This window comes from Lolium perenne, chromosome 4 (assembly GCF_019359855.2).
Source record: "Lolium perenne isolate Kyuss_39 chromosome 4, Kyuss_2.0, whole genome shotgun sequence".
NCBI lineage: Eukaryota > Viridiplantae > Streptophyta > Magnoliopsida > Poales > Poaceae > Lolium > Lolium perenne.
The window spans coordinates 145,831,611-146,119,968 of NC_067247.2; the positions used below are offsets into that span (position 1 = coordinate 145,831,611).

At 44.8% G+C, this 288,358-nt stretch overlaps 6 protein-coding genes and 3 long non-coding RNA genes across 11 annotated transcripts; 3 read left to right on the forward strand and 6 right to left on the reverse strand.

Moving 5' to 3' along the window:
* The first annotated feature begins 55,820 nt into the window (after positions 1–55,820).
* LOC127347483 (dynamin-related protein 4C) lies at positions 55,821–139,388 on the forward strand. The gene is given in 3 exon segments (XM_051373664.2): positions 55,821–57,665; positions 74,584–74,589; positions 139,117–139,388. Coding segments are annotated over 3 exon segments (2,043 nt in total). The 3' UTR covers positions 139,309–139,388.
* Positions 74,888–76,040, forward strand: LOC127294866 (serine/threonine-protein kinase RIPK-like). The gene is made up of 3 exons (XM_071819607.1): positions 74,888–75,028; positions 75,234–75,357; positions 75,469–76,040. The coding sequence occupies exons 1-3, from the start codon at positions 74,888–74,890 to the stop codon at positions 75,831–75,833; spliced, it is 630 nt and encodes a 209-aa protein (XP_071675708.1). The 3' UTR covers positions 75,834–76,040.
* LOC127347481 (uncharacterized) lies at positions 135,803–137,998 on the forward strand. The gene is made up of 5 exons (XM_071819608.1): positions 135,803–136,634; positions 136,723–137,285; positions 137,400–137,756; positions 137,854–137,901; positions 137,984–137,998. The coding sequence occupies exons 1-5, from the start codon at positions 135,818–135,820 to the stop codon at positions 137,996–137,998; spliced, it is 1,800 nt and encodes a 599-aa protein (XP_071675709.1). The 5' UTR covers positions 135,803–135,817.
* A 9,925-nt stretch (positions 139,389–149,313) lies between the features above and the next one.
* On the reverse strand, positions 149,314–157,386 carry LOC127294865 (uncharacterized). Of its 2 annotated transcripts, XM_071819676.1 has the most exons (5): positions 155,916–155,986; positions 155,200–155,361; positions 154,966–155,114; positions 150,365–150,411; positions 149,314–149,607 (listed from the first exon to the last, which is right to left on the reverse strand). In XM_071819676.1, exons 1-5 carry the CDS (start codon positions 155,955–155,957, stop codon positions 149,525–149,527), a joined length of 483 nt encoding a protein of 160 aa, XP_071675777.1. In that variant the 5' UTR covers positions 155,958–155,986; the 3' UTR covers positions 149,314–149,524. The 2 variants fall into 2 exon arrangements, 1 of the variants encoding a protein (XP_071675777.1); XR_011744456.1 differs by lacking the exons at positions 149,314–149,607; positions 150,365–150,411; positions 155,916–155,986 and adding an exon at positions 156,316–157,386 and having other exon boundaries at positions 154,972–155,114.
* Positions 157,387–170,212: 12,826 nt separating this feature from the next.
* On the reverse strand, positions 170,213–173,519 carry LOC139830535 (uncharacterized). The gene is made up of 3 exons (XR_011742878.1): positions 173,040–173,519; positions 171,871–171,956; positions 170,213–170,585 (listed from the first exon to the last, which is right to left on the reverse strand). It is a non-coding gene; the product is annotated as an uncharacterized lncRNA (long non-coding RNA).
* A 1,170-nt stretch (positions 173,520–174,689) lies between these two features.
* On the reverse strand, positions 174,690–178,130 carry LOC139830930 (uncharacterized). The gene is made up of 3 exons (XR_011744457.1): positions 177,648–178,130; positions 176,479–176,564; positions 174,690–175,194 (listed from the first exon to the last, which is right to left on the reverse strand). It is a non-coding gene; the product is annotated as an uncharacterized lncRNA (long non-coding RNA).
* Positions 178,131–235,840: 57,710 nt separating this feature from the next.
* On the reverse strand, positions 235,841–236,890 carry LOC139839159 (uncharacterized). The gene has a single exon (XM_071829204.1). It carries the CDS (start codon positions 236,888–236,890, stop codon positions 235,841–235,843), a length of 1,050 nt encoding a protein of 349 aa, XP_071685305.1.
* Positions 236,891–262,091: 25,201 nt separating this feature from the next.
* Positions 262,092–264,969, reverse strand: LOC127294864 (uncharacterized). 2 transcript variants are annotated; one of them, XR_007847163.2, is made up of 3 exons: positions 264,430–264,969; positions 264,284–264,356; positions 262,092–262,836 (listed from the first exon to the last, which is right to left on the reverse strand). It is a non-coding gene; the product is annotated as an uncharacterized lncRNA (long non-coding RNA). The 2 variants fall into 2 exon arrangements; XR_011742879.1 differs by having other exon boundaries at positions 264,284–264,969.
* Positions 264,970–281,425: 16,456 nt separating this feature from the next.
* LOC127294863 (F-box/LRR-repeat protein At3g26922) lies at positions 281,426–286,176 on the reverse strand. The gene is made up of 4 exons (XM_051324764.2): positions 285,024–286,176; positions 283,874–284,035; positions 283,593–283,788; positions 281,426–281,913 (listed from the first exon to the last, which is right to left on the reverse strand). Exons 1-4 carry the CDS (start codon positions 285,909–285,911, stop codon positions 281,900–281,902), a joined length of 1,260 nt encoding a protein of 419 aa, XP_051180724.1. The 5' UTR covers positions 285,912–286,176; the 3' UTR covers positions 281,426–281,899.
* Positions 286,177–288,358: the final 2,182 nt, after the last annotated feature.

Below are 288,358 nucleotides of genomic sequence, written 5' to 3' on the forward strand. Positions count from 1 at the left end.
GCTAGCCCCCGAGTTTGGCGATGAAGCCCCCGGGTTGGACTGAGAAGTCCCCAGGTTCGGCATGGTAGCCGGCGGGTTCGGCTTGTTAGCCCCCGACTTGGGCGATGAAGCCCCCGGGTTCGGCTGAGCAGCCCCCGGGTCAGCCGGCACGAATATTGAATCAGAGTCCGGTGACGGTATGATGGACGGCTTCTTGAGAACCGCCAAGGCGATGCCCGGCGGAATGGCTTTCCGGGTTGAGCCAATCTTGGACAAGGCGTCAGCCGCCTCGTTGTTTGCTCGCGGCACATGATGGAATTCGCAGCCGTCGAAGAAGCCGGATAGCTGCTGGACATGGAAGTGGTATGAGGCCATGTTGGCGTCCTTCGCGTTCCAGTCGCCAGATGCCTGTTGTATGACCAAGTCGGAGTCGCCGAAGCAGAGTATGCGACGCACGCCAATCTCCTTGGCCAGCTTCAACCCATGAATGAGCGCTTCATACTCCGCCACATTGTTTGATGCGGCGAAGTGGATCTGCAGGACGTAGTCCAGCCGATCTCCCTTGGGAGAGGTGATGACGATGCCGGCTCCCAAGCCGTTGCGCATCTTCGAGCCGTCAAAGTGCATCTTCCAATGTGTGGAATCCGGCACCGGCGGCAGATATTGCATCTCAGCCCAGTCGACGAAGAAGTCCGCGAGGATCTGTGACTTCATGGCTGTGCGTGGCTCGTAGAGGATGGTGTGGGCGGCTAGCTCCAGAGCCCACTTGGCAACCCGGCCGTTAGCATCCTTGCTGCCGATGATTTCTGCCAAGGGCGCTGTGGCAACCACCTTGATGGGGTGCTCTTGGAAGTAGTGCTTGAGCTTCTTGGCCGCCATGTAGACGCCGTAGGTGACCTTCTGGTAGTGGGGGTAGTTTTGCTTCGACTGGGAGAGCACTTCGCTAAGGTAATAGACTGGGCGCTGAACCAGCTGCTCCCTGCCGGCTTCTTTGCGCTCCACCACCAGGACAACGCTAACCACTCGGTTGGTGGCCGCGATGTACAACAGCATCGGCTCCATTGAAGCCGGCGTTGCAAGGATTGGCGCGGTTGAGAGCACGCGCTTCAAGTCACGGAAAGCTTCATCCGCCTGTGGTGACCAGACGAACTTGTCCGCCTTCTTCATCAATTGATACAGGGGCAGTGCCTTCTCCCCCAGCCGGCTGACGAAGCAGCTCAAGGAAGCCAGGCAGCCAGTGAACTTCTGGACGTCCTTGAGGCACTGTGGCAGTTCCATTTTCTCCAGGGCACTGATCTTCTCCGGATTGGCTTCGATCCCTCGCTGAGAGACGAGGTAGCCAAGGAGCTGGCCAGACGGCACGCCGAATGTGCACTTGGCCGGGTTGAGCTTCATCCGAAATCTTCTCAGATTGGTGAAGGTTTCTTTCAGATCATCAAGGAGGGTAGTCGTCTCCTTGGTCTTTACAACGACATCATCCACATATGCATGAACGTTTCTGCCGATTTGATCCTGCAAGAATTTTTGCATGCACCTTTGGTAGGTGGCGCCTGCATTTTTCAAGCCGAACGGCATAGTCGTGTAGCAATAAGCCCCGTACGGGGTAATGAACGAAGTCTTTATTTGATCATCCGGATTCAAAGGAATCTGGTGGTAGCCTGAATAGGCATCTAGAAAAGACAACAGTTCACAGCCGGCAGTCGAGTCTATGACTTGATCTATGCGCGGCAGAGGGAAGGGATCCTTCGGGCACGCCTTGTTCAAGCTGGTGTAGTCGATACACATGCGCCAGGAGCCGTTCTTCTTCAAAACCAGGACCGGGTTCGCCAACCAGTCCGGGTGCAGCACTTCCATGACGAAGCCAGCTGCCAGCAGCCGGGCGATTTCTTCACCGATGGCCTTTCTTCGTTCTTCGGCGAAGCGCCTGAGAGGCTGCTTCACCGGCTTGGCTTCAGGCCGGACGTGGAGGTGGTGCTCAGCCAACTCCCTCGGCACACCCGGCATGTCTCTTGGAGTCCATGCGAAGATGTCCCGATTCTCACGGAGGAAGCTGGTGAGCTCGCTTTCCTATTTCTTGCTCAAGCCGGCACCGATGGTGACGTACTTGTCCGGCTGCGCCGGGTCCAGCAGGATCTTCTTGGTGTTGTCGGCCGGCTGGAAGTGAGTCGTCCCAGCCGGGTTGCCTGCAGCCGGCATGTCTGTCTGCGCGGCCTTGGCGAGGGCGACGGCGTCGTGGATGAGCTGCTTCTCGGTGGCGATGACCAGCGTCTGGGCCATCTTGGAGCTCTGCGTGGCGCAGTCCATGGAGCGGCGATAGTCGCCGGCTATGGTGATGACCCCCTTGGGGCCAGGCAGCTTCATCTTCAGGTACCCATAGTGGGGCACCGCCATGAACTTGGTCAGGGCCGGCCTGCCCAGGAGCGCGTGGTAGGGACTCACGAGGTCCACCACCTCGAACTCGATTCTCTCGGTGCGGAAGTGATCCGGCTTCCCGAACATCACCTCCAGCGTGATCCGGCCGATCGGCTGGCAGCAGTGGCCTGGCACGATGCCATGGAAGACGGTGGGGGTGGGGCGTAACTCGGCTTCCTGGATTCCTAGCTTGCGGGCGGTGTCGCGGTAGAGGATGTTGATGCTGCTGCCGCCGTCGATGAGGACGCGCGAAAAACGCACGCTGCGTCGGGTTGTGCCGATGGTGGGGTCGAGGACCATGGCGTAGCTGCCCGGCTTCGGCAGGATAGCCGGTGTGTCACGGCGATCAAAGGTGATGGCCTGCTCTGACCAGTTTAGGTACTGGGGGACCGGCGGTATGACCACGTTGACCTCGAGGGAACGGCTCTGCTGGCTCGTCTTTTCCTCGGGCTCGGAGGTGAAGATGATGTAGGTAGCATCTTCGGCCAGGCATCGGCCGCCATGGTGCACTTGGTTAGCCTCGTGGTGCTCGAGGTTGGCGTTCTCTGCGCCGGCTTGGCCACCCGGCCCGCCGGCTGGTGGAGGCGGGGGTGGAGGCGGGAGAGGTTCACCACTTGTCAGCCGCTTCATGAAGTGGCAGTCGCGGGTGGTGTGGTTGGAGGGGTTCTTGCCGCTGTGATACTTGCACGGCGAGTCGAGCATCTGCTCGAAGGTATACTTCGGCTTCCACTGCCGGTCTTGCTTCTGGCGGCGGCTGCCGCCTGCTGCGTTGTCTGCCACGGCGGCTACGTGGGCGGAGCCGTACCGGCGGTCCGGCTGGTCGCTGTGACGCTTGCCGCGGTAGTTGTCCCGCCGGCTGCCATGAGAGGCGCCGTCTGCCGGCTTGTGCTCAGCCGACTTGTTGTTGTCCCTTCTTGCTGGGGCCGGTGAAATGTCAGCCGGCGCCTTGCCGGCTTCCTCAGCCAGCACGTACTTGTCCGCGATGGCCATCAAGGCGGCCATCGACTTGGGGTCACTGCGGTGCAGCTTGTGCCACAGCATGGTGTTGGGCCGGCAGCCTCCCATGAAGAAGCTGATGGCTTGAATCTCGTGCACCCCCTCGCAGGAGTTGCGCATCTCGCACCAGCGCGTCAGGTATGCGCGGTCCGTCTCGTCCGGGCCCTGCTTGCACATCTCAAGCTGCTGAGGGCGACCCGGCCGGCGATAGGTGCCGGTGAAGTTGCTGACGAAGGCCTCTTCGAAATCCAGCCAGCCGTTGATGCTGCCGGCTGGCAGGTTGTTGAGCCAGGTGCGGGCGGAGCCGACCAGCATCAGGGGGGAGTAGCGTACCGCCCAACGCTTGTTGCCTCGAGAAATGCCGACTGCGGTGAAGTAGTCCTGCAGCCAGTCCTCCGGCTTGGCGGTGCCGTCGTACTTGGGCGTGTCGCGGGGGAGCTGGAAGCCGTCAAGCACGGGCTCATTGGCGATGCGGGGGCCGAAGCACTTGGGGCAAGCCGGCGCCTCCTCTTCCGCGATGCGGGATTCGACCAGCCGGTCGAGGCGGTCTCTGGCGTCGACGGGCTCGATGCGGGGGCCCAGCCGGGAACTTGCCGGCTGGCGGGTGCCGGTTGCTTCCGGAGCCGGCCGGTGCTGGCGGCGGGGCTCGGAGTCTTGCTCCTGGTTCCGGCTTGGAGGAGGCCGGCTGCGGCTGCTGCCGCCCGGCTGGTGGCTCGGCCGGCTCGAGCTTGCGTGTGTGGCCCGGGAGTCACGGTGCCGGCTTGGTGCTGGGGAGGCGGACTCGGCCGTGTCCCTGGCGCCTTCCCTGTCGTTGCCTGCAGCGCCACGAGCGTGGGAAGCTCTGGGGGCATTGACATACAGGGTCGGCCGCTGCTGGTGGCTGCGTTGAGCAGCTCGATCCACCCGCTTGGTCTGGCGGCGTAACTCTTCGCCTTCAAGGCGGTTCAGCTCTTCTGCGGCGGCTTGTGCCGCGCGCATGTTCTTGTCGGGGGTGTTGTAGACGGGTTGCTCCGCGGACAGAGTCGGCGAAGGAGCACCGTCGCGGGCGATCTCGGCGCCAAGGTCGCGGCCCCTACGGCGGATCTGGCCGGCTCGGCTGGGACCGTCGCCGCCTGGAGTGAGGCCGTGGGCGCGGTTGTACTCGCACTGGGTGATCTCCATCTGGCGCTTAGCAGCAGCCAGTTCTTCTGTTTGCTTGAGGAGGAGCTGGCGGTGCGCCTCCAAATCCGCCTCGATGGTGGTGGGGTCGGCGCCAGGCGTGAGCGGGGTGCTCAGTTTTGCCCGGACTTCGTCCAGCCGAGACGGTGGTGGTGGCGCCTTTGGGCCCGAGCCGGAGGCGTTGGGGTCGGCGTTGCGCTCCAGGTTGGGGCCGCGGGTGCGCGGGTTCTTGGTGGGGAGCTCCTCGCCAGCCGTCATGACTTGCACGACGGCGGGGCTGGCGGAAGCGCTGCTGCCGGCTCGCGGATGAGGGCTTGCGCAGCGCAGCACCTGCCGCGGGTAGCGCGGCGGTGCGACGGTGGCGACGTAGACGTCGTGGCCGCCGAAGGAGATGACGTTGCCGCCGGCTGGGAAGGGCCGGTCGGCGAAGCAGCCAGCGTTGTCGCTGACGCAGTCGAGGGAGCCGAATCTCCAGATCAAGCCTGAAGCGACTCGCTCGCCGGTGGCGATGGTGAGGCCCGTCCGGATGAAGACACCGGCCGAGGATGCTGAAGGCCCCACGGTGGGCGCCAAATGTCGTGGTATCGTCACGGCATATGCCATAGGGTGGCTAATCGAAGGTGGTTCCTGATAGATCTCACGGCGGTATCCGGATGCGGGTATGGGGACGAGCGACACGGCGACGTACCCAGGTTCGAGGCCCTCCGATGGAGGTAACACCTCTACTCCTGCTAGAGTGTATATGATGATCACACAATACAATGGTGCTCCTAGAGCTATGTCCGGCTGCTCCTGGGAGGCTAAAGGAGACGATGGTCTCTCTCACAGGGCAGCGCTAAGGGTGGAATGAAGTGAGAATGATCGATCCCCTGCACGAGAGGGGGTAGTGCGGCTTATATAGGCACCGGCACTTTACATATAAGACCCTATAGTTTACTGGCCGGCTTGGCCGGCTCCGGCTTCCGCTCCTTCCCGAGGCAGTGACGTCAGGAGTCGTTGAGGCCTCATGGCCTGTCCCATCCGGCTGCCAAGGTCAGCGGTATGGAGAGGAGGTGTCCCTGTCGCCATCAGCCACTGTAGCCAGTACGGATCGACGTAGGCCATGACGGCCTGTCTGGCGCGTGGCACTATTGCTCCACAGTGCCCCGCGCTTTACGGAAGATGAAGTCAGCGTGGACTTTGGGAACCCGGATCACCAACCCGGTTCCTTCTAGTGCAAGACTCGCCAGCCTCGAGTCGGTCTGAGGTACAAACCCCCAGTCGGATATGGCTTGTAGAAGCCGGCCCAGCTACAGCATTGGCGGCCGTAGCCAGGCCGACTAGGACCTAGAGCCAGCCGGCTTCCGGACCAGCCGGCCACGGCGCCAGCCGGCTGCTCCTCAGCCGGCTGCTGCCGCGAGCCGGCCAGTGGCCAGCCGGCTGCTCCGTGTCCATTGCCCTACCCGGGGTCTTCCCCCCGACACACGCGTTAAGAAAAGCGCGGCCTGATCTGGCCGCGAAAATTCAGCAAACTCTGGATGAGGAGGGTCGTCCACGAAAGAAAGAGTGGCGCCCCAAACAAAAGAAAGCCGATGATGAGACATCGGCTGGCATGAACATGGTGTTCATTCTTCCATCGGAGTTTTGTGCTCCAGGAACAGAAGAGGCACCTGTAGCACAGCTCGACTGCGGCCCACGGCCAGATCTTTGAGAATCCACGAGAACGGAGCTACAGGCATATGAAGGCCCTGTACTTGAGAGGTTATATCAACGGGCAGCCTGTCAATAAGATGCTGGTTGACACGGGAGCAGCAGTCAATATAATGCCATACTCCATGCTACGTCGTTTGGGACGTTCTAGCGCAGACCTGATCAAAACCAACGTCACATTGAACGACTTCAACGGCCAAGCATCAGAAACACAAGGCGTTCTGAACGTGGATTTAACTGTAGGCCGAAAGACCATCCCTACATCATTCTTCATCGTCGACAGCAAAAGCACCTACGCTGTCCTGCTAGGGAGAGATTGGATCCACGCTAACTGCTGCATTCCGTCCACGATGCACCAATGCTTGATACAGTGGGATGGAGATGAAGTGGAGGTCGTCCATGCAGATGATTCAGCCGAAATCTCAACGGTTGGCATGAACATTTGGGAAGCGGGAGGCCAAGAGCCACTCTCCGGGATCAATCTGGACGGCTGCGAGTTCACCGACGTGACAAAAAACGGGGTGAGGTTGGTCTTATCCACCGGCCTGACAGTATAGCAAGAGTAAAGGCAACGGACATACGTGGCAAGGCCGATCCCTGCGATCGGCCCCAAAAAATAAAAAGTGGTGATCTCATCTCAAGCATGTCACGTAGTCACAGTAAAGCACGAACAAGATGTAAACCTTCCTTGAGCAATGCAATGAAAATGGGGGTCGATTCCAGCAATCGGCCCATACTATCCTCGCCATACGTTTTGCCTGTGTTTAACATCGATCTGGCAGCCGATGGAAAGCTAGGGTATGGGTTTACATCGGCTGATGAGCTAGAAGAGGTTGACATTGGTCCTGGGGATAAGCCACGACCAACTTTTATCAGCAAAAAGCTAGATCCACATCTCAGGAGCCAGATGATAGCTCTGTTAAAAGAATACCCGGATTGCTTTGCATGGGATTACACATAGATGCCTGGGTTAGACAGGAGCATCATTGAGCATCGGCTCCCTCTCAAGAAAGGATTTCGGCCGTTCCAGCAACGTGCACGTCAGATGAAGGCCGATATCCTAGAAGAAGTCAAGTAGGAGGTCGAGAAAATGTTGACCGCCGGGTTCATCAGGCCGTGCAGGTACGCTGAATGGATTTCCAATATAGTGCCTGTACAGAAAAAGGATGGCCGATGGCATGTTGCCATAGATTTTCGAGATCTCAATAGAGCCACTCCAAAGGATGAATATCCCATGCCGGTAGCAGAGACATTGGTCAATGCAGCTGCTGGTCATAAGGTCTTAAGTTTCATGGATGGCAACGCCGGCTACAATCAGATCTTCATGGCTCCAGAAGATATACACAAGACTGCATTCAGAGTACCAGGTTCAGTGGGCTTGTTTGAATATGTAGTCATGACTTTTGGACTGAAGAATGCCGGTGCAACATACCAAAGAGCCATGAATTACATCTTTCATGATCTGATCGGCAAATTGGTGGAAATCTACATTGATGACGTGGTGGTCAAGTCTGTCTCCGTAGAAGGACACTTGGAGGATTTGCGACGCATCCTGAACCGGACCAGAAAATTCGGGCTAAGAATGAATCCAAAGAAGTGTGCCTTTGGGGTGACGGCCGGTCAGTTCTTGGGTTCCTTGGTTCATGAGCGTGGAATCGAGATCGGCTTGAAAAGCCAGGAGGCAGTACGCACCATGCAACCACCTACCACGAAGAAGGAACTCCAATGCCTCATCGGCAAAATCAACTTCGTCCGAAGATTCATCTCTAATCTGCCGGGACGAATTGAGCCGTTTATGGGATTGGTGAAAATTAAGTCTGATGCCGAGTTTCACTGGGGGGTAAAGCAGCAGCAAGCGTTCGACGAGATTAAGGAGTATCTATCGACACCGCCTGTGCTGGTTCCGCCTCAGCAAGATAGACCGTTCTACATTTACTTATCGCTAGCTGACACTTCCATCGCGTCAGTGGTGGTGCAACTGTATGAGGGTCTAGAAAAGGTGGCTTTCGAGGATGTTGGATGCGGAGACGAGGTATCCTGAGATCGAGAAGTTGTGCCTCTGCTTGTTTTTCACCTGCACCAAGCTTCGTCACATCTTTCTGACGGCAGAAATCATCATCATATGCAAATCGGACGTCATCAAACATATGTTGTCGGCCCCTGTTTTAAAAGGCTGACTTGGTAAATGGATGTTTGCGTTATCGGAGTTTGATCTCCGGTATCAGCCTGCGAAAGCAGTCAAGGGACAAGCGTTGGCCGATCTCATTGCTGAACGAATCAATACTAATATAGCAGCACTATCTGTACGTGCATGGGCTATGTTCTTCGATGGATCGGCTTGTGACGATGGTTGTGGCATCGGCATTCTGCTCGTGTCGCCTCGGGGGGCAACATATTCCTTCTCCATCAGGTTATCTACCCCTTGTACCAACAATGTCGCTGAGTATGAGGCAGTACGCAAGGGAATGGAGTTGCTTTTGGAAGCCGGGGCAGAAGCGGTGGAACTTTTTGGAGACTCTAAGTTGGTGATTTCCCAGCTCACGGACGAATACAAGTGCGAGAGTGAGTCACTTTTCCCATTATGGATGGAATGCCGTGAGCTGATGGCACAATTTCGGTACATCAACTTAAATTGGGTCCCAAGATCTCAAAATACCGAGGCCAACGATCTTGCACAAATGGCGTCAGGTTACAAGGATATACCAGACGGGCCAGAAGTTCAGGTGCAGTTCCTGGAACAGGATGACTGGAGAGCCGATATCTTCAATTACTTGAAGGATCCGGCTCGGGGGGGGCACCTAAACGGATAAGGTACAAGGCCATGAAATATGTCCTTATAGGAGATGACATGTTCTACAGGACGTTGGAAGGGTTACTGCTCAAATGCCTGGGACCAACCGAGTCTAATCGGCTCTTACATGAGGTTAATGAAGGCGCCTGTGGAACTCACCAATCGGCTCATAAGATGAAGTGGCTGATTAGGCGATCAGGGTTTTACTGGCCCACCATGCTTGAGGACTGCTTCAGGTACTATAAAGGGTGTCAAGCGTGTCAGATGTTTGGGAAAATTCAGATGGTGCCTGCATCAGCAATGAACCCCATCATCAAGCCTTGGCCATTTCGAGGTTGGGGCATGGATATGATCGGTAAAATCCATCTTGCATCGAGCAAAGGCCACGAGTGGATTTTGGCCATTACAGATTACTTCACTAAAAGGGTGGAGGCCGTCCCGATGAAGAAGGTAAAATCGGAAGATGTCATCAATTTCGTGAAAGAACATGTCATTCATAGGTTCGGGATTCCCCAGACTATCACGACCGATGGAGGATCGGTCTTTGTTTCTAAGGAATTCAGAAAGTTTTGCGATGACATGGGGATTAAGTTAATCCGATCGTCTCCATACTATGCTCAAGCCAACGGGCAAGCTGAAGCGTCCAACCAGAGCCTTATCAAGCTGATTAAGAGGAAAGTTGACGAGAACCCTAGGCGTTGGCACGAAGTATTGTCAGAAGCTTTGTGGGCCTACCGCATGTCATGCCATGGAGCTATAAAAACTTCACCATACCAGCTGGTCTATGGGCAGGAAGCCGTATTGCCTTGGGAAATTACGGCTGGATCGAGACGTGTTACGTTTCAGAATGATCTAACAGCTGAAGAATATGCAGCCCTGATGAGTGATACTATTGAGGATTCAACGGAACTCAGACTTTGGTCGTTGGAGAAAATTAAGGAAAACAAAGCCAAGGTAGCCCGTGCATACAATAAGAAGGTGAGACCAAAGGAGTTTCAGGTTGGTGATCTAGTATGGGAAGTTGTGTTGCCATTAGGGACTAGGGATAAAGAATATGGTAAATGGTCTCCTAATTGGCACTGTCCGTACAAGGTCGACCAGGTTTTGAAGGGCAATGCATATATGCTCGAGCAGCTGGACGGTGTTAAATTACCAGTAGCCGTCAATGGTCAACACCTCAAGAAATATTTCCCGAGCATGTGGGATGACGGACAGTGAAGTATGGGGGCCGATGCATAAAATTGGCCAGTAAAAAAAATTTATATACAAATCACAGCCGATGCACAGACATCGACTTTAGAAATATGGATACCAGTACAGCCGATGCACAGACATCGACTTCAGAATAAAAAAGCCGATGCATAGCCATCGACTCTAGAAGAACAAGCTCAATTGAGCAGTTAACAAATTATTTTCAGGCCAAAGACCGTGGCATTGGGATGATTCTCCCATTGGATTCGTTGAGGAGTTGAATCTGTGCATTTGAGATCTAAGGTTGGCGTGGACACGGATTGGGCCTGTTTGGACGGCAATTTGGGAGATCTGATCTTATTCTCTCAAATGAAGGTTGCAGGTTACCGTGCAAATAGGCAACTGATTTGGCCTTAATCGCGATTTATGGAAAAGGCCGATGCGCTGCCATCGGCTCTTTGCGCGTTGACTTACTCTGGCAATCGGCAAAATTAAGGTGAAACAAAATCAACATAGGAACATTTTCTTCATTAATAGAAGGGATTTCTTACAAAGAAAGAGCCGATTGCTCAAGGGAGGAAGAACAAAAGAAAGGTCTATTGACCAATCTGCTACTACTACTAGTCCTACTCTATGGGCCGTCGCTGCCCTCGTCATCGCCATCGGAGCTGCCGTCGGCGCTGCTGCCGGCGGGCTCCTCGTCGCTGCTCCCGTAACCCTCAATGGGAGCCTCCTCCTCCTCGTCGTCGTCGTCGTCGTCATCATCCGATCCGGCGCGGAAGCACTTCGCCGGCGGATAGTCCTCGAGGGAGTCGTCGTCCTCCTCTTCTTCCTCCTCCTCGGAGGAAGTGTAGTCGTCCCAGGAGAACGAGTCATCCTCACTCTTCGCCTCCAGTTCCCCATCGGCAAGGAACTGGAGGTCATCGTCTCCGCTGGTCAAGGACTTGTCGTCCTCAGACCAGACGGAGGAGTCGTGGTCCTCCTCGTCCCATTCCTCTGGGGCGCGCTCGTCGTACGCCGCCATCAAATCCCACTCCTGCGTGGGTTCGCGGGAGGAGGAAGATGAGGAAGAGAAGGATTGGGAAGAAAGATCCGACGAGGCGGAGGAGGAGGAAGAGGAAGACATTGCTACAGGAGATGGGGTTTTTTTGGTGCCGATGGCTAGAACAGAGCAAGGGGATGAAGAGGCGAACTGTTCGGCGCAGTTAAATAAAAGGGGATATAGTGGAGATTTAATGCCACAGCAGTTTCCGAGGAAGTGGTGCCAAAAGAAAAAAAAAACTGTCAGATCACGCGGAGAAGTTGAGAAGGCAAGGCATCATGATGAAGGATACTGCGACGGTTCTGCTCTGCCACGACATGACCCGACGAAGGAAAAGCAGAGTGGTTTTGGAATTATCATTACCAAAACCAGGGGGGCATGTGTTATCACCAGATTTTAACCAAATCAGAAGTGGGCTGTGATTGAGATGGGCTTAGCAAATATACGTAGAAATTATTCATGAATCGGCCTTGTATAAAGAGTTTGGGCTAAATTTCCCGTGTATCTGTAAATATAGTAGGATACGTGTTGGTTAGGATTAAAAGATAGAGTTTAGCTCGTACACGGTTGGGATTATTCCCACGTTAGAAAGTCTACTGACTATAAATATGTATCTAGGGTTATTGAGAAAGAGGACGATCACGTTCACAACAAACCAATCTAGGCGCATCGTCACCCCTTGTTTTCGAGGGTTTCTTCCGGGTAAGCGCTATGCTGCCTAGATCGCATCTTGCGATCTAGGCAGAATCTTGTTTATTCGTTGTTCATGTGTTGCTCATACTGAAGCCTTGTTGATGGCGAGCAACATCGTTATCATGGATATGTTAGGGTTAGCATCGGTACTTTCTTGTGTATTTGATTAGTCATGCTACCCCTGGATATCTAGCCACCCTTGTACCGATCTGAGGTGCAAGGGTGGCACCCTGCTTAGTCATTATTTAGTAGATTCGATCCGTTATGATTGCTCCTTTTCTTCAAGGATTAGTTTGATATCTACATAGTTAGGCCTTGCAAACGAGTTGAAGGATCCAGTAGCACGTGAGGTGTAGTTTGCTAGTCCTAGAGAAGATGTTCCGGGAATCAACTCCACGTTGGTTTTTAGGCCTTGTCTAGGGCTGGTTTATTATCATCTTTCGTGTCTGCCAGGCTCAATTACGTGTAGGATGTTCCGGTTATGTGGTGAGAACCCTAGATCATCGTAGATCGTTTTAGCCTAATGTTGATCAAGCAGGACCACCATGTTATCGTAGATCTCATGCGAATCATGGGTGGATCGGCTCCTTGAGCCGATTCACAGGACAACCTGAGAGCCGATCGAGGCTCGTATTTAATGTTTACGTGTATGCCATGCAGGAAACTAGTCGAAGCAATCCATCACATTCCTGACCAGGTATAGGTCAGGTGGCACGCCCTTGCACCAGCATCGGACGTGCGTACCGGAGCTTTGCGGGCCGTCGCCCGAGGGACCAGGGCCCACCAGCAGTCCTGGGAGCCTCCCGGCTCTTCGTGTTGCCCGTCGCTACTCGTCGGTGGGTTTTGGTGGTCAACAGCAAGAACCGGTGGCACCGCGGGTAGCGCCTCGTGTGTCGGGACGGGTGCGTCTGAGCTCGCACTGTGGGCACACATGTGGCAAAAATTAGATTCCATGCTAGAAGCCAGAAAAGTAACTTCACGCCGTGAACTCATCCGTGAGCGTTTCAGTGATTTGTACAGATCTAAAAGCAAATCGGACGATGAAGAGTGGGTGTACACGTATACACCTGATCACCAAATTCACTCTCTATGCTTCTTAAGCAAACATCCTTTGGTATATTTTATGACTTCATCTTGGATATCTTGTCTTATCTATTTTGTTAACCTCTTGTTGCATGTTTCTTTATGGATCACTTTGTCCACTTTAGAAATTCATATACATAAGAGCGTTAATCCATCACCTTGATATCCTTGTTCTTTGCCGACCATCTTTTACCCCTTGTTTTTAGTGGGTTGGTACAGAAGATTTATGAGTGCTTCGTTTATTTATTTTCTTCATGCACTCATATCTCGTAATTGTTGGACTAAAGTTGTTCTTGATAAGCATATTCTCTTTATCTTAGTTGTGTTCTAAATGATATATAGGAAGTGAGGATTCCATGTTTGTGCATATTGTATTCAAATGCAAACATTATAAATTGTGCACGAACCTTGGGGAGCTTCCTTATTTTTAGAGCACTATATCTCTCTTATCATGATATCTTTGTTTGTCCAATTGGATCCTTGATTGCTTGCATTATTTGTTGAAGCTCACTTCACCATGTTATCTCTATGCAATCCTTGATCCTCAATATAGTTTGACTCCCTTCAAATATTCATCATTTGATATGTGCATTTGATTCCACTCAAATTATGAGAAGTGCACACCTTGGGGAGGAACTCACATTATATTGGGCTTCTAAAATTTTCACCCATTTTGACAATCGATGCCAATGGGGGAGAAGTTTAGAGGGTTTAAGGGAATGGTTTTATACTTAAGTTTGGTTTGTGCTTAAGTGTTTTGTTCTCTCATGCATTCCATATTTGTATGTCTTGCATGGTTGTATATATATAGTGGAAATTGTCCCAAAGGTTAATCTTGATAATATATGCAATGAATTTATGTTCATCACACGTGCATACATTGTGGGGGAGTTTCTCTATATATATTGGTTCTACTCACATCCCTTGCATTTATTTTAGTTGTGTGAGTAGAGCCGGTTTTGATATGGGCTAGTAGCTTTGTGTTACTTGACCATATCAAATACAACCTCTTGTATACAACTTATTCTCGGATAAGTTGCGTACTTGTCTCTAATATTCATTATATAAACCCTCTTATTGTGTTTGTCATCAATTACCAAAATGGGGGAGATTGTAAGGGTATATTGTCCCTATGTGTGGTTTTGGTAATTAATGACAACCCCTATGGACTAAGAGCATGTCTAACAGGCCCCGTATAACCCGCCCACCCCGTAAAATTCCGGCGGGATACGGGGCAGGCGCGATTTGGGGCGTCTAGCAGGCCCCGTATTCAGGCCGGCCCGTTTCGGCGGAATACGGGTCCCAGGAAATCGGCCCCGTAGCCCCGTACTTATACTGGGCGCAGGTGCGAGTGAGGGGTTAACCCCTCACTCGCAACCCTAGCTCCGCCGTGCGCCGCCGCCTCCGTACTTAGCTCCGGCGAGCAATTCCTCACTCCCCCGCGCCGCATTCCACCCCAGATCCGGCATGGACGCCCGCCGCCGCAGTACCGCCTCGCCGGCGAGCGGATCGAAGCGATTCCGCTCGCCGGACAACGTGGAGGATGCGTGGCGGCGCCAATGCAAGAGATCCGCCGTCGGGAGCCGGCGTGCGGCCTGCAGGTACGCCGGCGCCGCGTACGTCCCGCCGAAGCTCATTGACTTCGCGGCGGGCGGGCGCTGGTACAACGAGGATCCGCCGATGAAGCCGATGAGTGGGCCCAACTTCGACGAGTGGCGCGCCGACTGGGAGCGCCGCCGCTGGGCGAAGGAGGCTTGGAGCAGCGGGAGCACCAGCGCTGGAGGAGCTCCGCTCGCTGGCGAGGAGGAGGAGGCCCCCGACTTGTTGAAGGAGCTACGACAGTTCCTCAAGGACGACGCCAAGAGGAAGAGGGCGGAGGAGGAAGAGGTGGCGGCGGCCATCGCCGCCGCGAAGGAGGCGGAGTTGCGGGAGGCGGAGGCGGACTCGTACCTAGTCGACCTCCCCGAGTAGGATCGCGCATTCTGGATGTAGAATCGTTGATCCGTATGTATGATCCGTAGTATGATCAATGAAGATGAACTTCCCGGGGTTTTTATTTTTGAAAATACGGGGCGAAATACGGGGTCTGCTAGATGGAATGGCTCTTCCGTTAGCAATTTTTCGATACGGGGCGAAAAAGCGGCGAGATACGGGGCAGAAATATAAGGGGCCTGCTAGACATGCTCTAATGTCTTCATTGAGTTTATATGAAGGAATATTCCATAGGTACTACTTGTACTCCATGTGTTGGATTCAAGTATGGATGCCATGAAGATAAAGGTATACCTTGTGTATTGGCATCAAGATCATCGGTATGAAGATATATATGTGATATGATCAAGAAGAAGAAATGAAGATGGAGTTCTTATGTGGAACTCAATATTAGCCATGCTCTATCTTATGTGAGTATGAGAAGATACAAGGTTGGTTTGGGCAAGTTCAAGATGAGCATCTTGAGTGGATCACATGCTTGAAGCTTGTCATCCATTCGGTGACAATGGACATGTGAAGATGTGCATCAATGGAGCTTTCCCATCATAGTGTATGGGGGAGCATTTGTGAGTCTTCACGAAGCAACATTGATCAAGTGAGGCATTCCAGCTCGAGTGAAGCTTGAATAGTTATCATCAAGATCAAGCGGGATGTGCAAGGCAAAGGTATGGCCTTGCTAGGTTTTCCTTTTACCGGTCTCAAGGTGGATGTTGGGAGACCGGATTATAGGATAGATAGTCGCACTATTAAGAGGGGCTTTCGGTTGGGTAACTTGTTCACATCATCTTAGGGAGCTCAATCCTTTGCATACTTTAAATATCCTTATTGCTTCTTGATGTTTCTCGGTGTGAGGTTCTTGAGCTTGTTGCTAGCTTTACAACAAGCCCAAGTTCATCGAAAACGGAGTTCGCATGCATCTTCTATTGCGTTTTCGAGGTTGGGTGATTTTACTGGTCATTCATGATATAAGGTTCTACCTTTTATATTCATGATAAAATCCCCTCCTATAGTTTCTTGAGTTTTTCACTTTCCATAGGATAGCATTTGTTCTTATCTCTCAAACGAAATTGGTTTCATTCGAATCGGAGTTCGGGAGCATTTGTTATTAAAGTAAAAGTAAAAGAAAAGAAAAAGGAAAAAGGAAATGGGGAGGGGCTGCCGGCCGACCGACCGGCCTGCCGGACCACGCGCCGGCCCACCCGGTTTGGTCCGGCCCAGGCTCCGGCCGGCGCCGGCTTGCCCAGTTGCCGCCCGGCTGACCGGCCTCCTGGCCGGGCCGGGCCATCTCCTCCCCCGCGCCGGCCCGCTCGGCGCTCCGCCCGGCCGACCGGCCTCCTGGCCGGGCTGGGCCGTCTCCGTCTCGCCCCCGCGCGACCAAGCCGCCGCCCCCGCGCGTCGCTCGCCCCTGGGCGCCGCACTGCTGGGCCGCTTTTCACCTCGCGCGGCCCACTCGCCCGCCTAGGCTGGGCCGCCTACCCCACCGCGTGACCAGCCTCCCTATCCGGCCTCAGATCCGGTTCGGCCGGGCTGCTGTCTGGCCAGTCCGGCTCCAGCTCCGGTCGGCCGGCCTGTGCGCCGGCTGGGCACTATTTTGGGCCCGTTTTTCCTGCATTCTTCTTGTCTTCCCCCCCCCCAACGGTTTTGTAGACCTTTCTTCAACCTTGAGCTAGTTAGTTCTTCCCCTTTCTTCACCTCCATTGTTGCTCTTGGAAGAACTTGCTCTCCCCTTTGATTCCTGTAACAACCCAACTTTTGTGCTTTGATTTAAAATTTTGAAACACAAATTTTGGGCCAACAAAAACTTTTTCTATCTTTAAAAATTGCATGCATATAGTTGATCTTGCATCTGCTTGTTGGATGTGTGTGTTGTCACTTGTAGAAATTATATTTGTGTGTGAATCTCTAAAACTCTAAATCCTTTTCTTCATGTGATCCCTTTTTATTTATAGTTTTAATTAAATGAATCAGGACACAAACCCTTGGAGCATCTCACCTTTCTCTCTATCTTTCACAAAACCCTAAAACCCTCTTATTATATGTCACCCCTTCTCAAATCTTGTTTTATTAATTTAAAATTTGCAAAAAAAACCCAAGATCATTTTAATCTTTAGCATGTGATAATGATCTTGGAAGATCATGCCTCCACCCAAATTTTCTTCCTCCAAATCTCATCCATATTTTTTTTCCATTTTCAAATCTGAAAACTCTACAAACAAGTAGCCTTTTGGCTCATCATATTTTGTCCCAACTTTGCCTTGGGACATGCCCTAGTGTGTGGACCGAATTTTTTTTCAAACAAATTAAAATGTGGAGGATGGCCATGCCGGCCATCACACCACCACCATTACCTTGCATCTCTCTATCTATCTCTCTCATTCTCTTCACTCTCCAAACCATCAGCTTTGGGCAGAAAATTCGACCCTCTCTCTCCACCATCTCACTCCCCATTCTCTGCTCACATGTGTGTGCATGCCTTGTCCTCATGTGATTAAGAAGGAGATGGATAGAGGAGGTGGCCGGGAAGGTTTGGTGGTCATACCACCTTCGGCCTCGACCCAAACAGATGCAGACAAGCCTTGTAGCATCTGCACACCCTACACACCCCTCCTGTCCCCTTCCCTATCTCCCTAGGCCTCCCTTCCATCTTGTCTCGACCATGGTCACCCGCATGAAGACATCGGCTACCTCCCTTCCCTCTGCTGCGAGCACACCTGATGCAGCATGTCACCGACGCTAGCTTCACCTCCCTACACCTCCTAGGCGACTCCCTAGCATCCGTCTCTCACCCCATCTCGCTGACTGCCCGTGGTCACCCCCAATGGGCGACGTGCATGCCAGCGTTGACACGGCCACGGTGGCCGCCTCACTACCGCGCTCCGGTGGACTTGGACGACGAGGCGAGCACAGCAGCGTGCTCCCGCGCCTCGTAGACAAGCGCCTCGCCAGCCTCTTCCTCCCCCGTGCACGCCAACCCCGACGCCCAGTCCCGTCCTTCTGTCGAACGCGTGGCAGATCACGTCGTCGCCGTGCTGTCCCGCTAAAGGCGACGCGCGTGTGCATCCACGGCGTGGCATTTTCCCTTGACCACAGACCTCGCCGCCCAGGTCGCCCAATAAGAGGCCGCCGCACGCCCTTCTCCCTCGCCACGGACCCGGTGCACCGTGCACCGGCGTCGCGCCTTTAAAATGCCCCAACCACCTCCTCTCCTTTCCGTTCGCCAGCAGACACACACCACTCCACAACACCATCTCCCCCGCGGAGAGGAGCTCCACTCCTCTCTGCAGCCCACGCTCGAGCTCGCCGTCCGCGAGACCCCGGTGAAGGTTGACGTCGCAGGACGCCATCGTTTCTCCCCTACCTTAGCTCACTGGAAGCTCCTTCCCCTCCTCGTACTAATGCGCCTCTCACCTCTTCCCAGGGACCCCTGTAGAGGACGCCGTCGTGAACAGCGGACTCGGAGCCGTCAACGTCAACCGCCCCGAGCCCTGCTGTTTTTGTCGCCGCCACCGTCATTTGAAAGAGCTTTCGCCGCCGTGTCCAATGCGCCTGTCCTCATCGGTTTCTGCGTCCTGAGGTGAGCATGCGAGGCTCCGGAAACCGCTAGGGTTTCCTGCGCCCTTTTCCTCCCGTCGCCGTCCCTGTCCGGTCGAGGAAGACGGTGCATGCACCGTTGGATCAGATCCAACGGCTGCATGCCGTTCTTCGCGGGCCCTGCACGCTGACGAGGCAAGGGCCACGTCCCCGGCCATTCAAACCGCGATTCCCGCGCTGCCGCAGCGCTGCTGGGCCGAATCTGGCCGAGCCCAGCAGCCCTCGGCCCGAATTCCTTTCCCCTTTTCACCTTTTTAACCTGCCAGAAATTCCCTGCTTAGTTTTTAAATCACCACAAATTCATCCAGTGACCAAATAAGTTGATTCAAGTTCCTACATGCTCACAGATGTTTTCTTAACCATATACAATTGCATGCATGTGATTTAGTGCTGTGAATATGTGCTGAAAAATACAAACCTAAAAAGTATCTAATTGTGTAATTTATTTGGTGTGTGATATTTATGCAACCTTTCTGCATGAGGTCAATTTGGTTGTGAAGTGTATGTAGATAGCTTCATTTTGACACTAGTCCCACATGCAGGAGCTTCCTGGATTTAAATTGTTTTAGCAAACAAGATCTGTACAGAGAGCCAGAAAATGATTTTTAGTTTGAAAACTAAAATAGATTTTGAGACAAACCCAAGTGCTACTGGTAGATATATCTATAGGGTAATTTTGTGCCAAAGGAAATATTTTTAAGAGTTTAATTCCAAGAATTTAATTACTAAAACAGTATATCTTTTCAGTATTTGATTTTTATAAAATCTTATACAAATCAGAAAAATGTCAAACCAGTGGGGTTAGTTCACATTTAGTCTCACCTATCCAGGGGTATGTTTGGTGTTGGTTGGTAATGCTCTGATACTGGTGTGGCTTGTTGTTTGTATACTCTGGTTTCTGTCTCATTTAAATTGTCTAAATTATTTAAAAGTTTATTTGAAAGTGATTCTTGTGCATGTGTGTTCTACATGTCATTAGCTTTAAATAGGTATGCTGCATGCATTTTTGTGACTTACAGAAAGATTTAGACCATTTAAATGGTTCCTAAGTCAATTCTGGAATTGCAAAAATCATATCTTTTGTTTTAAAAATCATAAATGGATGAAACCACTTTCAGTAGCTTGCATTAGTAACCCTTTACATACTGTAATTTTACCAAATTTTTGTGTGAACTATGCTGGTGTGGTTTGTTGATTGGGTATGTCTTGTTGTTTTCTTTTTGCGACGCTAGATTTGAACATCGCCGGAAACGAAGGAGGAGGAGACTTCAGAGGGATTGAAGAGGAAGACCAGGGGCACTTTGCTGATCAAGGCAAGCCACCTCTTGATGCATCTCTGATCCTATATATCTTACTCTTGCATTATTGCAGGTTTTATAAAGTGCATGTCTTTTTATTTTCATTTCGGTGGTTAGTGCCACCCGGAGTTTTTATTGATCCACCCTTAGGGTGCAGCCCTCGTTGGAACCTACTGATTCCACCTCCAATAGTGATATGGTGCTTATCACCTTGTCATCCTTGTCGCCATTTTTCGAAGAAGAATTGGACTATAGGTTGGGAGCCCTGGAAAAATATTTGTGAAAATTGTTTTCTAGCAAAGATATTTTTCTGGAAAACCTTGGAACAGGGTAGCCCTGCCCAAGTGTGGTTTTATGAAAGACAAAATGGTTTATAAAAGAAATTGCTGGAGGCAAATGGAGATGATAAGTTGTTTTCGAAAAGCTTTGGTGACTAAGTACCTAACCGGACCTAGCCAGTACAACCACATTACCCTTTAGTGGGACGGGGCGTAGTGTAGTAGTTTGTCTCGCCTTAGTTTGGGTCCTGCAAATGTAAGGGGTAGTCCGAGCATGGACACCTATCGACCGTGGCCTTCCCGACGAACTGGGAACGCCTTTCCATCTCGGACAGATGGCAGGGGTACAACCTATGAGCTCTCATTGAATAATGCCCCGCAGTTGGTCGCGGCATTCCGGAGGGTCGAGCTGGTCGGGGAATTTGCTACTCCTGGGAAAACGACCCCTCGGACTCTGGTGTTGGGAGGTACAACTCTAGGCAGCATGTCTTAGGCTAAGGCGAGCAGGCGAAAAACTACGATCGGGTACTTGTCGTGGCATATGTTATTATGCAGGGATGATGCCCACACGATGAGTATTCGGATCTTGTGGGGAAAGTGTACAACCTCTGCAGAGTGTAAAACTATTCGAATAGCCGTGTCCGCGGTTATGGACGTGGGAATGGAAGCTGCTTGGCATTGAAGGAGTTTTGATTTATAAAAGTGTTTTTCTCAAAAATTGTTTCGGGAAAATGATGTCAATGGGATTGGTTGAAAAGTACCTGAGAGGTACGGTGGAAGTTGGAAAGGTTTTGATGGCCATATAAGATGGCAGGAAAAGAAATTGGGTCACCCTTACCTATTAGTCTGCAAATAAAATGGTTTACAGAAAAGTTTTTCAACAACAATATGAAGATGTCATACTCTCGAGAGGAACCACCTCTCGCTCCTTGTCGCCCTAGTTTAGTGCCTGTTCCTTGCTACTGCCATATTGCATATCTTTTACTTCTCTCTAAGGTGGTTTGCGAGTACATTCAAACGTACTCATTGGCATTGTTGTCCTGGCTCATTGTCGCTCTCCCAATCAGCCGCCTGTAGGGTAAAGGCCTGACGTGGGTTCCACCGCGGTTTGAAGTCAAATAAATTCCGCTGCTGTTTGTTGAACTTCGGCCTTGATGGCCTATGATTTAAGACTTCCGTATTAATGTTATTTCGGTACTGCAATGGATGATGTAATCTGGTATCAGTTCGGTTATGTATTCACGATGGAATGATCTTGGGATCGTGAAATTGTATGCATAACAGGAGTTCTGGACTGGTAAGTCCGGGGCCCCACAATTCCTCCCATAATTCTTGCTAATTCTTGAGGGATCTAAGAGAGGAGATCTAGATCTACACTTCCACCAATCCATTTCTTCTCTAAGTGAGGGGAACTCTTGGGATCTAGATCTTGGAGTATTTTGTTGACTTTCCCCATTGTTCTTCCTCTCCAATCTCATCTTAGCATTTGTTGCTTGGGTGGGACTTGAGAGTGAAGGACTTGAACACCTCTAGTGTTCTTGCTTTGCATCATTGCATAGTGTTGAGCTCTCCACCACGATTAGTTCGAGTGAGAGACCGTGAGCTTGTTACTCTTGGAGGGAGACCTCCTAGTTGGCTTGACGGTTGGTGCTCCGGTGATCTCTTCAAGAAGATTGTGAAGAGGCCCAGGCTTCTCCTTCGTGGAGCTTGTGAAGTGGTTTTGGAGCTTGCCATCTCCGGAGCGGAGGAAAAGCTAACCATAAGGGAAGGGCCATTATCCTTCGTGGGTGTGGTTCAGAGAATAGGGTGAGCTTTCGTGGCGCGGGAAATCCTTCGTGGGACCTCCACTCCTCCAAACGTGACGTACCTTCTTGCAAAGGAAGGGAACACGGGAATACATCCTCGTCTCCGCGTGCCTCGGTTATTTCTATACTCGAGCTCTCTTTCCTTGTCATAGCCATCGTGCTTGAAGTACATATATCTTGCTATCACTTGTGCTACATATATCTTGTGCCTATCTTGCTTAGCTCTAGTTGCTATTGTTACACCTAGTTGAGGTTAGCATATTTAGGGTTTGTGCTTGTAAACTAAACGAAAGTTTAATTCCGCATTATTACAAGACAAATCCGTAAGAGTTTTTAATTGCCTATTCACCCCCTCTAGGTGACATCTCGATCTTTCACATGATCTCCATCATCGTCGGCGTAGCGTCAAGGTCAATGGCGCCGTCTTCATGATTGTTCTCCCATGTAGCAACTATTACAACTTCTTTGAAATACTACTCAACATGAAATTTAAAGACAACCATAAGGCTCCTTCCGGTTGCCACAATACAATAATGATCATCTCATACATATTGATCATCACATTATGGCCATATCACATCACCAAACCCTGCAAAAACAAGTTAGACGTCTCTAATTTGGTTTGCATATTTTACGTGGTTTAGGGTTTTCGAGTGAGATCTAATCTACCTACGAACATGAACCACAACGGTGATACTAGTGTTGTCAATAGAAGAGTAAATTGAATCTTCACTATAGTAGGAGAGACAGACACCCGCAAAGCCACTTATGCAATACAAGTTGCATGTCGAGCGTGGAGCAAATCTCATGAACGCGGCCATGTAAAGTTAGCCCGAGCCGCTTCATCCCACTATGCCACAAAGACGCAAAGACAACATAAGCATCAACGCCCACAAAACAATTGTGTTCTACTCGTGCAACTATCTATGCATAGACACGGCTCTGATACCACTGTAGGGATTCGTTGCATAGAAAACAAAAAATTTCCTACCGCGAGAACGCAATCCAAGCCAAGATGCAATCTAGAAGACGGGAGCAACGAGGGGATGAACGAGACTCACCCTTGAAGATTTCCAAAGCCTACAAGATGAGGCTCTTGTTGCTGCGGTAGACGACCACTTGCCGCTTTCAAAAGCGCGTAGAAGATCTTGACGGTGCCACAATCGGGCAGCACCTCCGTACTCGGTCACACGTTCGATGTTGATGAAGACGACGTCCTTCTCCCCGTTCCAGCGGGCAGCGGAAGTAGTAGCTCCTCCTTGAATCCGGCAGCACGACGGCGAGGTGGCGGTGGCGATGGAGATCTCCGGCGGAGCTTCGCTAAGCGTTGCGGGAGAGGTGGAGGAGTGGGGCGGCTAGGGTTTGGGGAGAGGGGGTGGCCGGCCTCCAAGGGGTGCGGCCAAGGTGGTGGCTTGTAGTGGCCGCCCCCTCCCCTTGCCCCTCATTATATAGGTGGAACCCCCAAGTGTTGGACTACAAGTCTTCGAATAAGACCCCAACCCAAAACCTTCCATGTGTAGGGAAACCTACCCAAGGTGGGATTCCCACCTCAAGTGGGACTCCCACCCTTCCATGAGGGGGGTGGCCGGCCACCCTTGGTGGAGTCCACCTGGGACTCCACCCCTCTAGGGTTGGCCGGCCATGGGAGGTGGAGTCCCTTCGGGACTCCGTCTTCCAAAGTGATTTCTTCCGGACTTTTCTAGAACCTTCTAGAACCTTCCATAAATGCACCAGATCATTTTCAAACTTATAAAATGACTTCCTATATATGAATCTTATTCTCCGGACCATTCTGGAACTCCTCGTGATGTCCGGGATCCCATCCGAGACTCCGAACAAAACTTCGAACTCCATTCCATATTCAAGTTCTACTAATACGACATCAAACCTTAAGTGTGTCACCCTACGGTTCGCGAACTATGTAGACATGGTTGAGAACTCTCTCCGACCAATAACCAATAGCGGGATCTGGAGATCCATAATGGCTCCCACATATTCAACGATGACTTAGTGATCGAATGAACCATTCACATAGGATACCGATTCCTTTTGTCACGCGATATTTTACTTGTCCGAGGTTTGATCATCGGTATCTCTCTATACCTTGTTCAACCTCGTCTCCTGACAAGTACTCTTTACTCGTACCGTGGTATGTGGTCTCTTATGAACTATTCATATGCTTGCAAGCTATTTAGACGACATTCCACCGAGAGGGCCCAGAGTATATCTATCCGTCATCAGGATGGACAAATCCCACTCTTGATCCATATGCCTCAACTCATACTTTCCGGATACTTAATCCCACATTTATAACCACCCATTTACGTAGTGGTGTTTGATGTAATCAAAGTACCTTTCCGGTATAAGTGATTTACATGATCTCATGGTCGAAAGGACTAGGTAACTATGTATCGAAAGCTTATAGCAAATAACTTGATGACGTGATCTTATGCTACGCTTAAATGGGTGTGTCCATTACATCATTCATATAATGACATAACCTTGTTATTAATAACATCCAATGTTCATGATCATGAAACAATGATCATCTATTAATCAACAAGCTAGTTAAGAGGCTTACTAGGGACTCATTGTTGTTTACATAACACACATGTATCAATGTTTCAGTTAATACAATTATATATAGCATGGTATATAAACATTTATCATAAACACAAAGATATATAATAACCACTTTTATTATTGCCTCTTGGGCATATCTCCAACACTTCATACTCCCTCCATGTGATGATATCTGCAGCACTCTTGTTTTCCTGGTTAACAATTTTGTGATCACTAGCAAACATGATTAGTAGGTTAGTGCACTAAATCAAAAATATATGGTGGTACTCTCACAACTCACTCAAAAACTGATCAGAAAAGGAGATCTTACCGTTCCAAAGTAAATTAGTGTTGCTTACCACTTGTAGTAACAACTAGTGCACGGATGTAGCGAAGCGAATATCAAGGGTATTAGAACAAATCACACGGCAAAGCAAGATGTATGTGGGGCTGTAGGTAGGCTACCTATTTGCACCAATAACAAGCTCTAGCACTGACCGTAGACAACCAAAGATACTCACACAAGGTGATAAATGTGGCAATGCAACTATATGGAGGAAAGGTTGCAAAGCACTCGAGAGACACTAGCAAAGCTCAACGTAACAGGCACAAGATTGCTCAACTACGGGTGCAATAAAGAAAACTTAGGCCTTCACTTGATTCTACTAGGACTTCACTTTTCTTTTTGTATTTTCTTTTTGTAACGCAGCTATGTAGCTCTTTTTGCTTCTTTTCAATTTTCTTTTTTTTGATTTTATGACTCAACTCCTTGATAACACGGCCAACAAAATATGCAAAGCACCAAAACCCTAACGAGCAGCCTGTCGAGCGGTAAAACTAGTCTCTTATGGGGAAGTTCCTAGTCACTTATATCGATAGGCTGCGTCTATGGTTGGGAACAAGCACACTGTACGCTATGTGGACTCGGAGTAACAAAACTGAAACTAGATGATAATAGAGATTCAAACCCTAACAATACTAGATAGAAGAAAAAGATACGCAAAAATAACTACGAAAAACAACTAAAACTCGAAATTAGTGCAATCTAAGGCTATGGCAAACCCTAACCCTAACTTTTTATGGCTTTTCCTGGATAGGAAACACTCACAACTCAACTATGTGGTGGATTGTGGATGGCTTACCGAGGATCCCCGAGAATCTGATACCAAGATGATAAGGGGTGGCCCGATCTTCTCAGTAAGCAAAGGTGGTGATGATGATCACGGGGTGATAGCAGCGGAGGTAACTTGATGAAGTGGATGATAACTTGTATGACGCAACGAGATCTCTCGATTGGTCCCTGTCGCCAATGCAACAGCTCTCAACCCTGCAAGATATTCGCAACTCCACACACTTGCACACGTAGCCGCCGACCACGAAGCGGTAAGTTGCAACCTTCTAATTCCAATGGAACAACAGATCACACAAGACTTTCAGATCTACACAATATCAAGCAATATGGTGTAGGGGATTCAATAGTTTTGCATAGCAAACAACTAAGAACTAGGGTTTATCTTAAACGAGGTCTAAAGCAACTTGTGGGGGCATCCTGGGCACTTATATAGGCGTCCGGGACGACCTCTGGTCGAAAAAGTACGAAAATAACCGACCCAGAATAGATCTGGTCGAGACAGATTCAAACACGGCCGGTCTAGGGGCCGGTCGACCGGGCCTAGGACCGGGCTGGCCGGTTGAAACCGGGCCAGGGACCGGGTGCCGACCGGACGGGCTGATTTCGACTCAGTACCCCGCCCGATCTGCGTCAGCAGATCGTCCGGTTGGCGCCGGGGTGCGGTGGCGTGCCGCCCGGTCGGACCGGGCCAGGGACCGGGCGCGCCGGCGTGGCAGCCGGTCTGACCGGGTACTGGGCCGGCCTGGACTGCGTCTTCCCCTCTCGTGCATGCCTCCTGCTCCTCCCTCGCGCGTCCATTGGATATCTTCATGTCCAGCTCCATGTCCAGCTCCACGTCCATCTTGACGTCCTTCTTCACGTCCAGCTGCTCTTCTCCTCCTCGTGCGATGCTTGTCTCCTCTTCATACCTGATGGTACATAAATAACAAGACTTAGGTAGTATAAAGTTCTCATCAATCAAAGTATTGTTTAGGAACAAGTTCACCTGTTGTTTAAGTAGCTTCGCACGAGCCCTTGTAATAGGTCTAATCCGAACTTCATCGGACTTGAGCTTCACAACAGGTTCATCTTCAATTGGTAATGATGGAGGTAGTAGTGAGGTAGGGATGTCCTCATCAGCACCTGGCCTGGTTCGCCGGGGATAATTCATGTTACTGCTGGCGCACCTGCTGGTGCGCCGGCGGTAACTCATTACCACCGGCATGTTCCCCCCGACGGGCAATGGTGCACCGGCAATAGCCGTTTTTGGCGCGCCGGCAATAAGGCTTTTCCTAGTAGTGACTGTAGGCGCATAGGGATGGATGAACGGCCGCTGCATGGATAAGATAATTCGTATAATAAGAAAGACATGGGCATTTGCAGGTAACAATGATAAAAGCATCCAAGTATAAAATAACCATAGGAGTGTGTTCCTATTTAGTCATACGTGCTCGCAAGGAGAAACTTGAACGACATGTTTTGTCCTACAAGCCCATTTGCAGCGGGGCCTTAAGGGAATCTAGTGGTAATTAAGGTAGTCCTTTTAATAGAGTACCAAAGCAAAGCATTAAGAACACACGTGATCCTCACATCATAGCCACCCCCTCTGGTTATCCCAATTTCTGTCACTTTGGGGCCTCGGGTTCCGGACAATGATATGTGTATACAACTTGCAGGTATGATAAAAACAATAATTACCCTCATGAATCAATAACATGTTCAGATCTGAGATCATAGCGCTCGGACCCAAAGTGGCAAGCATTAAGCACAACAAGTTTCAACAATGTCAGAAATACTAATAACGGATACTAGACACTATGCCCCTAACAATCCTATAGCTATTACATGAGTGATCTCATCCAATCCCTACCATCCCCTACAACCTACAACGGGGGAATTACTCACACATGGATGATGGAATCATGGATGGTTGATGGAGAGGCATCAGTGATGATGATGGCGATGATCTCCTCCGATTCCCCGTCCCGGTAGGGTGCCAGAACGGAGTTTCTAGTTCCCGGATTGGGGTTTCTGGTGGCAGTAGAGCATCAGAACTCTTTCTAGAAAAATATCGAACCCCCCTCCGTTTTCAAGTCAGGGGCTTTTATATAGTCGGGAGGAGAGGTCGAGGGGTGCCTGAGGCGGCCACACCACCCCTAGGCCCGGCTAGGGTGGCCCACGCCTAGGACTGGTGTGGGCCCCTCGTGGCTCTTCTCCGTCTCATGTTCTGGCTCCGTGAGTCTTCGGGTAAAATAGGGACTTTACGATATTTTTCGGGAATTTTCCTGAAAGTTGGATTTCTGCACAAAAACGAGACATCAGAGCAATTCTGCTGAAAACAGCGTTAGTCCGTGTTAGTTGTATTTAAAACACAAAAATTAGAGGGAAAACAATAGCAAAAGTGTTCGGGAAAGTAGATACGTTTTGGACGTATCACCTAGTTACTTTATTTTATCTACTTTACTTGTTTATTACAACTTGTGTTTTATTTACTTACCCGAAAATTTGTGCTTGAGAACCACACGGTGAAGTTGGGTGACACAGGGCTTTTATTTTACTTTGCATGATTGCTAGAAGAAAAGAGGGAGAGAATGTTCTTTGCTCAGTTCCCCGAGAGTTCGATATAAACCTTCGAGTCACCCTTGTGGGGAAAATACTCTGCTGACACAACACTCTGCACTTGGAGTCCCAACGTCATCAAGACATTTTATGGCGATGTTGCATAGGAACTAGCTGGAAGAGTTACATCATATTGGTTGCTGCGTAAGAAGTATTTTCTCGTGGCATTGCCATGAAGAATCATCTTACAACTTGCGTCTCACCTAAGCTTGGGGAGGTTACACCATTGTGAGCTCTCATATCTCTTTTAGATTTTGCATTGTATTTTACTTGTCTTGTTTTTAGTCTTTGCTTTCTAGTTCTTTTTCATAAAATGCAAAAATCCATAAAATAGTATTCTTTAAATTATGTGTGTCCAAACTTTGAGAGCTTATTATGAATATAGATCAACTAGAGAAGGAAATAGAGTATATGAATTTCTTGAGCACCTCAACGAAATTTCTACTATTTTTTTTTGAACTACATAATACAACTTGCTTCACAAAAAAAGCTACAAACACTCTCACTACCAATGTAAGAATAATAGTGATCCTATAATTGCTGTTTATCAAGAGTGTAAATCTGCATGTCAAGATATAGAGCAAGTTGAGAAATATGTTGCTTATGTTGCAGCCCATGAGTTAGAATCCCTCATTAATGAAAATTTTGATACTAGTCATGATGCACGTGTGATGAAATTACACATCTCTATTATCCTTCAAATGTGCAAAACAAAATTTAGTGATAATACCTATGTTATCAACTATAATAAAAGAAATATTGCTACCTTTGAAATACTAAAGTTGCGCATGAAGATTATGATCAAAACCTAAGCTTGGGGATGCCTGTAAAACCCCAGGATCAGAATTATACAGAGATGTTATGTGTATTAGTGATGCGATATGAGGTTTACTAGGGTTACCACTCCTAGGCCGAATCACATCGGCAGGCAGTCCATAACAGGGACTACACCACCCCATACCACCATGCTGGGTCTGAGGCTTACTGCGGTACCAATCCCATGCTAAAATATCGGCAGGCGCCAAACATACAGTTGGCTCCGCGACACCTCAACTGCCCTGTTAATCATAAACAAAACTGCATAACAATGAGCTCGAGTGCATTAAACCTTTCTCGTGCACTTTATATTCATACACGCATCATGCACGAGATGGGTAACCACAACCGGTAACACAACATAGACACTACGACTCAAAGAGAATAATTATACAACTCTTTGCAGAGTAAAGATCCAACTACAAGCAGCTCTCACGGCCCATTCTTACATCAAAGAGCGGAAGCAAATTATGCTACTATACATAGCAAGTTTAACAAACAGCCTAAGAGGCCTTGAACAAACAACGTAGTGTTCACCCACTCTGCAGCCCCAAGATGCTACCTGAGAACCCCAAACTAGTAGTCAAAGTCAACGTCTGCATAGAAACCGTCATCGTTACCTGGGGTAAGATCCTCTACAACAAAAATACGACAACCTAAATACACGGGCTCAGCTAGACTTAATACAACCTGTTAGCAAAGATGGTATGCGGGCTTTATGTAGATCTTCTTTTGTGTCAAGCCAGTTTTCCTTTCTAAATAGAGAGAGAGAGTAGAATCTCGACTACTTAGATCATTTCAAAGGGGATTAGTGAGCGATATCAATAGCTCTATTGATCATATATATTGTATCCACCGAAAATATCATCCTCTGCAACCACTCAGTTTGGATCACATCCTCCCTACCCTGGAGAAGACATCCCTCTCCTCACTTAGTTGACAATTTTGTGATTGGTTCAGGTTCGCTATGATCAAGCATCTGTCACCAAGTCAACCATAACCATGGACACGACTTTTCAAAAAGATTCAACCCTGCAGGGGTGTACAATTTGTATCCACACGTGACGACTGTTTCCATTGATGACCTTGCAGGGGGGACACCAATGAAAGCGACCGACTACAACCTTTACCTTACGTCAACCTATTCCATGAGCCACGCCAAAAGGTCTTAGCCCGCCATCGTAAGTCGTCCATTCTCCGACGTGGCACCGTTTGTTGTGTGCGGAGGTTGGTTTCCTAGGGACTTTAACCCCATGGGACTTTAACCACAAGGGACTCTAACCCCCAGCCAACCCCGGCCACGTCCCTGTATGTATGCACCTCTCTGCAAACGTTTTTACACACTCATGCGTATGGCAAATGGAACGCCCAAACTATGTAGCTCATGGATAGATCTAAGTAAGTTAGTCAGTTGATGGGAGTCACACACCTCCACGTGTGGCTATACGCTCAGTCTTGGATCAAGTGACAAGAACTCGGGTCCTAAGGCGGCAGAAATGAAACAACCCACCACATCCCAATGTGGCCTCTCGCCAACGCCTTTAAGCATATTTTACCATTGATACTTCACATACTTTCCACGTCAACCTATCCTACTAGATTCATGGGAAGCTCCAGTCCGAAGATTGGAGTAATAGCGTATGAACTAAGCATGGCTAAGCACAACAAATACAAGGGTTCTAGCGATGCACACTAGCTTAATTAGCCTAGGTATGCTAGGAGCATGGATTAGTATTATTGAGGCTTCAAGGTAATAACATGCATCAGATATGTACAACTCTATCTAGCGATAAAAGATAGTGGAATTGGATGCAATATGTATGAACCAAAATCAAAGCATTTGTAGAACATATATGAACCAGGCTAGGGCTTTCCTTGACTGTTGATGGAGTTGTACTGCATGTTGGCGTTATTGACCTCGATCTCGGACTCGTGCTCTACCGAGAAGAAGCAAACACCGGAAAAGTAGAAACAACATTCAAGCATAGCATTGATGCAAGCAATCATCATGGATGAAAATTTAAGTTGCTAGAATTAAATCTATGATCTACCGAACGATTTAATCGGGACTGGAATGCTCGAAGAATGGCATTCCGGTAAATCCCGGATGTTACTTAAGGGGTTCTTTGTTGTTCTAATAAACTTGTGAAATTAAGTTGTTCAAATGAACTTAACTTTTATACCACAGTATAGATATTATTTTTCTGATCATTTTGATATATTATACATATTTTCTGATTTAAAATGAATTAGTTATTGATTTACAATTTTATTCATTTTCTAAAATTCCAGATATTATTAAAATTCTGACATAGGGGCCCACTATCATATTTTTATTATTTATTCAAATTCTGGAAATGATTAAATCTCTCACGCAGGGGTCCCACATGTCATGGTTTTAATAATTACAAAAAATGAAAAAGAAATAAAAAGAAAAGAAAAGCATGTTGACAGCCGGGTCCCACAGGGTCAACCGTCGGTGGTTGACCACGGCCGACCTGGCGCCGGAGGCGAACGACACGGGCGCTCCAGGGCGCCCCTGGACATGCCGGCGGGCGCGTAGGATGCGCGCTGACGCGGGCAACCACCTGGTGGTGGCGCCACCCTCTTTGGGCCGCCGGAGCGGCGCCGGCGGCGAGCAGCGCGACAGTGGCTCGGGTTACACGACGCGAGAAGGATGGGGAGGGGGATATAGGAGGCGGAGGGGTGCCGGAGCACCGGGAGCTCACCACGGTGCTCCTGGGCAAGGCGTCAACGGCGGGGAAGGTCGGACAGCTGCGATTTCAAGGCCGGCCGGAGTCGGGGAAGGAAACAATTGATGTAGAGACTGCACTTTTAAGGGATCCGGAAAAACATAGGATCCCGTATCCTCTAAAACAAGTGAAAATCCAATACAACCTTTTAGGATGCGTTTGGCATTCATGAATTCTGCTGGAAAACAGCAGGAAAGATTTCCAAACCCGTGTTCGGTATGTAGGATTTGGCTCGCAGAATTCCATAAGAAAGTTCTCGGTGACTCTATTTTCACATGAAGTAAAACATCCAGTGCAACCTCATTGTTTGAGGTACGAGGCAGAATGGCGGAAAGTTGAACTGGCTCACCATGTGCTTTGTGTTGTTGTGCTATCTGCTAGGACCCCACTCAATGAAACAATTGGACAAGGACAAAAAGTCTAACCGTGAGTTCTAATGGCGGGTCCTGGTTGGCGGTGAGTTCTACCTCCGCTCCTGTAGCGTAACTGCAACCTGAAGTGGTGTTTCATGCTTGTATATGGCCCAAATCACGGGAGAACAACCGAGTTTGTGGGGGAACTGGAGCGGGAGGTTTTCACGTGTCAGTTTCTGATTATGGTTGGAGGGGATTTCAACCTAACTAGAAATCCAAGATACGGAGTATAAGAATAATGCAAACATCAATTAGCCTAGGTTTCACAGGTTCAACGTTGCCAGGGCCGTACCTGAGAAAACGGAGGCCCAGTGCGAAACAAAAAACTTGACCCTCAACATAACCATTAGCAATTAGAAAAACAAGGTTTTATATTATAATTATTATCAGATGATATAATTTTTTTTTTGGACGAATTACATCTAGTGCCAAAACAATCTTAGAATTCAAAAGTACTGTCTTAAACATGATATTCTTCTCGCATTTCTTGAGATAAAATGTTCAATTAGTTAGATGGTGTATTGAGGGTGGAGTCTGCAACGGATCTTAAATTTATTCATTGTATCAACAATCTATTCAGTGAAAGTCGTGACGGAATTAAATCTGGCGTAGGAGCTGCTGCGAAGAAACTTGGAAGATCTGCCGTCATGCTGTATGAGAAATAGTCATCAAAGTAAAAAAGATAAGAAGAGATAGAGAAAGGGAAGCGTGCGTGAGTTGGACCCTCGTAGGAGGCATGTGGAGTTAATTGTGTGGCAAATTCCTAAGCGGTGCTACAATGGGTCAATGCATTTAATAGGCCCATCTAATCCTTTTATTAGGAGTATACTAATTAATAGCTAAACATAAAAATTTGGGGGCCCTCTGATTTTGGAGGCCCTGTGCGTAGAGCATGAGCATTCTGCACCTGCCTCTGGGACGGGGCCTGAACGTTGCAATCCCGAATACTACCTCCGTTTCAAGGAATAAGGCGCACGCGTATTTCAAGATGAATTTTAACTAATTAGCACCATTGGATTCGTGCTGAAAAGTACTTTCTAATGATGCTAATTTCTTACAAATAATCTTTATATATCTAAAGTAATTCATGGTCAAACAAAAAGCACGTAAAACGAGGATGCCTTATTCCTTGAAACGGAGGTAGTATGTCTCTACGAGAGGTGAACCACGAAGGGGCATGATCCACCTGGACTAACAAGAAGCTTAACTCGATATGGTGTGCCCTGGACATGGTTTTTATCTTGCCCTCCTGGGAGGCGTGTTTCCCTCATAGCGATCACCCGATAGGATCACTGCCCCCTTTTGTTGAATAGTGGGGAGGAAAGTGTTCGTCACCAGACCATATTCATATTCCGTACTTGCTGTTCTAAGGCTCTTGTGTTTGGAGATTTGAAAATCCATTCATTCCTTTTGTACAATGGACCTCATCGAGGTTGTACTGAGGCTTGGCAGTGTTTGGTAAGATGCTCGCGCCAATTGCTCAAGCTCTGGGGGCTAGCCTAGGAAAGGAGAAACACGAGTTCAAAGCCAACCTTTTGGCAAATGTAGAAGAGTCGGACCGTGTAGTTGACTCTATGGGGCTAGATGAGGAGGGGTGAGCCCTCAGATATAATCTAGAAGATCAACTGGTACTTTTCAATAGGATTGAAGACCAATACTGGTGTGAGAGAAGCCAAATTCAATGATTACTAAAAGGGGATGTCTACGTGCTTATTTCCACGCAGTTTCTAATGGCCGTAGGAGAAAGTGATGGATATTGAAACTACTCGCTGACAAGGGTGAGGTCGTGGAGATTATGGAGCACGGATACTCATTCTATCATAAGTTGATGGGTTTGGAGGGGGAGACTAGGGTGTTCTCCCTTGCTACCAACCTTTGGCAGAATGACAAGCTCATCTCTAGGGAGGAGAACTTTTATCTAGAGTGAACCTTCACTGCCGACGATGCAATTTTAGATGGGATGAAAGGAAACTCAGGACCCGGCCCTGATGGGGTACATGTTTCTTTCTTTAAGAAGTTTTGGGAAACTCTTAAAGTACACATCCTCCAAATCCTTAATGATTTCACTCTTTGGAGGGTTGACATCTCTCGGCTAAATTTTGGGATGCGTTCCTTGATCCCGAAGGTCAAAGGGGCAGACTCCATTAAACAAATTAGAACAATCGATTGCATTCATCAATGTCATCTTTAATTTTATTGCCAAAGCGTATGCCACACGTCTAGCTCCGTTAGCACACAAGACATTTGATTGTAGCCAAACTGCCTTTATCAAAGGCCACGCCCTACACGAGGGGGTACCTGCACTCCATGTAATTTTGCATGAGCTGAGAAAGCAAGAAGATGGGGCCTGCTTCTCAAGATCGACTTTGAAACGCCTACGATAGGATCAACTAGTAATTTCTAAGGAAAATTTGAAGGAGATATGCCCTAGAGGCAATAATAAAGTGGTTATTATTTATATCTCTATGTTTATGATAAATGTATATATGTCATGCTATAATTGTATTAAACCGAAACATTAGTACATGTGTGATATGTAGACAAACAAAGAGTCCCTAGTATGCCTCTTAACTAGCTTGTTGATTAATGGATGATTATTTTCATAATCATGAACATTGGATGTTATTAATAACAAGGTTATATCATTGTATGAATGATGTAATGGACACACCCAATTAAGCGTAGCATAAGATCTCGTCATTAAGTTATTTGCTATAAGCTTTCGATACATAGTTACCTAGTCCTTATGACCATGATATCATGTAAATCACTTATACCGGAAAGGTACTTTGATTACACCAAACGCCACTGCGTAAATGGGTGGTTATAAAGGTGGGATTAAGTATCCGGAAAGTATGAGTTGAGGCATATGGATCAACAGTGGGACTTGTCCATCCTGATGACGGATAGATATACTCTAGGCCCTCTCGGTGGAATGTCGTCTAATGTCTTGCAAGCATATGAATAAGTTCATAAGAGACCACATACCACGGTACGAGTAAAGAGTACTTGTCAGGAGACGAGGTTGAACAAGGTATAGAGTGATACCGAAGATCAAACCTCGGACAAGTAAAATATCGCGTGACAAAGGGAATTGGTATCGTATGTGAATGGTTCATTCGATCACTAAAGTCATCGTTGAATATGTGGGAGCCATTATGGATCTCCAGATCCCGCTATTGGTTATTGGTCGGAGTGAGTACTCAACCATGTTCGCATAGTTCGCGAACCGTAGGGTGACACACTTAAAGTTGGATGTTGAAATGGTAGAACTTGAATATGGAATGGAGTTCGAATATTTGTTCGGAGTCCCGGATGAGATCCCGGACATCACGAGGAGTTCCGGAATGGTCCGGAGAATAAGATTCATATATAGGATGTCATTTTATGTGAATTAAAATGATCCGGAAGGTTCTATGGAAGGTTCTAGAAGGTTCTAGGAAAGTCCGGAAGAAACCACCAAGGAAGGTGGAGTCCCGGTGGGACTCCACCTCCATGGCCGGCCAACCCTAGAGGGGGAGGAGTCCCAAGTGGACTCCCCCTATAGGGCCGGCCACCCCCCCATATGGAAGGGGGGAATCCCACCCCAAGTGGGATTCCCACCTTGGGTAGGTTTCCCTATCATATGGAAGGTTTTGGGTTCGGGTCTTATTCGGAGACTTGTAGTCCAACACTTGGGGCTTCCACCTATATAATGAGGGGCCAAGGGGAGGGGGCCGGCCACCCCAAGACCACAACCTGGCCGCCCCCCCTTGAGTGGCCGGCCACCCCCTCCCAAACCCTAGCCGCCCCCCTCTCCTCCATAAGCTCCCGCACGCTTAGCGAAGCTCCGCCGGAGTTCTCCACCGCCACCGACACCACGCCGTCATGCTGTCGGATTCAAGAGGAGCTACTACTTCCGCTGCCCGCTGGAACGGGAGGTGGACGTCGTCTTCATCATCAACCGAACGTGTGACCGAGTACGGAGGTGCTGCCCGTTCGTGGCGCCGGTGATCAAGATCTTCTACGCGCTTTTGCAAGCGGCAAGTGAACGTCTACCGCAGCAACAAGAGCCTCATCTTGTAGGCTTTGGAATCTCTTCAAGGGTGAGACTCGATAATCCCCTCGTTGCTACCGTCTTCTAGATTGCATCTTGGCTTGGATTGCGTGTTCGCGGTAGGAAAATTTTTGTTTTCTATGCAACGTTATCCTACAGTGGTATCAGCGCTGTGTCTATGCATAGATGGTTGCACGAGTAGAACACAATGGTTTTGTGGGCGTTGATGCTCTTGTTATCTTTAGTTTGAGTACTTTGCATCTTTGTGGCATAGTGGGATGAAGCGGCTCGGACTAACTTTACATGACCGCGTTCATGAGACTTGTTCCTCGTTCGACATGCAACTTGTATTGCATAAGAGGCTTTGCGGGTGTCTGTCTCTCCTACTATAGTGAAGATTCAATTTACTCTTCTATTGAAAACATTAGTATCAACGTTGTGGTTCATGTTCGTAGGTAGATTAGATCTCTCTCGAAAACCCTAAACCACGTAAAATATGCAAACCAAATTAGAGACGTCTAACTTGTTTTTGCAGGGTTTGGTGATGTGATATGGCCATAATGAGATGATGAATATGTATGAGATGATCATTATTGTATTGTGGCAACCGACAGGAGCCTTATGGTTGTCTTTAAATTTCATGTTGATTAGTTTTTCAAAGTAGTTGTAATAGTTGCTACATGGAGGACAATCATGAAGACGGCGCCATTGACCTTGACGCTACGCCGACGATGATGGAGATCATGCCCGAAGATGATGGAGATCATGTCCGTGCTTTGGAGATGAAGATCAAAGGCGCAAAGACAAAAGGACCATATCATATCACGTATGAACTGCATGTGATGTTAATCCTTTTATGCATCTTATTTTGCTTAGATCGTGACGGTAGCATTATAAGATGATCCCTCGCTAAAATCTCAAGATAATAAAGTGTTCATCCTTAGTAGCACCGTTACCAATACTTGTCGGTTCGAAGCATCTCGTGATGATCGGGTGTGATAGAATCAACAAGTACATACAACGGGTGCAAGACAGTTTTGCACATGCGGATACTAAGGTGGCCTTGACGAGCCTAGCATGTACAGACATGGTCTCGGAACACGTGATACCGAAAGGTAGAGCATGAATCATATACTTGATATGATGAACACTTTGAGTGTTCGCCATTGAAATCACACCTTGTCTCGTGATGATCGGACTTAGGTGCGGTGGATTTGGTTCGTGTGATCACTAAGACAATGCGAGGGATATTGTTTTGAGTGGGAGTTCACCTAGATTTTTAATTATGTTGAATTAAAATTTGAACTCAATTTATCATAAACTTAGTCTAAACTTTTGCAAATATATGTTGTAGAGATGGCATCCCCAATCAATTTTAACCAGTTCCTAGAGAATGAAAAACTTAAGAGCAACGGTAGCAACTTCACCGACTGGTTCCGTCATGTGAGGATCTTCCTCTCTGGCGGAAATCTGCAATATGTGCTTGATGCACCGCTAGGTGACCCTCCTGCAAAAACTGAAACCGATGAAGTAAAAGCTGTTTACGAGACTCGGAAAACTCGGTACTCTCAAGTTCAGTGTGCCATCCTGTGCAGTCTGGAATCCGATCTTCAAAAACGTTTTGAGCACCACGATCCTCATGAGTTGATGAAAGAGCTGAAAGCTATTTTTGAGACTCATGCGGCCGTGGAATGCTATGAAGCATCGAAACATTTCTTCAGCTGTATGATGGAAGAAGGCAGCTCCGTTAGTGAGCACATGCTCGCCATGACCGGGCATGCGAAGAAACTCAGTGACTTGGGAATAGTGATTCCTAACAGACTGGGGATTAATCGTGTCCTTCAATCACTGCCACCAAGTTACAAGAACTTTGTGATGAACTACAATATGCAGAACTTGAACAAGGAGTTACCTGAACTCTTTGGCATGCTAAAAGCTGCTGAGATTGAGATCAAGAAAGAGCACCAAGTGTTGATGGTCAACAAGACCACCAGTTTCAAGAAACAGGGCAAGTCTAAGGAAAAATTCAAGAAGGGTGGCAAGAAAGCTGCCACGCCTCCTATGAAACCTAAGAACGGCCCTAAGCACGATGCTGAGTGCTATTATCGCAAGGAGAAGGGACACCTGGAAGCGTAATTGCTCCAAGTATCTGGCTGATCTGAAGAGCGGCCTTGTCAAGAAGAAGAAAGAAGGTATATCTGATATACATGTTATAGATGTTTATCTCACTGGTCCTCGTTCTAGTACCTGGGTATTTGATACTGGTTCGGTTGCTCATATTTGTAACTCGAAACAGGAACTAAAGAATAAACGAAGACTACTGAAAGATGAAGTGACGATGCACGTTGGAAACGGATCCAAGGTCAATGTGATCGCAGTCGGCACACTTCCTCTACATCTACCTTCGGGATTAGTTTTAAGCCTAAATAATTGTTATTTTGTACCCGCGTTGAGCATGAACATTATATCTGGATCTTGTTTAATGCAAGACGGTTATTCATTCAAGTCTGAGAATAATGGTTGTTCTATTTTTATGAATAATATCTTTTATGGTCGAGCACCAGAAAAGAATGGCTTATTTCTGTTAGATCTCGATAGTAGTGATACGCATATACATAACATTGATGCTAAGCGAATTAAATTGAATGATAATTCTACTTATATGTGGCACTGTCGTCTTGGTCATATTGGAGTGAAACGCATGAAGAAACTCCATACTGATGGATTACTTGAATCACTTGACTTTGAGTCACTTGATAGATGCGAAGCATGTCTAATGGGTAAAATGACTAACACTCCATTTTCTGGTATGATGGAGCGAGCTACTGACTTATTGGAAATCATACATACCGATGTGTGCGGACCAATGAGCGTAGCATCGCGCGGTGGTTATCGTTATGTTCTAACCTTCACAGATGATCTGAGTAGATATGGGTATAACTATTTCATGAAACATAAATCCGAAACTTTCGAGAAGTTTAAGGAATTTCAAAGTGAAGTAGAAAATCAACGTAACAAGAAGATTAAATTTCTACGATCTGATCGTGGAGGTGAATATCTGAGTTATGAGTTTGGCATGCAAGACGGTTATTCATTCAAGTCTGAGAATAATGGTTGTTCTATTTTTATGAATAATATCTTGGGATTTCTATTTTCGTGCCCTCGGGTCCTTAGTTGTACTCAGTTTTCCCCAGCTCCTTAGTTTTTCCTCAGTTTTCCCCAAGCCCTTGTCTGTAACCCGCAGAAAGAGCTCGGACGGAAGGAATCCCGTTTAGTTGACGTTGGTTGGTGCTGGCAAGTGGGGCCGCTGTTGGTGCCCCACAGTGGACACGTCTCCACTTATCCAGATCATCGTGGGACCCACAACTTGTCCACGTTAGCGCGCCGGACCCACAGCTTACCCAGGTGACCGTTGCAAAATGGGAGCCCGAGCCAGCCCCGCGCCCGTGCCCGTGCCATTGCTTCCCTTTCTTTCTCCGCGCCCCATTGTTCTTCTTCTCCGCCAGCGGCAGCCCTTCTCCGGTAGGCGGGTGATGTCTAGTTTCTCTTCGACCTCCCGTTCTTCATGGCCGCAGTATGGACCCGTGCCTTTGACAAGATGCCCTGACTGCCCACGCCAGGAGCCTCTGAAGCAGTCGATCTGTAAGACGGACGAGAACGGCAACCATGGACGTGAGTTCGTTGCATGCGAGAGCTTGCCATATAGAGAGGGGGATAAGGTTAGATCTCGCTCCAATTTCTCTGTTTTCTCTCGATTTTCTTGTTATTCCCTCGAATTTGGGATTTAGGGTTCACGTTGTTGTTTTCAGATCTTGAAGAAATGCAGGCATTTCGAGTGGATCGATGTGTACGTTCGAGGCTTCGATTGCAGGAATCAATTGGCGCTATTGGGGGCGCAATTTGGGAGGGGGACTTGCTTTGTAGAGAATGCGGCGGAGAGAGGAGCCGTTCCGATTATGCCTAATGCTCCCAATGCAGAACTGGTGGAAGTGAAGGGAGAACTGAAGAAAATGAACAAGCGATTAAGGCGGTGATCGAGTTGAAGAAGCAAGCTAACCTGATGGCTGGTTTTTTTTTGTTGTATAATTACGATCGGATTCTTATCATTGCTCACCAGGCGCTAGAAGTTGTTACAAGGGATACCTTACAAATCCATTATTCAGTTACATGTACTTGTAGTTGTTTTCAAAGTTAGTGTGTGCATTCACCGAAATTACCAACTATATTCCCTAAAAGAAAAGGAAAGCTAAAGATAGTTGATAATTGTTAGAGGGGTGACAAATAATGCAATCACCGAAATCCGCAAATATGTATGCCTCGTGTTTATACCAAAATTATACCACTTTTAGGCCGTTTCAAAATACCAATACCATATCCCAAACTATATTCCCTAAAAGAAAAGGACAGCTAAAGATAGTTGATAATTGTTAGAGGGGTGACAAATAATGCAATCACCAAAATCCGCAAATATGTATGCCTCATGTTTATAACAAAATTATACCACTTTTAGGCCGTTTCAAAATGGGATCCCTTTCAAAATAGGGACCCTTCAAAATACCAATACAATATCCCAAACTATATTCCCTAAAAGAAAAGGACAGCTAAAGATAGTTGATAATTGTTAGAGGGGTGACAAATAATGCAATCACCGAAATCCGCAAATATGTATGCCTCATGTTTATAACAAAATTATACCACTTTTAGGCCGTTTCAAAATACCAATACTATATCCCAAACTATATTCCCTAAAAGAAAAGGACAGCTAAAGATAGTTGATAGCAATCACCGAAATTCGCAAATATGTATGCCTCATGTTTATAACAAAATTATACCACTTTTAGGCCGTTTCAAAATACCAATACTATATCCCAAACTATATTCCCTAAAAGAAAAGGACAGCTAAAGATAGTTGATAATTGTTAGAGGGGTGACAAATAATGCAATCACCGAAATCCGCAAATATGTATGCCTCATGTTTATACCAATACTATATCCCAAACTATATTAAGTGGCAAACTCGTTATTGCACATAAATAGAGGGGTGGGCATTCTCCACCGACAGAGAGAGAGAGGGGTGGCCACGAAGAGAGAGAGAGAGAGAGAGAGAGGTTGCCACGAAGAGACGGATAGGGGTATACTGCCCGTTAGATCAGTGGATCAACGGTTCGTGGAGTCGATCCGTGTGACAACGGCTCAACCAATCAGGATAAGTTTGGGCTTCTCAGAGCATTTGTGACAGTACTTGAGGGCAAAACTGAGTAGTACTAAGAATCCAAGGGCACATAAATAGTAAATAGACTAAGGGATTCAAACAAAAGAATTACAAAATGAAAAATGTGTGTTTTGTACAATATAATTCATATTGGGCTACATCAAATTATTTGCAATTCAAATATACATGAGTGTGACAATTATGGCATCATTTAGACAAACTATGTTTTGGGAAAGATGTTTTGCAAAGGGGTTTGGGTGGAAAACCAATCATCTTCATAGCTACACTAGTGATTACGAGAAGTGGCAATTTGTGGTAAAACTTGATTTATATATGTTTGTTAAGGTTTTCTAGGTGGCAGGTTGCGTAGGAAGACTCCATGAGTAGTTGCCACTATGTTTTTATTTTTTTGGATTTTTTTGCGCATGAAATGACTCAATTAGCTATGTTAATCTCATTTGTTGACTCTCTGTTGACCAGCTACTTGAGGGTAAAACTGAGTATATTGCACTTGCCGGTCTAAGTCCTCGAGGGGAAAACTGAGTACAGATAAAATTTACGTATAAGGCACGAGGTTATAACCGAGTACACCAAACGTCCCAGGGTTAGACTCGTGTAGCGGTGCACGCTGCAGCCGTGCATAGCGGACGCGTGTTGCGGTACACGCCACCTCCGTCTTTATAGAGCCCCTCTTTCTCTCCCTCGACGCACGTTCTCACTGGCTCACTGCAACCGCCTCTCCTGTCCCATCATCTTCTCCACAACCGAAGAAAAAACCCCGAAGAAAACCGCCGGCGATGGAGAAGAATGAGATGCCCATTGTCGGCACATCGGCCGCCGCCCCGTCCGGGCCCCTGTCGCATTTGCTTCCAACGTAGCAGCCGGCGCATCGGCCGCCGCCCCGTCCAGGCCCCTGTCGCTGCTTCCAACGTAGCAGCCGGCGGATCGGCCGCCGCCCCGTCCAGGCCCTCGTCCCTGCTTCCAACGTAGCAGCCGGCGGATCGGCCGCCGCCCCCGTCCGAGGCCCCTGTCGCTGCTTCCAACGTAGCAGCCGGCGCATCGGCCGCCGCCACCGTCCGATCCCCCGTCGCTTGGGACCCGTACGAACCGGTGCAATACGACGCGCCGGAGAACCCCTACGACACCCGCATCGTCGACAACGAGCCGGAGGTAACCCTTTGTTCCCTTGTTCTTATCTCATTTCAATCATTTTGTGTTAGATCTAGCGTTATTACGGTTCGTCTGTTCCTAGTTCAATCCTTTTGTGTTAGATCTTGCGTTATTACTGTTCGTCTGTTCCTAGTTCGATCCTTTTGTGTTAGATCTTGCGTTATTAGCGTTTGTGATTTGCTTTTGTTTAAGATTTGTGCCGATGATGATGAATATTTGGGCATAAATTGATTCAGGGTTTGGTCAGTAAACAATTGGTGTGTACAAATTTGTTGTGCATGATCTTTGGTTTGCTGACTCAAATCCTGGATATAAGTGTGCCCAATGTAACTGAGGCTACCTCTTTTTTTCGAGCCCATATTATCATGCATGATTTTTTGTTCACTCTCTGTTCCATCATCGTTGCAATTGACTCCGTTTTTTTTGCATGATCTTTGGTGCTACGTGACAGGTGCAGAGCAGCGACGTCGACAGCGACGACGAGTCCTTCCATACCAAGACTCGTCACGTCCTCAGGAGGCTGCAGTCCGGCCATTACGATGGCCCCTTTACTCGAGGCATTTACAAGTGCCCCTTCTGCAACAGGAAGCTCCGCGCCACCGACTTCAACTCCCTGGTGAACCATGCTGAATCCATTGGCAGATGTGGCGCTAGAGTTGGAAGGACCGTGAACGTGCATGCGTACATGGCCAAACACAAAGCACTTGGGATTCACCTGCGCAACCTCCAAGCGAGTCACACGCGCTACCTGGAGGCGTTGAACGTGCCCTCTTTGCACTCTCTGTATGTGACTGCTCTATCTGTAGAGCAGCTTAAATTCATGTAAAATGTAGCTTATGTTGGATCTATCGGTACTACTTTTGGATCTGTCCTGAATATATCTATGCTATGTTGGTTGCTGTATGCAGCTTATCCTATATTTTCTCTCTGGATTTGTGCCCTAGATTTCCTACCTGATTGGGTAAAAACGAAGGCATAAAGAAATGAATGGCGTTAAAAAACAGAAGGACAAGCTGCTCTAGATTTGCTACCAATTTGGGCAATCAAATATGAATGAGATCGAGCGAGAGAGAGGAAAAAGGTACATTGAAACTGCTAATCTGGGCGAAAGAGACAGAAACCACTCGTGCTCCCGTCCCGGACCCACACGGCTCCACACGCTACGGCCCCACAAACATGGTCTCGTCCTGTCCCACGCGGTCCCTTCCTACCAGCCCCACACGACGCGGTCCCACACGACGCGACCCCACAAACGACACGACCCCACTCATCAGCACGGAACGGTCAACTTAACGGATTCCTTCCGTCCGAGCTCCTTCTGCGGGTTCAGACAAGGGCTTGGGGAAAACTGAGGAAAAACTAAGGAGCTGGGGAAAACTGAGTACAACTAAGGACCCGAGGGCACGAAAATAGAAATCCCTAATATCTTTTATGGTCGAGCACCAGAAAAGAATGGCTTATTTCTGTTAGATCTCGATAGTAGTGATACGCATATACATAACATTGATGCTAAGCGAATTAAATTGAATGATAATTCTACTTATATGTGGCACTGTCGTCTTGGTCATATTGGAGTGAAACGCATGAAGAAACTCCATACTGATGGATTACTTGAATCACTTGACTTTGAGTCACTTGATAGATGCGAAGCATGTCTAATGGGTAAAATGACTAAGACTCCATTTTCTGGTATGATGGAGCGAGCTACTGACTTATTGGAAATCATACATACTGATGTGTGCGGACCAATGAGCGTAGCATCGCGCGGTGGTTATCGTTATGTTCTAACCTTCACAGATGATCTGAGTAGATATGGGTATATCTATTTCATGAAACATAAATCCGAAACTTTCGAGAAGTTTAAGGAATTTCAAAGTGAAGTAGAAAATCAACGTAACAAGAAGATTAAATTTCTACGATCTGATCGTGGAGGTGAATATCTGAGTTATGAGTTTGGCATGCATTTAAAGAAATGCGGAATACTTTCACAATTGACACCGCCGGGAACACCTCAACGAAACGGTGTGTCCGAACGTCGTAATCGAACTCTCTTAGATATGGTTCGTTCTATGATGTCTCTTACTGATTTGCCATTATCATTTTGGAGTTATGCATTAGAGACAGCCGCATTCACTTTAAATAGAGCACCATCAAAATCCGTAGAAATGACACCGTATGAATTATGGTTTAATAAGAAACCTAAGCTGTCGTTCCTTAAAGTTTGGGGTTGCGAAGCCTATGTAAAGAAGTTACAACCGGACAAGCTAGAATCCAAAGCGGAGAAATGCGTCTTCATAGGATACCCTAAGGAAACTATAGGGTACACTTTCTATCACAGATCCGAAGGCAAAATCTTTGTTGCTAAGAACGGAACCTTTCTTGAGAAAGAATTTCTCACTAAAGAAGTGACTGGAAGAAAAGTAGAACTCGATGAGATTGATGAATCTATACTCGTTGATCGAGTAGCGCGATCATCGGAAGTTGTACCTGTACCGCCTACATCGGCAACAGAGGAAGCTAATGATAATGATCATGAAACTTCGAACGAGGAAACTACTGAACCTCGCAGATCGACAAGGGAGCGTGCCACTCCTGATTGGTATGATCCTTGTCTAAATGTCATGATTGTGGATAACAATGATGAGGACCCTGCGACGTATGAAGAAGCGATGATGAGCCCAGATTCCAACAAATGGCAAGAAGCCATGAAATCCGAAATGGGATCCATGTATGATAACAAAGTATGGACTTTGGTAGACTTACCTGATAGCCGAAAGGCTGTCGAGAATAAATGGATCTTCAAGAGAAAAAACAGATGCTGATGGTAATATTACTGTCTATAAAGCTCGACTTGTCGCAAAGGGTTTCCGACAAATTCAAGGAGTTGACTACGATGAGACTTTCTCACTGTAGCGAAGCTGAAATCTGTGAGGATTTTGTTAGCAATAGCTGCATTTTTCGATTATGAGATTTGGCAGATGGATGTCAAAACGGCGTTCCTTAATGGAGACATTGAGGAAGAGTTGTATATGGTACAACCCAAAGGTTTTGTCGATCCTAAAAATGCTAACAAAGTATGCAAACTTCAGCGTTCAATCTATGGACTGAAGCAAGCATCGAGAAGTTGGAACCGACGCTTTGATAAGGTGATCAAAGACTTCGGGTTTATACAGTGTCATGGAGAGGCCTGTATTTACAAGAAAGTGAGTGGGAGCTCTGTAGCATTCCTGATATTATATGTAGATGACATATTATTGATCGGGAATGATACAGAACTATTAAGCAGTGTAAAAGGTTATTTGAATAATAGTTTTTCAATGAAAGACCTTGGTGAAGCATCGTATATATTAGGCATCAAGATTTATAGAGATAGATCAAGACGCCTAATAGGGCTATCACAGAGTACATATCTGGACAAGATTCTAAAGAAGTTTAGAATGGACGAAAGTAAGAAAGGGTTCTTACCTATGTTACCAGGCAAGGTCTTGAGTAAGACTCAAGGACCGGCTACGGCAGAAGAAAGAGAAAGGATGAGTAATATCCCCTATGCCTCGGCAGTAGGATCTATCATGTATGCCATGCTATGTACTAGACCGGATATAGCACATGCTGTTAGTTTGACTAGCAGATATCAAAGTGATCCAGGAATGGAACACTGGACAGCGGTCAAGAATATCCTGAAGTACTTGAAAAGAACTAAGGATATGTTTCTTTGTTATGGAGGTGACCAAGAGCTCGTTGTAAGCGGTTACACCGATGCAAGTTGGAACACTAATCCTGATGACTCTAAGTCACAGTCTGGGTACGTGTTTATATTGAATGGTGCTGCAGTAAGCTGGGCAAGCTCGAAGCAGTGCACGGTGGCGAAGTCTTCAACAGAATCAGAGTACATAGCGGCTTCAGAGGCTTCATCAGAAGCGGTATGGATGAAGAGGTTCATTGTAGAGCTCGGTGTGGTTCCTAGTGCATTGGACCCACTAGTCATATACTGTGACAACATGGGTGCCATCGCCAATGCACAAGAGCCAAGGTCACACAAGAGGCTGAAGCATATCAAGCTGCGTTACCACTCGATTCGCGAGTACATCGAAGATGGAGAAGTAAAGATTTGCAAAGTACACACTGATCTGAATGTAGCAGATCCGTTGACTAAAGCTCTCCCTAGGGCAAAGCATGACCAACACTAGAATGCCATGGGTGTTAGGTATATTACAATGTAATCTAGATTATTGACTCTAGTGCAAGTGGGAGACTGAAGGAGATATGCCCTAGAGGCAATAATAAAGTGGTTATTATTTATATATCTATGTTTATGATAAATGTTTATATGTCATGCTATAATTGTATTAAACCGAAACATTAGTACATGTGTGATATGTAGACAAACAAAGAGTCCCTAGTATGCCTCTTAACTAGCTTGTTGATTAATGGATGATTAGTTTCATAATCATGAACATTGGATGTTACTAATAACAAGGTTATATCATTGTATGAATGATGTCATGGACACACCCAATTAAGCGTAGCATAAGATCTCGTCATTAAGTTATTTGCTATAAGCTTTCGATACATAGTTACCTAGTCCTTATGACCATGAGATCATGTAAATCACTTATACCGGAAAGGTACTTTGATTACACCAAACGCCACTACGTAAATGGGTGGTTATAAAGGTGGGATTAAGTATCCGGAAAGTATGAGTTGAGGCATATGGATCAACAGTGGGACTTGTCCATCCCGATGACGGATAGATATACTCTGGGCCCTCTCGGTGGAATATCGTCTAATGTCTTGCAAGCATATGAATAAGTTCATAAGAGACCACATACCACGGTACGAGTAAAGAGTACTTGTCAGGAGACGAGGTTGAACAAGGTATAGAGTGATACCGAAGATCAAACCTCGGACAAGTAAAATATCGCGTGACAAAGGGAATTGGTATCGTATGTGAATGGTTCATTTGATCACTAAAGTCATCGTTGAATATGTGGGAGCCATTATGGATCTACAGATCCCGCTATTGGTTATTGGTCGGAGTGAGTACTCAACCATGTCCGCATAGTTCGCGAACCGTAGGGTGACACACTTAAAGTTGGATGTTGAAATGGTAGAACTTGAATATGGAATGGAGTTCGAATATTTGTTCGGAGTCCCGGATGAGATCCCGGACATCACGAGGAGTTCCGGAATGGTCCGGAGAATAAGATTCATATATAGGATGTCATTTTATGTGAATTAAAATGATCCGGAAGGTTCTATGGAAGGTTCTAGAAGGTTCTAGAAAAGTCCAGAAGAAACCACCAAGGAAGGTGGAGTCCCGGTGGGACTCCACCTCCATGGCCGGCCAACCCTAGAGGGGGAGGAGTCCCAAGTGGACTCCCCCTATGGGGCCGGCCACCCCCCCATATGGAAGGGGGGAATCCCACCCCAAGTGGGATTCCCACCTTGGGTAGGTTTCCCTATCATATGGAAGGTTTTGGGTTCGGGTCTTATTCGGAGACTTGTAGTCCAACACTTGGGGCTTCCACCTATATAATGAGGGGCCAAGGGGAGGGGGCCGGCCACCCCAAGACCACAACCTGGCCGCCCCCCCTTGAGTGGCCGGCCACCCCCTCCCAAACCCTAGCTGCCCCCCTCTCCTCCATAAGCTCCCGCACGCTTAGCGAAGCTCCGCCGGAGTTCTCCACCGCCACCGACACCACGCCGTCGTGCTGTCGGATTCAAGAAGAGCTACTACTTCCGCTGCCCGCTGGAACGGGAGGTGGACGTCGTCTTCATCAACAACCGAACGTGTGACCGAGTACGGAGATGTTGCCCGTTCGTGGCGCCGGTGATCAAGATCTTCTACGCGCTTTTGCAAGCGGCAAGTGAACGTCTACTGCAGCAACAAGAGCCTCATCTTGTAGGCTTTGGAATCTATTCAAGGGTGAGACTCGATAATCCCCTCGTTGCTACCGTCTTCTAGATTGCATCTTGGCTTGGATTGCGTGTTCGCGGTAGGAAATTTTTTGTTTTCTATGCAACGTTATCCTACAAAATTCTCTTGAGAAAGGGATTCTCATCTAGAATGGTCCACCACCTGATGCAAGTGGTGTCGGGGAGCCAAACGGACATTAATGTGAACAACGAGATTGTACCCTGCTCCGTGAACTCTCAGGGAGTCCAGCAAGGGGATCCTCTATCCCTGATCTTCTCTGACTTCATGGTCGACTCACTAGCGGCGGTGATTTTTTGAGCCAGTGAGGCAGGACACATCCCGAGGGTGATGTCCCACCTCATTCCGAGGGGAGTGACACACCAACAGTATGTAGATCATACCAAGATCCTAATTGAACCATGAGATGAGGGCATTGTAAATCTCAAACTTATTCTCTTATTCTTTGAGAACATGTAGGGATTAAGAATTAACTTTGCTAAAGTGGAGTCATGATAGTTGGGCCTACTAAACGAAAGCATATCCAGATTGCCAGCCTGCTTAATTGCAAGCTAGGGAATTTTATGATCTCCTAGTTGGGACTTCCGGTGAGTAGCAGAGCTTTACATGCCTCGGATTGGGACTTCCTCACTGGGCATGGAGTAGATCCATGGTAGGGGCTTTTCTTGGCTTCAACAGGAAGCTAGAACTAACTACGCATGCCTCTCTATCCTTCCAATGTTTGGCATGAGCCTATTCATGCTTTACGATAAGACCCATGCCATTTTTATAAGGTGCGGTCCCGTTTCTTTTGGGAAGGAGTAGGATAGAAAATAAAGTGCCATATGTTGATTGGGCAACATTATATAAATCGAAGGTGTGCAGGGATCTGAGGACCTTAATACCAAATACATGAACTGAATCAATTTATTTTTAGCAGTGATATGTCCAAAATTACATGATAATGGATACTCACGATCTAGCGATCACCTCTGCTTCCAAGCATATGCTATACTGGACATGTGGCAGGAGAACCAAATGTCTGGCTACTTGGACAACAATCTTCCTTTGATTTGCCGTGGCTTTGCCTTCGATCCGCACACGGCAACGGCTCTGGCAGCTATGAAGGCGATGACTGGGCCACCACAAACCGAAGAATAGTCACTCTAGAACAAAATAGATCAATAATAGTTCAAGCTAGTACTATCCATGTGCATTATCAAAGGGAAGACCAACATAACATTATAAGTGCTCATTGAAAAACAAGAGAAGGGTCGAAAGATTCTAGAAATAAGAACCAATTTCTGAGCATAGAAATTAGAAGGACACGTGGCATATCTTATTAGCTAATAATATAACATTCGTTGTAGCAAAACATCAAGACTAATGCACAGTGGTAAAAGACTACAATGCATGATGTAAATCATCAAACTAGGTAAAGGCAAGCTGAATTGTAATGTACCTTTGCATCTTGAGTGCTGCTAGGAATGATGTTGTGTACCATGGCCGATGGCGTAATTAGAAAGTTGCATTTGCAGCCAGAATGGAGATTGTAGCTTCAAAGTAAATAACTGAAGATATTGTGGGAGCCTGTCCCAGGATAACCTGTATTTGACAACATAAACTTACCAAAAAAAGACGAATAATCAAGAACCAGAAACATAGAATGATTTAAAATAAATGGTAGATGTGCAATAATAAGGAAAGTGACTAAAGGAAGTTGTAATGTCTCTAGGAAAAATGAGGCTGTTCATGACTTGCGATATCCAGCTGCGCGAAATGGTTCAAGAACTTTTGCTACAAGTGAAGCTGTATACTGTTGGCAAGCAAATTGCTGTTGGCAAAGGGAACGTCGGAGGGCATGGGAGCGGGTTTAGGCGTTTAGCGGTTTCAGGGGGAGCGGAACACCATAATTTAAGGAAGGCTAGCGACGGAATCCTGTGTGTTTGATGAGCGCGAACGGACGATTCAATTTTCCCCGAAATCCTCTCGTCTTCTGAGCTGCTACTGTTCACCGCCGCCGGCCGCTTCACCTCCCGGAACAAGATCTGTATATACCTTTTGGCCATTGTCTGCTACCATATGCAAACAACTAACAGAATTCATAGTACTCCTGACACGAAGGTACCTAGATTGATACTGCATCAATTGTAATTCTGCTTGCTGCTAATATATAAATGAGGTGAGAGCCGCGCCCTTGAGCATTGTCCCCCTAAAACCCTAGATAGATTGCTTCTGTTTACCAGCTCCACTTCCTGCCAGCATGGGCAAGCCCAAGGCCAAGAGACTCAAAGCGTCGCACCATTGTTAGAGATAGAATAGTTAGTTAGATAAAGCTAAGTTGTTTCTATCTTCATGTTCACGCCAAGCATCCGTAGATAAAGATGTTGTGCGGTTTTCCCCTCTCTCTATCTGTTGTAACAACAACTCTGTAAATCTCGCCGATGTTGGCCTATATATTAACACGGAACCGAGCCGAGTCCAAGGCATCGTTAACCAAGAATTATCACATGGTATCAGAGCTAGTCTTCCAAAAACACATCTAGAAACACGATGAGCTCCTCCTCCTCCACCTTCGGCATGAGCAGCCCGCTACCGACGCAGGGCACGTCGGAGAAGCTGACAAGGGAGAACTTCCTGCTGTGGGAGACGCAGGTCCTCCCTGCCATCAGAGGTGCCCGCCTGATGGGTTTCCTCGATGGGACAAACAAGGCGCCGTCAGAAACGACCTTCGACACCATCGACGGCAAACGCACCGAGGTGAGCAATCCAGATTATGAAAACTGGGTTCAAACTGATCAGCAGGTCCTTCATTACCTGCTGGCATCGCTGTCCAAGGAGATCCTCGTCTCATGCATTGGCATGAGGACAGCATCGACGGTCTGGCTGGCGATCAAGTCCATGTTCGCCGCCAAGTCCCGCACTCGCATCGCCAACCTGCGGGTGCAGCTCGCCAACACCAAGAAGGAGGGCAAAACTACGGCGCAATACTTCGCCGCGGTGAAGGCGATCACCGATGAGCTTGAAGCAGCAGGCCGCCCCATGGAAGAAGACGAGGTGGTGGAGTACCTCCTCGCCGGGCTTGACGACCCGTACAATCCCCTCTTCGCCGCCATCGGGGCAAACCCCGATCACAAGATCACCGTCGCCGAGCTCTACGCGCAGATCAGCTCCTACGACAACCACATGAATCTCCTCCTCAGCGGCGTCGACAATGATCCGAAGTCCTCTGCCAACTCTGCTGCACGCGGACGTGGCGGACGACGTGGCAGCCGTGGAAACTATCGCGGCGGCCGTGGCGGCGGTCGTGGCTATGCTCAAGGGCATGGCCAGGGACATCAACAAGGCGGCCGTGGAGGCGGTCGTCGTGGCGGCAGCAACAAAGGCAGCGGCAAGGACCGTGACGTCGTCTGCCAGATCTGTGGCAAATCGGGCCACCCTGCATATAGGTGATGGCACCGATACTCTGAAGATGAAGAGGAGGAAGAAGAAAGAGGTGCAAACGCCGCCTCCTACGGTGTGGATACCAACTGGTACTCTGACACCGGGGCCACAGATCACATCACCGGTGAGCTCGAGAAGCTCACCATGAAAGAGAAATACAATGGCCGTGAGAAGATCCATGCGGCCAATGGGACAGGTATGGACATTAGTCATGTTGGTCATGCATTTGTTAACTCCCCATCCAAACAACTTCACCTTCGAAATGTCCTCCATGTTCCAAGTGCTACAAAAAATCTTGTTTCCATTCATCGCCTAACATTAGATAATAATGTCTATGTTGAATTTCACCCTTGGTACTTTTATGTGAAGGATCTGGAAACGAAGAAGGTACTTCTTAAAGGTAGATGCTACAGAGGCCTCTATCCGTTGGTGTCATCATCATCATCAAGAAATAAACAAGTTCTTAGCGCCACCAAGCCTTCAGCTACACGGTGGCACGATCGATTAGGTCATCCTTCCTTCAAAATCGTTCATCGAATTCTTAGGAAATTTGAGCTTCCCCATTCAAAAGAATCTAGGTGTGAGTTTGTGTGTGATTCATGTCAAAGAGCAAAAAGTCATCAACTTCCCTATACAAGATCTACTAGTATGTCCACTAAGCCACTAGAGTTAGTGTTCTCAGATGTTTGGGGACCTGCTCCCACCTCTATTGGTCGTTTTTCATACTATGTAAGCTTTATTGATGACTTTAGTAAATTTTCATGGATCTATCTCATCAAGAAAAAATCTGAAGTCTTTCAAGTTTTTCAGAATTTTCAAACTCTTGTTGAACGAAAATTTGATAGTAAAATCATTGCCATCCAAACAGATTGGGGAGGTGAATATGAAAAACTACACCCCTTTTTCACAAAAATGGGTATATCCCATCATGTGTCTTGCCCTCATGCCCATTAACAAAATGGGTCAGCAGAACGCAAGCATCGCCACATTGTCGAGGTGGGCTTAGCACTGCTTGCAAACGCATCCATGCCATTAAAATTCTGGGATGAAGCTTTTTTGACCGCCACATACTTAATCAACATGCTTCCATCGTCGGTCATTGACAATGAAATACCTATGACACGTCTCCTCCATGAATCTCTTGATTTTTCATCTCTACGTGTTTTTGGTTGTGCCTGTTGGCCCAACCTTCGACCATACAACAAGCGAAAGTTAGCATTCCGTTCCAAACAATGCGTCTTTCTTGGCTACAGTCATATGCACAAAGGTGTCAAATGCCTTGATGTGTCCACTGGCCGTGTCTATGTGTCACGAGACGTTGTCTTTGATGAAACAGTATTTCCCTTTGCCAAGCTTCATCCCAATGCTGGTGCTCTCCTCCGGCGAGAAATTCTTCTCCTTCCTTCCTCCCTCCAAAATCCATCGGAATTAGATCAAGGGGAGGAACAATGCATTGATCTAACACCTAATGCTCCTACTGTTATTTTGCCTCATAATGTTCCCCAGGTGCATGAACTAGATGGAGAAGAAAATCTCATACAAAACGGTGGTCAAAATCAGCCAAACGGCGATGCTCCAGATGTGCCGCTAGACGACATGCCTGGCGCGGAATTCAATGCAGATACGCCTGAGATCCTGGAAGAATCACCCTCGGGATCCAGTTCTGCGTCGCCATCCGGTCGCGCGTCAGAAGATGCTCGCGGGCCCAGCAGCAGCCAACGAACGGACGCCACATCACCTGGCTCCTCCGCGTCCGAAAGGGCAGGCAGCTCTCCTGCTGCCACGTCCAGTGAAACAGGCCGACCAGCGACAGCGCGTGGGCCTCCTGCTGCCGCATCTGCTCGTGGGCTCCCGACCAGGTGGAGAACTGCCAGGCCAGGTGGGCCAATTGAAGCAGCTCCCGCGCGCGGGAATTCCTCACGCGACGCGGATCCTCGACAACGCCAGGGGACAGCCACAGCTCCGGGATCCTCCGCGTCAGGCTCATCTGTGGTACCTGTGCACCGCACCAGATCCACAACAGGAAACAGAAGGCCAAAAACCTACACCGATGGGACGGTTCGGTATGGTCTTTCCACTTTTTCTAATGAACCTGAAACCTTGCAAATGGCATTAGAAAATCCTGATTGGAAACATGCTATGAATGATGAGTACAAAGCATTAGTTGAAAATAAAACTTGGCACTTAGTTCCATACAAAAAGGGCATAAATTTAATAGATTGTAAATGGGTATATAGAATTAAAAGAAAAGCTGATGGAACCATTGATAGGTATAAAGCTAGACTAGTAGCAAAAGGTTTTAAACAACGCTATGGCATAGATTATGAGGACACTTTTAGTCCAGTTGTTAAAGCTGCTACTATAAGACTTGTTCTAGCTGTTTCAGTTTCAAAAGGTTGGAGCTTAAGGCAACTAGATGTGAAGAACGCGTTTCTCCATGGTGTTCTGGAAGAAGAAGTATATATGAGACAGCCACCTGGTTATGAAGATCCACATGCACCTTATCATGTGTGCAAATTGGATAAATCTCTATATGGACTCAAGCAAGCACCTAGAGCATGGTTTGCAAAGCTGAGCTCAAAACTCCAAGAACTTGATTTTTCACCATCCAAAGCTGATACTTCATTGTTTATTTACAACAAGTCAGGTATCACCATTTTTGTGCTAGTATATGTTGATGACATAATTGTCACCAGTTCATCAACCCGAGCTATTTCTGCATTGCTTCAAGATTTGAGGAAGGCTTTTGCACTTAAGGACTTAGGTGATCTGCATTATTTTTTGGGAATTGAAGTCAAGAAATTAAGAGATGGTATAACTCTAACCCAAGAAAAATATGCTATGGATTTGTTGACTAGAGTTGGTATGAAGGATTCGAAAATAGCACCAACGCCCTTGTCTTCCTCAGAAAAATTATCAGCTATGGAGGGAGATCCACTTGGTCCAGATGATAGTACAAGATATAGGAGCATTGTTGGTGCTCTTCAATACTTAACTCTTACACGACCAGATATTGCCTTTTCAGTAAATAAGGTATGCCAGTATTTACATTCGCCTACCATGTGCATTGGACTGCAGTGAAAAGAATACTCAGGTATATCAAAGGTACTGTAAGTCTTGGGTTAAGTTTTAAGAGATCCTTCTCTACATTAGTAAGTGCCTTCTCAGATGCTGATTGGGCAGGCTGTGTTGATGATAGAAGATCAACAGGAGGATTTGCAGTATTTTTTGGACCTAATCTAATTTCTTGGAGTGCTAGAAAACAGGCAACAGTCTCAAGGTCAAGCACTGAGGCTGAATACAAAGCATTAGCAAATGCTACTGCAGAGGTTATTTGGTTAGAATCATTATTGAAGGAACTTGGTGTTCATAGAAAGAAAATTTCATGTTTATGGTGTGACAACATGGGAGCAACATACCTCTCAGCCAATCCTATTTTTCATGCAAGGACAAAACATATAGAAATAGATTTTCATTTTGTAAGGGAAAGAGTAGCAAAGAAATTGCTCGAGATCAGATTTATCCCTTCTCAAGACCAGGTGGCAGATGGATTCACAAAGGCTCTACCAACACGGCAGTTTGAAGCTTTTAAATACAATCTCAACCTTAGGAAAGGTTGTGATCGAGGAGGGGTGTTAGAGATAGAATAGTTAGTTAGATAAAGCTAAGTTGTTTCTATCTTCATGTTCAAGCCAAGCATCTGTAGATAAAGATGTTGTGCGGTTTTCCCCTCTCTCTATCTGTTGTAACAACAACTCTGTAAATCTCGCCGATGTTGGCCTATATATTAACACGGAACCGAGCCGAGTCCAAGGCATCGTTAACCAAGAATTATCACAACCATGACTCAGAGGATGCCGCGAGCGGCGCCGCAGCCAGCGCCATCGCTGAATCCTACAACGAACAGATACGTCCGCTCCTGGACGCTGTGGACCGCCTCCGCCACCTCAAGGTCACGCAGGAGGGCATCCAGCTTCCGACCATCGTCGTCGTCGGCGACCAGTCTAGCGGCAAGTCGAGCGTGCTGGAGTCGCTTGCCGGCATCAGCCTCCCTCGCGGCCAGGGCATTTGCACCCGAGTGCCGCTCGTCATGCGGCTTAAGGACGACCTTTCCGCGGAGGGCTCGCAGCCCGTGCTGCAGCTTGAGTACGGCAGCGGCCGCGTCGTCACCACCTCGGAGGCCAAGGTCGCCGACGCCATCGACGAGGCAACCGCCGAGATCGCCGGGTCTGGCAAGGGCATCTCTGACGCCCCAATCACCCTCGTCGTGCGGAAGCGCGGAGTGCCGGATCTCACCCTCGTCGACCTGCCCGGCATCACGCGCGTGCCCGTCAAGGGGCAGCCCGACGACATCTACGACCAGGTATCCAGGATCATCCAGGAGTACATCGTGCCCAAGGAGAGCATCATCCTGAACGTGCTCTCCGCCACCGTCGACTTCCCGACGTGCGAGTCCATTAGGATGTCCCAGCAGGTGGACCGCAACGGCGAGCGCACGCTTGCCGTCGTCACCAAGTCCGACAGGGCCCCCGAGGGCCTGCTCGACAAGGTCACCATGGACGACGTCAACATCGGCCTCGGGTACGTCTGCGTCCGCAACCGCGTCGGCGACGAGACGTACGACCAGGCGCGCGCCGAGGAGGAGCGGCTGTTCAAGAAGCACCCGCTCCTGTCCAAGATCGACAAGTCCATGGTGGGCATCCCCGTGCTGGCGCAGCGGCTCATGCAGATCTAGGCGGCCATCATCGCCAAGTGCCTCCCCGACATCGTCAAGCAGATAAACGACCGCCTCAGCCGCAGCAGCGGCGAGCTCGAGCAGATGCCACCCGATCTCAACAACGTCGCCGACGCGGTGCGAGCCTTCTTCCACATCGTCAAGCGGGCGTGCACGTCCCTGGAGAAGATACTCGTGAGGGGCGAGTTCGATGAGTACCCCGACGACCGCCACTTCCACGGCACAGCGCGTATCGCTGAGATGCTCAACGCTTACGCGAAGAAGCTGCCGGCGGAGTGCCCGCGGCGCGGCGGCGACCTGTTCCTGATGGAGGAGGTGCACGTCCTGGAGGAGACAACGGGCATCAAGCTCCCCGACTTCCTCCCAAGGTCGGCCTTCCTCGTCATGCTCAAGAAAAAGGTGGAGACCGTCGTGCAGATGCCGCACGACCTCGTCCGCGAGGTCTGGGACTACGTCGAGGACCTGACGGTGAAGGTACTGCTGCATCACTTGGAGGACTTCCCACAGGTGCAGCCGTCGTGCCGCCGAGCCGTGCAGAGCCTCATGGACAAGGCACGAGCGCAGTCGGCGCGGCACGTCAAGGAGCTGATCGAGATGGAGCTGGTGGCCGACTACACATCCAACCCCGACTACACCAAGACGTGGTCCGAGCTCATGGAGGGCCACGGCAAGTTCATGGAGGCCGTCAAGGACCACTCGCAGCCCTCTTCCCTCACACTGAAGGGCTTTGGGAGGGTGGAGGTGGCGCACATGAGGATACACGACGACCTGGCCGGGCAGGCGTTCGACCTACGGGCTCGCCTGGCCGCGTACTGGAGGAGCATCGTGCTCCGCCTCGTGGATGGGCTGGCGCTGCACGTCCTCCGCGGCGTCAAGCGTCTGGTTGCTTAGTTAACTTAATTGTTTTTTTGGACTTTATTTTGCCAGCTAACTATATCTTAAGTTTCTTAACACATTTTTAGCTAATTCTTACACATTGCTCTTCTTTTTGGCTGCGGTGGGAAGTTATATAAGTTGTTGCTCTTTCAGGGATTTCTAGAATACGACTTTCTCGGGGATTTCAGTCTAACTACTGATCATTACATAGAAGAGAAAAGATTAAGTTATCACTTTAGACATAAACCCTACGTTTATTGTCTCTGAAGAAAAATCATAACAGTCCCACCACTATTTTCCTGTTTCCAGTTGTGAGCTTTCAAAAAAAGAATCTATGTGCTGCTTTAGGTCATGCTTCTAGAAATTTATTATCCATGCCTGCTGTTTAACGTTGTTTCTAAGTGGTTGATGTAGGTCATTCATAGTTAGTTCAACATGTGATCAGGTTAGCTACTTCTTTCTCTAAATTTGAGAGGACAGAGGGCAATCAGCCAAAGAGGCGCAACTGCAGTTTCAGGGCTCGAAAGGCAGAGATGTATAGATGTTTTTCTAACTAACCTCCTTCAGTGTGTAATCTGTTTGAGAATAAAAGATTGAATCCAAAAAGGTGATTCTATTGATTGATTGTTGGGCTATATATAGCCCCTGTACAGGCGCCTCAATGGCGGTTTACAAGGTAGTGTCTGTTGTGAACAGACGTGATTGGCGTTTGGACAACGCTACATGTTAACTGCAAGGTAGTTAGCTTAATGACAAAGCTAACTGCTTGTTAGCTTAACTCTAACGCTAAGTAAACTCTAACACTCCCCCTTGGACAACGCCAATTCTTGAAAATGTCTTGTGTTATCTTCAGAAATCTTCTTGTGTGATCTTGAGAGTGTTCTTCTATAACCTTGAGTATGTCCTTATAAATTCCTGAGATTCTCCCCCAAAAACCCTATGGGAAAAATATAAGGAGAATAGTATTTGATATGTTGTTAAAACTCCTTTAAACCCTTTGGGAAAAATAAGGAGAAAATTATACAACATATAAAGATTGTTGTCTCCTTGAGAACTCATATGAGAAAACCTTAGAGAAGGGAAAAACCTCACGAATGAGTTTGGAGAATAATAAATATGCCTTTTGTACTTCCTTTAAAAACCCCAGTGGGGAAAATAGGAGGTACGGCATATATCTTGTGTAAATATTGCAAAGAGTGCAATATGATGTGCCACGGAAAACTTCTTTAAAACCCAATGGGAAAAATATAAGGAGAAAACAATGTGGCATATCTTAACACTTGTATTTATATCGTCTCATTAAAAACCTTTTGTGAGAAACCATTAGGGAAAACTCATTAATGGAAAAAGAGTACAATATATATGATCTAATGATCATCAACGAGTTATAATTTGGGAGTTTTACTCCCTGGACTTTGCAAGACTATGATATGTTTGCAAAGTGTTTATCTCCCTAGTTTGAAAAATATTAATTTAACCCTTATGCATTTGAGCAATACAAGTGGTATTATCTGATAGATAATGGTGGGTGATTCGGTTGAATCTTAACCACATGATCTTGAATGTGGTCAATCATTTATATGAAGCTGGTAGAGTCTATTTTGTATTCTTATTTTAGAAGACTCTTTCATTGAATTCAGTCTATGATATGGCATTTTCGGGATCGGGTAATTGTAGCCAACGTAGATTACACGATGGTCAAATCTTGATATTCCTAAGGGAATTAATCAAGATCGTTTGAGCCTTAAATATATCGGAAGATATTACTTACACAAATCTTTTAGTTGGGGCTTGCACTTTAAATATGTTGACAACAAAATATTCGCATTCATGATGTAGTATGTATTGATATATGGAACAAGAGGTCCAATATCACTTCATCACTACTATAATGTATGAATGAATTTGTATCCCCGTTAGGGACAGTGTGACCTTATGTATCTTTGATTTGATTTATTCATATTTAATTTCTCCAAAATTTTATGGACATGTAAAAACTGATAGATATGTATTCCGAAGGAATATACTCAAGTTATAAACTTGGTTGATACTTGGTTCAAACCAAATCTCCGTCTTGATATGATTGCAAGGACTTGTCATGTATATTATAAACTTTGATGATAAAAGTATTAATATATACAAAGGTCATGTAGAATCCAATTAGGGATTTTGTCTATGACTACATATAAGCAATCATTATTGTACGAGGAATCCTTTATAAGAAGGAGCTCTTATAGTCAATTGAACCACATGATTTGTGTTTGACTATTTTAAGTCATAGAGTGACTTTGTATTATTACACATATGTTGCGATTTAATTTTGGATTTGGATTATAAGTCTTAAGGACTTTAATATAGATATTCAAATTGAGTGATACATATGATTATGTAATCACTACATCCATCAGCTGAATTGATAGTTTATTTATAACTGCCAATAATATTAGTATCGAAACGTAATTTCACTTATACCAATAAGGTATGTTACATCATATATAATTGATGCCGGGTCTCTGCGTGAACCCTTGTGCTACAAGCCTCGCTTTTCACCACCTCATTGTTTTTTTTAACAAAAGGTCATTTGTCTTCCAGAGGGAAGGTGCTTATGAGGAGTAGGTATTTCGATGGTAAATATCTCTCTTGCTGAGCGAGTGCTATTCTTATTCAATTGCCTCCTTCTAGTTGAACCAACATATGAGTGCATTAGGCACTCTGCCATGGACTTTGGTTCAGGGCCCTAAAGGTTTCAGCAATTTAAGAATAAATATTTGTCGACAAAATGTAGTCTTTGTTGTATGATTCCGTTGAATCGATAAGATTTGTGGAAATGTGATTAAAATATTTGAACTCCTCGTGATTTCCCATAACAATGGAGTCAAGGTGTTTCGATGTCCCAACACTTAAATAATTATGTGCACATTGTGTTGGGATTGGATGATGAGCATCCACTATGTGTTATTCAACTTGAGGTTGAACTACATTTACTTGTTGAGGATATAATTTCCTCTGTTCCGCGGAAGCATGTGCGAATTTATATCTTATGTGGCCAATTTTCTCCCCCTTTTGCTCTCATTTCGGAGGCAAGTGGTTACATTAGGTACCTTCACTCTTTTGGCACATTGGTTGCATGCGTAATATAATTTTGTGACATATTTGTCACGAGTAAATGTATGTGGCAGATTTGCAATGTGTTGCAAATTTATGACTGAACTTATCGTTCAGATTTTCAAGTACGTGAATATAAGGACTGAGAGTCTATGACATTTATTATTTATTTATCGGCCTTCTTTGTGGTACTAATCTCCCCCTAATGCCGAAAAATGCCGTTATTGCAAATGCAATCAACGTACGGGCTATCAATAACTCCCTTGTTAGGGTCTTGAGGTATTTGACGGATAAGTAATTATACCTCAATTATCTATCACATAGATACCAAATTGATGTGAGTGCCCATGATGTACGTTGGGGTGGTGATAACGGTATATAACCGAATTATCGCAGATGAGAAATACTTGTTTGATTTCCACGTACTTACTGCTAGGGGAAGCAGTATGATAAGCAGTTGTTGTGATCTGGATCAGATCTACGGCGTGTAAGACCACATGTGTCCAACAATATGTTGGCATGTTAAAAATTTGTCAGAGTGGTCATTTAATTAGTTTGATTCTTTTGATAAAGAATTTAGATACACAATTCTGGGTATGTACAAGAGGTACTTAGTAAAATCACAAATGCTTGTGAAAATGATAATTGTATTGGTTTAACCAATATGTTATTGATATTTTGCTCCTAATTTGATAATTTGGGCAATTAATTTAGTAAAATCATGGGTTTATGGAGATTAGAGAGCCACATAAGACCATCCATTAGAATGTCTATGAATACCATGAAATAATTATATGACCCAGATAGTTGTGAATAGTCCACATGTATCTTCGTGAATAAGTTCAAGAAATTTTAGCGGAGTGTGAGAGACTTATTAAAAAAACAAATTCTCATGACACATTAGGTGCTCATAAAATATGATGATTCGAGAATTTTGCAACTTTTGTGTTGTGACCAACAAAATTTTCGCTAATTTGTTTTTCCGCATTATCCCCATAATGGGTGACCAAGGGGATTATGAAAAATCTTGGATTTATCAAGATAAAAAAAATAGTTTGTACGCAACAAAGTTTAGTTTGAATTTAGTTCATACATTAAAATTTCATGTATGAGAAACATGATATTAATGGACAACATACCACATATGGTAGCATAAATATGGGCTTATGGGGATAGGTATGAGACTAAACAAGGTCTCCAAAATGTCATGGGAATTTCATTCCACAAGAAAACTATTATTGCAAAGGAGTGTATCTCCAACCGGACTAGGCTTATGTTTTCTTCATGATGAAGATTATAAGTACAATCCGTAACAAGATTATAGTACGGTGTTTCTTGAAGTGAGCTTCAAAATTACCCCGTTTAACTCGTAGATGATCAAATTGTGGAATAACCCTACCAAAAAAAAGGCTTGGGAATCAGGATTTCATATGTATAATGATTCATACAATAACATCTTTGATAAACTTGAGAGTTATCTTATCCCTTTGATAGGTTCACTATGTTTCTGCTTGTCATTTTACCTCCACTTTACATTGATTTCTCATAGTTCTTTTCAATACCATTGAGATTCTTAGTATTATGAGTAATAGTTGAATTTCAGGTAGTGCTATATATCACCCGTAGGGTGTATCTAATGATTCTTTATAAGAAGACATCATATAGCCTAATCACAAAATATAAACTTGGAGCTGATTTGATAGATCGACAACCGAACTGAATAACTACAATGGGCTAGAAATCCCCAAAAGTTAATGAGAACCTATTGACATTGTGTTTATACAACAAAATCTCCTTGGTGGAGATTTTAGAGAGGAATAGATATTTATCCATTTATCTTAGCTAATGTGAGTTTAGTGAATTCCATTGATGGAGATTCTAGTCCTGCATGAGATGATCATGCAAATCATTTACTATGATAGCAAATAATTTTATGAAAATGCTTCAATTGAGCATATTAATGATCGTGGTAATTCCTTAATGACCATGGAGTAGACATTCAATATTGAGATATTAAATGATACTTCTATCAATGCTTTGGACTTCTTACCCAAAGTGATGGGAGATGTTAAATTCATTACCAAAACATATATATGTATTTTGATATTGGTTATTTATGGTGAATACAATTATCACCATATAGTGGAGAACCTATAGTAGTTTTGTGAGAAACTCAATCAGTGTCATGTATGATGGATTTTGTCTTGATAGATGTAAGACACGACAATAGTACTATGATGTAGGTTTCATAATTTTATGTAATACCAATGTAAAATGAAGCATGTAGTGATCATGCCGGAATTCAATTTTACTTTGATAGCAAAATTTTCTTTGGTAAACAACAAGTATGCTCTAGAGGAACAATTGAATGTTAAGCTAGTGCTTCCATGCCATATGTGTCTGTTGATCTCAAATTCATATTTATGGAGTACATATCTCGGTAGTAGGAATCAAATTCCAACATGTCAGTAGACATCTTATCCTACTACCTTGTGTTATACTCTAACAAATAATTGAAAATCCGCAATTTTCACAATCAATGTCATTATCTTGTGATTCACAACAAAATTTAAGATAATCACATATTATGTTGGCAATTTCATCTCAAATTTTAATGAGATATTTGCATGTCATTTTTTTTTTCAATTGCAAATAAAGCTTTAACCAGAATTACATGTTACAAAGAATGCTAAAGGCAAATATGTAACATGACTTACTGAGAAATATAGTATGGGATGCATGACAAGTATATATACTTGTGCATGAAGACGTGATGACCTCATATGGTAATTTTACATGATGTAAAATTGTGCATCCTTATTATTTCTTATGCAAATTTTTTTTTTTAAAAAAATACCCTGACCTTCTGCTGTGAATATTTTCTCTAAAGAAAAAAAATTGATTTAAAATGAAAATAACAATAACCATGTGCTATGAATATCAAGTCTGGAGACTCGGTAGCTATGTCTAACGAGTCTGATGGCTCATTTAAAAACGCAGTATGGAAGGGGCTAAATTGCAATACAACAAAGAGATAAGAATCCCTATCTTCCTGTCTACGGAGTAGATACGAATCGATGGATTTGTATCACTTTCAATCAACTTCGCTCGCCCAGATTACCGTCGTGTGGTCGATTGAGGAGAAGAAGAGCGACGGGCAGACTCCGTCAGGTCGATTTGTCTCGCCGCCTGGAGGACGGCGGCGCGTCGCGTCGCCAGAGGCCGTCGTCGGCGTGGCTGGTGGCCGGATCACGTGGGGCGCCGCCGCGACGCCGGGAGCCACGCGTAAAGTCGCAACCGCAGGGGCCGTCGTCGGTCGTCACCTTCGCCGCGCCTAGGCAACCACGCCACCGCGAGGAGCCGGCCGAGGGCCACTGCCGTCTCAGGAGGACTGGCACCGGGGCCGGCGTCGCCTCTGCGCTCGTGGGGGCAGGATCGAGGGCTGCTGCCGCGGGCGCGGGACGCCGCGAGGGCCTACGTCGGTGCGAGCCGAGGCAGGGCCGGTGATGAGGACGCCGGCGGAGACGGTTAAGCTTCGTCGCCGGTATTTCTTTCGTTCCTATTCTCAATCTAGCGTGTTGCTCTCGGTAGAGTCAGTGCTGATAACGTGTTTGAGAATAAAAGATTTAATCTAAAAAGGTGATTCTATTGATTGATTGTTGGGCTATATATAGCCCCTGTACAGGCGTCTCAATGGGTAGTGTCTGTTGTGAACAGACGTGATTGGCGTTTGGACAACGCTACATGTTAACTGCAAGGTAGTTAGCTTAATGACAAAGCTAACTGCTTGTTAGCTTAACTCTAACGCTAAGTAAACTATAAGAAGTCGTTTGGAAGCCAGGTTTTTATTTCATTTGTAGCATTTTGAAATGAATACATGTATTCATTTCATTTACATTGTAATTCCAGAAATGGACACTTGTTTGGTTGCCACAAGAATTGTAAATGACAGTAGAATTCAATATTGAATTTTTTTGGTTGCCACAGGAATTGTGAATGACAGGTTTCAGCTCGGAATTGTGATTACACATGGCATCATTTTGCTGGATTTCCCAAATGAAATGATGACCCAATTCTGTGGCAACCAAACAGCCCACCTATGAAATTTTAAAATGAATTCCAGGATTTCAGGCTCAAATGATGGATACCAAACGACCTCTAACATAATCATTGCAATACTTCTGTGGCTACTTAGTTAATTTTAAATATAAAATATTTAGATTATGTTATTTCCTTCAATAGTACCACTTATGACTTAACTATTTCCAATTGTTGTGAGCTACTACTCGGCTAAAAAATAAGTATGGCAAGTTAAACAAGATGCATTTTAGACGCATTTTTGACGTGGATACATCCATATCAAATAAAGTTGCGAGATTTGTTTTAAAATGGAGGGACTACACGGCGACATGCAACTATTCTCTATTTTGTGGGCTACAAGGTAATCATATCCAAATAATAGCTACATACTATATTTGGGCTTGCGCCGTTTGTGTAGTGTAGTTCAACACTTTCCAGTAGAATTTTTCAAAGGGTTGTACCTTAAACATTATAGATTTATTAATTTAGAAGAAAAATTGCCCTATGTTTTCGCAGCAAAGCGTGGGATACCATCTAATGGGCTTCAGTTCGCTGGACCAATCTGAATAAATAAAGTATAGGCTAGTTAATTGTGTACTAATCTCCAGCCATTAGCGGGCATACACTAGCCCCTGCTCGACCATTGTTTTGTTGTTTTTTCGATAAAGGGAATATATTAATATCCAAAGGTACTAATTACACCCAGCCTCTGCAACAACGCACCACCCTAATGGCACTACGGATGCACACAACCAAAAAATAGAAAAAAAAAACTAAGAAACAAAAGTCCCGCTAGAGTATCTCGAGCCTAAAAATAGTAATACATCCACCACCAAGACAACATCTGAAATATAGACTCTCAAAAAACGACGCCTTCAAGAAGAGAACAATGCTCTAACACCGTCGTCGTCCGATCAAAGATCTTAGGTTTTCACCCTGAAGATAGTCCCCGCTCTCAAAACAATGCCTCCAATAAGGTCATTGCGAGGCACAACGAGTTAAGGCCAGACCTTGGGTTTTCACCTTGAAAGGTAGGACTCTGAACTTCACCTGTGTTGTCGCCCCAACTTTCATACCGCTGCTGTGAAGCCTGGAACACCAAGAAAGTCCCTCAACAGCTCGTAGACTTGAACCTCCCTTAGCTAGTCCTCCCATCCGGCCTTCATGAAATTCTCTTCTTCCGACTTTCATCATGGATCCATAGTCACTTGATGTCAACACAGAAAAAGAGCTTTGCGTCGCTCCCTCCAGAACTGATGTGGGAGGACCCGGTCGATCCTCCTTGGTTGATGCCCGATCTTTCACAGCGAGAACCTAGGGTAGTAAATCCTCCCAACAACGTGATGAACGCAGCCTGGAGAAGAGGGAACGAATCCAGCAAGCAGCGGATCGATGAATCGATACGCCTCAAACCTGAGCTAGACAATCCTTGATGAACACAAAAACCTTCGCAGCGGATAATATAGATAAACGGCAGCGCTGTACCCCTAGAGGGATGATACACGTGAACACACGCAACTAGGTATAACCTATCTTTTAGACTAAACTTGAACTCCCCTAAACCCTAGCCGTGCCATCTCCTTATATGAGAGGGAGAGGTGGCCGGCCGGCACCCTTATTGGGCCTAACCTAGTTCGACTTGGACAGGCCCAAGTCAAACAGACTCTATTGAAACCCTAGATGGCCCATAGCATGACCTGGCTACATTATTATCTCCTAATAACAAGATTATAACAAACTACTGGCATATCAATGGCTGTCCTAGAGTACCAGGCTCGGATATCCATATCATCTCTCCCCTTCTTCAAGAAGCGTTGTCCCCAACGCGTGAGGGTCTTCTGGAAAAAGGTGACGTGATATGAATATGACACGTCCTCGCCGTCTTCAAGTCTTGCTTGTCATCCACACCACATCCTCCCTCGCGGCCTTCTTGACTTGATACAACACTTGGCGCCTCCTTTCTTCTCCACATGAGCTTGGACTTTGGCGCCAATTCCTTCTTCTTGCGAGGTTTTGATGGACCCTTGTGTCACTGCACATGACCCTGTGATAACGCGTGAAGCACACGTCCGTTGGGAACCCCAAGAGGAAGGTGTGATGCGTACAGCAGCAAGTTTTCCCTCAGTAAGAAACCAAGGTTATCGAACCAGTAGGAGATGAAGGCCACGTGAAGGTTGTTGGTGAAGGAGTGTAGTACGGCGCAACACCAGGGATTCCGGCGCCAACGTGGAACCTGCACAACACAATCAAAATACTTTGCCCCAACTTAACAGTGAGGTTGTCAATCTCACCGGCTTGCTGTAAACAAAGGATTAAACGTATGGTGTGGAGAATGATGTTTGTTTGCAAAGAATAGCAGAGAACAATGATTGCAGTAGATTATATTTCAGATGTAAAAGAATGGACCGGGGTCCACAGTTCACTAATGGTGTCTCTCCAATAAGAAATAGCATGTTGGGTGAACAAATTACAGTTGGGCAATTGACAAATAGAGAGGGCATAACAATGCACATACATATCATGATGACTAATATGAGTTTTACTTAGGGCATTACGACAAATAACATAGACCGCTATCCAGCATGCATCTATGCCTAAAAATTCCACCTTCGGGTTAGCATCCGCACCCCTTCCAGTATTAAGTTGCAAACAACAGATAATTGCATTAAGTATGGTGCGTAATGTAATCAACACAAATATCCTTAGACAAAGCATTGATGTTTTATCCCTAGTGGCAACAGCACATCCACAACCTTAGAACTTTCTATCACTGTCCCAGATTCAATGGAGGAATGAACCCACTATCGAGCATAAATACCCCCTCTTGGAGTCAGAAGTATCAACTTGGCCAGAGCCTCTACTAGCAACGGAGAGCATGCAAGATCATAAACAACATATATATGATAGATTGATAATCAACTTGACATAGTATTCCATATTCATCGGATCCCAACAAACACAACATATAGCATTACAAATAGATGATCTTGATCATGATAGGCAGCTCAGAAGATCTAACATGATAGCACAAGAGGAGAAGACAACCATCTAGCTACTGCTATGGACCCATAGTCCAAGGATGAACTACTCATGTATCAGTCCGGAGGCGATCATGGTGATGTAGAGTCCTCCGGGTGATGATTCCCCTCTCCGGAAGGGTGCCGGAGGCGATCTCCTGAATCCCCCGAGATGGGATTGGCGGCGGCGGCATCTCAGTATGTTTTCTCGTATCGTGGCTCTCGGTAATAGGGTTTTCGCGACGGAGGGAATAAATAGGCGGAAGGGCAGAGTCGGGAGAGGCACGAGGCCCCCACCCCACAGGCCGGCGCGGCCAGGGGCCCCACCGCGCCGCCCTAGGGTGTGGGCGCCTCGCGTCCCCTCTTCATCTCCCCTTCGAACTTCTGGAAGGCCCCGTGCAAAATAAGACCGTGGGCTTTTGTTTCGTCCAACTCCGAGAATATTTCCTGTGTAGGATTTCTGAAACCAAAAACAGCAGAAAACAGGAACTGGCGCTTCGGCATCTTGTTAATAGGTTAGTGCCGGAAAATGCGTATAAATGATATAAAGTGTATATAAAACATGTGAGTATTGTCATAAAACTAGCATGGAACATAACAAATTATAGTTACGTTTGAGACGTATCACCCTACACAAGATGTGTAATTCCTGGGCCACATAGATGTCTCACACGTCCATCCTTGCTTCGATGCATCCGCGGTGTCATGGAAAACTGGACTGCAGTACTCCTAGCACGGTAGTGCCGCTGCCCACTATCTCCACTGACGTGTTCGCCTCCCACTCCTCCCACACGCATCTGCGCCACATGTACTGAAGTATCATCAGCACAAATATCATCAGTCTGTATACTGGCATCAACACAAACTGGAACTGTAGCACATGCTGCAACATCCATATCAACAACAAGTGTAGCTTCATCCGGCTTGTCACCAACAAGAACTGTCTTGTCATCTACAGGCATGGCTGAAACATCACCAACATCAATGCTCGGAACATCATGCACCTTTGGCTGCACTTTAGGCTTGTGCAACTTCTCCTTACGCACTACTAACTCCACATCGGACTTGATATGATCATCACCCAAAGGCTTCAAAGTCCACTGTTTGCCACCATGCATAAAAGAATATGTATTTGCTACTTGACATGTGTCACATTGCGATCATACTGCCAAGGACGCCCAAGTAGCAATCCACACACCTCCAATGGCAACACATCGTAATCGATCTCATCAACATAATCATCAACTGTAAATGGCACACGCACCTTGTGAGTAATCTTCAGCATACCACAGCTATTCAACCACTCAAGATGTTTAGGTTCAGGAAGACGCCATGTAGACAACCCCAACGCTGGCACCATCGCCTTGCTAATGCCATTAGTACAGCTTCCACCATCAATCATCAACTTGCAAGCCTTGCCCTTGATAAAGCACTGAGTCTGAAACAAACTCCACCGCTGAACCTTGTCTTGTCTTGCAAGCATCACCTTGTACCTTCTTGAGTTGCATATTCAGCCCGCTCAATGGTACATCCTCCTCAACAGTCACAGTAGCGCTCTTTGTATTAGAGCCAGGTTTCCTCTCCTCTGAAGATTTCACCTTGTCCTCAGTGACTGTTGGTAGCGGAACATCCTTCTTAAAAGGAGCTATGCACTTGTCCACCGCCTGCATTACCTCTGCCAGGCACTTGTTCACGTCCTTCAATGCATGCCCAACTCCGGATGACTGCTTACGATCCTTCAATGGTAACCCGAAACCACCACGAAGAAATTTTTTGAAGTCCGCCCAAGTATAAGCATACTCACCTCTATCAACGTCATCACACCAATATAGGTCCAACTCATCATCCACACACCGGTGAGCGAGAAAGCAGGCATCATAACCAGTGAACTTCCCTTTGTAGCGACGACATCATCGGAAACCCAACTCCATGTACTTTTCCCAATCCTCGTACTGCTCAATTGTCGCGGAATGACGTAAATACCACTTCAGTTCTGACACTGGACGCGTTACTCCCTTCCGGATGTCAAGGAAATCATTGAAGATATAACCGGACTTCGTGCCACGCGAACATTGTATGCCATCTACATCGTCGGAAAACGAAGCAAAAACATCATCCTCATGAGCCAACACCACCGGAGCAATCAACGAAGAATTCTCCGCAGCAGCAGGGGAAGACACCGAAGAAGGCACCGCAGTAGCAGGGGCCTGCCCGGCCCAGGGCCCGGTTGGACCGGCCTGTGGACCGGCTGGGCCGGCCCAGGGCCCAGTTGGACCGGCCTGGCCGGCCTGAGGCCCGGTCTGACCGGCCTGTAGACCGGGATTTTGGCAGGACGGCGCAGTAATGAGGCCGGTTGGCATCAGCATAGGGGCCGGTTTGGACCGGCCCGGTCGGCCTAGAGCCCGATCAACCGGCCTGTGGACCGGGGCGGGTCGCAAAATTCCATCTTCTTCCCGATTCCAGTCGCGATTTTGACCTCCGAAACAGCCATGGATGACCTCCAAACTGTACCAAACAACGCCAAACTTCCTCCAACGAATCTCCTTCGACCGAGAGCCAAACTCCTCCGATCTAGAGCCAATCTTCTCCGATGCAAACCGATCCAAAGAGATCGATCCACAAAACCTCGCCGTGAGCAACCCAGTAATCTGATCCCAGATGATGAGGGAGGACCCGGTCGATCCTCCTCGGTTGATTCCCGATCTTTCACAGCGAGAACCTGGGGTAGTAAATCCTCCCAACAACGCGATGAACGCAGCCTGGAGAAGAGGGAACGAATCCAGCAAGCAACGGATCGATGAATCGATACGCCTCAAACCTGAGCTAGACAATCCTTGATGAACACAAGAACCTTCGCAACGGAGGGATGATACACGTGAACACACGCAACTAGATATAACCTAACTTTTAGACTAAACTTGAACTCCCCTAAACCCTAGCCGTGCCATCTCCTTATATGAGAGGGAGAGGTGGCCGGCCGGCCCCCTTATTGGGCCTAACCTAGTTCGACTTGGACAGGCCCAAGTCAAACAGACTCTATTAAAACCCTAGATGGCCCACAACATGACCTGGCTACATTATTATCTCCTAATAACAAGATTATAACAAACTACTGGTACAACCTTAGACCCAAATATCATATCAATGGCTGTCCTAGAGTACCAGGCTCGGATATCCATATCAAGAACCAAACGGTCGGAATAAAAGCATGGGTGCGCGTGACCGAATACCACCCGATCCAGCGAACTCCAGACATAAGATGCACTGTTTCATTCGCCGGTGGAGCCTTCCGGAACTCATCACTCCGGCTCGATGAAGAAGATCAACATCCAGAAGGTCTTCGTCTTGGCGCGTGAGGAACCCTAGGACCACCGCCTTTACATAGGCCGAGCCCCCACGCAAACGGCCATCCTCGCCGCCTGTCACACCGAAGATCCGGCAAGACGAACGACCCTAGGGTGCGGGAACCAACAGGCTACATAGCCGCGATCAGGGCCTGGTCGCGCCGCCACCGGCTCCACTGAGGCCGCCGCCGGCAGCAAACACCGAGGACCGCCGCTGCCGTAGTGCCTTCTCTGCAACCCTCCACCGACCGATCCACCGCCCTACGCCCGCTCGCACCGCCGGGAAGACGACCGGTCTAGGCGGGCAGCCAAGACCCATGGCAGACCTCCTCCACTTGCAGCCATGAAGGCCCGGTGAAGAGCGCCGCCGCCTGGCCGGGGAACGCCGCCCCGACCACCGCCCGCGTCCGTCTCCGACGACCCAGCCCCAACCGCATCGAGGAGATGGCCGCCACGTCCACCTCCCCTAGAACCGTCCAGTACCATGGGCCGCTGCCACTGCGGCCGGCGCCGGCGGTAGCGGCGGAGAGGAGGGGATCAGGGGGAGGGAGTGTTTGGGCGATGGGATCTGATCCCCGGCGGCGCTCTGGGGGTGCGCCGCGGGAGGAGATGATGGTCTCGGTCTTCTGCTGAGAAGAGAAAGGAAAAAAACAATAATAATAAAAAATCTTCTGCTCGAACAGTCTTTGTATCGATGGCACTATTTTCTTTCTTAACAAGGTTAGGAATTAAAATGCTGAAGGACTGGTCAAACTATGACCAAGGCTAGGAATTAAAATTCTCATTCTCTCGACCATTCTTTTGTTGCTATTCCGCTCGAACTGCGCTGTGGTGTGAGTAGGACATACACCTAACATCCAAGGCCCGATTTTGTATCAACTAGCACAGAGGCCCTCGCAAATGCGAGGGCATCACCTTGGTATCTGAACAATATGAAGTATTTATTTTTGCGCTTATTCAAACTCTTTCCATTTGATTTACCTCATTTATAATTGAAAAATACTCGATGTTTAGATATGGATATATATTCCAAGATGTGTCCCTTTGAAAACTTTGTGCATGATTGTGATTCTAAGAAATAACAAATAGTCATTATAAAATATATTTTTGGTAGTATCTTATTATTTTACCGTTAAACAACTCAACCTTGTCTATTAGTATTCATACTGTCATATTGCATAATGCAACATATAGATTTAGTAGATCTTCAAACCACTACCTGTAAGTTTGACTAAAAACTGACCACCATCCATGAATCTAGCTCTGCCGCAGGCCCGTCGACACTATACCCCCTGGGCTTATCCCGATCGACAACTACATTGTCTTCTTAGGGATCTCCGTTGTTGGAGCCATCGAACAGATCATATGATGTCACGGGTGTATGCTCGGAGGCTCCATCTTCAAGTATGATAGGTGACGACTCAATCTGAGCGGTTGCTAATATGCTCGGACAACAACATCGTGTGTGCGGTCACAACATATCAGGTGAATGTATGTAAGATGGTGGCCCCTCATGATAGCAGAAATGCGAGGGCGACATCTTCAGTTTTCCGAAAGTGACCGAGCATTAATTATAGAATTTATGGATATTCACATTTTGATTTTGGTGTAAGAAATATTTTTCGCCCTGAAATATATATCACATATGTGTTAAATATATTAAAATTTTATTTTTTCCACAAAAAAGTATTCTCTCCAATTCATATTACTTGTCGTAAATTTAATACTCCCTCCGTTCTTTTTTAATTGACTCGAATTTAGTACAAGTTTGTACTAAATCCGAGTCAATTAAAAAGGAACGGAGGGAGTACAACTTTATACTAAATCTACGACAAATAATATGGGTCAGTGGGAGTATATCATTGTATGAAATTATGAAAATTCAAATGATTTGTGTACATTGTAAATTATTCAGTAATAGATATACTTTATGACTGATCATCAATTTTATTATTTGTGAATATTTACAGAAATAGATATACTTTGTGACCGAGAATTAATTTTATGATTTGTGAATATTCACGTTTTGATTTTGAGGTAGGAAATAATGAAGTTCTTTGGTCACGACAAATACATCACATGTGTGGTAAATATATTAAAATTCTATTTTTCCACCAAAATTAATATTCTCTCCGGACCATATTATTTGCCGCATATCTAGTTTAAAGTTGTTCTAAGTCTGCAACAAATAATTTGGGATGCATGAGTATATAATGATATACTCACTCTCCAACTGTTTTAGACTCTGATCAGATGTTTTTTTTCATGTAAAGCGTGGACTCTTTACATGGAGTACTACACTCAGGCTGGTAAATTCACTACTACTTCCATACTATACTCAGTTCTACTTGTCTACTTATGTACATGGAGTACTACACAATTACTTATGTACATGAAGTACTACACAATTCTACTTATGTACATGGAGTACTACACAATTACTCATCCGTCTTACTAAATGCAATTTGTTTTGAGGTACAAACGCGATATTGCTCGTGGACTAATTTACAGTTTCCCAACGCCCGTCAAACGTGGTCTTCCATGTGGTGTCGTGAAAGTGATAAAATTCCACAAAAGAGATAACTTCCTTTTGATTTTTTTCTCCTTCAATTTAGTGATATATTTGCACGAGATATAAGTTTCTATCCTCTTTTCAAAATCAAAATTTCTGTTTTTTTCCTCGAAGCATAGTACATACACATACGCTTACAAATACGTACATATACTCATAACTATAAACGCACGCATATTCTACCTTTATGAGCACCTTCAAAAGACTGCGTCTAAGAAATTAACTCAGCGGGTCTCGACGAAATCGCTACCGGTGCCTCGCTATCGAAAGGACTGTGATGTCCCACTAAAATAATACTGTATTAAGTTTTCATTAGACACAAAAGTTTTGAAACCTTGAATTTATAGTTTTAAAGTGGAGATTGCTAGGCCCAGTTGAGAACAGCAAGCCTTGCATCATGTTGGTGTATACTAATAGTTCCTATTTTTCCGCAATGTTCCTTCCATAATCCAGATTTTCAGGACACTAATTGACTTGGTTTTTGGGCATATCCTAATTCAAACTCCTCAAAGCTGGACAGAATAAATTGTATTTCCTCCCTTTCATTTCATGAAAATTATTTTAAATTTGTTAGAATTTAAATGTATTAGAATCCAATGTAATATATAGATATATTTAAATTTAGATAAATCTAAGATACATTTTATGTAACGAACGAAGTAGTGCACAGAAGCAGGGGTTAGCAGGTGTTTGCCGTAGCTACGAAATTCAGGCCGCATGGTATTGCTTTGACCTAAATGTGGACACATGATTACCTCTTGCAAAAAAAAAAAAAATGGACACATGATTTTGCCCTAATGGTGCAGGCTGAAGTCGTTCTTCTGGGACAACTGAGGCATCCTCACCTCGTCAAGCTGATCGGATACTGCTACGAGGATGAGCACAGACTCCTCGTCTACGAGTTCATGGCAAGAGGCAGTCTCGAGAAGCATCTTTTCAAGAGTAAGTCCAATTCTACAGAATCTTACTCCGTATTATAACCGCTTAATTCATAAGTTCTCTAAAATTAATAATAATGATACTTGAGAACTAGCTATTAATTTGTTCATGTTTAATCAAAGATTAATGCTGAAATCACGTTTAGTTCTCCATTCGTTGCTTCTAATGGCAATGCTTCTGTCGTTGGGAAACTGCAGAGTACTCTGCGTCGTTGCCGTGGTCAACACGGCTGAAGGTTTGGCCTTCCTCCATGACGCCACCAAGCCCGTCATCTATCGTGACTTCAAGACCTCCAACATACTGCTTGACTCGGTACGTATGTGATTAGTCGATTATATGTGCAAGCTACGACTGTAACTAAACTACGACCATAAGGAAAATCACCTTGTATCACTTTGACACAAGAAAATCAATAAAAGATTCTACCTAAGAATAAAAAAGTGAATATGGGGACATACTATCACAAAGAATGCAACGTTTCTAAGAAGTGCCAAATGACTTGTATATAATTTTGTAGAATTACAATGCGAAGCTTTCTGATTTTGGTCTAGCCAAGGATGGGCCCGACGGAGAAGAGACACATGTCTCCACACGAGTCATAGGTACACAAGGCTACGCTGCACCAGAGTACATCATGACAGGTACATATATCTGATGACACTATGTATAATTTGTGTATGTCTAAGATTCATATAAAACCAACTTCAAAACTAAAAGGGTGCATAATTCTTGGAAACATGTTCTTTTGCTAGGCCATCTTACAACGAAGAGCGATGTGTATAGCTTTGGTGTGGTGTTGTTGGAGCTCCTGACGGGCCGGAAGGTGGTTGACAAGAACCGGCCACCCCGAGAGCAAAGCCTCATCGAGTGGGCACGGCCGTACTTATTGCACGACTCCTCACGCCGACTAGACCGCGCCATCGACAAGAGCATGGATGGACAATACTCGCGTCTAGCTGTCCAGAAGGCCGCACCTATGGTGTATCAGTGCCTAAGTGTCAGCCCAAAGTCGCGGCCACAGATGTCGGCCGTCGTGGAGGCTCTGGAGCTGTTGCTCACCATGGACGATGTCGCCATCGAACCGTTCGTGTACATGTTGCCATCGGAGAGCAAATGACTTTTAATGATGATGTGTAACATACCATCAGATACAGTTTATATAATTAGTCTATGCATGTTAACTTCATTAAGTGTTGGGTATCATTCTCATGTGGGCAGTGAGAAGTGGCCTTATCAACCCTTCGAGGTGGTCCAAATAGGTGCAAGAGCTCACTCCTCATTGGGATATGACCGAGGATCATTCCGTACATTGCACATGAGAGGAGAGAGAGAGAGAGGATAAGCCTCCCACACGTCTTCGACTTCTGCACCGCGACACGCGTCAACGATTGCATGTCTTCAACTTCTGCACCGCGACCCGCGTCCTATGTGTCAACAATTGCACATCTTTCACTTCTGCACCGCAACACGCGTTCTCGAGTCTAATCCTGGAAATTTATATATACTCAGGTATACCCTCGAGTCTTATACTAGCATTTTTTGTATGCTCAGTTTTCCCCTTGTTTGCTAATACTGGCTAGTGCAATATACTCAGTTTTACCCTCAAGTGGTTGGTCAACAGAGAGTCAACAAATAGGATTAAGCTAGTTAAATGAGTAATTTAATGTGCAAAAAATTCCAAAAAAGATAAAACCATAGTGGCACTTACTCATGGAGTCTTCTTACGCGACCTGCCATGTTAGGAACCATAACAATCATAGATAAATCAAGTTTTACCATAAATTGCCACTTCTCAAATCACCTAGTAGCTATGAAGGTGCGTTGCATTCTACAATAAGCCCTTCCCAAAACAGCTTTCCCCAAAACATACTTTGTCTGAGTGAGGCCACAATTTTCACACTCATGTATATTTGTATTGCAAATAGTTTGAGGTAGGCCAAGATGGGTTTCATTGTACAAAACACGCATTTTCTAATTTTTAAATCTCATATTTGAATCCCTTAGTCTGTTTACTACTCACGTGCCCTTGGTTTCTTGATACTAATCAGTTTTGCCCTCTCCCTTCACAAATTCACACAGACGCCCAACACCTTGCCCTGATTGGTCTAGCCCTTGTCACGTGGATCGTGCCCGCCGACCGTTGATCGTATGATCTAACGGGCAGGATAACCCTCTCTCTCTGATCAGGGCCACCACCCTCTCTCTCTCTGTCGACGGCTAGCTTCCACCCTCTATGTATGCTAAATACCTAGTTTACCACCGGATTCAGTAAGTTTGGTTTTCTGTATTATTTTTCACGCGCTAAAAATTATAAACTCTTTTGAGCATTACTTTTCACGCGAAAAATGATAAACCATCACCGATTTCTTGTAGCCATTACTTTTCACGCAAAAACTAGATTTCGGCGAATGCATTATTTGTCACCCCTCTAACAATTATCAACTCTCTTTAGCATTCCTTTTCTTTTAGGGAATATAGTTTGAGATATAGTTTTGGTAATTTGAAACGGTCCAAAAGTGGTATAATTTTGGTATACACATGATGCATACATATTTGAGGGGTTTCGGTGAATGGATTATTTATCACCTCTCTAACAATTATCAACTATCTTTAGCATTCCTTTTCTTTTAGGGAATATAGTTTGGGATATAGTTTCGGTAATTTTAAACGTCCCAAAAGTGGTATAATTTGGTAGAAACATGAGACATACATATTTGGTATATTTGGGGGATTTCGGTGAATGGATCCCTCTAACAATTATCAACTTTCTTTAGCATTACTTTTATTTTAGGGAATATAGTTTGGGATATAGTTTTGGTTATTTGAAACGGTCCAAAAGTGGTATAATTTTGGTATAAACATGAGGCATACATATTTGAGGGATTTCGGTGAATGGATTATTCTTCACCCCTCTAACAATTATCAACTTTCTTTAGCATTCCTTTTCTTTTAGGGAATATAGTTTGGGATATAGTTTTGGTTATTTGAAACGGCCCAAAAGTGGTATAATTTTAGTATAAACATGAGGCATACATATTTGAGGGATTTCGGTGAATGGATTATTTGTCACCCCTCTAACAATTATCAACTTTTTTTAGCATCCCTTTTCTTTTAGGGAATATAGTTTGAGATATAGTTTTGGTTATTTGAAACGTCCCAAAAGTGGTATAATTTTGGTATAAACATTAGACATACATATTTGTGTGATTTCGGTGAATGCATTATTTGTCACCCCTCTAACAATTATTAACTATCTTTAGCATTCCTATATTCCCTAACACTTATTTTTTTGGTAATTTCGTTGAATGCATACACTAACTTTGAAAACAACTACAGGTACATGTAACTGAATAATGGATTTGTAACAAGGGATCCCTTGTAAAAACTTCTAGTGCCTGCTGATCAATGATAAAAATCCAATCACAATTATACAACAAAAAAAACATCCATCAGATTAGCTTGCTTCTTCAACTCGATCAACTGTCTTAAGTGCTTGTTCATTTTCTTCAGTTCTCCATTCACTTCCACCAGTTTTGCATTGGGAGCATTAGGCATAATCGGAACGGCTCCTCTCTCCGCCGCATTCTCTACTGCAAGTCCCCCCTCCCAAATTGCGCTCCCCAATAGCGCCAATTTATTCCTGCAATTGAAGCCTCTGAACGTACACATCGATCCACTCGAAATGCCTGCATTTCTACAGGATATGAAAACAACAACGTGAACCCTAAATCCCAAATTCAAGGGAATAACAAGAAAATCGAGAGAAAACGGAGCAATTGGAGCGATACCTAACCTTATCCCCCTCTCTATATGAAAAACAGGAGGTCGAAGAGAAACTAGACATCACCCGCCTGCCAGAGAAGGGCTGCCGCTGGCGGAGAAGAAGAACAATGGGGCGCTAACGTGGACAAGTTGTGGGTACCACGATGATCTGGATAAGTGGAGGCGTGTCCACTGCGGGGCACCAACAGCGGCCCCACTTGTCAGCACTAACCAACGGTTTAATAAACGGAATTCCTCCCGTCCGAGCTTCTTGTGAGGGTTTCAGACAAGGGCTTGGAGAAAACTGAGGAAAAACTAAGCGGCTGGGAAAAACTAAGCACAACGAAGGACCCGAGGGCGCGAAAATAAAAATCCCTTTATATTAATCCAAGAAGTCTTGTTAAAGATCAGATTATTTCTATTGATCCACAAGCCCCAAAGGATAGCGGACGGAACTACATTAAAATGTAAAAATATCTTGTTATAGAGCCATTTGGAAGCAATAGATTCAAAGTATAAAACATTAATGTTAAAAACTTCAAACACATCATCCCAAATAACTCTAGAGACTATACATTCAAACATGGGATGTTTAACAGATTCTAATTCTTTGCACATCTCACATTCAAGTGGCTTAGACATACCCCTAGCTCTAAGATTATCTCACGTCATAATTTTATTCTGGGAAAACAACCACAAAAACATGCACTCTAGTAGGGACCTTCAGGTTCCAAACTGCCGGCAAGTAAACAGGGGCGATTCCCCTAAAGTTAACGATAGCATACAAGGAGCTGGAGGAGTAAACCCCCTTAGTATCATAGTGCCAAATAAGCTGATCCTCATCATCGCTAACAATAATAGTTCTGCAAATTTCTAAAACCTCCAGCCACTGAACCATCATCTCACTAAAATTACCACGAATTTCAAACCCATCCCATAGCTCCACAATGGTTTTGGTTTTATGATTAGAAACAGAATAAATATCAGAAAATTGAACCACAAATGGAGAATTTCCAAACCATAAATCCTCCCAAAATTAATAGATCTGCCATTGCCTACTTTCCACCTATATCCTATTTTGACCGCCTGAGATGCCCACATAACTCCCTTCCAGAAGGTAGAAGGTTGTATGTCATGGCAAGAAAGAATGTTTGTATTTCTAGTGTTATACTTAGAATCAATTACTTTTCTCCAAAGAGATCCTTCTCATTGGATATTGAAGGGAATCGCGGCAGAAAACACAAAATTTTCATCTAGCGAAACACCTAAACTTGCCCATGATCTATCTACGTGCAAAGTACTAATGGATAGGGTTTCAGTATCATAACTTTGAAGACCGAAAGCGTTACATTCGTGTGAACGTGGTTGATGTAGTCGAACAATCTTGCGACCTCAAGGTCCCGACGATCCTGACGACATGTTGATCCCGCCGGCGAGATGAAGATCTTGATGATGACGTAGCCGGTGCAACGACAGCGAGCGTAACAAGTGCAACGCCTCGTAGTTCTCGCACACGTCCGGTTGCTGATGACTCCTCCATGCGCCGATCCATCAGAGGTACGGAAGACGATACACCGGATCACGGACCGCTCCACGGCGCAACAGAAGTGCGTCGAAGCGACTATCCTATTAGAGAGAGGAGAGCCAGCACCGCATTAGCATACGGTTGAAGGCGAACTCAATCCCGTGCACGAGGGAACGGGAAGAAGAGAATAGGGAGAAGAGAGATGCAACCAAAGGCCAAGGTGTGTCTCTCTCCTCCCAAGGGTCCTCCCAAGGGTCTCTCTTTTTTATGGGGGGGGGGGCTTGCCTTTGCCCCTCCCCCAAGGGAAGGAGGAGGCGGCGGCGGCCAAGGTGGGGTCCCCCACATCCAACCAACCTAGGGTTGGGGTGGAGGTTGGCAGCAAAAGGGGGAAGGGCGCCGGCTGGGCCCCCAACTTGGAAACCCTAGGGCTCCCCTATGGCGCCTTCCCTCTAGGCGCCATCCATATGGGCCTTTCCCCTTTTTGGGGTTTGTCCCATTAGGAATATAGCCCTTTTAAATTAAATAATAATTATTATTAATTGATTAATATAATACTATTTATTAATTTCCCGCTGATATGTAACTCCTTTCGGACCAGTTCAAACTCCTTCGAACCTCACCGGAACTCCTTCCGATGTCCCTAAATAATTCTCCAATACAGTCTGTGTTTATTTCGAACTCCTTCGAAATCCATCGGAACCCTTTCCGATGTCCGGCAAATAACTAAACTGCCATCGACACCTTAAGTGTGTTTCCCTATAGGTTTAGGAATTCTCCGGACATGGACGAGACACCTCTCCGACCAATGATTGTTAGCTGCGCCTGGATGTGGGCAACAATCCCTGGGACTTCAACGATATGCATACTGTCGTTGAACCGTAAATGCCGAGTCCTATCCCTTTGTCTCGGCGATACTTACTTTGTTCGAGATTCGATCGACGGTGTGCCCACACCTTGTTCAATCTCATTGTCGATAATGCACTTCAACTGGTTCCCATAATCCTTCATCCCCGTGACTTAGTCACAGCTGCACTGCAATTTAGATGAAGTCTTACCGAGTGGGCCTAGATTATCTTTCCTGTTGACGTGGGCATTACCCTTCGGGTAACTGACATTGCCCTATCATGTGCGGCCCAACTGGAGGCCCATGAAGATACCCGATGGCAAGGTGGGCCACTAGGACGGTGTTGGAGAAGATTCCTTGAAGAACAAGACAGAGAGGAGCCGAACAAGGAAAGTTTAGAGCTAGGTCTTTTGTAAACCTAGTCGTAACCCGACAGATCTCTTGAGACCTGGCCTCCTATATAAAGGCCAGGAGAGGGGCTGCCGGGGGACGTAATCAATCATAGCAACTTTAGCCACCAGAAGTCTAGAGCTAGATCGCCGTAGCGCTTAGCCTCTCGACGAGATCACAGCCGAAACCTTCGGCACCCCATTGTAACCCAATATTCTCATAATCAAGATAAGACAGGCAGGACGTAAGGGTTTTACCTCATCGAGGGCCCCGAACCTGGGTAAATTGCTCTCCCCGCTTGTCTGTTCACCGATGTCTCGTGTCAGCCTACAGTGTTCCATCAAACCTAAGCCCCAATCGGAGGGCATTGCCGAGGAGTACCCTCGACAATTGATCAGCTGCCCCAAAGTCTTGTCTTGACTAATCTTGGGGAAGATCATCGAGTGCATCCTTGTCATGGCTCCCTTTCCCTTCTCGAGGAGGTCCCGAGTAAGCTGGTGTGAAGCAAGAGTCATCGACACGCCGTTTGCCGGAGAATTGTTCGGAAGCTTATCCAACGCATCGGCAGGGATATCGGTGGCCTCTGCGAAGAATGAAATGGGAAAGATTACTAACAAAGGACTGATTCACAAAGTAATAATCAACAGGGAAGCAGAAAATGAATTACTAAGCAAAGCCAAGGAAGACTGGCGAAGAAGATTATCCTTTTCGGCCGCCCAAGCTTCAGCGGCCAGTCTAGACGCTTCTTCATCCTTCAGCCTCTCCTTCAGCCCTTTGAGTTCCTCCTTCAGGGAGTCGATTTCTTGGCGGGCTTCGGCAGCTATTTTTATTGCACCTTCCAATTTTGAGGAAGAAGACTTAACTCCTTCTGCAGTCGAGCCTTGTCCGCTCATGTCTACGCACACTCCTTTTCCTGTAGACAGTGTTGGGCCTCCAAGAGCAGAGGTTTGTAGAACAGCAACAAGTTTTCCCTTAAGTGGATCACCCAAGGTTTATCGAACTCAGGGAGGAAGAGGTCAAAGCTATCCCTCTCATGCAACCCTGCAACCACAAAGCAAGAAGTCTCTTGTGTCCCCAACACACCTAATACACTTGTCAGATGTATAGGTGCACTAGTTCGGCGAAGAGATAGTGAAATACAAGTGGTATGAATGAATATGAGTGGTAATAGCAATCTGAATAAAATATGGCAGCGAGTAAACATGCAACAAAACAGTAAACAAACGGAGATTCGATGCTTGGAAGCAAGGCCTAGGGATCCTGCTTTCACTAGTGGACACTCTCAACAATGATCACATAATAGAACCACTCTACACTCTCTTGTTGGATGATGAACACCACTAATTGTGTAGGATTACACGAACCCTCAATGCCGGAGTTAACAAGCTCCACAATATTCGATATTCATGTTTAAATAACCTTAGAGTGCATGATAGATCATTGCAATTACACCAAGTACTAACATAGCATGCACACTGTCACCATCACACTATGAAGGAGGCATAGATCACATCAATACTATCATAGCAATAATTAACTTCATAATCTACAAGATATTACAATCATAACCTACGCCAAGTACTGCACGATGCACACACTGTCACCATTACACCGGGGAGGAGGAATAGACTACTTTAATAACATCACTAGAGTAGCACATAGATGATATTCAACTAGATCACATAAAGAGAGACATGAACCACATAGCTACAGCGGAGCCCTCAGCCCCGGGGGTGAATTACTCCCTCCTCATCATGGAGACAGCGATGGCGGTGAAGATGGCGGTGGAGACGGCGGTGGAGATGACTCCGGGGGCAATTCCCCGTCCCGGCAGGGTGCCGGAACAGAGACTTCTGTCCCCCGAATTGGAGTTTCGCGATGGCGGCGGCTCTGGGAGGTTTTCTCTGGTTTCATCAATCGGTGTCGAGGATTTAGGTCAGGGAGGCCTAAATAGGCGAAGAGGCGGAGTCGGAGGGGCCACGGGGGACCCACACACTAGGGGGGTGCCCCCCTTGTCCGCGCCGCCCTGTGGGGTGGGGCCCCCTGGCTCCCCTCTGGCCCCTCTTCGGTGCTCTGGAAGCTTCCGGGAAAAATAAGATATTGGGCGTTGATTTCGTCCGATTCCGAGAATATTTCCTTTGTAGGATTTCTGAAACCAAAAACAGCAGAAAACAGCAACTGGCCCTTCGGCATCTCGTCAATAGATTAGTTCCGGAAAACGCATAAAAACGATATAAAGTGTGAACAAAACATGTAGGTATTGTCATAAAACAAGCATGGAACATCAGAAATTATAGATACGTTGGAGACGTATCAGCATCCCCAAGCTTAGTTCCTACTCGTCCTCGAGTAGGTAAACGATAAAAGAATAATTTCTGAAGTGACATGCTACCAACATAATCTTGATCATACTATTGTAAAGCATATAAAATGAATGCAGCGATTCAAAGCAATGGTAAATACAATGGTTAAACAATTGAATCATATAGCAAAGACTTTTCATGAATAGTACTTTCGAGACAAGCATCGATAAGTCTTGCATAAGAGTTAACTCATAAAGCAATAAATTCAAAGTAAAGGCATTGAAGCAACACAAAGGAAGATTAAGTTTCAGCGGTTGCTTTCAACTTGTAACATGTATATCTCATGGATAGTTGTCAATGCAAAGCAATATAACAAGTGCAATAAGCAAGCATGTAAGGATCAGTGCACAGTTAACACAAGTGTTTGCTTCTAAGATAGAGAGAAATGGGTAAACTGACTCAACATAGAAGTAGAAGAAAGGCCCTTCGCAGAGGGAAGCATTGATTGCTATATTTGTGCTAGAGCTTTTATTTTGAAAACATAAAGAGAGCATAAAAGTAAAGTTTTGAGAGGTGTTTGTTGTTGTCAACGAATGGTAGTGGGCACTCTAACCCCGTTGCCAGACAAACCTTCAAAGAGCGGCTCCCATGAAACATTTTTATTTTTGGGTGGCACTCCTTCCAACCTTGCTTACACAAACCATGGCTAACCGAATCCTCGGGTGCCTGCCAACAATCTCATACCATGAAGGAGTACCTTTTTGTTTTAGTTTTATTTAGATGACACTCCTCCCCACCTTTGCTTTCTCAAGCCATGGCTAACCGAATCCTCGGGTGCCGTCCAACAATCACATACCATGGAGGAGTGTCTATTTTTTGTAAAATTATGAAAGTTAATTAATTTGGGACTGGGAATCCCATTGCCAGCTCTTTTTGCAAAATTATTGGATAAGCGGATGAAGCCACTAGTCCATTGGTGAAAGTTGCCCAACAAGATTGAAAGATAAACACCACATACTTCCTCATGAGCTATAAAACATTGACACAAATAGGAGGTAATAACTTTTGAAGTGTTTAAAGGTAGCACTCAAGCAATTTACTTTGGAATGGCAAAGAAATACCATGTAGTAGGTAGGTATGGTGGACACAAATGGCATAGTTTTTGGCTCAAGGATTTGGATGCATGAGAAGTAATCCCTCTCAATACAAGGCTTAGGCTAGCAAGGTTATTTGAAGCAAACACAAGTATGAACCGGTACAGCAAAACTCACATAAAAACATATTGCAAGCATTATAAGACTCTACACTGTCTTCCTTGTTGTTCAAACCCTTACTAGAAAATATCTAGACCTTAGAGAGACCAATCATGCAAACCAAATTTTAACCAGCTCTATGTATTTCTTCACTAATAGGTGCAAAGTATAAGATGCAAGAGCTTAATCATGAGCACAACAATTGCCAAGTATCAAGTTATTCAAGACATCATACCAATTACCACATGTAGCATTTTCCGTTTCCAACCATACAACAATTAACGAAGCAGTTTCAACCTTCGCCATGAATACTAAAAGTAAAGCTAAGAACACATGTGTTCATATGAACCAGCGGAGCGTGTCTCTCTCCCACACAAGCATTTATTCAAACAAAAACAAAAACAAAAACAAACAGACGCTCCAAGTAAAGTACATAAGATGTGACCGAATAAAAATATAGTTTCAAGAGAAGTGACCTGATAATTTTGTTGATGAAGAAGGGGAAGCCTTGGGCATCCCCAAGCTTAGATGCTTGAGTATTCTTGAAATATGCAGGGATGAACCACCGGGGCATCCCCAAGCTTAGAATTTTCACTCTTTTTGATCGTAGTATATCATCCTCCTCTCTTGACCCTTGAAAACTTCCTTCACACCAAACTCGAAACAAACTCATTAGAGGGTTAGTGCATAATCAAAAACTCACATGTTCAGAGGTGACACAATCATTCTTAACACTTCTGGACATTGCTCAAAGATACTGGAAGTCAATGGAACAAAGAAATCCATCCCGCATAGCAAAAGAGGCAATGCGAAATAAAAGGCAGAATCTGTCAAAACAGAATAGTCCGTAAAGACAAATTTTAAAGAGGCACCAGACTTGCTCAAATGAAAATTCTCAAATTGAATAAAAGTTGCGTACATATGTGAGGATCACTCACAAAAATTGGCAGATTTTTCTGAGTTACCTACAGAGAACCCTGCCCAAATTCGTGACAGACAGAAATCTGTTTCTGCGCAGTAATCCAAATCTAGTATCAACCTTACTATCAAAGACTTTACTTGGCAAAAAATGCAATAAAAATAAGATAAGGAGAGGTTGCTACAGTAGTAACAACTTCCAAGACACAAATATAAAACAAAATTATTGTAGTAAAACAAACACGTGGGTTATCTCCCAAGAAGTTCTTTCTTTATAGCCATTAAGATGGGCTCAGTAATTTTAATGATGCACTCCCAAGAAATAAGAGTTGAAGCAAAAGAGAGCATCAAGAAGCAAATTCAAAACACATTTAAGTCTAACCCACTTCCTATGCAAAGGAATCTTGTACACAAATGAATTCATGAAGAACAAAGTGATAAGCATAAGAGGATAAAACACGAGTAACTTCAAGATTCTCAACATAAAGAGGGGAAACTTAATATTATTAAGATGCATATAACCATGTTTCCCTCTCTCATAATAACTTTCAGTAGCATCATTGATGAAATCCACAATATACCCATCACTTAAAACATTCTTATCATGGTTCATATGCATAGAAGTATCATTAATTTTGGCATAAGAAGAGTTCTTCTCATTAATAGTAATTGGAGCAGGATTATTATCAAGAATTTGAACATGGTAAACAAGTTGCATATTAAGGGAATTTTTTTTGGCAATCCAATCATAACTATGACAAGTTTCATAAGGATAGTTATAACCTATATCATAGAATTCTTTATAATAATCATCAAAGATTGGAGGCATAGTGTCATCATAAGAAATAGAATAGTTATCTTTCACAGTAGGTTCATCTGTGACCATACCATCATTGTTGCAAGAAGAAGATGTATCAAACATGTAATGATCAGTAGCAAAAGGATTTTCAAACACCTCATCCCCAAGCTTAGAGCTTTCTATATCATTATGGGAGGAAGCATGGATAGTACTGATACTATGGCAATTATTAACATCATCATTTTCAGAATTTGTTTCCCAGAGATTTGCAATATCAAAAGTAGTGTGCTCTTTCAAATCATGATCACTAATGTATGTAAAGGGCATAGGAAGATCATTGTATTCAGATTCATTATCATAATAATCATTAGGAGCAACATACTTACGGTTACCTAGCGTTATCTCATTCATGCGGGGATATGCCGTTACCTCTTTCTCTTTATTCTCCTTCTTCTTCTTCTTCGTTCCCTTCTTCTTCTTCTTCTTCTTCTTCTTCTTCTTCTTCTCTTCCTTCTCCTCGTTCCCTTCTTTAGGAGGAAGAGGCTTGAAGGGTGGCTTGTCCACATACCCTGATTTACTTTCAGAAACAATAGAAGAAACTTGGGAGGATTCCTCCTTTTCATTAACAACGGTCCTATCATATTTTGGCAAGGTGTCATCTTCTAAAATATTTTGTATGTAAATATTTGTATGGCTATTATCAATGCAATAAGAAAAACACCCATGCAGGACATCATCAATATCAAGATCACTCATATGTAACAAAGAGATTTTTCTTGATAGCTCTTCACACCACAAAAATAAAGTAAGTTCATCATGCTGATTAGGAGTAATTTCATCATCACAATAAAAATTTGCAGCACTCATGGGGTTCAAATTATCATTGGAGGAGCATTGAAAATTAAAATGACCCACTCTATGGCAAACTTCACAAATAAAAGGATAGTCGGCACAAACCTTTTTACCAAGATCATCTAGAGCCCTAGCCCACTTTCTAGTTTTTTCATTAATATGATGGATACAATATTCATCTTCGACTTGATTAATTCCACAAGGTCTATGCATTCCACAAAAATTAACATGCTTATAGGAAGTCTTAGGAGTTTGAGCATGTTTATTGCAATCATTAACAACAATTTCATCCTTCATGCAAGCATCTTTAAAAGGTTCATGATACTTATCAAAATTCTTCTTAGGCAATTCAAAATGAGAGGCAAAAGATTTATAAAGATTTGCAGTAACTTGAGAGTCAAAACCATAGGTAGCACTCATATTTCGAAATTTACCAGTATCCATAAAAGTTTCAATGCATTCATAATCATATTTTATACCTGACTCTTTACCTTTGTTGTTCTCCCATCCTTCAGCGTTCTCCTCAATCCGATCAAGAAGATCTCACCTAGCTTCAACCTCCTTGCTTGTGAAAGATCCCTCCGAACAGGCATCTAGATAGTCCTTGTGATGTCCTGAAAGCCTTGCATAAAAATTATTAATAATAACATTACGGGGGAGCTCATGAATGGGACATTTGAGCATTAGTGACTTCAATCTCCCCCACGCTTGAGAAATACTCTCTCCATCACGAGGATAAAAGTTATAAATATAATTCCTATCAATATGCACTTCACGAGGAGGATAAAATTTAGAATAAAAGAGAGATACAATTTCCTCCCAACCAAGAGAATGACTATTCTTCAACAATTTATACCAATGCGCCGCTTTACCAGACAGCGAAACAGAGAATAGCTTCTTCCACACTTCATCCATAGAGATACCTGCACACTTGAATAACCCGCATAATTCATGCAAAAACAGTAAATGATCTCCAGGATGGACAGTTCCATCCCCTTCATAGCGGTTATCCATAACACGTTCAATAATTTTCATGGGTATCTTGAAAGCAGTACTTGCAGTTGGTGGATTTAAAATATCACAAGCATCATTAGAGTTATCGCATATGGGAGATAAAGTATTATCAGAGCAGATTTTCCCCCCTAAAGATGGGAAGCTAAAAAGATCATAAAAACTAGCTTCCCCAAGCTTAGACTTTTCCATAGCACTAGCAGTGATTGCGTTCATACTAATAACATTGCTACTAGCATGCAAATGAGGTTCCATAGGTTCTTTAATTTTCGCATCACACAATTCATGTCTTAACTTAGGAAATAAATTAAAAAGCTCATAGTTGTTTTCCATTATGCTTTACTAGTGTAAAACAAGAAACAAAAAGATGCAATTGCAGGATCTAAAGGAAATAGCTTCGAGTACTTACAACGGCGCCGGAAAATAGCTTAGTAGCCGAGATCCGGAGTGTGAGTACCTTTTACCTTTCCTCCCCGGCAACGGCGCCAGAAAATAGCTTGATGTCTACGCACACTCCTTTTCCTGTAGACAGTGTTGGGCCTCCAAGAGCAGAGGTTTGTAGAACAGCAGCAAGTTTTCCCTTAAGTGGATCACCCAAGGTTTATCGAACTCAGGGAGGAAGAGGTCAAAGATATCCCTGCAACCCTGCAACCACAAAGCAAGAAGTCTCTTGTGTCCCCAACACCTAATACACTTGTCAGATGTATAGGTGCACTAGTTCGGCGAAGAGATAGTGAAATACAAGTGGTATGAATGAATATGAGTGGTAATAGCAATCTGAATAAAATATGGCAGCGAGTAAACATGCAACAAAACAGTAAACAAATGGAGATTCGATGCTTGGAAGCAAGGCCTAGGGATCCTGCTTTCACTAGTGGACACTCTCAACAATGATCACATAATAGAACCACTCTACACTCTCTTGTTGGATGATGAACACCACTAATTGTGTAGGATTACATGAACCCTCAATGCCGGAGTTAACAAGCTCCACAATATTCGATATTCATGTTTAAATAACCTTAGAGTGCATGATAGATCATTGCAATTACACCAAGTACTAACATAGCATGCACACTGTCACCATCACACTATGAAGGAGGCATAGATCACATCAATACTATCATAGCAATAATTAACTTCATAATCTACAAGAGATTACAATCATAACCTACGCCAAGTACTACACGATGCACACACTGTCACCATTACACCGTGGAGGAGGAATAGACTACTTTAATAACATCACTAGAGTAGCACATAGATGATATTCAACTAGATCACATAAAGAGAGAGATGAACCACATAGCTACAGCGGAGCCCTCAGCCCCGGGGGTGAATTACTCCCTCCTCATCATGGAGACAGCGATGGCGGTGAAGATGGCGGTGGAGACGGCGGTGGAGATGACTCCGGGGGCAATTCCCCGTCCCGGCAGGGTGCCGAAACAGAGACTTCTGTCCCCCGAATTGGAGTTTCGCGATGGCGGCGGCTCTGGGAGGTTTTCTCTGGTTTCATCAATCGGTGTCGAGGATTTAGGTCAGGGAGGCCTAAATAGGCGAAGAGGCGGAGTCGGAGGGGCCACGGGGGACCCACACACTAGGGGGGTGCCCCCCCTTGTCCGCGCCGCCCTGTGGGGTGGGGCCCCCTGGCTCCCCTCTGGCCCCTCTTCGGTGCTCTGGAAGCTTCCGGGATAAATAAGATATTGGGCGTTGATTTCGTCCGATTCCGAGAATATTTCCTTTGTAGGATTTCTGAAACCAAAAACAGCAGAAAACATCAACTGGCCCTTCGGCATCTCGTCAATAGGTTAGTTCCGGAAAACGCATAAAAACGATATAAAGTGTGAACAAAACATGTAGGTATTGTCATAAAACAAGCAGGGAACATCAGAAATTATAGATACGTTGGAGACGTATCATCCGCTTCCAGGGAGGTGAATTGGGAGGCGAAGGTCTCCAAGGAAGATATGACAGTTCGTAGATCCTTGAGAAAAGGGAAAAATAGATATTTGTCGAAGGATTATTAATCAAAGCACATTCAGGAAAATTTGCGTTGCGACCAAAGAAGACTTACAGGTTTCCCTGAAGGAGGAGTTGTGGCAGCAGTCGAAGGAATATCTTTCCCCCCGGAAAGGGAGGAAGCAGTCGATACTTGGGCCGCGTGGGCTGCAGTAGGGGCCGAAGCCTCGAAAGCTACAACATTCGGCAGAGCGGCGCCAGATTTAGCCTTCTTAGATGGAGGCTCGATGAAACCTTTGTCACTACAAAGAAGAAAATTGATAAGAATTAAGAAAGAAATGCGAATGGTAAAAGCGAAATACGAATTCTAGGGAAAGAAGTAAGCACTTACAGCTCGAAGAGATCATCTTCATCGGCAAAGCCGCCGGTTGATCTCTTCAGATGCGAAGCTCTGGCCTCCTCCACAGCTGCATTAACAAAGGCATCATGATCAGCTTCATCATCGCGCACTGATCCCGTTGTGTCGCAAGTATCGTTGGCTGGGAGAGGAGGATTGGTAAAGGCAGCTTCAGAATCCATCGGATCATCGTGTTCGTCCTTTGGGCTTGTGTTCTCGACAGTATGAAATTTGTCAGGGGCTGAGGAATCTCTCCCTTCGGAAGTATCATCCGGAAGGTCACGCAAGTTTCCAGAAGCTATGAGGGTCTGCCGAAGAAAAACATGTAAGAACAATGATAGTCGTGTTGATCAAGGAGAATAGAGTAATAAGAGTATGAGAAGGAAAATTTACCTCCATTTGCGGATGATCGGCATCAAAAGGTGGATGAGAAGATATCAGCGGAATTGAGTCTTCTTGGCTGAAGAGAGTAAGGCGTCGAACTTCGTCAAGCAGCTCCTTTTCCGATAGTTCAGCAACGTTTATTCTGGTCTCATCCTTCGGACCCGAATATAACCACATCGGATGAACCCTGGCCATGACTGGATGAACCTGACGTTTTAGGAACACGGCAACTACCTCTGTGCCAATCATGGTCTAGCCATCGGCTTCTTTGAGCCGAAGAAATTTGACAAATAACTCATCGGCTGCTATCTTTTCGTCGGGAGAAAGGATGTTCTTCCAAGAGTGCTTAGGTTTGGCTTCGAGAACGTCGGCAAAACGAGGAAGTTGGGATTCGGTTGTTGAAGAATCCTTAATATAGAACCACTTTAGTCTCCATCCTTGCACATATTCTCTCATTGGAAAGTTGAAATAATTGACTTCTGAACGGACAACGAACCCCACTCCCCCAATGACAAAGGGTCCATTACTACTGCTGTATCTCTTTACGAAGAAGATTTTCTTCCACAACCCAAAGTGAGGCTCGATGCCCAAAAACGCTTCGCAAAGGGTGATGAACACAATAAGGTGAAGGATTGAGTTGGGGGTAAGTTGCCACAGTTGGATTTCGTAAGACCGCAGAAGGTGATGAAGGAACTTGTGGGCAGGAAGCGAGAGACCTCGATAGAAGAACGATAAGAACATCACGGTAAAACCAACAGGAGGATTAGCCCGAGAGATCGCATCTGGGAGAATTACATTCCCCTCGTCGGAGGAGACTAGACCAAGGCTTCGGGCCCTCTTTTCATCACGCTTCATGATGGAGGACTCCAGCCAATCTTCGGGATTGGTCCCAGCCGTGGAGCTTGACGGCGCTAGCGGCGCCGGAGCTGGGGGAGGAGCGTCTGGAGCGCTTCTCTTCGGAAGATTTGAAGAGGCCTTGGCGGCGGCGCCGCCGCTCACGGAACTGGCGGCGGCAACGGGGTTCTTCTTCTTCACCATCGTTGGATCTGGAGAAGATCTAAAAACGGTGGTGGCGGCGTAGTGGTTATGAGAGAAGAAGGTGGAAGAAGGAAAGGAGGATGCTATGATGATGTGAGAGAATACTGAGGATTTTTCTCTGAGAGATTTTATGTATAGGGGAACTTGAGGATTGCGTGGGCACGTGTCATTGCTTCCAGTTCATTAAAAGGGCCCTCTCTTCATCGTTGATCGCGGAAATCGAGGAGGCGCCTTGGTAACCGTACGAGAAAGGCGGATATTACTTAAAAATAGAGCCACGTAGAAGTAGGATGGGCCCAACGGGTCGTGTCTTGTCAGTCAAAATCAAAGTATTAGTAACGTCATCAGTGACGTTGTGAAGACCGCCGGAAGCATTCAAAGAAATATAAAAGGTATCGGATGGTGGATTCGAGTCTATGCACGAAACGCAAGCATCTACACTTAGACTCGGGGGCTACTCCCATCGGGAGCGCTGGACGCGCACCCGATAAAACGTGAACTCGAAAATACCCCTGTGAAGAAATATTTGAAGGAAAAGATGGAATGCTTAGCTCAAGTCTGCACCCGGCCGCAAGCACCCGTGCTCAGACTCGGGGGCTACTCCCATCGGGAGCGCTGAGCGCGCACCCGATAAAAATTTTTTGGACTCCAGGATCATGTCCGGGGACTTGATTCTGTGTAGGGTAACGTTGTTTTGCCATCGGCAGTTAACCAGCAAAAGCTGGGCTCGTTACTCAGTATCCTTTACGCATTGAAACCTTGCTGAAGAATATGCGCCCCGATACAAATGTATCGGATGACCCATGAAGACTTGCAGAAAACTTCGGCAGAAGAAAACGTTCGAGTAGCACAACTTGAGTCTACGCACGGATTGCAAGCATCCGTTGACATAGGCATCCCCAATGGGCATGCCGAAGATGGTACCCGGGGTTTACTAAAGGCCCATGACCCAAAGGATAAGAAGAATCGGAAGCCCAAGTTGCTAGTTAAGGAAAGCTAGAGTTGTATTAGGATGCAATACTTGTAATATTGCGGGATGAGTTAGAAACCTTCCCGGACTCTGTAACTTGTGTATCACGAATCCCTCGGCTCCGCCTCCTATATAAGGGGGAGCCGGGGGGACAAAGAAAGCATCGATTAATTGTCTCACAAACCCTAGTTTTCATATCGTCGAGTACTTTTCGGCTGAAACCTTCGAGATCTACTTGCCCTCTACTTCCGACTAAAACCCTAGTCTACAACCCGTAGGCATTGAAAAGTTAACCCCTTGTCAATTGGCACCATCCGTGGGAATTAGAGGCGTCAAGGATCTGATCTCGATGGCACATTCAAGATCGTCGACTTCGTCAACAACAAGGAACGCGATGGATCGAGGTAAACAGATCAAAACTGGTCCTGTCGATTTTGTTACTCCCATCGGGAGAGCAATATAAGTCATCCGTTGACTCAATAAAATGTGCTATTCCAACAGCCGAAAAAGCATGATACGTCCATTTTGCATCACTATTTTATATCATAATTTGCTGTTATTCATTGATATATTTCATATTTGAAGATGATACTTATGTTATTTCATCTATTTTGCATGTTTCATGATTATTGGAGGATCGCGCACCAGAGTCAGGATTCTGCTGGAAAAAGCGCCGTCAGAATGCAATATTTCGGAAGATCAACAATTGAAGGAATTTATATGAAAAATCCTATTTTTCCAGAAGACGAAGGGAGCCAGAATGGGGAGCCGAGGAGGGCCGCCATGGGCCCACCTCATAGGCCGGCGCGGGCCCTGCCCTGGCCACGCCGCCCTGTGAGGAGGGGGCCCACAGCCCCCTCTGGCCTCCTCTCCTTCGCGTACATCTTCGCCCCGAAAACCTAAGCTCCAGGGGATAGTCGCGAAGAGTCACAGCCGCCTCTGCGGGGCGGAAAACACTAGAGAGAAAAGAGCTCTCCGGCAGGCTGAGATCCGCCGGGGAAATTCCCTCCCGGAGGGGGAAATCGACGCCATCGTCACCGTCATCGAGCTGGATATCATCTCCATCACCATCACCATCATCTTCATTATCATCACCGCCGTCTCCACCGCTGCACCTCGTCACCGCTGTAATAATTTGGGTTGGATCTTGATTGTTTGATAGGGGAAACTCTCCCGGTATTGATTTCTACTTGTTATTGATGCTATTGAGTGAAACCATTGAACCAAGGTTTATGTTCAGATTGTTATTCATCATCATATCACCTCTGATCATGTTCCATATGATGTCTCGTGAGTAGTTCGTTTAGTTCTTGAGGACATGGGTGAAGTCTAAATGTTAGTAGTGAATTATGGTTGAGTAATATTCAATGTTATGATATTTAAGTTGTGGTCTTATTCTTCTAGTGGTGTCATGTGAACGTCGACTACATGATACTTCACCTTTATGGGCCTAGGGGAATACATCTTGTATTCGTTTGCCAATTGCGGGGTTGCCGGAGTGACAGAAACCTAAACCCCCGTTGGTATATCGATGCAGGAGGGATAGCAGGATCTCAGAGTTTAAGGCTGTGGTTAGATTTATCTTAATTACTTTCTTGTAGTTGCGGATGCTTGCAAGGGGTATAATCACAAGTATGTATTAGTCCTAGGAAGGGCGGTGCATTAGCATAGGTTCACCCACACAACACTTATCAAAACAATGAAGATTAATCGGCTATATGAAGCAAAAGTACTAGACTAAAATCCCGTGTGTCCTCAAGAACGTTTGGTCATTATAAGTAAACAAACCGGCTTGTCCTTTGTGCTAAAAAGGATTGGGCTACTCGCTGCAATTGATACTCTCGCACTTTACTTACTCGTACTTTATTCATCTGCTACATCTAAACCCCCTGAATACTTGTCTGTGAGCATTTACAGTGAATCCTTCATCGAAACTGCTTGTTAACACCTTCTGCTCCTCGTTGGGATCGACATTCTTACTTATCGAAAATACTACGATACACCCCCTATACTTGTGGGTCATCAAGACTATTTTCTGGCGCTGTTGCCGGGGAGTGAAGCGCTATTGGTAAGTGGAATTGGTAAGGGAAACTTTTACTGTTAGTGCTGATTTTATTCCTGCCTGCTGCTATAATTCATTATGGAGAGATCTTCTCTTGAATTTTTATTTGGGAAATCTACTACTACTGCAAAGGTAGTGGATGAGGCACCAGTTGAGGAAGAAGTTCCATACAAAATACCTATGAAAATTATTGAACGTGTTGTGGATAACCGTTATACAGGGGATGGAACTGTTCATCCTGGAGATCATTTACTGTTCTTACATGAAATATGCGGTTTATTCAAGTGTGCAGGTATTGCTATGGATGAAGTGAGGAAGAAGCTATTCTCTGTATCGCTGTCTGGTAAAGCGGCGCATTGGTATAAATTACTGGATAATGGGGATTCTCTTGAATGGAATGATATTGTGCCCCGATTTTATTCTAAGTTCTATCCTCCAAGTGAAATTCACAAGGATCGGAACCGCATATATAATTTTTGGCCTCATGATGGAGAGAGTATTGCCCAAGCGTGGGGGAGATTGAAGTCTTTAATACTCAAATGCCCCATTCATGAGCTTCCTGGTAATATTATTATTGATAATTTCTATGCAAGACTTTCTTTTCAAGACAAGACCTTGCTGGATACTTCTTGTTCTGGATCATTTACACGCAACAAAGAAGAGTTTAAGAGGGACCTTCTTAATCGGATCCAAGAGAATACTGAAGGATGGGAGAACGACAAAGATAGAGAGTCAGGTATAAAATATGATTATAAATGCATTGAAGCTTTTATGGATACTGATAAATTTTGTACTATTAGTGCTACTTATGGTCTTGATTCTCAAGTCGTTGCAAATATTTATAAAGCTTTTGCCTCTCATTATGAATTGCCTAAGAAGAATTTTGATAAGTATCATGAACCGTATAAAGATAAAATTGATTCATCTATAAATAAATGTGTTGTAGTTGAAACTGTTGATCATGTTATTCCTGAAGCTTATATTGAAAAAACTCCTTTCCCTGGTAAAATGAAGGAGTACTCTGTTATAAATAGTGCGGTTAATAAAAGTGAAAAGAAACCTATAGAACCTGAAGAACAAATAAAGGTTGAACCTGCTGTTGCAATAGTTAAAGATCTTGTGACTGAAAATGTGGAGGATGGTCATATTATTTTCTGTGAAGATGCTTCTAATATTGTTTCACATCCTAATAAGTCCAAGAAGACTAGTGTTCCTATGCTATCTGTTAGAATTGGTGATAATTGCTATTATGGTTTATGCGATATTGGTGCAAGTATTAGTGCTATTCCTTCTGAGCTTTACACGAAGATTATGCACGAAATTGGTTCTTGTGAACTTGAAGATATTGATGTGGTTATTCGGCTGGCTAATAGAGAAACTATCTCTCCAATTGGTATTGTTCGAGATGTGGAAGTTCTATGCGGTAAGATTAAATATCCTGCTGACTTTTTGGTACTTGGTTCTGCTGCTAGTAAGTATTGTCCTATCATTTTTGGTAGACCTTTTCTAAATACTTGTGGAGCCATTATAGATTGCAAGAAAGAGAAAATTTTGACTAAATTTGCTGGTGAATCTTATGAGTTTAATTTCTCTAAATTTGCCAAAACTCCTTATAAAGCTGATTCGCCTAATAATGATTTTAGAGTTGAACAGTGTGCATCTATCGCTCTTGCTCCCAATAATCCTTTGCAGCAACATTTGGAGAATAGTGAGAGTGAAGTTTTTCGGGAAGAAAGAAATGAGCTTGATGAAATTTTCCTTCGTCAACCTATTCTTAAGCATGATTTACCGGTAGAAGATCTGGGTACAACACCACCACCAAAAGAAGATCATGTCTTTGATTTAAAACCATTGCCTGATAATCTTAAATATGCTCATATTGATGATAAGAAAATATATCCTGTCATTATTAGTTCTAAGATTTCAGAGTTTGAAGAAGAAAGGTTATTGGAAATATTGAAGAAACACCGAGGAGCTGTTGAACCTCGGTGTAGAAGTGGCGGTTGTGGGTGCGAGAAGACCGAGGCCCCAAATAGGGGTTAGTGGTGCGAATAGCCATGTATGCATGAAGGTGGACGCTGCCATAGGACGCAATAGCCTGTTTCCCTTTCTTTTTATTTGCCAAAGAAGCACCACGCGCAGTAGTGGCACGGGGTAACACTTCATCTTGTTCAACAAACTCATCCTCAAGGGTCGGATCCCCTCGCCTCTTCCGACTAGCACCTGTGAAATAGACGAACATATACGATGGAAATATGGGATAAGGGCACAAGCTCATCTCAATTAAACAAAATTTTGACCCAAAATACACATGCATGATGAATAAAAAAAATGGCCACACACAATGGGTAAAAAAAATTGCTACATAGTAGAGGTTAACGGTGCTACATACTAGAGGACATAGATCAGCAATAGATACAACCTCTTAGTGTAAGATTTAGCCAAAAATCTAAGCATGTAGAACCGACAACCAACAAACATGTGAGCCAAAATACGAGCAAAATACACGGAGGGAGATGACGTGGGCACTACCCTTCGAGTAACCGACGTTGCCCTATCCTGTATTGACTAATTGGAGGCCCATGAAGACACCCGAAGGCTAGATGGGCCACTTGGACAGCGCACCGGAAGAAACCTTGGCGGGCAAGACAAGGAAACGGTCAACAAGGAAAGATTAGATCTAAAAGTACTGTAAACCTAGTCACACTCGGTTAGGACCCTTGAGACCTGGCCTCCTATATAAAGGCCAGGAGAGGGGCTGCCGAGGGACACGAACAATCTTAGCAATCTTAGCCAGAAAAAGCTTAGAGCTAGGTAACCCTATCAATAGCAATCTCGACTCGATCTCAGCCGAACTATTCGGCACCCCATTGTAACCCATTGTCATCATAATCAAAAGACAGACAGGCAGGACGTAAGGGTTTTACCTCATCGAGGGCCCCGAACCTGGGTAAATCACTCTCCCCGCTTGTCTGTGAACCGATGTCTCGTGTCAGCCTACAGGATTCCATCAACCCTAAGCCCCTATCGGAGGGCATTGGCGAGGAGTACCCTCGACAATTGGCGCCGTCTGTGGGAAATCTGTCGGCACAAGGCAAGTCATCGGCAGCACCAGTTACGTCCGCGGCGTTCTTACTCGAGTCACCGACACCAGCAAAGTCAAGAGATTCGATCCGCTGCGGATCCTACGAGTTCGTGCCGCGCCGCGAAGAACTTCACCCGAATCCTATGGCATCGTCTCACAACACGAAAGCTGTTTTCAGTGGTGTCCACTTCGTCATCGACTCCGGAGGTTTTCTTCGCCTCCCCGGGGCCGGCGTGTCCGACTCAAAGGCCGTGCCACAGGAGGGTTCCCCTTCGGCAACAGCCCTAAAAATTTCTCCCAGAAGCATACGAGAGAACAACCGAGAAAATCTCGACGCCGCAGCTGGACAAAGGAAGAGACGAAGGAGCTCACACCGTGAAGAGGAAGGCAGAACAGCAGTCCACTCTCGATGCTATGACATGTCGTCAATCAGAGGCCGCACCCGTTCGCCACACCTCTCAGCTACAGAGCAGCTTGAGGCGCCATGTTATCTCCACTCTTACTTTGATCCTAAAGACGATCGGGAAAAGTCCAGCCATCTGTTAAGGAACTGCCGACACTTCCTAGAGATTCGACAGTTCTGCGACGACCTTAGAGCTGAAGCCACATCAAGAGTTCGCATGATGGAAGAGAAAGCAAGGTCCTATGACCATCGGCCAGAACCATATGTACCAGAACCGTACGAGCCAATGGAAAAAGACGAATATGTACCAGTCGAGGTATTCCCAGCGCTGCGTGGGCAAATCAACATGATCCACAAAACCAGCTTTTCGAAAAGAGAAATCAAAAAGTTCTCCCGAGAAGTAAAATACGCGGAAGTTGCCATGGTTGATACGCCAGATTTTATCGATTGGTCAGATCAGAGCATCACCTTCAGCAGGGCGGACCACCCGAAGGCCGTCCCAAGGCCTGGTCACGCGGCCCTTGTCCTGGAAGCACAGATTGGAGGATACAATATGGGCAAAGTATTCATGGACGGTGGAAGCGGCTTGAACCTGTTATTCGCCAGCACAATGAGGGCCATGGGTTTAACAGTCGACATGCTAAAAGAATCCGACACAGGGTTCCACGGCATTATACCGACTCGACCCGCCTACTCGCTGGGCAAAACATCATTGAACGTAGTCTTCGGCACGCCCAGTAATTTCAGGAAGGAAAGGGTCGAGTTTGAGGTAGTCGACTGGGAATCTCAGTACCACGCCATCCTTGGCAGGCCCGCGTTTGCCAAATTCATGGCCGTGCCTCATTATGCATACCTGAAACTAAAGATGCCAGGCAACAACGGGACCCCAATAACCATTCACGGCAGCTTCGCTCGGTCAGACAACTGCGACAGGGAATTTCAGAAGATCGCCTCAAAGTTTGGAGCCAAAGAAGAACTCAACGCGATCGACGCCATTACAGACCACACACAGCCACCAGCCGACAATCGAAACGCAAGATCCGATGAGTTCGATACTGCAAAGGAAACCAAGAAGCTGCAGGTGCACCCTACTGATCCGAAGAAGACGGTCAACACCTCGGCTGACCTAGCTGTCGCATAGGAAAGCGCGCTCATCGAGTTCCTCCGTGAGCGCTGGGAGATATTTGCATGGGAGCCATCCGACATGCCAGGTATCCCCAGGGAACTCGCTGAGCACGCCCTAAATGTTGACCCGACGGCCAAACCAGTACAGCAGTCGATGCGTCGATTTTCCGAACCTAAAATAAGAGCAATCGGTGAAGAAGTTAATCGACTTCGCAAGGCGGGATTTATCCGAGAGCTTAAGGAATCTGAATGGGTGGCTAATCCAGTCATGGTGCCGAAGAAGGATACAACTGCCCTCCGCATGTGCATCGATTACACTAGCCTTAACAAGCACTGCCCGAAAGATCATTTCCCACTGCCTCGAATAGATTAGATAGTCGATTCTACAGCTGGGTGCGATCGTCTCTCTTTCCTCGATGCGTACTCTGGGTACAACCAGATCAAACTGAAGAAGGAGGACCAGGAGCTAACCGCGTTCATCACTCCACACGGCGTTTTCTGTTACAACGTCATGACCTTCGGGTTGAAAAATGCAGGAGCTACCTACCAACGCTGCATGCAAGCCTGCCTCGCGGAGCAGATTGGAAGGAACATTGAAGTCTACATCGACGATATCGTGGTGAAAACAAAGCATGCAGCCACACTCATCGATGACTTGCGGGAAACCTTCGACAATCTGGATAGATACAAAATCAAGCTAAATCCGAAGAAATGTTTTTTCGGAGTGCCAGGAAGACAAGTACTCGGGTACTTCATATCAGCCAGAGGAATCGAAGCTAACCCCTTGAAGATCAAAGCTATTCTCGACATGGAGCCGCCAAAGAATCTACACCAAGTGCAGCAGTTGGCAGGCCGATTAGCGGCGCTTAGCAGGTTCATCGCAAAGCTAGGGGAGAAAGCTTTGCCCTTCTACAACCTGATGAAAAAGTCAGAAAAGTTCGAGTGGACAAAGGAGGCACAAGACTCCTTCGACAACTTGAAGAAAATCCTATCGACCTCTCCGGTGCTCGTGACCCCGCGCGAAAAGGAGACACTGCTAATGTACATAGCCGCTACAGCTCAAGTCTTTAGAATCGTTTTGGTTGTCGAACGAGAAGAAGCAGGGAGAGTTCATGGTGTGCAGAGGCCAGTTTACTACCTCAGCGAAGTAATTACCCCCGCAAGGCAGAGGTATCCCCATCACCAGAAGTTGGCATATGCAGTGTGGAGGTCGGCTCGCAAGCTTTACAAACGTAGCATCTCAGGGATCTTCCAAAGAAGCATCGCCATTAACGATGGAAAAGCACTGTTGCGCGAGATACATGAAGGAACCTGTGGGCATCATGCAGGGAGCAGAGCCCTTGTGGCGAAATCCTTTAGGGCAGGATTTTATTGGCCAACGGCAGCGTCGGATGCCAGGGATCTAGTCATGAAGTGCGATGCGTGCCAACGTTTCTCGTCGAAACCACACGCTCCTGCAACGGATTTAATGACAATACCCTTGGCATGGCCGTTCGCTCAATGGGGACTCGATCAAGTTGGACCGTTGCCAAGATCGTCACCCGGAGGACACACGTACTTACTGGTTGCAGTCGACAAATTCACTAAGTGGATCGAGGCAGTACCAGTGCGAAACCAAAAGGCTGAAACGGCGGTTCAATTCTTCAAAGGAATAACATGTCGATTCGGTATGCCCCACAGCATCGTCACAGACAACGGCTCCAACTTTGATTCCGAGGAGTTCAGGAAATTTTGTGATGATGGAGGAATCAAATTGAAATTCGCATCAGTCTCTCACCCCCAGACCAATGGCCAGGTGGAAAGGATCAATGGTTTAATAGGGGATGGTTTAAAGAAACGCCTTCAAGGCGCAGCCGGAGCCTGGGTTGAAGAGTTACCATCTGTGCTATGGAGTTTACGTACCACCCCCAACAGGTCGACTCAATACACTCCATTCTTCTTGGTGTACGGAGCCGAAGCAGTCCTACCAGCCGACGTCCGATTTGAAGCGCCTCGAGTAACAGCGTACACAGAGTCCTCCTCCAATATCGCGCTACAAGATGCTATCGATCTCCTTGACGAAGCACGAGATATCGCCTTGGCAAGAACAACGGTCTACCAACAAGCGCTGAGAAATTATCACAGCCGACGAATACGCAGTCGAAATTTCAGTGTTGGAGATATGGTACTTCGGTTGAAGCAAAAAAGACCCTTGAAGCTAGAATCCCCATGGGAAGGACCATACATCATCACCGAAGTGATACCAGGAGGAGCTTATCGGCTCAAAAATCCAGCCTCAGGAAAAGATGTCGAGAATCCGTGGAACATCGCGCAATTGCGACGGTTTTATACATAGGATACGATTGTTTTTCATTTAACGGCCTACAAGGTTGCTTTACATTATGAATAAAGATCTAATCAGATTTCTGTTCCCCTTTTTTTGCTTCAGGCTTTGGCACCCGAACGTAACGTTCGGAACCTTTTCCATCGGCTCTAACTCCCATCGGGAGCATTGGCCCAGAAAAAACGTGTTTACACGATGACATTAATTAAATACTCTCAGCGAGAGCTAAGATTAATGACACACAAAAACAACCAATCCAAGCCTCGAAAAATACGCGAGTGCTGCAGTCGATGGTTACATTAAGATAAGGCTCAAACCGGTGCACCGTGTGACGAAGCCGAGCTTTTGCATAAATTACATATCGACTTCGCAATAACATTGCATAAAATACAACGAAGTCGTCGAGTAAGCAGGTTGAACTGATCACTCAGCCGCACTCGACAACAAAATATCAATCAAAATAACATAAGCGTGCAGCGTACGCAGTAAACAATCTTATGCGAATACAAGGTTATTACATTTATAATCGGGATCCCCGGTCCCAGTGGGCCTTCAGTTCCTTTTCGAGGCATGATTTCATCCGAGAAACAATGGTGTGAGCAGGACCTCTAGCAACATCATAGTATTGGCCTAAATCCCTTTCAGTGTTTGCCACGGCTCTTAAATCCAAAGATGGATGACATGCCAATATTGAAGCAAAGGCAAGCTCAGCACCAGCTAGAAGCTCTTTCTGCACCAGCAGCCGAATCCTCTCGGGAGACTTGAATCGGGTGAACAAGCCAGACAAAGTTTCGGGTGCCTGATCCAGATGAAACAAGGTGTGCCAAACCATCGTAAGAAGGGCATAGTATTTATCAAAATAGTAATGTGCCTTCATCACCCGGTACTTAAACTTCGCCATGATGACGGCCTTCGGACGATGCAGCCATAAACCATGCGTTGGGTGCGCAACGTCGGTCATCGCCTCAACCTCTTCATGAATCCTCCTGTCCTCTTCAGCTGCATCCGAAGCTACGACTGGAAAAGGAACGAATGTTAGAACATTCAAGCTATACCCGGAATCAGAAGATAGGCTAAACACTCACAGCCTAAGCTTTCGGAAGCAACATGAAGACCATCGAGAGCGTATTGTTCGACGGCAGTCGCTATTTCTCCCTTCTTCTTCACCAAGGCAGCCATCGCACGAAGGGAAGTAATGTCTTTATTCAGACTAGACACCTGGTCACGTAACTGACGAACAAGGCATGATTCGTCATTTCCCGAAGAATTCGAAAAAAGCTCGGCACGGGAAGAAGATGAAGGAATCTGCAGTACGTCCTCAGTTTAGACCAAGCATTAATATAAAAACTCCCATCGGGAGTATTGAGTGCACATCATACAGGCAAAAGGATGTTTGGCAACAGAGCCGAATTTAAGAGAGTTACGATAATCTTATGTACAACAAATCAAATAACGGTTCAAGGATTCGCCGACGTTGAACCAGGGGCTGACTCAGGAACAGGCTCGGCTTGTGCTTCATCCACCAACTTCAGAAGCCGGTTGGCGCAAGTTATTGCCGATTTCTTGAAAGGCTCAAGGTTGACTAGATGATTTTCACCATCAACAGGCAGCGCCTTAGAGAACTCTTCCAATTCCGACCCCATCCCGTGGCCCATAAGCAACTGGAAAGTAAGAACCGCACCCATCAAGCGGCTGCGACGTTTCAGTACCTCTACAGGCTCGGAAGGATCGACAAGGAAAGCTTCCGCCATCTCGTCGAGAGTCTTGTCCAGCTTAGCCTTTGGGAAGATCATCGAGTATAACTTCGACAGTGCCCCCTTGGACTTCTGCAGTTATCTGAGGATCTGGACATTTGACTCAGCAGCAAGTGACAAAGCGTCGGCTGTGGAATCCTCCCGAAGCTGATGGCGTCGGCTGACAGTTAAATTGGCGCCCTCTGAAAAAGAGACGTATCAGTAATCAGTGGAGAAAGCATCAAGAAAGGAGCGGAACACCATAAGGATTTTTACCCAGTAAATTTTTGATGGATTCACGGAGGACACCCTCCTTCTCATCAATTGCAGCCGCCGCTGCACGCCTGGCATCTTGATCATCCTTCATCTGACGCTTCAGCCTCTTTACTTCTTCCTTCAACAAGGCGTTCTCACTCTTGGCATCGGCAGCGAGCCTGTTGGCTTCGACCGCCTGATCAGCCGAAGATTTGACGGCCTTCCGAAGTTGGGTGTTTTCGACTTCAAGGCGAGTAAATTGTTCAGCAAAGTCCGCCACAGCATCGACTGTAGCGTAAATTGGCTGCAGCCAGGAAAAATCGAGAGGAGTCAGGTGATGGAAATTCAGCAAAGCCGGACAGATTAAGTACTTACGTGATCGCGGCCAGCCGGCGGGGTGGGAGCATCATCAGGAGGAATAACTCTCGATAATGGGACCTTCTCTACACCCGTTCGGGATGGAGGTGTCGACTTGGCAGGAGAAGGGTTCGATTCCTTAGCCGATGCTGCTCTCTCAGAAGCTAGTTTAGCCCTCTTTGCGAGAGGAACATCATCATCGTCATCGGCAGAGCTGTTTAAGTACAGTGTGCGGTTAGCATACAAGGTGACAAGAAATAAAAATAAAAAGAGTATAAATGCTCACAGGTCCAGATCATCTCCGTCCACGAAGAAGCTTGTTGAACCCTTCTTAGCAGGAGGAGGCGAAGTAGCTTCGTCGGCATCATTATCTCCTCCTCTAGGACTTGATTCAGCCGATGTGATAAGATCATCATGTACCTGCTTACGACGTATGCTCTTGAGAAAGGCGTCATCTTCGGCAGCTTCCTCCTCTTGGACATCGCTGTCCTCAAGGTCGTGCTGAGCATCCTCGGTTCCCTCAGAATCGTCGTCGTCATCCTCTAATACCACGCCGCTCTCGGGTGAAGGAGGGTAACATCGGGCGACAGTGGGGGCCTATGGAAGGATAGAAAACATGTAAAGCACAAGCAGAAAGAAGAAGTAATAACAGTAAACGAAGAATGGTAAGGTTACCTCGGACGGAAGATGCTTGAAATCATAAGGAGGGCGCACTGATGTCAAGACAATGGTGTCCTTGGTGCTGAGGCATGTTAGACGGCGAACTTCGTTCTGGAGCTCATCTGCCGATAGGTCGGCAGAGTTGACCCTCAACTTGTCGTTTTTGCCAGTATAGAGCCACAACTGGTGAGGGCGAGACATCAGCGGCTGCACTCGACGTTGTAGGAACACTGAAACTACTTCAGTGCCGCACATCGTCAAGCCTCCTGTATTTTCAGAGTGACTATTTGCTCGAATAGCTCATCGGCTGTCGCCTTTTCTTCGGGAGAAAGGGCATTGTTCCAAGACTTCTTCTTATGAGCTACCAAGACATCGTCAAAAAGAGGGAGATTTGAACGCCGCCCAGGAACAGCGGGGTCCCGAAGGTAGAACCATTTGTTGCGCCAGCCCTGGACGGATTCCTTCATCGGATAGTCGAAGTAGTTGACCTCCTTCCTGACAACGAAGCCAACGCCGCCGACAACGGGGGGGCCGTTGCTATCGTTATGACGCTTCACATAGAAGATCTTCCTCCAAAGGCCCTAGTGAGGCTCAATGCCGAGGAAGGCCTCGCAGACAGTGATAAAAATGGAAAGGTGGAGGATGGAATTCGGGGCCAGCTGCCAAAGCTGAATCCCATAGAAGAAAAGGAGGGAGCGAAGGAACTCGTGTGCCGGGAGAGAGAGGCCACGGAACAGAAAAGCGGCAAACATGACGGTGAAGCCCTTTGGGGGACTTGGGCGAGAAACCGAACCTGGGAGACGAATGTCATCCTCAGATGCGGAGATGAAACCGAGGGCGCGAAGCCTGTTAATGTCGCGGTTGGAAATAGCAGAGGCGCTCCAGTCACGGCTAACTTTGGCCGTCTCCGATGTGCTGCCACCCTTCTTTTTGCCCATGGTGAACGAAGCTTCAGATGGAGAAGCAGAGGAACAGGAAGCTTGAAGGAGAAGATGAGCAGTGAACGGGGTAAAAGGTAAAAAAGAAAGGAGGCTCCCTATTTATCCCGTAAGAATTTGAGCCCAGTCGTGGCCATAACTCCACAAAGCATCGTGGGGGAAGGAGCAGATCTGACTGTACACGTGGCGCTTGAAGAAGGAGTGGAACCGGCGGCCCATTATTCCCACGTCGCGTGAAAATTGAGAGACGCCTCGATCGCCGCGCGTGCACTAGTCAAGACCTAAAAACTGCCTGCGCAGAACTAGGGTGGGCCCGTCAGGTCAAGTCCTATCAATTGGCCCACAGCAGTTACACGTCAAGTCAAATCCCGTCAATCGGCCCACAACTATGACGTCATAAAAAAATTAGAGGCACTCGAAGGAAACATGAAAAGTTATTGGGTGAAAGACTTGAGTCTACGCACGGATTACAAGCATCCGTACCTAGACTCGGGGGCTACTCCCATCGGGAGCGCTGACGCGCACCCGATAAAAGAAAGACTCGACAGAATGAGCAGACGAAGGAAAAAGGATTGAGTCTGCACTCGGTTACAAGCGATTGCACCCAGACACTCCCATCGGGAGTGCATGATGCATACCCAATAAAAGTTTTTTGCACTCCAGGATCATGCCCGGGGACTTGATTCTGTGTAGGGTAACGTCGTTTTGCCATCGGCAGTTAACCAACAAAAGTTGGGCACGTTACTCATTATCCTTTGTATAAAGAAAATATATCGGATGAAGACCTGTGAAAAACATCGACAGAGGAGAATATTCGAGTGGTACAACTTGAGTCTACGCACGGATTACGAGCATCCGTACCTAGACTCGGGGGCTACTCCCATCGGGAGCGCTGACGCGCACCCGATAAAATAAAGACGGAGCAAATTCAAGATTAGCAAAGAACATCAGGAGAAGACGTACATTAGTCTCTACCCAAACTATTTTCGGCTAGACACTCGGGGGCTACTGACGTGGGCACTACCCTTCGAGTAACCGACGTTGCCCTATCCTGTATTGACTAATTGGAGGCCCATGAAGACACCCGAAGGCTAGATGGGCCACTTGGACAGCGCACCGGAAGAAACCTTGGCAGGCAAGACAAGGAAACGGTCAACAAGGAAAGATTAGATCTAAAAGTACTGTAAACCTAGTCGCACTCGGTTAGGACCCTTGAGACCTGGCCTCCTATATAAAGGCCAGGAGAGGGGCTGCCGAGGGACACGAACAATCTTAGCAATCTTAGCCAGAAAAAGCTTAGAGCTAGGTAACCCTAGCAATAGCAATCTCGACTAGATCTCAGCCGAACTATTCGGCACCCCATTGTAACCCATTGTCATCATAATCAAAAGACAGACAGGCAGGACGTAAGGGTTTTACCTCATCGAGGGCCCCGAACCTGGGTAAATCACTCTCCCCGCTTGTCTGTGAACCGATGTCTCGTGTCAGCCTACAGGATTCCATCAACCCTAAGCCCCTATCGGAGGGCATTGGTGAGGGCAAGGGCAACCAATCCATTTGAGGTTGCATCTTCTTCATCATCAACATCTTCATCTCCGGAGGTATACTCTTCTTGAGTTGATAGCACAATAGATGTGTCCAAGGTGGACCTTGCCATGAAGCAATGTGCATTCTTGCGTTGAGGGTTCTCATTGGGTGAATCAAAGAGAGAGGAAGAGGGAATGTTGGTGGTGACAATGGCGGCCACTTCTCTTGAGCTTTCCTCTTCATCATCACTAGCACTTTCAATGTCATCGGAAGAGTATTCTTCTTTAGTCACTAGCACAATCCTTGAGGGCCTTTTGCCCTTCTTGTTCTTGTTATAGAATTTCTTGTTGGGGGGCTTTGAATATTTGCCCTTTGAGTCTTTGCTCTTGTCCTTGGGGATGAGCCTTCCACCATGAGTCTCCCTATTCTCATAGGGACATTCGGCAATGAAATGGCGCTTGTCATTGCAATTGTAGAAAGATCTTATTCTTGGGCCCGAGCTTGAGGGACCCCTTGAGTTGTTTCTCTTGATGTTGTCTTCCTTGGCCTTGGAAGGATCAATCCAAAAGGTGTTTGCATGGAACGCCATGTGGTCATGGTAGTGGTGTTCCAAGTCTTCCGGATAGGTCATGCTCCAAGATGCCCTATAAGATTCTTGAGGAATCACTTCTTCCACGGAGTTGACCACCAAGGCAAGGTTGGACCCTTTTGTCATCCCAATGGCACGATTGCGGGAATCATGAGAGTTTTGCTCAAGCACCTTGAGAGCTTGCATCTCGTGCATGGCTTGTTGAGAGGTGAGAGAGGCATAGCATTCTCTTCCGACAAGAGTCTTGACATCAGTAGGCTCAAACGGCATCATGCACTCAATGTACTTCTCCTTGATCCAAGAGTCATCAATGTGAGTGGCTCCAACATTCCGGAAGGAGCCGGCAACGGTGAGAAGTCTTCCATACATGTCTACATGATCTTCATCTGGTAGCCTCATGAATCCTTCGGCTTTATTCCGAAGAGCATTATACTTGTTCCTTCTTGTGCTCTCACTTCCAATGCAACTCGCGGCCAAACCATCCCAAGCATCCTTGGCGGTGGTGAAATGCCGAACCCGAGACAACTCCTTTGTCCCCACAGCAGTTTGAATCATGTGCAAGGCGGTGTTGTTGTGTTGACTATCAACCGCTTCTCTTCTAGTCAACTTGTCGGGGTTGTAAGGCTTGAAGCCTTCCACGATGATTCTCCAAAGTTCATTGGAGGCACTGCGAACATGAGAGCTAAACTCAAATTGCCAAGTATCGTAATCATTAACGGAAAACTTAGGTGGGTCGCCCCGGATGTTTATATGAGGATGGGGAACCGGTATATCGGGTGATTGAAAAGGTGGAGGTACTCGATTGTAGCTCTCATCACCACTAGTTCCCCTAGGAGATGCAATGGTAGATTTGATAGTTTTTATGTTATCACCATCCACGGGTGCGGTAGAGGAGGGTAATACCGAAGCATCACCCACTTCTAACGCATTCGTGACATCACCCTCTTTGGTGGGAGCCACGGGACGGGGGGGAGTCAAAAGCTCGGAAATCATCTTTCTCATGCTTGCCATTTGAGCATCCATGGATGATCTCAACGAATTGATATCATCCATGGTGACCATCTTAGCCTCCCCTTCCGAAGGTCCATCGTCCGGCATACTCTTAGGCGGTTAAGCCCGAAATAAGAGCCGAGGCTCTGATACCAATTGAAAGGATCGTATGCCGCACCTAGAGGGGGGGGGGGGTGAATAGGTGCTAACCAATTTTTAGTTCTTTTTCAATTTAGGCTTGACACAAAGGTAAATTCTCTAGATATGCAACTAAGTGAATTTACCTATATGACAAGGCTAACTACTAAGCAAGATATAGCTAAGCAATATAAGAGATAGAATAGGATAGAGGTAACCGAGAGTGGAGCACGCGATGACACGGAGATGATTCCCGTAGTTCCCTTCCTTTGCAAGAAGGTACGTCTACGTTTGGAGGAGTGTGGTTGCTACGAAAGCCAAACCAACGGCCACGAAGGCTTCACTCAGATCTCCGGTGAGCAACGCCACGAAGGCCTAGCCCACTTCCACTAAGGGATTTCCTCGAGGCGGAAACCGGGCCTTTACAAGGTTCTTGGGGCACACATCCACAACCGAATTGGAGGCTCCCAAATCTGTTACAACAAAACAATCAACAACAATACATCAACACAAATCAACTAGGGATCCAAAGAGGAACACTAGCAAGGGGGCCCTCAACAAAATGAGGGGGAAATGCAAATTGCTTCGGTGAAGATGTAGATCGGGGTCTTCTCCTTCGATTCTCCAAAGCACAAGGGATTTGGGTGGTTGAGGGAGGAGATCCGATGGATTTGGTGTTCTTGGTGGCTCAACAATGGTGTATGACTTTTTGGGGAAGAAGTGAGCAGCTGAGCCATTTGGAGAAGAAGACTATAAGTAGTCGGTGGAGATCCTGCCGATCCTGCCGTTGGAGAGAGGTGGCTGGTAGTACCGGCCAGGTTGGGCCGGTACTACCGCTCCTAGGCGAGCGGCGCGGCCAACAGGAGGAGGGCACGTGGCCGAGAGGGCCCAGGAGAGCTCGGGCCGGGAGGGGAGGCCGGAGCCTCCGGCCGGGGTACCGGCCAAGGTACCGCCGGGGCTCCAACCTCCCTGGCAAACATACTGAGGATCCCCGAGCCAACCGGTACCTTGGGCGGTACCAAGGCCGGAGCCTCCGGCCCCTCCTCTTCTTTTTCCTTTCTTTCTTTTTCTCTTCTTCTTCTCATTTCTTCCTTTCTTCTTTTATTTCTTTTCTCTTCCGATATCTTGCACACTCTTCACGCTTTGAGCATCTAGAGAATGTAATAACCTAAAAATCTTATAAACCGAAATATTCATATATTATCATTGTCATCAACACCAAAACTACATATAAACTGAGATATGTTCTTTCAGCCGTCTGCCCCGGCGATGGATGACCCGGTACGTGAGCTCTTTCAATGTGTGCGAGTGCTGTGTATCATGCGTCTGATGTCCGGTCGTTCGTAGGACTATTGGAAGGACTGTCATGATTCAGACATCCAGGAAATTATCTTCGGCGGCAGCTTTGTTCGCGATGATCGGGTCGGGACGCAAGATGACAGGGCAGCAACGCAAGATGCAGACGACATCGAAACCGCACGGTTGTTCGCCACCCTGCAGACGCAGCCAACAGCCGTGTCCGTCGACGACTTCGACGATGCGCCAACACAGCCTGACATTGCTACGAAGAAGAAGGGGGAGAGCCGCAGGACACAAGGCTTCGTCGACGACGAGGATAAGTGTTTATGTGAAGCGTGGCTGGCAACGACCCATGATTGTATTAATGGCGCGCAGCAAAAGGGCAAGGTCTATTGGGCCAAGGTCTTGCAGCAGTACAACGAGACCGAGATGCACTCGCCCTACCATATCACAAGCCCTCGGACGGAAGAGTCCCTCCGGAAAAGATGGAACTACATCAAACAAGAGACAAACAAATTCTGCTCGGCGGTCGAACATGCTATTAACAACCCCTTAAGCGGCGCTGGCGTCATGACAGTGGTAAACACGATACAACCTACATCATTCTACACTATTTGCACCATTGTATGTACATCATTGGAGGCTATGATTGCAGGTATCCCGTGCCCTGGAGAAGTTCAGGGCGACGCATAAGAAGGGCTACCATATGGTCCATTGCTGGGAGGTGCTCAAGAACAACAACAAGTGGATGACAAGCTTTGCGGCCTACAACGAAGCTGTGAGGAATGGGACAGCGATCAACCTCGACGGTGAAGACGACGATCAAGGCCGTCCAGCCCTTCCACCTCGTCCACGAGGCCATTAGGCTACCAAGGCCGATCTTGTCCGGGAGGCGCAGGCCATTGCGTTCACCCAGAGCATGGAGAAGATAATGGCCGACAACCGTACCGCCATGGATGCTAGGGACGAGAAGAGGCGTCTGAAAAAAGAGGCCGCAGCTGCCATCTACCAGAACCTCGCGAAGGAGGTCCTCGATGTCCAAAGGCTGGACATCGAGGCCAAAAAGGCAGACGCCGAGGCCAAATTGCGTGCAGAAGACACAAGGATCATGCTTGCCGACTTGAGCGGTGTCGACCACGACACCAGGGCATGGTTCATGAAGAGGCGCGCCGAAATCCGCGCGCGAGACGCCTGATCGCCGGCGCCATGCGCCCAACACCTTGGCCTCATTTTGGAATTTTTATTATTGTTGTTAAGTCCTTGTTGTGTCCCTTTGGACTCCACTTTGCGTCATACCAGCTGCAAAGTGTGATGAACTTGTTTCAGCCCTCAATTTGCGGCTGTAATTTCGTGCAAAGTTGACGGTAGTTCATCTTTTTTGAATTCTGGCCTGCGCCGAAAATGCATCGCCCCGCTGGAGCCAACCCCAGACGCAAACGTACGCACGACCATTTTCGCGTCCGTCAGGCGACGCAAACGGACGCCGCGGAAAATTTGGGCATCCGAAATGCGTGCGCCCGCTGGAGATGCCCTAACGTGCCAAAATTCATACCCAAGCACGTGCCAAAGATTCCCGCTGTTCATACGCTGCGCGTGCTTGGTCTAGCCGAAAGCTAGCTGCAGCTAGCCTTTTGCAGAGCGTGCTTTTGTACGGACTTTCTAAATCTTATACATCTGCAAAAGTACCTGGTCAGGGGTGTTACTTTTGCTTGTTAGGTCGTTTGAAACTAATTCGCTTTCCCATAAAAAGAAGCGAATGAAAGAAAGACTTGGCCATACCTACTTCACATGATCAGTCGTCATTGCGCTGTTTCTTCTTTCTCCCGGAGTCTTCCTCGAGCTATCACTTGCTACCGGAAGCTGCATCTCTGAAACAGCCGGTATGCTGCTTGCATAGATAGTCGACTTGTTTCTTTGAATGTATTAACCCATTTTGATTTCTGAATGACTTGCAGCAATGAATTTTGTTGAGTGCAATAAGCAACAGCGTCCTTCATTTATCGCTATACTGCCATCTTTTCTTCTACTCTATGCACCTCCTGACTATTTCATGCGTTGTTTCAGACGTCCCTGATGTGCAATCAGAAGGGGAGACCAACATATGTACGTTTGTGGTGAAATGCTTTACATGAACATTGCCATTAGAGATTTCACTACATAGATCTCAGTCAGTTGTCCTCTGAAGGCTTTCAATCATGGGTGAAGCTAACCGTATGTCTGATGTGACTTCCACCATAGGTGCTGACCCCTTGTTCACAGAGTAAGTCCATCAGCTGGAGTTTGATAATTGCTTTTTTTTTTGTGAGATAGTTTGATAATTACTTGATGCAGTGTCTTGTGTGCCCAAGGTTCTGGTTTTCGGTAGAAAAATCTTGACTCAAATTCCTCGGTACGACCAGTTACCAAAGGTTACGTGAAAATCTTGACCCGTTACCTCGGTCAAACACAAATTCCTCTGAACGACCAATTAATGATGGTTCTCGCTAAAAAAAATTAAAAAAAGAATAGGAATTTCAGCTCGGTATGACCATTTACCACCGGTACTCGGGAAATCCGGATTTCCCGACTGGTAACCAAAACCTTAGGTGTGACAAGTTCTAATGTGTTGTGCTTGACTTGGATGCAGGGAAATAGAAGTGTACAACGCCATCAAGGAAGCGGTGAAAGATGGTGGTCAGATGGATACCAAGAGCTTAGAATTAGCTGTTAAAAAAATGCGAAAGGAGGATCCATGTGGTGAAAATTCAAAGAATCCAAATCCTTTGTGTTGCAAGCACTATGTTAATCCAGTATGTCGAGGGTTTTCATTTGTCCAAATATTTAGTTATGCAATTAAGGTCTCTGCTTCACACATATAATTGTTCATTCCTCCAACTTCTCCTTGCAGCTTTATGTCATCAAGTCAGTGGATGACAAATATGAGTCTCTCCAAATTAGTATGGACGACATAATCTTGGAAACTAGTCCGTGCCTCAATTCCGAGCGTGAAGTGGTATTTCCTCATATGATGCTTATAGTGCCACACTTTCTTGTTTTGCTCTTTTCACTAGAAAGCATTGAAAGATGTGATGCATAGGAATTATGCTGGCCATAGTGAGGAGTACCATACATTAGTATCATACATATGATACATTTATAGGATATTACCTCTACAGTGCATAAATATCACATAATAGTATCACAAATACCGACTGTTTAATATCTTGTTTAATAGCCTGAGCTCATTATACCCGTGTAGGATATTACCTCTATAGTGCATAAATATCACATAATACCCGGTGGACCGTGTTTTTGGCTAAAATTTAACATTTGTGAAGATTGGGTGGGATTGTGCACGTGGTAGCAGGACCGTGGGATCGGGGAATTTGATGATAGGGACTTTCAGCAGCGCCAATCTTACGTGAATTTAATGTGCCCAGCTGTGTACTGATGGTACCTCGCATGCGTTTAGTGTGGTATTATCCTTATATACTCAGTGCAGTAATATAAGATGTTTTAGAAATTTTTAAAGTAGACTAATACAAAATAAAAGAAGTGAATCTACACACTAGAAATAGACTAGATACATACAAAAGTGAGTGAACCCTTCAAAAGACCTTAAACATCTTATAAAACCAAACGGGGAGTAGTAGTGTATTTTTGCAAAAGTTCTTAAATATATTTATTTATACAAATTCGGGTTTTGAATTTCTTTTTGTGGCCATATATTGTAGCTATGCATTCCAGTCATCCATGGAGAACAAATCGATGGTGAAAATTGCGTTGGTCAACACTGGACACTATATGCTTTCCACTTGAATAGGCGCAAAGTCAGTATTTTGGATTCCCTCGGGAGTACTGAGACTCATCAAAAGATTTCGCGGTCGATCTGTGAAGCTCTTGACAACTGTGAGCGGTTCAAGAATAAATCGTCTGATAATTCGGGAGCCCCGGATAACTTGTGGGAAGTTAATATTGTCGATTCTGGACACCCGCAATCAAACGGGTACTAACATCTTACGATTGTCCCGTTTTCTGATGCTTAAAACTGTGTTCGGTAAAAGTACCAGATGATTGATATTGGACTCCGGTCTGCATCTGTAGCGATGACTGCGGGTTCTACGTATTTAACTTCATGCGTCTCTGGGATGGTGATCAACTTGACAAGTCGTGCAAACCCCCTGTAAGTCCGCTATCAACTGTAGACTGCAAGAAATCGTCTCGCGCGATGATAAGATCTCAATCTTGGGATATGCGTGCACTAGGTAAATAATTAATTATATGTACGCTCTGTGTTTCTAGGAATCAAAAGAGCTGCGGAAGGAATTCCTGGAATACATGCTGTCTCCCGATGCTCTAAATCATATCAGGATTCATCATTCAGATCCGGCATATAAAAAAACACCGGGTATGCATTGTTCGGTGTTCTTCCTTTTTTAACCATCTTGCTTGTTCTCCACATTAGTTACACTTCCAGTTTGGAAAAGTTGTTTGATGTTGATTCCCTAATTTGGATAAATTTGTTTCAAACATGGGGAGCTCTGATACAAATGTATTTTCATAAATGCTATTGTACGAGGCGCATATACATCATAGGAGGACAAACAATCACAACGAATAACACCGAGATTTGTTAACGAGATTCAAAAATCTTGCCTACTCCCGAAACATGCTTAATGGGCCTTCATCCCTATGTACTAGTCAACATAGTACAGCCGACGATAAAATTATCGAGGTCAATGATACGCGTACAACACGCGTCCGTTGGGAACCCCAAGAGGAAGGTGTGATGCGTACAGCGGCAAGTTTTCCCTCAGTAAGAAACCAAGGTTTATCGAACCAGTAGGAGCCAAGAGGCACGTTGAAGGTTGATGGCGGTGAGATGTAGTGCGGCGCAACACCAGGGATTCCGGCGCCAACGTGGAACCTGCACAACACAACCAAAGTACTTTGCCCCAACGAAACAGTGAGGTTGTCAATCTCACCGGCTTGCTGTAACAAAGGATTAGATGTATAGTGTGGATGATGATTGTTTGTAGAGAACAGTAGAACAAGTATTGCAACAGATTTGTATTCGATGTAAAAGAATGGACCGGGGTCCACAGTTCACTAGAGGTGTCTCTCCCATAAGATAAATAGCATGTTGGGTGAACAAATAACAGTTGGGCAATTGACAAATAGAGAGGGCATGACCATGCACATACATGATATGATGAGTATTGTGAGATTTAATCGGGCATTACGACAGAGTACATAGACCGCTATCCAGCATGCATCTATGCCTAAAAAGTCCACCTTCAGGTTATCATCCAAACCCCTTCCAGTATTAAGTTGCAAACAACAGACAATTGCATTAAGTATGGTGCGTAATGTAATCAATAACTACATCCTCGGACATAGCATCAATGTTTTATCCCTATTGGCAACAGCACATCCATAACCTTAGAGGTTTCTGTCACTCCCCCAGATTCACGGAGGCATGAACCCACTATCGAGCATAAATACTCCCTCTTGGAGTTACTAGCAAAAACTTGGCCAGAGCCTCTACTAATAACGGAGAGCATGCAAGACCATAAACAACACATAGATTGATAATCAACATAACATAGTATTCTCTATCCATCGGATCCCAACAAACACAACATATAGCATTACAGATAGATGATCTTGATCATGTTAGGCAGCTCACAAGATCCGACAATGAAGCATAATGAGGAGAAGACAACCATCTAGCTACTGCTATGGACCCATAGTCCAGGAGTGAACTACTCACTCATCAATCCGGAGGCGACCATGGCGGTGTAGAGTCCTTCGGGAGATGATTCCCCTCTCCGGCAGGGTGCCGGAGGCGATCTCCTGAATCCCCCGAGATGGGATTGGCGGCGGCGGCGTCTCTGGAAGGTTTTCCGTATCGTGGCTCTCGGTACTGGGGGTTTCGCGACGAAAACTATATGTAGGCGGAAGGGTAGGTCAGGGGGCGTCACGAGGGGCCCAGACGACAGGGCCGCGCGGCCAAGACCTGGGCCGCGCCGCCCTGGTGTCTGGCCACCTCGTGGCCCCACTTCGTCTCCTCTTCGGTCTTCTGGAAGCTTCGTGTGAAAATAGGCCTCTGGGCGTTGATTTCGTCCAATTCCGAGAATATTTCCTTACTAGGATTTCTGAAACCAAAATCAGCAGAAAACAGCAACTGGCTCTTCGGCATCTCGTTAATAGGTTAGTTCCAGAAAATGCATAAATATGACATAAAGTATGCATAAAACATGTAGATATCATCAATAATGTGGCATGGAACATAAGAAATTATCGATACGTCGGAGACGTATCAGCATCCCCAAGCTTAGTTTCTGCTCGTCCCGAGCAGGTAAACGATAACAAAGATAATTTCTGGAGTGACATGCCATCATAACCTTGATCATACTATTGTAAGCATATGTAATGAATGCAGCGATCAAAACAATGTAAATGACATGAGTAAACAAATGAATCATATAGCAAAGACTTTTCATGAATAGTACTTCAAGACAAGCATCAATAAGTCTTGCATAAAAGTTAACTCATAAAGCAATAATTCAAAGTAAAGGTACTGAAGCAACACAAAGGAAGATTAAGTTTCAGCGGTTGCTTTCAACTTGTAACATGTATATCTCATGGATATTGTCAATGTAAAGTAATATAACAAGTGCAATATGCAAGTATGTAGGAATCAATGCACAGTTCACACAAGTGTTTTCTTCTTAAGGTGGAGAGAAATAGGTGAACTGACTCAACATAAAAGTAAAAGAAAGGTCCTTCAAAGAGGAAAGCATCGATTGCTATATTTGTGCTAGAGCTTTGATTTTGAAAACAAGAAACAATTTTATCAACGGTAGTATTAAAGCATATGTGTCATGTAAATTATATCTTACAAGTTGCAAGCCTCATGCATAGTATACTAATAGTGCCCGCACCTTGTCCTAATTAGCTCGGATTACCTGGATTATCATCGCAATGCACATGTTTTAACCAAGTGTCACAAAGGGGTACCTCTATGCCGCCTGTACAAAGGTCTAAGGAGAAAGCTCGCATCGGATTTCTCGCTATTGATTATTCTCAACTTAGATATCCATACCGGGACAACATAGACAACAGATAATGGACTCCTCTTATATGCATAAGCATTCAACAATTATTAATTTTCTCATATGAGATTGAGGATATTTGTCCAAAACTGAAACTTCCACCATGGATTATGGCTTTAGTTAGCGGCCCAATGTTCTTCTCTAACATTATGCAATGCTCTAACCATTTTAGTGGTAAATCTCCCTTACTTCAGACAAGACGAACATGCATAGCAACTCACATGATATTCAACAAAGAGTAGTTGATGGCGTCCCCAGGAACATGGTTATCGCACAACAAGCAACTTAATAAGAGATAAAGTGCATAATTACATATTCAATACCACAATAGTTTTTAGGCTATTTGTCCCATGAGCTATATATTGTAAAGGTGAAGAATGGAAATTTTAAAGGTAGCACTCAAGCAATTTACTTTGGAATGGCGGAGAAATACCATGTAGTAGGTAGGTATGGTGGACACAAATGGCATAGTGGTTGGCTCAAGGATTTTGGATGCATGAGAAGTATTCCCTCTCGATACAAGGTTTAGGCTAGCAAGGTTATTTGAAACAAACACAAGGATGAAGCGGTGCAGCAAAACTCACATAAAAGACATATTGTAAACATTATAAGACTCTACACCGTCTTCCTTGTTGTTCAAACTCAATACTAGAAATTATCTAGACTTTAGAGAGACCAAATATGCAAACCAAATTTTAGCAAGCTCTATGTATTTCTTCATTAATAGGTGCAAAGTATATGATGCAAGAGCTTAAACATGAGCACAACAATTGCCAAGTATCACATTATCCAAGACATTATAGCAATTACTACATGTATCATTTTCTGTTTCCAACCATATAACAATTTAACGAAGAAGAAACTTTCGCCATGAATATTATGAGTAAAGCCTAAGGACATATTTGTCCATATGCAACAGCGGAGCGTGTCTCTCTCCCACACAAAGAATGCTAGGATCCAACTTTATTCAAACAAAAAAAAACAAAAACAAACCGACGCTCCAAGCAAAGTACATAAGATGTGATGGAATAAAAATATAGTTTCAGGGGAGGAACCTGATAATGTTGTCGATGAAGAAGGGGATGCCTTGGGCATCCCCAAGCTTAGACGCTTGAGTCTTCTTGATATATGCAGGGGTGAACCACCGGGGCATCCCCAAGCTTAGATCTTTCACTCTCCTTGATCATGTTGTATCATCACCCTCTCTTGATCCTTGAAAACTTCCTCCACACCAAACTCAAAACAACTCATTAGAGGGTTAGTGCACAATCAAAATTTACATGTTCAGAGGTGACATGATCATTCTTAACACTTCTGGACATTGCACAAAGCTACTGAAAGTCAATGGAATCGAAAAATCCATCAAGCATAGCAAAACAGGCAATGCGAAATAAAAGGCAGAATCTGTCAAAACAGAACAGTTCGTAAAGACGAATTTTATTGAGGCACCAGACTTGCTCAAATGAAAATGCTCAAATTGAATGAAAGTTGCGTACATATCTGAGGATCACTCACGTAAATTGGCATAATTTTATGAGTTACCTACAGATAATTAGGCTCAGATTCGTGACAGCAAAGAAATCTGTTTCTGCGCAGTAATCCAAATCTAGTATGAACCTTACTATCAACGACTTTACTTGGCACAACAATGCACAAAACTAAGATAAGGAGAGGTTGCTACAGTAGTAACAACTTCCAAGACTCAAATATAAAATAAAAGTACTGTAGTAAAAACATGGGTTGTCTCCCATAAGCGCTTTTCTTTAACGCCTTTCAGCTAGGCGCAGAAAGTATGTATCAAGTATTATCAAGAGACGATGCACCTACATCATAATTTTCACAATTTGTCCCATTGGATATCTTAGATGCTCCCTTATCTATAGTGGTTTTAAGAGCTTTATCAATTTTAGGCCTATAATAGCTTTTTGGTTTAGGCCCCTTAGAGACATACATGAACTTTTGCTCCTTACCCACATAAGCTTTCTCTCTAAACTTTATAGATGAAAAGGTCGAACCCAATGTTCCCATAGCCTCTTCAAGTTCACTAATACTTTGGGTTTGATTATCATGAATAGCACAAGATTCTAAAATGGCAATTTTCTCATTAATTCCACCTAGAGATTTATCAAGTTTATCAATGCTATCAAGTAATGCTCCCAAAGTAGTATCAATACTTGGAAGGTTTTGCTCTATGGTTTCCAACTTTTTCATGACATCTTCAAGAGAGGTTTCAATTTTAACTTCATTAACAGGTGGTATTCCAAATAAACTCTCAATAATGCAACTAGCTTCTAAGGTAGGAGTACCTAGGAAGTTACCTCCCGCGAGGCAATCAAGAACATACCTATTCCAGCTAGAGATACCAACATAAAAATTCCTCAGTAGGATAGTGGTGGAGTGTTTCTTAGTGCACCTATTATGGGCATCACTAATTCTATACCAAGCATCTTTTAAACATTCTCCCCCTTTTTGCTTAAACGCACGAACTTCAACTTCAGGATTACTCATTTTAGCAAGCAGGCTTCATCCGATTTTGAGAGGGGATTTGGTGACTAGGTGTATACGTGAGCACCCTCTAGATGCCACACGATCTGCGTTGAGATCCGGTTCTCGTCAATTGGATCTGTTGCCTTGATGTTGTCTTATCCATCGCTAAGCGTACTTTGTGTGGGTCCTACGTGATTTGAAAGTGCATCTGGCCCACTATTTGAATTCAAAAAGGTGGATCCTACATGATTTGGAAGTGTTGTTAGTGCTGATGTGGTTTGCTAACCTAACAATGATGGTAACAGTGGATTGCTAGATGTGACACGTGTCAACCAATGGATACGTGCTCACGTATACACCCGGTCAGCAGGCTTCATCCGATTTTAGCAATAGTAAATAAAGCAAACTAGATAAAGTAAATGCAAGTAACTAATTTTTTTTGTGTGTTTTTGATATAGCAAACAAGATAGCAAGTAAAGTAAAACTAGCAACTAATTTTTTTGTGTTTTGATTTAGTGCAGCAAACAAAGTAGTAAATAAAATAAAGCAAGACAAAAACAAAGTAAAGAGATTGGATTATGGAGACTCCCCTTGCAGCGTGTCTTGATCTCCCCGGCAACGGCGCCAGAAAAAGAGCTTGATACGCGTACAGCACGCGTCCGTTGGGAACCCCAAGAGGAAGGTGTGATGCGTACAGCGGCAAGTTTTCCCTCAGTAAGAAACCAAGGTTTATCGAACCAGTAGGAGCCAAGAGGTACGTTGAAGGTTGATGGCGGCGAGATGTAGTGCGGCGCAACACCAGGGATTCCGGCGCCAACGTGGAACCTGCACAACACAACCAAAGTACTTTGCCCCAACGAAACAGTGAGGTTGTCAATCTCACCGGCTTGCTGTAACAAAGGATTAGATGTATAGTATGGATGATGATTGTTTGTAGAGAACAGTAGAACAAGTATTGCAGCAGATTTGTATTCGATGTAAAAGAATGGACCGGGGTCCACATTTCACTAGAGGTGTCTCTCCCATAAGATAAATAGCATGTTGGGTGAACAAATTACAGTTGGGCAATTGACAAATAGAGAGGGCATGACCATGCACATACATGATATGATGAGTATTGTGAGATTTAATCGGGCATTACGACAGAGTACATAGACCGCTATCCAGCATGCATCTATGCCTAAAAAGTCCACCATCAGGTTATCATCCGAACCCCTTCCAGTATTAAGTTGCAAACAACAGACAATTGCATTAAGTATGGTGCGTAATGTAATCAATAACTACATCCTCGGACATAGCATCAATGTTTTATCCCTAGTGACAACAGCACATCCATAACCTTAGAGGTTTCTGTCACTCCCCCAGATTCACGGAGGCATGAACCCACTATCGAGCATAAATACTCCCTCTTGGAGTTACTAGCGAAAACTTGACCAGAGCCTCTACTAATAACGGAGAGCATGCAAGATCATAAACAACACATAGATTGATAATCAACATAACATAGTATTCTCTATCCATCGGATCCCAACAAACACAACATATAGCATTACAGATAGATGATCTTGATCATGTTAGGCAGCTCACAAGATCCGACAATGAAGCATAATGAGGAGAAGACAACCATCTAGCTACTGCTATGGACCCATAGTCCAGGGGTGAACTACTCACTCATCACTCCGGAGGCGACCATGGCGGTGTAGAGTCCTCCGGGAGATGATTCCCCTCTCCGGCAGGGTGCCGGAGGCGATCTCCTGAATCCCCCGAGATGGGATTGGCGGCGGCGGCGGCGTCTCTGGAAGGTTTTCCATATCGTGGCTCTCGGTACTGGGGGTTTCGCGACGAAGACTATATGTAGGCGGAAGGGCAGGTCAGGGGGCGTCACGAGGGGCCCAGACGACAGGGCCGCGCGGCCAAGACCTGGGCCGCGCCGCCCTGGTGTCTGGCCACCTCGTGGCCCCACTTCGTCTCCTCTTCGGTCTTCTGGAAGCTTCGTGTGAAAATAGGCCCCTGGGCGTTGATTTCGTCCAATTCCGAGAATATTTCCTTACTAGGATTTCTGAAACCAAAAACAGCAGAAAACAGCAACTGGCTCTTCGGCATCTCGTTAATAGGTTAGTTCCAGAAAATGCATAAATATGACATAAAGTATGCATAAAACATGTAGATATCATCAATAATGTGGCATGGAACATAAGAAATTATCGATACGTCGGAGACGTATCAGTCAACGGACGCATCAGGCCACCGCCGGCACAGCTCGTGTGGCCTCCCTACCAGGGGTGCCACACCATCCTCTAGTGATCATGTGTCTAGCATACAACCTTTTGTCTTGTCTATTTTAGCTACTCGCTACTCCGCGGTGCCTTTATATATTGCCCACATTACAAGTGTTCGACTTCAACACCTAACATACTGCTAATTACAATTCAACTGTAACACAACTCATGCACATATATAACACATGTCTTAACAAACTCCACCTTGTCGAATATGTACTTCGCCACCTTGAAGCCGCCATGTGCGAACCTCTATGTACGTGGACTTGAACCATTAATTGTGGGTACCGCTGCAACTTCTTTGACTTCACAGGACTCGTCATGCAGCTTTAGTCCATTTTTCTTCATCAAAGTTGAAGTGACCTATATATGTCCTAGAGCCAGGGGGTGAATAGGCGCACCGAAATCAGCAAGTTCATGGGGCAGAACAATGACCTGCAAATTAGAAGCTCCTTTACCATTACTATTACACGTAGTACTATAGTTCCTCCATATCGAAAAAGTACTATAGTTTCTTTATTTATTACTACTTTTAAAATACTTTTGACTGTTATTCTCATTGGTATTCATCTCTAGGCTACTTTAATTTGCATTAAGATTGCAAGTTTTTTTTATGGTTGTTGTTGGTCTTACTGTTTTGCGCTAGATCATGTTCTAATTTATTATCCTTTGTTCAGCCTCTAAAGCTTTAGACGAGTTGTTCAATTACACAACTGACTACTCCGGATCGAAAGAGTAAGCTAATGACCGTCACCATATTAATTGGTGTGTTTTATTTCATGCAATATTTTGGCATGTTCTTATTAATACCTTGTCGTTGTATATGCGAAGGGAAGTCTGGGTATCAAGCACTTATCCGACACAGATTAGTTTGGATGTGAAATCCATCCAAAGTCTATTGAGTATTTCAGGATGTATGGACACTAAAAGCTTAAACTTAGCTATTCGGAAAATGGTGATAATGGAATCAAATGATGGAAATTCGGATAATTCTAATCGTTTGGGCTGCAAGCATTACGTTAGTGCGGATTTTGCTGTAAGTTTTTGTTATTGGTTGTGTTTTACGACATAAATCTTAATAATGCTCTTGGGGGGCGTTTGTTGACTATAATTTTTCGTTCTTCGTATTTTTTCCTCCCAGAAATATGCCATCTCAAAGGAAGATGAACATACCAATATGGAAACTTGTATCCTTCATGATTTCGTAGATCACCACAGTGCTTCCAACCCACAATTGGTATACATACATTCTTTTCGTACAGTTGCACTTATATTTAAAAAAGTTGCGCTTATATTTGTGGATTTTTCTATTCATATCTTGTGTGTTGGCATGTATTACAGCTATGCATTCCGGTCATGCATGAAGGCCATTGGACTCTATATGCTTTCAACACAGATGATGAAAAAGTCAGCATTTTAGACCCTAGTCCTATCATAGATCTTAAGCGTCACAAAAAAATTAGGTTGAAGATCTGCAAGGCTCTTGAATGTGCAAAGGCCAAATCCAATCTATTCAAAAGGAAGACCGGTAATTTTAGCTGTTGGCAATATGAGTTTGTCACAGTAAATCCCAATGGAAAAAGGTGCTTGGCATATCTTATGTATTCCATTTTCCTGATGTTTACACAATGTCTCGTACGCTGTAATTTATGTTGTACTCCTCTCTGCAGCTCCGACTCTGGTTTCATCGTATTCAACTACATGCTATGGTGGGATGGCGGTAAACTCAACGAATCAATGATGCCCACTGAAACTGTAAGCAAGATAGTAGATGTTCGCAATATTTTGATTGAGCAACCAGTTTTTAGTTGGCACACACACACAGAGTATTCTCTTTAATTGATGTCGTATCATTGTTAGGATTCGATCAACCTACGTAAGGAATTCCTGGCGTATATCCTCTGTTTCAAGGATAACCAAGCATACCAACAGCCTCATGGTCTTTCTATGCGGATCAAAGCCCTTCCTTCAGGTTCAGCTTAACAAACTGCTTTTGATTTGTATTTTTTTTTTTTGGTTTAAAAAGTCCCCGTCCGCCACAACGCTATATCACTGGTGGAAAAAGGGTCTTTGGTCGCGGTTCGCAACTGCCATTAGTCGCGGTTGCGCAACCGTGACCAAAGTAGCGCGACTAAAGGCCCCCCCTTTAGTCGCGGTTCCTTACGAACCGCGACTAAAGGCCCGTCCATGTGGGCCGCAGGCGAGCGCCAGGGCGGAGGACCTTTAGTCGCGGTTCTTCTGGCCAACCGCGACTAAAGGCCTCCGCAGGGTTTAGGGTTTAGCCCCCCCTCCCCCGAAATCTGGTTTCTTTTTAATTTGTATTGTTTTATTTCTTTTGGGTTTTAATTTTGAAGGAGTTTCACATATTCTACGGTACTACATACATGCATATGAATGTACAATTTCAAACAAATTTGAAATTACAACCAAAAAGAATTCAAGAGGAATATACAATATATATTCAATATCGGATGATCATATACAATTTTGAACAAGTTTCCATCCATAATTTAGTGCATATGAAGTTCTACGTCCTCGTAATAGTGTTCTCCTCTAGGATCGATGACTTCCCTCGCCAACCATCCAGCTAGTTCCTCTTGAAGTGGTCGGAAGCGAGCTTCTGGACTAAGCGTCTTCCGGAGGTTATTCCTCATGATGTTGTTCTCACACTGCTGGTCCCGCTCATTGCAGTATCTCCGGATCCTCTCACAAACATAGTATCCACATAGATTGGTCCCCGGTGGCTGAATATCCCCAGTCGTCTGCACTGCCATTTTAAAATGTAGCTCTTTTTTGAATTCACCGACCTTTTGATCTACGAACCGTCTCCAAACCCTACGAGGCAAAGAAAATTAAATGAACAAGAGAGTTATTAATTAGTTACTTGATATTAGGAAATGATGAACGAAATAGGCCGATCGATATAGAGCGCAAATGAATGAAAATAATTACTTTTGCATCATTTTTCTCATGTCGGCCCAAAGCGCCGGATCCATATTCAGAGAGTCGTGGACGAGAACTGTGGAGGTGTGAAATTGAATTACCATAAGAATCCAGTGGAACCTGCGGACACGATACATGCACAGTCATGCATAACTCATCGATTAGCCACATACCATGCATGGAGTAAACAAAAGAGAATGTGCTCAAGACAGAAACACTCACCCAAAATGGTAAGGAAATAGAATATCACTTTTGAGTTTCTGTTTTCTAAAAAACCGCCACAGGTCATCCTCCACGTCGGCGGGGTGGTGTTCTAACACATATGAATTAACGATTTGAGGGTCAATGAACCCAACATCATGGATGTTCCTTATTCGCATTTTCCGCTTCTTCATTCTGCATAATAGCGTACACAACAAGATAGTTAGGACAATATATATATAGTGCAGGCAATGAACGAGATGGGGTAGAAATTAATAAATCACTTACAGAACGTAGCAACTGATGATAGATTTGTCGAGCTCGCGCAGATTGAACAGCTGGAACAATTCACTCCGATGAATTGTTATATAGTAATGTTTGAAGTGATGCTCATATCTAACTTCCGCATAAATATAGTCTTTGGCGTTTTTAAGTTTTATGTAACCCTTGTACCAATTTAGCAGACCTTTCATTTGTCGAGGTAGATCCTCTTCCTGCGCAGGCTCGACGAGAGGGCCATTCTTCACATATGTAAATACTACGTCCTTCATTGGCGCCTCATCAAGGCCTAACAGTGCACGAAGAGTGATACCTAAGTCGGCCGCTTGTTCTCTGGCACTCGTTACAGTCAATCCATGTGCTGCCGCAGCTGCTATGATATCGGGGGCATCCGGACCGGCGGCTTGCACTATGAGCGGGGCGATCGATTGTTTACTTTGTTCCCCGAGCTGGGCAACTTCTTTCCCCCTTTCTAATTTTTTCTCGGCCTCCTCCAAGGCTTTCTTCTCCGCCAACTCTTGGTTCCTCTTGAACGCGAGTGCTTGCCTACGAAGTTCACGTAAATAGTCGTCAGGCAGATTCTTCGCGGCTTGGGACGGTGTGTTCAAAAATGACTTAGCCCAGCTCTTTTCCTTGTCAGAAAATACTTGCTTGGGCTCGGGCTCTCTTTTCTTCTTGCAGTACGCCTTCCATTTCTCATAATCAGCAGCCGCGTGTGCGTCGACTTCCTCGGCACTACGTTCCCAAGGCCTTGTGGGGAGAGGCTTCAGTGATGGCTCTGGTATCTTTGTGGTTCTAGGTACATAAGGGTCCGGGTTAATAACCCAGGACTGTACCTTCTTCGCCGGAGGTGGATTGGGGGGCGGTGTCTGATCACCCGCCGGACGAGGACTGGGGGGCGGCGTCTGCTTACCCACCGGAGGTGAATTGGGGGGCGGCGTCGGCTGACGTGAAGGAGGTGTAGGTAAAGCACCACCACCGCCACCGCCACCGTCACCGCCACCGCCACCGCCACCGCCACCGCCACCACCACCACCGTAGGGGGGTGGACTTGTTGGCGCCTCGCCTGGAAACTTGATAAACTTCTTCTGCCATAGAATGAACTGGCGCTTGACATCTCCAAGTCTTTTCGCCCCTTCAGGTGTAGCAATGTCAATGTCCAGGTCCTCAAACCCTTGGACTATCTCCTCCACCGTGACACGAGCATAGCCATCTTGAATGGGGTTGTTGTGATGGAGTGCTCCAGGTGGTAAAGCACTGCCGATGGCTACCTTCATGGACATGTTCCCGATAGGATAATACAGATGACATGCTTTCATCTCCTTTATATCGTCCACGGGGTAGCGAGGAGGCTCCGGTGCAGTAATTTCGACCACCAGAGGCTCCGGTGTAGTAATTTCGATCGTCGGTGCACCAGCCGGTGAGGCCTCCGTGGAAGCCACGCTGCTTCTTCTCCGCTGCTGGCTTCCGAGATCCATTGGATGATCTTCATGCTGCGCCCGAGCTGCATCTCTTTCGGCTACTAGTACACTCACGGTTTTCTTCATCACATCCATTTCCGATACCAACTGCGCCACAACATCTGCATCCCGATCCATCTTTCTCTTACGGTTTCTGTAACCGTACGGGTCATCGTTCTGGGGGAACCCTAGTTTCCACGGAATGGGCCCCATGCCTCGTACACGTCCTCCGTGTTCAGGATTCCCGAGGGCTTTTGTCAGGGCGTCGTTCTCTCTGTTGAACTTGATCCTCCCCTCTTGAGCATCCCTCATTGCCTCAATAAGCTTTTGGGTGGGTTTAATTATTTTGCCCTGATAAACACACTCCCCTGTCTCCGGGTTGAGCGATCCCCCATGCCCGTACCACCAGCTTTTGGCCCTTGGGTCCCATCCCTCCGTACCTGGACGGATTCCTCGCGCCCTCAGCTCGTTCTCCATCTTCTCCCACCTAGGCTGCCAAAAGCGATACCCTCCTGGCCCCATAATATGATTGTACTCCTTCTTGGCCGCATTATCCTTATTTTTTCGATATTTCAAGGAACTGCTCCGATTTCTTTTGCTTCACAAATTCTGGCCAATCATGTTGCAGTTTCTCATATTGTCCTTTGAAATCCGGAGTCTTGCCCTGCTTGACAAAGTCATGGGCTAGATTTTGCTTGTATTTTCGGAATGCGTTGGACATCTTAGAAAGAGCGAACTGTTTGACTAGCTTGCACCTCTCCTTGTTTTCCTGAATCTTGTTACCCTTCTCATCGTATTTGCGGTATTCCGGAGGTAGAACGAAATGTTCCATAAGCTTGTTGAAGCAATCTTTTTTTGTTCTCTTATCGACAAAAGTGAAACCAAGACGTGCCTTCTTTGGCTCATTCCACTCCTGGACGGTGATCGAGACGTTGTCTCTAACAACGGCTCCGCATTGGCTGATAAACTTGGTGGCGTTCTTGCTGGGCTCCAGCGGCCTGCCGGTTGCTTCCTCGACAACCTCGATGGTGCATGTTTCGTTTGGTTTCATCGTCTTGGTTGCGCCACGCTTTGACGACGTACTCGATTTTTTCGACGATCCGGCCGAGGGCTAAAATAAGAAAGAGAGTCGCGCGCGTTAGTACACACATATTTATTCAAATCAGTTAGTTTGTATCACCAGAGGCTCAATGTATATATATACCTCGGCGCCGGAGGTGGTTGCTACTTCCAATTGAAGATCGTCGTTTATCGACGTTTCTTCGGCATCATCTTGCTGACGGCGCCCTTCATCTTCACCCTCAAGGTTCAGATAAGAAGAGATATCATCTTCTTCTTGTCCGGTCGGCACATATAGAATATCGCCTTTTATGATGCCGAACATATGGTCTTCAAGGTCCGGATCATAGTTGTCCAGAATCGGGTCAGCTCTATCGTCCGCCATATGTCAGTCCTGAAAACATGTAGTCAAAACAAATTAATTAAGTGAAGAAGGGGGGCGGTGGCGGTGGCGAAAGGGCGGTGGCAAAAGGAGGGGGGCGAGGAAGGGGTGGGAGAGGGTGTCGCGGTAGAGCGCGAGACGGGGCGGCGATTAAAGACGTGGTGTCGGTGACAGTGGCGGTGGCGAAAGGGCAGTGGCGGTGCCGAGGACAACACACATAACCCTCGCCGCCCCCTCTCGATCCAAAAAAAACACCGCGCGTATACGGAGGGGGCGACGAGGGGCTCGCTGCCCCCTCCGTATACGCGCGGTGGTAAAGTCAAATTTTAGTTCTGCGCTCTCTCCCTCTCCTCTCTCTCACTGCATGCGAGCGGGGCGCCGGCGATGACGATGGGGACGTACGGGCGCGTCGACACACACGGTGTGGGTGGGGCGGCGACGACGGGCCGACGTACGGGACGGGCGCGACGAGAGGGCGGCGACGATGGAGAGAAGGCGCTGACGGCGAGGTCGAGTACGTACGGCGACGGCGAGTTAATTAAATTTACACTTTAATTAGTTAAATTTTTAAGTCAATTTTTTTAACTTATTTAATAACAATTTAATTAAGTTTTTAGTTTTGTTTTTTGAATTTGTAACTAATTAAGTTTGTTTAGTGTACATATACACGTACGTACGTTTACAATTTAAATTAAGTTACAAATTAAGTTTGTTTAGTTTCTTCACATATATATACACGTCGTTTACAATTTAAATTAAGTTACAATTTTAATTAAAAAAACTTAGTTACGATTTTAAAAAAAAAACAAAAAAAAAACCTGGCACTTTCTCCTCTCTCTCTCGATCTCTGCCTGCAGGGGGCGACGACGGGCGTTGGCCGGCCGGCGGCAGCGTCGAAGCGGCAGCGAGGGAGGTAAGCGGCAACAACGACGTCGATCGGCGGCGAGGCGCGGCAGCGGCAGCGAGGGAGGCGGCGGCGCCAGCGACAAGAACCGGCGAGGGAGGGCGGCGGCGGCGCGTCGATCGACACTACGGCGGGCGACGGCGGGCGCGGAGGGCAACGTTGGCGGCGGGCGACGGCGAAGCGTTAAGCGGGCGAGGGCGGCGAACGTGCGAGGGCGGGCAGCCCGACGGCGTCTGGCGATCAGCGAAGCGAGCAGCGCGAGCGGAGAAGAAGATAATGAACCGCCGCCGCGGCGCGCGGTATTTATACCGTCGGGGCTTTAGTTGCGGTTGGGGTCACCAACCGCGACTAAAGGGTGCCCTTTAGTCGCGGTTGGTGACCCCAACCGCGACTAAAGCCTTTTTTTCGCCCCATTTGCGGTTCCCGCGGAAAAAGGCTTTAGTCGCGGTTGGCCAGGCCAACCGCGACTAAAGGCCTTTTTCAAAATTATTTCATTTTCTAAATGTGAAAAATAACACTAATTCATGTCTAAATGTGAAAAATACAAATAATATGTCAAAAAATTCAGAAAAATAAAACTAATTCAATTCAAAATATTAAAAATACAAATTATATATAAAAAAATCAGAAAAATAAAACTAATTCATTTCAATATGTTAAAAATACAAATAATATATCAAAAAATTAAGAAAAATAAAACTAATTCAATTCAAAATGTTTAAAATACATATAATATATCAAAAAATTCATAAAAATAAAACTAATTCAATTCAATATGTTAAAAATACAAATAATATATCAAAAAATTAAGAAAAATAAAACTAATTCAATTCAAAATGTTTAAAATACATATAATATATCAAAAAATTCATAAAAATAAAACTAATTCAATTCAAAATCTTAAAAATACAAATAATATATCAAAAAATTCAGAAAAATAAAACTAATTCAATTCAAAATTTTAAAAATACAAATTATCAAAAATTCATAAAAATAAAACTAATTCAATTCAAAAGTTCGTTGGCCCCCTCTTCCCGCCTCTTTCCGCCGACCCCCTCTTCCCTTCTCGTCTTCCCGCCATTTCTTCCCTGTCTTCCCGCCTCTTTCTTCCCGCCAATTGTTTCCCGCCAATTTCTTCCGGCCTCTTTCTTCCCGCCAATTTTTTCCCGCCAATTTCTTCCCGCCACTTTCTCCCCGCCTCTTTCTTCCCGCCTCCTGTCTTCCCGCTCCCATTTTTCCCGCCATTTGTCACTACATATAGGTAGCCCGGCTTGGCCAGCATTATCACATATCTACAATCTCTCATCACTCTCTCATGGCTTCCACCGCACCCACTCTAACCTACCAGCAGGTGGAGGAGCTTTGCGCCTCGAACTACCCTTGCCCTCCGGGCTACCGCGTCCCTGCCGGATTTGGAGCCTAAGCGCCGGCGGCGTGCCGGTCCCTCCCGTCCCTCGAGTACCGCGCGCCGGGCGGCCATCACGAACCACTACTACCTCGACCTCACACCGGAGCACCGGATGCACCCCCTCCGGCATCCCGATAACCAGCATACTTGGGACGCCTTCTTCATCAATCGGCGTGAGAGGGCGCTCGCCGGTATGAGGAGGACGGTCTGCCTCTGGAAACTTCCACGAGGCCGGCCGTCGGCTATGGTGGTACGGCCGGACTCTGCAGAGCGTCATGGACTACATCACGGCCGGCGATATCCTGCCTGCGCTACCCTCGATTCGAGCCACGAGCGCCGCCCGACGACAGCGACGACAGCAGCGGCAGCGACGCCGGCAACTTAGAAGGCGACGACGACCAGGACACCGGCGGCGGCTATGCACACTACGAGTATGCATATTATCCGCCGAGGCAGGAGAATGACTACATCACTCCAAATTTCCTGTATGCAGGAGTATGACTTAGTCACACCAAATTTCCTGTATGCAGGAGTATGACTTAGTCACTCCAAATTTCATGTATGCGGGAGTATGACTTAGTCACTCCAAATTTCTGTATGCGGGAGTATGGTGAATCACTCCAAATTTCATGTATCATCGGTGCTATCTCGAGTCAATTGAATCATTCGAAAATGGACACCAAACACATCACGGGTAATATAATTCACATGATTCATTCAACAAAGTTTGGTACAATAAATTATTACACATCATTTCTTCCCTTGTGTCCCTGCTTGCTTACGATTGTGCCGTATCCATGGAGCATCCTCATCATTTAACTTAATGCTTGGGTCGGTGTTCACTTTGAAGGGCGGAATTTCAGCAAACATATTATAATCTTCGACATGTCTGTCTTGTCCTCCACTCCCACGATGTTTCTTTTCCACTGAAAGAACAATGTGGCGCTTTGAATCATCGCATGATGTACTGATCGTTTTCTTATCTTTCCGTTTCCTCGGTTTGCTACTCATGTCCTTCACATAGAAAACCTGAGCGACATCTTTCGCTAGGACGAATGGTTCGTCAAGGTAACCAAGATTGTTGAAATCCACCATTGTCATTCCGTATTGCTGGTCCACCTTTACCCCACCTCCTGTTAGCTTGAACCATTTGCACCGGAACAAAGGGACCCTAAAGGAGGGTCCATAGTCAAGTTCCCATATCTCCTCTATGTAACCATAATATGTGACCTTTTGCCCATTCTCGGTTGCTGCATCAAAGCGGACACCACTGTTTTGGTTGGTGCTCTTTTTATCTTGGGCGATCGTGTAAAATGTATTCCCATTTATCTCGTACCCTTGGAAAGTCGTTATAGTCGAAGATGGTGTCTTGGCCAACATGTACAGCTGATCTACAACATGATCGTCACTCATTAAATGTTTTCTCAACCAACTGCCGAAAGTCTCCATGTGGGCCTTCCTAATCCAGGATTCGGGCTTCTCAGGGTTGTCCGAGCGTAAAATATTCTTGTGTTTCTCAAAGTACGGAGCCACCAAGATGGAATTGGTCAAAGCGTGTGGTGTGCTTCAGTCAGAGAATGGCCATCCATACATATCGTTGATTTCCTTCCGATCGTGCCTTTTCCACTTAGTCTCCCCTCGTGCCGCGATTGAGGAAGACCAATCGGCTTAAGGTCAGGAACAAAGTCAACACAAAACTCAATTACCTCCTCATTTCCATAGCCCTTGGCGATGCTTCCTTCTGGCCTAGCATGGTTACGAACATATTTCTTTAATATTCCCATGAACCTCTCGAAGGGGAACATATTGTGTAGAAATACAGGACCGAGAATGGAAATCTCATCGACTAGGTGAACCAGAAGGTGCGTCATAATATTGAAGAAGGATGGCGGGAACACCAACTCGAAGCGACAAGACATTGGATCACATCGTTCTGTAACCGTGGTAGAACTTCTGGATTGATTACCTTCTGAGAGATTGCATTGAGGAATGCACATAGCTTCACAATGGCTACTCGAACATTTTCCGGCAGGAGCCCCCTCAAAGCAATCGGAAGCAATTGCGTCATAATCACGTGGCAGTCGTGAGACTTCAGGTTTTGGAACTTTTTCTCCGCCATGTTTATTATTCCCTTTATATTGGACGAGAATCCTGACGGGACCTTCATACTGCTCAGGCATTCAAAAAAGATGACCTTCTCTTCTTTGGTCGGAGCGTAGGCTGGCACGACCTTGAAACCGTTCCGGATGCCGGTCATCGGGGTCTTTCAAACTTTGCTGGTCTGCCGTGCTTCGTGTGTATCATTTGAGTTCCCATTCCCGCCCCAGTAGCTGAGGATGTTCACGCAAATATTCTTCGTAACGTGCATCACGTCGATTGCGAGCGGACTTCTAGGACTTTCCAATATTCTAGCTCCCGAATATAGATTTCTTCTTCCACATGGCTACGTGCCCGTCGGCTCCCTTCGAACTGATTGTCCGCCGGACCCTTTCCAAAGATGACTTTCAAATCCTTGACCATATCAAATACCTCAGCACCAGTGTGTTCCGCAGGCTTCGGCCGGTGATCTGCCTTGCCGTTGTAATGCTTGCCTTTCTTTCTTACTGGATGACCTTTCGGAAGAAATCGACGATGCCCAAGGTACACGTTCTTCTTACAATTTGGCAAATGTACACTTTCAGTCTCATGTAAGCCGTGCGTGCATGCATTGTATCCCTTATTTGACAGTCCCGAAAGGTTACTAAGAGCAGGCCAATCGTTGATGGTTACGAAAAGCAACGCTCGTAGGTCAAATTCCTCTTCTTTGTGCTCATCCCACACATGGACACCAGGTCTGCCCCACAGCTGGCAAAGTTCCTCAACTAATGGCCTTCGGTACACATCGATGTCGTTGCCGGGTTGCTTCGGACCTTGGATGAGCACTTTGGCATCATAATGAACTTCCGCTTCATGCACAACCAAGGAGGAAGGTTGTAGATGCATAGAGTCACGGGCCAGGTACTATGGCTGGAGCTACGCTCGCCAAAAGGATTCATGCCATCCGTACTTAGACCAAATCTTATGTTCCTTGCGTCGGCTGCAAAATCTTTGAACTCTCTGTCGATCTTTCTCCATTGCGTTCCATCTGCGGGGTGTCTCAACTCCCCGTCCGACTTACGGTCCTCTTTGTGCCATCGCAACAACTTGGCATGCTCTTTGTTCCTGAACAGACGTTTCAACCGTGGTATTATAGGAGCATACCACATCACCTTGGCGGGAACCCTCTTCCTGGGTTTCTGGCCCTCAACATCGTCACCAGGGTCATCGCCTCTGATCTTATAACGCAATGCAGTGCATACCGGGCATTCATTCAAATTCTCGTATTCACCGCGGTAGAGGATGCAGTCGTTGATGCATGCATGTATCTTCAGAACCTCTAAACCTAGAGGGCAGACAACCTTCTTTGCTTCGTACGTACTGGCGGGCAACTCGTTATTCTTTGGAAACATATTCCTCAACATTTTCAGCAAGTTTTCAAATGCCGAGTCAGCTACACCTGCCTGTGCCTTCCATTTCAGCAAATCCAGTGTGCAGCCCAGCTTTTTCAGACCATCATCGCATCCGGGGTACAGCGCCTTCCTGTGATCCTCTAACATGCGATCCAAATTCTCCCTCTCTTTTTCAGTTTCGCAGCGTCTCCGTGCATCAGCAATGGTCCGACCAAGATCATCAACGGGATCATCACGTGCCTTTTCTTCACCTTCCCCTTCACCTTCCCCTTCACCTTCAGCATCCTCCATGAAAGTATCACCGAAATGAGCAAGATAGCTTTCATCGATGAAATCATCCCCTTCTTCATCTTCTTCCATTATAACCCCTCTTTCTCCATGCTTGGTCCAACAATTATAGCTTGGCATGAAACCGTGCCAAAGTAGGTGCATGTAAACATCTCTTGAGGAAGAGTAACCCTTCTGATTCTTACAGTTAACACATGGACAGATAACAAAACCCCCCTGCTTGTTCGCATTAGCCACTACGAGGAAATCTTTCAAACCCGTACTGAACTCGCCGGAGAGTCGGTTACCGTACATCCATTGTCGATTCATCTGCATTATTATAATATAAAATATATAATTAACCATCATGCATTTGTTAAACTAACTAGCTACAAACAATATAAATTAAACAATGAACTACACACACATGCATATTTTATCAACGACACATCAAAGGTTCAAGTTGCTAACCGCGATCGAGGAGAAAAAATAAATGAGAAAGCTCAAGTGTGGCTCCAACACTTCATATCATGTTTGTTTCATGCTCTTGGGGCATTTCATCAAACACCTTATGTGCATAAGAGGAACCAAAAGCAAACCTAACACCCACTTGTGAAGTTTGTGAAGAGAATGGCTCCAAATGGCTAAGTGTTGGCTGCTGGATGGGTATATATAGGGGAGGGGCTTTAGTCCCGGTTGGCCTGGCCAACCGCGACTAAAGGCCTTCGCCAACCGCGACTAAAGACCCCCACGTGCACCGGCTGGCCACCGAGCGCCCTGGGCCCAGGCCTTTGGTCGCGGTTCGCCTCCCGAACCGCGACTAAAGGTCCCATTAGTCGCGGTTCCTATAGCTTCGCGACTTATGGGGCTCACCGGAAGCCTGTTTTTCTACCAGTGTATTAACAGATGAATGTCATTCTTCGCATCAATTGCAGCTCCAGCTTGGACACGTTGCCTGATGGAGAATGAATTGCTGAATGTACTGGTAGAAGGAAATGCGAAGAAATTTCTTTGGACTCTGGGGGCGACGAGGACCAAGCTTTTCAAAGGAATCAGTAGTGATGGGGAGGGGGTGCTCCATATTGCTGCTAGGACGGGCGATATGCAGCTAGTGAAAGCCATCTTTGACATATTTGAAGTTGGAGACTTGCTAGCAAACAGCACAAAAGCCTTGGGTACGACTCAGATGGAAAAAAACAGCACAGAAGCTTCCGGTGTGGACCAGTTGGAAAAAAACAGCACAAAAGCTTTGGGTGCGTCCCAGTTGGAAAAAACCAGCCTAGAAGCTTTGGCTCTGGCCCAGATGGAAAAGAACCGAACAGAAGATTTGGACATGGCTCAGTTGAAAAAAAACAGCACAGAAGCTGACAAAGCAGCAAATAATGGCAAATCGATCCCAACAGATATAGATTCGAAAAAAAAATATGAAATATGTGGTGTGGGAAGAGAGAAAATCATCCAGTTTGTAGACTTCCTGATGACTCGAAATTACAGTGGAGAGACGTGCTTGCACGAGGCGATTAGGTGGGACCGTAAAGAACTTGTCACCTCACTGATCTGGATAAACCAACAAGTGTGCAAGGGTGACATAACAAGGCCTTCACTGGTAAAGATAGTGGATTATGGAGGCGTATCTCCGCTCTACTTGGCTACCATGTTATGCAGAACTGACATTGTTCTGAGCCTCACGAAGGATGACCACAACGTCCTAGCATCCTATGCTGGCCCTGGAGGAAGGACAGCCTTGCATGCCGCCATTCTATTGAAGAACAAAAGTAAGTATGGTGTTGGAGCCGCCATTCTGTTTAGTATTCAATCTATTTTGCTTTCATGTAATCGATTTTGTAAACCTCAACGCTGCAGAACTCATCAAGCAGCTGCTCAAATGGAATTTAGATCTCAAAAGTGAAAAAGACAAGTGTGGCAGCACCCCTCTTCACCTCTTGGCGTCGGTGGAAGGTCTAGATGGAATCACAGAGCTATTAGTACCACGATTCCCTGCTTACCACCCACACTCCAACGGCCCTTGTGATTTTCTGAAAAAGGACTCCGACGGTATGCTTCCCATACATGTCGCTGCCTCGAACGGAAGGCTTGAAATGATCAAGCGATTGCTCAAGGCATGCCATCACTGCATGTGTTCTCGCAATGCCTCTGGCAGCAGCTTCCTTCACATTGCTGTTGAGAAAAAATGGCTTGGTGTGGTACGACATGTATGCAAGGAACAAACCTTGGACGGAATTCTTAATTTGCAGGATCGGGATGGAAACACAGCTCTGCATCTGGCTGTGAAGAGCGGGCATCAGCTCATATTCTGCATCTTGATGAGTAACCCTGGAGTTTGTTTGAATTTGACAAACAAGGAGGGGCACACACCTCGAGATCTTGCGAACTTGGGCATCGATCATCAACTGAGACTGTTACAGGTATGTGCACATATATATAAAGTATATAAGCATATTCTCTTGTCCATTTTTCCGTGTGCATGTCAGTAGTTTAAATAACGAAACTCGCTTTTTTTCCCACTGATGACCCTCCAGAATTCCCGGGTGTTGATATCTTTTCATCTGTGGCTAGCCAGAGCTAAGTTTGGTACCTGTCGAAAGGATAAACACATGGCTGCGAAACTTGACAAGGAAAATCTATCAGACAAAATGACCAAGTTCGCGGGACCTATGGCTGTCTGTGCCATTTTCATGCTCAACATATCAGTTGCAGCCTTCTTCAGTATTGCCAAGTCGTACTTACCCTCCGCTGATCCAAATGCTGCAGCTGGGGCTGTGAGCAAGTCAAAAAGTAATGCGGCCCGTGCTTTTAAAGCTCTCATTATCTCCGACATCATTGCATTTTCTTCAGCTGCGCTAACTGCCTACTGCGGCACATTCGCCGGGTTATCCGTAATGGATCGCCCCACGCGCCTTCTATACCTTCGGATCGGGGGAACTGCCCTCCAAATCGCATCCATGGCTGTGGTTACTGTCTTTGTATTAGCAGTATACCTGGCGTTTGGACCGGTTGATCCCGTTCTCCCCACTGTTGCAGGTGTGCTTGGTCTTGTCGCACTTTCACCCCAATGGACACCACTCTTCTTCATGATACTCCATGCATGGACATTGATTTACAGGTATATGCTCCTTGATAAGATTCACAAATACGCCGTCCTGAAAACCCAGACTATTCTGCAAGAACTTCCTCCTCTCGTGGGAAATTCATTAGTATCAACATGCCTAATAGTTCTTCAAATCCTGGGAGGTGTACTTGCCATTCTTCTGTGGGGTCTCGTGAAGTTGGCAACACTAGTATGTCGCATTCCACTTCTGATTGGCTTTGTCATAGTTGGGGCCATTGCCGTTTTGACATGTTTACTTACGCCTCTGCCAAATCTGTAATACTATTAACTATCCAGGTCGCCCATGCGATGCGTTGCATGGACATCATCTTTTATCGTGTTTTAAAGATCAATTGAAGAATTTTTTCATCACAGTAATATTTACATTGTTTACTTTGGGAATTGTTTCAAGTTCATCCCTGTGTACTTTGTTTCTAATGTCCGAAGTTAAAAGTACAGTATCATATTATATTACTTTTTGTTATTTGCTACTGTACAAAGACTAGGAGCTGCCTCTGGATATGATTCACATGCTCGAGTAGCCGATGGAGTTTCTGCCGTAGTTCCTCTCCACGTGGTGCAGGCGCTTCGTTCCGGAGAACGGCGAACTTGTTTTCGTTGTGGATGCACCGGTCGCCGAAATGTGGAAGCATGGTGTGCACATGCCTCTCTGAGCATCTTCGGAGTTGGCGGAGACCCTCGAGCCTGGCAGAAAAGGCTCCTTCGTCGAGGAGAAAATCATACGTGAACACCTTGTCCACGAGGTCCCTAGCACCGACGATAGCACGGACAACTCTAACAAATTCGTGCGAAGCTCCGCCACCCTCGCCCCCAAGACCTAGTGAAGTTGGTTTAGTACCCGGGCTAGCTTATTTTAGGTTTATGAACTAGTTTAGATTCCTCTTTTGTAAAATCTTTGTGTAAATTATGCTATGTCATCGACAAACTTTCAAAATTATGGCGCGAATTAGCAGCTCGTGTTTGATTCCTCGATTTGCAGTTCTTCTTTTACATATCTATTCTGCCATGGTGTTTTTCGATCCACAAACACGTGATGCAGCATACCGCAAAAACGTTTTGCGGTCCAGCTTCTTGCGGTATCGGCTAGAGATGCTCTTACTGGTTCAAACGCTGGACATCTGGCCGAGGACGACCTCGAGGTGGCCTTGTCCGACGAGCTCCTGGGGAACAAGATGGCCGGGGTCGAGCGGATGCTCGCGTCGTCGCCCGCCACCGGCAGCAAGCGCCAGCGCCTCAAGAACAGCATCGTGTTGCTTCAGCAGTCCAAGGAGGCCGTGGCTGACATCATGGACAGGATTAGCGCTGCAGGGGAAGTGTAGTAGGGCACATGCCAGCTTCTTGTTTCTTATTGTCTCACCATCAACTTTGTCGGAGGTCAATATCTAAGTCGATTTCAGAATCCTTATCTACAAAATGATTATATTGGTCCTGGATCCCAATTTCTTTTCTGTTGAAGGGGAGTTGTGAATGCGATGGTCTATTGGTATCACACTTGTAGCCAATGACAGAAAAAAAATAACACTGCACTCATCCCCAAACAAACTTAAATTGAAATTGGAAACAAGCCTCCTTCCAACTTCTCACACGTTGTTAACAAATGAACAACCTTGGTGCAACGCTATCCCTGTCAAAGAGCCTATGATTAGTAAAGATCTCCCTATTAGATATTGGTATGAACATTCTTTTTCACAAAAACGCAAAAGCCTTGCGTTTCGATACATTGATAGAAAAAAAAGGTTATAGTTACAAGTTCCAAGAGGACGGACACCCCCTTTACAACTCAACCAAGAAAAAATAAACAAAACTAGGGGAGTATCTGACGGACACTCGGGCTCCCGCGTCCGCCCACTGCCGCGCCTCAGTCTTTATGTCATTGAACAAGGATGGCACCGAAGGTTGCGCGTTATCAAAGACCGCAACATTTCGATGTTTCCAGATTCCCCATGTCGTAAGCATGATAATCGATGAAGTGCTCTTGCGCATCTGGCGAGAGGGGCGGTCCACACCACCAGCGACCACCACTCCGCGAAGTCACCCTCCATCGTAGGATGTCCTGAGGTGGATTCAGACCCACGAGAGGACCTCATACCAGACCGTCCTGGAGAAGGATCCACAGTGAGTAGGTGTGTCATGGTCTCTATGTGACATGGCCACATGGGTATACCCTTCGGGTACCCATTATTAGTATACCTGCCTCGGCTCGGCCCAGTATGGAGAAGGGCCAAACAAGGCAACCCGAAGAAATAGTCGATTAGGACTTTTGTAAAACTCTAGGTTGGTTGCATATATAAAGCCAGCTAGGGCACCCGATAGGGGGACAACAGATAGACAACATAGCTCCGGCACCCTATAAACATACATATGATCAAATACTAGATTGCTAGCAGCACGTAGGGATCCTCCACCGAGGGACCGAAGCTAGGTACATCGTGTGCCTAATCTCGCTCCCGAAATCTCCATCGTCGCTCTATCCTGAAATCCAAATCTACAATATGTAGGCATTAGCAAGGTGATCCCTCGTCAATTGGTGCCGTCTGTGGGAAGACGTGACGACTAGATTTTGTAATCCAGACGGGACCATCGTCTTCAACATACAGATCGCATCTGGTCTTCAACAACAGCAACAGATCGCATCTGGTCTTCCACAAGAGCAACGACAATTATAATCCGCGTGGCTTGATACCCGAGCATTGCTAGTGCGGCCATCAATTGTCGGCTTCACAACGTACGAATTAGCCGGCAAGTTCAGCCTCGTCGCAAAGTTTCTCTGGGCAGCTCGAAAGCATCTTCGACTAGAGCGATAGGTCTTCGCGTAAGAAAATCAGCCGGATCAAGCTCAATCAAAGTCACCCCTGGTGTATAAATTTAAGGAAGCCAAACAGCACAAGTACTGCATCGATTGGAGAGCCCAAAATCGGTTATGTACTGTATCTCCACGTGACCTTGTCTGTTGAGGAGTTAGCATGCATTGAGGCTATCTGTTGCGAGAGCGGTTCTAGCATAAGAGCATCTCCACTCGTCTCCTCACAGAGCCCCCACGGCCATTTTTTTCATCCGGACGGCGAAAAACGGTCCAGTCAGGCCTCCGGTTCCTCGTTTTGGTCCAGATTTGAGCCTATTTTCGTCCGGACTCCCCATGTCATCCTCGATTTCCCGGGGGTCTCCCGGGGACTCCGGATGAAGTTAAACCAACCGCCCACGCCCACGTGTCTCCTCTTTCGTCCGGATTCCCCGAGCCATCCTCTTTTTCCCCGAGAAACGCCGCTTGGGGAGCACACGACTGGAAATATACTGCCCCCAGGCCAAATTTTCGTCCAATCCGGACGAAAATTTCGCCGGATTTGAGCGTGAAGAGCGCCAACGAGTGGGGATGCTCTAAACTCGGGATGGCCGTCACGGAGGATTCAACGCCAGCGTCCCTCCCAATAATTCCAATACATACTCATGTTTGCTCCATCCTCAAATAAATCAGCGTGTCGCAAATTTTAAGAAGAGAAAGCACCGGTTGCAACGTTGGAAAAGGCTGCACATAGCTTCGCGCATCAGTGGATCGAAGTGTCGTTTGCCGCAGACCAGCCAGCACATGCTCACGAATTCGCCATGTGGGATCAGGTGCTATATTTCTAATTACGCAAAATTTATTTCGCCAATTTTTTCGATTCAAACTATTATTTGCACACAGTTTTTTGCGCACCACAATATAACTGCAGATCGCAATAAAACTTCGACTTCCGCTGCTGCCTTGACCCCATTCGCCATGCTGCTCACAACGCTGGGGGATCATCCATCGAGGATCCGCCACGACCACCGGCTTCGACTGCGTCTGCCGGACGACCTACTTCCACGTCGACTCCGCCGCACCGAAAAAAAAGGTAAGTGTTCCTCTTCCGAGAGTTAATTATTATTTACTTTCGCCATACTCGAATACTCGGGGCTGCGCCATTACAATATTACAGCAAATACACCCAACACTCGGAGCTGCGCCATTACATCAGTACCGTAAATACACCAGATTACTCATAGATATATCTTCACCGGCTCAATGGATTTATTTTCTTCGGCTTAGTGGATTTATTTCTTCTGCTCTGGATATATCTTCCCCGGCTCAGTGGATTTATTTTCTTTTCCTTAGTACATTTATCTTTTTCGGTTCAGTGGATTTATCTTCTTCGGCTTATCAGATTCATCATATAAGTGAATTTATTTTTTCTGGAATCATCTATATGGATATTACTAAGTTTACTCTTATACAATACTACCCGATGAGCTTCCGGGTCAATGGATTTATCTTCTATGGTTATTACTGGATTTATTTTCTTCGGGTCAAAGGATGCATCCTCTATGATATTAGCGGATTCATCTTCAATATATGCTTCATATTTAATGGCGTAATCTTCAATGTGGATTCATCTCAAATAGTTCATCTTGGATTCATCTTCAATGCTTTATCTTTCATAGCGTAATCTTCAATGGTTTAATATTCAAATGGCTTCAGCTTCAATGTGGTCGAAAATTTCATTGAATTTTCTAGCAGAAGTATAAAAAAAATGAGTAGAAGATGTCGCAACTTTCGTCGTGACCCAGGCGTTTGTGGTGATGATTCTCCAGGCGAAACAAAAAAACAGGTCACATATCCATGGAGAAAACACTCGGGGGCTCGACAACAACTTCGCCCCCGATCATAGCTATAACACAATATTCGAAGCGAGCACTACTTCGGCACAATTTTTTCAGCAATGCTCGGGGGCTCGACAACGACTTCACCCTGGATCACAACTGTGACACGGCGTCTAAGCAACAATCATGATGTTACCCCAGCAGCGCTTGGGGGCTCGGCTATTTCTTCATCAATAATATGGCGGCGTCTATTTTCGCTATTTGGTGGTTTCTACTTCGGCTTGACTTCTTTTCTGCACTCGAAGACTTCATCGCGCGTCGACTCTGTCGTGACCAATAAGAGGAAGCAAATTTCAAAGTATACAAGTTCTTGAGCCTATGTCCGGATGCGCGCACCCGACCATAGCCTCGGGGGCTACTCCCATCGGCAGCGCTGGTCGCGCACCCGACGAAATTTTCTTCAAGGAGGAACTCGACGAAATTTTCTTCAAGAGAGAACCCGACAAAATCTTCTTCAGGGAGGACCCGACGAAAATGTCTTCAAGAGATAACCCGAAGAAATTTTCTTCAATGGTAAATTCGACGAAATCTTCTTCAGGGAGGACCCGAAGAAATTCTCTTCAAGGAGAACCCGACGAAATTCTCTTCAAGGATAACCCGACGAAATTCTCTTCAAGGAGGACCTGACGAAATTTGCTTCAAGGAGGAACTAAAAAAAACAGGGAAAAATCTTCGAGTCCATATAATCGTCATTTATTCCAATTGCATATTCAAGAAAAAACATTCTTCAAGGAAGTCGATAAAGAAAGTTGAGAATACACCCAAGTGCAAACACTCGGCTGTAGCCTCGGGGGCTTCTCCCATCGGGAGCGCTGGTCGCGCACCCGAAGAAATAAAATTCAATATGGCAAGACAATATAGAAGGAGCATCAAGATCCTATTCGACAAAAGATAGCAGCCCGAAAAATGGGTCATTACGTCTGCCGAACAAGGCACTAGACAACATATTCTCGGAGCGCGTCCGCCGCGGTAAAAACTCCGAATGTCGTGACTCGTAAAAAGGTCACGAAGGTAAGACCCTAGGATCCGTCCTGTGTGGCGTGGCATCGCATCCGAATGCGCTATGCCACTTTATCCACATCAACAGATGTGAAAAAATATCCCGGCGGACGCGCTGTGGACCCGATAATTTTGCTGGAATTCAGTTTTCGTAAATCCTAAAGTGGCACGTCCTGAATTAGGCCAGTATCCCGAATTCGTGTCCGGGGACGCGAATTTGAAGTTGGTTTATCCGGATTTTCCACTAGAGAAATTAACTGGTACCTGATCCGTCAGATGAACCAACCGCATTTACCGATATCTCTGTACAATATATTTAATGAAGAATATAGTGTCTCTTCGGTCTCGAAGAATTTGAAAAAGAAAAAAACATGGAAATTTCATTTGATTCTGTCAATATATAAAGGTTTGTAGACTCAACTCGACTCTGCGACTCGAGTGGAGCCTACTCCCATCGGGAGTGCATGGATTTCGTTGAGTCTTCGAACAGGAGTCGATAAAAAAGGGGCGGCGCCCAAAAATATAGTCAAGTTCTTCATCGAGTAGTACAACTTGAGTCGGGGGCTACTCCCATGGACTCGGGGGCTACTCCCATCGGGAGCGCTGCCGCGCACCCGATAGAAAAATAATTTCAAGAATCGTCGACATCATCTACGCTACACATGATCTACGATTTGACCTGATGTATTTTCCGGATCAATGGCCTCGCCTTGTATTTCTTCGACTTCGGAGATGATTATGCTTGGAGTCTCTACGCAAGTCTTCGACTTTCCTAGACACTCGAGGGCTACTGACATGGGTATACCCTTCGGGTACCCATTATTAGTATACCTAGCTCGGTTCGGTCCAGTATGGAAAAGTCTCAAACAAGGCAACCCGAAGAAATAGTCGACAAGGATTTTTGTAAAACCCTAGGCTGGTTGCATATATAAAGCCAGCCAGGGCACCCGATAGGGGGGCAACAGATAGACAACATAGTTCCGCCTATGGCGGCACCCTGTAAACATACATATGATCAAATACTAGATTGCTAGCAGCACGTAGGGATCCTCCACCGAGGGGACCCGAAGTTGGGTACATCGTGTGCCTAATCTCGCTCCCGGAATCTCCATCACCGCTCTCTCCCGAAACCCAAGTCTACAATACGTAGGCATTGGCGAGGTGATCCCTTGTCACTATGGACTGGTCACAGAGCGGGCATCTGGGCGCATGCGGTAATTCACGTCTCGACAGCCTCTCGCTAGTCCAACACCTGTCAAGACAGGCTAGCCATATGAAGAATTTCACCCTTGTTGGCGCACAGGTGTTCCAGTTCATCTCCCAAGAACCTGAGATGATCGTCCCCTGGAAGAGGGTGTCATAGCAGGACCGGGAGGTGTACTGACCATCCGTCGACCAGCGCCAAACCATCCTGTCTTGGTCCGGCGAAAGCTGAATGTCCCTGAGCCAGCCCCATAACTGCACATACTACCAGAGTGCAAGGACGCTCGGTGCACCAACTATGTCGGGAATCCAAGCGCGTTCTAATAGAACTTCGCGGACCGTACACGCCTTCTGGCAGCGTTTAGGTACCAGCGCGTATACTCAGGCGCCATCTCTTTGACGGACTTGCCATCCAGCCATCTATCATCCCAAAAGAGGGCGGACTCCCCGTTGCCAAACACCATAGAGGTGGAGGCCGCTAAGATGTCCAGCTCCGCCTTCGAGAACCGCATGTCGAGCCCGCGCCAAGGTCACAAGGGATCAATACACATTCTCCAAATCCAGCGCACCCGAAGGCTGATTGCGGTGCGTGCGAGGTCTGGGATACCGAGGCCTCCGAGACACTACGGGCGGCATACCCGGGACCAGTTGACGTGGAAGTGGCCCCCATTGGCCTCCGCCCTGCCGGCCTAGAGGAACCCCGTAGGATCTTGTTGACCTGTTCGAGCGTCTTCTTGTTGAGACTTAGTACCATCAGCTGATGTAGCGGGATCGCCGCAAGCACCGCTCGGATCAGCGCCAGACGCCCTGCCCGAGGTATCATAGAAGCCCGCCAGGTGGGGGAGTTTTTGAGCTAGCCTGTCCACCAGGGGTTGGAAAGATGTAGTCGTCAGCCATCTGGTGGAAAGCGGGATACTAAGGTACTTCACCGGGAACAGCGCTACCTGACACTCCATGAGTCCAGCAACGCCAGCGGCCTCCTCATCTGAGCATGCAATAGGAGTAACTAAGCATTTGGCGAAGTTGGTGCGTAATCCGGAGTCCTGCACGAAGAGCTCAAGAATTCCGCGGATAACATGCAGCTCTGTCTCATCCGGGTCGCAGAAGATCACCACGTCGTCCGCATAAAGTGAGACAGACGTCACCAAGTCACGTTGCGCCAACCATCGCAGGATACCCAACTCAATGTCCTTGGCCAGCACCATGTTGAGCGAGTTCATCATCAGAACAAATAGCGATGGCGACAAGGGGTCACCCTGTCTCAGACCCCTCTGGTGCCAAATGGTGGGGACCTGGCTCGCCATTGAGCAACACCCTGGTACTTGCCGTGGATAGCAGGATGGAGAAAAGCTCACAGAACCTCAGACCAAACCCGATCTTACGGAGGATCTCCATGAGGAACCCCCATGAAACCGAGTCAAAAGCGCGAGTGATGTCCAGCTTGAGCATCACCCGTGGCTCTTTCCCTCTATGTAGGAACTTAGCGCTCTGCTGGACCAACATAAAGTTGGCATGGATGCACTCTGCAAATGAAAACGCATTGGTTGCGATCCACCAGCGACTTCATCCGGGGGGGGGGGGAGTCTAGTAGCCAAAGTTTTCGCCACCAACTTAGCGAAGATATGAATAAGACTGATCAGCCTGTAATCACCCATCACCGCAGCATCCGGGCACTTGGGCAGCAGAACTAATAGTGCCTGGTTCAGGCCCTGGAATCCACGCCCACACATCGTGTATAGCTTGTCGAAGGAAGCCATAAAGTCAGCCTTGACAACACCTCAGCACTTTTGCAGGAACTCGGCTGTGAACCCATCAGGCCCCGGTGCCTTTCCTGGAGGCAGGTGCCGAACCACCTCCCAGACCTCATCCTCCGTAAATGGCACCTCAAGCTCAGATAGGTCCTCTGAGGGGTGCCCAGAAAATCCAAATCCAGCGAGTGAAGGCGGTCTACCGATGCTCCGAGCAGACTTTGAAAGTGCTCGAATGTAGCTTCAGCCATGGCTGCATGGTCGGAGACAACCGCACCATCCACCTGTATGCTATGAATCACGTTCTTCTGGCGCCTATAAGCCGCGTGCTGGTGGAAAAAGGTTGTGTTGGCGTCCCCTTCCCTTAGCCATGCAATCTTAGCCCGCTAGCGGGCCATCGTGCGCTCTAAGGAAGCTAGACCCAAGTATGCCTGCTTAAGTTGTGCCCGGAATCGACGCTCATCCGGAGATAGTTGTCGTGATTCCATGACGATATCCAACCTCAACACCACCTCCCGTGATATCATAAGCTGCAGCCTGACACATCCAACTTTCTTGTCGCTCCAGCTCAAGGCGTGCTGTGAGTTTCAGCTTGGCGGTGAGCCACCAGAAAGGATCCGGGTCTACCTGGACCACCTCCAGGCGTTCTGAAAGACCTCGCTGAACCCGTCCAACCTCAACCAGAAACGCTCAAACTGGAACCGTTTTCGCCCCGCTGACTGTGTGGTGCCGTCAAGGAGGAGGGGGCAGTGATCGACCACTACCGTTGCCAAGCAGCGCAACATGCAGCTAATGTGGAGTTCCTCCCAAGCCACAGTGATCGAACACATGGTCAAGCCGAACGAGAGTGGAAGTTTCCCGCTCATTTGACCATGTGTACCGTCGGTCGTGCAGGTAGATTTCTTTGAACACGTAGTCATTCAGGAAGCGACGAAACCTACCCATCGCCCAACGAACGTGTGAGAAGTTGGAGGGAGGATTGTTCCCAATGTTCATACCACCAGATACTCGTAAGAACTTTGTCTAGGTACTCCAACAATCACGTGTCTCACGCTTTTCTCTCCATTTCCGCTCCTTCGAGCAAGAAAAGTTAAAGCTTCTTCCGACGTGGGCGCTCGGAAGTAGCAAATGCGGCACTTGGAAGTAGCAAATGGCAAATGTACTATGACAGTTGCTAGAAGCACACCGGGACTCCGGGAGCAAATACAGTTTAGCTGCAAAACATAGTACTCCCTCTGATCCACCACAAATTTGAACTAAAACACCTTCAGCCAGTCTCCCGACGTGGCCTCAGGAGCTTTTTTTTATCCGGACCAGTGGAAAATGGCCCAATCGCGTCCTCGGATCTTAGTTTTCGCCCGGATTTGGGCTTTCATACATCCGGCGAGCCCATGTCAACTCCGGCCCCTCCAGGGCACGCTCGGGGAGTCCGGAGGAAACAAAAGCGCGGGAATCATCGAGGAAAGCTCGCGCTCGCCTGGTGGCTCCGATCTGTCAGAGAGAAGAGAGATCATCGTCCTCATCGCATCGTCTTCCGCGCGCTGTAAAAGCCTGCCGCCGATTAGTCGTCGCCCGACGCGTAACTTCCACGCGGCGAATTAATGTCGTCTCCTTGCATTCATGCCTACTCCCCTCTATTTATCGCGGAGCTACCATGCCTGCTCGCATTCACCACCATCGTTCCAACTCTCTCCCCTCTCCTCTCGTCCAAAAAAACGTCGGCTTCAATGGCGGATAGGTTCCCCGGTGAGGCGGTGATGGCGCGGCGAACAACGGATTCGGCCGGGTCTCCCTCCATCAGTGGAGGGGGGGGGGGGGGGGGGGGCGGCTGATGTACATGGCCAGGTACCGGGCATCGCCGGACTTCTGCGCTCCTGGCGGTTGGCGGCTAAGCGCGGGAGGCATGCCAATCCCGCCGACACCGCAAAGCGACGCCTCGGTGCTGGAGATCGAGGTGGAGCTCGCCACCTGAGCGACGAGCATCGCGCCGAGGAGCAGTTCTTCTCCGAGAACTACACAGCGTGAACAAAGTACTTCAGCGAAAGGTACAAGCGGGAGCTGGCCTCCTACGATGGCCCTCCTCCCCCTCCCGCCGACAACGGCGGCCGCGCGGCGCCGCGCACCAGTCATCAAGATGGAGGACAACAGCGATGATGAATGGTACCGGCCGTCGCCGTCGCCGCCATGCCTCGGCAACCCTGGCCAGGGTTCTAGCCCTTGGGGAGCCCCCGGCCAGAGCAGCAGCCAGCAGGCGCCGGCGGCGGCGACTACACAGTGTTCTACTGCCATTTCAGCATGTAGAACATCGTGTTTTATGTTTAATTTATATGTTCCCCTAGCTGAATTTAAATATATTACGAACACCTATATATGTTAAATATCTCTAAATTTAGGCTAAGTTTGAACGAATTTCGCCATGTTCCATTCGAATTCGGCCTATCGCCCGGATTTCCCGACGCTGGGAACTGGGCCGCCCCAGGCCATTTAGCGCCAGATTTCAGCCTGGGGAGCCCCAACGACTGGAGGTGCTCTAATGCAAATTTAAACTAAAACCATGACAGTTATTATGGATCAGAGGGAGCAACATGTTTTGGATATGATCAAGAACTGACAACATCCTTGAAAGGCCAGAGGAGGCACACCAGCAACCAATTTCAGAACATAGCAATGTACTTGCCATATTTTCATTAACGGTAACTGAAATATAGCAACAATATAACCATTGACATTGCCACACCAGTGAACTGGAAACCGTTTAGCTGAGTTGTATCTGACAACTAACACAGACAAGTTTCTAGCAGACAAAGAGATCGAAAGAAACCTAAACATAGAGATAACGTACGGCATTACAGCAGCTTTGAAATACAAAAGGACTGGAACTGCTAACATCAAGATCCAACAAGCCATCTTAGTCGTCAGTGGTGGGTGAAGGCGCAGCATCGTGGTCACTAGTTGATGGTGTAACATCTTGTGGCATCTCAAAACTGAAAGCTGCACAATTTTTTTCAAAAAAAAACACACACACACAGTAAGTATGGCTCTTTAATGTCCACGATGATATAAACAGGAATTTCAGATTTCAGGCATTTTGAAGTAGGCGAATTAATATGAAATTGACCAAATATCTTGTCCTATCAAGTCCATATACTGCAGTAAATAGCTTTCTGAGGGCATCATATGGCCATTTTCCTCCACTAGTGGCAGTTGCTCTACTAGTGGCAGGCTCACAGCCAAGCCTAAACGGTGATTCAGCCCTCAGGAGTTCAGGCAGAAGTGTGGGAGGCAATGGCAAGCTGCTTTTTCAGTGTTAATAGGAGACATGGGTATCATGGGCATCATTCTCGTTGAGCAAACCAGAAGCCCCAAAACAGAAGCCAGCTAGCGGAGTACAAGAGTGGAAGTAAACTGGTTTAAAGTTGAGAATGCCTATTTTCATCATCAGTAAAAGTTCCATAGAATTGAATCAAACCCAAATGATCTACAAGCAATGTTGTATGACAAAGAAAGTATAGATCAACCAATTTAGTTCAAACTTAACAGACCATAACTCCATTGATGCTAAAGAATAACAGATTTTGAATTCAGAACGATTTGTAAAGGTGGTATTCCTGTAACTGATGTGTAATTACAGCGGACATCTTGTATAGAATGTAAAGGTTAAAACATTGTGCCTAGCTCTTAGAATTACTACAAGTAAGAAGACTGCAGAAAACTTGCAAGGCATGGAGAATGAAAATAGTGAACTTACAATATGGGTGTGACTGGTTGACCTTCAACCTAATGTGCTCAGGAGGTATGCCACATGTACTCTCTTCCCCCTCTTCCCCCGCGAAGGGGGACTCGCCTGGGCCTGCTGTGATACAGGGGGCTACATCACCTTCTACCCATGTATCGACGACCTCTTCTCCCTCACCGGCTTGGTCTCCACCGCCCTCGACTTCTCCATTGCCGGTATCCACCCTGCAGCAGCCGCCACCCACGGTCCCTCCTCCCGTTGTTCAACCGACGGTGAGGCGGAGTGGGAGGTACGCTCTTGCGGTGGATGGGGCGGGGCCGACGGATGAGGACGCCTTGCAGAGAGCCATGCGGCGTAAGGCTGGGAAGAACCTCGACACGGCAGGTAATAAGCAACCATCCAAGTCGTTTAATTCGTTTTCAGATACTCGTATTTCTTCAAATTTGAGTAGCATAGGAGTTAATATGGGTAGTAGGTCTGATGAGATTTCAGTTTCGACCAATGTGTTCAGACAGACGGAACTTGACCGTCTAACGGTTGCTCCGAATGTTTCCACTGGGCATGAAACAACAGTAGTAGACGATGAGGAAGAGGATGACATCCTAGATGGTCAGCTTCTCTCGGCTATTATTGGTAATATTTCAGAAGTCGATTTAGAACACGTGGAGCTTAGTTCTGATCTACAAGCTTCTGAACGTGGTTCTCGATCGTCGGCTGGAAAGAAATCTCGTAGATATAGCAAGAATACTAAATCTAAAATAGTTTCTCGATGAATGGCATGTTTCGGAATAGCAGAGGTCTTGGTGACTTGGCTAAACATTCCCACATTGCCGATGGTTGTAGAGATTATGATTTAGATTTCATTGCTATATCGGAGACGGGTAGGCGAAATTTCACACAAAGTTTTCTCGACCGACTGTCAGGCGGGATTAACTTTCAGTGGTTTTCTCGCCCGCCTCGTGGTAGGTCCGGTGGCATTTTACTTGGCGTCCGTATAGACACCATGACTGTCTTAGCTAGTTCTGATGGAGAGTATCACATTAAGCTCGACATTCAGAATAAAGCAGACGGTTTCACGTGGAGTCTGGTTGATGTGTATGGTGCCGCCCAGGATGCTTTTAAGGCTGACTTTTTACGTGAGTTGGTAAATCTTACAAAAGATAATCCTTATCCGATTTTAATCGGAGGCGATTTTAATTTGTTGAGATTTCCTCACGAGAAAAGTAAAGGCCGTTTCGATGGACATTGGCCTTTCTTGTTCAATGTTGTCATTGATAGCCTTAATTTAAGAGATGTGTTTATGTCCGGTCGACAGTTTACTTGGGCCAACAGCTTGCCTGAACCCACATACGAGAAACTAGATCGCGTGTTGATGGATACCGAATGGGAAAATAAATACCCTATGGTGTCAGTCCGTGCACTAGAACGTATTGAAAAACTGTCTGACCATGCTCCCATCCTCCTAACTACTGGGAATCCCCGTCCTGTTTGTAAACGACCGTTCAAATTTGAACTTGGCTGGCTACATCGAGAGGGATTTCATGATATGGTTAAGAAGGTTTGGGAGAGACCGGTCGGGGGCAGCACTCCAATTTTGAGATGGAATAATAAGATGCGGACAATGCGCAAACATCTCTCTGGTTGGGCTGCCCATACGGCCGGTATCCTTAAAAAAGAGAAGGCTCGCTTGTCAAATGTAATTGATGAGCTTGAGGCTGTTGCGGAGGTTAGACCGTTGTCTACGCAAGAGATTGAACTTAAAAATCAATCAAATGCACAGATGGCGAGTCTTCTTCGCGAGGAGGAACTCAATTGGTATCAACGTTCTAAAGCTCAATTCATATTGGAAGGAGATTCAAATACGCGATATTTCCATGGCTTAGCCAATGGGAGACATCGGAAAAAACGTATTCATTCTCTTATTCAAGATGAAGGGTTGATTGAAGGCCATGAGCAACTCAAATCTTACATTACTAACTATTATAAAGGTCTGTTTGGTCCTCCGGAGGAAAGCACCTTCTCTCTTAATGAGGACTTAACGGACGATATATCCCAAGTTTCTATGGAAGAAAATGGTCTACTAACCGCACCTTATACCGAGGAAGAGGTTCAGAAGGCAATTTTCCAAATGGAATGCAACAAAGCACCGGGTCCTGATGGTTTTCCAGCGGAGTTTTATCAAACTTTCTGGGATACGATTAAATCGGACCTTCTAGATTTGTTCAGTGACCTACATATTGGAAAACTAGAATTATTTCGTCTAAATTTTGGTGAAGTAATCTTATTACCGAAAGTTAATGAGGCAGAAAGGATTCAACAATATAGATCTATTTGCCTCTTAAATGTAAGTTTCAAGATTTTCACGAAAGTGGCCACCATTAGACTTAATACGGTTGCGGATCATGTTGTCCAGCCATCACAGACAGCCTTTATGCAAGGAAGGAACATCCTTGATGGAGTGGCGGTCTTGCATGAGACGGTACATGAGATGCATTCTAAGAAATTACATGGGGTTATTCTAAAACTAGATTTTGAAAAGGCGTATGATAAAGTTAAGTGGTCTTTCCTACAACAGACACTCAGGATGAAAGGTTTTTCTCCAGAGTGGCGCGCTCTAATAAATGATTTTGTGTATGGAGGTAGTGTTGCAATCCGGGTTAATGATGACACTGGCCACTATTTCCAAACACGAAAAGGGTTACGCCAAGGGGATCCGTTATCACCGATGTTGTTTAACATTGTAGCGGATATGCTGGCTATACTCATAGAGCGGGCCAAGGCTGATGGCCAGATTGAAGGAGTGATTCCACATCTGGTTGATGGTGGTTTATCTATACTTCAATATGCCGACGATACAATTCTGTTTATGGATCATGATCTTGAAAAAGCTCAAAATCTGAAATTAATTTTGGCGGCTTTTGAGAAGTTGTCAGGATTGAAAATCAATTTCCATAAAAGCGAATTGTTCTGTTTCGGTGATGCCCAAAACGATACGGCTCTGTATACAGAGTTGTTTGGTTGCGGGCAAGGCCAATTTCCTATTCGTTATTTGGGTATTCCGATTCATTATCGGAGACTTACAATCGCGGAATGGAAATTAGTGGAAGAAAGATTACAAAAACGCCTTAGTAGTTGGAAAGGTAAATTGTTGTCCCTGGGAGGAAGATTGGTACTCATTAATTCGGTACTCACAAATATGGTACTGTATATGTTATCATTCTTCATCCTACCGAAAGGAATTCTGCATAAACTCGATTACTATCGATCCAGATTCTTTTGGCAAGGGGACAGCGAGAAAAAGAAATATCGACTGGTTAAGTGGAGTATAGTTTGTAGCCCCAAAGATCAAGGAGGGCTTGGAGTTCATGACCTGGAGGTCAAGAATTCGGCTCTTCTGGGTAAATGGCTGTTTAAGCTACTTACTGAGGATGGGACTTGGCAAACTATTCTTCGGAGAAAGTATATCGGTTCGAAGACATTATCCCAAGTGGTTTGGAAACCTGGGGATTCTCACTTCTGGGCTGGTCTTATGGCGACAAAAAATGTATTCTTTCGCCGTGGTACTTTCTCAATCAGGAATGGAGCACAGACACGGTTCTGGGAAGATGCTTGGCTAGACAATGCACCCTTAAGTGAACAGTATCCTGCTCTGTATAGGATTGCTCGTCGCCAAGGTGATACCATTGCTACTGTAATGGTTACCTCACCTCCGAATGTGACGTTCAGACGGGTTTTACTTGGACAAAGACTTGTGGCATGGAATACCCTAATTCAACGGCTTGGAGATATTCATTTATCACCTGAACCAGACGAATTTAGATGGAACCTTCATGTAGATGGTACCTTTTTCGTAAAATCTTTCTACAATGCGATCCTTCTTTCTGACTTACCAGTTGACAACAATAAGAAGATTTGGAAGATGAAGATACCATTAAAAATTAAAATTTTTGGATGGTATCTTCGTCGTGGGGTTATTCTCACCAAAGACAATCTTGTTAAGCGGAATTGGCATGGAAGTACACGGTGTGTTTTTTGTCATCAGGACGAAACAATCAAACACTTATTCTTCCAGTGCCAGTTCGCGAGATCTATATGGTCTGTCATCCAAGTAGCGTCTACCTTGTATCCTCCGACTAGTGTCGCCAATGTCTTTAGCAACTGGCTTCATGGTATAGATTCAAGGTTTAAGTTGCTTCTTAGGGTGGGGGCGCTAGCAGTTATCTGGGCGCTTTGGCTATGTAGAAATGACAAGATCTTTAATGACAAAAATTGTTCTTTGTTGCAGGTCATCTACAGATGTACAAGTATTCTCCGTTCATGGTTACCTCTACAGCGAGTGGAGAACCGACAGCCATGTACGGAGGTCTGTACACGGTTGGAGGCTACGGCGAGGGATACTTTTTCCCTACATGGGTGGCAGCATAGTCTACGGATAGATGCCCCACCTACACTTTAGGCGTTATATGATTCATCGTTCCGATATGTATCTCGCCTAGTTTTTATTATTTATCCTTTTGGACTTGAGACAACAAAACGGCTGTGTGCATCCTGTTTATGCAGAGGCTGGATGTAATTGCTTATTAAAGTAATAAAGCATCCTTTATCGAAAAAAAATGCCACATGTACTCAAGAGCTTCATAGTTTTGGAAACCCTCTCATTCATCACTTGACATTTGATGTTAACTACCTTAAGGTGTACACATGCAAATGTTTGTTCTACTGGATCATGGTTTCCATCGTCCACTATTGCAATAGGGAGGTCCTATAAGAAACAGGTCATTTTTGTGTGATCAACCGAATATAAATGATACCTTTACTAATATAGAAATGTTTCATTTAGACCATACCTTAGTGTTATAGAACAAAAGTGTGAGCTTCTCAAGAATAGGCGAGTGTTGGAGAATGCAAACTAGTCCATGTAAGCCATGAGCCACACACCACTCATTCAGTAACAGAGTCTTTAAATTGCCAAATATGGGGCAACAAGCCAAATCCCTTCTGTAGACATACTACAGAAACAGCAGAAGAATACAAATGTTCTCAAACTCCATTTTCCAAGTTACAAGAGGAAATAATTGAATTCAGTAAAAAAGTTAAAAACTTTGGGTAGAACATTATAAATTATAATGCAACTTAAAAAGGTGGAAATGTAACCTTAAGCCACTAAACTATTCCGTTTTGTCCTATCAAGTCCATATATTATTAGTTCCACTGATCAAAGGGTGCACTTAGACAACAACAAATACTTTCAGGGTTCCAATCAACTAATCGATAATGCATGATTGGAAAAAGTATAATACTAGTTTAGTCACTTAAAGCATAAGCTCAAAACTTTGGCTACATTGATATTAGCCCTAATGTTAAGTTCAAGATGTGTCTATCAATCTAAAATTGGCATAGTGACTCTACCATCTCAGGCTCTAAAGTCATACATAAATTAACATGAGTCGATCAATCTTTAGATTCCCAGTTGCCCGGCGTTACCATAAGACCAAAAGCACAAAACCATGTTGAGAACTTTGAAAAGTATAGATCACACAGTTCATAATCATCACAAACTAACCATCAGATCCAAAGCAGAAAACCAGCGTATTGCGCCCTCCATGTCAAAATTTAGTGCATGTTAGTCTTCTCTTGAGTCAAACATTGTAAACTTTGACCAAGTTTATTGCTACAGTGAGACACTTATTTTTAGGATGGAGGGAGTACCATTATTGATATTTATCTATATACTTGGTCAAAGTTCATTATGTTTGCAGTACTCATATATTTTCTTTATACTTGGTCAAAGTTCACAATGTTTTACTAAAGACAAAACCACAATATGTACTATGTTTTGACATGGAGGGGTATTACGATAACGTCGATAAGCATACATTTTTATGCATGTCTAAGCATGGAAGAGAACCGGTGGATATTTATCAAACAACAATAAGATCAGATGGTAATATTTGTACGCATACCATGTTAGGGTCAGCTATCAACTCCAGATGGATAGCATTGGACAAGCCATTGAGAAGCACACTCCGATAACCGCCAACAGGATAACCGTAACAACGTTCACAACTTTGATTACAACATTTCTGTACCCTAGGATTGATAGCATCACACCAGCTCTCATCATACACATATAGCCTAATGAATGCTTTTTGGAGGAATGGCATGCTTTCAAGGATAGGAGCCTCGCCAACAAAATCACTAAGCTCCAGTGAAATAAGACTTGGTGCAGAAATCCAGGTACGGGAACGCAGATTAAAGGAAGAATAACTGGTGATGTGCAGCTGCTCTAGCGATTTGGAAGAGATCTTGTGCACGCAAATGCTGCAACGCTGCATACTTAGACTCTTTAACAAGGGGCAGCTTGAGAAATCCAGAGATAGTTCCGAGTCAACAAGTGCAGAGCATTTTTCCAAATCAACTTCGCAAAGATTTAGGGTCGTCAGGTGGTCAGAGACAAGAGGCACTGTGAGTTTGTATGCTATCGACGACACCAGATTCGCAGAAGACGTCGAGCACAGGAACCTTGCAGATGAGAGCATATTGGATCCACAGATTGGCGTATGGATATGACACAGCTGCCTCGGATTGACGAACCTGGATCTCCAACTTGTCTAGGGGCAAGTGGCCTCGGAGGACGATGAGATGGTTCACGAACTTGTTGAAACCCTCGGCCGTCTCAAACTGTTCTAAACCGACGAGGCGCAGGCTGGGCATTTTCTTCCAGAGACCGCGCCACTCGCGGGAGAGCTCGCTGCTCCGCACTGCCTCGTCCGCGGGCAACAAAGAAAGCAAGCGCAGACGGAGGTCGAGGGGGAGGGCGCTGATTCAGTCGTCACCGCTCGCCACAGCCCTGTCTGCCATTCTGAGGATCGATCTGAGATTCACACCTCACCTCAGCTACGAGCCGGAAGCTGCGGCAGCCGCCGCCGCCTCTAGGAAGTGGGAAACAGAAGACGAGAAACCCCTCTTGGCAGTGTTCCCGGTGGTTGCTCTCACTTCTCAGCTATCAGAGCGAAAAAACCATGAAGAAGCTATGGGCAGAGAACGGAGACTAGCAGAGATGAACAGATGAATCCCCTCCGGTGCATTTATCACAGAGCAGCGACTGCCTGCCCATTTGAGTCTTTGAGACACCACAAAGTGATAGTCCCTCAATACCGTAGTAACGTGTAATTACGCACTTCGAGAAATAAATTTAACTACAAATTTAATTAACAAAGTATGAGATATATGCCTTAAAAATTATACCATTGGACCGTATTCAAAAAATATTTCCAATAACATAATTTTTGATCAAATTAGTAGTCAAACTTATTTCTTGAAGTGTGTATCGCTAGACCAGTCAGAGCAAGAATAATAGTGTAGTCGGCAACCGGCTATAACAATTTTTCACATCATCTATAGTCAATTTATAGCTAGCATTTACAATAGTAAGCTATAAAAATATAATACTTTTACAATACATGGTCTACCTTTTAGTCTCATATAGTGCCTAGAAGCACGTGCTAGAACTGGCTATTAGATAAAAGCCCACTTCTCTTCTCTCTCCTAATCTCTCTCCTTTAACTAAGCAAACTTATAATATTTTATCTCTTAGAACAAGCTGACGGTACCTTATTGTACTTGCTCTCAGAACGGAATTACGTGCCATTTGGCCGTATTACATCCGACTTTGGTCCAATGGGACAATAGGGGGTGACAATTAGGGCATCTCCACGGAATCGGACGCTACACGACCGTCTGCATCCGCGCAGACCAGAAATGCGCCTGCATCCTGCTCCAGCGGGGCGACGTCGCGGCGTAAAAATGTGGCACGTTTGCGTCTCCGCGGACGCTGAGCGGTCGCATCGAGCGTCCGCTCGCTTCTCCCACGGGCCCGCCTAGCAGCGACCCTGGCTCGAGCCGGCTCGAATTAAGAAGAACAATTGTCGGTGAGGGCAACCGCTTCGATCCGAACCGCCGGAATGGAGCGCCGAACCACCACGGAAGAGCAACCGCAGCCCTCTTCGTTATACGTGCCGCCATTAATCCCCGCTCAATAAGACCCCTGCATCTGCGCTAATTCATCTCCAACCGGTCTGCCATTCATCTTCATCTCCAACCGGCGTGCCACCAGCATCAAGCCATGAGTAACCTTTCGTTTCCATCGGACACCGAACTCGAGGGGAAGCCGCTGGGATGGTGGCATTGGTGGGATAGAGGTGCCACGCCGAGCAGGTCTAGCTCCCCGCCGATGGAGGGCGAGGGGGGAGGCCGTCGTCGAGGAGGGGAAGATGAAGATGCAAGGTGGGCACGGTTGGAGACGGAGGAGGTGGCAGCGGCAAGGAATGAGGCAAGGGCCCGGGCGAGGGTGCAGGTGCAGGCGCAGGCTCATCTTCCGTTCACGGACGACGACGAAGACCCCAATGACCACTCGTCGGATGGGGGACTCAAGCTCGTCGGACGAGTCGACCGCCAGTACCTCTTCGCATGTAACGAGCAAGAAGCGCATCCGTGAGGATGACGAGACGGGCCTTCAAATAAGAAGTAGCTAGTTTAAAAGTTTGTATGTTTTTGCAGTTTATATGTTTAATTTGTTTGAACATATTGCACTAATTTTAAAATATCGATTCTACTTAGAAATGTGAATATCTCAATCATGTGTAGCATAGAAATCTATGATATCAAGCGGCATTCCAGGAATAGATATCTCTTCCTCTAGGATATTTTCAATGTTGTTGCATGATCTCGAATATAGTAGGCGAGTGCGACGACAACTGCCGGCCGGAACTCTTATCTAGAAGAATAGAAATCTCTCTCATCGGATGAAACGTGTCAGGCCGCTGGGTTGCCCCCCCCCCCCCCCCCCCCGGGCAAACGGATAAACGGACGCGACAATTTAAACGTCTGAAATGTGTCGTCCCGTTGGAGATGCCCTTAAGTGGAGCGCCAAGGTAGAGGTACCTGATTTTGTAAAAATCGAATAACTCTATTTAAATCTTTCCAAAAATTAAAATAATTTACGCACACACCTACTATATTCTCTACACGCATATTTATGACATATTTATTTAGTAAATTTTCTACCATATTATTTAAAATAGGTTTGCGGGCACCCGGTTGCAAAAAAATCACGTCCGTGAGGATGGTTTTTATGGTGCAATCGAAGGTACATGTTGTGCATCGGACAAAAATTGAACAAACTTTTGTCATAAATGAATGAGAGCTTGAGCGAGAATAATAGAGCCAAAATATTATATATGGCTGGCTGGCCATAGTGTGTGTATGAAAGTAGTGTTTTAACTCATGAGAGCATATACTCATCACGGACAGGACTAGCGTGGCGGCAAGGGAAGTGTAGTGCACATGCCAGCGTATTGTTGAGATTTATTGTCTCACCATCAACTTCGTCGGAGGTTAATATCTAAGCCGATTTCAAAATCTTTATCCATAAATAAATTCTACTCATATCCCATTATGAAATATTGGGCAACATAGACAACAAGGCATTACCCACATATTTTTTTTTGGAATATTTTAATATCGAAGATACCAATTATACTCAGCCTATGCAACAACAAAATACCCTATTGATAAAACGGATACACATAGCCAAAAAAAACGCAGTATTCCAGGTCTAGCAGTAACAATATATTCACCACCAAGACAACACATGAACTTCAGGCTCTCCAAAAGTGAAAGTGACGCATCCAAGAAGAGAACAATGCACAAGAGCCATCGATGACCGATCAAATGATCTATATTTTTACCCTGAAGATAGTTCCCGCTCTTAAAACAATATTGATGACGCGTGAAGCACACGTCCGTTGGAAACCCCAAGAGGAAGGTGTGATGCGTACAACAGCAAGTTTTCCCTCAGTAAGAAACCAAGGTTATCGAACCAGTAGGAGATGAAAGCCACGTGAAGGTTGTTGGTGAAGGAGTGTAGTGCGGCGCAACACCAGGGATTCCGGCGCCAACGTGGAACCTGCACGACACAATCAAAATACTTTGCCCCAACTTAACAGTGAGGTTGTCAATCTCACCGGCTTGCTGTAAACAAAGGATTAAACGTATGGTGTGGAGAATGATGTTTGCTTGCAAAGCAACAGAGAACAATGATTGCAATAGGTTGTATTTCAGATGTAAAAGAATGGACCGGGGTCCACAGTTCACTAGTGGTGTCTCTCTAATAAGATAAATAACATGTTGGGTGAACAAATTACAGTTGGGCAATTGACAAATAGAGTGGGCATAACAATGCACATACATATCATGATGACTACTATGAGATTTACTTAGGGCATTACGACAAAGAACATAGACCGCTATCCAGCATGCATCTATGTCTAAAAAGTCCACCTTCGGGTTAGCATCCGCACCCCTTTCAGTATTAAGTTGCAAACAACAGACAATTGCATTAAGTACTGTGCGTAATGTAAACAATACAAATATCCTTAGACAAAACATTGATGTTTTATCCCTAGTGGCAACAACACATCCACAACCTTAGAACTTTCTGTCAGTGTCCCAGATTCAATGGAGGCATGAACCCACTATCTAGCATAAATACCCCCTCTTGGAGTTACAAGTATCAAATTGGCCAGAGCCACTACTAGCAACGGAGAGCATGCAAGATCATAAACAACACATATATGATAGATCGATAATCTACTTGACATTGTATTCCATATTAATCGGATCCCAACAAACACAACATGTAGCATTACAAATAGATGATCTTGATCATGATAGGTAGCTCACAAGATCTAAACATGATAGCACAAGAGGAGAAGACAACCATCTAGCTACTGCTATGGACCCATAGTCCAAGGATGAACTACTCACGCATCAGTCCGGAGGCGGGCATGGTGATGTAGAGCCCTCCGGTGATGATTCCCCTCTCCGGCAGGGTGCCGGAGGTGATCTTCAGAACCCCCCGAGATGGGGTTGACGGCGACGGCGTCTCAGTAACTTTTCTCGTATCGTGGCTCTCGGTACTAGGGTTTTCGCGACGGAAGGATTATATAGGCGAAGGGGCAGAGTCGGGGGACGCCCGAGTGGCCCACCCCATATGGCGGCGCGGCCAGGGGTGGGGCCGCGCCCCCCCCTATGGTGTGGCCGCCTCGTGGCCCCTCTTCGTCTCCTCTTCGGTGTTCTGGAAGACTCCGTGGAAAATAAGACCGTGGGATTTTGTTTCGTCCAATTCCGAGAATATTTCCTGTGTAGGATTTCTGAAACCAAAAATAGCAGAAAACAGAAAGTGGCGCTTCGGCATCTTGTTAATAGGTTAGTGCCGGAAAATGCATAAAATGATATAAAGTGTATATAAAACATGTGAGTATTATCATAAAACTAGCATGGAACATAAGAAATTATAGATACGTTTGAGACGTATCAAGCATCCCCAAGCTTAGTTCATGCTCGCCCTCGAGTAGGTAAACGATAAAAAGGATCATTTCTGAAGTGACATGCTACCATCATAATCTTGATCAATAATATTGTAAAGCATATGAGATGAATGAAGTGATTCAAAGCAATGGTCTATAGTTTGTTAAAAATAGATAATGACTAAACAACTGAATCATATAGCAAAGACTTTTCATGAATAGTACTTTCAAGACGAGCATCAACAAGTCTTGCATAAGAGTTAACTCATAAAGCAATAGATTCTTAATAGAAGGTTTTGAAGCAACACAAAGGAAGATTTAAGTTTCAGCTGTTGCTTTCAACTTTAAACATGCATATCTCATGGATAATTGTCAACATAAAGTAATATGATGAGTGCAAATAAGCAAGTATGTAAGAATCAATGCACACAGTTGACACAAGTGTTTGCTTCTAAGATAGAAAGAAGTAGGTAAACTGACTCAACATAAAGTAAAAGAAAGGACCTTCGCAGAGGGAAGCAGGGATTACTCATGTGCTAGAGCTTTTTATTTTGAAAACATGGAAACAATTTTGTCAACAGTAGTAATAATTCATATGTGTTATGCATAAAACCTCCTATAAGTTGTAAGTCTCATGCATCGAATACTAATAGTGCCCGCTCCTTGTCCTAATTAGCTCGGATTTCCATGGATTATCATTGCATTACAAATGTTTCAACCAAGTGTCACAAAGGGGTACCTCTATGCCACCTGTACAAAGGTCCAAGGAGATAGATCGCATTTGATCTCTCAATTTTGATAGATCTCAACTTGAGGACATCCATACCGGGACAACATAGAAAAAGATAATTGACTCCTCTTTTATGCTTTAAGCATTCAACAACAGATAATATTCTCATAAGAGATTTGAAGATTAATGACCAAGCTGAAACTTCCACCATGATACATGGCTTTGGTTGGCGGCCCAATGTTCTTCTCTAACAATATGCATACTCAAACCATTTAACTCATGGCAAATCTCCCTTACTTCAGACAAGACGAACATGCATAGCAACTCACATGATATTCAAAAAAGGTGTGACAGGTTGATGGCGTCCCCAGAAACATGATTACCGCTCAACAAGCAACTTATAAGAACTAAGATACATAAGCGACAATTCATTACTACAATAGTTTTTAGGCTACTTTCCCATGAGCTATGTATTGCAAAGACAAGGAATGAACTTTTTCAAAGGTAGCACGCAAGCAATTTACTTTGGAATGGCAGAAAAATACCACATAGTAGGTAGTTATGGTGGACACAAATGGCATAGGTTTTGGCTCAAGGTTTTGGATGCACGAGAAGCATTCCCTCTCAGTACAAGGCTTTGACTAGCAAGGTTGTTTGAAGCAAACACAAGTATGAACCGGTACAGCAAAACATACATAAGAACATATTGCAAGCATTATAAGACTCTACACTGTCTTCCTTGTTGCTCAAACACTTTTACCAGAAAATATCTATACTTTAGAGAGACCAATCATGCAAACCAAATTTCAACAAGCTCTACGGTAGTTCTCCACTAATAGGTTTAAACCACATGATGCAAGAGCTTAAACATGATATACTTGAGAGCTCAAAACAATTGCCAAGTATCAAATTATTCAAGACAACATACCAATTACCACATGAAGCATTTTTTGTTTCCAACCAAATAGCAATAAATGAAGCGGCTTTCAACTTTCGCCATGAACATTAAAAGTAAAACTAAGAACACCAGTGTTCAATATGAAAAAGCGGAGCGTGTCTCTCTCCCACACAAGGAATGCTAGGATCAGAATTTATTCAAACATAAACAAAAATAAAAGCACACAGACGCTCCAAGTAAAGCACATAAGGTGTGACGGAATAAAAATATAGTTTCACTAGAGGTGACCTGATAAGTGGTTGATGAAGAAGGGGATGCCTTGGGCATCCCCAAGCTTAGATGCTTGAGTCTTCTTGAAATATGCAGGGATGAACCACGGGGCATCCCCAAGCTTAGACTTTTCACTTTTCTTGATCATATTATATCATCCTCCTCTCTTGATCCTTGAAAACTTCCTTCACACCAAACTCAAAACAATCTCATTAGAGGGTTAGTGCATAATCAAAAATTCACATGTTCAGCGAGGACACAATCATTCCCAACACTTCTGGACATTATCCACGGCTACTGAAATTTAATGGAGCAAAGAAATCCACTCAAACACAGTAAATGAGGCAATGTGAAATAAAAGACAGAATCTGTCAAAACAGAACAGTCCGTAAAGACGAATTTTCTAGAGGCACTTAACATGCTCAGATGAAGAAGCTTAAATTGAATGAAAGTTGCGTACATATCTGAGGATTACTCATGAATTTTTACAGATTTTTTAGATTTTTCTACAGAGAGAACAACTCAAATTCGTGACAGCTAAAATTATGTTTCTGCGCAGAAATCCAAATCTAGTATCAACTCACAATCAAAGACTTAACTTGGCACAACAATACAATAAAGTAAAGATAAAAAGGTATTGCTACAGTAGTAACAAGCACCTTGACTCAAATATAAAATAAAAATTGCAGAAAATAAAATAATGGGTTGTCTCCCATAAGCGCTTTTCTTTAACGTCTTTCAGCTAGGCGCAGAAAGTGTAAATCAAGTAACATCAAGAGAAGAAGCATCAATATCATAATTTGTTCTAATAATAGAATCAAAAGGCAATTTCATTCTGTTTCTAGGGAAGTGTTCCATACCTTTCTTAAGAGGGAATTGATATTTAATATTTCCTTCTTTCATATAATTAATAGCACCAACAGTTCGAAAAAAGGGTCTTCCCAAAATAATAGGACAAGATGCATTGCATTCAATATCTAAAACAACAAAATCGACGGGGATAAGGTTATTATTAACAGTAATGTGAACATTGTCAATCCTCCCCAAAGGTTTTTTTATAGAATTATCAGCAAGATTAACATCCAAATAACAATATTTCAAAGGTGGCAAGTCAAGCATATCATAGAGTTTCTTAGGCATAACAGAAATACGTGAACCAAGATCACATAAAGCATTACAATCAAAATCATTGACCTTCATTTTAATGATGGGCTCCCAACCATCTTCTAACTTCCTAGAAATAGAAGCTTCAAGTTTTAATTCCTCTCTCTAGCTTTAATGAGAGCATTTGTAATATGTTTTGTAAAGGCCAAGTTTATAGCACTAGCATTAGGACTTCTAGCAAGTTTTTGCAAGAACTTAATAACTTCAGAGATATGACAATTATCAAAATCAAAACCATTATGATCTAAAGCAATGGGATCATTGTCCCCAATACTCTGAAAAATTTCAGCACTTTTATCACAAACAGTTTCAGCAGTTTCAGACAATTTTGCATTCTTTGTATTAGAAGTAGAAACATTGCCAACACCAATTATTTTACCATTGATAGTAGGAAGTTTAGCAACATGTGAAGCATCAACATTATTAGTGGTAGTAATAGTCCAAACTTTAGCTACATTATTCTCGTTAGCATGTTTTTCTTCTCTTTCCCACCTAGCATGTAATTCAGCCATCATTCTAATATTGTCATTAATTCGAACTTGGATAGCGTTTCCTGTAGCAAATGACTTAATATATTTAGTTTTATTAGGCATAACTTTCAGTTTTAAAAGATCAACATCAGCAGCAAGACTATCAACCTTAGAAGCAAGAACATCAATTTTACCAAGCTTTTGCTCAACAGATTTGTTGAAAGCAGTGTGTGTACTAATAAATTCTTTAAGCATGACTTCAAGACCAGAGGGTACACTCCTACTATTGTTGTAAGAATTACCATAACCATTACCATTATTAGAAGGATATGGCCTATAGTTGTTGTTACCAAAATTATTCCTATAAGCATTGTTGTTGAAATTACTATTTTTAATGAAGTTCACATCAACATGCTCTTCTTGAGCAACCAATGAAGCTAAAGGAGCATTATTAGGATCAAGATGAGATCTACCATTAACAAGCATACACATAATAACATCTATCTTATCACTCAAGGAGGAGGTTTTCTTCAACAGAATTTACCTTCTTACCTTGAGGAGTCCTTTCAGTGTGCTATTCAGAGTAGTTGATCATCATATCATCAAGAAGCTTTGTTGCAGCACCCAAAGTGATGGACATAAAAGTACCTCCAGCAGCTGAATCCAATAGGTTCCGTGAAGAAAAATTTAATCCTGCATAAAAGATTTGGATGATCATCCAACTAGTTAGTCCATGGGTAGGTGATACGCGTACAACACGCGACCGTTGGGAACCCCAAGAGGAAGGTGTGATGCGTACAGCGGCAAGTTTTCCCTCAGTAAGAAACCAAGGTTTATCGAACCAGTAGGAGCCAAGAAATACGTTGAAGGTTGGTGGCGGCGGGATGTAGTGCGGCGCAACACCAGGGATTCCGGCGCCAACGTGGAACCTGCACAACACAACCAAAGTACTTTGCCCCAACGAAACAGTGAGGTTGTCAATCTCACCGGCTTGCTGTAACAAAGGATTAGATGTATAGTGTGGATGATGATTGTTTGCAGAAAACAGTAGAACAAGTATTGCAGTAGATTGTATTCGATTAAAAGAATGGACCGGGGTCCACAGTTCACTAGTGGTGTCTCTCCCATAAGATAAATAGCATGTTGGGTGAACAAATTACAGTTGGGCAATTGACAAATAGAGAGGGCATGACAATGCACATACATGATATGATGAGTATTGTGAGATTTAATTGGGCATTACGACAAAGTACATAGACCGCTATCCAGCATGCATCTATGCCTAAAAAGTCCACCTTCAGGTTATCATCCGAACCCCTTCCAGTATTAAGTTGCAAACAACAGACAATTGCATTAAGTATGGTGCGTAATGTAATCAATAACTACATCCTCGGACATAGCATCAATGTTTTATCCCTAGTGGCAACAGCACATCCATAACCTTAGAGGTTTCTGTCACTCCCCCAGATTCACGGAGGCATGAACCCACTATCGAGCATAAATACTCCCTCTTGGAGTTACTAGCGAAAACTTGACCAGAGCCTCTACTAATAACGGAGAGCATGCAAGATCATAAACAACACATAGATTGATAATCAACATAACATAGTATTCTCTATCCATCGGATCCCAACAAACACAACATATAGCATTACAGATAGATTATCTTGATCATGTTAGGCAGCTCACAAGATCCGACAATGAAGCATAATGAGGAGAAGACAACCATCTAGCTACTGCTATGGACCCATAGTCCAGGGGTGAACTACTCACTCATCACTCCGGAGGCGACCATGGCGGTGTAGAGTCCTCCGGGAGATGATTCCCCTCTCCGGCAGGGTGCCGGAGGCGATCTCCTGAATCCCCCGAGATGGGATTGGCGGCGGCGGCGTCTCTGGAAGGTTTTCCGTATCGTGGCTCTCGGTACTGGGGGGTTTCGCGATGAAGTCTATTTGTAGGCGGAAGGGCAGGTCAGGGGGCGTCACGAGGGGCCCAGACGCCAGGGCCGCGCGGCCAAGACCTGGGCCGCGCCGCCCTGTTGTCTGGCCACCTCGTGGCCCCACTTCGTCTCCTCTTCGGTCTTCTGGAAGCTTCGTGGAAAAATAGGCCCCTGGGCGTTGATTTCGTCCAATTCCGAGAATATTTCCTTACTAGGATTTCTGAAACCAAAAACATCAGAAAACAGCAACTGGCTCTTCGGCATCTCGTTAATAGGTTAGTGCCGGAATATGCATAAATATGATATAAAGTATGCATAAAACATGTAGATATCATCAATAATGTGGCATGGAACATAAGAAATTATCGATACGTCGGAGACGTATCAGCATCCCCAAGCTTAGTTTCTGCTCGTCCCGAGCAGGTAAACGATAACAAAGATAATTTCTGGAGTGACATGCCATCATAACCTTGATCATACTATTGTAAGCATATGTAATGAATGCAGCGATCAAAACAATGTAAATGACATGAGTAAACAAATGAATCATAAAGCAAAGACTTTTCATGAATATTACTTCAAGACAAGCATCAATAAGTCTTGAATAAGAGTTAACTCATAAAGCAATAATTCAAAGTAGAGGTATTGAAGCAACACAAAGGAAGATTAAGTTTCAGCGGTTGCTTTCAACTTATAACATGTGTATCTCATGGATATTTGTCAATGCAAAGTAATATAACAAGTGCAATATGCAAGTATGTAGGAATCAATGCACAGTTCACACAAGTGTCTGCTTCTTGAGGTGGAGAGAGATAGGTGAACTGACTCAACAATAAAAGTAGAAGAAAGGTCCTTCAAAGAGGAAAGCATCGATTGCTATATTTGTGCTAGAGCTTTGGTTTTGAAAACAAGAAACAATTTTGTCAACGGTAGTAATAAAGCATATGTGTCATGTAAATTATATCCTACAAGTTGCAAGCCTCATGCATAGTATACTAATAGTGCCCGCACCTTGTCCTAATTAGCTCAGATTACCTGGATTATCATCGCAATGCACATGTTTTAGCCAAGTGTCACAAAGGGGTACCTCTATGCCGCCTGTACAAAGGTCTAAGGAGAAAGCTCGCATCGGATTTCTCGCTATTGATTATTCTCAACTTAGACATCCATACCGGGACAACATAGACAACAGATAATGGACTCCTCTTATATGCATAAGCATGTAGCAACAATAAATTTTCTCGTATGAGATTGAGGATATTTGTCCAAAACTGAAACTTCCACCGTGGATCATGGCTTTAGTTAGCGGCCCAATGTTCTTCTCTAACATTATGCAATGCTCTAACCATTCTAGCGGTAAATCTCCCTTACTTCAGACAAGACGAACATGCATAGCAACTCACATGATATTCAACAAAGAGTAGTTGATGGCGTCCCCAGGAACATGGTTATCGCACAACAAGCAACTTAATAAGAGATAAAGTGCATAAGTACATATTCAATACCACAATAGTTTTTAGGCTATTTGTCCCATGAGCTATATATTGTAAACGTAGAGGATAGAAATTTTAAAGGTAGCACTCAAGCAATTTACTTTGGAATGTCGGAGAAATACCATGTAGTAGGTAGGTATGGTGGACACAAATGGCATAGTGGTTGGCTCAAGGATTTGGATGCATGAGAAGTATTCCCTCTCGATACAAGGTTTAGGCTAGCAAGGTTATTTGAAACAAACACAAGGATGAAGCGGTGCAGCAAAACTCACATAAAAGACATATTTTAAATATTATAAGACTCTACACCATCTTCCTTGTTGTTCAAACTCAATACTAGATATTATCTAGACCTTAGAGAGACCAATTATGCAAACCAAATTTTAGCATGCTCTATGTATTTCTTCATTAATAGGTGCAAAGCATATGATGCAAGAGCTTAAACATAAGCACAACAATTGCCAAGTATCACATTATCCAAGACATTATAGCAATTACTACATGTATCATTTTCCAATTCCAACCATATAACAATTTAACGAAGAAGAAACTTCGCCATGAATACTATGAGTAAAGCCTAAGGACATATTTGTCCATATGCAACAGCGGAGCGTGTCTCTCTCCCACACAATGAATTCTAGGATCCATTTTATTCAAACAAAAACAAAAACAAAAACAAACCGACGCTCCAAGCAAAGTACATAAGATGTGATGGAATAAAAATATAGTTTCACTAGAGGAACCTGATAATGTTGTCGATGAAGAAGGGGATGCCTTGGGCATCCCCAAGCTTAGACGCTTGAGTCTTCTTGATATATGCAGGGGTGAACCACCGGGGCATCCCCAAGCTTAGAGCTTTCACTCTCCTTGATCATATTGTATCATCTCCCTCTCTTGATCCTTGAAAACTTCCTCCACACCAAACTCAAAACAACTCATTATAGGGTTAGTGCACAATTAAAACTTACATGTTCAGAGGTGACATAATCATTCTTAACACTTCTAGACATTGCACAAAGCTACTGAAAGTCAATGGAATCGAAAAATCCATCAAGCATAGCAAAACAGGCAATGCGAAATAAAAGGCAGAATCTGTCAAAACAGAACAGTTCGTAAAGACGAATTTTATTGAGGCACCAGACTTGCTCAAATGAAAATGCTCAAATTGAATGAAAGTGCGTACATATCTGAGGATCACTCACGTAAATTTGCATAATTTTCTGAGTTACCTACAGAGAATTAGGCCCAGATTCGTGACAGCAAAGAAATCTGTTTCTGCGCAGTAATCCAAATCTAGTATGAACCTTACTATCAACGACTTTACTTGGCACAACAATGCACAAAACTAAGATAAGGATAGGTTGCTACAGTAGTAACAACTTCCAAGATTCAAATATAAAATAAAAGTGCAGTAGCAAAATAAACACATGGGTTATCTCCCAAGAAGTTCTTTCTTTATAGCCATTAACATGGGCTCAGCAGTTTTAATGATGCACTCGCAAGAAATAGTAGTTGAAGCAAAAGAGATGTGACGCCCCGGAACCGGTACGCTGAGGATCCCAGCGAACCCGCCGAAATCCGCACGATATCAATTCAGAGACGCCCTCCGACACGACGCGCGCGAAGAATCACACACGTGATGCCAGAGGAATTAACACGAGCGGTAACATTACAACAGGATTACAATAGAGCCCACAAGATACATATATTACAACAACGACTCCGACGAGTCAAGATACAAATATACAATACAAAGATCCGAATCATAGAGAAGATCGAATATGTCCGAGTACGGACAAGATACAAATTGGACTAAGAGTCCTGAAGATAACCACTGGCGTCCAAAACCCTGCCCAGGCCAAGCCGGAAGGGTAACCTTGCTAACGTCGTCATCTTGTACCTGTCAAAATCGGGCCATCGGTTGCCGACAAGAGGAAAGAAGCAAAAGAGAAAGGGAAAAAGGCGAGAGTAAGTACCAAGGAACGAACTCCGGCACGTACTTAGCGAGACTAGAAATGGCTATGCTCACCGGGCGAGTATAATATATATATCGCCGGGGGCTATATGGTAGGTTTAGCGGCAGCAAAACTATAACCAATAGAGACACGCTACAACATTCGTCTAATCAGATAAGATAAGAGAGCGCACAAGGTGACAGATAAAATACTACACAAACATAACCCAGCCGATTACACATATCCCCTCCAACAATTGCGAAGAGGCAATGTAAAAGGCACTCAACGGTGGACAAGTTTTATTAGGTATCGATTGTAGTAATGCTATATTACTATGCAAGTTATTATCAGATTATTAACAACAAGTATAAGGTGTAAGTTGTTCTATGATCGAGCTATACAATTCCAAGTCGTCCATAACCGCGGACACGGCTTATCGATAAGATGTACACCCTGCAGGGGTTGCCCAAATGTAACCATACGCATGCTCGAACCCACTTACTAGAGGTGGAGTCTCACATCACGACCGTTCCCAATGCAAGAGAAAGTTTAATGGGAGCCACCCAACTAAGCTACCCGTGACGAAGTTCGGCCGTACTCCGATACTGACCCAGAGGTTTGCGACATAGTCCAGGCGGGCACTTACGACCAGGCACAGGATAAGTCTATCCGCAATATGAGTACAATACAGAAATAAACACCCGAAGGCAACAGGAAGTAAATCGTGCATCGTGCATATGAGCAAATAAAATCAAGGTTGTGGCTCCCAATAAACAGACTTGAGGAAAGGTAGTGGGTGATGGGGGTCCCACTCCCCCACGTATGGGTAGAGCGCTCAATCTCGGAACAGATAACAAGAACTCGGGTCCTAGGGGACATTAGCAAGTCAAAGTTCCAATGCTTTCGCAAAGGGGCTCACAGATGCCTCTGCTTACAATTTTAGTTGTTAACAATTAAGTAAATGTGATTATCTCCAACAACTGTTATAGCATGTGATAACCTCCCAACAACCCAACATATCCCGACAACAGATCGAGATAAGCAACAGATCCTAAACACGCCTACGACTCGCAAGGCTCAAACATCAAGCAACGGCTATGGATAAGGAATGGTGCATATAGGATTATTATGGTAAACAAGTGGAATAGGACACGTGACTCGATAAAGCATCGCAACATAAGGATAGCAGTGCGAGGGAGAGAGTATAATAGGTGAAGAGAGAGGGCTCGCCTGTGAAAAGCTGTAGAAGAACTTGTCGGAGAACTCGTCGTATCTCACATCACCACTTCGTGATCCTATCCGGGAAGAAGCAAATGCTACAACAAACAACGGATGCAAATCTTACAACTACGGAGAAGAATTCGGCATGCTCAAGATGATATGCATGGCATGGCGAATATGGTGCAATGCAACGTATCCATATTAAGCGGAATCGAAATTCCGACGCACAATTATATGGTTCAAGTTATTTTTCTACCGGCAAAGTTAAATGTTGTTTAGCATGGCAAGACAAGCAAGGGTGAGCTACTTCAATATTAAACGGAGCGGGGAAATCATATACTGCAATTCCTAAATACTCCGCATTTATATATTAGGTGATAGGCACAAACTAACACGATTCGACGTGATGCAAGATGCAAACATATGTATATGGATGACAATCTATTAATCTATGCATTTTTCTTATAAAGGTAGACATATTGTTTGCAGCAATTGGATTTGTAAAACAAAATATATATAATAAACAAGTTTTGCAAAATAAAGATAATTGGAGGCAGGAAAGGTGGATTTAATCCTCCGGTGCTGATATTTGATACCAGTCTGGGCTGGTTCGCTGGCTTGAAAAGATACAGAAACAAGACAGATATTACTACAGGAATTGTTAACTGAAATTTTATCAGAGGTGTTATCTGAAACTGAGGAACAATGACAGAAAGGAAGGGCATTTTGTTGTCCCTGGAATTCATCTGGTTTTGCTGTCACGTGAACCACTTCGGCTAGGCTGTACTGTTTGAGTAAAAGCAGAGAAAAGCTAGCTAGTCAAATACGTAGCAAGTAAGCAGACTGCTAGATCGATCTGCTGCCGTTCCTGCTAGCTAAGACAAGCTGCTGGATCAATTCATAAGCTAGCTAGCTTAAGCAAGCAAGCAAGTTGCTGAATTGATTCAGAAGCTAGCTGCACTGGGCATGACAGTGAGTGCATCGTGAGGCGCAGTGAGGCGCGGGGTGTTGTGCGACAGTGCGAGTGTGCGACCTGGAAGGCAACAGCTATAGATGCAGTTAACTGAATTTAACTGAAAGCTGAAACCGAAACAGAGGAGATCACTCCCGCGGGGATTAAACGACGAAGATGACGAACCCAGGCGGGGTGAAAGAGTGGGAACAGAGGCGACGCTCACCAGGAGGCGCGTAGGCGAACGGAAAGGCTCGAGGACGTGAGGCGATGCCGGGATCGATGAAGATGCACACGGTCACCATGGCAGACGCGCTTCGGAGACGAGGACGAGCGTGCCGTTTCAGAGCTGCTCCAGTTCCGGGAAGAAGACGAGGTTGAAGACGCCCGGAGCTGCTCCGGCTCCGTGAACTCAGCGAGGAGGAAGACGAGGCCACGGGGGCTCCATCCCCGCGCTCAGTACAGCGGACGACGGCGAGGAACAGCGGCGCTGCGTGGACCTTTCTCCGGCGAACTCGGTGACTGAAAGTTCTGAACTCTCCCTGGGTGTTCCTCTCTGAAGCCTTTGTGGAGGAGGGGATAGAAGATGGGCAACGGCGGCAGCAAGAGGGAGTTGAGAGCTAGGGTTGCTGAATTGATTTGGGCAAGGGGAACAGTGGAGGAGATGGCCAGGCTCTCCTCGTGCCTGCTCACGTGGTGAAGAAAAGCAGAGGAGCTAGTGCTCCTGGCTCGGTCAACAGGTAAGCTGGGTTAGGTTCAGCTTAGGATAGGATTCTGTTAACATTTCTTCTTCTTTTTGTTTAATTCCTGTTTTGAAACAAACATATTTAAACTATTTTGAAATTGGATAGAGATGAGATAGAGTATCAAACATTTTGAAGCCTGCACTTTAATCCAAATAAAACAAAGTACATGTGTTCCCAAAATTATTTGCTTCATATTAAAATAATTGTAAAATAAGAGGAGATTTAGGAGGGCTTTAATATTAAAACCAAGTAAGAAATTTTGACATGACCTATATGAAAATATATCAAGTTATAGTGATGGTTTGGCCTTTTTTTGAAAATAGGGTCAAGAAGTAGGATAGGTTTAGACTTGCTTGGAATGTCACAAGTGAAGAGAGAGAGATAGAGAGAGAGAGAGAGACAAGAATGAAATGCAAGTTTTATAAAACAAGGTGACATGATATGATGCATGCTGCAAATATGATGCACAAAAGAAAAAGAACAAGCAAAATCTAATATGGTATTTTCCTGGGCCGTAACAATCGACACCACTAACAAGGAACCTCGCCCCGAGGTTCCACCTCAAGGTACGGGGGAGAGAGGTGAACTATCGGATCTTCTGGCGACGTGTCGATCTCCTCGACACCACTAACAAGAATTGTTGCTCCATGTTGATTGGTCGACACCACCAACAAGGGTTGTTTCTCACGTCGATGATAACGACTCCGGAGGAAGAAAGGAAGGGGTATAGTCACATGGGTCCACCAATTCAATGTAACAAGAGCGAATAATAAGAGTAGTCGGTATGGTGATCAGTCCATTCCGCACTCAAAGTATTACTCTGCACATGAATAAGAGAATCACGTAACCATCCTGGAATTCAGATTGGTGATCTTGTCAATCATTGACAGTGAAGGTTCGACGGGTCAAAGCACAAGGAATTGAAGAGAGATCACGGAAACAAAGATGATGGCAACGGAGAGACGAGGTTATCCGCCGGGGATGTTCTTCTGTCGAAAATCTTCAGACATCGGACCTATTAGGTGAAAGGCTTAGATCGTCCAACCCGCGTAGAACCTAAGACTCAGATAAGAGAGGAGACTTAAAACTCGCATAGGTAAGAGAAGAAAGAATATAGGTAAGGAGAAAAATAGAGCTAATCAGATCTATCCAACGATGTTTCAGAAAATAGGTTTTGACACTCTAAACTCAACGACCGTTGGCAAGGTTATCCTACAGGCAGGACTAGTGGGGTACCGTCAACCTGAGCTCTGATACCAACTTGTGACGCCCCGGAACCGGTACCCTGAGGATCCCAGCGAACCCGCCGAAATCCGCACGATATCGATTCAGAGACGCCCTCCGACACGACGCGCGCGAAGAATCACACACGTGATGCCAGAGGAATTAACACGAGCGGTAACATTACAACAGGATTACAATAGAGCCCACAAGATACATATATTACAACAATGACTCCGACGAGTCAAGATACAAATATACAATACAAAGATCCGAATCATAGAGAAGATCGAATATGTCCGAGTACGGACAAGATACAAATTGGACTAAGAGTCCTGAAGATAACCACTGGCGTCCAAAACCCTGCCCAGGCCAAGCCGGAAGGGTAACCTTGCTAACGTCGTCATCTTGTACCTGTCAAAGTCGTGCCATCGGTTGCCGACAAGAGGAAGGAAGCAAAAGAGAAAGGGGAAAAGGCAAGAGTAAGTACCAAGGAACGAACTCCGGCACGTACTTAGCGAGACTAGAAATGGCTATGCTCGCCGGGCGAGTATAATATATATATCGCCGGGGGCTATATGGTAGGTTTAGCGGCAGCAAAACTATAACCAATAGAGACACGCTACAACATTCGTCTAATCAGATAAGATAAGAGAGCGCACAAGGTGACAGATAAAATACTACACAAACATAACCCAGCCGATTACACATATCCCCTCCAACAATTGCGAAGAGGCAATGTAAAAGGCACTCAACGGTGGACAAGTTTTATTAGGTATCGATTGTAGTAATGCTATATTACTACGGAAGTTATTATCAGATTATTAACAACAAGTATAAGGTGTAAGTTGTTCTATGATCGAGCTATACAATTCCAAGTCGTCCATAACCGCGGACACGGCTTATCGATAAGATGTACACCCTGCAGGGGTTGCCCAAATGTAACCATACGCATGCTCGAACCCACTTACTAGAGGTGGAGTCTCACATCACGACCGTTCCCAATGCAAGAGAAAGTTTAATGGGAGCCACCCAACTAAGCTACCCGTGACGAAGTTCGGCCGTACTCCGATACTGACCCAGAGGTTTGCGACATAGTCCAAAGGGCACTTACGACCAGGCACAGGATAAGTCTATCCGCAATATGAGTACAATACAAAAATAAACACCCGAAGGCAACAGGAAGTAAATCGTGCATCGTGCATATGAGCAAATAAAATCAAGGTTGTGGCTCCCAATAAACAGACTCGAGGAAAGGTAGTGGGTGATGGGGGTCCCACTCCCCCACGTATGGGTAGAGCGCTCAATCTCGGAACAGATAACAAGAACTCGGGTCCTAGGGGACATTAGCAAGTCAAAGTTCCAATGCTTTCGCAAAGGGGCTCACAGATGCCTCTGCTTACAATTTTAGTTGTTAACAATTAAGTAAATGTGATTATCTCCAACAACTGTTATAGCATGTGATAACCTCCCAACAACCCAACATATCCCGACAACAGATCGAGATAAGCAACAGATCCTAAACACGCCTACGACTCGCAAGGCTCAAACATCAAGCAACGGCTATGGATAAGGAATGGTGCATATAGGATTATTATGGTAAATAAGTGGAATAGGACACGTGACTCGATAAAGCATCGCAACATAAGGATAGCAGTGCGAGGGAGAGAGTATAATAGGTGAAGAGAGAGGGCTCGCCTGTGAAAAGCTGTAGAAGAACTTGTCGGAGAACTCGTCGTATCTCACATCACCACTTCGTGATCCTATCCGGGAAGAAGCAAATGCTACAACAAACAACGGATGCAAATCTTACAACTACGGAGAAGAATTCGGCATGCTCAAGATGATATGCATGGCATGGCGAATATGGTGCAATGCAACGTATCCATATTAAGCGGAATCGAAATTCCGACGCACAATTATATGGTTCAAGTTATTTTTCTACCGGCAAAGTTAAATGTTGTTTAGCATGGCAAGACAAGCAAGGGTGAGCTACTTCAATATTAAACGGAGCGGGGAAATCATATACTGCAATTCCTAAATACTCCGCATTTATATATTAGGTGATAGGCACAAACTAACACGATTTGACGTGATGCAAGATGCAAACATATGTATATGGATGACAATCTATTAATCTATGCATTTTTCTTATAAAGGTAGACATATTGTTTGCAGCAATTGGATTTGTAAAACAAAATATATATGATAAACAAGTTTTGCAAAATAAAGATAATTGGAGGCAGGAAAGGTGGATTTAATCCTCCGGTGCTGATATTTGATACCAGTCTGGGCTGGTTCATTGGCTTGAAAAGATACGAAACAAGACAGATATTACTACAGGAATTGTTAACTGAAATTTTATCAGAGGTGTTATCTGAAACTGAGGAACAATGACAGAAAGGAAGGGCATTTTGTTGTCCCTGGAATTCATCTGGTTTTGCTGTCACGTGAACCACTTCGGCTAGGCTGTACTGTTTGAGTAAAAGCAGAGAAAAGCTAGCTAGTCAAATAAGTAGCAAGTAAGCAGACTGCTAGATCGATCTGCTGCCGTTCCTGCTAGCTAAGACAAGCTGCTGGATCAATTCATAAGCTAGCTAGCTTAAGCAAGCAAGCAAGTTGCTGAATTGATTCAGAAGCTAGCTGCACTGGGCATGACAGTGAGTGCATCGTGAGGCGCAGTGAGGCGCGGGGTGTTGTGCGACTTGATGCGAGTGTGCGACTGGAAGGCAACAGCGATAGATGCAGTTAACTGAATTTAACTGAAAGCTGAAACCGAAACAGAGGAGATCACTCCCGCGGGGATTAAACGACGAAGATGACGAACCCAGGCGGGGTGAAAGAGTGGGAACAGAGGCGACGCTCACCAGGAGGCGCGTAGGCGAACGGAAAGGCTCGAGGACGTGAGGCGACGCCGGGATCGATGAAGATGCACACGGTCACCATGGCAGACGCGCTTCGGAGACGAGGACGAGCGTGCCATTTCAGAGCTGCTCCAGTTCCGGGAAGAAGACGAGGTTGAAGACGCCCGGAGCTGCTCCGGCTCCGTGAACTCAGCGAGGAGGAAGACGAGGCCACGGGGGCTCCATCCCCGCGCTCAGTACAGCGGACGACGGCGAGGAACAGCGGCGCTGCGTGGACCTTTCTCCGGCGAACTCGGTGACTGAAAGTTCTGAACTCTCCCTGGGTGTTCCTCTCTGAAGCCTTTGTGGAGGAGGGGATAGAAGATGGGCAACGGCGGCAGCAAGAGGGAGTTGAGAGCTAGGGTTGCTGAATTGATTTGGGCAAGGGGAAAAGTGGAGGAGATGGCCAGGCTCTCCTCGTGCCTGCTCACGTGGTGAAGAAAAGCAGAGGAGCTAGTGCTCCTGGCTCGGTCAACAGGTAAGCTGGGTTAGGTTCAGCTTAGGATAGGATTCTGTTAACATTTCTTCTTCTTTTTGTTTAATTCCTGTTTTGAAACAAACATATTTAAACTATTTTGAAATTGGATAGAGATGAGATAGAGTATCAAACATTTTGAAGCCTGCACTTTAATCCAAATAAAACAAAGTACATGTGTTCCCAAAATTATTTGCTTCATATTAAAATAATTGTAAAATAAGAGGAGATTTAGGAGGGCTTTAATATTAAAACCAAGTAAGAAATTTTGACATGACCTATATGAAAATAGATCAAGTTATAGTGATGGTTTGGCCTTTTTTTGAAAATAGGGTCAAGAAGTAGGATAGGTTTAGACTTGCTTGGAACATCACAAGTGAAGAGAGAGAGAGATAGAGAGAGAGAGAGACAAGAATGAAATGCAAGTTTTATAAAACAAGGTGACATGATATGATGCATGCTGCAAATATGATGCACAAAAGAAAAAGAACAAGCAAAATCTAATATGGTATTTTCCTGGGCCGTAACAAGAGAGCATCAAGAAGCAAATTCAAAACACATTTAAGCCTAACATGCTTCCTATGAAAAGGAATCTTGTAAATAAACAAGTTCATGAAGAGCAAAGTAACAAGCATAGGAAGATAGAACAAGTGTAGCTTCAAAAATTTCAGCACATAGAGAGGTGTTTTAGTAACATGAAAATTTCTACAACCATATTTTCCTCTCTCATAATAATGTCCAGTAGCATCATGAGCAAATTCAACAATATAACTATCGAATGAAACATTCTTATCATGAGCTATATGCATAAAATTATTACTCTCCACATAAGCATTATCAATTTTATTAGTTGTAGTGGGAGTAAATTCAACAAAGTAGCTATCATTATTATTCTCATCAAGTGTAGGAGGCATAGTATAATCATAATAAAATTTACTCTCCATAGTAGGTGGCACCAAAAGACCACTATCATCATAAATGGGAGGCAAAGTATCATCAAAGTAAATTTTCTCCTCCATGCTTGGGGGACTAAAAATATCATGCTCATCAAAACCAGCTTCCCCAAGCTTAAATTCTTCCATAGCATTAGCAATAATAGTGTTCAAAGCATTCATACTAATAACATTGCCATTAGCACACATATAAAGTTCCATAGGTTTTTTGATTTTCTCTTGAAACACCTCATGTCCTAACTCAAGATAAATACTATAAAGATCTCTAATATTTTTGTTGTTTTCCATTAAGCCTAACTAGTGAAATAAAAACATGCATGGAATTAAGTAAAGTAAAACAAGTAACTAATTTTTTGTGTTTTCGATATAATGCAGCAAACAAAGTAGTAAATAAAATAAAGCAAGACAAAAACAAAGTAAAGAGATTGGATTGTGGAGACTCCCCTTGCAGCGTGTCTTGATCTCCCCGGCAACGGCGCCAGAAAACAATCTTGATACGCGTACAACACGCGACCGTTGGGAACCCCAAGAGGAAGGTGTGATGCGTACAGCGACAAGTTTTCTCTCAGTAAGAAACCAAGGTTTATCGAACCAGTAGGAGCCAAGAAGCACGTTGAAGGTTGATGGCGGCGAGATGTAGTGCGGCGCAACACCAGGGATTCCGGCGCCAACGTGGAACCTGCACAACACAGCCAAAGTACTTTGCCCCAACGAAACAGTGAGGTTGTCAATCTCACCGGCTTGCTGTAACAAAGGATTAGATGTATACTGTGGATGATGATTGTTTGCAGAAAACAGTAGAACAAGTATTGCAGTAGATTGTATTCGATTAAAAGAATGGACCGGGGTCCACAGTTCACTAGTGGTGTCTCTCCCATAAGATAAATAGCATGTTGGGTGAACAAATTACAGTTGGGCAACTGACAAATAGAGAGGGCATGACAATGCACATACATGATATGATGAGTATTGTGAGATTTAATTGGGCATTACGACAAAGTACATAGACCGCTATCCAGCATGCATCTATGCCTAAAAAGTCCACCTTCAGGTTATCATCCGAACCCCTTCCAGTATTAAGTTGCAAACAACAGACAATTGCATTAAGTATGGTGTGTAATGTAATCAATAACTACATCCTCGGACATAGCATCAATGTTTTATCCCTAGTGGCAACAGCACATCCATAACCTTAGAGGTTTCTGTCACTCCCCCAGATTCACGGAGGCATGAACCCACTATCGAGCATAAATACTCCCTCTTGGAGTTACTAGCGAAAACTTGACCAGAGCCTCTACTAATAACGGAGAGCATGCAAGATCATAAACAACACATAGATTGATAATCAACATAACATAGTATTCTCTATCCATCGGATCCCAACAAACACAACATATAGCATTACAGATAGATTATCTTGATCATGTTAGGCAGCTCACAAGATCCGACAATGAAGCATAATGAGGAGAAGACAACCATCTAGCTACTGCTATGGACCCATAGTCCAGGGGTGAACTACTCACTCATCACTCCGGAGGCGACCATGGCGGTGTAGAGTCCTCCGGGAGATGATTCCCCTCTCCGGCAGGGTGCCGGAGGCGATCTCCTGAATCCCCCGAGATGGGATTGGCGGCGGCGGCGTCTCTGGAAGGTTTTCCGTATCGTGGCTCTCGGTACTGGGGGGTTTCGCGATGAAGTCTATTTGTAGGCGGAAGGGCAGGTCAGGGGGCGTCACGAGGGGCCCAGACGCCAGGGCCGCGCGGCCAAGACCTGGGCCGCGCCGCCCTGTTGTCTGGCCACCTCGTGGCCCCACTTCGTCTCCTCTTCGGTCTTCTGGAAGCTTCGTGGCAAAATAAGCCCCTGGGCGTTGATTTCGTCCAATTCCGAGAATATTTCCTTACTAGGATTTCTGAAACCAAAAACAGCAGAAAACAGCAACTAGCTCTTCGGCATCTCGTTAATAGGTTAGTTCCGGAAAATGCATAAATATGACATAAAGTATGCATAAAACATGTAGATATCATCAATAATGTGGCATGGAACATAAGAAATTATCGATACGTCGGAGACGTATCAGTAGGGCAATTCTTTACCAAAGATTTCATTCTTTCCCATTCTTGGGCAACATGTTCATTATCCAATTGCTTAAAATTCATAATGCTACTTCTCAAAGATATAATTTTAGCAGGAGGATAATATCTTCCAATGAAAGCATCTTTACATTTAGTCCATGAATCAATACTATTCTTAGGTAAAGATAGCAACCAATCTTTAGCTCTTCCTCTTAAGGAGAAAGGAAACAATTTCAGTTTTATAATGTCCCATCTACATCCTTATACTTTTGCATTTCACAAAGTTCAACAAAATTATTAAGATGGGCAGCAGCATCATCAGTATTAACACCAGAAAATTGCTCTCTCATAACAAGATTTAGTAAAGCAGGTTTAATTTCATAAAATTCTGCTGTAGTAGCAGGTGGAGCAATAGGTGTGCATATGAAATCATTATTATTGGTGCTAGTGAAATGACACAACTTAGTGTTCTCAGGAGTATTCATTTTAACAATAATAAAAATAAGTAAAGCAAACCGAATTAAATAAAGTAAAACAAGTAATTATTTTTTGTGTTTTTGATATAAAGAAAGCAAACAAGACAGAAAATAAAATAAAGCAAGGAAATAAACAAAGTAAAGAGATTGGGTGTGAGAGACTCCCCTTGCAGCGTGTCTTGATCTCCCCGGCAACGGCGCTAGAAAAATAGCTGTTGCCGTGGGAGTTGGCAATCTCTGGGGTGTAACTTTTCTTCAGATCCCCGGCAACGGCGCCAGAAAAATAGCTTGATGACGCGTGAACCACACGTCCGTTGGGAACCCAAGAGGAAGGTGTGATGCGTACAATAGCAAGTTTTCCCTCAGTAAGAAACCAAGGTTATCGAACCAGTAGGAGATGAAGGCCACGTGAAGGTTGTTGGTGAAGGAGTGTAGTGCGGCGCAACACTAGGGATTCCGGCGCCAACGTGGAACCTGCACGACACAATCAAAATACTTTGCCCCAACTTAACAGTGAGGTTGTCAATCTCACCGGCTTGCTGTAAACAAAGTATTAAATGTATGGTGTGGAGAATGATGTTTGCTTGAAAAAAACAACAGAGAACAATGATTGCAGTAGGTTGTATTTCAGATGTAAAAGAATGGACCGGGGTCCACAGTTCACTAGTGGTGTCTCTCTAATAAGATAAATAACATGTTGGGTGAACAAATTACAGTTGGGCAACTGACAAATAGAGAGGGCATAACAATGCACATACATATCATGATGACTACTATGAGATTTACTTAGGGCATTACTGACGTGGGCATTACCCTTCGGGTAACCGACATTGCCCTATCCTGTATTGACTAATTGGAGGCCCATGAAGACACTTGAAGGCAATATGAGCCACCTGGACGGCGCACCGGAGGAATCCTTGATGGACAAGACAAGGAAACAGCCGAACAAGGAAAGATTAGATGCGAAAACTGCTGTAAACCTAGTCGTACTCGGTTAGACCTCTTGGACCTGGCCTCCTATATAAAGGCCAGGAGAGAGGCTGCCGAGGGGGACAATCAATCTTAGCAGCCTTAGCCACCAAACAGTCTAGAGCTAGGTCGCCGCAGCGCTTAGCCTCTCGACGAGATCTCAGCCGAACTATTCGGCACCCCATTGTAACCCATTATCATCATAATCAAGAACAGACAAGCAGGACGTAAGGGTTTTATCTTATCGAGGGCCCCGAACCTGGGTAAATCGCTCTCCCCGCTTGTCTGTGAACCGATGTCTCATGTCAGCTTGCAGGATTCCGGTAACCCTAAGCCCCAATCGGAGGGCATTGCCGAGGAGTACCCTCGACAATTGGCGCCGTCTGTGGGAAGCCTGTCGGCTCCAGGCAAGTCATCGGCAGTACCAGTCACGTCTGCGGCGTTTGTACTCGAGTCGCCAACTCCAGCGGAACCAAGGGATTCAATCCGCTGCGGATCCTTGGAATTCGTACCGCACCACGAAACGCCTCACTTGATCCCTACAGGATCGCCTTGCGATATGGATGCTACTTTCGGTGGTGTTCACTTCATCATTGACTCTGGAGGTTTCCTTCGCCTCCCTAGGACCAGCGCATCCGGTCTGAAGGCCGCGGCCCCGGAAAGCGTTCCCCCAGTGGCAACCCTAAGGATTCCACCCAGGAGCATACAAGAGAGCCACCAAGGAAGTTTCGATGTTGCAGTAGAGGCGAAGGAAAAGACGAAGGGACTCGCACCGCGAGGAGGAAGGACGAACATCACCTCACCTTCGGCAGGTCGAGCAAGGATACCACGACACGTTATCGATCAAGGGACGCACCCGCTCGCCGTATCTATCGGCTACAGAGCAGCTCGAGGCACCATGTTACCTCCACTCTTACATCGATCCAAAGGATGGTCGAGAGAAGTCCAGTCACCTGCTAAGGAACTGTCGACATTTTCTGGAGATTCGGAAGTTCTGCGATGACCTCAGAGCCGAGGCCATATCAAGAGTTCATGCAATGGAGAGAAGGGCAAGATCCTACAGTTATGCACCAGAGCCGTACGTACCAGAGCCATTGCTGCGCGTAGTTGACGTATGTCTTTCCGTTCAACATGCGACCGTTGGGAACCCCAAGAGGAAGGTGTGATGCGTACATCAGTAAGTTTCCCTCAGTAAGAAACCAAGGTTTATCGAACCAGTAGGAGCCAAGAAGCACGTCGAAGGTTGATGGCGGCGGAGTGTAGTGCAGCGCAACACCAGGGATTTCGGTGCCAACGTGGAACCTGCACAACACAACCAAATTACTTTGCCCCAACGTGACAGTGAGGTTGTCAATCTCACCGGCTTGCTGTAACAAAGGATTAGATGTATAGTGTGGATGATGATGTTTGCAGAGAACAGTAGAACGAGTATTGCAGTAGATTGTATTCGATGTAAAAGAATGGACCGGGGTCGACAGTTCACTAGTGGTGTCTCTCCCATAAGATAAATAGCATGTTGGGTGAACAAATTACAGTTGGGCAATTGACAAATAAAGAGGGCATGACCATGCACATACATGTTATGATGAGTATTGTGAAATTCAATTGGGAATTACGACAAAGTACATAGACCGCTATCCAGCATGCATCTATGCCTAAAAATTCCACCTTCAGGTTATCATCCGAACCCCCTCCAGTATTAAGTTGCAAACAACAGACAATTGCATTAAGTATGGTGCGTAATGTAATCAACAAATACATCCTTAGACATAGCATTGATGTTTTATCCCTAGTGGCAACAACACATCCACAACCTTAGGGGTTGCTGTCACTCCCCCAGATTTAATGGAGACATGAACCCACTATCGAGCATAAATACTCCCTCTTGGAGTTACAAGTATCAACTTGGCCAGAGCCTCTGCTAGCAACGGAGAGCATGCAAGATCATAAACAACACATAGATAGATTGATTATCAACATAGCATAGTATTCCATATTCATCGGATCCCAACAAACGCAACATGTAGCATTACAAATAGATGATCTTGATCATGTTAGGCAGCTCACAAGATTCAACAATGATAGCACAATTAGGAGAAGACGACCATCTAGCTACTGCTATGGACCCATAGTCCAGGGGTGAACTACTCACATATCACTCCGGAGGCGACCATGGCGGTGAAGAGTCCTCCGGGAGATGATTCCCCTCTCCGGCAGGGTGCCGGAGGCGATCTCCTGAATCCCTCGAGATGGGATTGGCGGCGGCGTCTCTGTAAGGTTTTCCGTATCGTGGCTCTCGGTACTGGGGTATTCGCGACGAAGACTTTAAGTAGGCGGAAGGGCGGAGTCGGAGGGCTGACGAGGGGGGCACACGCTAGGGCCATGCGGCCCCCCCTGGGCCGTGCCGCCCTAGTGTGGCGGCGCCTCGTCGCCCCACTTCGGTTCCCTTTCGGTGTTCTGGAAGCTTCGTGGAAAAATAGGCCCCTGGGCGTTGATTTCGTCCAATTCCGAGAATATTCCCTTACTAGGATTTCTGAAACCAAAAACAGCAGAAAACAGCAACCGGCTCTTCGGCATCTCGTTAATAGGTTAGTGCTGGAAAATGCATAAATATGACATAAAGTATGTATAAAACATGTGAGTATCATCATAAAACAAGCATGGAACATAAGAAATTATCGATACATTGGAGACATATCAGCATCCCCAAGCTTAGTTCCTACTCGTCCCGAGTAGGTAAACGATAACAAATATAATTTCTGAAGTGACATGCCATCATAATCTTGATCAATACTATTGTAAGCCAATGTAATGAATGCAGCGATTCGAAGCAATGGTAAATACAATGAGTAAACAATTGAATCATATAGCAAAGACTTTTCATGAATAGTACTTTCAAGACAAGCATCAATAAGTCTTGCATAAGAGTTAACTCATAAAGCAATAAATTCATAGTAAAGGCATTGAAGCAACACAAAGGAAGATCAAGTTTCAGCGGTTGCTTTCAACTTATAACATGTATATCTCATGGATATTGTCAACATAAAGTAATATAATAAGTGCAATATGCAAGTATGTAGGAATCAATGCACAGTTAACACAAGTGTTTGCTTCTTGAGATAGAAGGAAGTGGGTAAACTGACTCAACATAAAAGTCGAAGAAAGGCCCTTCGCAGAGGGAAGCATTGATTGCTATATTTGTGCTAGAGCTTTTATTTTGAAAACAAGAAACAATTTTGTCAACGGTAGTAATAAAGCATATGTATCATGTAAATTATATCCTACAAGTTTCAAGCCTCATGCATAGTATACCAATAGTGCCCGCACCTTGTCCTAATTAGCTCGGATTACCTGGATTATCATCGCAATACATATGTTTTAACCAAGTGTCACAAAGGGGTACCTCTATGCCGCCTGTACAAAGGTCTAAGGAGAAAGCTCGCATTGGATTTCTCGCTTTTGATTATTCTCAACTTAGACATCCATACCGGGACAACATAGACAACAGATAATGGACTCCTCTTTAATGCATAAGCATTTAGCAACAAATAATATTCTCATATGAGGTTGAGGATAGTTGTCCAAAACTGAAACTTCCACCATGGATCATGGCTTTAGTTAGCGGCCCAATGTTCTTCTCTAACAATATGCATACTCAAACCATTCAACTCATGGTAAATCGCCCTTACTTCAGACAAGACGAACATGCATAGCAACTCACATGATATTCAACAAAGGGTAGTTGATGGCGTCCCCAGGAACATGGTTATCGCTCAACAAGTAACTTATAAGAGATAAGATGCATAAGTACATATTCAATACCACAATAGTTTTTAGGCTATTTGTCCCATGAGCTATATATTGCAAAGGCGAAGAATGGAAATTTAAAGGTAGCACTCAAGCAATTTACTTTGGAATGGCGGAGAAATACCATGTAGTAGGTAGGTATGGTGGACACAAGCGGCATAGTGTTTGGATCAAGGATTTTGGATGCATGAGAAGTATTCCCTCTCAATACAAGGCTTAGGCTAGCAAGGTTATTTGAAACAAACACAAGTATGAATCGGTACAGCAAAACTCACATAAAATACATATTGTAAGCATTATAAGACTCTACACCGTCTTCCTTGTTGTTCAACCCTTACTAGAAAATATCTAGACCTTAGAGAGACCAATCATGCAAACCAAATTTTAGCAAGCTCTATGTATTTCTTCATTAATAGGTGCAAAGTATATGATGCAAGAGCTTAAACATGAGCACAACAATTGCCAAGTATCACATTATTCAAGATATTATACCAATTACCACATGTAGTATTTCCTGTTTCCAACCATATAACAATTTAACGAAGCAGTTTCAACCTTCGCCATGAATATTATGAGTAACGGATGAAGCTTGCTACCCGCATGGGTAGCTACACACCCATGCAGTATACCAATATGCAAGCCATATTAAGTTGTTTTAGCTCGGTTTCCTAGTAGAACGTGGAATTCTAGTGTATAAAAGTGGTTTCCGAATTTTGATTTGAACTTTTTTTTGTCAAAGTCAACTCAATATTCAAAAAGTCAATGCAAAATACGTTGGTGAGTTGACTTTGATCAAAAAATATTCATATCAAAATTCGGAAACCACTTTTGTACACTAGAATTCCATGTTCTACTAGAAAACCGAGCTAAAACAAATTAATATGGCTTGCATATTGGTATACTGCATGGGTGTGTAGCTACCCATGCGGGTAGCGAATGCACTCTCTTATGAGTAAAGACTAAGGACATATTTGTCCATATGCAACAGCGGAGCGTGTCTCTCTCCCACACAATGAATGCTAGGATCCACTTTATTCAAACAAAACAAAAATAAAAACATACAGACGCTCCAAGTAAAGCACATAAGATGTGATGGAATAAAAATATAGTTTCACTAGAGGAACCTGATAATGTTGTCGATGAAGAAGGGGATGCCTTGGGCATCCCCAAGCTTAGATGCTTGAGTCTTCTTGAAATATGCAGGGATGAACCACCGGGGCATCCCCAAGCTTAGAGCTTTCACTCTCCTTGATCATATTGTATCATCCTCCTCTCTTGATCCTTGAAAACTTCCTCCACACCAAACTCAAAACAACTCATTAGAGGGTTAGTGCATAATCAAAATTCACATGTTCAGAGGTGACATAATCATTATTAACACTTCTGGACATTGCACAAAGCTACTGAAATTTAATGGAATAAAGAAATCCATCAAGCATAGCAAAACAGGCAATGCGAAATAAAAGGCAGAATCTGTCAAAACAGAACAGTCCGTAAAGACGAATTTTATAGGTGCACCAGACTTGCTCAGATGAAAATGCTCAAATTGAATGAAAGTTGCGTACATATCTGAGGATCACTCACGTAAATTAGCAGAATTTTATGAGTTACCTACAGAAACTACTTCTCAAATTCGTTACAGCAAGAAATTTGTTTCTGTGCAGCAATCCAAATCTAGTATGAACCTTACTATCAAAGACTTTACTTGGCACAACAATACAACAAAATTAAGATAAGGAGAGGTTGATACAGTAGTAACAACTTCCAAGACTCAAATATAAAACAAAAGTGCTGTAGTAAAATCATGGGTTGTCTCCCATAAGCGCTTTTCTTTAACGCCTTTCAGCTAGGCGCAGAAAGTGTGCATCAAGTATTATCAAGAGATGATGCATCTACAGCGGGGTTTGGAGTTTTCTCAACCATGCATTGTATTTTGTATATGTAAGTTTCAGAGGCTCCCTTTTCATTAGTCTTAGGCTTGCTATTCTCATCAAACAAATTTTTAGGAACAAGCCAAGCATAATTATCTTCTAGAGCTTCATGCATTCCTAGGAGCTTGCAAGGTATTGGTGCTTTAATCTCCCCACCATCATTAACATTATTAGTGTACCTTATTCTATCCATGTCCATCTTTTCAAGTGTTCTTTTAAAATCGGTGAACATACCAAGCCTCTTATGCTTAATGAAAACTTTTCTAGCTTCTCTAGCTATATCTTTAAATTCCCTATCAAAGACTTTTAAAACAAAATCTCTCTTTTCTCCCCTCTCCATATCAGAAAGTGTAAGAAACATGTGTTGTATCATGGGGTTGAGACTAATAAATCTAGTTTCTATCAGGTGTACTAAACAGGCAGAAGCACTTTCATAAGTAGGAGCAGCTTTTAATAATGGTATATCTTCGAAATCTCCATCCATGCTAACATGGGTGAAAAATGCTTCTATATTATCTCTTCCAATTATAGACCCTTGTCCTACATATATATCTTTTAGAGTGAACTTAGGAGGAATCATGATGAAATAAGTAAAAGTAAATAAAGTAAATGCAAGTAACTAATTTTTTTGTGTTTTTAATATGGCAAACAAGATAGTAAATAAAGTAAAACTAGCAACTAATTTTTTTGTGTTTTGTTTTAGTGCGGCAAACAAAGAAGTAAATAAAATAAAGCAAGACAAAAACAAAGTAAAGAGATTGGAGGTGGAGACTCCCCTTGCAGCGTGTCTTGATCTCCCCGGCAACGGCGCCAGAAATTTACTTGCTGCGCGTAGTTGACGTATGTCTTTCCGTTCAACATGCGACCGTTGGGAACCCCAAGAGGAAGGTGTGATGCGTACAGCAGTAAGTTTCCCTCAGTAAGAAACCAAGGTTTATCGAACCAGTAGGAGCCAAGAAGCACGTCGAAGGTTGATGGCAGCGGAGTGTAGTGCGGCGCAACACCAGGGATTCCGGCGCCAACGTGGAACCTGCACAACACAACCAAATTACTTTGCCCCAACGTGACAGTGAGGTTGTCAATCTCACCGGCTTGCTGCAACAAAGGATTAGATGTATAGTGTGGATGATGATGTTTGCAGAGAACAGTAGAACGAGTATTGCAGTAGATTGTATTCGATGTAAAAGAATGGACCGGGGTCCACAGTTCACTAGTGGTCTCTCTCCCATAAGATAAATAGCATGTTGGGTGAACAAATTACAATTGGGCAATTGACAAATAAAGAGGGCATGACCATGCACATACATGTTATGATGAGTATAGTGAAATTCAATTGGGCATTACGACAAAGTACATAGACCGCTATCCAGCATGCATCTATGCCTAAAAAGTCCACCTTCAGGTTATCATCCGAACCCCCTCCAGTATTAAGTTGCAAACAACAGACAATTGCATTAAGTATGGTGCGTAATGTAATCAACAAATACATCCTTAGACATAGCATTGATGTTTTATCCCTAGTGGCAATAGCACATCCACAACCTTAGGGGTTGCTGTCACTCCCCCAGATTTAATGGAGACATGAACCCACTATCGAGCATAAATACTCCCTCTTGGAGTTACAAGTATCAACTTGGCCAGAGCCTCTACTAGCAACGGAGAGCATGCAAGATCATAAACAACACATAGATAGATTGATAATCAACATAGCATAGTATTCCATATTCATCGGATCCCAACAAACGCAACATGTAGCATTACAAATAGATGATCTTGATCATGTTAGGAAGCTCACAAGATCCAACAATGATAGCACAATTAGGAGAAGACGACCATCTAGCTACTGCTATGGACCCATAGTCCAGGGGTGAACTACTCACACATCACTCCGGAGGCGACCATGGCGGTGAAGAGTCCTCCGGGAGATGATTCCCCTCTCCGGCAGGGTGCCGGAAGCGATCTCCCGAATACCCCGAGATGGGATTGGCGGCGGCGGCGTCTCTGTAAGGTTTTCCGTATCGTGGCTCTCGGTACTGGGGTAATCGCGACGAAGACTTTAAGTAGGCGGAAGGGCGGAGTCGGAGGGCTGATGAGGGGGCCACACGCTAGGGCCGCGTGGCCCCCCCTGGGTCGCGCCGCCCTAGTGTGGCGGCACCTCGTTGCCCCACTTCGGTTCCCTTTCGGTGTTCTGGAAGCTTCGTGGAAAAATAGGCCCCTGGGCGTTGATTTCGTCCAATTCCGAGAATATTTCCTTACTAAGATTTCTGAAACCAAAAACAGCAGAAAACAGCAACTGGCTCTTCGGCATCTCGTTAATAGGTTAGTGCCGGAAAATGCATAAATATGACATAAAGTATGTATAAAACATGTGAGTATCATCATAAAACAAGCATGGAACATAAGAAATTATCGATACGTTGGAGACGTATCAGCCATACGTACCAGCAGGAGAAGACGAGCGTACATCGACTGAGGTGTTTCCGGAACCATGCGGGCAAGTCAACATGATCCATAAGACCAGCTTTTCAAAGAGAGAGATCAAGAAGTTCTCTCGGGAAGTAAAATATGCGGAAGTAGCCATGGTTGATACACCCAACTTTATCGACTAGTCAGATCAGAGTATTTCCTTCAGTAGGGCGGATCACCCGAAAGCTGTCTCGAGGCCTGGCCATGCAGCTCTTGTTCTTGAAGCACAGATTGGAGGATACAATATGAGCAAAGTATTTTTGGATGGAGGAAGTGGCCTGAACCTATTGTTCGCCAGCACCATGAGAGCAATGGGTTTAACAGTCGATATGCTAAGAGAATCCGACACAGGGTTCCACGGCATTATACCGACTTGACCCGCTTATTCTCTTGGGAAAACATCATTGGATGTGGTCTTCGGCACGCCCAGCAATTTCAGGAAAGAAAAGATCGAGTTCGAAGTAGTCGACTGGGAGTCTCAGTATCACGCCATCCTTGGCAGGCCCGCGTTTGCCAAATTCATTGCCGTGCCTCACTATGCGTACTTGAAGCTGAAGATGCCAGGCAACAACGGGACCCCAATAACCGTCCATGGAAGCTTTACTCGATCAGACAACTGCGACCGGGAGTTCCAAAAAATCGCCTCGAAGTTCGGAGCCAAGGAAGAGCTGAACGCAATTGACACCGTTACAGATCACACGCAACCACCAGTCGACAATCGAAACGTGAGATCCGACGAGTTTGACGCTGCAAAGGAAACCAAGAAGCTGCAGGTGCATCCTACTGACCCGAAGAAAACGGTCAATATGTCGGCTGACCTTACTGACACATAGGAAGGCGCGCTCATCGAGTTCCTCTGTGAGCGCTGGGAGATATTTGCATGGGAACCATCCGACATGCCAGGTATCCCCAGGGAACTCGCTGAGCACGCCCTTAATGTTGATCCGACAGCTAAACCGGTGCAGCAGTCAATGCGCCGATTTTCCGAACCAAAGAGAAGAGCAATTGGCGAAGAAATCAGTCGACTCCGTAAAGCAGGATTCATTCGGGAGCTCAAGGAAGCCGAGTGGGTCGCCAATCCTGTCATTGTACCCAAGAAGGACACCACCGCTCTACACATGTGTATCGATTACACCAGCCTTAATAAACACAGTCCAAAGGACCACTTCCCGCTGCCTCGCATCGATCAGATAGTCGATTCCACAGCTGGATGCGATCGCCTCTCTTTCCTTGATGCATACTCCGGGTATAATCAAATCAAGCTGAAGAAAGAAGACCAGGAGCTGACCGCGTTCATCACCCCACACGGCGTTTTCTGTTACAACGTCATGACCTTCGGGTTGAAAAACGCAGGAGCAACTTATCAACGTTGCATGCAAGCTTGCCTTGGAGAGCAGATTGGGAGAAACATCGAAGTTTACATCGACGACATTGTGGTGAAGACGAAGCACGCCGCCACACTCATCGACGATTTGCGGAAAACTTTCGACAACTTAGACAAGTATAAAATCAAGCTGAACCCCAAAAAATGCTTCTTCGGAGTGTCAGGGGGACAAGTACTCGGGTACTTCATTTCAGCTAGGAGGATTGAAGCCAACCCTTTGAAGATTAAAGCTATTCTCGACATGGAGCCGCCAAAGAATCTGCACCAAGTGCAGCAGTTGGCAGGACATCTAGCAGTGACATGGGCATACCCTTCGGGTACCCATTATTAGTATACCTGGCTCGGCCCAATATGGAGGAGACCCAATATGGAGAAGGCCCAACAAGGCAACCCGAAGAAGTAGTCGACTAGGACTCTTGTAAAACCCTAGGCTGGTTGCATATATAAAGTCAGCCAGGGTACCCGAAATAGAGAGGCCAATAGAGAGACAATAGATAGACAACATAGCTCCGCATACGGCGGCACCCTATAAACACATCTATGATCATATACTGGATTGCTAGCAGCACGTAGGGATCCTCCACCGAGGGGACCCGAAGCTGGGTACGTCGTGTGCCTAATCTCGCTCCCGGAATCTCCATCGTCGCTCTCTCCCGAAACCCAAGTCTACAATACGTAGGCATTGGCGAGGTGATCCCTCATCAATTGGCGCCGTCTGTGGGAATTGCGACGACTGGATTTTGTCATCCGGGCGGGATCCGTCGAGTTCGTCATCAACTACTTCATTGGCCGACCGGCCAGAATTTTTCTTTTTATTCGCGTCGCCATCTGACTTCTCCGGCAACTCGATCGGAAGAGAGCATCCCTGCTCTGATCTGGACTACTTCGATTTCTCAAAGGTCTCGCAATCAGCGCGTTTTCCGGCTTCATCGCAACTACAGCCCAGGTGTGCGGCCCGAATTCGAGAACAAGTCTACTTCAGCGATCGGATTTAGAAGAACCACGTTTCGTGGGAGGTGCAGAGACCAACACGACATAAGGTGCATGTGTTTTCATCATCACTTGGATCAAGTCCCAACGAGGAAAAGACAATACGTGATTATACTGTATTACGTGAAGCTATAGGAGGAAAAAGCAGTTCTGAATCAGTTTTCTCCAAGTACTTCAAACGTCAAAAAACACAGCCATTGCATGGATTAAACATCTAGGTATTAATTCAAGAAAAAAAGAAGTAATCGATCAAGGCACAAGCTAGTTCGAGTATGCACAGATCATCTTCAACGAAGACAGCAAAGTCAGAAGCTTAGTACATCGAATTAATGGCGGCTGAAGAATCCTTGGACTTGTTCGCGATCTGATTGGAAGTAGCAAAGGAGATTAATCAAGCACTAGTTCCAGATGGTAATTCACGTGAAGTCCAGAAGAAGGAGATCAATCAAGCACCAGCTAATTCTAGTTCGTGCGTGAGAGTATACAACTTGGGGACCTCGATAACCACAACTTCGATTTGGCCGTGGATCTCTTCAACGACGTCACAAACGACTCAACGTGCACCCGCTAATGCGGATTCGCCGCCGCGACCACTTCAGAAAGAAAAATAGAAGCTAATTGCGTGCTCAGCTTGAACAAGGTGGCACTCATGTCATGAAACGGCACAGCGGAGACGCGGCGACAAGATCCCAATATGATCCGCTCAAATTTATTTGCGCCCAGAACAATCAAGATTAACCGCCATCGTGCACCTGCCGTTGCACACTGCCGGTCGCGATTTTTTTCTCTTCCGACACAAAGGACAAACAAATCGGAACAAGCTCCGGCTATCTCGTCTGTTACGGATCCGACATCGCAGACTCAACATATTGGTGTTCACCCGTCATGGATCTGCTACATCGGCTGCATCCTCTTCATCGACTACTTCCAGCCAGGCGCCGCGCGACTACATCGAGTACTTCTGGTCAGGCGCCGTCGCAGCGGACAACAAAGCTAAGTGTTCTTCTTGAAATAGTCAATTATTATTTAATTTCGTCACACCCGAATACTCGGGGGCTGCATCATTACATCATTAGAGCAAATTCACCTAACACTGGGGGTTGTACCATTATTTCGTTACCACAAATATATTCGGTTACTTGCTGAATTTCTTTTTTCGGCTCTGGATATATCTTCTCCGGCTCAGTGGAATTATTTTCTTCAGCTCAGTGGAATTATTTTCTTCGACTTAGTGGATTTATCTTCTTCAGCTCAGTGGATTTATTCTTTCCGGATTACTGGATTGGTTTTCTTTGGGTTATTATTGGTTCACTTATACAATATTACCCGATGCGTTTCCGGGTCAATGGGTTCATCTTCTATGGTTATTGCTGGAACTATTTTCTTTGGCTCAATGGATTCATCCTCTATGATATCAATGGATTCATCTTTTATGGTTATTACTGGATTCTTCGGGTCAATGGATTCATCCTATATGATATCGACGGATTCATCTTCAATATATTATTCATATTTGATGGTGTAATCTTTAATATGGATTCATCTCAAAGTACTTCATCTTGGACTTCATCTTCAGTATTTCATCCTTAATGGCCTTCTTTCGGCGACATGGATAATACTCGGGGGCTCGACAACGACTTCGCCCCGAGTAACAACTGTGACACGGCGTCTAAGCAACAATCATGACATCACCCTAGCAGTGCTCGGGGGCTAGGCTATCTCTTCATCAACAATTTGGTGGCATCCACGTTCGCTAAGTGTTCTTTTATTTTGCACAAAGTTGATTATCGTTTACTTTCGCCGCACCCGACACTCGGGGGCTGCGCCATACTTCTTCACTTTACATCTCAGGTCGACAAAAAGAATAACTGCGCTTACCAAAAAGTCTTCAAGGATGAATTCGATGAAATTTTCTTCAAGAGAGAACCCGACAAAATTTTCTTCAAGGATGAACCCGACGAAATTTTCTTCAGGGAGGAACCCGACGAAATCAAAAAAGCACCCGACGAAATTTTCTTCAGGGAGGAACCCGACGAAATCTTGAGAGAACCTAACGAAATTTTATTCAAGGAGGTCCCGAAGAATTATCCTCAGGGAGGACCCGAAAAATTATCCTCAAGGAGGACCCGAAGAATTATCCTCAAGGAGGACCCGAAGAATTATCTTCAAGGAGGACTCGAAGAATTATCTTCAAAGAGGACCCGAAGAATTGTCCTCAGGGAGGACCCGAAGAATTGTCCTCAAAGAGGACCCGAAATTTTTTTTCTGAAGGAGGAACTCGACGAAATTTTCATCAAGGAGGAACCCAAAAAAAAAAGGTGGACAAATCTTCGGGTCCATTGACTCGTCATATTATTCCGAGCAAGAGCATCGGTGATGTACCTGACAATATAGAATAACCAATATATTCGGCTGTCTCATCAAGCCCGAGAGAAAAATAGAAGAACCCGCAAAATGGGTCATTGCATCAGCCAAACAAGGCACTTGACAAAATATTCTCAGAGCGCTAAAGTCGCGAATAATCTCTGAATGCCGCAAAACTCTGCGAAGGTAAGATCCCGGGATCCGTCCTGTGTGGCGTGGCATCGCCAAAGACTGCGCTCTGCTACTTTTTTCCACATCAACAGATGTGAAGAAATATCCCGGCGGACGCGCTGTGGATCCGATAACATTACTGGAATTCGGATCATGGTAAGTCCTTAAGTGGCACGTGACGAATTATGCCAGGTCCCGAGATCATGTCCAGGGACGTGATCTTGAAGTAGGTTATTGCGGGATTGCCACAAGAGCAGTTAGCTGGTACCTGATCCGTCAGATGAACCAGCCCCATTTACCATTATCCCTGAACAACATAGATAGCAACGGCCTGGAGTCAATAAAACGAGGAGCTGCGCCCAGAAATATAGTCAAGTTCTTTATCGAGTAGTACAACTTTAGTCTATGCCCAGGTGCAAGCACCTGCCCATAGGCTCGGGGGCTACTCTTATCGAGAGTATTGTTCACCCTCCCGATAAGATACAAAAAAGAGGAAAAATTGTGGAGTTGATTAAAAGCAAGTTGAGCCTACACCCAAGTGCAAACACTTGGCTGTAGCCTCGGGGGCTACACCCATCGGGAGCGCTGGCCGCGCACCCGATAGAAAAATAACTTCGACAGCATCTATGACAATCAAGATTTGTAGACTCAACTCGATTCTACGACTCGAGTGGAGCCTACTCCCATCGGGAGCACATGGATTTCATCAAGTCCTCCAGAAACATAGTTAAGTTCTTCATCGAGTAGTACAACTTGAGTCTATGCCTAAGTGCAAGCACTTACCCATAGACTCGGGGGCTACTCCCATCGGGAGCGCTGCCGCGCACCCGATAGAAAAATAATTTCAAGAATCGTCGACATCATCTATGCTACACATGATCTACAACATGGAACTCGCCTTGTATTTCTTCGACTTTGGAGATGATTATGCTTGGAGTCTCTACGCAAGTCTTCGACTTCCCTAGACACTCGGGGGCTACTGACATGGGCATACTCTTCGGGTACCCATTATTAGTACTAGTCATCAACCCGTGCATCGCACGGACTACATGGATATATTAAAATTATTTAGTTCAAAAATTAGGCACGCTTCATATGATTAAAAATGGAAAAATTTATAGAACAATGGTGAGTTTATTCCATCTATTCAATCTTATTTCGATAGGAGTATATTGAATGGTGATCCATATTTGGTTAAATTAACTGAATTGTATGTATGGATCTAGATATTCGAGTGAAAACTTAAATGCATGTTTTAACTTTGTCGTCATGAAATATTGTTTTATTTTCTTAGCATGGTAATTCTACATAACGCTCCTTATATTCTTGCAAATAGTAAATATATCTTACTTGACAAATGCAGAAAATTCTCTTCCTAACTAAATAATTAAATAACTGGTGGCAAATATATATTTTATGGCACTATATAATTACAGCAGAACTAATACAGTCCACTTTTTTTCCGGCAAATACTATGCATGTTACCTGCAGCTAATGAAGGATTATATTTACTTACATTTTACCATATGGTTGAGTACAATTGTAGTTTGTGGCATGCTGTGTGACTCAGAATTTGAAATGATCATTCATTTTATAATTTTTGTATTCAAAAGATAAAGCCAAGCTGTGCTACTCCATCTAAAACTGTAGCAAAGGTACATCACACAAAGGACAGTATCATGTCATTCGCAGCCTGGTTTGCGCGATATATGTTCAATCGTCATGATTTTGACCTAGTGGTCCTAGTCTCACTGTGACAAATAATTCAGCAAAGCTCAGGCCACTCTGAGTAAACGCTCCAGCCGTGTGGTGCACCACCTGTATAGATGCAGCGTTTTTCTTTTGTGTGGATGAATAGATGTAGCTTCTTGAAGGTGCCTCCTGCAGATTGTCGAGCTTCAAGGCACAAATATGCAATTGTCCGGACATAAATATATAGGCAGATAACCTACTTCACTTTGCTTGTCATATTTCATTTCAAGAATGTATATGTAATTAACTTATAGCGCAATCAACTCCATGCCACAAAAATATCAATTAATCCTTTAATTATAAAACAGGCCCATAAGGAAGCAAATAATATTATATTTAATAAAATAATCAATATAGAAACCTGTATTAGAGTATGTGCATTTTTAGAGAGAAGCCATGCAGCATATGGCTTACCATTACTTCTCTGAAAATCCCACACCCCACACGATGTCTCCCATGCCCTTCCGCGCATCAGATTTCTGCATGTATTTGCCAAAGAGAAGGTTTATCGAGAAAATACCTACATAAGTGGAGACTTGAGTTGTATCTGCATAAGTAATTTTTGCTTGATGAATAATTAGACAATACAATTACTGCATCTGGTAGAACTAAGATCATATAAACACCCAAGATGAAGTTTCTAGTTCCTATTTGCAATTGGGATAAATAATTAGGTCAGTGCATGCATTTTTAAATATTCACTTTTAAATGATGGAAGGCATAAATTTATTAAATTTCTGAAACTTATTTAAGTAACAGTGTGAGACCATTAACAATCTAGGAAACTGATGGTTGTAGCTAATGAAAAGCATGTAGAAGCTCATGGCTGAAACTTCATTATTATATTCCATGAGCGGCAGCTCCAAACTACAAATACCGTACTTAAAAGGAAATGTTATACAAATTGTAAGAAATCAAATGTTGGAAATCCATCTGTTGCCTTGTTGGCAGGTGGCTCTCTACTGTTGCCTCCGACACCGCTAGGCAACAGTATGGATGTTCCCATGTAATGAGTGGACTATTCTTGTTCCAATCACACGTGTGAGCTGCTTGAGCACTCATGGTTGACAAATTTTATTGGCTGCCTCCACAGTCGTACAATCTACGATGAAACTGCACATGAATATATGGATAGACTTGTAAATGTACGGTGGACCTGTAGCAATAACAACTGTTTTTCATAGGCCATGAACAATGTTATGAATCTTTTCCTAGTAATATGAACAGCAGCCTCGGCAGCCACTTTGAAGAATCGTGTGCATGTGCAACATTCGTTTTATTTTGTGGTGATGTCCTTCTTTCCTCCGGCTCATAATCTGCACTCAGGAGTATTATTGCTGCTAGGCTTAGTTTTTTATTTATTTCTTTGTATTCTGTAGCCTATATCAGACGTATCATAATTTGAGGAATTCTGCTAATGAATTGGAAACGGTAAAATAGTGCAGGGTATTTTATGGATGATGATTTACTTGCCTGCATAGTTGCAGCGGTAGGGAAGTGTAAGAGCAAGATCCATATCCCGTGTTTTGTGTGTTTGATAACAACACTCGAACAATTCTAACCGTGCACAAAGTTTGTCATTGACAGGATTGCAAGATGCACGGTACCCTCGCTGAGCACATTATGATCAGAAGACCGAAGCGTAGCTCTTAGGGTTTCTGGTTTTGCGTGTGTGTCGTGAGGTGACATGGTAGGAGAGGAAGAGAGGAAAACTGTTTTAGCCATAGCGGTACTACCGGTACCAGGAGCGGTAGTACCGCTACCTCTACTGGTACCGCCCGTGGTACCGCTCTGAGCATTGCACGAGGATTAACCCCACAGAGCACGTTGCGGTACCTTCGCGGTACCTGGAGCGGTAGTACCGCTTGAGGGCGGTAGTACCGCCCACGGTACCGCGCTAAGTACCGTAACGCGTTACGGTAGTACCGCTCTGGTACCGCTCGGGTACCGCTTGGGATCGAGTAAGGTTTGGACCCCATTGCGGTACCACAAGCGGTACCGCGAGCGGTAGTACCGCAATGTGTCCACGTGGACAAGTTCAGTGGGGAATTTGAACTCAGAGCGGTAGTACCGCTTCTAGGAGCGGTAGTACCGCTTAGGCAAAAACAGAGGGCAACGGTTGGATTTGGAGGGACCTATATAAAGGCCCCTTCTTCTCCACCCAGCCTAGCTCTTCTCTCTCTCTCCTCCATTGTTGCTGAGCTCAAAATTGAGGGGATCTCCTCATCCACCCAACCAATCTTGCTCATATTTTGTGTGGTGGTGGAGGAGACCCCGATCTATCATTCCACCGAGAGAAAGTTCACCAATTCGTGGTAGTCCTTAGTGGATCTTGTTGTTAGGGTTCCTTGGTGGGAGAGCTTCTTGGTGGAGCACTGGAAGAGCTTCTTGGTGGAGCACTGGAAGAGTTCCTTTGGTGGAGCATTGGAGGAGCTTCTTGGTGGAGTATTGGAGGGGTTCCTTTGGTGGAGCATTGGAGATGGGTTCCTATGGTGGAGCATTGGAGATGTGCAGCTATGGAGTCTAGCTTGGTGATGTACTAGCTCCATAGGGTGTTGGGAGCATCCTTGTGTGTGTGGAGCTCGCCCCAACCTTCTGAAGGAATCACCGCCTCGACCGGTGCCTTAGTGGAAGAGGGAGAGCACCTCCGTGGAGCTCTCTCGAGGAAGAGGGTGAGGCCTTCCTTCGTGGTGTGGCCGCCTAGTCTCTTGTGTGAGACTAGCACCTCCTCAACGCAGACGTACCTCCTTTAGTGGAGGGAACTGCGGGAAACAAACCTCGACTCGCCTCGCGCCCCCCGGTTGTCTCGCTCCTCTCTCTTACTATCTTGTTGATTCCTTTACTTGTTGCACATGCTCTAGCTTCATTGTAGGAACACCGCTATAGCAAAGTTATCACCTTTACCTTCCGTTGCGCTAAAACTTGAAAAAGGTTAAAACTTGCCGTAGCGCCATTCACCCCCCCCCCCCCCCCCTCTTGTTCGCTACGATCCGTTCAAGTGGTATCAGAGCGGGGTTTTCTTGCTCGGGCTTTACCGCCTAAGAAATGGCCGAACAAGAGGTGGTTGTGAATGGAGCCCTTTCCCGTGAGCAATCATCTCCATCATCAAGTGTCGATAATACTCCGGCTACTTTGTATGACCTCAAGAAATTGGAGTCATCCATTGTATCTCAATTGAAGGCCATGATGATGGAGTTGATTACTCCAAAGCCTAACCCCATCATAGATACTAATAGAGGTGTCAATGTCTCCCCATCACAAGTTGACTCTTTTCCTTGTGATGAGATTGTTGAGAAATCAACAAATTCACATCGGGAAAAGGACCTTGAAGATGTTGACACCACATCAAAGAGGAAGGATGCATCTCCATCAAGTGATTATGATTCATATGATCAAATTCCTATGTCGTGCATCATGACTCATGGTCCTCCACCATTACTCAAATCTAAAAGCTTTGGTGATTGGAAACTGTTAATGCATTCTCATGTGTGTAGCACCTCTACCGAGCTTTGGCGGATCATTCAAGAAGGATATTCACCACAAGACCCAATGAACTTGACAAGAAGGGAAGTTGTGGACCACCAACTCAACGCCATCGCCATCGACATGATTCATTTGGCCATTACTCCCAAGGAACGCGCTCACATCCAATCGCTCAAGACCGCCAAGGAAGCTTGGGACGAACTTGACAAGCTCTTCCTTGGAAATGAGGACATCCAATGCTCTCATCTTAGTGAAGCAATGGCAAATGACTTTGTCATGATAGAGGGAGAATCGCCCGAAGAGTTGTATCAACACCTTATTGCTCTCGCCATCCAAATGCAAGATCTTGGAGCGACTTTCGTGGATGACCATTGGATCGAGAAAAAGTTCTACAATGCTCTACTTCCTTGGAGTGGAAACAAGAAACCAAACTCGAGGTCAAGGAACTCTTGCTACAATTGTCGCGACAAAGGTCACTTCGTTGCGGATTGCCTCTACAAGCAAAGGGACTTATATGGTGGATACCTCGTTCGTAAGAGCGAGTTTCGACCCCTTCCCAAGCGCTCCTCCAACAACCACATCACCAAGAGATCCTTCTCCGACAAGCCTAGAAATAACATGCTTCAAGATGAAGACCATATGGTGGAAAATGAAGGACTTGAAAAGAAGAAGGAATTGGAGATTATCTCTCTCACCCAAGCCTATGAGGAAGAAGTGTGCATGCGTATGACTCTTGAAACTAGTGCTCTTATTCTTGAAGACTACAACAACTCTCTCATCTCCCAACTCAAGGATCGAGATTATGCTCTTGGTTGGTTGGACAAGCTCAAGACAAAGAAGAATTATCTTGAAGAAGATCATGAATGGTCAATCGAGGATGTTGCAACCTTTGCCAAGAAGAATGAAGATGAAGGTCCTAACTCATGTTGTGACAAGCTCCTTGACGAAGTATGCTTCTTGAGAAAACACAATGCGAAGTTCTTGGATGTCATCTCAACTCAAGAGGAGGCCTTAGATGAATACTATCGTTTGAGTAAAGAGAAGGTGCAATGTTGTGATCATGAAGAAGAGATTGCCACTCTAAATAAACACAAGGCCAAGTTAGTTGAAGTCAATGAGAGGCAAAATGAGTCCTTGTTGGAGTGGATCCGTTCAAGCAAAGAAAAGGTCACTTGTTGTAACCATGAGGATGAAATTTCTTATCTTAAGAGGAGCAAGGACAAACTTATAATGATCAAGCTTATGCAAGATGAAGCCATAGAAGAATACAAACGCTCAAGCAAGGACTACATTTGTCGCAATCATGAGGACGACATTGCCACCTTGGAGAGACACAAGCATTCACTCGAAAGAAGGAATTCACTTCTTGAGGAAGCTCTAGTGGACCGAGAAGATGAAGCTAATGACTTGAGGTCCGAGATTGAGAGTCTCCAAATTCAAGTCCAATTCTTGGAAGTAGTTATTGAAGCCCACGAGGACTTATGCCATGAAGGAGAAGTGGCAATTATGCCAAAGAAAATTAAGAGAGAAGGAAGGATCAATGAAGCAAAGGATATGGAGGTAGAGCCCATTGAAAAGTGGGCTCCTATTTCCAAATCTTGATCCATGAAGGGCCTTGCTTTCGGAGGTGTTTATTGGGTGACTATCTTGACGCCACAAGTCTTATGTCCAGAAGCAAGGAATTTGGTGTCGTCATCGAGTCATTATATCCATCCTTCTTATGACGATGACAAAATCAAGCTTAAAGGTATTGGAGCCTTGACAAAGTGGTGATCAAAGTCCTATATTGTCAAGACTCCTACATATGTACTCTTTGTTCATTGCTCTACACTCTTGGGTCTTTGTACCTACTATTATGAACATGTTGTGGTCCTCTTGTGGAGCTAGTCTCTTCAAGAGGCCACGGTCTAGGACTAATGGAATTTGCTTCTTTGTGTAGAGATTGTGTTTTGTAGGAATTGTGTTGAGAGGAAATGCATCATGATGAAGCTTCCCAAACAATTTCGATACAAGTCCTATGGCATAATCCTTGCAAGAAGAGGCAACAATGGAACGGAGTTTGTTCTCAAGATCTTGGTTTTCTTCATTGGCAAAGAAGGAATCCACCTTTTACTCCTAGCCATACTCTTACCGTAACCTCATAAGGTTGCCGGAAGTGAGAGACAAATCTAAGAAGACACTCGAGCATAATGATGGAGTATGAGTCTATTGAGAGGCTTGTGGTATCGTGTGATGAGACTTCTTGATAGATATGATAGTTCTTTGGAGAAGGCGAAGTGCTTCTTGTGAGAAAGGAGATGTAATTCCCCCGATTACCATAGGAAGGATGAGTGTTGGCTCTCACCAATCTCAAACGCTACCTTCTATGAGTACCGGGGAAGGACGAAGTTCCATCTATATGGAGCCATCTACACCACAAGGCCAAGTCACCTCCTTTGGACAACCAAGTGATAAGTCACCTCTTCCACAACCCCAAGTTCGGCATCAACATCAATGACGTCAAGGCGAGGACCCAAATCTCAATGATGATCAAGGAATCAACGCGAACCTATCCTTTCGATCTTCTCTCGCTGGGATGCTAATGCGTCAAGACTCCCTCATAATCCAAGCAAAGCACAAGATATGCTCAAGAGCAAGATGTGATGGGATTCAACGGTATAGCAATCCCAAGGATCTATTCTTCCCAAATGTGCCCAACAAGACAATGGACTCACTCTCTATCGGTTATCGTCAAGGTTTGCCTCTCAACCCTTGTGCTTCTCATTTGGACATTGTGTCATAAGTGGATACCTATACCACTCTTGTGCCATATGTCTAGATGTAAAGCACGCATGGACATAGGGGGAGTGCGGTTTAAACTATCCCTCCCCCCATGATGCACAAAGAAACCCAAAGCATGCACTATTCGTCAATCAAGTGACTATGAGCTTCATGTTGAGTAGTAGTCGTGAGTCCTAGGTCTCTACGCGACCTCACACTACCAAACTCGTACATGGTGGCCTTGGCCACCAAACCTTCTCTCCGAGGAGGTGTTGTTCTTTTTGATTTCTTTTTCTTTCTCTCTTCATGTTTTTGTGTGCCGTTTTGTCTTTCATCTTTGTTTCTTCTCGGGAGATTCACCCAAGCTTGGCTTTTCTAGCTTTGATTCTTGCAAGCTTGGTTGGGTAGTACCTTAACAGTTCCGTAATCTAATCCCAAGCCATCATCCACCTCTTGAGCCAATTCCGTCTAAACGCACAAGTCTACACCAAAATCTGAGCTCTTTTTGGATTTGTGAACGGTACTACCGCTTCTTGGGGCGGTACTACCGCTCTGGGGCAGTCCTCTGACGAAACTGACAGTTATCCCCAGAACGGTACTACCGCTCTAAGTACCGGGCTAGTACCGGGTAAGCGGTACTACCGCTTCTAGGAGCGGTACTACCGCTTGCCTCTTTTGACAAGAGTACCGGTTGGGGGTCGGGTCATCCCAACCCACCACTTCTTCCTCCTTCAACTCGAGTCAAAGGGCGCCCCAAGTTCAAGAGCTCGAGGAGATCGGCCCCGATCTCCTTTTCCAGCCGCTATCGGCCCAATCTCCTCCGTGGAGAAGCTTCCCCAACCCCTTCTCCGCCATGTCCTCCGGTATGAACCCTAACTTCTCTCTCTAGGGTGAGTTGATCTCCCTAGATGCATATGCTAGGGTTTGTTGGAGATTTGTGGTGGAGGAGCTCTCTTGGAAGCTATTCATGTGTAAGGATACTAGCTAGCAACAATGTGTGACTCTAGTGTTGATTTTTGCCATGGACCAAACTCGATCTGGCTGTGCGAGCTTGAGCGGTAGTACCGCCCATTCTTGGACGGTACTACCGGTCTGAGCGGCACTACCGGTTGAAATTTCCGGTACTACCGGTCTACATAGAGTCACCAATGTTGCTTGTTAGTGTCCTTTTTGATCTTTCATTTCTAGGCTTGTGCACTTATCCCCTATTCCCTCCCAAACATCTGATGTTCACAGGTGCACCAAAGACCCGTGGTGGCAAAGTCAAGCCTTCCTCTCGTCGTCATCGCGAAGATGAGCAAGAATAGATCATGCCGTCTAGGACCACCAAGAGACAGAGAGATGCAACAGCAGGGGCAAGGGGACCCCAACAGTCCATGCTTGATGTGAAGAAACGCCAATTCTTGGAGGTGCGGGGAGCCAATCCTTATTTGCTCCCAAGAAATGCTCGCCAATGCCCCAATGCCTACTTTCATCACATAAGTCAAGAGAAGATCTACTACGAGGTCTATGGGGCCAAAGAGTTCAAGTGCTGCCCCCAATACTCCATAAGCATGGAGAAGCTCCGCTCCGACCTCCACTATTTTGGAGAAGCTTTGGAGATTTGTGAAGAACAAGGTCCAATTCTATGCCACCGTGGTCTTTCTTGAGGATGAAAGTGGCTATCGCTCTTTGAAGTGGATGACCAAGGAGCATCTGATGGAGGCCTCTTGGCAAGACTTTGCTCGATGCCTTGGCTATGAGATCCCCTTGAATGACGTCAACTACTTCCGCATTCACCTCCAAGCCAAGCCCATGGCCAAGGAGAAGATGGCCGACCTCTACATTCGAGGGAGGATGTTGTGTGGCAGCACCAAGGGCCTCCTGCCGGTCTATGACATCATGAACCGCATCTACCGCAGCACCATCAACCCCAAGCATACCAACCACGACGAGGTGCACGGATTCCTTGTGAATCTCCTTGTGCGCACACATCAGCTGAGGGGCCGCGGCAAGCAACTGGACATCATGGACTACATGTGGCATGAGATGCGTGACTGTGCCTTCCTCCGCAAGCTTCCCCAATATGCTCCCTATCTCATGAGTCTCATTTGCCTTAAGTGGGATCAAGAAGGCCGTGGAGATCTTCTAGCACAATGCCGCCCCAACGTCACCGTTCACAAGGAGAAGAGTCCTCTTGTCAAGGACCATGACCTCCCGAGATTTGGCAAAGGAGCTCAAAGGGACAAGGACGAGGATGATGCCGACAGCGACGACTCCGACTACGTGCCCAACTCCATCAAGCAAAAGGGCCTCTTCGCCAAGCTCACCGCTCGCCTCAAGAAGTCCTTTTGTTTCAAGAGGGACCTCGAGGATAGGATGTACCAAGCCCATCATGACAACAAGAAGATCCGCCAACGCCAAAAGGCGATGATGAGGCACATGCAACTCCCGGTCTCCGAGGGCTCCGAGGACAACATCACTCCTCCCGGTGAGTGGAAATCCAAGCTCGTTTGGTCTAGCTCCGAGGAGTCCATCCCCGAGCCAACTCATGGCAAAGGACTTGCCGAAGATGAAGAGTATGAGGATGAAGAGGAGGAGGACGTCGAGCTTGAAGGCGATGACATTGAGGGTGATGATGATGAGGAGGATGATGACGAGGAGGATGACGACGACGAGTGATTCCCTTGGGACGCTAGTATGCTCCTTCTCCCTTTTTGGTGTTTCGATGCCAAAGGGGGAGAAGTTGATCATTAGGACGGGAATTTGCATGGGGATGCCAAGGGCTTGGTGACTTCGTTTTGGTTCTTTCGGCCTTGGCATCAAAACTTTCCATTAGTTATTCGGAACTTATTCGTATGTGCTTGCTACTCTATTCGTGGGTCTCCCGACCCCCCATTTGTATTAAGACTTAATCGTACTTAGCTTTATGGTCATTGGTCTCCATTGTTTATTCGTTGTTTGGCCATATCATTCCTATGGAGGCACTTATCATTATGGTGGTGACACTTATTCTTATGGTGAGTTTGGGTTTTCTCAAGGCAAAGGTATGAAAAGGTTCACCCAAACTCCCCTATATACATATATTCTTGCCTCTATTGTGTACTTGTGCTACATTATCTTGTTATATGATCATCTTAGCACTTGTGCTTGGTTTGTGAAATTTAGGGGGAGTTCTCTCTAGGATGTGTGCATTTGTATACAAATGCATATTCTAAATATGCAAACATCTAGGGGGAGCTTCGCCTATACTTGCAAATCAAAGTTCCTTATCATAATATCCTATGATTTATTGCAAATTCGTGTGTTGTCATCAAACACCAAAAAGGGGGAGATTGTAAGAGCAAGATCCATATCCCGTGTTTTGTGTGTTTGATAACAACACTCGAACAATTCTAACCGTGCACAAAGTTTGTCATTGACAGGATTGCAAGATGCACGGTACCCTCGCTGAGCACATTATGATCAGAAGACCGAAGCATAGCTCTTAGGGTTTCTGGTTTTGCGTGTGTGTCGTGAGGTGACATGGTAGGAGAGGAAGAGAGGAAAACTGTTTTAGCCATAGCGGTACTACCGGTACCAGGAGCGGTAGTACCGCTACCTCTACTGGTACCGCCCGTGGTACCGCTCTGAGCATTGCACGAGGATTAACCCCACAGAGCACGTTGCGGTACCTTCGCGGTACCTGGAGCGGTAGTACCGCTTGAGGGCGGTAGTACCGCCCACGGTACCGCGCTAAGTACCGTAACGCGTTACGGTAGTACCGCTCTGGTACCGCTCGGGTACCGCTTGGGATCCAGTAAGGTTTGGACCCCATTGCGGTACCGCAAGCGGTACCGCAAGCGGTAGTACCGCAATGTGTCCACGTGGACAAGTTCAGTGGGGAATTCGAACTCAGAGCGGTAGTACCGCTTCTAGGAGCGGTAGTACCGCTTAGGCAAAAACAAAGGGCAACGGTTGGATTTGGAGGGACCTATATAAAGGCCCCTTCTTCTCCACCCAGCCTAGCTCTTCTCTCTCTCTCCTCCATTGTTGCTGAGCTCAAAATTGAGGGGATCTCCTCATCCACCCAACCAATCTTGCTCATATTTTGTGTGGTGGTGGAGGAGACCCCGATCTATCATTCCACCGAGAGAAAGTTCACCAATTCGTGGTAGTCCTTAGTGGATCTTGTTGTTAGGGTTCCTTGGTGGGAGAGCTTCTTGGTGGAGCACTGGAAGAGCTTCTTGGTGGAGCACTGGAAGAGTTCCTTTGGTGGAGCATTGGAGGAGCTTCTTGGTGGAGTATTGGAGGGGTTCCTTTGGTGGAGCATTGGAGATGGGTTCCTATGGTGGAGCATTGGAGATGTGCAGCTATGGAGTCTAGCTTGGTGATGTACTAGCTCCATAGGGTGTTGGGAGCATCCTTGTGTGTGTGGAGCTCGCCCCAACCTTCTGAAGGAATCACCGCCTCGACCGGTGCCTTAGTGGAAGAGGGAGAGCACCTCCGTGGAGCTCTCTCGAGGAAGAGGGTGAGGCCTTCCTTCGTGGTGTGGCCGCCTAGTCTCTTGTGTGAGACTAGCACCTCCTCAACGCAGACGTACCTCCTTTAGTGGAGGGAACTGCGGAAAACAAACCTCGACTCGCCTCGCGCCCCCCCCCCCCCCCGGTTGTCTCGCTCCTCTCTCTTACTATCTTGTTGATTCCTTTACTTGTTGCACATGCTCTACCTTCATTGTAGGAACACCGCTATAGCAAAGTTATCACCTTTACCTTCCGTTGCGCTAAAACTTGAAAAAGGTTAAAACTTGCCGTAGCGCCATTCACCCCCCCTCTTGTTCGCTACGATCCGTTCAGGAAGTTTGTCCACTCGGCAGCCTTGCCGACGATGAGTGTTGGCATACACAATCTGCTCTGCTCTGGTGCGTCCTGCTCTGTTGGGAGCGATCATTAGATTTCTTAGGGCATGGAGCGATCCTGGATTTTTGTAGAGGAGCAATCATGACTTAAATTCTGTACTTACTTCTTTCCCTGTGGCGCAAGTGATGTATTTTTGGGTCTGCCACTGGCTAGCACCTGGGTGATGCTGACGGGATCTAGAGTTTCAAGAGGTAAATGAGCGGGGGAGGCCTCACTGAAATGCCTTCAGGATGGGAGATGCTAAGCGAAGGAGATGTTCTTTCGGCAGCCAACGGAGAGTCCTTACAAAATACGGATAACCTGCACATGCGGGGAAGAATGTGGTAAGTAAATTCATCCATCGGTTGGGACATTGCTTTCAAATATATCGGAGAGACAATTAGTTAATATTTCTAGTATTAACGTGGGGGCTTGATGGGAGTCTCCAATTAGTAAATATATTTAAGATTCACCGCGGAATGAAAGAGATTTAAAATATATGCATTTGATTCAGTGTGCACATGATTAGCATGAGAAAATGAGTACCAACATGAGCATGATAGAAGAGGATACGACATGTATAGCTTCACATGTTTGGAAGAACTAACTCTTCCAAAAGAGATGCAGGATTTACCAATCCGAGAACTGTCTCCCAATGAAATACATACCTCTATTGCATCACATGAATTCTGAAACCAATAATGTTGGGAGCAATGTACAACAATCTGAAGCAGACATGTGGTACCTGCAAGCGAGTCAATGATTGTAGGATCAAAAAGTCAGCACCTAATCTAGAGTAAACATTAGCCTAACTATCTTAAAAACTATTTTTCGTAAACAGTATTTGTTTAAAATAGATTAAAATTTTGGTTTAGTCTAGAACACCATGTTATTTATGGGTCCTGTAACAATTTTGTTGTCACTGAAAACCATATTAGAGTCTGAAGAAGGTGAACAAAAGTATCCCAAACTGCCAACATATTGTCAAGTAGAGATGGGAGTTTTTACCGAACCCTGCTCTGGACAGGGAGTGCAGACTACCATAGATTCTACCAAGTTTGTATCGCCAGTAGTTGCAAGGCGTGGGATCCAATCAATCCACTGATATACCTAACGTGAATTGCATGAATAGAAAAGCTACACACGGTAGATATGGCTTCAATTTTTTGCTACAAAAAAACAACTGCATATAGGTTTGCTAAATTGAGCCAATATAAATCTTTGCAAAACAAACTAAGCAGTTGGAATATAAAAAAAATGGTAGCACATATGACAAAAATTATCCATTAGCTCTGAAATTAAGTACTACATGGATAGCACATATGACAAAATTTTCCCTCTTGTCTAAGCATACAGATCAATTCTGATGTCCAATCAGTCACAATGTCTAGGACCTGGTCATCCTTAATCCAGAGCATACGTAATGGCTGAGTATAATTATATGATACCATGATGAGAGAAGACCAACCGGGGGAGTGGTCATGTGAAAATCAATCACCGCTGATTGCTCCCACTATCCAAGCCATATAATCGTTCCAGATTTATCCCTATGTGGAGGCACTGCCGGTGAAGGAATTATACAATGGTGTGGTGGAGCTGCTCACGAAACAGATTGGTCGTGAAAATTGAATTCTTACCTGAGATTGGCGGACTACTTCCAAGACGATGTCCAGCGCTGTGCTAGATTACCAAATAAGATGGATGATCTCCCGTCCAGATCAAGGAGGCGGCGGTCGAACTTGTCCCGTACAGATCGCGGAGGCGGAGCGAACTTGTTCGATCCATATCGAGGAGGCGGCGTAGATTAGAGAGGATGGTCTCGTTTTTTTTTCCTTGACGGAAGGAGAGAGAGAAAGAGGTATGGAGGAGTCACGCTTCACGTACGTATGGTGGGGCAGGGCAAATGATGTACATATCTAGCGGCTGAACACGCACGGGTGAAATAGATCGGATGGACCATATTGTTTACCTTCTAGGATTAACATGGTGTCTCGTTGGGAGTCTCCAATTAGTAAATATAAGATATAAGATATAAGATATAAGATACCTGGCTCGGCCCAATATGGAGGAGACCCAATATGGAGAAGGCCCAACAAGGCAACCCGAAGAAGTAGTCGACTAGGACTCTTGTAAAACCCTAGGCTGGTTGCATATATAAAGTCAGCCAGGGTACCCGAAATAGAGAGGCCAATAGAGAGGCCAATAGAGAGACAATAGATAGACAACATAGCTCCGCCTACGGTGGCACCCTGTAAACACATCTATGATCATATACTGGATTGCTAGCAGCACGTAGGGATCCTCCACCGAGGGGACCCGAAGCTGGGTACATCGTGTGCCTAATCTCGCTCCCGGAATCTCCATCGTCGCTCTCTCCCGAAACCCAAGTCTACAATACGTAGGCATTGGCGAGGTGATCCCTCGTCAAGCAGCGCTCAGTAGATTCATCGCCAAGCTGGGATAAAAAGCTTTGCCGTTCTATAACCTGATGAAAAAGTCAGAAAAGTTCGAGTGGACAAAAGAGGCGCAGGAGTCCTTCGATAACCTGAAGAAAATCTTGTCAACGTCCCCAGTCCTTGTAACCCCGCGTGAGAAAGAGACGCTGCTTATGTACATCACAAGTCTTCAGCAGCGTTTTGGTCGTCGAGCGGGAAGAGGCAGGAAAAGTCCACGGCGTCCAGAGGCCTGTTTACTACCTCAGTGAAGTACTCACACCCGCGAAGCAGAGATACCCTCATCATCAGAAGCTGGCATATGCAGTATGAAAATCGGCTCGCAAGCTGTGTCATTATTTCACAGAGCACCCGATTGTCGTCGTAAGTGAAGCGCCATTAAAGAACATAATGACTAACCCAGAAGCCACAGGTTGGGTGTCCCAATGGGCCATCGAGATAGCGCCACACGACATAACTTACGTTAATCGGACGGCGATAAAGTCCCAGGTCCTCCCAGATTTCGTGGCAGATTAGATCCAGTCGCAGACACCAGCGGCACCCGACATGTCGGGATCATGGACAATGTACTTCGACGGGTCAAAACGGAGCACGGGCGCAGGGGCAGGAGTGATATTGATATCACCACAGGGAGATAAGATGAAGTACATACTACGTATGAATTTCTCCCTGCCGATGAACAATGAAGCAGAGTATGAAGCGTTGCTGCACGGGATGAGGATGGCGAAAGCATGCGGGCCAACTCGCCTAGAAATCTATGGAGATTCAAACTTGGTGGTGCAGCAGTCGATGAACCTATGTGACGCGGTCAGCGACAACATGATCGCTTATCGACAGTTGTATCAAAACATGGAAGCCAAGTTTGAAGGATGCGAACTCAAACATATCGGCAGAGCCAACAATGAAGAAGCCGACACTCTGGCGAATATCGGGTCCATGTGCTCCCCATCCCAGACGGAGTGTTCTATGAAGTCATTGCCCAGCGATCGATAAAGGAGAAAGCTTCGGCACCTTCAAAACCATCGACTGATGAATCAGCGGAGAACCAGCAGCAAACTGTCGAAGAACCTCCACCACCATCAGCGGAACAAGTCCTCCTCCTTGAGCCGCTATGGACCAAACCATTACTAGCATACCTGACGAAGCAGGAGTTGCCTGATACGCGTACAGCACGCGTCCTTTAGGAACCCCAAGAGGAAGGTGTGATGCGTACAGCGGCAAGTCTTCCCTCAGTAAGAAACCAAGGTTTATCGAACCAGTAGGAGCCAAGAAGCACGTTGAAGGTTGATGGCGGCGAGATGTAGTGCGGCGCAACACTAGGGATTCCGGCGCCAACGTGGAACCTGCACAACACAACCAAGATACTTTGTCCCAACGTAACAGTGAGGTTTTCAATCTCACCGGCTTGCTGTAACAAAGGATTAGATGTATAGTGTGGATGATGATTGTTTGCAGAAAACAGTAGAACAAGTATTGCAGTAGATTGTATTCGATTAAAAGAATGGACCGGGGTCCACAGTTCACTAGTGGTGTCTCTCCCATAAGAATAAATAGCATGTTGGGCGAATAAATTACAGTTGGGCAATTGACAAATAGAGAGGGCATGACCATGCACATACATGATATGATGAGTATAGTGAGATTTAATTGGGCATTACGATAAAGTACATAGACCGCTATCCAGCATGCATCTATGCCTAAAAAGTCCACCTTCAGGTTATCATCCGAACCCCTTCCAGTATTAAGTTGCAAACAACAGACAATTGCATTAAGTATGGTGCGTAATGTAATCAATAACTACATCCTCGGACATAGCATCAATGTTTTATCCCTAGTGGCAACAGCACATCCACAACCTTAGAACTTTCTGTCACTGTCCTAGATTTAATGGAGGCATGAACCCACTATCGAGCATAAATACTCCCTCTTGGAGTTAAGAGTAAAAACTTGACCAGAGCCTCTACTAATAACGGAGAGCATGCAAGATCATAAACAACACATAGATAATAGATTGATAATCAACATAACATAGTATTCTCTATCCATCGGATCCCAACAAACACAACATATAGCATTACAGATAGATTATCTTGATCATGTTAGGCAGCTCACAAGACCCGACAATGAAGCACAATTAGGAGAAGACGACCATCTAGCTACTGCTATGGACCCATAGTCCAGGGGTGAACTACTCACTAATCACTCCGGAGGCGACCATGGCGGTGAAGAGTCCTCCGGGAGATGATTCCCCTCTCCAGCAGGGTGCCGGAGGCGATCTCCTGAATCCCCCGAGATGGGATTGGCGGCGACGGCGTCTCTGGAAGGTTTTCAATATCGTGGCTCTCGGTACTGGGGGTTTCGCGACGAAGGCTATAAGTAGGCGGAAGGGCAGGTCAGGGGGCCACACGAGGGCCCCACACAACAGGCCGGCGCGGCCAAGGGCCAGGCCGTGCCGCCCTAGTGTTTGGCCACCTCGTGGCCCCACTTCGTGACTCCTTCGGTCTTCTGGAAGCTTCGTGTGAAAATAGGCCCCTGGGCGTTGATTTCGTCCAATTCCGAGAATATTTCCTTACTAGGATTTCTGAAACCAAAAACAGCAGAAAACAGCAACTGGCTCCTCGGCATCTCGTTAATAGGTTAGTGCCGGAAAATGCATAAATATGACATAAAGTATGCATAAAACATGTAGATATCATCAATAATGTGGCATGGAACATAAGAAATTATCGATACGTCGGAGACGTATCAGCATCCCCAAGCTTAGTTCCTGCTTGTCCCGAGCAGGTAAACGATAACAAAGATAATTTCTGGAGTGACATGCCATCATAACCTTGATCATACTATTGTAAGCATATGTAATGAATGCAGCGATCAAAACAATGGTAAATGACATGAGTAAACAAATGAATCATAAAGCAAAGACTTTTCATGAATAGTACTTTCAAGACAAGCATCAATAAGTCTTGCATAAGAGTTAACTCATAAAGCAATAAATCAAAGTAAAGGTATTGAAGCAACACAAAGGAAGATTAAGTTTCAGCGGTTGCTTTCAACTTGTAACATGTATATCTCATGGATATTGTCAATGCAAAGTAATATAACAAGTGCAATATGCAAGTATGTAGGAATCAATGCACAGTTCACACAAGTGTTTGCTTCTTGAGGTGGAGAGAAATAGGTGAACTGACTCAACATAAAAATAAAAGAAAGGGCCCTTCGCAGAGGGAAGCATTGATTGCTATATTTGTGCTAGAGCTTTGATTTTGAAAACATAAAGAGAGCATAAAAGTAAAATTTTGAGAGGTGTTTGTTGTTGTCAACGAATGGTAGTGGGCACTCTAACCCCCTTGCCAGACAAACCTTCAAAGAGCGGCTCCCATGAATTATTTTTATTTTTGGGTGGCACTCCTTCCAACCTTTCTTTCACAAACCATGGCTAACCGAATCCTCGGGTGCCTGCCAACAATCTCATACCATGAAGGAGTGCCTTTTTATTTTAGTTTTATTATGATGACACTCCTCCCCACCTTTGCTTTCTCAAGCCATGGCTAACCGAATCCTTCGGGTGCCGTCCAACAATCACATAGCATGGAGGAGTGTCTATTTAGTTTGATTAATTTGGGACTGGGAATCCCATTCCAGCTCTTTTTGTAAAATTATTGGATAAGCGGATGAAGCTACTAGTTGTCAACACCCAGATTTTTAAGTCCGGATGCCTATTATGTCATACATCGCAATCCCAGGAATATTGTTGTTGCGAGGCATAATAGTTAAGTATCACAGTCATCATTCATTACAAACCATAAGTCTTACAAATTTGGAATCACATGATCCATATTACACGAATAGTTGATCTATCGATCAACGAACAAACACAAGTTCATAGTTCATAGCGGAAGCGTAAGATACAAGGACTCTCTAGTCCACAGGCCAACGCTTGACGTCGGAAGACTCCTAGTTGTCGTAGGCGTCCTGCTGGTCGTCTCCTTGTTCATCTTCATACTCTGGCCATTTGAATAGCCAGGGACAAAGCCGTGAGTACTTTAAGTACTCGCAAACTAATACTAATGTAAGTGCTAGACATTCTAGTATGGTTTGCTAAGCTCTAGTTTATTTGCATAAAGCTAGTTTTAGTTCACAATATTTGAGAAAAGCTTATTCAAGTGCTAACTAACTCAAGTGGGAACATTAGTGTCATTCCCCCATTCAAGTGGTGATTTCAATTCAATTCACCACAAGTCATTTCACCATCACCTTTCAACATCATTTTCAAAGATATGACATCGGAAACTGTATGGCCTTTCCAACCGTCCGTTACCGTGGACGCGGCTATTCGAATAGGTTTACACTCTGCAGAGGTTGCACACTTGTGCCACAACATTTGATTTCATCCGTCGGGATTACCCCGAATCATCGTAACACAGTACGCGGATCATCAACCATAACCTTTCACTTACAAATCCTAGTATGAGCACCTCTCCCCATGAGCTTGGCGTCCCAGTGAAGACCAACTGTCAACCTGGGAACTGCACAGGGCTTGGCCGTACAATTCACCTCAATTTCACATCATTTCTCAACGACGGAGGCAGCCTCAAGCGTAACCCCTATGACGTGTGTTCAGAGGGAACCCATACTAAGATGCATAAACTTCCAGTTAAGCCCTACCCATAATCAGGTATTGTGGGGGTACTTAATAATTGGAAAGGTATCGCATTCAAACCAACATCATTGTTTATCAAAAATCACCATCTTCTCTTGTTCATATTCACCTTCAAAAATCATTCAATGGAATGCATCATCATTCCAAGGTTTCAAATTCCTTTCAAATTCACATTGTTCCCATCTAGAGTAGTCAAGTTTTATTTCATTAGCACTAGCTCTAAATCAGGAGGGGTGCTATCTTGCTTTGCTTGACTTAAAACTACTTCACTACTCTAGTAACCAACTTGTACTTTGACCAAAGTTAACTATAAAAGTAACTTATTGAGAAAACAAGTAAAAACTTGTAATGTAAAAACTTGGGATAGGCTTATGTAAGAAAAGGTAAGAATCATGGTGCCTTGCCCCAAGGGGCTTTGCACTTTGCAAGAATATTAGCTTGCCTTGGTAGTTCTCAAACTGTTCCTCCTCCTCCTCTTGGTAGCAACCTTCTTCTTCGGCGTACTCTCCGGTGCTACCGTCTAAATTTGAATACGAGTATAATTACTCTCTAATTCAATGGCTATTCCATATATCACATATGAACACACAAACTAGTCTATGCACACAAAATAATCTACTTAGGGTGCATGGGTTGTGTTGTTTGAATAGAATTCACTTCTTTGTATTTAATATGTAAATGATAGTTTCCATAGGGTTCTTGAGAAATAATTTCCTCTCATTGAAATCTTCTTAAGATTTAATTTCCCAAACAATCATGTATGAACTCATATTGACCTAAGTCAAATGTTCATCATCATCTTTTGTGAAAATGATTTAAATGAGGTGGATCACCTCATATCATTTAATAACACTACATAGGATTTAAATCTCTAAGTAATTCATATAAGAGAGTTGGGACCAGGGGTCCAAACATCCCATGAATTCATGTGAGACAAGATTTAAATGAAGTTTAAGACTTCATATGAATTACTTAATAGTTTTGGACAATATCAACTAGTTAAACTAGTCAAATTATCCATTAATTAAACTATGGCATGATCATGCAAAGTGACCACACCATTTTATTGCATAATAAATTAGTGTAAGTCAAATGTGAGCTATTAGAGTTGGAATTAACTTAATATCTATTTTGGTTGATTTTTAATAATTATTTGAATAGGGAAAAGTCCCTGCCTTGTTATTTTTATCAGATTAATTCTACAAAGAATCTGGTCATGGGACCAGTGGCATTTGATAGATCTTTTTCTTAGCTTTCCAACAATATAAAGTTCATTGAATTTGGTTTAGCCAATTTAAATCTATTGAATTTCAAAGTGGAGGCAGTATTGAAGATATTTGAATTTGTTTAAATAACGTTTGAATTAAAAAGGCCGGCGGGAAACTAAACTGGGCCAGATTCGAATTAAACGGCCCAGTCCAGCCCAGTCTAGCCCAACCACGGTCCACAGACGCGCGGTGCGCTGACAGGGTGGGGTCCGCGCGTCAGTGACTCAGCGTCACCGAAGCGGTAAGTTTTAAAGTGGAGCGTTGGATTAGAACGCAGATCAACGGCTCAGGTTCATCGTCGTCGCCGGCGAGAGGAGCTCACTGGCGCGGCGAGGGTAGGGGTCGGAGGGCTAACCAGGGCTCCAGCGAGGGATGGCAGTATGCGTGGTGAAGTTGTGGACGACGGCGGAGCTCCTGGTACCGGTGGCTCCTCCTGGAACGACTCCAATCGACGGCAGCGACCTCCGGGTACTGGCGGCGTCGATCTTCAAAGTGGAGCAGCTCCGGCGATGATTGGGTGAGTGGTGGAGTGGTGGAGATGCAGTGAAGGGTGGTGAGTGCGGTGGTGTGCTCCGTTGCTTCCAGGGAACGCGCTATTTATAGGATTGAGAGAGGGTGGCGGGGCAGTGATGCGGGCGACCATGGCGCGGCTTCTCCGGCGAGCTATCGAGCTAGGCGAGGGCGCAGGTGTGTTCGTGGCGTCGCCACGGTCCTCTGGGTGGCGACAGCTAGGGTAGGCGGTGCCTAACGCGGTCGCAATGTTTCCGTGTCTGGCGGTGTCCGCGTCGGGGTTTCCTCTTCGTCTCCGGCGGTGGCGGGCACGGGTCGTGGTCGAGGTGTTGTCTGGCGGCGTCCAGGTGGCGAGTGGATGCTCAACTCGTTGCGAGCGGTTCCAGGGCGAGCGCAGGGTGGCGGCGCGGCGCGTGGCCAGTGACGTCTGCGAGCATGCCCATGCGCGACGTCATCGGCATGGTGAGCGCGTCCTGGGCGCGCGTCGTCCGGCGTGTGGTCGCTGCTCCTTCGACCATGGCGGTGCTAGGCAGAGCTAGGGTGGTGTGCCGGTGAGCTTGGGCACGGTGGCCATGGCCAGGGAAGAAGAAGGAGAGGGGGAGCTCGACGTGTGTGGCATGGCCGGCATGGCCATGCCCTAGCTTGCTCTCTCTCTCCCTAGTGTGCTATTTGACATTGATTGGGTCTAAGGGGACCAGGGGACAATGTAGAATAGCCTTGGGTTAGGTTAGGTGAGTAGAATCACTATTTGCAATAGTTGCAAATAGTGCCCGATTTTGGAATTTGTAATTTTGTCAAAATTTGAAATAATTCAAAAGGTGAATCTATTTGAAATGGATGTGTTTAGATGAGTTGTATTTGACCAGAGGTGAAAAGAGGTGGTGGTGGAATTTTTAGAATTCAAGAATTTGCAAAATTGGCTAAGTGGAGAATGTTGCATATGTTATAAAGTTGAGACTTTGGATGAGCATGGCTCATGATCAAAGATGATTTTGGCATGGTGATCTTTACCAAAGTTGTTCACCTTTATGTTGACTTTGAAATGGTGCAAAGAGTTAGCAAGATTTGGTTTGGGAAAATTGAATGGCAATGGCTCAAAGTAGTGATCAGACTATAATTGTCACTTTTGACCATTATCATATGTGAGCTAGATTTGTGTTTGAATTTCATTTGAATTGTGATTCTTTGATTCCAAAAGTTGTCATAAGTGTTTAATAACATTATTCAACTAATGGTGAAGACCAAATTGGTCTAGGGTCAAAATTTATAAAAATGCCATAGGGCATATGTTAGGGTTTTTAGGGTTTTTCAATTATTGGATTTTCTTCCTCTTTGATTTATTTGGTTGGTGATCTTAATATGATCACCTTAGGGTTTTAGAGCATATCAAATACAAGTAATGACAATCATCATGGCATATCAATCAAATGCACAAGTCCTATTCATGGTACTATATGCAATTTAAAAAGTTTTTGTTTGTTTGGAAATTTTGCTCTCTGGAATTCTCTAACTTTCTTTTTATTGAAATTTGGGATGTTACAAACCCTTCCCCCTTACAAAAGATCTCGTCCCGAGGTCGAAAAGAAGTTAGGTACTAAAGAGATCTGGGTACTCCTTCTTCATGAAGTCTTCACGTTCCCATGTGGCTTCATCTTCGGTATGATTGCTCCATTGAATCTTCAGAAACTTGATGCTTCGGGTGCGGGTGGTTCGGTAAGATTCTTCCAGAATGCGAATCGGCACTTCGCGGTAAGTCAGATCTTTTTGATATCCACCGATCGGTGATCGATGTTCTTGAACACTTCGGTCTTCTCCGGGACTTCAAGGCACTTCCGGAGGAGTCAATGGAACAAAGAAATCCATCCAACATAGCAAAAGAAGCAATGCGAAATAAAAGGCAGAATCTGTCAAAACAGAACAGTTCGTAAAGACGAATTTTATTGAGGCATCAGACTTGCTCAAATGAAAATGCTCAAATTTAATGAAAGTTGCGTACATATCTAAGGATCACTCACGTAAACTGGCATAATTTTCTGAGTTACCTACAGAGAATTAGGCCCAGATTCGTGACAGCAAAGAAATCTGTTTCTGCGCAGTAATCCAAATCTAGTATGAACCTTACTATCAACGATTTTACTTGGAACAACAATGCAACAAAACTAAGATAAGGAGAGGTTGCTACAGTAGTAACAACTTCCAAGACTCAAATATAAAATAAAAGTACTGTAGTAAAATCATGGGTTGTCTCCCATAAGCGCTTTTCTTTAATGCCTTTCAGCTAGGCGCAGAAAGTGTATATCAAGTGTTATCAAGAGACGAAGCATCAACATCATAATTTGTTCTAATAATAGAATCAAAAGGTAACTTCATTCTCTTTCTAGGGAAGTGTTCCATACCTTTCTTGAGAGGAAATTGATATTTAATATTACCTTCCTTCATATCAATGATAGCACCAACAGTTCGAAGAAAAGGTATTCCCAATATAATGGGACAAGATGCATTGCATTCAATATCCAAGACAACAAAATCAACGGGGACAAGGTTATTGTTAACGGTAATGCGAACATTATCAACTCTCCCCAAAGGTTTCTTTGTAGAGTTATCAGCAAGATTAACATCCAAATAACAATTTTTCAATGGTGGCAAGTCAAGCATATTATAGATTTTCTTAGGCATAACGGAAATACTTGCACCAAGATCACATAAAGAATTACAATCAAAGTCATTGACCTTCATCTTAATGATAGTCTCCCAACCATCCTCTAGCTTCCTAGGAATAGAAGCTTCACTCTCTAGTTTCTCTTCTCTAGCTTTTATGAGAGCATTTGTAATATGTTTCGTGAAAGCCAAATTTATAGCACTAGCATTAGGACTCTTAGCAAGTTTTTGTAAGAACTTTATAACTTCAGAGATGTGGCAATCATCAAAATCCAAACCATTATTATCTAAAGCAATGGGATCATTGTCCCCAATGTTGGAAAAAAATTCAGCAGTTTTATCACAGGCAGTTTCAGAAGTTTTAGCAGTTTCAGGCAGTTTTTCACGCTTTGCACTAGAAGTGAAAACATTGCCAACACCAATTATTTTACCATTAATAGTAAGAGGTGCAGCAACATGTGGAGCATTAGCATTACTAGTGGTGGTAATAGTCCAAACTTTAGCTATATTATCTTCTTTAGCATTTTCTTCCTTTTCCCACCTAGCACGCAATTCGGCCATCAATCTTATATTCTCATTAATTCTAACTTGGATGGCATTTGCTGTAGTAACAATTTTATTATTATGATTTTCATTAGGCATAACTTTTGATTTCAAAAGATCAACATCAGCAGCAAGACTATCGACTTTAGAAGCAAGTATATCAATTTTCCCAAGCTTTTCTTCAACAGATTTGTTAAAAGCAGTTTGTGTACTAATAAATTCTTTAAGCATAGCTTCAAGTCCAGGGGGTGTATTCCTATTATTGTTGTAAGAATTCCCATAAGAATTACCATAGCCGTTGCCATTATTATAAGGATATGGCCTATAGTTGTTACTAGAATTGTTCCGATAAGCATTGTTGTTGAAATTATTATTTTTAATGAAGTTTACATCAACATGTTCTTCTTGAGCAACCAATGAAGCTAACGGAACATTATTAGGATCAACATTAGTCCTATCATTCACAAGCATAGACATAATAGCATCAATCTTATCACTCAAGGAAGAGGTTTCTTCGACAGAATTTACCTTCTTACCTTGTGGAGCTCTTTCCGTGTGCCATTCAGAGTAATTAATCATCATATTATCAAGAACCTTTGTTGCTTCGCCAAGAGTGATGGACATAAAGGTACCTCCAGCAGCTGAATCCAATAGGTTCCGCGAAGAAAAATTCAGTCCTAGATAAAAGGTTTGGATGATCTTCTAAGTAGTCAGTCCATGGGTTGGGCAATTTTTAACCAAAGATTTCATTCTTTCCCAAGCTTGTTCAACATGCTCATTCCAATTGTTTAAAATTCATTATGCTACTTCTCAAAGATATAATTTTAGCAGGGGGATAATATCTACCAATAAAAGCATCCTTGCATTTAGTCCATGAATCAATACTATTCTTAGGCAGAGATAGCAACCAATCTTTAGCTCTTCCTCTTAATGAGAAAGGAAACAATTTTAATTTTATAATGTCACCATCTACATCTTTATACTTTTGCATTTCACATAATTCAACAAAATTATTGAGATGGGCAGCAGCATCATCAGAACTAACACCAGAAAATTGCTCTCGCATAACAAGATTCAGTAAAGCAGGTTTAATTTCAAAGAATTCTGCTGTAGTAGCAGGTGGAGCAATAGGTGTGCATAAGAAATCATTATTATTTGTGGTTGTGAAGTCACACAACTTAGTATTTTCAGGAGTCCCCATTTTAGCAATAGTAAATAAAGCAAACTAGATAAAGTAAATGCAAGTAACTAATTTTTTTGTGTTTTTAATGTGGAGAATGCAAACAAGACAGTAAATAAAGTAAAACTAGCAACTAATTTTTTTGTGTTTTGATATAATGCAGCAAACAAAGTAGTAAATAAAATAAAGCAAGACAAAAACAAAGTAAAGAGATTGGAATGTGTAGACTCCCCTCGCAGCGTGTCTTGATCTCCCCGGCAACGGCGCCAGAAAATCTGCTTGATACGCGTATAGCACGCGTCCGTTGGAAACCCCAAGAGGAAGGTGTGATGCGTACAGCGGCAAGTCTTCCCTCAGTAAGAAACCAAGGTTTATCGAACCGGTAGGAGCCAAGAAGCACGTTGAAGGTTGATGGCGGCGAGATGTAGTGCGGCGCAACACCAGGGATTCCGGCGCCAACGTGGAACCTGCACAACACAACCAAGATACTTTGTCCCAACGTAACAGTGAGGTTGTCAATCTCACCGGCTTGTTGTAACAAAGGATTAGATGTATAGTGTGGATGATGATTGTTTGCAGAAAATAGTAGAACAAGTATTGCAGTAGATTGTATTCGATTAAAAGAATGGACCGGGGTCCACAGTTCACTAGTGGTGTCTCTCCCATAAGAATAAATATCATGTTGGGTGAACAAATTACAGTTGGGCAATTGACAAATAGAGAGGGCATGACCATGCACATACATGATATGATGAGTATAGTGAGATTTAATTGGGCATTACGATAAAGTACATAGACCGCTATCCAGCATGCATCTATGCCTAAAAAGTCCACCTTCAGGTTATCATCCGAACCCCTTACAGTATTAAGTTGCAAACAACAGACAATTGCATTAAGTATGGTGCGTAATGTAATCAATAACTACATCCTCGGACATAGCATCAATGTTTTATCCCTAGTGGCAACAGCACATCCACAACCTTAGAACTTTCTCACACGTCCTGCATTTAATGGAGGCATGAACCCACTATCGAGCATAAATACTCCCTCTTGGAGTTAAGAGTAAAAACTTGGCCAGAGCCTCTACTAATAACGGAGAGCATGCAAGATCATAAACAACACATAGATAATAGATTGATAATCAACATAACATAGTATTCTCTATCCATCGGATCCCAACAAACACAACATATAGCATTACAGATAGATGATCTTGATCATGTTAGGCATCTCACAAGACCCGACAATGAAGCACAATTAGGAGAAGACGACCATCTAGCTACTGCTATGAACCCATAGTCCAGGGGTGAACTACTCACTCATCACTCCGGAGGCGACCATGGCGGTGAAGAGTCCTCCGGGAGATGATTCCCCTCTCCGGCAGGGTGCCGGAGGCGATCTCCTGAATCCCCCGAGATGGGATTGGCGGCGGCGGCGTCTCTGGAAGGTTTTCCGTATCGTGGCTCTCGGTACTGGGGGTTTCGCGACGAAGGCTATAAGTAGCCGGAAGGGCAGGTCAGGGGGCCACACGAGGGCCCCACACAACAGGCCGGCGCGGCCAAGGGCCAGGCCGCGCCGCCCTAGTGTTTGGCCACCTCGTGGCCCCACTTCGTGACTCCTTCGGTCTTCTGGAAGCTTCGTGTGAAAATAGGCCCCTGGGTGTTGATTTCGTCCAATTCCGAGAATATTTCCTTACTAGGATTTCTGAAACCAAAAACAGCAGAAAACAACAACTGGCTCCTCGGCATCTCGTTAATAGGTTAGTGCCAGAAAATGCATAAATATGACATAAAGTATGCATAAAACATGTAGATATCATCAACAATGTGGCATGGAACATAAGAAATTATCGATACGTCGGAGACGTATCATTGCCAGAGGATTCTGTAGAAGCAAGGCGGATCGTCAGACGGTCAAAGGCCTTCACTGTGGTTAATGGCGAACTTTACAAGCGTAGCATCTCGGGTATCTCCAAAGGTGTATCGCCATTGACGATGGAAAAGCACTACTGCGCGAGATACATGAGGGAACCTGCGGACACCACGCATGAAGCAGGGCCCTTGTAGCAAAAGCCTTCAGGGCAGGATTTTACTGGCCAACAGCGGCATCGGATGCTCGAGATCTAGTCATGAAATGTGACCCCTGCCAGCGCTTTTCCCCAAAACCGCATGCCCCCGCAACAGATCTAATGACAATACCTCTAGCCTGGCCCTTTGCTCAGTGGGGACTCGACCAAGTTGGACCACTGCCGAGGTCGTCGCCTGGAGGGCACACGTATTTACTGGTCGCAGTTGACAAGTTCACCAAGTGGATCGAGGCAGTGCCCGTTCGAAACCAAAAGGCTGAAACAGCAGTTCAGTTCTTCAGAGGAATAGCTTGTCGGTTTGGTATGCCCCATAGTATCGTCACAGACAACGGATCAAACTTTGACTCCAAAGAGTTTCGAAAGTTTTGCGATGACGGAGGAATCAAACTAAAGTTTGCATCAGTAAGCCACCCACAGACCAACGGGCAGGTGGAAAGGATCAACGGTCTAATAGGGGATGGCCTCAAGGAACGCCTTACAGGCGCGGCTGGAGCCTGGGTCGAGGAGCTACCGTCTGTACTATAGAGTTTGCGCACTACGCCTAATAGGTCGACTCAGTACACTCCGTTCTTCTTGGTGTATGGAGCCGAAGCAGTTCTACCAGCCGATGTTCAGTTCGAAGCTCCTCGGGTAACAGCGTACACAGAATCTTCTTCCAACATCGCGATGCAGGACGCCGTGGACCTTCTCGACGAAGCACGAGACATTGCCTTGGCAAGAACGACGGTGTACCAACAGGCATTGAGGAATTATCACAGCCGACGAATACGCAGTCGAAGCTTTAATGTTGGGGATATGGTACTTTGGCTGAAGCAAGAAAGACCCCTGAAACTTGAATCCCCATGGGAAGGACCATACGTCGTCACTGAAGTGATACCAGGAGGAGCATATCGGCTCAAAAACCCAGCTTCAGTAAAAGACGTTGGGAATCCATGGAACATCGCACAGTTGCGACGGTTCTATACATAGGATACAATTGTTTTTACTTACTTGACAGCCCTTAAGGTTGCTTTTCGCATTATGAATAAAGTTCTAATCAGGTTTTCTACCTTTTTTCTTAATTCAGGCCCTACCACCCGAACATATCGTCTGGGGCCCTAAACCATCGGCTCTTACTCCCATCGGGAGCACTGGCCTGAAGGATATGTTCACACAGTGTCATTGATTAAATACTCTCAACGAGAGCTAAGATTAACGACACATCAAAACAACCAATCCAAGCCTCGAAAAAACACACGAGCGCTGCAGTCGATGGTTACATTATCTCAAAATAAGGCTCAAACCGGTGCACCGTGTGACGAAGCCAAGCGTCTAATTCCCTCGACTAAGTCGATGGGTCTCGCTCTTACAAAAACTTGCATATCGACTTCGCAATAGCATTGCAAAATTCAACGAAGTCGTCGAGAGAGCAGGTTGAACTGATCACTCAGCCGCCCTCGACAATAAATTATCAATCAAACCAGTATAGCGTGTAGCGCACGCGGTAAATTTGTACAAAACAATCTTATGCAGGGACAAGGTTGTTACATTCATCATTGGGCTTCCTGGTTCCCTTGACCCCTCGTCTCCCTCTCAAGGCACGACTCCATCCGAGAGACAATGGTGTATGAAGGGCCTCTAGCAATATCATAATATTGGCCTAAACTCCTCTCAGTGTTTGCTACGGCCCTCAAGTCTAAGGACGGATGACATGCCAATACAGAGGCAAAGGCAAGTTCAGTACCAGCTAGAAGCTCTTTCCGCACCAACTGCCGAATCCTTTTGGGCGACTTGAATCGGGTGAACAAGGCAGACAAGGTTTCGGGTGCCTGATCCAGAGGAAACAAAGTACTCCAGACCATCTTGAGATGGGCGTGGAACTTATCGAAGTAATGTGCCTTCTCCGCCCGATACTCAAACTTCGCCATGACAACGGCCTTCGGACGATGCAGCCATAGATCGTGCTTCGGGTGAGCAGCATCAGTCATCGCCTCGACCTTCTCATGAATCTTCCTGTCTTCCTCGGATTTATCTGAAGATACAACTGGAAGGGAACGAATATCAGTTGAAAAAGAACATCCGAGCTAAGCCAGGAGTCAGGAGATGAGGAAAACACTCACAGCCCAAACTTTCGGTGGCAACATGAAGACCATCGAGAGCATATTGCTCGATAGCAGTTGCTATTTCCCCCTTTTTCTTCACCAACGCTGCCATGGCCCGAAGAGAAGCAATGTCTTTATTTAAACGAGACACTTGGTCACGTAAGCGGCGAACATGGTCAGATTCATCGTTACTCGAAGGATTTGAGAAAAGCTCGACACGGGAAGAAGATGAAGGAATCTGCAGTGCAATCTTCGATTCAGAAAGACATTAACATAAAAACTCCCATCGGGAGCGTGTGGCATATATATTACATCCAAAAGGTTGTTCGAATTGGCAACAAAGCCAAGGTAAAATAAGGCTAAGTCAAATTACGATTGGTCTTTTTTACAAGTAATGAAGCAACAAGATCAAGGAGGCGCTGACGACGAGCCAGGGGCAGCTTCGGGAGTAGGCTTGGCTTGTGCTTCGTCTACCAACTTCAGCAGTTGATTGGCACAAGTTACTGCCGATCTTTTGAAGGGTTCAAGGTCAACTAAGTGGTTGTCGTCATCCACAGGCAACGCTTTAGATAACTTCTCCAAATCAGACCCCAGCCCATGACCCATTAGCAGCTGGAAAGTAAGAACCGCCCCAAACAATCGAGAACGACGTTTCAATACCTCCACAGGCTCGGAAGAGTCGACAAGAAAAGCATCCGCCATCTCGCCAAGGGTCTTGTCCTGCTTCACCTTCGGGAAGATCATCGAGTACAGCCTCGACAGTGCTCCTCTAGTCTTTTGCAGGAGCCCGAGGACTTGGATATTTGACTCAGCAGCAAGCGACAAGGCATCGGATGTGGAGTCCTCCCGAAGTTGATGGCGTCGAGTGACGTTTATATTGGCGGCCTCTGAAAGAAAGACAGATCAATAGCCAGTAAAGAAGTACCAAAAAAGAAACTATGTGTCGTGAATTGTACCCAATAAATCTTTGATGGATTCACGGAGGATGCCTTCCTTCTTATCGACTGCGACTGCTGCCGCACGCCTGGCGTCTTGTTCATCCTTCATCTGCTGCTTCAGCTTCGACAGCTCCTCCTTCAGCAAGGCGTTTTCCTTCTTGGCATCGGTGGCAAGCCTGTTGGCTTCCAGCACCTGATCAGCCGAAGACTTGACAGTCTTCCGAAGGTGGGCGTTTTCAGCCTCCAGTCGGGTAAACTGCTCGGCGAAATCTACCACAGCATCGACTGTGGCAAAAATTGGTTGCAGCAAGGGAAATCAGGGAGATTCAGTCGACATGAAGAAAATTCAACAAAACAAGGCAAAATAAATACTTACGTGATCACGGGAAGCCGACGAAGTAGGAGCATCGCCAGGAGGAATAACCTTCGACACTGGAATCTTTTCCACGGTTGTCCTCGTAGGAGGAGTCGATTTAGCAGGAGAAGGGTTTGGTTCCTTAGTCGATGCCGCTCTCTCAGCAGATAACTTAGCCCTCTTTGCGAGAGGGACAAGATCATCATCAGAGCTACTTGGGAAAAGAGGATGATTAGCATACAAAGTGACAAAGGTCAAATTACAAAGGAGTGAAGATGCTCACAGTTCCAGGTCATCTTCGGCAGCGAAAAAGCCCGACGGCCCCTTGTCAGCAAGAGAAGGCGGAGAAGCTCCAACGACATCATTATCTTGGTCGATGGGAATAGATTCAGCCGTTGCGATATAATCTTCGTCTATCTGTAGGCGACGCTTGCTCCTGGTGAAAGCAGGCTCTTCGATAGTGTCACCCTCCTGGACATCGATGTCCTCAAAGACCTGCTGGGCGTCCTCAGTCCCTTCAGAATCGTCATCATCATCCTCTGGTTCCACACCGCTTTCCGGCGTAGGAGGATAGCATTGAGTGACGAAGGACGCCTATCAAGAAGAGAAAGTGAAGTTTGTAAAACGCAACAAACAAAAAAGGTGAAAGCAAGCAAGAAACGGTAAAGATTACCTCGGTCGGGAGGTGGTCGAAGTCGAAAGGGGGACGAGCCGATGTCAAGACGATGTTATCCTTCATACTGAGGCACGTCAAGCGACGAACCTCGTCCCGAAGCTCATCTGCCGACAGGTCGGCAGAGTTGATCCTTGATTTGTCGCTCTTGCCGGTATAAAGCCATAACTGGTGGGGTCGAGACATCAACGGCTGCACTCGACGTTGCAAGAACACTGAAACTACTTCAGTGCCGCACATCGTCAAGCCTCCCGTGTTCTTCAAGACAACGACCTGCTCAAACAGCCTGTCGGCTATCGCCCTCTCTTCGGGAGAAAGGGCGTTTCGCCAGGACTTCTTCTTGTGAGCCACCAAGACGACATCGAAGGGAGGGAGATTCGAACGCCACCCGGGCACTATGGGGTCTCGCAGGTAGAACCACTTGTTGCGCCAGCCCTGGATGGACTCCTTCATTGGATAGTCGAAGTAGTCGACCTCCTTCCTGACAACAAAGCCAACGCCACCGACGACGGGGGGGGGGCATTGCTGTCGTTGTGGCGCTTCACGTAGAAGATCTTCCTCCAAAGACCCCAGTGAGGGTCAATGCCAAGGAAGGCCTCGCAAACAGTAATGAAGATGGAGAGATGGAGAATGGAGTTTGGGGTCAGCTGCCAGAGCTGGATCCCTGTGGTGACCCGGCATACCACTGCATGGTGTAGTATGCAAGTCTGATATAACACCAATGTAACACAGTTCCACGGGTATTATATCGCTCAGAGTGGTACAACAGAAACATATGCGGGTCCAAGGCATGTCTATAGAATTACAACATCGACTCTGTTACATAAGATCATCACAGCCTCCTACTTTACAATGAGGTAAAACTGCAAATAAACTCCAGAAGAACGACTCGTAGTCTAGTCTTATCACGAACTCTATTTGTAGAGTATTTCACTAACTACAGAGGCTAAGAATAGACTCTAGCTAAATAGGAGCTAGGTTTAGGAAGCTAGTTCCCTTCTATGGCTAAACTAGGTTTTCTCCTTGTTGGATGTGGTATCTGACTCCGCTGACAGGATCCTGTCTCGTGAAGTAGTTGTTGGCTCCTTGGCCTTCGAGTTGCACTGTAGATCCTCCTTCGAGGCCTCCATATCTAAGCAGGGGATTTAAGAGTGGGATGAGTACGAGCGTACTCAACAAGTTCATTATAGGAAAGAGGTGTTTAATGCACTAGCTATGGCATTAGACCAGAAAATCTAATACCAATGCAGGTTTTCATAATCATTTCTTCAAAAGGTTGCTTTTATTCAGAAGAACTATGTCCGTCAGCCTTCACCGGTTTACTAGAACTTCATGGAGCTCCTTTCCGGCCGCGTTCGCAGTTCCATATCCCAGAACAGGGAGTGACAGGTCACGATTCATTACACTCTGCAGAGGTGTGTTGCTTTACCCATAAGAGATCTTAACCTTGGTGCCAACCGAGTCTATAGTTCTCGTCCACACTTCCTTTGGTGTGAGGCCCGGTATAAGGTCATAGCCAATCATATTCCTCCGCTACCTCATACACCCACCCGTTGTTGCAAACTCCGACCCTGGGTCCTCGCCGGTGCTCTTATACCACTTAAGGACGGCCCCCGACCACGACAATAGTTCAGGTCTCTACCATGAACTCCTTCGCCGGCAGCTGCAACCCATCATAGACCGCAATAACCGTGGGGACTTCATCGGGACCCCCACCCTACCACTTGTCCTCTCTTGGATCAAGGGTACCACTTGTCCTCTCTTGGATCAAGGGTACCACTTGTCCTCTCTTGGATCAAGGGTCTACGGTAAAGCGCATCCGTTGATGTACAAGAGGAGGAAATACAATTGACTATTCCGTCCCACTCCAGATCTTATGGTTAACACGGGTATTACGGCACAAGAATCACTGGACGACATTTGTTGTTTAATCCTAGATGGATATAAACCCTTGCAATGGAACCTCCACCATATCAACACAATCCATGGTTCCATTGCCCACCACATAGTCATATTCATAGTTATGAAAATAGTGGTTTTGGTTTTTATGCAATAGTGATAATCATAGTACTTTGCAAGTAATTTGATAAAGATACTCAAATGACATGAGCAAGTGATGAACTTGCCTTTCTTGACTGCAAGATTATGTAGACAAGGTCTTCGATACGCAATAACTCCAAATTCTGAAATAGCATCATCGTCCGGTAAGGACGATGTTTAAAAGATTGGCAAGGATGCAATAATGCATAAGTATGAGATGCAATCGCTCTAAGCGTGACCTAACCCCGATGATATAGGATTAGTGAGTGGTAATGATTAGTTCAGGGTGTGTTGCATTTTTAGAGTGATTCACAAACAAGGTTCTTTATTCAGAGTTTTGTTGTTTTTAGAATCATAGGCAGGTGGTAAAATGCATAGTAACAATCATACACACCCAGGAATAGTAGTTGTATAATAAATAAAGAGCAGTTGTCAATTTTAAGTCCTATAATGCATGGTTGATGATTACTTATTATATAATTCAGAAGAATAACTTTTGAAGAACATGTTCTTTAATGAAGAACAAGTATAATAATTAGGTTTGTGGGTTCTAGGGTTTAACTATGGTTTTCATCTGGTTTCTAGGGTCAGTATTAGATGGATCCCAACCATGTTGGTTTCATCAATAGCTAGAGCTTGTGGGTTTGAGTTGAGCCTAAGCATCTTGAGCAATTTATTATAATTAATTGTTATCAAGGTTGGTATACCTTACTGGTGATAGCTGGTTATTGGCTATAGGTCCTATTAGGCAGAATTGACGATGATTCCTTATTTTCTTCAAAAGAATAACTTTTGAAGAACATACTTCTTAAGTAATAAGAAGTATTACAGTTAAGGTTGAGGTTGCCCAGGGTTTACATTTGAATTCACTAAGTAATGACTGGTTGGTTCCTAAATAGGATGATTCATAATTATCTAATACTAGTAGGGTTTAGTGGAACAGGTTTATGTAGTGCAAAAATAGTAGATATGGTTGCTATTAGGGTTCATTACCCTGGTGTGATACTAAATATGGTTAGATAAGGGTGATGGATTTGGTAATAGGAACTAGGGTTTACACTAGGTTGAACTTACTTGATTAACTGGATTATATTTAGTATGAACACTTAAACTACCAATTTATTAGTTCTATGGCTGCTATTATTTTATAGAAACAAGAACAAGTACTTAGTTGCTAATTATGGATCTATAAGTCAAAGGAATTTATCATGATCATACTTTGACATCCTAAGGTTTTAGGGTTAGAAGTAAATTAGATTTCACATAAGATAATAGAGTTAGGGTTTTAAATAGGATTTAGGTTTATGATTCTCAAGAAATTATGAGGTTATGATTTCATAATGGAACTAAGTTTTTCCTATTTGTAATATAATTCCTAAAACAATAATTGGAAATAGAGTTAAAATTATTAATTACTTGGAAATAAAGTTAATAATGGTCTTACCCTTTTGTTATTATTATTTTAACTCTATAATATTTTGACTAATAAAAAGAAAAATTGGACTAAATGGCCATTTGGGCTGAGCCCAACTGGTCCAACCAGACTAGGCCCAACTGGCTTGGTCGGCCTGCCCTAGGTCGGGTCAAGACCCAGGCCCGACCAACTCCTCGCGTCCACCCCTCTCCTTTCTCTCGTTCTTCCTCACACACGCGAACCCCGAGCTCTCCATAGCCTGGCTGCGCCGCCGCTCTCTCCTGGCCGCCTCCGGCCCTCTCCACCGCCGGCGTGATGTGGCTTTGGACCGCCTAGATGTGATCTACAACTTCCCCCTCCTCGATTCTGTTCTTGCGTTCTCTGTCGCTCGCCCTCGACCCCGACTGGGTCGCCGATTCCGCCCCTGCCCCGGTCGATGTCGGCCGCCATCGGCGCCGCTGTTGTCCGGCGGGCTTCTCCATCATTCCCTCCACCGAATTGCTGCAAGCGCCTCCTCTTTGCGCCCACTCTCCTGCGCCCCCCTCCAGCAAACCCTAGCACGGCCTTGGTTCTGTCACCGGCGACCTCGGCGAGTACCGCCGTCCACGGTCGCGCCGCCTCCACGGACCTCTCAGTCGTCTCTCTCTGCTGTAACTACACCCTGCTTTCCCAGGCGCTTCCCCAGCCCCCATGATTATGCTTGCTGCTGGCCGCTACCGGTGCTGCTACTTGCCGGTGAACTGGTGGTGGATGATGGTGCGGTGGTGTGGCTGTAGTGCTGTGGTGGTGGTGATTGGTGGTGGTTTGGTGATGGGTGCTCATGGTGATGCTGTGATGTGGCTGTGAGCTGTTGTGCTCGACACCGATGGACGGCGCCATAGACGCAACCTCGGCGTCGGTGTACTGGTGGTGCTATCGCTGTCCTCACTGCATCCTCGACCTCGACGCCGGCAGGACGGCATCGCCGACGCAACCTCAAGGCCAACCGCTGCGACTACTTCTCTACTACAATGTGAGCTATATGACTATATCATTTCCTCTCCTCTGCCTCTGTTCAATGTGCTGCAAAATTACAATAGCTTGATCGCTTTGATATATAGCTTGGACTAGTGAGCTTATATGCATCTCTAGTGGCTTTACTGTTATGGAATCTCTAGATTATGTGCATACATATGATTGGCCAGGAACATATTATTGGATTGCTATGGGACTTATTTGTTTGCTTAATGTGAGCTGGCTGTGACTATTCCTGTGATTGTGAGGTGTGGCTTGGGCTGACAATGCTTTGATCCATATATTCACTGTCTTGTGCTATGGTTGATGCCTCCGTTTAGATGATTCCCCCATCCAGGCATATAATTTTACTATAAGATATACATTTGCTAAGAACAGATACTTGTGCTTGATTTGTTGCCTAGTCAATGATGCATAAGTCGAGGCACAGATTAAAATAAGAACAGTTACTGTTGGTGGTCTTTAAAATTCTCTGTGATGAATTTGCATAGCATCTCTATGCCAATCTGAGGGAAAAATCTATCTCATAACGGAACTGATGACTTTATAGTTTATGCTTGATTCCTACTTATTTCACTTGCATAAATGTCTGTGCCATCTGCTAGATCTATGTTCCTCTGTGGTGCCTCATAAGAGTGTGCATGGAGTAACAATATGCTTAGCATGATTTGGTACTGCAGGTATTTGTGTAGTGATTTAGATAGGCTTTGATCATAGCTATGACCATATGATGTTAAAAACTACCCCAAACAAGCTATTTTTGATGCTTTTATTAGAGATTGCTGTTTCAACCTGCTATGGTAGAGAAACTTGATCTTCTGGAGGTTGATCTAGCCTGCTTCTTGCGGTTAGCCTGCACCTCCTTGCTGCTTGGCCTGCTTCCTAAGATCTAGTTGTTGTTTGGCTCTTATTTGTGTGGAACAAGATATGATACTTCCAAGGTGTTCTTCGCGGACATATGATTTGATTCTGGTATTCTTGCTGGTGTAAAGGATTACTAGATGGTTCCTTGTGGTTTGTCTGATTTGTGAAAATGGTTTGGCCGACTGCTGCTGATGTGCTTTTATACTGCTGGGAGTTGTCTATGCTGATGACAGCACATAGCACGCAAGTGGTGACAGTGCTGCTAGCAAGTGGCCCTTCCTCTTGTGCAGGTTGACAATTTGGTTTGCTTCTCCTCCTAGTGCAAGCAACGTCATGTTGCTCTTATCCTAGTTGGGCCTTTATTTTTGATACTGCCAAGTGTATTACTTTGATTAGCTGTGAGGTTACATGTATTTAATTTGATGGCTAAGACAAAAGATGAGACTTATTACTCAATATTTCTGGCTATTGATTCATCTTGACTAACTATTGTCAATGGTGAATCATTTTTAAATGTGAGCTTGTAAAAAATGGAGCTAGTGCTAATTGGTTTTGGTCCCTTGATATAATTGTTGCCTGAATTTACTTGGTTAACCTTTGAATACATTATTGCTGTTACATAAGGATAAGATGAGTGGTTTCCTAAAATGATATCTCCTTGGTGCCTCCTTTTCCTCTAGTTGCCCTTTGTTGCCTTTCTGATGCTTAACCATTTGCTAAACTTGATCAATTCCATTGAGGTTAAGACATCTGGACAAGTTCCCAGGTTTCTTAAGTGCTAGCTCCTACATTAATTTGCATCTCCCTGGGAGATGCATACATTTTAATCCTAACAAACATTTTCTTTAGTCTTTGTTGTCTATTTGGCAGGGAACAAGAAAATCAGAAGTGAGAAGATTTAGATTTAGGATTCTTTTATTCTATTGTAATTTTTCCATTTCTTTCCTAACTTGTAAATTATTAAACAATGTTATTTGTAATAAAGTTTAACTCATTTATATATTTAGAACTATCAAGTATTTACTTGTACATATTATATTTATATACTTGTTTAAATTTCAAATTCCAATTCAAGTTATTATTTGAATTATGTCTTTCATATTTGAATTTGAATTCAAACTATTTCTCTCGAAACATAATAAATCAATAAAGGTCATGTCGAAATTTGTCGCACTCACATCGATGACTAACTCAATTCCACCGATGCAAAAGAAATCTCAATCACTTAGACAGTTTTAAACAAAAGCGCGAAAATTCCCCGGATTTTCTATGTATGAATGCAATGCACACTTCTGTTTCCTCTCTTTTCGTAACCCCCAATCCTGGAATATTACAGTCTCTCCCCCTTAAACTAAACTTCGTCCTCGAAGTTTGAATTCTCTCACGTTTTCGGAGTGTGGGTCCGACTTGTATAGTCTACAACTTTTCTCGAACTCCGTGGTGATCTCTCTGGATATAATTGAATATATCCCTTGTCCAGATTCTTCCTGGAATCCACTAGTGTCTGTTTCTGAGCAGTGGCTTCTTACTTCAATTCCATGATTTCTTTCAATATTATAATCTTGTTTCCTTTCTCATTGAAGATTCAATGATTGGAACTTCTTCTGGTTCTCCTAGTCTTAACATGGAAATGGTTGTGATGGTTGATTTCCCTAATAATGGATTAGACTCATTTAGTCCATCCGATCATGGTTTATAGTTGATACCTATAACGATTTTAGGTTCCATGAAAGGAATCTTTCTAATTGTATTTAGTTTTGGCAAGGTCTAACTCCTTCGGTCTTTGGCCTATTTGAGCTTTATTTGGTCTCTGATATTTCTTTCCTCCAACTTCCTTAACCATGACTTACTTAAGCTTCCGTACTTTTGAGTAAGTATTCCTTACTTTCTCAAGTTATAGTCCAATTTTTACTTCCTCGAGGTATGAACCTCGACTTCGGGTCTGACATCTTTCTGAAAGTAGTGTTCAACAATCTTATTAAAATAAGATCGAACTTTCTCTCAGTTCAGACCTTCATCAACTATCTTGCTCAAAGTATTGAGTCATATTGGATCAAACTGATCCCTCGCTCTCCCCCTTAGGGATGTCCTAATGGTTGCTAAGCTCATCTTCCCCAACCAACTAGCTCCTTGGTTAGGCTATATGTCTTTTCCTTGGCTTTCTATTGTACTTTTCAAGGGTATCCTATTTGGATTGATTGTGTACACACATGGCTGTGAATACCAGTACGATATGTTAGTTGGTTATGCAACTATGGTTATTCCAACTTTACACAGGACAAGTGGGTTTCCCACGAAAGCTTGAGCAATTTAAAGATATTATTCTGCAACTATTATTGTGCTAGATGAAGAAGTTGTGTTCAACAAACTGATTGGGTCCGAATAAGTATGGTCAAAGTCTTATGCATCCGTCCTTGTGCTCCATCCACTTCCTTGTTCGAACTTCTTAGATGATGAGCTTCCCCGATGATTTGAAAATTGGTTCATTGCTTCATTTGATCTTCGTACCAGCTATGGATCCGGGCATTCTGATTTCATATGACCTAGTTGTCCACATCCAAAACAGGTAATATCCTGTTGTGTGCAATCCTTGGCATAGTGACCTTTTCTTGCACAGTTATGGCATCGAACTCGACTATAAAACGGTGTGATGGTCTCATCTCTTGTTTGGAAATTCATCTCTGACTGAGTTTGTTGAATCTGAATTGGTTGTGGTTCCAACCTTGCCTTCCGTTTTCTTTCATTCTGCACTTCTTCATAATCATTCTCCAAAGTAATTGCAGTATCCACTAGCTCGTGGAACCTTGTGCATTTGGTTAGATTCAACTGCATTTTCAGGAATGGATTCATCCCTTTTAAGAACCTTTTTATCCTTTTCTCCTCTGTGTTCACATCCTCTACTGCATAACGTGATAAACGATCAAACTCTACTAGATATTTCCATACCGACAAGTCATTCTGCTTCAAGGTCTCGAACTCTCTTCTCTTTAGCTCCATGATACTTTCAGGAACCTGGGCTTCTCGGAACTTCTTCTTAAACTCGTCCCACGTGAAAACATGTCCCGAAGGTTGAATTAGAATCATGTTATCCCACCATAACGCTGTTAGTCCTGATAGTAGATAGGTGGCATATCTAACCTTCTCTTCATCATTACACCGAACTGTCTTTAATTTCCGCTCAGTGTCCCTCAACCAATCATCCGCATCCATAGGTTCTGGTGCGGTAGCAAAAGTCATTGGATTGGTTTGTAGGAATTCCGTAAGACTCACTCCTTTTGGTCCTCCATTTCTGATACCTCCATTATTCTCACGTATCAAACGACTGAAAAACTCATTTTGTTGTGCTAAGTTTGCTGCTCTATCCTCAGCCATCCTTTCCATGTGCTCAAAGAATTCTTGCCCAAGCAGGACAGGGGTTGATGTTGACGATCTAGTGGCGGAGAATGCCTCTTCCATCCGCTTAGCTTCTCTTTCCTGTCCTTCTTTTGCCTCCCTCTCTTCATGAGTCGTTACTATCTCCTCAGTTGGTTGGTAACTCGTCTCTCCCTCACGCGATCCCATTTACCCTCTAGACCTGTAACATCAAGAAAGAACTCAATGATGCAACATGCATTTGCACACCAAGGTCAAACTTCATGCGCAGATCTAGTCAATCAATGAAAATCCAATAAAATCCAAGAAGATTCAGCTTTGTGCTTATAATACACATCATTATAGGCCTGAACAAAATAGTTGAGTAAGACATCTCTAAACATCAGGCTCTGATGTGTAGTATATAACACCACATAAGATAGGTTTAAATCGTGATACTTAGCACGAATATATGGGATTCTACTATTTGTCTCAACATTTACCTTAATTGCACAATTGCAATGAGATAAACTTGAACTAAATTGGTCTGAAATAATTAAGGTTAACCTAATTTCCTTTGGAAGTATCAACTTAACTTCCATTTTGTTAAGGACTACTTCACACTACATCTCTAGGTTCTAACATGGCTAATCTAAACTCTTCACTATTGGAATATAGCTCCTATACTTCCAAGGTTTCTTTATAAGCTATGCTCTAATTAAGTCTTCTCCAGACTTTGGACTATGGTTCTAGCATACTTAACATAGTTGCCATGGTTTTGGGTCAGGAATCTGGCACTATTGTTTTAACACTTAGTTTCTTATTGTACTCCTCCTAAATATTTATGATGTGCTAGTCCATCACATAATGACTCTCCAGTGAATCATATATGATTAACAACTCTACCATGTAAGTAGACATATTTATTGGTATATCTCTCTTCCTTACCTCCCATGATTGACTCATCATGGTATATACTACTTTATCTAACTTATATTCATCCCTTACTATCAGTTGTTTTACAAGTTTGGATAATTTACTTACCCATTACTTGTATTGGTTTACACCTTCTAATAGGGTATTTTTCTTATATACGTATCTTCATCACTTGATATCACTCTGATTATAGGTCTGGATAATTCTTACTTAACCATAACATGTGTTGGTACACATCTTCCAATAGGATATCTTCCTTATGGTTGTATCCTCTCTTTGGACTACTGATGTCTACGGGTGCTTCTATTCTTGTAGACAGTGTTGGGCCTCCAAGAGCAGAGGTTTGTAGAACAGCAGCAAGTTTCCCTTAAGTGGATCACCCAAGGTTTATCGAACTCAGGGAGGAAGAGGTCAAAGATATCCCTCTCATGCAACCCTGCAACCACAAAGCAAGAAGTCTCTTGTGTCCCCAACACACCTAATACACTTGTCAGATGTATAGGTGCACTAGTTCGGCGAAAAGATAGTGAAATACAGGTGGTGTGAATGTATATGAGCAGTAGTAACGGCACCAGAAAAGTGCTTGCTGGCGTGTGGTTGATGGTGGTAATATTGCGGGCAGTACAGATACAGTAAAACAGTAAACAAGCAGCGATGATTGCAGTATTTAGGAACAAGGCATAGGGATCATACTTTCACTAGTGGACACTCTCAACATTGATCACATAACAGAATAAATAAATAGATGCTAGACTCTACACCCTCTTGTTGGATGATGAACACCACTAACTGTGTAGGATTACACGAACCCTCAATGCTGGAGTTAACAAGATCCACAATATTCGATGTTCATATTTAAATAACCTTAGAGTGCATGACAGATCAACATAACCAAACCAAGTACTAACATAGCATGCACACTGTCACCTTCACGCTACGAAATGAGGCATAGATCACATCAATACCATCATAGCAATAGTTAACTTCATAATCTACAAGAGATCACAATCATAGCCTACGCCAAGTACTACACGATGCACACACTGTCACCATTACACCGTGCATGAGGAATAAACTACTTTAATAACATCACTAGAGTAGCACATAGATGAATTGTGATACAAAACACATTGCAATCATAAAGAGATATAAATAAGCACTTCACTATGCCATTCATAACAGTGAATAAGTATTCTGTGAAATATAGCCTAAGAGACCCACACGGTGCACACACTGTCACCTTTACACACGTGGGACAAGGAGTCTCCGGAGATCACATAAGTAAAATCCACTTGACTAGCATAATGACATCTAGATTACAAGCATCATCATATGAATCTCATTCATGTAAGGCAGCTCATGAGATTATTGTATTGTTGTAGGCTTGCAGCCGATACCACCTCGGCGCCAGATGACACGGCCGATGCGCCCCTAGGCAATGGTGCCTATTTCTGCCGTGAATCATCGCTGCGTTCCTAGGCTCTGAGGGCAGCGCCGCCACATTTTTTTGTTGTTGTTCGAAGGTCAGTTCAATCAGCAAGTACGCCGCCATCTTTGATCCAGATCTGTTCGGCTATGTTTTTCTTGGCCAACAACACTATCCATCTACAATTGAGTTCAGGGTTAACATCACACGGAAGCAGCGTTTGATTGAAGTTTCCGTCCAACAGCTCTGATATCAGATTGGGGCGTCTGATATAACATAATAACACACGGAAGGGTCTGATCGGAGTTGCTACATCACTGTTAACAGGCAGGCAAAACCATACGGGCCTGCTGGATCTTGCGCTGCCGGACGCGTAGTTCCTCATGCCACGCCGTGACTCGGCCAGGGCATGAGCATGATGCATAATCTGCATCAGTCAACTGGCCAAGAAATCAGAACAGAGAAATAGAGACAACCAGCGGCTCTAGGTCTTGACAATGTTTCTTGAGGCTCCCTTTTTCCACGCCGCCAAATGATGCCGTGGACTAAGGAGGTGGCTCTCATGTGTGTCGTGGTTGTTTGAGGTGATAATGCATCGATAAAGGTATCCAATTCAGGCTTGGTTTGAAGGTAGCGACAATGGTACAGCGGTTGGTGTTTTCTTCTTTAGTGAACTTAATTAGTCATCTAATGTGATAGTTCATTATTATTTAGTGTTCATAGATCTAATAGAGATAGAGCCAGAGTACTCATGTCAGTAAAATTGAATACCATGATTTATAGGTCTGTACGTTTTTAGTTTCTGTGCTGAGAAACCCTGTGCCTTATTGGCTTATTTGAACTTTGGAGCACTTCCATGAATTGTGGTGAGCAGTTAACCATATACGTCTTACTTGCAATGCACCCTTTGTTCACTAATCACTACTGCAGAAGACGCGGAGACCACGTTATATACTCAGCAATCGGCATAGGATTCGCGGATCAATGGCCGTCAGGGCATCGTGTGATATGCGTTCACATATATAGGGACCTGCTCGATCTTGCACTGCCGGACGAGAAGTTACTGATGCCAGACCGCGATCTGCATCAGTCAACCGGCCAGGAAATCAGGGTATATGTGCGTGCATGTGCATATTGATGTTGAGGTATGTTTTCATCTGATATGCACAATGTTATTTTCAACGTACATAGAAATTTTGATTGTGCAAGATAAACAGCTAGAGCCGTATTCTGTATGTATATATGCAGTTGAACTGCTGAACTACTGCCGTCAAAACCGTCCCATGCATGAATCCAAAGGGGACAAAAACTGAGTGAATATCAATTTAGACGATCAAATTCAGGTATAAATACTACTTTTCTTTGGGTATGTTTTCATTTGACTATTTTTCCAAGAGCACAAAATAGAAGTTCTGGTGCGATGCATTTTAGATCAATTGTGCTTTTAGGAAAAAAAAAAACATGCTTTTACGTGATTGCATGCTGGTCTTTGTGCAATGTGCTGCTCCATTCAGCCCCTATAATTTCGTTATTTGTTTTTTATTTACTTCAATATATTGAGGGATCAATACTCTTATGTATGAAACACAACATCTAAGCAAGGAGATTTAGTGATCTTCTTTAAAAAAAACTTTTGATTGATAGAGCAGCCATCACTGCCAATACATTATCTTACATCCCCTCTTGCAGATAAAACAAGACAAGCCAAGTTATGATGTAAACACGTTCCCTGCTAGCTATGAGGCAACACTCCTCTGCATGCGTGCAACCATACATTGTCATTGGTGATCCTTAGTGCTGCGTGGCTTTGATGCAGCTGCTGAAGCACCAGAGCAAACGAAGGATTCTGAACATGAAGGGATGAACAAGGGCGAGTGATTTCTTTATTTGGCAACTTATTTGATTTATTATTTCCTCACATGCCGACCGTGATTTGATTAAATTTTCTTCCAAGGTTTATAAACGGTTGGATTGGTTTTTCGGGCAGCATGCTCTCATAAGTCATAAATGTGACCATATTACTGAAAGGCCACGACAACGATACAACCAACTATTTTCCCATACTTTCTATTAACAGTATTTCTCCCTAAGCTTTCCTGTACTGATTGGATTCGGTCTCTTCGTAGGTTTATCACCATATTTGTCTACTTTTGGTTAGTTCTTCCTAAAAAATGATGGAAAGAAATCCGCGGGCGCTCAATAGTACCCCACCCCAATAAATGCGGGTTAGGATTTTCATATTCTTGCAAGATTTTCTCAGTTTACTTCATTTTAGTTAGTTGACAAACACGCAAGCAAATTATGTACAACATCGATATTGGTATTGATTTTCTAGAGAATTTTGAGCATGTATTTTTAATGATGAGCATTACTTTGAAGTTTTTCCTGATGTTCTTCCTTTACTAAAGTTGACAAGGAAAATACAATAACCTGTGTTCCGGTTAAACTTAAGTACAGGTAAGATCTACGCTGGTAATATTCCTAATTACATAATCCTTAATTTTGGTCTTTTAAATGGCAAACGTATATACATACACACTGGTGAGGCCGAGTTACAACAATTTATATACGATAGGTTATTGATTGGGATACAATTGGAGATATTTCATTGTCATGAGCATTCACAAGATATACATTCATGGATGTTAAAAGAAGAGGAAAGATGGAGATAACAAAAGAGCAAATAAGCACGGTTGTTTTGGCAAATTAGGAGAAAATTTTATCATGAGAATGGGAAACAACTTAGATAAGAGAGTGCGAAACAATTAGATATGAGCACGGTTGTTTTTGGCAAACCCGGACCAGTAAGATAGAGACTGAAATAAGGACAGTCTTGCCTCTTGATTGAGAAGATGTAAACTTCAAGGGAACCTTACCTCCGGGATAATCAACTATGTTTTCCAGCCTTTAACCTCTAGGCAACATCATTGTATATGTTGTATGTTCATCGAATGTATGTAGATTTTGTTGCTGGGTAGCCAATTATGTTAAATTTAATCGACCAAAAAACCAAAAATGTACACTTGGAACAAAAAAATCTTGATTATAAAGAAGCTAGGCGCGCAAATGCGTGGGCCACCAAGCTAGTTGTATTGAAGTACATAGGGAGAGAGATGAACCACATAGCTACCGGTACAGCCCCGAGCCTCGATGGAGAACTACTCCCTCCTCATGGGAGACAGCAGCGTTGATGAAGATGGCGGTGGTGTCGATGGAGGAGCCTTCCGGGGGCACTTCCCCGTCCCGGCGGCGTGCCGGAACAGAGAGTCCTGTCCCCCAGATCTTGGCTTCGCGATGGCGGCGGCTCTGGAAGGTTTCTCGTACCGTGGCTTTTCCGTGTCGAGGTTTTAGGTCGAGGGGCTTCTTATAGGCGAAGAGGCGGCGTCAGAGGGTCGAAGAGGCGGTGTCACCATAAGGCGGCGCGGCCAGGGCCTGGGCCGCGCCGGCCTACCTCCTGGGGCCCATGTGGCCCCCCTCTGGCGACTCTCGGGTGTTCTGGATGCTTCCGGGGATTCTAAGATGCTGGGCGTTGATTTCGTCCGATTCCGAGAATATTTCCTTACTAGGATTTCTGAAACCAAAAACAGCAGAAAACAGGAACTGGCCCCTCGGCATCTCGTCAATAGGTTAGTTCCGGAAAACGCATAAAAACGATATAAAGTATGCATAAAACATGTAGATATCATCAATAATGTGGCATGGAACATAAGAAATTATCGATACGTCGGAGACGTATCAGCATCCCCAAGCTTAGTTTCTGCTCGTCCCGAGCAGGTAAACGATAAAAAAGATAATTTCTGGAGTGACATGCCATCATAACCTTGATCATACTATTGTAAGCATATGTAATGAATGCAGCGATCAAAACAATGTAAATGACATGAGTAAACAAATGAATCATATAGCAAAGACTTCTCATGAATAGTACTTTCAAGACAAGCATCAATAAGTCTTGCATAAGAGTTAACTCATAAAGCAATAATTCAAAGTAAAGGTATTGAAGCAACACAAAGGAAGATGAAGTTTCAGCGGTTGCTTTCAACTTATAACATGTATATCTCATGGATAGTTGTCAATGTAAAGTAATATAACAAGTGCAATATGCAAGTATGTAGGAATCAATGCACAGTTCACACAAGTGTTTGCTTATTGAGGTGGAGAGAAATAGGTGAACTGACTCAACATAAAAGTAAAAGAAAGGCCCTTCGCAGAGGGAAGCATTGATTGCTATATTTGTGCTAGAGCTTTGGTTTTGAAAACATAAAAATAGCATAAAAGTAAAATTTTGAGAGGTGTTTTTTGTTGTCAACGAATGGTAGTGGGCACTCCAACCCCCTTGCCAGACAAACCTTCAAAGAGCGGCTCCCATTTTATTTTTATTTTTGTGTGGCACTCCTTCCAACCTTTCTTTCACAAACCATGGCTAACCGAATCCTTCGGGTGCCTGCCAACAATCTCATACCATGAAGGAGTGCCTTTTTTTATTTTAGTTTTATTATGATGACACTCCTCCCCACCTTTGCTTTCTCAAGTCATGGCTAACCGAATCCTTCGGGTGTCGTCCAATCAATCACATACCATGGGGGAGTGTCTATTTTTTTGTTAATTAATTTGGGACTGGGAATCCCATTGCCAGCTCTTTTTGCAAAATTATTGGATAAGCGGATGAAGCCACTAGTCCATTGGTGAAAGTTGCCCAACAAGATTGAAAGATAAACACCACATACTTCCTCATGAGCTATAAAACATTGACACAAATCAGAGGTAATAAATTTTGAATTGTTTAAAGGTAGCACTCAAGCAATTTACTTTGGAATGGTGGAGAAATACCATGTAGTAGGTAGGTATGGTGGACACAAATGGCATAGTGGTTGGCTCAAGGATTTTGGATGCACGAGAAGTATTCCCTCTCGATACAAGGTTTATGCTAGCAAGGTTATTTGAAACAAACACAAGGATGAACCGGTGCAGCAAAACTCACATAAAAGACATATTGTAAACATTATAAGACTCTACACCGTCTTCCCTGTTGTTCAAATTCAATACTAGAAATTATCTAGACCTTAGAGAGACCAATTATGCAAACCAAATTTTAGCAAGCTCTATGTATTTCTTCATTAATAGGTGCAAAGTATATGATGCAAGAGCTTAAACATGAGCACAACAATTGCCAAGTATCAAATTATCCAAGACATTTTAGAATTACTACATGTAGCATTTCCCGTTTCCAACCATATAACAATTAACGAAGCAGTTTCAACCTTCGCCATGAAAATTAAAAGCTAAGAACACATGTGTTCATATGAACCAGAGCGTCTCTCTCTCCCACACAAGCATTTATTCAAACAAAAGCAAAAACGAAAGCACAAAGACGCTCCAAGCAGAGTACATAAGATGTGGCTGAATAAAAATATAGTTTCAAGAGAAGGAACCTGATAATTTGTCGATGAAGAAGGGGATGCCTTGGGCATCCCCAAGCTTAGACGCTTGAGTCTTCTTGAAATATGCAGGGGTGAACCACCGGGGCATCCCCAAGCTTAGAGCTTTCACTCTTCTTGATCATAGTATATCATCCTCCTCTCTTGACCCTTGAAAACTTCCTACACACCAAACTCGAAACAAACTCATTAGAGGGTTAGTGCATAATCGAAAATTCACATGTTCAGAGGTGACACAATCATTCTTAACACTTCTGGACATTGCTCAAAGCTACTGGAAGTCAATGGAACAAAGAAATCCATCCAACATAGCAAAAGAAGCAATGCGAAATAAAAGGCAGAATCTGTCAAAACAGAACAGTCCGTAAAGACGAATTTTATTGAGGCACCAGACTTGCTCAAATGAAAATGCTCAAATTGAATGAAAGTTGCGTACATATCTGAGGATCACTCACGTAAATTGGCATAATTTTCTGAGTTACCTACAGAGAATTTGGCCCAGATTCGTGACAGCAAGAAATCTGTTTCTGCGCAGTAATCCAAATCTAGTATGAACCTTACTATCAATTACTTTACTTGGCACAACAATGCACAAAACTAAGATAAGGAGAGGTTGCTACAGTAGTAACAACTTCCAAGACACAGATATAAAACAAAGGTACTGTAGCAAAATAAACACATGGGTTATCTCCCAAGAAGTGCTTTCTTTATAGCCATTAAGATGGGCTCAACAGTTTTAATGATGCACTCGCAAGAAATAGTATTTGAAGCAAAAAGAGAGCATCAAGAGGCAAATTCAAAACAAATTTAAGCCTAACATGCTTCCTATGAAAAGGAATCTTGTAAATAAACAAGTTATGTAGGCATAATGCGACAGGCATAGGAAAACTAGACAAGCTCAACTTCAAAATTTTAAGCATGTAGAGAGGTGTTTTAGTAACATGAAAATTTCTACAACCATATTTTCCTCTCTCATAAAGATTTTCAGTAGCATCATGAGCAAACTCAACAATATAACTATCACATAAAGCATTCTTATCATGAGTCTCATGCATAAAATTATTACTCTCCACATAAGCATAATCAATTTTATTAGTTGTAGTGGGAGCAAATTCAACAAAGTAGCTATCATCAAATATAGGAGGCATATTGTAATCATAATCAAATTTATCCTCCATAACAGGTGGTAACAAAAGACTACTATCATTATAATCATCATAAATAGGAGGCAAAGTATCATCAAAGTAAATTTTCTCCTCAATGCTTGGGGGACTAAAAAGATCATGCTCATCAAAGCCAGCTTCCCCAAGCTTAGAATTTTCCATAGCATTAGCAACAATAGTGTTCAAAGCATTCATATTAATAACATTCCCATTAGCATGCATATAAAGTTCCATGGGTTTTTTAATTCTCTCTTCAAACACATCATGTCCTAATTCAAGATATAGTTCATAAAGATCTCTCATATTTTTATTGTTTTCCATTATGCCTAACTAGTGTAAACAAGAAACAAAAAGATGCAATTGCAAGATCTAAAGGAAATAGCTTCGAGCACAAACACAATGGCGCCAGAAAAGTACTGTTACCTGGAACCGAAGTATGAGTGCCTTTTACCTTTCCTCCCCGGCAACGGCGCCAGAAAAGTGCTTGATGTCTACGGGTGCTTCTATTCTTGTAGACAGTGTTGGGCCTCCAAGAGCAGAGGTTTGTTGAACAGCAGCAAGTTTCCCTTAAGTGGATCACCCAAGGTTTATCGAACTCAGGGAGGAAGAGGCCAAAGATATCCCTCTCATGCAACCCTGCAACCACAAAGCAAGAAGTCTCTTGTGTCCCCAACACACCTAATACACTTGTCAGATGTATAGGTGCACTAGTTCGGCGAAGAGATAGTGAAATACAGGTGGTGTGAATGTATATGAGCAGTAGTAACGGCACCAGAAAAGTGCTTGCTGGTGTGTGGTTGATGGTGGTAATATTGCGGGCAGTACAGATACAGTAAAACAGTAAACAAGCAGCGATGATTGCAGTATTTAGGAACAAGGCCTAGGGATCATACTTTCACTAGTGGACACTCTCAACATTGATCACATAACAGAATAAATAAATAGATGCTACACTCTACACCCTCTTGTTGGATGATGAACACCACTAACTGTGTAGGATTACACGAACCCTCAATGCCGGAGTTAACAAGCTCCACAATATTCGATGTTCATATTTAAATAACCTTAGAGTGCATGACAGATCAACATAACCAAACCAAGTACTAACATAGCATGCACACTGTCACCTTCACGCTACGAAAGGAGGCATAGATCACATCAATACCATCATAGCAATAGTTAACTTCATAATCTACAAGAGATCACAATCATAGCCTACGCCAAGTACTACACGATGCACACACTGTCACCATTACACCGTGCAGGAGGAATAAACTACTTTAATAACATCACTAGAGTAGCACATAGATGAATTGTGATACAAAACACATTGCAATCATAAAGAGATATAAATAAGCACTTCACTATGCCATTCATAACAGTGAATAAGTATTCTGTGAAATATAGCCTAAGAGACCCACACGGTGCACACACTGTCACCTTTACACACGTGGGACAAGGAGTCTCCGGAGATCACATAAGTTAAATCCACTTGACTAGCATAATGACATCTAGATTACAAGCATCATCATATGAATCTCAATCATGTAAGGCAGCTCATGAGATTATTGTATTGAAGTACATAGGGAGAGAGATGAACCACATAGCTACCGGTACAGCCCCGAGCCTCGATGGAGAACTACTCCCTCCTCATGGGACACAGCAGCGTTGATGAAGATGGCGGTGGTGTCGATGGAGGAGCCTTCCGGGGGCACTTCCCCGTCCCGGCGGCGTGCCGGAACAGAGAGTCCTGTCCCCCAGATCTTGGCTTCGCGATGGCGGCGGCTCTGGAAGGTTTCTCGTACCGTGGCTTTTTCGTGTCGAGGTTTTAGGTCGAGGGGCTTCTTATAGGCGAAGAGGCGGCGTCAGAGGGTCGAAGAGGCGGTGTCACCATAAGGCGGCGCGGCCAGGGCCTGGGCCGCGCCGGCCTACCTCCTGGGGCCCATGTGGCCCCCCTCTGGCGACTCTCGGGTGTTCTGGATGCTTCCGGGGATTCTAAGATGCTGGGCGTTGATTTTGTCCGATTCCGAGAATATTTCCTTACTAGGATTTCTGAAACCAAAAACAGCAGAAAATAGGAACTAGCCCCTCGGCATCTCGTCAATAGGTTAGTTCCGGAAAACGCATAAAAACGATATAAAGTATGCATAAAACATGTAGATATCATCAATAATGTGGCATGGAACATAAGAAATTATCGATACGTCGGAGACGTATCAACTACCATATATTGTATACCAACTGTGATCTACTCATCTATTGTTTAGAGACTTAATTGTGCACTACTTGTTTGGGATTAGCTGACTAACTTTACTTTATGTTGGTAAGTTAGGTAAGAAATGTTGACTCAAGTGTGTCAGGATTATTCTCAAGTGAATATCCATCTCAAGTCATAAGAAGTATTTGGTTTACCTAGGACAACTTCCTATAGACACTATCAATCCTATAGGTCTCCTTTAAAGGGTTTTAATCCTAGGGTCAAAGCATTCGCTCTGATACCAACTGTGGTGACCCGGCATACCAGTGCATTGTGTAGTATGCAAGTCTGATATAACACCAATGTAACACAGTTCCACGGGTATTATATCGCTCAGAGTGGTACAACAGAAACATATGCGGGTCCAAGGCATGTCTATAGAATTACAACATCGACTCTGTTACATAAGATCATCACAGCCTCCTACTTTACAATGAGGTAAAACTGCAAATAAACTCCAGAAGAACGACTCGTAGTCTAGTCTTATCACGAACTCTATTTGTAGAGTATTTCACTAACTACAGAGGCTAAGAATAGACTCTAGCTAAATAGGAGCTAGGTTTAGGAAGCTAGTTCCCTTCTATGGCTAAACTAGGTTTTCTCCTTGTTGGATGTGGTATCTGACTCCGCTGACAGGATCCTGTCTCGTGAAGTAGTTGTTGGCTCCTTGGCCTTCGAGTTGCACTGTAGATCCTCCTTCGAGGCCTCCATATCTAAGCAGGGGATTTAAGAGTGGGATGAGTACGAGCGTACTCAACAAGTTCATTATAGGAAAGAGGTGTTTAATGCACTAGCTACGACATTAGACCAGAAAATCTAATACCAATGCAGGTTTTCATAATCATTTCTTCAAAAGGTTGCTTTTATTCAGAAGAACTATGTCCGTCAGCCTTCACCGGTTTACTAGAACTTCATGGAGCTCCTTTCCGGCCGCGTTCGCAGTTCCATATCCTGGAACAAGGAGTGACAGGTCACGATTCATTACACTCTGCAGAGGTGTGTTGCTTTACCCATAAGAGATCTTAACCTTGGTGCCAACCGAGTCTATAGTTCTCGTCCACACTTCCTTTGGTGTGAGGCCCGGTATAAGGTCATAGCCAATCATATTCCTCCGCTACCTCATACACCCACCCGTTGTTGCAAACTCCGACCCTGGGTCCTCGCCGGTGCTCTTATACCACTTAAGGACGGCCCCCGACCACGACAACAGTTCAGGTCTCTACCATGAACTCCTTCGCCGGCAGCTGCAACCCATCATAGACCGCAATAACCGTGGGGACTTCATCGGGACCCCCACCCTACCACTTGTCCTCTCTTGGATCAAGGGTACCACTTGTCCTCTCTTGGATCAAGGGTCTACGGTAAAGCGCATCCGTTGATGTACAAGAGGTGGAAATACAATTGACTATTCCGTCCCACTCCAGATCTTATGGTTAACACGGGTATTATGGCACAAGAATCACTGGACGACATTTGTTGTTTAATCCTAGATGGATATAAACCCTTGCAATGGAACCTCCACCATATCAACACAATCCATGGTTCCATTGCCCACCACATAGTCATATTCATAGTTATGAAAATAGTGGTTTTGGTTTTTATGCAATAGTGATAATCATAGTACTTTGCAAGTAATTTGATAAAGATACTCAAATGACATGAGCAAGTGATGAACTTGCCTTTCTTGACTGCAAGATTATGCAGACAAGGTCTTCGATACGCAATAACTCCAAATTCTGAAATAGCATCATCGTTTGGTAAGGACGATGTTTAAAAGATTGGCAAGGATGCAATAATGCATAAGTATGAGATGCAATCGCTCTAAGCGTGACCTAACCCCGATGATATAGGATTAGTGAGTGGTAATGATTAGTTCAGGGTGTGTTGCATTTTTAGAGTGATTCACAAACAAGGTTCTTTATTCAGAGTTGTGTTGTTTTTAGAATCATAGGCAGGTGGTAAAATGCATAGTAACAATCATACACACCCAGGAATAGTAGTTGTATAATAAATAAAGAGCAGTTGTCAATTTTAAGTCCTATAATGCATGGTTGATGATTACTTATTATATAATTCAGAAGAATAACTTTTGAAGAACATGTTCTTTAATGAAGAACAAGTATAATAATTAGGTTTGTGGGTTCTAGGGTTTAACTATGGTTTTCATCTGGTTTCTAGGGTCAGTATTAGATGGATCCCAACCATGTTGGTTTCATCAATAGCTAGAGCTTGTGGGTTTGAGTTGAGCCTAAGCATCTTGAGCAATTTATTATAATTAATTGTTATCAAGGTTGGTATACCTTACTGGTGATAGCTGGTTATTGGCTATAGGTCCTATTAGGCAGAATTGACGATGATTCCTTATTTTCTTCAAAAGAATAACTTTTGAAGAACATACTTCTTAAGTAATAAGAAGTATTACAGTTAAGGTTGAGGTTGCCCAGGGTTTACATTTGAATTCACTAAGTAATGACTGGTTGGTTCCTAAATAGGATGATTCATAATTATCTAATACTAGTAGGGTTTAGTGGAACAGGTTTATGTAGTGCAAAAATAGTAGATATGGTTGCTATTAGGGTTCATTACCCTGGTGTGATACTAAATATGGTTAGATAAAGGTGATGGATTTGGTAATAGGAACTAGGGTTTACACTTGGTTGAACTTACTTGATTAACTGGATTATATTTAGTACTAGTTGAATGCCCGTGCGTTGCTACGGGCCATTAATTTTGTTTTGCCGTCTAGGGAGCACATCCATAGTTTTGGCCTAACAAAATTTAAAAAATTTACTTTAATAAATATTACACAAACATTTGTTGTCTTCAAAATTAAGCATTTGAAAAATAAGATTTAAATCTTTTGAAGTGCTAACGAAGAATAAATAAAATCATGGAAATTTAACAAAATCATGTAGTCCATGTCGTGCTCACATGCTATTGTCCAAAAACCACTCTGATCCGGGCAGCAACGCCGTGTCGGCGTTGTTTTCCTTTAAAAAGGTGTTGCTTGGTACGTGCGCTTCAGATTGCTTGGTGCTTGGTGGGTCGAAGACGGAGTGTACATAGGTTAAGGTTCATCATCGTTTCATCACTTCGTCGTTACTGTCCTTTTTTTCCTGTTAGGTATGTATGTGTTGTTGCCCCAGCATTTTCTTAGTTTTGGACTCTTGTGTCATTATAGTTGCTATATTAATATATAGCCGGGCGAAAGCATGCTTCCATATTAGTTTCACACATTTTCTCCCGTTTAATGCGTGGTACTACGGATAGAAAACAAAACAAAAAATAGGCACGAGCAGAGCAATAATGCTAGACTTACGGAGTGTTTTCTTACGGGAAAGTGTTACGGGCCGACGTGGAGTCACTCAAATGGTCCAAAACAAATCAGGTGCAGTGATTTTCAGATCGTGAGGACCTAGCTTCAGCCCACTTAATCCCGTAAGGTTGATCCAGTAGGTGGACCCCATAGGTGTAGCAAAGAGATAGGGAGACATGCGTTGACTCATTTTGTTCCGCTCACTCATCTTTCTTTCTCATTTCTTCTCCCTGGCTTCGACTCGTTGATACGTCTCCGACGTATCGATAATTTCTTATGTTCCATGCCACATTATTGATGTTATCTACATGTTTTATGCACACTTTATGTCATATTCGTGCATTTTCTGGAACTAACCTATTAACAAGATGCCGAAGTGCCAGTTGCTGTTTTCTGCTGTTTTTGGTTTCAGAAATCCTAGTAAGGAAATATTCTCGGAATTGGACGAAATCAAAGCCCAGGGCCCTATTTTTCCACGAAGCTTCCAGAAGTCCGAAGGAGAGACGAAGAGGGGCCACGAGGGGGCCAAACCCTAGGGCGGCGCGGCCCCACCCCTGGCCGCGCCGGCCTATGGTGTGGGTCCCCCGTGCCGCCTCTTGACTTGCCCTTCCGCCTACAAATAGCCTCCGTGACGAAACCCCTGCATCGAGAGCCACGATACGGAAAACCTTCCAGAGACGCCGCCAACGCCGATCCCATCTCGGGGGATCCAGGAGATCGCCTCCGGCACCCTGCCGGAGAGGGGATTCATCTCCCGGAGGACTCTACGCCGCCATGGTCGCCTCCGGTGTGATGTGTGAGTAGTCTACCCCTGGACCATGGGTCCATAGCAGTAGCTAGATGGTTGTCTTCTCCCCATTGTGCTATCATTGTCGGATCTTGTGAGCTGCCTAACATGATCAAGATCATCTATCTGTAATTCTATATGTTGCGTTTGTTGGGATCCGATGAATAGAGAATACTTGTTATGTTGATTATCAAAGTTATATCTACGTGTTATTTATGATCTTGCATGCTTTCCGTTACTAGTAGATGCTCTGGCCAAGTAGATGCTTGTAACTCCAAGAGGGAGTACTTATGCTCGATAGTGGGTTCATGCCTCGCATTGACACTGGACAGTGACAGAAAGTTCTAAGGTTGTGTTGTGCTGTTGCCACTAGGGATAAAACATTGATGCTATGTCTAAGGATGTAGTTGTTGATTACATTACGCACCATACTTAATGCAATTGTCTGTTGCTTTGCAACTTAATACTGGAGGGGGTTCGGATGATAACCTCAAGGTGGACTTTTTAGGCATAGATGCAGTTGGATGGCGGTCTATGTACTTTGTCGTAATGCCCAATTAAATCTCACTATACTCATCATGATATGTATGTGCATGGTCATGCTCTCTTTATTTGTCAATTGCCCAACTGTAATTTGTTCACCCAACATGCTGCTTGTCTTATAGGAGAGACACCTCTAGTGAACTGTGGACCCCGGTCCAATTCTCTTTACTGAAATACAATCTACTGCAATACTTGTTCTACTGTTTTCTGCAAACAATCATCTTCCACACAATACGGTTAATCCTTTGTTACAGCAAGCCGGTGAGATTGACAACCTCACTGTTTCGTTGGGGCAAAGTACTTTGGTTGTGTTGTGCAGGTTCCACGTTGGCGCCGGAATCCCTGGTGTTGCGCCGCACTACATCCCGCCGCCATCAACCTTCAACGTGCTTCTTGGCTCCTCCTGGTTCGATAAACCTTGGTTTCTTTCTGAGGGAAAACTTGCTGCTGTGCGCATCATACCTTCCTCTTGGGGTTCCCAACGAACGTGTGAGTTACACGCCATCAAGCATATTTTCTGGCGCCGTTGCCGGGGAGATCAAGACACGCTGCAAGGGGAGTCTCCACTTCTCAATCTCTTTACTTTGTTTTTGTCTTGCTTAGTTTTATTTACTACTTTGTTTGCTGCACTAAATCAAAATACAAAAAAATTAGTTGCTAGTTTTACTTTATTTGCTATCTTGTTTGCTATATCAAAAACACAAAAAAATTAGTTTACTTGCATTTACTTTATCTAGTTTGCTTTATTTATTGTCTTGCACTCTATATTAAAAATACAAAAAAAATTAGTTACTTTTGTTACCATGTCTAGCTCTGAACCTGTTACTTCTTCGTCCGAAGAATTAGTCTTCACTTTTAAACAAGGGGATGAGGAGAGTTTTAAGGATGCTTGGTCTAGAATTTTTACTTCTTATCGTAAAACTGAACCTCAAATGACTCTAAGTTTGCTCCTTAGTAATTTTTATTTTGGTCTTATGGTTCGCTATAGATATGCTTTGGATACTTTAGTGGGAGGAGATTTCCTTCATTGCAATGGGGATCAAGCTTTTAATGCCATAAAGAAGTTGGTTGCATCACATGATTCAGCTAATAACTTTGATTCAAATTTCCCTCACTAGCATATATAGTAGATTAAATAATCTCGAGATAAGTACATCTCGCTTGAATGATAACTATTGCCACATTCGTAATCGTCTTGAACAAGTTTTAGTGAACTCTAAACTCTCATTGTGGGATCCTGCTGTTAAAATTGTTATCGGTGATCGAACTCTCCATGCCTACTGTGATATTATGTATGAATTTTGCCTTATGCCTGAAAGTATTTATAAATCTTTGAAACTTTGGGGAGTTGATGAAGGAGGAGAAGAAATAACTCTCATAGATAACTCTACTATAATTCCTAAAGGAATAGCCGCAGGTGTGCATACAACCATTCTTGGAAGGACAATATCCATTGATTATCTTGTCATTGAAACAGGAAAACTCACACTCGGAAGATCCCTGCTGAAACTATTGGGAGCAGTCATTGATGTTGGAGAAGGCACTCTGAAATTCACCTCTATACCGGGGGGAAATCATATATTTCCTAAACCCAAGGGAAAGAAAAACAATAAGAAAGGTAAGGGTAAAGCCCAAGGTAAGGTTGACACACCATCTCTTGATAATACTTGATACACACTTTCTGCGCCTAGCTGAAAGGCGTTAAAGAAAAGCGCTTATGGGAGACAACCCATGTTTTTACCTACAGTACTTTGTTTTTATTTTGTGTCTTGGAAGTTGTTTACTATTGTAGCAACCTCTCCTTATCTTAGTTTTGTGTTTTGTTGTGCCAAGTTAAGCCGTTGATAGAAAAGTAAGTACTAGATTTGGATTACTGCACAGTTCCAGATTTCTTTGCTGTCACGAATCTGGGTCCACCTCCCTGTAGGTAGCTCAGAAAATTAAGCCAATTTACGTGCATGATCCTCAGATATGTATGCAACTTTCATTCAATTTGAGCATTTTCATTTGAGCAAGTTTGGTGCCATTTTAAAATTCGTCAATACGAACTGTTCTGTTTTGACAGATTCTGCCTTTTATTTCGCATTGCCTCTTTTGCTATGTTGGATGAATTTCTTTGATCCACTAATGTCCAGTAGCATTATGCAATGTCCAGAAGTGTTAAGAATGATTGTGTCACCTCTGAATATGTCAATTTATATTGTGCACTAACCCTCTAATGAGTTGTTTCGAGTTTGGTGTGGAGGAAGTTTTCAAGGATCAAGAGAGGAGTATGATGCAACATGATCAAGGAGAGTGAAAGCTCTAAGCTTGGGGATGCCCCGGTGGTTCACCCCTGCATATATCAAGAAGACTCAAGCGTCTAAGCTTGGGGATGCCCAAGGCATCCCCTTCTTCATCGACAACATTATCAGGTTCCTCCCCTGAAACTATATTTTTATTCCATCACATCTTATGTGCTTTTTCTTGGAGCGTCGGTTTGTTTTTGTTTATGTTTTGTTTGAATAAAATGGATCCTAGCATTCACTTTATGGGAGAGAGACACGCTCCGCTGTAGCATATGGACAAGTATGTCCTTGGTTTCTACTCATAGTATTCATGGCGAAGTTTCTCCTTCGTTAAATTGTTATATGGTTGGAATTGGAAAATGATACATGTAGTAATTGCTATTAATGTCTTGGGTAATGTGATACTTGGCAATTGTTGTGCTCATGATTAAGCTCTTGCATCATATGCTTTGCACCCATTAATGAAGAAATACATAGAGCATGCTAAAATTTGGTTTGCATATTTGGTTTCTCTAAGGTCTAGATAATTTCTAGTATTGAGTTTGAACAACAAGGAAGACGGTGTAGAGTCTTATAATGTTTTCAATATGTCTTTTATGTGAGTTTTGCTGCACCGGTTCATCCTTGTGTTTGTTTCAAATAAGCCTTGCTAGCCTAAACCTTGTATCGAGAGGGAATACTTCTCATGCATCCAAAATACTTGAGCCAACCACTATGCCATTTGTGTCCACCATACCTACCTACTACATGGTATTTTTTTGCCATTCCAAAGTAAATTGCTTGAGTGCTACCTTTAAAATTCCATCATTCACCTTTGCAATATATAGCTCATGGGACAAATAGCTTAAAAACTATTGTGGTATTGAATATGTAATTATGCACTTTATCTCTTATTAAGTTGCTTGTTGTGCGATAACCATGTTCACTGGGGACGCCATCAACTATTCATTGTTGAATTTCATGTGAGTTGCTATGCATGTCCGTCTTGTCTGAAGTAAGAGAGATCTACCACCTTATGGTTAAGCATGCACATGTTAGAGAAGAACATTGGGCCGCTAACTAAAGCCATGATCCATGGTGGAAGTTTCAGTTTTGGACATATATCCTCAATCTCAAATGAGAAAATTATTAATTGTTGTTACATGCTTATGCATAAAAGAGGAGTCCATTATCTGTTGTCTATGTTGTCCCGGTATGGATGTCTAAGTTGAAGAATAATCAATAGCGAGAAATCCAATGCGAGCTTTCTCCTTAGACCTTTGTACAGGCGGCATAGAGGTACCCCTTTGTGACACTTGGTTAAAACAGTGCATTGTGATGATCCGGTAGTCCAAGCTAATTAGGACAAGGTGCGGGCACTATTAGTACACTATGCATGAGGCTTGCAACTTATAAGATATAATTTACATGATGCATATGCTTTATTACTACCGTTGACAAAATTGTTTCATGTTTTCAAAATCAAAGCTCTAGCACAAATATAGCAATCGATGCTTTTCCTCTATGGAGGACCATTCTTTTACTTTCAATGTTGAGTCAGTTCACCTATTTCTCTCCACCTCAAGAAGCAAACACTTGTGTGAACTATGCATTGATTCCTACATACTTGCTTATTGCACTTATTATATTACTCTATGTTGACAATATCCATGAGATATACATGTTACAAGTTGAAAGCAACCGCTGAAACTTAATCTTCTTTTGTGTTGCTTCAATGCCTTTACTTTGAATTATTGCTTTATGAGTTAACTCTTATGCAAGACTTATTGATGCTTGTCTTGAAGTGCTATTCATGAAAAGTCTTTGCTTTATGATTCACTTGTTTACTCATGTCATATACATTGTTTTGATCGCTGCATTCACTACATATGCTTTACAAATAGTATGATCAAGATTATGATGGCATGTCACTCCAGAAATTATCTGTGTTATCGTTTTACCTGCTCGGGACGAGCAGAACTAAGCTTGGGGATGCTGATACGTCTCCGACGTATCGATAATTTCTTATGTTCCATGCCACATTATTGATGTTATCTACATGTTTTATGCACACTTTATGTCATATTCGTGCATTTTCTGGAACTAACCTATTAACAAGATGCCGAAGTGCCAGTTGCTGTTTTCTGCTGTTTTTGGTTTCAGAAATCCTAGTAAGGAAATATTCTCGGAATTGGACGAAATCAAAGCCCAGGGGCCTATTTTTCCACGAAGCTTCCAGAAGTCCGAAGGAGAGACGAAGAGGGGCCACGAGGGGGCCAAACCCTAGGGCGGCGCGGCCCCACCCCTGGCCGCGCCGGCCTATGGTGTGGGTCCCCCGTGCCGCCTCTTGACTTGCCCTTCCGCCTACAAATAGCCTCCGTGACGAAACCCCCAGTACCGAGAGCCACGATACGGAAAACCTTCCAGAGACGCCGCCAACGCCGATCCCATCTCGGGGGATCCAGGAGATCGCCTCCGGCACCCTGCCGGAGAGGGGACTCATCTCCGGAGGACTACTGCGCCGCCATGGTCGCCTCCGTGTGATGTGTGAGTAGTCTACCCCTGGACCATGGGTCCATAGCAGTAGCTAGATGGTTGTCTTCTCCCCATTGTGCTATCATTGTCGGATCTTGTGAGCTGCCTAACATGATCAAGATCATCTATCTGTAATTCTATATGTTGCGTTTGTTGGGATCCGATGAATAGAGAATACTTGTTATGTTGATTATCAAAGTTATATCTACGTGTTATTTATGATCTTGCATGCTTTCCGTTACTAGTAGATGCTCTGGCCAAGTAGATGCTTGTAACTCCAAGAGGGAGTACTTATGCTCGATAGTGGGTTCATGCCTGCATTGACACCGGGACACGATGAAAGTTCTAAGGTTGTGTTGTGCTGTTGCCACTAGGGATAAAACATTGATGCTATGTCTAAGGATGTAGTTGTTGATTACATTACGCACCATACTTAATGCAATTGTCTGTTGCTTTGCAACTTAATACTGGAGGGGGTTCGGATGATAACCTGAAGGTGGACTTTTTAGGCATAGATGCAGTTGGATGGCGGTCTATGTACTTTGTCGTAATGCCCAATTAAATCTCACTATACTCATCATGATATGTATGTGCATGGTCATGCTCTCTTTATTTGTCAATTGCCCAACTGTAATTTGTTCACCCAACATGCTGCTTGTCTTATGGGAGAGACACCTCTAGTGAACTGTGGACCCCGATCCAATTCTCTTTACTGAAATACAATCTACTGCAATACTTGTTCTACTGTTTTCTGCAAACAATCATCTTCCACACAATACGGTTAATCCTTTGTTACAGCAAGCCGGTGAGATTGACAACCTCACTGTTTCGTTGAGGCAAAGTACTTTCGTTGTGTTGTGCAGGTTCCACGTTGGCGCCGGAAGCCCTGGTGTTGCGCCGCACTACATCCCGCCGCCATCAACCTTCAACGTGCTTCTTGGCTCCTCCTGGTTCGATAAACCTTGGTTTCTTTCTGAGGGAAAACTTGCTGCTGTGCGCATCATACCTTCCTCTTGGGGTTCCCAACGAACGTGTGAGTTACACGCCATCACTCGTCCCCAACCTACTTCTCCGACGGGCCACGGCCGCGCTCGCCGTATTCTCTTCCCAGCCAACATGGACTTGCCCCGACGCCTAATCTTCAGCGCTCCCGATCCCTCGCCATCAGGCTCTGCTCTTCTCCCGCGCTCGCTGATCCGGTGGGGACAAGGTCCACCGCTCCCCCCACAATCCTCGACGCCGTCAAATACTCCGCCTTGATCTCCCCCAACATGCAAGGTCTTCTACGTCGCCAAATATGCCCGCGCGTTGCGGCAAAAAGAAATCTATATATATATATATATATATATATATATATATATACCAGCACTATTCTGCAACCGGTTGCAGAATAATATTCTGAGCACCGACTTGTACTTCCCTGGACACAAGGTTGTACTTCCCGGATAACAGGGTTCAACTTTCTGTCGAACTTACCTGAACTTCCCGTTTTCTTCAGAGGTACTGATTATACCACAAGTTTCTCAACTATTTGTCGGAACTATGCAAATGATATACCGTTGGATAGATAATGAAAAACCGCAACTTTTTCATGTTCACAATTTTCGCAGATTATGTACGGTTTAAATTTAATTTTGAAAATACGAAAACGCTTCTATATGGCCAGAAAACGAACTTTTAGTTTGATTTTCGAATCACTTATCGAAACTGTACAAATGATATACCGTTGGAAAGATAATGAAATTGTCCAACTTTTTCATGTTTTAAGTTTTTTCAAAATCCTCACGGTTTTTGAACAATTTTGAAAATACCGAAATTCGGACGTACTTAAAAACGAGCGGACAGTAATTTGGATGAATTTTTTCAACCGTTTGTCGGAACGATGCAAATGATATGGCATTGGAAAGCTATGGACTAGGCGCAACTTTCTTATTCCAATTGTTTTCTCTAATTCCTTACAGTTTAAGAGAATAACTCGATTTACTGTCCGCCCGTTTTATGGGATGGGCACCGAATAATTCTCCCCGCGATTTCCATACCGTGTATTTAAACAATGCAAATGATATACTGTTGGAAAGGTATCAAAATGGCACATCTTTTTTCTATCTACCATTTTTGCCAAATCCAAGCGGTTTAAAAGTAATTTTAGAAGTTTTGAAATCATGTTTCCGGTATATTTTGTGGGATAACAATTTGAATTTAATAGATTAGATCCATTTATTTGTTGTGAAATGTTGTAGGTAATGAAATTAGACATATACTCTACCATATAAAGCTTTTGGTGACAATGATTGAAGTGGTTGGTGATCAAATCGATGAGATTTGAACAATAGATTTCCGCCCCGTAAAAACAGAGCATTGAACTTCCCTCGACACGAACTTGCACTTCTAGGGAAATGCGGTTGTACTTCTCGGCACTGTTTCACGAAAGTGTCCATTAAAATGACTATAAGTTTCTCATACGGTGTCCGTTTGAGGTCCATCGCCACACAAAATGCTCAGCACAACCACGCGCATCTGAACTTCCCACGACATGTCCTTGTACTGCTTGACCTTCGTGGTTGTACTTCCTGGAAATATTTTGATACTAGTGTGTTTTACAAAAACTAGCATGTGTGCTTCGAAATGATAATGTTAGATTGTCCCTATATTCTATTTTAAGATATTCTTCACTTCCCGGATCTTAATATTTTGAACTTCACAATGTTGCTATGTGAACTTATGTGGGGGTACTTTATTTATGTAATTACCGCTTGTACTTACTATTGTCTCAGCCTGTACTTCTCAGAATCACTGCTCGTACTTCCTTGCAGATAACGAGATTATTTTGTTATTTCTACATTTGGACTTTGTCGGATTTCTTATACTTCCTATATTAAGTGGGTGTATTGCTCGTGTCGAATGGTTCTACTTCTCATTGTCAAGTATATGAACTTCTTTACGGGTGATGGGATTATTATTGTTTTTTCCTATGTGAACTTAGGTGGGAGTATTTTATTTGAACACTTTTAATTTATGTAATTACAGCTTGTACTTCCTGTTGTCTCCGCCTGTACTTCTCGGAATCAATGCACGTACTTCCTCGTATATGACGGGATTATTTTGTTTTTTCTACATTTGGACTTTGTCGGGTTTCTTGTACTTTCTATATTAAGTAGGTGTGCTGCTCGTGCCGAATGGTTGTGCTTCTCGTTGTCAAGTATATGAACTTCCTCGCGGGTGATGGATTATTTTTGTTTTTTGTACATTTGGATTTTGTCGGTTTTCTTGTACTTCATACATTAAGCGGGTGTACTGCTAGTGTCGAATGGTTGTTCTTCTCATCGTCAATCATTTGAACTTGTTGGATAAAAGGTTTCAAGGTTGTTTGATGTGTACTGCTCAGATCTAAATGGTTGTACTGCCGATGCTAAAATGGTTGTACTGCCGACTGTACTGCTTGGGTCTTAACGATTGTACTGCCAAGGCAATAACGATTGTATTGTCGATACTATAATGAATGTACTAACGGGTCTTAACGATGTGTAATGCTCAGTTATTGCCGCAATGAATGATTGTACTTCTTTGTGACAACTAGTCGTACTTCTTTGACTGGAATGTTGTAATTATCGGAACGACTTTTGTGTATGTTATAAAATTATTTTTTGATTATCTCGATAGAAGATGTACTTCTTTAAACAATTTTTTCTTCAAACTAATCAATTACACTTACTGGTGCAACAACAGGATAAGGGCTAGAAGCAGTGTGGGATTAATATCTCCATGATATAGAATCAGATACAAAGAGTGGCGGGATGTGTACTTACTGGTAGCATGTTGGGGCCTCACATGCTCACAGCGTTTGGAAAAGCACTTTTGCGGCGGGATGTGTACTTGTCGATGCAAAGGTTTGTACTATTTGATGTTCTAAGTGTACTACCCTTTTATCTGAAACTTATCGGTTTATTTGCTTAATAAATCAAATTAGATTGTCAATAAAATGGTCTGATGATAGTAAAATTAATTCGCCAAAAAAGATTACTAGTGGGCCAAGCCAAAACAATGATCTTTTGCACCACATATCTAGGATCTCTCCTCAGGGAGTCTTCGTGTATCCTCTCTATCTATGTTCTGCTTTTCTCTTGTGCTACCAAATGCAAGTTGACATTTGAATGAACCATAAGTTTCAAACTGACATTTAGTCTTGTACAATAATTAGCGTCGTTGCTCAAGCTCACTACTGGAGTGTGCACAATTTAATTTTGTTGTTGTGTGTGTGGTTTTGTACACATTTTTTATCAGTGAATTATCTAAATCCTTTTCATCTACTTTCCATTGTCGAACGTGTACACCCTAAATATTAGCAGGTTGCAATGCCCAGCAACCTTTGATGATTTTCCACATTTTCTGCGAGTTAATTCCTATAACAATTTCTATGTACTGCCCATTATGTATATGTTCACTACCCGGATATAATAAGTGGGTACTGCTCAAAAAACGAGGTCAGTACATGTACACAAAGCAACAAACAGGTAGAATGCACAGAATTATAATTCAAATGAAAAAAAATTAATTCCTTTGGAGTTTGTAAAAGCCTGAATCAAATCAGAACTGGGGGGGGGGGGGGGGGTATTTTGCCACAAGAAAACAATCACCAGGAACAGAGACTAGCAGCAGCATACACAACTGAGACAGTGTAGCAGCAACAAACTCGGCACGGTCCATGAATACGCGCCTGGCACCACAACAACCAACGAGAGAAACTGAACAAGTGACCGCCCGGACGTAGTAATCTTTGCGGAAACTCGGCACGGTCCATGCATATGCGCTAACAACCAGTTTCTCGTCTCTATCCTTGGCAACAACATCAGCAGGAGTCGTATGCTCCCATTGTTGTACCTAAGCAATTTCCATCAAACGTGCCCGCTGGTCAAACTAGCTACTTCATCGGGCAGACTGCCTGGTCTTATAATCACCGGATAGTTCTCCCCTACATACACACAAGGGGACGCAAAGAAATGAGCACAGCATGATTTAGTTTCAGGCTCGAAAGAACTTGCCGGATTGGGATCACATGCAGAGTACTGACTTCTCTGTTGAGTGCTTCATATAGCTGCCTTAAGGCCGAATCCCTGCAATCATTAGGAGTTTTCACTGAGCGCCGTACCAATACATAACGAACTAAAAAAATTAAGAACTACCAATGCAAGAGGTAGATAAATAGCCGGCCAGCCATGCATGAAGCATACCATGTGCTGTTGTAGGCAGTATTGGGGGCACCAAAAGATTTTTTTAGCCGCGATCTCATGGCAAACTTTTGCAATCACAAACTAAAATCAATAAGAGAAAGAGAGATGCAGAGTGCCTGTCTAATGGACATATCAAACCGGTTCTCCGATACCATGTACTTAACCTGAAAATGTGCCTGTGCTGCCGACGGAGGATGACTTGTACTTCTCGCCAAATGTATTCATTTTGTACGAAGTTTCAACATCAACACGGATAGAATCTACCAAGACAGCAGGTCATAGTCAATTGCAACTACACTGTAAGATTTAACAATTTATGGGACAAATGTAACTAGCTCTATGCAAGCACAAGGACACACGTGTTCAGAAGAAACTCACACGCACAAGCAAATATAATCACATGATGCAGCAACTACATGGTCGTTGGAAATAAACATTCACCCGAACTCACTGCCTCCTTTTTGGGGTCTATATAATTACGCTCTACAATCACACATGTACTGCCCTTGATAATGTACTTGCACTGCCAACAGGAATGCACCTGTACTGCCCTATTTTTTCATTCATACAGAGATTGTTAGGAGAAATAGGACATCAACTTCAGATTATTATCAGAAAAATGCTAGGTGCTGGCTGAGACGGACGATTACGAGAACAAGCCTTCATATAGGGAAGAGTTTCAGAGGAAGCCGGGCCAGTTCGGTGAAAGGAGCATGGTGGACTCGTAACTGCTGGGGGGAGGCGCAGTTGAAATCCAGGCTATGCATGGCAGACTGCTCGGAGCCGCATAGTGAAGTGCGGCCAAATAGACTAGGCAGGACAATTACTTAGAGCAGGGCAGTGCAATTCATCGGGACAAAGAAGCGCGAACGAAATTGAGACTGAAATTCCCTAGCCATCTCCCCATCCACGCAAATGAGATAATAGAAAAGGAAGCCACAGTTCAGATAATAATCGTTTCTTCGCGCGCATGCGTCCATGGCCAGAGCTTTGCCAAGGAAGCCATCTTACACGGCCATCCTAACAGCTGGGTGAGGGTGCAATGGTGTTGGACAGGGGGAGATCGCCGTGGCTATGCCCACGGTGGCGGCATGAGCCGGGGGGGGGGGGAGCTTGGAGGCTACTCGAGATGGGGCAAGATGGGGGCGGGGGGGGGGGGGGAGACAGGAAGTTTGGCAGAGACAGCGACCCTCACCCATAGGCAATACGGAGGGAAAGACGCGCACGAGACGCCGGCAGGTCGCATCTTGGCAGGAGCTTTGCAGCGGGCCTACAGCAGCGTAACGCGGCGGCGGCCGGCGCCGCAGGAGCTGCACAAGTCGGCCAGTCACGGTGGAGCGGTGAAAAAGCGCGCGGCGCCCTAGATACGGTGAGCCATGGCGACGCTATGTGCGGTCCGCAAAACTGTACTGCACAAATAGAAACATTGTTCTTTCGAGAAGGCAATTTTCAGTCTCACGGTAATATGATTCATAAAAATTCTGAACCTTCAACTACTCCGTACAAGAAAAAAGCTAGCGAACAGTGGGCGATCCAAGGGGTGCAGGGACGTGAGGCTCCCAAGGCCTGTATGTTGTGTGCGCAAGGGACGTGGCAATGAACTGGAGCACCGACGATGCTGCCATTCTCAACCTTTCTGACATAAGAACAAACAACTTTTGGGCACAGAGTATGCCTGTACTTACAGGAACGAACTCATGTACTTACAGTTTTCAACATATGTCCTGCTGCATCTCAGTTATTTTCTTCAATCCACTGAAATTGTTTGGAGGATCATCGCCTGGAAGTTGAACTCAGAGAAATTGCATCTAGATATTTCAAGAAAAAGGGAGAAGACATCGTTGGTTACTCACCCAATTAAGATAACAACGAGAAAAAGGGTCCTCCCTCCTCCCTCCCTTTGCGCACCGTGAGCTCACAGCCACCACGGTCCTCCCTCTGATTCTCCAGCGAACTCTGTGCCCACCATGGATAAGCTCGACCAGGAGGGAGGGGGAGGAGCACGGGGCTCCAGGCAGACGGATTTTGGGGCGGCCGCGCCAGGGGAGGCCGGGAGGCGGCGGTGGGATTATGGAGGCCGTGGGGTGACCCTGGGGAAGCTGCAGGGAGGAGCTGCGTCGGCGGCGAGCACCCAGCCGGCGGCGAAGATCCAGGTGGTTGTAGGGGAAAACGAAGGCGGTGGTTGCAGGGGAAGGCGACGCTGGCGGTGCGGTTTCTAGGGTAAGGTGGGCATTGGATTTTGGGGGTAAATCCGGCGAGGCCGCACGGGATTCCGAGGTGGAAGCGTGCGCCTGCGGCGAGCCGTGCCGGCGGCGTGGTCTAGGCCAGCGACGACTACTAGGGGAGGCCGATCGTGGGATGCGTGGTAGCTACCGCGGGCAGTTTTTATTTCCTCGAATCGAACCGGTTTCATTCTTATTTTCGTGCGGATGGCCTTATACAGAGGCGGTGGTGCTCAGAATAATATTCTGAGCATCGGTTGCAAAATAGTGCAACCTATATATATATATATATATATATATATATATATATATATATATATATATATATATATATATATATATATATATATATGCACTATTCTGCAACCGGTTGCAGAATAATATTCTGAGCACCGACTTGTACTTCCCTGGACACAAGGTTGTACTTCCCGGATAACAGGGTTCAACTTTCTGTCGAACTTACGTGAACTTCCCGTTTTCTTCACAAGTACTGATTATACCACAAGTTTCTCAACTATTTGTCGGAACTATGCAAGTGATATACCGTTGGATAGATAATGAAAAACCGCAACTTTTTCACGTTCACACTTTTCACAGATTTTGCACGGTTTCAAATTAATTTTGAAAATACGAAAACGCTTCTATATGGCCAGAAAACGAACTTTTAGTTTGATTTTCGAACCGCTTAACGAAACTGTGCAAATGATATACCGTTGGAAAGATAATGAAATTGCGCAACTTTTTCATGTTTTACGTTTTTTCAAAATCCTCACAGTTTTTGAACAATTTTGAAAATACCGAAATTCAGACGTACTCAAAAAACGAGCGGACAGTAATTTGGATGATTTGTTTCAACCGTATGCCGGAATGATGCAAATGATATGGCGTTGGAAAGCTATGGACTAGACGCAACTTTCTTATTCCAATTGTTTTCTCTAATTATTTACAGTTTAAGAGAATAACTCGATTTACTGTCCGCCCGTTTTATGTGACGAGCACCGAATGATTTTCCCGGCAATTTCCATGCGGTATATTTAAACAATGCAAATGATATACTGCTGGAAAGGTGTCAAAACGGCACATCTTTTTCGTATTTACCATTTTTGCCAAATTTGAACGGTTTAAAAGTAATTTTAGAAGTTTTAAAATCATGTTTCCGGTATATTTTGTGGGATAACGATTGAAATTTGATGGATTAGATCCATTTATTTATTGTAAAATGTTCTAGGTAATTAAATTAGACATATACTCTACCATATAAAGCTTTTAGTGACAATGATTAAAGTGGTTGGTGATCAAATCGATGAGATCTGCACAATAGATTTCCGCCCCGTAAAAACAGAGCATTGTACTTCCCTCGAGACGAACTTGCACTTCTAGGGAAATGCGGTTGTACTTCTCGGCGCTGTTTCATGAAAGTGTTTAGTAAAATGACTATAAGTTTCTCATACGGTATCCGTTTGAGGTCCATGGCCACACAAAAATTCTCAGCACAACCACGCAAATCTGAACTTCCCGTTTAATGTCCTTGTACTTCCTCGCCTTCGTGCTTGTACTTCCTGGAAATGTTTTGATACTAGTGTGTTTTACAAAAACTAGCATGTGTGCTTCGAAATGATAATTTTAGATTGTCCCTATATTCTATTTAAGAGATTCTATACTTCCTGGATCCTAATATTTGAACTTCACAACGTTGCTATGTGAACTTATGTGGGGGTATTTTCTTGATGTAATTACCTCTTGTACTTCATGTTGTCTCCGCCTGTACTTCTCGGAATCACTGCTCGTACTTCCTCGTAGATGATGGGATTATTTTTTTTCTTCTAAATTTGGACTATATTGGGTTTCTTGTACTTCCTATATTAAGTGGGTTTATTGCTCGTGTCAAATGGTTGTACTTATCATTGTCAAGTATATGAACTTCCTTACATGTGATGGGATTATTATTATTTTTTTGTACATTTGGATTTTATCGGTCTTCTTGTACTTCCTATATTAAGTGGGTGTACTACTGGTGTCAAATGGTTGTACTTCTATCCGTCAACTATTTAAACTTCCCCTAGGGTGACGGGATTATTTTGTTTTTTTACATTTGGATTTTGTCGGTTTTCTTGTACTTTCTATAATAGGTGCGCGTACTGCTCGTGTCGAATGGTTGTACTTCTCGTCATCAACTATTTAAACTTTCTCGGGTGATAGGATTATTTCGTTTTTACTACATTTGGATTTTGTCGGTTTCCTTGTACTTCTTATAATAAGTGCTTGTACTGCTCATGTCAAATAGTTGTACATCTCATCGTCAAATATTTGAAATTTCTCGCGGATGACGTGATTATTTTATTTTGTCTTCATTTGGATTTTTGTCGGTTTTCTTGTACTTCCTATAGTAAGTGTTTGTACTCCTCGTGTCGAATGGTTGTACTTTTCATTGTCAAGTATTTGAACTTACTCGCGGATGACGGGATTTTTTTTGCACAATAGAATTATGTCATTTTTTATGTACTTACTATATTAAGTGGGTGTACTGCTCAGCGTCAAGTATTTTAACGCGGATGACGAGATTATTTTGTTTTTATACATTTGGATTTCATCGGTTTAAATATACTTCCTATATTTAAGTGGGTGTACTGCGCGTGTTGAATGGTTCTACTTCTCAGCGTCAAGTATTTGAACTTCCCCGTGGATGATGGATTTTTTTACCGCAATCCCGAAAATGGCATATTGAAACTATGCAAATGCTACATCATTGGAAATGTGTCATCAAGGCACAAATTTTTCGTATATAAATTATTTGACCAACAATCCAACCTCTGAATTGAGTGATTATTGTTTCATTGGAATGATAAAGTCACGGGCTATCTAAAAAAATGTTATTGAAAAACTAAGTATATGTACTTCCAGTGATATTCCCTTGTACTTCGTGGCTTTCGTGGTTTTACTTCCGATAATATTTCGAAACTAGTGTGTTTTACAAAAACTAAAAGTGTGTATTTTGGAAATAATAATTTTAAATTTACCCTACACTCAAATCCGGAGACTCTGCACTTTCCGGATCCTAATCTTTGAAATTCCCGACGTAGTTACATGAAGTTATTTGGGACGGTTTTCTTATTTACACTAAACATACCATTTGTTCTTCCCGTAGTTATCGCTTGTACTTATTGTAATGACATCTTGTACTTCCCATGAGATAAAATCCTTCTAGACAAGGATGTGTATAGTGCTTTATTTTTATTTGGAATTTTCTAGATCAGGTTTACTTACTTTCACTAGGCAAAGACAGTTAGTAAAATCCTTCTAGACAAGGATGTGTATAGTGCTTACAAAACGCCACGGATTTAGTTCCTATTTTCACCAATTGTAATTCGTTAATTAGCAGTGCATCTTTTATACCGTACATACATCAAAGAGAATCCAAAAATATGAGCACCCAGCGGAACATTACAGAAACATGAAACTGCACGCCCTACACTGGCACTGCCGCTCCTCCCCATTCCTCTCCATACGGCGCTGCTGCTCCACGAAACCGGTTGCACTCTTCTCTGTGGTTGAGGCATGGCTGGGATTGCGTGGACCAACCAACCGTAGATCGATGGCTGAGCATTCCCATGTGATCTGTACTTCCCACATAAATATGTGCAGCGCGAGTGAACTTTCATTTATTTGTTGATGTCACATTTTTTTAATCAATGCTTCTTGAACCTTCAATCTGTACTTATCGTTTCTACTCTTTGTGTAGTTTATGTCGGGCTTTTTAATTCATCAAACATAAAATCTATTTTGTGTAGTTTCTGTAGAGCTCCGGGGCGGAGGCGGGGGACCAGGGCGTGTAGCCCAGGGCGGCGGACGTGTGTGAGACCTGGGGCGGATGCTCGTGAGGTCCGGGGCGGCGCGTGGTGGTGCGACCGGGGTGGCGGGGCAAGGGGCCCCGTTTCGTAGGGACTTTATAAGGTTGGGAGCAACGGTTTTAGATAGGGTGTGTGCTTCCTAGAACTTGAAATTTAAACTTCCCGGTGTTTCTTTTTTGCGCTTCCGAACAATTATTTTGTGCATTTGAAAAACCCAAATGTGTAATTCTGTCATTGCATGTGCATACTTTCACTTTACCAGAAGTGAATTAGATAAAAGGTGGTATGTCTGCTTTTCCTACGTACGCTTGTACTTATTTTATTGTGTACCTGAACTTTTTTTTCAACGTATCTGTACTGGTGAACATAATCAAAAGAGAAACGTGTTTGCAAGATGGCTGAGGCAGGCTCGGCATGTCGCCGCTGGCCACCGCAACCATCCAGAGTCTGGTGGTGTTGGACGCCGAGAAGGAGTAACTATGGCCTAGGTGTGGCCCTGGTGCCACGAGCACCCGGCCGACGGGCCGAAAGACCAATACCTTCGGTGAGCATATGTGCGACAATTATATGTCCACTGCTAGAACTAATTTTTCTGCCAAAAGTTCAGATCCATGCAACGGATATCTTTTATTACACAGCTAATGCCTTTTATCACAAGGAAAGTACAAACGATGCTTATCACTTATCAGAAGTACAAGTGGATGAGTAACAAAAGTTCATGTCTAAGAAAAATAAGACAATGATATCTGCGCCAATTGTACTTCCTAGAGTCAATACTTATACTGCTGACGTCTAACAGTTGTATTTCCTATATTAGATATCTGCACCAACTGCATATGTGTCTACTTCAATTCAGAAAGAAAACAACGATGCTTGTCAGCTATCAGGCATTAGCACGACCCCACCTTAATTGTCATTTTATCAAGTTGTGAGCAGACCAAGCTAAGCAACATGCCTCAATTTCTCAACCGTGGGACAACAAATCAACATGAACACTAAATCACAGGAGAAAGAAATAAATAGCAAGTTTGCCGTAGGTCTCCCAGCTAATGACTCTACCTGGCTAATTATTCACTAGCACATGAGCAATTTAACCAAGAGATTCAGAACGAAGATGTGTAATTCCCGTGTAAGGGCTGTGTACTTTCTAGTTTCAAAGATGTGCACTGCTCCACAATATAAATAATGCAGAAAAATCCTAAATCCCAAGTGGAAAAGCTTTTGCACAACAGCAGTAGGAGATGATGTTGCAGTACGGGCTCCCAGCAGTCGACGGCATGTACCAAAGCTCCTCCAGGTGCAGACACATATCCTTTTACCTGCAGAAGAACCAGGAACCACACAAGAACCCAAGTAGCCAACATTAATCAAAGGAAAAACTCACGACTGCCTGTATCAGCAACCTGTACTTCCCGCTCAGGCGTCCGGCGGCAGCATTTGGTGGGTAGTCAGACGTGGTGCATCTGGCCGTGAAAGAGAGCGAGATGAAGCTATGGTGTCGCGCGGCTGAAACTTGGTGCGAGGGGACGGGGGAAGACGGGGCCGGCAGAAATCAAGGTTGTTAGCGACGCAGCTGGGAGGAGTGGCGGCAGCTGGGAAGCTGGCGGCTGGATGATACACCGGAGCTTGATGGGGTGGCCTAGGCGGAGGTCAGGGAAGAGGGCAGGCGCGACTGTGGCCCGTTAGGCAGGGGCGAATTTTTGACAAAAGAGACCACTTAGCCCAGTGAATTGTCAAAAAGGACCACCTTCAAAAATTATTGTCAAAAAAGACCACCTACGTCGTGGCGGCACGCGTGCCAGGTGACACATGTAGCTTGCCGCCACAGCCGGAGGCGGCAGGGCCTGCCGCCACAGCCAACGGCGGCATGTTCACAGTATCGTGATCCATGAACAGTAGTCTGTTTTGAATTTTTTAAAACATCTAAAAAAATTCAAAAAAAATACCTACATGTAGCTAACTCTATGCACTACAATCGTGCAAAAAATCACTGTAAAATACATTGTATTTTGGGCTCAGTAAAAAAGACAAATTCAACAAATTTTGTAGCTAACGTGTACTGTTCATCGATCAGTATGCTGTTTGTTGATCACCGTGGACATGCCGCCAGGGGCAACGGCGGCAGGCCCTGCCGCCTCCGGCTGTGGCGGCAGGTGACACGTGTCGCCTGGCACACGTGCCGCCATGACGTAGGTGGTCCTTTTTGACAATAATTTTCGGAGGTGATCTTTTTTAACAATTCACTGGGCTAAGTGGTCTCTTTTGTCAAAACTTCGGCAGGGGCGCGCGGAGACCCTCAGGCGGCGGCGCGGAGGCCCGTCGAGTGCCGGCGCGGAAGGTCCTCGGGCAGCGGCGCGGAGACCCGTCTGATGGCGGCGAGGAAGGTCCTCCGGCGGCGGCGCGGGATCCCGGCAAGCGACGGCACGGGAGGGCCATTGCAGCCGCCGACTAGAGGAGAGGATCGGGGTTGGGATAAAGTTTTCCTGGTGGGGGATTTTTTCTGGTTTTTCCGTGCGCCTCCGCGCCCTATAGAGGAGAGGTGGTGCTCAAAATAATATTTTGAGCACTGGTTTCAGAATAGTGCAACCCTATATATATATATATATATATATATATATATATATACCTTGTTTCCTTTTTTTTTTTGAGAAACACAGTACAAACGCAGGCGCTCACATACACGCGCATACACTCACCCCTATGAATGCACACACGCACACCCTACCCCTATGAGCACCTCCAGAAGACTGAGCCGGCGGATTGGATCTTGAAATTGACGAAGTCACCACAGGCGCCTCGCTGTCAACGGGAACGTCGCCTCCCACTGAATGAATATTCCGCCTTTATGAGACACGCAGATGTCAAACCTGGGGTTTGAACTCTGGTGGGCTGGGGGTACAACCACCCTCCTTCCTTGGCACAATTTCACCAACGATGACCGCTGCCGCACGTGCGTAAGGGCCGCCACAATGACATCATTGTAGTTTTACCGCAAATCAATCAACCCGCATAACCCTAGCCCCAGTTCATCATTTTTCTTTAATTTGTAGTTTTCATTATCTTTTTATTTGATCAAATATTGTTATTTATTTATTTATTTATTTATGCACCACTGCATTTACAAACAAAGCAACCCCACACATGTTTTAGAGTTACCAAACAGAACACAAAACCTATAAATTCAGAGATGTGTATGTATTAAAGTCAGCTATGCTAAAATCACATCAAAGTATTTTCTTAATGTAACAGCAGGTACCGTGGGCGTGCTCTTTGTTCGTTTCAGAATTCCAAAATATCTTCGAGTACAGTCAGTTATATGCAACGCGCTGAAGCTGTGAAAAAAGGCATACATGACTGTATTAGACTTAAATAAAGTGATGCAGCTCTAATCGCACCAAATGCAGGCTACGCTGACTACTAAGTACTGACTACGTCGTGAACTTTGACGTTTCCCTCTCGATTTGCCACACAATCGTGCGAGTGGGTGCCATGACGAGTATGTACAGACCCTCGGTTGTACTATATGCATGGCAAACGGGAGCACGAAGGTACTGTTTTGTTGGAACCCGTCTATAGGCGAAACCGATGGCATCGTGCTCCCGGAGACTGAGCTGCATGGCGGCCATCTGGATCGGCGCCGGCATCTAGGAACCGGCATTGCTGACGACGCGGTGCAGCACGGCCCCAAGTGCGCTGTGCTGCTGTCCACCCAGCTCCGCATCGGCCGCGGCACGCAGGAGGTTCCAATTTCTGAAGTCCTCGCCCAGCATATGTCCAGGCGATGTCCAGAGGTCTAGCGCGTCGTACGTAGCGGTGGCAATGCGGTCCTGCTGCCCGGCACCGAGGGTGTATTTACGGACGCACGCCTAGGATGCCTTTATGGAGCACAGCAGCTGCCGACTTCTGCTCGTGCTGGTCAATACCGGCGAGGAAGCCATGGATCAGTGTAGCGTGTTGTCGACTTCTAATCGAAGGAGGGGTTTGGTGACGGCCTTACGGCCTCGGTCGTAGAGAGGTCACGAAGCACCCGGTTTTCCCATAAGATTTGGATCGGTGACCAGTGAAAGAGGAGCTGGACCTTGCGTATATATACGAGGGTTTCCATGGACCTTCCGTATATAGAGACAGAGCTCAATCCGGTCAGTTTGACGTATCGGGATGGGACTGTGTTTTACATCGAGAGGGCGGAAGATCTGACATGATACATGAGACATACCGATTCCAAAGCGATGGGGCGGACCAAAGCGTATTTACGATCAGACGAAAGCGCTCAATGACATCCTTGGCTATTTTGGGCCTATGAAGAAAAAAAAGTGACCCGTTTGTGACACCAGCCAGTCACCTATTGCAATTTAATAGTAAAGATGAACACTTAAACTACCAATTTATTAGTTCTATCTATTATTTTATAGAAACAAGAACAAGTACTTAGTTGCTAATTATGGATCTATAAGTCAAAGGAATTTATCATGATCATACTTTACCATCCTAAGGTTTTAGGGTTAGAAGTAAATTAGATTTCACATAAGATAATAGAGTTAGGGTTTTAAATAGAATTTAGGGTTTATGATTCTCAAGAAATTATGAGGTTATGATTTCATAATGGAACTAAGTTTTTCCTATTTGTAATATAATTCCTAAAACAATAATTGGCAATAGAGTTAAAATTATTAATTACTTGGAAATAAAGTTAATAATGGTCTTACCATTTTGTTATTATTATTTTAACTCTATAATATTTTTACTCTATAATATTTTGACTAATAAAAAGAAAAATTGGACTAAATGGCCATTTGGGCTGAGCCCAACTGGTCCAACCAGACCAGGCCCAACTGGCTTGGTCGGCCTGCCCTAGGTCGGGTCAAGACCCAGGCCCGACCAACTCCTCGCGTCCACCCCTCTCCTTTCTCACGTTCTTCCTCACACACGCGAACCCCGAGCTCTCCATAGCCTGGCCGCGCCGCCGCTCTCTCCTGGCCGCCTCCGGCCCTCTCCACCGCCGGCGTGATGGGGCTCTGGACCGCCTGGATGTGATCTACAACTTCCCCCTCCTCGATTCTGTTCTTGCGTTCTCTGTCGCTCGCCCTCGACCCCGACTGGGTCGCCGATTCCGCCCCTGCCCCGGCCGATGTCGGCCGCCATCGGCGCCGCTGTTGTCCGGCGGGCTTCTCCATCATTCCCTCCACCGAATTGCTGCAAGCGCCTCCTCTTTGCGCCCACTCTCCTGCGCCCCCCCAGCAAACCCTAGCACGGCCTTGGTTCTGTCACCGGTGACCTCGGCGAGTACCGCCGTCCACGGTCGCGCCGCCTCCACGGACCTCTCAGTCGTCTCTCTCTGCTGTAACTACACCCTGCTTTCCCAGGCGCTTCCCCAGCCCCCATGATTCTGCTTGTTGCTGGCCGCTACCGGCGCTGCTGCTTGCCGGTGAACTGGTGGTGGATGATGGTGTGGTGGTGTGGCTGTAGTGTCTTGGTGGTGGTGATTGGTGGCGGTTTGGTGATGGGTGCTCATGGTGATGCTGTGATGTGGCTGTGAGCTATTGTGCTCGACACCGATGGACGGCGCCATAGACGCAACCTCGGCGTCGGTGTACTGGTGGTGCTATCGCTGTCCTCACTGCATCCTCGACCTCGACGCCGGCAGGACGGCATCGCCGACGCAACCCTGGCGTCAACCGCTGCGACTACTTCTCTACTACAATGTGAGCTATATGACTATATCATTTCCTCTCCTCTGCCTCTGTTCAATGTGCTGCAAAATTACAATAGCTTGATCACTTTGATATATAGCTTGGACTAGTGAGCTTATATGCATCTCTAGTGGCTTTACTGTTATGGAATCTCTAGATTATGTGCATACATATGATTGGCCAGGAACATATTATTGGATTGTTGTGGGACTTATTTGTTTGCTTAATGTGAGCTGGCTGTGACTATTCCTGTGATTGTGAGGTGTGGCTTGGGCTGACAATGCTTTGATCCATATATTCACTGTCTTGTGCTATGGTTGATGCCTCCATTTAGATGATTCCCCCATCCAGGCATATAATTTTACTATAAGATATACATTTGCTAAGAACAGATACTTGTGCTTGATTTGTTGCCTAGTCAATGATGCATAAGTTGAGGCACAGATTAAAATAAGAACAGTTACTGTTGGTGGTCTTTAAAATTCTCTGTGATGAATTTGCATAGCATCTCTATGCCAATCTGAGGGAAAAATCTATCTCATAACGGAACTGATGACTTTATAGTTTATGCTTGATTCCTACTTATTTCACTTGCATAAATGTCTGTGCCATCTGCTAGATCTATGTTCCTCTGTGGTGCCTCATAAGAGTGTGCATGGAGTAACAATATGCTTAGCATGATTTGGTACTGCAGGTATTTGTGTAGTGATTTAGATAGGCTTTGATCATAGCTATGATCATATGATGTTAAAAACTACCCCAAACAAGCTACTTTTGATGCTTTTATTAGAGATTGCTGTTTCAACCTGCTATGGTAGAGAAACTTGATCTTCTGGAGGTTGATCTAGCCTGCTTCTTGCGGTTAGTCTGCACCTCCTTGCTGCTTGGCCTGCTTCCTAAGATCTAGTTGTTGTTTGGCTCTTATTTGTGTGGAACAAGATATGATACTTCCAAGGTGTTCTTGGCGGACATATGATTTGATTCTGGTATTCTTGCTGGTGTAAAGGATTACTAGATGGTTCCTTGTGGTTTGGCTGATTTGTGAAAATGGTTTGGCCGGCTGTTGCTGATGTGCTTTTATAATGCTGGGAGTTGTCTATGCTGATGACAGCACATAGCACGCAAGTGGTGACAGTGCTGCTAGCAAGTGGCCCTTCCTCTTGTGCACGTTGACAATTTGGTTTGCTTCTCCTCCTAGTGCAAGCAACATCATGTTGCTCTTATCCTAGTTGGGCCTTTATTTTTGATACTGCCAAGTGTATTACTTTGATTAGCTGTGAGGTTACATGTATTTAATTTGATGGCTAAGACAAAAGATGAGACTTATTACTCAATATTTCTGGCTATTGATTCATCTTGACTAACTATTGTCAATGGTGAATCATTTTTAAATGTGAGCTTGTAAAAAATGGAGCTAGTGCTAATTGGTTTTGGTCCCTTGATATAATTGTCGCCTGAATTTACTTGGTTAACCTTTGAATACATTATTGCTGTTACATAAGGATAAGATGAGTGGTTTCCTAAAATGATATCTCCTTGGTGCCTCCTTTTCCTCTAGTTGCCCTTTGTTGCCTTTCTGATGCTTAACCATTTGCTAAACTTGATCAATTCCATTGAGGTTAAGACATCTGGACAAGTTCCCAGGTTTCTTAAGTGCTAGCTCCTACATTAATTTGCATCTCCCTGGGAGATGCATACATTTTAATCCTAACAAACATTTTCTTTAGTCTTTGTTGTCTATTTGGCAGGGAACAAGAAAATCAGAAGTGAGAAGATTTAGATTTAGGATTCTTTTATTCTATTGTAATTTTTCCATTTCTTTCCTAACTTGTAAATTATTAAACAATGTTATTTGTAATAAAGTTTAACTCATTTATATATTTAGAACTATCAAGTATTTACTTGTACATATTATATTTATATACTTGTTTAAATTTCAAATTCCAATTCAAGTTATTATTTGAATTATGTCTTTCATATTTGAATTTGAATTCAAACTATTTCCCTCGAAACATAATAAATCAATAAAGGTCATGTCGAAATTTGTCGCACTCACATCGATGACTAACTCAATTCCACCGATGCAAAAGAAATCTCAATCACTTAGACAGTTTTAAACAAAAGCGCAAAAATTCCCCGGATTTTCTATGTATGAATGCCATGCACACTTCTGTTTCCTCTCTTTTCGTAACCCCCAATCCTGGAATATTACAATCCCGTAGAAGAAAAGGAGGGACCGAAGGAACTCGTGGGCCGGAAGGGAGAGACCACAGAACAAGAAGGCAACAAACATGACAGTGAAACCCTTGGGGGGCCTTGGGCGAGAGACCGCACCTGGAAGACGAATGTCCTCCTCAGATGCGGAGATGAAGCCGAGGGCGCGCAGCCTGTTGATGTCGCGGTTGGAAATGGCGGAGGCGCTCCAATCGCGGCTAACTTTCACCGCGCCCGAGGTGCTGCCGCTCTTCTTCTTGCCCATGGCGTGCGGAGTTTCTGACGAAGGAACAGAGGAGGCAGGAAGGCTTGAGCGAGAAGATGAGCAGTAAGAGGTGTGAAAGGTAAAAATGAAGAGGCCCTCTATTTATGCCGTAAAAATCTACGTGAGATCGTGGCCATAACTCCGCAGGCGTCGTGGGAGGTGGAGCGGATCTGGCTGTACACGTGGTGCTTGAAGAAAGAACAGGACCGGCGGCCCATTATTCCCACGTTGTGCGAAAATCGAGGAGACGCCTCGGTCGCCGCGCGTGCACTGGTCAAGTCCTAAAAACTGCCCGCGCAGAGCTAGGGTGGGCCCGTCAGGTCAATTCTTGTCAATCAAACCACAGCAGCCGCACGTCAACAGTGACGTCATAGAGATTGCTGCGAGCAGCCGAAGATAAAATGAAAAGGTATCGGATGGTGAACTCGAGTCTATGCACAGATTGCAAAGCATCTGCACTCAGACTCGGGGGCTACTCCCATCGGGAGCGCTGACGCGCACCCGAAAGATTGAGGACCCGAAGAAAAAAGATGAAGAAAAAGATGGTTGTTTAGCTCAAGTCTATGCTCGGTTGCAAGCTCCCGTACCCAGACTCGGGGGCTACTCCCATCGGGAGCGCTGAACTCGCACACGACAGAACTTTTTTGCACTCCAGGATCATGCCCGGGGACTTGATTCTGTGTAGGGTAACGTTGTTTTGCCATCGGTAGTTAACCAACAAAAGTTGGGCACGTTACTCATTATCCCTTACAAAGCGGAAAATATATCGGATGACCTACGAAGGCCTGCAGAAAACTTCGGCAGAGAAGAATGTTCGAGTGGTACAACTTGAGTCTACGCACGGAATGCAAGCATCCGTACCTAAACTCGGGGGCTACTCCCATCGGGAGCGCTGACGCGCACCCGACAAAAGAAGACGATGATGATTCAAGATGAACAAGGACAATCAAGGAGAAGAACATCAGAAGGAGACATGCTTCAGTCTCTACCCGAACAATGTTCGGCTAGACACTCGGGGGGCTACTGACGTGGGCATTACCCTTCGGGTAACCGACATTGCCCTATCCTGTATTGACTAATTGGAGGCCCATGAAGACACTTGAAGGCAAGATGGGCCACCTGGACGGCGCACCGGAGGAATCCTTGACGGACAAGACAAGGAAACAGCCGAACAAGGAAAGATTAGATGCGAAAACTGCTGTAAACCTAGTCGTACTCGGTTAGACCTCTTGAGACCTGGCCTCCTATATAAAGGCCAGGAGAGAGGCTGCCGAGGGGGACAATCAATCTTAGCAGCCTTAGCCACCAAACAGTCTAGAGCTAGGTCGCCGCAGCGCTTAGCCTCTCGACGAGATCTCAGCCGAACTATTTGGCACCCCATTGTAACCCATTATCATCATAATCAAGAACAGACAGGCAGAACGTAAGGGTTTTACCTCATCGAGGGCCCCGAACCTGGGTAAATCGCTCTCCCCGCTTGTCTGTGAACCGATGTCTCGTGTCAGCTTGCAGGATTCCGCTAACCCTAAGCCCCAATCGGAGGGCATTGCCGAGGAGTACCCTCGACAATTACGACAAAGAACATAGACCGCTATCCAGCATGCATCTATGCCTAAAAAGTTCACCTTCGGGTTAGCATCCGCACCCCTTCCAGTATTAAGTTGCAAACAACAGACAATTGCATTAAGTACTGTGCGTAATGTAAACAATACAAATATCCTTAGACAAAGTATTGATGTTTTATCCCTAGTGGCAACATCACATCCACAACCTTAGAACTTTCTGTCACTATCCCAGATTCAATGGAGGCATGAACCCACTATCTAGCATAAATACCCCCTCTTGGAGTTACAAGTATCAACTTGGCCAGAGCCTCTACTAGAAACGGAGAGCATGCAAGATCATAAACAACACATATATGATAGATCGATAATCAACTTGACATAGTATTCCATATTCATCGGATCCCAACAAACACAACATGTAGCATTACAAATAGATGATCTTGATCATGATAGGCAGCTCACAAGATCTAAACATGATAGCACAAGAGGAGAAGACAACCATCTAGCTACTGCTATGGACCCATAGTCCAAGGATGAACTACTCACGCATCAGTCCGGAGGCGGGCATGGTGATGTAGAGCCCTGCGGTGATGATTCCCCTCTCCGGCAGGGTGCCGGAGGTGATCTTCAGAACCCCCCGAGATGGGGTTGACGGCGGCGGCGTCTCAGTAACTTTTCTCGTATCGTGGCTCTTGGTACTAGGGTTTTCGCGACGGAAGGATTATATAGGCGAAGGGGAAGAGTCGGGGGACGCCCGAGGGGCCCACCCCATATGGCGGCGCGGCCAGGGGTGTGGCCGCGCCCCCCTATGGTGTGGCCGCCTCGTGGCCCCTCTTTGTCTCCTCTTCGGTGTTCTGGAAGACTCCGTGGAAAATAAGACCATGGGCTTTTGTTTCGTCCAATTCCGAGAATATTTCCTATGTAGGATTTCTGAAACCAAAAACAGCAGAAAACAGGAACTGGCGCTTCGGCATCTTGTTAATAGGTTAGTGCCGGAAAATGCATAGAAATTATATAAAGTGTATATAAAATATGTGAGTATTGCCATAAAACTAGCATGGAACATAAGAAATTATAGATACGTTTGAGACGTATCAAATATCTTCAACAAGTCCATTGTCAGGCACAACCAATTAAGGCAAGACCTTGGATTTTCACCATGAAAGGTAAGAATATGAACTTCACCTGTGCGACCGCCCCCACTTGCGTTGCTGCGAAATCCAGAATACCAAGCAAGTCGCTCAACATCACAAAGACTCGAACCTCCATCGGTAGTCCTCGAAACCGGCCTTCATGATATTTCTCCGCCTCTGATTTCACCATGGATCAGAATGTCATGTGATGCACCAAACCCAATTGGTGGCCATGGGCCTGCAACAGGAAAGGCGGCGCCGGCGCAGGGACGACCCTCCACCGAATGGACCTACCACACACCGAAGAAGATCTGGGAAGGCAGTGCGGGAGGTCCACCTAGATCAGATCTAGGTTTCGTCCGAACACCACCTGCCCCAGCCCTGCATCCGCCGCTGGCCATGGCATTACCGGAGAAGGTCTCCGCCACCACCCCGACGCAAGGTCGCCGCCCTGGTCGCAGATTGGCGACTCGTCGACTCTCGCCACCCCAGCAGCTCTAGCGGCGGACTCCATCTTCCACTGCCCCATGTCACCTTCAGCGATAGGGGAGCCGCCGCCGGTAGCGGCGGCGAGGGGATCCGATGCAGCGAGGGTGTGCCCTGGCGCGAGGGGGGTCTCGGGACTCGAGTGTAGGCTATTAGGAGAATGGCGACTATTTCTCTGTTGTTTTCTTGTACTCCATATAATCCTAGATGGAGACTTTCTCATCAAATGGAGAATAGGGTCTACAACAAGTCAATAAAATAACTATTTCTTGTTCGCATAGCAAGAATCGTATTGATTAAGTCATGATGTTTAGACAAGCTCAACACAAATGAGCAACATTTTTATATTTTGAAAAGATAGGTGGTTGTGGCTCCAGTGACTATGAATGTCTGATGGTGTTACAATTGTAGCCAATTATAGAAAAATCACACTGCACTCAGCCCCAAAGGCAGTTTAAATGAAATTGGGAGCAATCCTCCCTCCAACTTCTCTCACACGCTCTTGCGACTCTTCTCTTCTCACGACGCAAAGACCGTATGGGTTTATACTCCGTCTGCATCTCCATTTCGAGTTGGACCTGCTCTGTCTCACAAAGCCGGACAGGGTAGAAGAATCACAATAATCTCAAGGCAACTCGTCAAAGAGCTACAAAATCGACCTGACATAATCGGAACGATGGAACCCAGTCCCACATCCGCCATCAGTACCAAGTTTACTACCATCACAGTCCACAGGTCACAGACTGAAATGCTCAACCCTCGTCTCTGCTCCATCTTCTTGCCATGCTTGGCCATCATTGTTCACCATCTTGTCCCTAACCCACCATCGGTACATATATCGCCATGTTTTCATGTAATGGGTTTGCGTGGTTCTGAAGTACACGCTGTCAATTCTGTGTTGGGCTCAGATGATTGTGGTCATGTTATTTAGTGGAAACAGCTTACCAAGTTATTAGGCTAGCCATAGTGCTAGTATTATCATGCACATTGGTCCCACAAAAATGCTGATGTGGCAGCTAATTAAGGAGGAGAGAGGAGATTAGAGTAACATAGGTAGATACTGTATCATAGCGTATGTCACGAGAAAAGTTAATGCCAAACAAATCTTGTGCACAAATTTGCATTGAGATTCTAAAAAGCAATAAATATAGCACGACTATGATACTATTTCATGATACTAACCACTATAGAGATAGTATCATACACAAGTATCATATGTATGATACTACTACATGATACTTACCACTATGACCAGCCTTAGCATATCGCTTCTCCTGACGAAAACAACAGCAGTTCAACGAAAATAACAGCAGTTCAGCATCTGGTCTGAAAAAACAACAGTCCAGCTGACCGACTGTTTCATGTTAAAGCGGCTCACTTAAAACTAAATGGAGCGGAATGTACCATGGTTGTTGCTAGCAACACATAGGGAGCAAGCGCAGCCATGCTGCAAACATAGTACCGTAACATGTTTTGGTTGAACAAGAACTGACAACATCCTCAAAAGGCCGGAGGGGGCATACGAACAACCAACTTCAAAACATAGCAATGTCCTTGCCACAGTTGACCGTGGCCATTACTGATAACTGAAATATAGCAGCGATCTGACCGTGGCCATTACCACTCCGATGAAGAGGAAACCGGTGTTGCTGAGTTGTACCAGACGACTAACACGGACAAGTTTCTAGCAGACCAAGAGACCGAAATAAACCTAAACATATAGATAACGGCCTAGACAGTGGCCACATTACAGCCGCTTCGGAGCACAGAAGGACTGGAATGAACATCAAGACCCATCACACCATGTTAGTCGTCAGCAGTGGATGAAGTTTGTAACGTCCCCGTGAGTGGATCAAGGCACAACTTCGTCGTCACTGGTTGACGGTGTGGCATCTCACTACTAGTAGCTGAAAGCTGCAAAAAAAAAATTAAAAGATGCACGATAAGTATGGCTCTTTAATATTTTCATTGATGTACAGGAATTTCTGATTGCTTGGCTAGAATTTGAAATAGACAAATAAAAGTGTCACTTGATCAAATATCTTGTTAAGACGGAGTTAAGACAAAAGTCTGATTAGATACTGGAGTAAATAGTCTTCTGAGTCACAGGCCTAAAAGGTGCTTCTGCCTTCAGGAGTTCAGGCAGAAGTGTGGTAGGCAATGGCTTGCTAGTTTTCGATTATTAGTAAGAGAGATGGCATCATGGTTATCTTCTCCATTGAGCACAGTGGTAAAACAGAAACTAGCTAGTTGAGTACAAGAATGGAGGTAAACTGGTTTATCATCATTTAATCAGTAAATGTTACGTAGAATCAAATCCAAATGATCTGCAAGCAATGGTGTATGACCAAAGGAATTACAAAGCAACTAATTTAGGTGAAACTAAACAGACATCATAACTCCAACCGCTTACAACCCAATTTTGAATACGGAAGGATTTCTAAAGGTGGTACGCACTCTAACTGATATATAATTTCCTCAGGAACACTGATAATTCACAAAGGCTTCCCAATACCGTCATGTGGGTTGATAATCCCCACGGCAGCACCAAGTACACAAGGGACTGCCACTTGCAGTAGAGGTTCAGATCCCCATTATGTTAGTTTCTTTTTAATTAAAGATATGATCAGTTTCCAGGTTAGTTTTCCTTACTTATATCTCCCAAGTTAGGTTGTAACCAGACTATATAATTCATTTCCATATAACTGAATAAAGCAAGCAAAAATGATATCAATCTAGTCTCATCCCCTTTTCTTCCCTCGCCTTGAGGCACAGCTGCCTTTCATGACGCCGTCGCACCTCTTGGGTCCAGGGCCCCACTACACACGCCTCAGGCCATAAGGCAATTATCCACTCTTGGCAACAGATAAACCTGGATACATATCCACTGTGTCGGCCGAATAAACATCGAAAATACAGATTTAATGTGTTGGATACTCGGTGGATATATTTTAAACACTTCGAGGATACGACCCGGCCCAAAACCCATTGAGAAAACCATGAAGAGCCACCCCACGGTTCCTCTCTCCGAGACCGTGCTTCCCCCTCCCCTCCATGGCTGTCCTTGCTTCTTTTCCTCATTCCCCTCCTGCCGCAGCGCTTCAGGTCAGGCCGTCGGAGCAGCGCAAAACAACACAAAAAAAGGCTGAACAGCCAGTAAGCTACGCCCTCTCACCTGCAAGATCGACCTTGCTGTTGTCTAATGAGTGCTGATTTCCCCTTTCTTTCCGATCTCCTTTGCTTAAGGAGCAGCACTCCCTCTTTGCGGTGTGTACTAAGCTAGTGAGCTAGGCCTACTCTTTTGCTTGTTGTCGTAGGAGAAGAACAAAAGACATGATATATATATGAAGATAATTTTCTGTTTGAATCATGATATGCGAATTATAATTTATTATTAAAATTGTTCAAATGTATCCATGTATCCTTATTTCTAGAAATTGACGCATCTGTATCCATTTCGGTGCCGCATAGGAAATAAAGCAGACATCTTAGAGTGCACAGGTTAAAATCTCGTGTCTTACTTTTAGACTTGCAACAGTTTAGAAGATTGCAGAAACCTTGCAAGGCATGGAGAATGAAAATAGTCAACTTACGATATGAGCGTGACTGGTTGAGCTTCAACCTAATGTGCTCACAAGGTACGCCACATGTACTCAAGAGCTTCAATGTTTTGGAAACCCTCTCATTCCTCACTTGACATTTGATGTTAACTACCTTAAGGTGTGGACATGCAAATGTTTGTTCTACTGGATCATGGTTCCCATCGTCTTTCATTGCACTAGGGACACCCTATAAGATACAGAACATTTTAGTGTGATCAGTAAAATATACATGATACCTTTACTAATACATAAGTATTTCATAGACAACATACCTTAGTGTTATAAAACAGAAGTGTGAGCTTCTCAAGAATAGGCGAGTGTTGAAGAATGCAAACTAGTCTATGTAAGCCATTATCCACACACCACTCGTTGAGTAACAGAGTCTTCAAATTGCCAAATACAGGGCAACAAGCCAAATCCCTTCTGTAGATATACTGAAGAAATACCAGGAGAATAGAAATATTCACAAACTTTATGTTCCAAGTTATAAGATGAAATAACTAAAGTCATGGACTGTGGGTAGATTATTATAAATCAAAATGGAACTTTAAAACGTGGAAATGTAACCTTAAGCCTCTAAACTATTCCAATTTTCCTATCAAGTACAACAACAACAACAACAACAACAACAACAACAACAACCAAGCCTTTCAGTCCCAAACAAGTTGGGGTAGGCTAGAGGTTCCTTTGGGTTTCATCTCCATAAGAGTGGCTGGGTTTTTTACGTTGGCTCGCCTCGCCTATCACAGCCCTCCTCCTTTACCCGGGCTTGGGACCGGCTATCAATAATATTTTCCTATCAAGTACCTATAATAATAATTCCACTGATCGAAAGGTGCACTCTGAGAACAACGAATGTTTCAGGGTTCAAATCCACTTATCAATAATGCATGATTGGACAAGGTATAATAGTCTAGTCACTAAGAGCATAAGTTTGACACTTTGTTTACATCACCCCAGATGTTATGTTTAAAACTGAACATATTGATTATACCTTCTCAGGCTCTTATAAGTCTTAAAGAGAGTATCATGAATCGATCAATCTTGAGTTTTCTAATTGCATAACATCAGAAACTTAAAAAATTATAAACACATAGTTAATAATCATCAGGAAGGGCGGGCCTGGTGCAGCGGTAAAGCCTCACCGCCTGTGACCGAGAGGTCCCAGGTTCGAGTCGCGGTCTCCTCACATTGCACTTCTTGAGGGTAAGGCTTGCCACTAACACCTTCCCCAGACCCCGCACAGTGCGGGAGCTCTCAGCACTGGGTACGTCCTTTTTAGTTAATAATCATCAGATCCAAAGCACAAAACTAGCTCTTGCAGTATAATATAAGCTTATATTTTTATGCATGCCTAAGAATGGAAGAGAAGCAGTGGATAGCAAACAGCGATAGAGTAGATGATAGTAACTTTATGCATACCACTTCAGGGTGAGCTATCAACTCCAGATGGGTAGCATTGGACAAACCATTGAGAAGCACACTCTGGTAACCGCTAAGATGATAACCGTAACAACATTCACAACTTCGATGGGCACATTTCTGTACCGGAGGATACATAACATCACACGAGCCCTGATTCTCGTTGAGCCTAATGAATGCACTTTGTAGGAATGGCATGCTTTCAAGGACAGGAGCCTGGCCACAGCAATCACTAAGCTCCAATGAAACAAGACTTGGTGCAGAAATCCATGTGCGCGAGTGTGATAAGAAAGAAAAGGTGATGAGCAGCCGCTTTAGTGATTTGGACGAGATCTTGTCCACGTAAATGCTGCACTTATCCATGCTTAGACTTTTTAACAACGGGCAGCCTGAGAAATCCAGAGATAGCTTCGAGTCAACAAGTGCAGAGCACTTCTCGAAATCAATATCCGTAAAATTTAGGGTCGTCAGGCGCTCAGAGACAAGAGGCACGGTGAGTTGTATACAATCGTCGACAACAGCTTCGCAGAAGACGCTGAGCACCCGAACCTTGCAGATTAGAGCGTACTGGATCCACAGATTGGCGTACGGGTACCCCTCAGCTGCCTCAGATTCACGGACATCGATCTTGAACTTGTCGAGGGGCAAGTGGCCGCGGAGAACGATGAGATGGTTCACGAACTTGTTGAAACCCTCGGCGGTCTCGAACCGCTCTAAACCGACGAGGCGCAGGCTGGGCATTTTCTTCCAGAGCCCGCGCCACTCGCGGGAGAGCTCGCTGCTCCGCACTGCATCTTCCACGGGCAACATGGAAAGCAAGCGCAGACGGACGTCGAGAGGGAGGGCGCTGATTCGGTCGTCGCCGCTTGCCTCAGCCCTGTCTGCCATTCAGAGGATCGATCTGAGATTCAAGCTCACCTCGGCTACGAGCAGGCCGCCGCCGTTAGGAAGTGGGAACGGAAGACTGAGAGACCCCTCTAGGTAGTGTTCCCGGTGGTTGCTCTCACTTCTCAGCTATCAAAGCAAGAAAACCATCAAAAAGCTATGGGCAAGGTTGGATCTTGGGAGAGGGCGGAGGCTAGCAGAGGTCAAACAGATGAATCCCCTCCGCTGCATTTATCACAGAGCAGTAGCCACGAGAAAGTGATACAGGAGACTGAGGAGAGAGAAGTCCGTTCAAGAATACAACCCTCAATTTTTATTTTGGTGACACTAGTGAGAACGGAATTAGTTGCCATTTGACAAGATTCCATCCGACTTTGGTACAAAGATCGACAAAACTTTGGCTCAGTTCTTTTGTCAGCTTAAAAATAAGCTGTTTGACTGGTTATGGGAGAAGCTGGAGAATATTTTGAAGAAAGTCCAATTCTCGTCCTTAAATTTTTGGACAAGTTTACTTTTTAACCTTTTTTTTAGTTTAGAATGGATCTTGAACTTTCAGAACAGCCGACGTTTGGAATGAAAGTCAACCAACTTAATTGGTTTTAAACCAGACCAAGCCCCAACATATTAATGCAAAAAAACAAAACCTTTGTGTTCCTGAACCAATCCCTTGCTCGATTTCTTTCTATTCCATTTCACTTGAAACGTTGTGCCACGGAAGCCTCATTGTTTTGCCTATCCACAACTCCACATCGTTGGGTCTCTCTGCCCTTTGCATCATAAAAAAATGATTGGCCGTACTAGGAAAGAAACCTAGTTTGATAGCGGTAATTGTGTGCACAACACCGAGAATGCGAGTAGGGACACTCGAACTCGGGCGGGCTAAGAAGCTCACTGCCACCAGGCTATGCCTTGGTTCACTGCCCTTTGCATCATTGCATTGAGATTTCGGTCATCCATGACAGATATTTGCCCCGCTCAGTCAAGATAAGGACTAAAAATAAAATATTTTAAGAGTTCAAAATTTATTTTAAACCAAACAAAAATTCTAGGACCAAAAATAAACTTTCACTAAGATTTAAGGACCAAAAGTGAACTTTTTTCTGTTTAAGCTGACAAAAAAAATCTTATGTAATAGGCTGAATGGCTTATGGAAGGAGCCGATGATAACGCAACTTATTTTTTAAGGGGGAATTTTATTTTTTGCCCCGTTTTACTTGGGCACTCTAGGATTTGCCCTCTTTTACTTTGACCTCACTTTTTTGCCACTATTTACTTTGGCAGTGTATTATTTGCCCTCTGACAGGCAGAGCCCGCATGCAATTACGTGCTTGTTTGGTTCCCAGCCACACTTTGCCAGCCTAATTTTGGTAAGTATGGCAGCCACAAAAGTGTGGCTAGGATTTTGGAAGCCACAAAGTGTGGCAAAAGTTAGTAAAAAATTCACTCTATGACAAATGGGCCATATGAATAGTGAAGTATGGCAGCTCTAAAGTGTGGCAAGAAGTAAACACATGCCAAATTGCCAAACTTTGGCTTGGCAAAGTATGGCTGGGAACCAAACAGGGCCCTACAACTTTACCCCCACCTTGCCATGGAATCGGATGCCCACATTTGCTCGTGTCTTCCTGGTTCGTCTCCCCCAGTTCAGAGGAGACCGGGAGCTTCTCCCAGGAAATCAACTTTGGCCATGTTCTAGCTTCACATGGCTGTGGGACTGAATCCCCGCACGATTCTTCCACCTCAAACAACCGCCCTCAGCATCTGCCCACCCCACTGCACTGGCCGCCGCTGCCGGTCGCGCGCGTGATGGAGTCGTCGTGCGGGTCGCGCTGCAAGGGCGCGGTGGAGCCGACGAGGCCGCGCACCGCCCCCTTCTCCCCACTGTCTGCACCGGCCCCTTCAGCCGTCCTCGACAGCGCCATGGCCGCCAAGCTCCACCTCGCAAGCGACGGTCGCCACTCCCTCTACTCCCCTGCAACGCAAGCGCCAAGGCAGCAGTGGATGCACGGCTTGCCTTCTCCTCCGACGAACTTGGAATCCAGTATGACTCCATAGTCCACCCTCCCCAGCATGTCGTGGCCGAGCACCAAGAGAAGGGATTGGGGATAGGAACTGGTTCGTTGCAGAGAGGGGATTAGTAGATGAGAGGTTAAGGAAGGGGGTGGTCATAGCTCGGATTGGGGAGGGAAGGTAGGCTGCCGAAGCTCGAGGTGGAGAGGAAGGGCGGCGGCGAAGCTCGGGATTGAATTGTTTCAGGTCCGATCTAGTTCTACTCTGATGTGCAGCTAGGGACATTTCGGTCTAGGACTTTTCCTAAATCCCTAAGAAGTCGTTTGGTATCCATCATTTGGGCCTGAAATTCTGGAACATTTTGGAATTCCATAGGTGGGCTGTTTGGTTGTCACAGAATTGGGTCATCATTTCATTTAGGAAATCCAGCAAAATGACAC

What these genes read in the sequence shown, in the direction of transcription:
- LOC139839159 (XM_071829204.1), bottom strand. Translation starts at nt 236,890, where the DNA reads ATGGGATCGCGTGAGGGAGAGACGAGTTACCAACCAACTGAGGAGATA.
- LOC127347481 (XM_071819608.1), top strand. Translation starts at nt 135,818, where the DNA reads ATGGAGAATGAATTGCTGAATGTACTGGTAGAAGGAAATGCGAAGAAA. An exon ending in CATTCTATTGAAGAACAAAA is followed by an intron (nt 136,635 to 136,722) that starts GTAAGTATGGTG and finishes TCAACGCTGCAG; the next exon opens with AACTCATCAAGCAGCTGCTC. An exon ending in GCACATTCGCCGGGTTATCC is followed by an intron (nt 137,757 to 137,853) that starts GTAATGGATCGC and finishes TTGTATTAGCAG; the next exon opens with TATACCTGGCGTTTGGACCG.
- LOC127294866 (XM_071819607.1), top strand. Translation starts at nt 74,888, where the DNA reads ATGCTTCTGTCGTTGGGAAACTGCAGAGTACTCTGCGTCGTTGCCGTG. An exon ending in CCAACATACTGCTTGACTCG is followed by an intron (nt 75,029 to 75,233) that starts GTACGTATGTGA and finishes ATAATTTTGTAG; the next exon opens with AATTACAATGCGAAGCTTTC. An exon ending in ACCAGAGTACATCATGACAG is followed by an intron (nt 75,358 to 75,468) that starts GTACATATATCT and finishes TTCTTTTGCTAG; the next exon opens with GCCATCTTACAACGAAGAGC.
- LOC127294863 (XM_051324764.2), bottom strand. Translation starts at nt 285,911, where the DNA reads ATGGCAGACAGGGCTGAGGCAAGCGGCGACGACCGAATCAGCGCCCTC. An exon ending in TGATAGCTCACCCTGAAGTG is followed by an intron (nt 284,036 to 285,023) that starts GTATGCATAAAG and finishes GTATTTCTTCAG; the next exon opens with TATATCTACAGAAGGGATTT. An exon ending in TTCTGTTTTATAACACTAAG is followed by an intron (nt 283,789 to 283,873) that starts GTATGTTGTCTA and finishes TGTATCTTATAG; the next exon opens with GGTGTCCCTAGTGCAATGAA.
- LOC127294865 (XM_071819676.1), bottom strand. Translation starts at nt 155,957, where the DNA reads ATGGAGGGCGCAATACGCTGGTTTTCTGCTTTGGATCTGATG. An exon ending in TTTTGTTCTATAACACTAAG is followed by an intron (nt 155,115 to 155,199) that starts GTATGGTCTAAA and finishes TGTTTCTTATAG; the next exon opens with GACCTCCCTATTGCAATAGT. An exon ending in CAACCAGTCACACCCATATT is followed by an intron (nt 149,608 to 150,364) that starts GTAAGTTCACTA and finishes AAAATTGTGCAG; the next exon opens with CTTTCAGTTTTGAGATGCCA.